This window comes from Serinus canaria, chromosome 4 (assembly GCF_022539315.1).
Source record: "Serinus canaria isolate serCan28SL12 chromosome 4, serCan2020, whole genome shotgun sequence".
In the NCBI taxonomy this organism is placed as follows: domain Eukaryota; kingdom Metazoa; phylum Chordata; class Aves; order Passeriformes; family Fringillidae; genus Serinus; species Serinus canaria.
In genome coordinates this window covers 39,836,435-40,075,165 of record NC_066317.1, presented here as the reverse complement: position 1 = coordinate 40,075,165, position 238,731 = coordinate 39,836,435, and the positions used below count along the sequence as shown (strand labels likewise).

Genomic DNA, 238,731 nt, shown 5'->3' with positions numbered 1-238,731 from the left:
AGACTTGAGGAAAACACTGGTGTTTGGGGAACACTTTACACTTGGGACATTTCTGCCTGCCAACAACTGTCCAAAAAAACTTGCAACAAGCAAATCAGGTTCTATGTTTTGGGGTGAGGGGGTTGTCTTTGGTTTTTTTGTTGAATTTTTTTTCACTGCCTGGTCACACAGATACTGCTGGAGCCTCAGAGTAGCTCTTTAGTCCTTCTTCACCATGCCACGCTGGCCATTCCTGCCAGGCTGCTTCTTCCCAAATGCTGTGCGTGGTGTCCTTCTACCACTAAAGAATCCAGCACAACAGCAACCTGCATTTGGACAGGAATAATCCATTTCCTCAAGTCTGATGTATGCTGTTTCATCTTCACAATTGCTGAGCTGGAAAATGCAAACCCACCAACATCTCTAAATAAATAATAAAAATGTAACTGAAAGTGATACCTGTCCACAGGGAGGTTAAAGCTAAGGACTGCTGTTAAAATTCCAGCAGAAACTCCTTTGTCAGTGTAATTGTCAGTGCTGGGAGTGCTTTCAGTCAGGACAAGGCCTGATTTAGTCAGTATGACTGAGGTGACCATTCCCTTCCTCTGTTAATTCAGCTTAAACCCACCACATGCATCTCTTCTCACAGCCCAATAACCAAACGCTGACATATGCCGTGCAACATGGTGTGGTTTGCCCTTTCTGTTTGCTGGGTGACCCAGCATGGGATTTAGGAGATCACTGAAGTCCTGCTTTATGCCAGGTACCTGTAAGAACTGTCAGAAACAGGCAGTGCTGTGCTTTAACAGTCTTCTATCAAAACTAGCCTAATAGCATCAGCTGGTTAATATAGTCTCATTAATACAAAGAAATTCTGGATAGTTAAGGGTCTGGGTGGTTAAGGGGTGAAATAGAATCCTCTGCTAATTGCAAAGTGAATGAAAAAGGGGAAAATATTTGCCATTGTAATGAGAATAGCAAGCCATTGACACTTCAGGAGAAGATTGTAGTTCTTAATGCTTTTGTCAAAAAGTAAAGAAATATTAAAGTATATCCAGGTCACCCAAACATACTCAATTCTGCTAAGTCTGCTGAAATCCCAACTACAGAACTGAAGGAACAAACAAAAGGATTTTTTGAGTTTCCTTGGATAGGCCCCTATAAAACCAAGAAGGCCACCCCACACAAGTAGGTGGTGTTTCATCCAAAAAAAAAACAGAGTGAGAGAGGTCTGGGGAATTAGAGGCCAGCCAGTTTAAGATCTAGGAAAAGATGAGAACAGATCAATTAACAGCTTCAGATATTCATTGATTTTTCTGGAAAATTATGTATCAAACCAAATTCTTTTTCTCTAGTCAGCACATGTAGCATGCTTCTTGATTTCTGTTAGAATTTGCTTTTAATGCTATGAGTTGGCAGCTGGATTTGCAGACTAAGGAAAGTCAGTGCCAGTGCAATAAAATCAAGTCTGTTGCAGAGTTGCACTGCATTACAGACAAACAGGTAATATAACCACAGCATCCCAAAAAACCAGTTGATCTCAGTCCCTACTCTGCAGAGAGTATTTGCTGCTGAGGAAAAGGCTTCCTAAAACAAGACAGCCCATAACATATCAACAAGCCAGGGAGACTTATGCCTGAGCAGTTCAGGGTAGTGATCTATATCCCAAACTAAGCAAAGGGTCACCCTAGCAGGTCTCACATTCTGTCACCCGTGCCAAAGCAAAGCATGGTGTCATTCTGCGATGCCTGGTATTTACTAGTTGCCTTTTAAATGCTGATATACAGAACCCGGACAGGAACATGAGGTGCTTCCTCTGCATTTGAAACAGCAGTGCATGAGCCCATGGGAAGCTGGAAACATGAAGTCAGTAGCTCTACAAAGACCTTAGGTCATTGCTAAGTATAGTCCCTTCCAGCATTAATAGTTACAGGGTGAAACCCTGCCTTTGCTCCAGTTAACAGCAAGCTCCTTTGAAGTCAACAGATCCCACAGTATTGGTAATAATTTCTGTGTTAACATGAAACTAAAACTGCATAAGCAGCACAGAACCAAACATCCAATTTGGGTTGGTTTTATTATATTTAAAAGTGCGATTGCACACAGACACCAGAATCCACTTATTTAACTGTTCCCCCAACAGAGCAGAGCAGATAGTTCCATTTTTTTGCACTTAACTGACAAGTTAGCTTAAAAAAATTCTTTTATCCATTGTTACAACCAGTAAACACCAGACCAACACCTAAATCCATCCATTTTGCACAGCAGGGAGCTGCCAGACCAACACAATGGAAATCAGTACCTTATCCATTCACAGTAAATAGGGATGCTGAATTTAACTTCTTCTTCTTCTTGAAGACTTTTCTTCTGCAACTCTTATCAATAATCAATCAACATCATGCCATTTATCTGACTGGATGCAAAAATTGCCATTTTACTTTTATCCTCCCTGTAATGGCCAGATAGTTTAAGTTCCCAAGTCCTAGCTAAAGATTGCCCAATAGAATCTATTGTTCTCATCCATATAATGAAGTCACATTCCTTTGAAAATTAAAAATATTTTCACACACATCTATGCAGAATATGACAGAAATCCACTGAAACAAAATAATGAATGAATGCCTGCTTGCACTTCCCTAAGTCAGAAACTAACTAGGTCAAAGAAAGTGATACTGGTGACTGCTAGGCTCTCATTTATGGGTTTTATGTCACCTCGGAAGCATAAAAAAAAAAGCAAAAGCTTTTCGTTACTATGTGGTGATGAAACCAGGGAAGAACCTGAAAAATCCTGCAGGTGCAACTTCTAGTGCAAATGTGCTGTAAATACACTGGGCAGCTGCACCAGGACTCCCAGCTCCTGTTTCATTCACATCAATGAAAATCCCATATATAATGTATTAAGAAATATGCCTTTTGATATTTAGATTTTGTTTCCTCAGGGGTCAAAAAGGAGCAAAGTTTTGTGGTAACCAATTGTTTTATACCACAAAAAAGCAGAGAGCATTCTTACTAAAATAGCTTTAATGCCTATAACAACTATCCCATACCAATTTTTTGAGCAACCTTTATATCATGATGTCACATCTAATAACAAATCAGGAGCACAGAGGGTTCCACTACATCAGAATGGCATTACATCACAAGGGACACGAGGGCAGGGAGGGGGGGAAGTGTTGACTGGCAACATGAAATGCGTTGCTATCCTCAGTACAGACACTCACATCTCAACAATTCGTGTTTCTTGCTGCCAACAAGAAACACAACACAAATAACAAACTTGGAAGCCATTATTTCATCACCCCCATAAACAAATAGCAAAGTAATCTTCCTACATTTTCCGTCCATTGGATAAATCAGTAAACCACTTGAAAAACATCCCAAGAATAATGTAATTATTTATTTCCACCAGTGGAGAATTACCAGAGAGTTACAAACAGTGGCTCTTGATAGTACCCTTCAAAAGGAGGGGTTTCACTTCTCTCTCACAAGCCAATGTTTCCCTTTGCAAGAGAGGGCCCAGTATTCACCTGTGTCCACTTTGAGGTCCAAGCTCTAGCTCCAAGTGACTGGAAGAGAAATTTGCTATTTTAATATCTTAAAGGATTTGGTCCTTTAAGATTGTTTTGGCCATCTCACATTAATATACAATGGAGTAATTTTATCTCAAGACTTTCTAAAAGTGCCACTTACAGACCAAAGAAATAAAGTGCTCTATTAAAATAATCAAGCCTTCAGTCATTTGCACTGTGATTCTTTCCCTCACCCCTGAGTTAAGCATACAAGTGAAACCAGCACTTCAGAGGGGGAACACTGAGAAGCCTGAACATGTCGTTCTAAGTGGGTCATTGCACTGCTTCTGTCACTGTGATTTGCTAGATAAACCCCAAGCATGCAATGATCCAACTCATGCTTCCCTGGGTTAGTGCTCTGAACTGTAATGTGAAACATGTACAAATACCAGCTGGCTTAATACCCACCAGAGGCTTTTCTTACACTACCATAGATTCATCTGTTATAGATAGGGGGTTTTTTCACATGTAACTGGAAGTATTTGAACAGGTGAGAATGAGCCCTTCCCTCCTTGCACCATAAAAGAGGGCAAATGAATGTGCCCAGGACGTCTGGGGTAGTAGAGAGCAATATTTATATGCCATGGAAGAGTTCAAGGAACTATTTATAGATCCATTTCAACTGCTCCTGCAGCCAGCTCTGAGGTACAAGACAGAAAGCAGCGCATGAGACAATCTAAAGCAGAAAGTATGACAGTCATATGCCATCAAAACCACAGGGAAACACCCAGGACACACAAAAAACCCTCTGCTGGTCACCAATTCATACTCACATTCTGAAACAAGCATACTGCTACATAGGGGTGCAAAATTTTTGTACCTAACATTTCAGTCAAAAGGAGTTTTAAAGAAGAGTGTCAAAGAAAGAAATTGTCCCAAACCTACATCAGCATCAGAAAATAATTTCTGACCATCACAGCTTTAATTACAAAACTTCTGCAGATTAAACTGTTATAGAAATTTGACTTTTCAGTTGCACACACCAGGGATAAATTCTGTGCACAGGTGTAGCAACACATGATCTTAAAATTACTGCTAGCTATCCAAACTTTCTCCCTTCTTTGCAACACACACTTCCTTTGTTTATCTATTTCATTTCAGGGTCACAAACAGTGCAGGCTTCAAGACAAGAATCCTCAAGGCAAAAAATCTGCAACTTATTTGTACAGCATTCATGCTAAGATGTCCTTGGTCCTAAATCATTGCTTTAATGCAGGAGAGAAAACAGCACTAAATCAAAACAAATTGTTTCACTTGTAGACATACATTCACAGGTATGTGAATGTGTGCATTCACATTCCTTTACCTCAGTTACAGAAACAGAAGATGTTTCAACCTCCTCCACTCAAAAAACAAAAAAAAAAACCACAAAAAAAATCCAAACCAAACAAATACAAAAAAAAAAGCCCTAATACACAACAAACCAGAGAGGTGAGGTGGCTACTAGTGAAGAAATAGCAGTGTATTTGGGACATCAGAGGCAGATAAAACCAGGGAAAGCTTTTTCAGGCCCTAGAAACAGGAAACCTGGCCATGTTATGGAGCCAGCCTTGTCAGCTTCTTCCTTTGATGCCTTAAGTTTTAGCTCTCATATTTTCCAGATTCTGTACTGCATTAGTGTACATAATTCCGAACTTATATGAAATGTTAGCAAGTTCTCTTCAGTTTAGTTAAACTAAACAATCCTTTTCCAGCCTGAGAACCAAGGACACTGTTGCATCTTCGGGCCCAAAAACTGTAAACAACAGATAACTGAGGAGAGCAATCTGGGAGGATGGGACTTTGTAACCTGAAGCTTTAATTGGCCAATTGACCCCCATATGTAAATGGACCAAAACTTATAAAAGTGTGAAAACTCATGACTCAGTGTTCATCTTGGGTGGAGCCACGGTCAGACTCTTGTACTGCCCAAGGTGTATCCTTTGAAGGCCTTGTAATAAATATCTACTTTATTCCTTTAACACTATCTAGCCTCTGTTCTAGGTGGCCTCACAAGGCATCACCTTCAGCACACACCCCCTGTGATTCCATGAATGCTAGTTCCCCAGGAAAGCCACAGAAAGGTAACTATTACAGTCAGTCCAGACTAAAAAGAGTCAAGAGTTAAGATCAACAAAGGAAGATACAAACAGCTACAGCAAGCCCAAAGAAATCCTTCAGGCTCTATGGGCCTGCCTACACTGAAGGGCATCGTTTTAAGTCCAGCTGGAAATTTGACTGTCCTGGTTTTGAGCCCAGCTGGAAAGTAAGCACCATGCAGCTGCTCACTCAACCCCCCCATACGAGTGACCTACCCTACTTTTCCCTCCTGTTCTACCACTCCTCTTCCTGTCAGCTCCAGAAGCAAAAGTACTATTGAGGGAAAGGCATCCATGGAATATGAAACATTTTGCTACTGAAAATTACTGCAATTCTGTTTTATTCCATTCAAGCTCTCACACTTTGGTTCTTGCCTTACCCAGACGTCTACCAAAAAAACCTCACCAACTTGACATCATTGCTGAAATCCAGAACTTCCAAAGATGAGAAGATCTCCTGAATCAGGCCATAAAACTAAAGTTAGCTGACAGCTCCCACAGCACATTTACTGGAGATTGTTAGAAGATCCTGACTTTAAACATTCTGGCATTCCTTCAAGTGAGAGAACTTTAGCAAGTTACTTTTAAGCTCTGAGAAATGCTAAAAAAGAAATTGCTGAAATGCAATGGTCAGACAAGAGAGGGTAAAAAAAAGTCAGTCTTAGGGAGACTTTTTTTCTTTGCATTTCTGAACAGGCTTTTAGTTTTCAGTGGTTTTGGTGTTTGGTTTATTGGGTGGGGGTTTTTTTATCTGGAGGGAGTCAGTGGTAAGGTTTACAAGCAAAACCGTTTTCAGGTCTTTATTTCCAGAGAGATTTTTCTTAGGAGACTTTACTCACATTTCAAAGCACTACCTGTAAATACCATGATTTACTTCACATTGTAGAATGAGAACTACCCTTTGAAAAGCCTTGAGGAATTACACCCAAATTCCACCCTGGATTTCCACAGTACCAGCAAACTTCAAGAATAAAAATTCCCAGCTATGGTACGAACTACATTAACTCTCCACATGCTGGAGTATAGCAATAGTGGATAGATGAATACCAGTTTTAAGACTCTTTGTGACAATTTCACATCTACCACTTCATATAAAGTTATTACATGTTGATAAAATGAGAAGTTTATCCTGCTTAAGTTTCTGCTACTCTTACCCTAGCTGCAGTTCATCATTTTTCACAATACAGTCAGTTTTTGCAAATGTTTTCTCAATTCTGTGCACTGGCCCTTACATTCACTGAACAGAAGCAAGGAAAAAGTCCAGTCAGGGCAAAGTGTGAAATACAAAATTAATTACTTTCATTTAGCTTTTTTTTTTTTTGCTGATAAGAAACTAATTCGTGGACACGAACAAGCTGCCTGTGTCCTTTAGACAAGCAGAAAGAGATTAATCAAGATAGTAATGGGGAAAATATTTACAGTATCTAGCCACATTTAAGCATTCTGCTTGAGTAACTAGAGTGTGCGTCAGGACCCGAGGATCCAGCTTTGTGGCTAGCTATATTCTGAAGCTGCTAATCTCTGGCTCAGGGCCCACCTTATACTTAAAACAGAATACAATATTTGTCTTTCAGCTGTTGCCGTTTGTCATGACCCAATAAACATGGCTAACTCTGCCATAGCAACTGCTATTAAAATGCTGAAGCCAAGCCACAAAGTGAAAGAAAAATAGATGCTGAACACAGTACTTTATGGAACATAAGATAACAACTGTATATTAAAAGACATTCTGATGCCTGTTTCTAGGAGAAAAATACTCAGAAGTTTTGGCACTTGGACTACAAGTGACTATGACCTAACATGTGATCTCACATGTGATCTCATCATTTGTTTGTGTATGGAGTCTTATCTCTTGGGAAACCACAAAATAGGTCAAGGTATTGATCTAGAAGTTTGACACATGCTTTGAAGAAACACTTGACTGCTCTGTCCTTAGGAAAAAAAAATCCATATATTTTTTCAGGCTTTAAGCAGAATGAACTTTTGTTTTCATTTCTTCCTAAGCTTCCCAGACAGAGATCTTGGGTCAGTAGACTAACATAGAACAACTGTAAATACCTGTTACCAAGGATGTCTTTCTCTCATAGACACAAATGCTCACAGACAGGGGTTGACAGAAAAACCTGTCAAGTACAGCAATACAGAATGAGCCATCATGGACCACAGTTCAAATCCTTATAGTACCTTGTTGCCTACATCCATCAAAAAAACCTGTAGCCAGCCCCAGGGAAACACCAGTCACACTCTCAGAGGCATTCACACATTTGGAGTACAGTTGCATTTGAGCGGCTTGCTCTGTTATATTTGAAGAGCCCTATGCAAAAGCAGTATTTTACAGCCAAGGATAAAGGTGTGGTTAAAAATAACTGCATAGAATGAAAACTAGGAGAAACTTCAGAAGAAGATCCAAACAGGATGGGCAGCTTTGCCTCCTACTTTATTTCTGTCTTTCCTAAAGGTAATTTGGAGATAGTCCTAGCATTCCCAGACTTTTATTATTTCTTATTGACAATACAAGACATTCTCAATAAGTCAAAAGATAATAATTTTAAAATTATATATGGAAAAAATTTTAAAACTTAAAGCAGGAATAAAATACAAATTGCAACCATACAGGGATAAGCATTTTCTTTTTAACCAAGAAATCACTGTTCTTTTCTTGACACTTCAGATCTTTGTCAATATATAAGTTTCACTGACAAAAATATACTAGAAGAAGGGAGAAAACATACATACACACAAGTGTTTCCATGGAGAAGGACATACACTATAGACAGGATCTTCATTGACAATTTTACCACTGCAAGAAGAACAAGCTCTCTCTTGTCATCTAATAATTTTTAGACAAAATGCAACCCAAAAAGCACTGCTACTGCCTCCTGCCCGATGGGTTCCTCTAGTCACAGAAGCTGCACTAGAGATCTATTCTTAATCTTGAGTTTTGCAAAGTTCTCTGAAATTTTTGTTGCATCTAGTGCTACTGAATAGAACCAGCTCCTTCTCCAGCAGCATCTGTAATCCCAATACATGCACTTGCCTATAAGCTTTTATCTTGAATAGTTAAGGAGCATAAAATGGTTAATTATAACTAATGTAGAAGGGTCATACCACAGCATTTTGTACCTGTTTTAGTCTAAGAATAGTGTGGGTGCAGTAACTAATATCCCATGAATGAGACTTGAATAGCAATTAAAAAATGCATGTCTGAAAAGAAAGGATGCAATGTCTAAGCAAGATGAACATAGGAGAAGCTGACTGGGTCATGCCTGAAATACAGTTGGCCAACAGCTTCTAAGTATCTAAAATTACTAACTGCTAAATTACAATTTAACATATCCCTCTGGAAGGCCTCATGTTACCTCCGTCACTTCTACTGCCCATTTCCCTGGTCCTAATTGCCTTATTTCCTCCAGCCTCTTCTTTCCTGGGACCTGCCAATACTTGACTTGTATCATGCAACCCAGCACAAGAAAAGATATATGGTTGGCTACCACTGGCATACTAACAGCATCCAGACATGTATTTTGACCTACAGAGACACAAGCAATAATAATCTAGTGGTAAATGTTTACCTTTTACACCTAAGGCTTGGAAAGAACAAGAGTCAAGTGCCTTGATGCCATTTGATCTCTTCACTATCCCTTAAGTAAATACAAGCTTTTCTCTTAAAAAGACACAGTTAGTTTCCATGTAGCAATAAAAGATTACATAGCTAAACACATAAAATCACACATGAAGTCAAGAAGTAGGACTAATTCTTGAAGAAATAAAGAGTGAGACTTTGCCTTTAACAGAGGCAGTGCTGGGTGTCTGAAGAGGCATGTTATCTTTCCTGTAGGTACATGTCACTGCACACCTAATGAAGTACTTGGACTATTTCCTGAATGCTACTCTAGAATTTTCCTCATGAAAGAGGTTCTATAAATCTAACAACTGCTGTGCACTATTTTTTCAGGTAAAGTCGAATGGCAAACACATCAGAGAGTTGTGTAACAGCCAGCTTATGTTCAAAAATTATGTAAGTGCCAGCATGTTAATTTATGAAGCATACTGGACTTATCCACTGGCACAGAGCCTTGCTAACTTCATTCCAACTTCAGTTCTTTGAAATGAGCTTATCTCATTTCCAATGCCAAAATGGCTTTAACTTTAAACAAAAAAAGGCATCAGCTTGCCAAATTTGGACATGACGTTTGACTGCAGCTATTAAAGGGAGCAGAACCACAGATGAGTGAATGAGCTGAAAACAAAAACAAATCCTTCCTCAGTCAGCTTTAAGATTCTCCACCAGAACTTCTACGGGCTCTCAGAACAGAAGGGCAAACACTTTTCCATCTACAACAGGAAAACACAGCCTCTCAGGAAACATTCATAAAAGTAATTGTGACATTTGAGAAATGCAGCAATTAAGCACAAAATCCTGAGAAATGCTTTGCAACTTTTTTGTCAGGAGCCATAATGATAGAATGAGCTGACACATCCGGCTCACCATGAAACCAGTAAAGGACAACAAATTCCTTTCCTAGTCATAACCATATCTAACCCCCTGCAAAATAGGCAAAATTGAAATAATATGACAGAAGCAACACTTCAGAAAACCAGTGCAGTAATCAGTCTTAGCAACACAGACTGAAAGTCAATACATGCACAGATTGCAAACACAGAGCTGCAAACATAGGGTACAGACATGAGTTTTCAAAATTAAGGTAAACAATACTTCAATAGCTTAATGTGACCACAGCATCTCATTCGATTCAATAAATTCTTTAGATTTTTTTTACACACTTGTCATTATTTTATAAAAGTCCCCAAATCCTCCTTTACATTTTTTTAAATTAAAAAGAAAACAGGGGAAAAAATGAGTGCACAAATATCAGTTAAGAAGAAAAGCAAGCACATCTGTAATTAAACAACTTTTAAAAATAAAATATTTCAATATCAATTTTCAATTTGCTTAGAATTTTATGAAACAGCACTGAAACATACCATTTCACTAAAAAAAAAAAAAATACTTTCCACTTATTGGCCTGTCAAATTAGAACATATCCTTAATGTAGGCTTTAAAAGGCTCTAAGACATCTACTCCTCACTTGGTAAGTAGGAATCTTCTTGATAAAAATAAGGTTTAAAAGCCTTCTGTTTCTGCAGTATGCATGGAAAAAATCCACCACCTTTGAAAGTTAAATAATATGAAAAAAAAAATAATACATTCCTGGCTTCCCAAATCTGCATACAAAAATTTTAAGAAAATGCTTATCAGTGTCAGTTTGCCCCTCAGAATCTTAACAGCAGAGAAAAGTACCAGAGTTACATAAAAATGATAACCAAAGGTTTAAAATGAGAGGTCAGTTGACCTAAATCGTTGCTTCAAAGGATCTACAAAGCTGGGGCAGATAGGGAGGAGTTGTAGGAATGTCCTTCTCCATCTCACATGTATTTCCAGCCAAGGAGTTTCTAATGCCTGGGAGAGGGGTAAAGTACAAGACCTCTACTCCTCCCTTCCTCGCCAGATGCATGAGAAGAATAACAGAGGTGCTTGTCATATCACCTAGGAAAAGAAGAGAGGATTTCTCCCTTGCAGGAAAAACTAAGGGTACTGCTAATTTTTCAGACATTCACTAACCAAAAGCTGATAAGAAAAGTTCACCAGGATCCAAATTATTAATTATTCCCTAACAATGGAATTAGGAAAAACTACAATCTGCATATAACCAGTCTTACTGCTTTGGGAACTCTTTTAAAATCAGGAGTATTTATAACAAAAAGATTTCTCATAAACCCATGAGTTTTGAAACAGAAAACAGGCTGTGCAGTTTGGAACACTCTGACCTTTCACCTCTGGACAGCCAGTTTCAGTACATGCTGTTCCACATGTGCAAGTGATTTTCAGGCTCCATTTAGCATCCTAGACTGTTACTGTCTAAACTTCACATACAGTAAAGTTCAATATAGTTTATTATTTTATAGACTAAACTATGAAGTAAAACAGAAGGTTTATGACTTAAAATGTGGACTCTAAAGTGTTTGGGGGTTTTTTGTTTGTTTCTGCCTGTACCAGGGTTTATTCTGGTTCTGCAGCCTAAAACAGAGCACTCCATGAGTTCACAGAAGGATGAATTGGTTTTAAACATTTGCTCCTTAAAACTTTTTTCTTCAGCTCTCAGTCCTGCCAAGTTGTCAGGAAAACAACATTTTCTTCCCTCAACACAGGGACATACTGGGAGAAGAAACAAGAAAATTGCATCCAAAACCTCTGCTGTGAGGTAAGAAGTTTGCCTTTTGCTAGCAAAATGGAAAACAATGTCACGCCAAGGGCACAGGAGTTTGATTGCTAGAGTTTGAAAGCTAGAGAGATGTCATGGTGTGTAATGACAGATTTGTGTACCATGCTACCACTCTAATACTTAATTTGAGACCCCAGCTCCCAAATCTCCAAAAGCTGAGTGACACGAAGGAATTTGACACAGCTTACCCCCCACCTTCCATTTTTGGGGGAGGAGGAGGGTGGAAAATGGTGGTTATACTCTTTCAGGTTGCATTGGATAGAAAAAGAACATTTGGCACAAAAATCAAATGAAATATCAAATTGGGAAGCAAAAGTCTGCTTCAAACATTTGGGTAGTAAAGTAAACCAAAAAACTACATTATTATTCTGGGGAGGCTAGTTTATACATAAATTCATAGCAGTATTTGCAGGTAAAAAAAGTTATAACACCAATGACCCTACAGTACAAAACATGAAAATCTATTAAAAGTCTATTAAAAATACTTGTTTTATTATATGGAAGCTTCAATGACATAAGGAAAAAAAAGAGGAAATAGGACACTGCTTCATATTTACAAAAAATGTATTTTCAAAGTTACAACTATTATGAAAGAAAATATGATGCCCTAAAACCAGACAAAAAAATTAAATGTTATTTACTTTACTGAAAGAAATATACTTTGTCCAGTGGACAAAGTCTCTGGCTTCAATCCAGCTCATTTTGGTCTAGTATGTAAAAACAGAAGTGATCTAGGTAGATAAGCCAAAAAATGCACACGTGCTATGTAAATGGGTGAAGGAGTTTCTTAAAAGCAATCATTGAAAAGGAACTATGAAACAGCCTTATGTGACAAGCATCAAGTCAGTATTGCCTTACAAATATTTTTTATTCTTTCCCCTTTCTAATTACAAAGAGGGAGGGGAAAAAAAAAAGCTGAACCTGGGAAACATCAATAAAACCAGATCTCAAAACTGCTTCCCAGAGCAACAGCACCTTGGAGAGCAAGTCACCCTTCCAGTAAACCAGGCAGAAAAAAAATTATATTTTGAGCAAGAGCTCAGCTTCATATATGCATATGGTTTCCACTGAAACTGAGAGCAATCACTTTCTTAGCAATCACCTTGCCTTTACATATATCTAGCAAGATTAGAAGGGACATATGAGCAAATTTCAGTATAGTACAGAAACATGAACAAACTTTACAGACACTTAAGCAATCCCAAACCAGGGTTTCTTAAAAAAAAACCCAAACAACCAAATAAAAAACCCCACACCCAAAGAGTAAACCTCCACATAAATCAGTAACTTAAGAATGGGAACTTGGAAGGAATTTCTCCAGTGAACAAGTTATTATACAAGCATGATTTTTGACACAGGAAACTCAGAAGCTGATTATACTGTTTGACCTGACATTGAAATTCCTATATTTCAAAATCATTTTCTGCTGAAGTGCATTGCAGGATTTGTAATCTCAGTATTTGAGATTGCCAGTGTTCAGAGAAAAAAAAATGCAAATTGTACAGGAAAGAACTCTTTAAATAAATACATCTAATATGTTATTCATTTCCCACTACAAATCAAAGCACACTACCGGATTCACTAGCAGATGAGGAGTGAAAACAGAAGAGTACCAAATACACAAGGTATTTTCACTCAAAACAGACAATCACAGAAGAGGAGAAAAGGTAAGAAACTGCAGTACTACTTGGTGATCAGTTCTGACCTTGAACACACACAGTGTACTCTGCCAGGATGAACTATGTAGTGGCAATACTTTGAAGGCATATACTGAACCAATCTCAAAACCTTAGGACATACCAGAGTATATACACCTCTCAGAAAGAATGAGAGGATTTTTTTCTTCAACTTCAAAATACACAAAAGAATTTGAGCTACCAAGACTGATACACCACTGACCTAAACACCTGCCTTATTTCTTTAAATGAGCCTATATTCTTTCACATTCCTAATGAAAGCTGTGCCCCCACCAGCTGACTGACACCCTGCAAGCTCTTTGTGACACAGATACCCTTTCTGATGGTTTACTTTCAAAGAGTCACTACTATGTGTTTCATTCTGATCAGGATGTGAATTATACTTTAATAACAGAATATCTTTGAAATATTCTTCACAAGAACACAGTTACAAAAACCTCTGATGAACACTACTATCTACAGGCAAGTCACAAGTAAAGGACAGCTACCCTTAAAAAGCTAAGATTTGTACGAAGGAAAAAAGACATCATCACCTAGTACCGCATTTCTCTTCTACAGTATGAGAAATATGTATGACATCAGTCCAGATTTTTCAAGGCATTAGGACTGGTGCATGCCATGGTCTCAAGTGACTATCTAAAAAATGCAGCTGAAGGGCTGGAAGGACTTTTTAATGCAATACACTATTACATTACAAATAAGACAAGATGTGAAACAAGACCTTGAGAGGGAAATCTCCCTATTAGTATTTCTGTTTACATGAACCAGAGTCATGTACGAAGTCAAAGCACTGCATTGCAAAGCTGAATCAAACACCAGCAACATAAACAGCGTGATATCAAGTGAGCAACGAGGTTCCTTTAAGAAACCAGGACGCTGCATCCTGAAGCTTACTGATTGTTGGGCTGAGGGGGACGCTGAAGCAGCAGATAACGTTGATGCATTTGTTGTAAACTTTCCAGCATTCAAGCTTTATTTGTCCGAGTGTGATACTCCCCTCTGTGGGTGGAGAAGCCGAGGGACTGGCTGACGTCACCCAAAGAGTAGGGATAAAGTGCAGTGCCCACAGCTTTGGAATGAGTAAAACTTCTTAGGAGGGATAAAAGGTCGGCTGGCCTGTCTGGCAGGTGCTCTGCTGACAGCAGCCTTCCTCCCACAGCTCAACTCCTCACACGGACCCAAGGAAAAAAGAACAGTAACAAGGAAAATCCGTCCACAATGCCACAAAATGTTGTTCTCCAAGGACCGTCACCCTGGGGATTCAGGCTCTCAGGAGGAATAGATTTCAACCAACCCTTAATCATAACCAGGGTATGTACTCTTGCCATTTCCTTTCTATTTATTCTATTAAATAGTTGCTGTAGATTTTTGTCTTTTTCTGGAGTTCAGAGATGCAGAAAAAGCTGTGAGTAGATAAAAAAGTAGCTGCTAGTTCTGAGGAAAGCCAGCTGAATACTAAGAGTTTTTACAAGTTCTGTGTGACATGTTTCTGTGATTGGTCTAAGAGACTAACTGCACTTCTACTTAGATCTCAAAATTAAATTCAAGTGCCTTGGCAGCAGAAAAACTCTGGCATGATTTCCTCGGCTTTCAAAACTACATTTAAACCTACAAAAAGCAAGACCTCACTTTTATGCTTTCCACAACTAGCCTCTCTGATCACTGGGGGAGAAAACTGCTTGGCAGCAGCTCCTCATGCCTGAGAGTTTGTGCTTTGCAGATTAATCTGGCTCTTATTTAATTAAACCAAGTTCTAGTTCTAGTTTTTTATTGCTGCCAGTAAAGGCAAAAATAACTGGTTTTACATATCTAAAAGTCTTCACTTTCATGAATGTTAATAGAGTGAGTTATTAGAAAGTTATACAGTCCTGCATAGGAAAGAGGGTGGGTTATTAGGTGGGTTTTGCCATATTTAGAAACTAAAAGTTTACCCTGCCCCAGTAAATGGTAAGAATTTGAGCCTCGATTCTTTTTCATGGATTTTGAGATTCTAGCTGCAATACAAGAAACCAGTGACTCCATCAGTCTAGCCTACAACACACTGTCAGCTGCCCTGCATCTACAGATGTGGATCTGCTCAACAGACAGGGTACACATCTTGAGAATTTCTATACTTTAAAAATTGTGTTCAATGCACTGCAGGCTAGAATTCATTCTCCTTGTATTTCTGCTGCTTTTCAGGACCTCAGACACACCACATACAGGTTCACATATTCCTTGAGCCTCCAAACTGCTACGAGGGGGGGGAGTGTTTTGGTTTTGCCTTTTTTTTTTTTTTTTTTTTTTTTTTTTTTTTTTTTTTTTTTAAGCCCTACACTATGACTCACTATATACACTTTGCCTGGTATTGAGTATATGTCAAAAGCCTTGAAGGATGGATACCACTAGTGATGTCTTGCAGTAAATATGCTTCCAAACAAGAATCAATAGAAAGTTTAAGGACCATCTTTTCACATATTAACTAGTAAAAATTAACTTAGTGATTCATTCCAGATTTTTAAAAGCATTAAAAAATCATGTATTTTAAATAGAAGTAAATTAAAATGCTGTTATTTGACTGAATTAAGTTACATAACAACTACTCATAGAATATAGCAAAGTCTTTGAAGAAAGAGGAGACAGAAACATTGAATTAAAAAAAAAAATCTCTGGATATTTTGGGGCTTTCATTGCCTTTTATGGGCCTCTAAAAGAAAAATAGTTTCCATTATCTCTAATGAAAAATATTTTAGCAGTGTCTGGTTTGTATTTTCTTTGTGTTTAGATTAAGTGCAACGAAGTTTAAAACTGCAATAACAAAGGATGTTACTATAAATAAAACTTTCTAAAGAATAAATTACTTTGCAGTTGACTCATACCTACCAAATGCCTCACAAGACATAGGCCATTGCAGAAATGCTCATAATCACGTTTCAAGTAATACAATGAAATATATATATATACATAAATACATAGATATAGGAAAAAAAGGTTACATTTGCTTAGCTCAGGTTTAAGAATATCAACAGTCAATTTATTTAAAGTTAGTATTTTTGTTGCCAGTGCATACATTTAGAAGAGTCCCTAATTAAGTGTTCATGCAATACCCCTTAAAAAATAGAGAGCATTTCAAAAGATTCACCAGTCCTGCCTCTTGGGGTCTAGGTGTTCCTTTTGTAAAAGTTATCATAAGCAGCCCATTCACTCTAGGTTTAACTGTCCTGACAAGAAAAACTAAACAATAAATATAAATTATTTTAAAATATTTTCTGAATAAAATAATTGGACAGGTGTTAAGATTGGTTGGCTATGTCCTTGTTCAACAAGAGACAGCTTTTATCAGGACTCATTAAGAGAGACAGATGACATAAGAGATCATTATCCACCTGTCTAAAGAACAGATGTCACTTCAAAAGCTCATGAGAAAATTGTTCTGCTGTTTTGACTGTTTCAAGCAAATGCAAAAACTACAGACCATGATCACTGGGAAGAACAGGAGGGGAGTAAAAATCAACACATTCAAATTCTACTATGGTCAATAAAAAGAAATAAATTAACTACAAAGACTGAAAATATTAAAATACTTGGAACTTTGCATTGATGCAAAGAAATTGCATTAATGAAACTGATTACAGGAACAATTGAAACTTTGCAGTTTGGAGAGAATGGTAAAATATTATCAACTCTAGATTTAAGTTCTATTTTATTTTTATAGAGCTTTACTAATCACAATGCAAGTATTCATATTAACTCAATTTCACATTTAGCCACTCTGTCTACAGACATTCAGCTCCCTTCAAATAACACAGAGCCTGAAATATTTATGATGCTGTAAGGTGATAAGCTTTACAAGTCTATTATCAGATGCAGAGAGGTTTTCTTCAGTTTCCTTGGAGACATTTGACCCTCATGTGGTTAAATAGTCTGTGACATCTGAATGACCAACACATATTTTTGTATTTATCCAAATCCAAGATACCTAGGATACCGGAGTAACAGGCATACCATGCAGACATGGCCTGAAGAGCAAGGCAAAAATTCTTCCAAAGCAACACTAGAATCTACCTCATGAAGCCAGGGTGAGCAAGCAACAAACACTACTGTCACAACACAATTCTAAGTGTTCAAAATACACAGATAATGTGTCACTAACAAGTGGAAGAAACAGCACCACTTAAATTATTGAGGTGCCCGCAATATCAATATCATACCCATGATATCTTGCACTGCACAACGTGGTCCCTTCCTATAAAATGGGAATTTTTTCAAAATAAAAAAAATATTTTTAATAAAATGTATAAAATGTAGTCTTCAGGGCAGGTGCCTGCTCTGCAGCCTAGCAGGCCTGGGCATGTAGAGCTCAGCACCCCCATTAAGGTGTTAAGGCCCAAGGGACATCTCAGGAGCTTGGGAAGGATCAATTCAGCCAAGGAATAGAAAATACTGACTCCTGTGCCTTTCCCTCCTTGCTCCCACCAAATGATGGTAACCCCATTCAAACACCTATGAGGTACCACTGCAGCTGCTGACAATTTATAAAACCCAAGGGATTTAGGAGCAACACAGAGCAGGGCATGTTCTGCTAGCAGCACAGCTGCAGGGGAATGTACTGTGCTAGGCAGACACACTACTTTATAAGGCAGGATCACTATCTCAGGGCTTTGCTGCAGTATGTCACAGGTACAGCAGATGATTTGTTGTGACGTGTAAAACACATAAGCTGCAGAGTAACCTCCGTAAGGGTTATACAAGCTAACTCACTCTTGAGAGGGAACCAAGAATGGTTGGTTTGCCCAGTTAGGTATTAAAGCATCAACAGTCACATTGGAACACGAGGAATTCTGCTGCAGTTTGTCATTGCAGAGATATTCACAAAATGCTAAGCCAAATCAGGAGCAATTCCACGTTGAAGGAAGAAGAATGATCATACCTCCAACCCCTGTCTTATTGTAGTGGTATAAGTGGTCTCAGTGTTGATCATTTGCACTTGCAGTTGCTGAAGTTTGAGAAGTAGACAATTTTGGAAACTTCAGAATTAGAATTTATAAACAGCTTCCTCGATTCATATTCAAACAGATTACTCAGGCACCTGAACACTTTTTTAAGCACACAATACACAAGTCCATTCTTTTGAAGGTTGAGGGTGTAAAAGTCTGAAGCTGGCTACAACCACCCCTTTGGAAAGTTGGCCTGACTTGATAATAACGCATGCATTGCAGTTTGTTACAGTGGTATCAAAAATAAGTTTACACAGGGGAATGCAGAAAAAGAGCTCACAAAACAATCTTTGATCATTTAGACTCACCTAACAGATGGAAAGAGGAGAGAACTACCCCCCTTCACTGATTTTTGCCATTATTTCAATACTAATACAGTGCAACTCATAGTAAAAAGAATTTCTATTTGGCTTTTATGTTGACAGTAGTGTCCCCTTCAGAGACAAGTCCGCCAGCTTCACCAAAGCTGGGGTTGAGAACATGCTGGAAGTACACTGGGCAGCTTACTCTCTTCCTTTGCTGGAAAATTGTGAAACATCAGAGCTGAAAAATGTCTCCACAGCATGTTTTGCAGTCAAGACAACACATATTTTCACTACAGCACAATCCATACTGAGAAAAATTCTCTCCAATAGCTTTTTCATTTAATATATGCCACAGATAAAAGAACTGCATTTGGAAATAAGACTATATTGACATTTTTTTGCCTTCACACTGGAATTCATTTAGTTACAAATAGGCAGCTAATGTTACTTTGCATGACCTAACTTGTCCCTTCTGCTGCTTGAGAGCTGAATTTCAGAAGTTTATGTGCTACAGGCATCAATTTCATGTTGCTGTCTAGGTAATCAAGAGTTGCCCAAAATGGCAATACACACGTAGGGGACGGAAATCCCACTGAGTGACCTAAGACCTCTTGTGTATGTGGTATGTGTAAGTGTTTTGGTGGCAGGAGAAGTCACCTCTTGCAAACAGAGGCCTGTAATTCTAGAACAAGCTTCAGTAACATCTAAGGTCATGGCCTCTCTACAAAAGCTATTTTAAAGCAAAATTATGTTGCATTTCAATTTGTTTCACAACCATACAGAAGTTTGTCAACTAGACAAAAAAGAAAAGATCAAGCATAGAAAGATAACTTTAGGGCTATTTCTGTGAATGTCACAGATGGTGGTACATGTAGATAAAGTATGAATTGCACCACACATACCACCATGAAGGATCAGGGCCACCGTTACTTAAATGCCATGGGATTTAAAATTAAGCACTTTGAGGAGTTCAGCAACACAATTTCTTACCAGTTCTTTTCTACTGCTTGGTGTTTTTAAGGTGAAAACATAACTTTTTTTTCAAGCAAATTATATTTACAATGGCAGTGGAGAAATAACATTTAAAGATGAGTTACAGTGATTACAGAAATCAGAGTAGAGACTAATGCAGAAAGGTGAAGACAGTTTTTTCCTAATTTGGAGTTATGATGAATAAAATATTCTTATGGTTTCCTGACAATAGAACTACAGAGTCTTGGGCAAAATACCTCCCCCATCCAACAGGAAATAGGGGAATGTGATTTTCTCTATCAATTTTTGGGCATGCATGGTGATTAAGCAGTTACCTTTTGGTCTTTTCAGATTACACCTGGAAGCAAGGCTTCAGCCGCCAACCTGTGCCCTGGAGATGTTATTATAGCTATTGATGGTCTAGGCACAGAGAACATGACACATAATGATGCCCAGGAGAGAATCAAAGCAGCTACACATCAGCTTTCTTTGAAAATAGAGAGGTACGTGTACATGTCTGCCTGTTTCTGAAAGAAGATACTACTCAATCAACAGTACAATTGATGGGGTAACTATTTAAAATAGTTTGAGGAAGTTTCCAAAATCCTTAAAATTACAAGCAACCAGACCTACCTCTTAAACTCCAGATCAAGCAAGACTCCCCAGAACTCATCTTTGTAGGCACAAAAAGAATAACTTCTCTCAAATAATTCACACTGTAATTCTGCTGACTGCACAAGTCCTCTGTTTACTGTCAGTAAGCAAGCAGTTCTTCATGTTTTGGGGAAATCATAAAATCATCATCTAGTGTCAGTTGTTTAGTGACCTCTCTGCTCTAACACTCTCTCAGCCACAGGTGCTTATCATGCCTCCTTCTCCCAACCACACATAAAGCTACCACTGCATCATCCCATTTAGGGGATGTAATCAGAATCACTTGGCACACTCTTTCAGCTGTCTCCAAAACTAAGACAGGGCTGATTAACCTCAAGGTTCTCAAGGCTCGAGGCTCTCAAGGAGGCGCAGCTCTTTATGGTAGCTGACTACAATATTTATTTTGAAATATAAAAGTGTTTATTTTTCTCAAAGGAGTATTGTTGAATTACTAGAGCACACACATTAGTTAAAAATTCCTTCTGTTAATTCAATGTTCTGCTACAGATTGATATGCCAGTTAACAACTATCCTGGGAAGTCGGTTTCAAGATGAGATAAATGTATATACAACAAGCAGCACCAGATTAATATTCAGCATTACTACTATGCTACTTTAAAATTATCTGCCCCAATTCACTTTGTCAATAAAAACAGACAGAACTATGACTGATATTTTCACGTTTGTTACTTCTGTCTACATGACTGAAAGAATCATCTGTGCAACTTCAGTTTCTCCTTGCAAATATTTGGCATACTTAGACTGCACTTCAACACTGAAAAGCAGGCTTGACATGGAAGTTGTGGTCTTTAAAAAATAAATTTATGTTTAGGCTTATTACTAATATATTACTAATATATTCAATTATTCATATAAAATATTCTGAGGACCCAACAATAATTCTAGTAACCATTAAAAAAAAAGAAAAAACTAAGAAGTTTGGTTAGCTCAGGTCAGAAAGGCACTAATCTCCCTTTCCTTTTGCATTTGGTAACTATTAACAACCTATCTCCCATTGTTAATAGCATACAGAAGTTTTTTAAAGTAAATACATTTAATATGTATCAGTTACATATCACTGACATATTTTTATGTCAAAACATTAAAAAAGCATAGAAAAAGCCTGCAGATTTACAAGCTGCATTATAATTTACGGGGACATACACAACTCTATAGGAATTCAAATTATTTAAATTCTGCCTCTTTTTCTTTCTAGGGCAGGGACTAAATTATGGTCCCCACAAGTTTCAGAAGATGGCAGAGCACATCCCTTCAAGATAAATTTGGAAGCTGAACCTCAGGTATGAACTCTGAAAAGTTACCCAACCATTTTCATTTGCCTTTTTAAACTCAAAAAAAAATCTGTCTTGTGGTCATTAAAATTCTAGAACTTCTAAAACTAGAACTTCATCCATAATTGGCCAGTTTAAGCTCATAAGAACCACCATGATTATGACATCCAGGAGCACCATTTTATCTAACTCAATGTTTTTGATTTTTCAGCTGTAACCAAAACAAAACATTAAAAAGCTACAACAAATTCTCTTTCTCCCTTAAGAGTCTACAGTTCAAGTTACTTTAACTCTTTTAGGGATTCTCTGTCATATGAGGAAGTTCTTCATTGAGGAATAAATACCAAGTACCTAAGTGATGAACTCATCAGATCACAAAATTCGTTTTGATGTAGTCAGTTAAACAGAGAGATCTTTAAAAGCTGGGTCTCTTTACCTCCACACATTTTTATACTATGCCACAGAACTGAAGTTTACATATTCACACAAGACCCATGTACAGGTCAATAAGCAAATCACTCACCACTTCTGACTAGGAAAGTCTTAATCATTGTATATGACTAAAGCAAATCCAATCAATTGACAGACATCTCTCTTTTCAAACTCAAAAAAAGAAAAAGCTACTATGAGTCAAAGCCTTCATATTGCTAATAGTGAATTAGCTAGCTACTGCTTACAACTCACCCTTATTTCTTTTTTCTTTGTCATTCCTCTTTAACCTACATAAACATTTGCTGTTATCTCAGCAGCAATAATATTCTGCTGATCCTGGAAGGCCAGGTTCAAAGCAAATATGTCAAAGTATTTATTCTGTGGTATCCTAGGGAAAAGAAATGTAAGTCTAGGTTCCATTTCAATAAACCCTGTGCAATAAATACTTCCACCTATTCTGTTTTCATGGAGATGCTCCCAAACATTAATATAGCATTTCAGTGTTTTCTCTCTCTTCTTTCTGATCTAAAACTTGCATTAAGTGATACAGCAAACTCCATCAGAAATAATATAGCCTCTTCAGTAGCAGAAATACCATAGTGAAGAAACAAAACTATTTTAAATGCATATTCTTGTGGAAGAGCTAGGATACACATTGGATGACTTGCAATGGAACAAATTCACTAAAAAGCTATAGAGAAAACCATACAGGCATGCATGACACAAGAGCAATCCCTCTGCATGAAAGCTGCATTCCTAAAAAGGACAGTTCCTTAAAAATAGATCACAAGATTTCACTAAGTGCTATTTGGCAGACTACTGAAAGTCTGAGCAATCACCAAAACTGTTTCTCCTAGATTAAACAGGCAGCATTTTCATTTAGTATATCTCTTTTTCATTTTTAGGAAGTTCAGGAGTACTGAGTATATTTCATAAATAGTGGGTATCCAAAAAGTAGCAATGCTTGCAAGCAAATATATTAAACCATTCCTGGAATGTTTTACATACTAGATTAAATTCTTGCATCTGAGTATCCACCACTCCTGTGGAATAAAAAATACATATAGCCTATTTTTCTACAATTGCTGGAATTAAATATTAAATTTTACAGCATATTTAGTCACAACATGTGATGCAGAAGCATGTATACCAATGTAGAAAACAGCAAAATTCTTGAATCTCAAATGACAAATTTTTGCACAACTACAACCTGTGCTGTCCAAGTCTTAAAAGAGTTTGCTGAATTCTAACAAAAAATACAGTCACTGAAGCCAAGATGAATGGAGAAAAATGCAAAAGCAGTAATGTATTACTTCAAATATAAAACTCTTTTATCCAAAAAATGTATTGCATACATTTACTGGTGTGCAGAAATGGAAAACCACTGACTTCTATTTATATAATAACCAAAATTACTCAAAAGCTCATAGATCTTATAAATGTATCAGTTTTTTTCATTGTCATCAGAGACATTTTAAAATTCACTAAGGACATTAGGAGAAGTCAGTTATTTAAAACATGAGCCAACTAAATAACAATAACAAATTATGACTCACACAATCTTCTTAATAAGTATCTAGTTCAAGTTTGTAAGCTAATAAAAGATACTTACAAATGAACGGAAATCCTATTTTAAATTGTTTAGCCATGTGGCCAAATATTTGGCCAAAGAATGCTTACTTCAGCTTCAATGAATGAAAATTATTCTACAGATTCATGGAGATGGCTATGTGAAACCTGATAAACAATTAAATATTGTGCCCACATACAGCTATGGAACAAGGAACCCTCACACTGTAGCAAACCTCTGAATCAGCCTGAGAATCTCCCAAAAGCCACCTGGAGACTGATACAGGCAATTGTTGGAGCACAGTGAAAGCTCTCTCCATTTTTAAATCTAAGAGGAAACTGAGGCAAAAATTCTAATTCACAGTTGTAAGTGGCTGACTGAGAGTCACTCTTGAGAGCTACACATTCCCACACAAAAAACCAGCCACCCTGATTTTGATAGTCTGGAGCAATCTATAGTGTGATGGATAAATAATAGGAAATAGCAGACCACTTGAAGAATTACTAGTACAAACACATTGTATTCTGAAAAAAGGCAATTTAGAACATAAGATTCTCAACAAATATAAGTAGAAAGAGAAAACAAAACCATTACATGGCAAATTTTATCATAAAATTATTTTTAAATGTTTTCTGCTGTATTGTCAATGTAAAAGAATGACGACTCAAATGTTTTCTGTTACAATCCCTTTAACCTCATTGAAAATAATTTTGTATTCATTGCCACAATCTCTTGAATTGTTTTTATTTCAACTTTTCTTTCTTACTTCTATCTTTGTCTTTTAACTTTGAACGTTCAGTCAGACTAGACTTTTGACCATGAAGGAGGTGATGCATTCCTGGGAGATATATTATGCATGTAGATAAGTATTAAAATCTAAGAAAAACACAACCCATTGTTCTAAGAAGTTATTAGTCTATTACCATTTATAATCAACTTTTGAAACAATACAATTGTGCTGGGCTAGTTTTGAGGACCTACCTCTCTTTATCACAGCATTCAAAGACAAAGATTTAAGTCACATGGTACCTCCAAAATGTACACATTTGTGTTCTGTCACAGCAATTACCCCAAGGAAGGCCATCATATAAGCAGTGATAGATGCATTTCTACAGGCTTTGGTACTACATTATTTCTATTCCTCACACCTGTACCAATGCAAAAATGTAGCTAGCCCTGCAAAAAAATCAGTTGGTTGGGAAAAATAATTAATAAATGAAGTACTATAATTCTCCAATATTGCTACTTTGAAATTTCAACAACTTCCAGTTCTCATTTAGCTTTTGAACTAAAAGAGGACTTTTCATAGATTCCATGATATCAAATAAACACAAGAGCTGGACTATTTTTGCTGCTGTATGTTCTGTCACTGACATTTTATATTAAAAGATTATAATATTAGATTATAATAATAGATAAGGAAAGCAGAATTTTATTCTCACTAACTGCAAGTTGTTTCACAACTGTTACATTGTAAACATGCTGTTTTGATGCCACATCTTCTGTTCATCTCTCCATAAGAAATGAAATAAGAGGATGAAATTACAATGTTCGCAGTTGGTTTTGTTTGTTTTGTATCATACATGGATTTGAATCAATTTTAAATACCTTGACATTAATATCTTTCCTTAAGTAGCCATGATCCTAAACCATTCGATTATTTCCATTTACTAATACATTTTGTTAACTGCAACTCTGTTCTATCAGACAGACAGAAGGAATTGCAAGTAAAATCTTTGTGCTCATTTATCTGATTACTGCTTTCAGTAGCCTGTTGAAGTGCAACGCTGCTAAACATTTTCATTTAATAAAACTGCTTTTTACTGTTTGCATTTTCTGGTTGCATATTCTATATATCCATGACTTTTCTTTAGTCTGATCCTAAACCGTTGTATAAAAATTGAACTCAATACCAAACCCAAACTGGAGAACTGGAAAAAATTTCTATGAAAATTGAAGTATTAATGACCTCTGCTATCTTAACATTGCAAGTTCAAGTTTCTAAGGAAAAGACCAATTTGGGTTGTGGAAACCTCTTTGTTAGAAACAAAAACTTTTTATTCCATATGGATGGAAGTTCAAGTGCTCTCACAGCACTGTTTCCAAAGAGTGCCACATGCCATCAGGACAATGTGATGGACTGCAGCAGTTCTTCACTCACTGTGGGAAAAGGGAAAAAACCCTCAGCAGATGACAACATTATTTTTTTTCAAAGTCCATATTTCTGAGGCTTATGAGTAGACCTGAGCTGGAAGGGCCTCAAAGGACACTGTAATAAATACACAGAATACAAACAAGTGAATTTTCATGCAAATGTCTTTATCATTTCTGGCCAACCACTACAGAAGGACATATTAAGATATCTGATAAACCATAAGAGATTTTATTTCCAGACCTTATCCTTTCAAATTCCACAAATTGAAGAAATTATCCTGGTATATGACAAAAAAAGTATGGCAGAATATGGGCACATAGGCAGAATGATTTCAAATTTACCCATTTCTGGGTTTTACTTATTTGATTTCACATTAAATTATAGAGCAGTGCAATTTTTGATACACAGATATGCTCTAAAAATTAAATACATTCAGAAGAATGTCCTCAATCTGCTGTATGTTCAAGATTTTATTTCAGTTAAAATAAACATTAAAAATTATGTGTTTTCTAGGTAAGACACATGCAATAAAATCATACTTTTGTAAGTCCCCCTATCACTATGTGATGAAAATGAAGAAGCTAGAGATTAGCACTAAAGCAAAGAAATTAAGATAAGCATACATTAAATGTTTTAAAAGAATAATGTAAACCATGTCAAATCTGGTGACCAATATGAAAGGTCACTATAACATTCATCCCTCCCATTTCTTCTAAGCCTTCTGCTTTCCTGGTGGCGAAAAATTAATGTGTATGGCTCAAGTAATATATACGAAATTCATGGAAAAATATAATATGCTTGCACCAGTTGAAAAATAGCAGAGTTGCAAAAGTAAAAATGCAGTTATTAACAATACTGGTGTTGTCAGATTTACTCATGGCTAGCTTTGGTGTGCATTGTAGCTCTGTGTGTTTTGTCTGCCTATCATGTACAGGAATTCAAGCCTATTGGTACGGCTCACAACAGAAGGGCCCAGCCTTTTGTTGCAGCAGCAAATATTGATGACAAAAGACAGGTAGTGAGCTCCTCCTATAATTCTCCAATTGGGCTCTATTCTTCGGGCAATATTCAAGACGCACTTCATGGACAACTGAGGGGTCTCATTCCTAACTCAGCACAAAAGTGAGTATTGGCACTTACTTATGATACATCATCATTTGTGGGATATCATTATCTGTTCTGGTTTCCATTTAAAAGTCCAGCTCTTGCTGTTTTTTTCTGAAATTCCGGAGATTATTCATTACCCCAAAAAAGGGTGATCAAAGGAACTTTTTTTTCCAACGCCAAGAACTATCCATTCAGCTTTCTAGTAGCAATGCTGCAGGTAGCTAAAATACGCCCTCTACTTTGGGCTGCAACACTACCCTCCAACCTTCTCTCCTGTAACTGCACTCTACTCTGCATGTTTCTGAACACTACAGTGTATTTTGAGCACCAGGAATGAACAAACTAAACATGGTTACTTCGTGGTTAAAATTTGTAAACATTGTTAGCTTGTTTAAACTAGAAAGCATTATGACTGAAAGAGCATTTGTAGGCCAAAAAAGGCTATTATATCTCTTTTTCTTTACAGGACATCAACTACTTTGAACACAAGCATAATATTCGGCCCAAACCCTTCATAATCTCAGGCCGAAGCAGGTTATAAACTTTGAGTGCTGTGCTGGATTTGATGCATGGTGTTATTTTTTTAATGGACAGATACTCATCCTTGACATTAATTAAGCATTCTGATGCATTTGAAATTTATTTATAGTACTAGACAGCCTAAAGCTAAAATTACAAACAAACAAACAAGAAGAATTAAATAGTTGACTTTCAGAGCTCAGGCTTGAAATTCAAATTCCTCTTTCCAAAAGAAAGTGTATCTACACTCCCATCTCAGTTATACTGATCGGAGTCTGAAGTAACTGCAGCCATGATTCAGTTTACAGTGCAGCACCAGTCATTGTACACTTACAGATCTTTGGCACTGTGAACTTCTTCTGACCAAACACAGTGTAATTTGTTAAGACTCTAAATAAAAGATAGCCACATAGTACATATATATTAGTTATTACATATAAATAATAGCCGACATATAAATAAAAGCTAGCTAAAGATAGAGAGTTATAAGCTGGGCCATTCAGAGATTTCAAATTTCATTTCAGCAGACCTCTTTCCAGAGGACAATCTACTGCTGAGCTAAAAGTAGTAAAATTGATGCCATAGATTTGTAAAGTTCTAAAGCAGAAAATCTTATCTATTTAGAGCCATTATTTTATTTATACCTCTGTCTTAACTGGTGATGGTTTTCATTATTACAGAGGGCACAAAACCAATGCAAACTCTGGGGATAAAAACACAAGGAAGCTCAAAAGGGCTTGAGGGATGATGTGATCCTTTATCCTTTCTAGCCATAGCAGTATGTGGGACCACTAGGTACCACACAAAGCTGGCTCTGGGACCACTAGGTACTGTTTTACAAGTGCCTAGATTTATGAAGAATCAAATGAGTATCAAAAGCCTAATTTTACAATTCAGAAATGAAAATGATGTAGTATTTTCCATGACAATGTTGAAGTAAATGGCCTTTTACCAGAATATACAATGAAGAAAGTAAAGTGCAAAAACTACCCTAACTGCAATGAGACAAGTTTAAGAACTTCAGTTGGGCAAGGTCTGTCTGGAATTCTAGTGCTGGGAAGGTCTGCACTTGCAAAGACCAGAATCTCTGACAGAGGGAGTTACATCTACAAAACCTTGGTTGTCACAGTTTCCTACTAATTTTCATCAGTTGGACTTAATCCATTGCTAAACACAGCAAAAAAACAAACCACCACCTCAGCTCTAAATATCCCTTTAGAACAGACAGCAGAGGCTAAATAGGACTGGGACTAAAAGAAGACGTGATTGTGGACTTTGGGTTTGAGCTAATGGATTGGACATTGGACAGAATTTGGGACTTTACTCTGGTAAAACTAACTGGAAATTGTGTTTAATATATAGGTTATTTTTTTCCTGTAATTTACTCTGTTTAATATTATTTTGGCTTCATATAGCGAGAGTGAGAGTTGTGCTTTTTCTAGTCTTTTCCTGCTACATTCCATTTACTAACTCAATTAGCACTGACAGAACTTATTCTACTGTAGGATCTAATGGTAGTATTGTTTCTTCTAAAAGAAAATACTGCAAATATGTATGTTGCACTGTGTGAATTTTTTGGCTGACTCATGCTTGGTAATGATGCACAACTATATTTGCATTAAGGCTTGCCTACCATTTCAGGAATGCTTTTGTTTGATGTGTCTTTGATGAAAAAAGCCTTTAAAACTTTGAGAAAGTGGTCCTACACAAATTCTGCTTTGAATCAAAGGGAGAGTTTTGGGTTTTCTACTCCACCCAAGAGTAGCTACTGGGGCAGAGTTCTGTCCTATCAAACTGGGAAACAGAGCATTGTCCCACATTTACACAGCTTGGAAAGAACCATCCACAACCTTGATATCAGGCTGGAGGACAGAGATGAAGCATTTATTGTCCCACAGCTCAGAATATCACACAAATATTAACCAATGACTGTAGAAAGATTTGGTTGTGTGCTGTTTCACAGCAACAGCAAAGAAATACCCCTTAACAAAGAAAGCCTCTGGGGTACTATGCAGACAAGACTGAAGTGTTCAAAATAGCAATACTGAAAAAGACTTCAGGTCTAATATTCACATTTTTTGCTAATCTTTTTCCAGATATGTTGAACTGGTGTACAGTTACTTCAGTCATGTCAAGCAACACTAATATTTTTGAAAAGTGTACCTCTTATTTTTTATATATAAATTACGTGTAAAGTCTACTTCAAAAGCTGTAAGATTAATTCTCTGAATTAACCCATTGTTCTTGTGAAGGACCACTTTACATTCTACTGGAAACACTGTAAGAAAAGCAAAAGTAAGCCTGGATGTTTTAGTAACTTTTCTTCTTTGCAATGATCAACAAATACTTTTTTTAAAAAAATTGTTAATCTAGTTTTAAAAGATTCATAAATATCTTACTCTAGAATTTAAGTAAACTAGATAATGTCACATTTGTTATTTTATACTACTTCATAGTAGTTTTTTGGCAGTGTAGTGAGATAATTGTGAGGTACAGAAATGGAATGATGTGTCTAGGATTCTTCCAGTGCTGCAGGTGTTTATTCTGTCTCTGACATGAACAACTTACATAAAGTTTGGCTCCTACCCTTTTTATAGATTATAAGAATTACTCACTTAGAACAGAGAATTTTAGGGAGGCTTAATTATTCCTCAATAATACCTAGCATTTAAAATTAATATACTGAATTATTATATACTGAATTATTTCATCTATCAAAGGATTTTTACTATCTTTAAAGAAAATGCATGCCAGAATTTTAAGGACTGCTTTATAGCTGGCCTTGATAGACTCTTTTTATAGGAAAACTATCATCGGTGACTACATGTACTTTTGCTTTTCTCTACTTTCTGTACTTTTGCTTTTTGGAGCTCGTTCCATTTATGCTTTTCAGCACTGTTAACATCACCGTACCCCTGTCCTTTTGTCTTCACTCTCTATAATGCCATGCACGCTGCACCCTTTCCTGCCCTCTGGCCATGGACACAGCGGATGCAGCACTCCTTCGGGGCTGGACTGTGGCAGTGGGCGCAGCACCCCCTCTTCAATTAGCACGGTCAGCTCCATCTGCCCCACGGAGCTGAAAGCGGTGTCTAAGATGGCCCCTAATGTCCCCCTGGAAATGGAGCTTCCCGGCGTCAAGATTGTGCACGCCCAGTTTAACACACCTATGCAGTTGTACTCAGATGACAATATCATGGAAACACTGCAAGGCCAAGTTTCTACAGCTCTGGGGGAAACACCTGTCATAAGGTAATTAGAGCAGCATCTATAATATTTATGAATACACAAATTTAAAATATACCAAAAAATAGTATCACACTGTTTCTATGAAAAAGGGAGAAAAGGTTATAGAGAAACCAAGTCATTTAAAACCATTCAATATTTTCACTAAATTATTAGTCATTTCTGGGTTTTAACCCAAAGTATTAAAGGAGTCCTTCAGAATGTACAAATAAATATTTCATAGGTAATAATCTTAGAATTGAAGCTAATAAATAAAAAACTATGATACTACCTGGATTATTACCTGACTGACCACTCCAAATCAAGACTCTGATTCCCTCCTAATTTAAAACTTTTAAATAAACTATTATATTATCTACATATAACTATATAGATAGTTATAGATATATAGAGAGTTATATAGATATCTAGTAATGATTTAATATTTTCATCTTATTAATAATTCATAAAATAATAATAATAAATGAATTTATATCTACTGTTGAAATTCAGGTTGCGAAGATGAGGAAATATTACAAATGGTTATAGTGTTCTAGATACTTAACTCCCATTCTAGACATTCATTACAACTAGATCTTGTATAAAAGAGACAGAATTTACTGTAGGCCTACAAATCCATGTCTGAATAATGAATTTATTCAGTGCACAACTGAAGCCAGGTAGGATCCTTATGTATATGGATAAAAATTTTGATTATACAATGAAGAGTTTTAAAGCACTATTCATTTTTTTAGGAAAGAATTCACCATTTAGGTTGCTTTATCTTTATCTTTGCATGATAGTAACCTATTTTCCTGTTTTACAACAGCACTTAAGTAAATAATTCATAACATGTATGATGTAAACTAAAGAAAATTCTTAATATTTTATATAAGCAATAATCACTGGCACCTTTGAGCCTTCTTCAGCACCTTGCTGAATGTGGCTGCTGCTAACAAAAAAATCCATATTAATATAAAAGTATTTAGATTCACCCTATTTAATAAAAACTGTAGTTCATTAAATCTTTTTAGAGTGAAGTTACTCTATTGCTTGAATATTTATGCTCAGTCAGAACAATTAGAGAACAATAAAAGAAAAATTTGCTGTTTCATTATTGTGAAATAATGGATTAAGCCCAAAGAATCAGATTTCACACTGCCTGTGACATCACCTACTGTCTCCATGCAGGTTTGAAATGTCTCTTGCTGTGGGATGGCTTTCACTATGAATGCATTAAGAAATGCAAAATGACACATTTGTGTCTGGGTTTTTTGCCTTCTGTATGTAACTGCATTATCACTTGCTTTCTATTTATAAATATTTTAGTAAAGAGGAGAGAATTCAGGGGTTTAATTAAACATTGTCAAGACCTGTAAAAACTACACTACTTCTATTCATTAAAAGCTTCTGACAAGAGAAACTGGCAGTGTTTTCACCAGCTTAAAGACAGCTCAAAGAAATCTACTGATTGATGAAGATAAAAAAATTCACTTAACCAACAGGGGTCAATGTCCAACTGCTGCTGCTCTTACTGGGCCATTTGGCAGCTTGGATGCTACCTGGAGAAACAAACCAAACCATCAAAAGGAAAACCCAATCTAATTCTTTGTGGACAGTAGTAAGCCAATTGCAACAGGAAATTTAAACTGGACATTTGTGCATGTAGCTTTAAGACAAGAGACTTCATCAAAGTAAATTTGGATGCTTCTGATTACCCCCAGTAAGTGTATGACATTTACAAATGCTACATATTCAGTCTAATTCCTGTCAGTGCATTTAGACCTCTACTCTTCCTCTTGACTACTTAGGATGCCATTTATCATGAACACTTTGAAATATTCAGCAGCATTTAAAATACCTCTTAAAATATTCTCGGGAAAATCTTTGTCTCACTGGTCATTTGAGATTCAACCATCAACTCCCGCTGGACAATAAATTGCTTTATATTTTTATTATAACACTGCCATTGCAAAAGAAATCCTTGTCTTATTTTTATTAAATTAAGAAATAGAACATCCATTTTTCAGTATTCACCTTACAGTGTTTCCTATTTTGCAATACTTATTTCACTCCTTTTGTAATCTCTGTACGTTTAATAAATAACAATTCTCTTAGCCAAATAATCACCATATTACCTAGTGATCGAGCTAACTGAAAAGTCATGTTCTCCCAAAAGATTAGACTGGTTAGGTTTTGGCTGACCTTGTGTAAAGGCATGAGCTGTGATTTTAACAACATTCTTAAGAGCAGCTGCTGCAGAAAGGGAACTTCAGGATGCCATAGCAGAGAGAACCTGGTAATACAGCAGATGATTACTGGAATGAAACTACTTTGAGATTAAATGGTCTTTTCTCAAATGCCAGTAGAGCCAAAACAGTAATTATGGAAATATTTAAAATAGTTTCTAGATTTATTTTTGTAACAGTTGCACTGATTTTTTTTTTCATTACTTTTTAGTCAAAAAGAGGCTATATAAAGCAATGCAACCTGGAAGAAATTTTCTTAGTAGTTGTAGGAACATGTCTTTATGTTTGCTTCCTGAATCATACTCTGTGCCTGGTAGAGACATTGCTTTAGAGTTATGTTTGATAAACTGTTTTTGTCTGCTCTTCCTTCTTTAACACAGTGACCCATCTCCCAACTCAATGTCTCAGTCTGATGTGTACAAGATGCTGCATGCCAACCAGGAGGAGCCCAGTCAGCCGCGCCAGTCTGGCTCCTTTAAGGTGCTCCAGAATTTAGTCTCCGAGGAAGGTGGTTAATAACAACATATTCTGTCTGTTCAAATGATTTTTAAATGTTTGTGGGAGGGGGGAATTTATGAAGAAAATAAGAAAGATTAGAGATACAAGAATTTCTGACAGCCCAAATCATTCCCAACCTTATAGTTACCACACCAGTCTCCTGCCATTTCCCCTCCTTGCTTGTACAGCAAGCAGTCTTCTCTGTGAATACAATGCAGATGCTGATCACATTTTCCAGAATCTCCTCTCCGTTTTTAACATCTTTAATATTCAGAGTTGACTTTAACTGAACAATAAAGTTTTGTCTGTGAGAATTCTTGGGCTGCTTATACTCATAACACCAAGAAAGAAAACACCCTCTTCCTCATCCAGGAAAGGAGGAATTTAAATCAACCCCTGAAATCCACTTAAAACCTATTTCCTCTTCATTCTAAATAAAAACCGAAGACAATCTAATTTATAATCATATTTCCTTCAAATTAGGAAGTTTTGAAAAGAAAATTATTTTGGCTGCAAGTTTGTTGTATTTAAAGTAAGAATAAAGAGCAAAATACAACGAAAACTAACCTAAAAGGTAATATTTAAAATTTTTATGTTTATATATCAATATTTACTAGAGAACGAATTGAGACATTCAATTGTCTACATATATATCATTGAGGGATCTTAACATTTTCTTGTATTTTGGTATTATTTTGTATTCGTACCATGTTACTAATCTTTCCAAATTGTTGTACAGTTGGTTATATAAAAAAGAAGCTTTCTGACAATAGGTCTTGATTATGTCATGTTTCTGTGTTAAAGTCCAATCCTCCTCCCCTCTCTGCTATATCCAAGACCTAATCTCAGAGAATTAGGTGATGTCCATGAGGCAGAGAGCACTGCATATGCAATCTCTTTTGGACTTGCTTTTGGCTACAGCTTACACAATATTTCTCCTGATTCTGAAGAGGTGGAATCTGGCCTACTAAACTCTTCTAGTGGGACTAGTTTGTTCATGTAAATGAAAGCCTGTAAATACATCCAGAAGTGTATGTGCAGTACAGAAAGTACAGAAAAGTGCAGAAAAGCACTTAACTGCATCAGATGCTTTTATATTAGCCTGTACATAACAGGATTGTTTTGTTTCTCAGATGGGCGCCCTGTGGGAACAAGAAGTGTGAAAGCACCTGTAACAAAGATACCTACTGCCATGCCTGGTGTCCAGAAAGTGCCCCTGTGTGACAAATGTGGGAGTGGGATTCTGTAAGTTGTTTCTTCTTAGTTTTAGAAATCCCCAGCTCAAGCACACGTCACCCTCAAACACCACTGCAAATTACAGAAGTGCATTCCCGGAATGCTGCTAGAGAATAGAGACATAAAAATATATTGTTCTAAATGTCAAATTATAGCCTGTATCTTCAAGAATTTTAATACAGATTCTATAAGTTTTGACAAAGTACCACTGAGGTTTTAATCAAGATTTCTCAGGACCTTTTGCAAGTCAACTATTGACAATTACATAATGAAACCTGCACTACCCATCCTGTGCTGTGTCAGGCTGTGAATTCTCAAAAATTTTTTGTTAATGCAAAGCATCACAACCCAGTGGGAGTATCCAGAAAGCTCTGTAGACCTGTTTTAAAACTAACAGTTTTCTACTTGATTGACATCACTAACTTCAGCAAAGAACACAGATAATGATGAACTGAGAAAACCCACACATGAAGAAAAAGCAATGTGGTTTTGAAAGTCATTTTGTCACCCTTTTGATAGGTTAGGCTGTGCTTTCTGTCTTGTAACCAAACCAACATGTTTCTTCAAATTCTTCATTTTCCAGTGCTCATGAACTATGTGATCAACTCTACAGCATTTTATGTCAACCACTCAAATTCAGCATCCAACCTTAAATTATATAGTAGTTTCTAAAACCACAAGTTGACTAACTGTAAAGCCTTAAAATAAATACCTAGAACATACCTCGTATCATAGAATCATAGAATGGTTTGAGTTGGGAGGGAATTAAAGATCATCTAGTTCCAGCCCCCTTACGGTGGGCAGGGACACCTAATAATAGTCCAGGTTACTGCAGTTTCTTTTCTCATTTAAATTCATATGAATTAATTGGGGCTTTTTCTTGTCCTTATTTCCATACAGAGGGGCAGTGGTGAAGGCACGTGATAAATACCGGCATCCGGAATGCTTCGTGTGCTCTGACTGCGACCTCAACCTGAAACAAAAAGGCTACTTCTTTGTGGAGGGCCAGCTCTACTGTGAAGCTCACGCCCGCGCCCGCATGAGGCCACCAGAGGGATACGAAACAGTCACGGTTTACCCAAAATGCTAGTCCTAGGTTAACACACAAATGTATGCATGCACACAAAAAGCCTTTACCAGCTTAGAACTGCAGTACGAGTGTCAGGACTCCTGCCTAAATCCAAAGTCGCAGCTTTTCAACCTTTCCCTGTGGGATTCTGAGAGAGGCAGAAGTCCTTGTTAGCCGGCAATAGTATATTATACCAGCAAAATTCTGCTAAAGTATTGGGTTTGAAACTGTAAATATAACTCAAGGAAGTATAAACTAAAAAAGTTCTCCTAGAATACAAAAAGTGAAACAGCTGAGGTATTACATGAATGCTACGGCATTATGTACACACACACATATATAAAATATACATAAGTGCTGTTAGCAAGACATTACTTTAAACACAAATTAAGTATTTGTGCTAACACCAACGCCATCAAAGTCTTACAGGCTGGACCGCTACAAATGTAGAAACTTGACAGATTAGAAAAGCAGCAATTTTACATGTTTCGTATAAAACAAGCAGTTGTTCATGTCTGCTACTGTTCAACTATCATTAATGTATGCCCCAAACATGTTTTGCTACTTTGCTCTGAATTTGGGGTTATATTGCCTTAATTTTCTGATGCAGCAACTGTGATAAAAAAAAAATGTCAAGTCACACAATAAATGGTTAGTATAATAAAGATTGGTTAGTATGAAGCAAAACAAAAGTTCTACGTTGTCTTAATGATTTTGAAATGATATCAACTTTCACTTCACTTTGCAGAAAATTCTTCTAAGGCATGCACACACACAAATTATTTTTTTGGAAAAAGAACCTCACACTCTAATGGGAATTGTGAATTCATTGTGAATTGAGAATGAAAACAAATTTTAAAACTTTTCTGGATTTTTGTATCTCCATATTTCAATTTCCATACTAGAAACAATGGGGAAATATCATCACAATATCTTTATTACTGGTAAATTAAAGCTTGGACAACTTGAAAATAAATGTTAATTAAAATATGCAAAGGCAAGGTCTTTTATTAAAAAGCCTGGTGAAGTCTTAAGGAATAAAAAAACAAAAAGCTGAAGGAATATGGGTTTGTAATCAATTTCTGAAACTCGTCAAGGATTACATTGTTTTCTGGTAGGTGCCAGCCACATAAACACACGTGATGGTAAATGCATGCTTAGCACTTTTAGAAAACATCAATCCAAGTCATACATTCTTTATTGGGGTATTTTGAACCTGCTCTAAAGTAGAAAAATCTACAAAATTTTATATCAAGTCCACAAGACTAGCAAAAAATTAACAAACCAGAGACAAACAATCTTATGTAGTTTTCCCATTCTATAATGTAAGAAGCCTATAATACAAGTAGAATATGGAATCAAAATAAATTATCCATGCCTTAAATTTATTTTAAAAATTCACAGGTCCCAAAGATTTAAATACAATTTCCACACATTTAAAGACTTTTCAAAATAAACCTAAAGTATTGTTTCAGAACTCAAAAGTTTTAAAAATGTGTGTGCCACTGCATTTATTACTTACGTTTCCATATCAAAAGCAAAGATTAAAAAAAAAAAGTGTTTCACCCTTTTCAAGGTTCGTTCCTGAATTATTTTTGGGCACAAAATATAATTCTGCTCCTCAGGTATCATGGAGGAAACGTGTAGTATTAACATGTTTCCATTGATAAAGCTCATAAATCGGAAAATCCTTTTGAAAATAAGAGTGTGCATAATGTCTATTTTTACAAACTTAAAATATCATTCATGATTTCAAATGTTTGTTTAATTTTTATGTCTTTGTGGAGTAACTAAAAGTAAAAATAAATCTACTACATATGGTACATATTCTGTGTTTCTTTTCATCTGGTATGGAAAATGAGGAAGTGTGAGTGTCAAGTGACCTGACAACAACAGAGGTCTGGATTTCAGTCAGAGAGAGCAGAGGGCTTTGGATTGATCAGATCCCTGGCAAGAATGAAAGACAATTTTTATATCAGGCATTTGAGTACACATCCAGGGCTTTCTAAAACTGAATGAGATCATGGGCTTTCCAAACTAAAGACTCAAAACTCCTCTCTTTAACACACCTAACACGCCAATTGTATATGTGGGGAAGGTCTTGGAAATGCAGATACAAGAAGTCTGGGGTAAGTTCAGCGGTACTGCATCATCATGTAGTGCTGTTTTGGGAGGTTTGAAGTTGGATGTGGCTTTGATGGAATCAGAAGCTTAGCCTATCTAATTGCAAGTACTGGCCTAAATGAAAACCTGTAGAACAATATAACATCAAGTAAACAATTCTTTCAGCTAATGCAGATTCTGAGATCTCTGATCCTGACAGTGAAGAAAAATAGGAAATCTCACCCCACAATCACTTCAGTCTGGGAGAACTGAATATAGTTTTAAATGTGAGAGGAATATACACCAATTCTCTCTATTGCATCCTCAAGGTCAAGTTCTTTATCTCTGTAGGGTGTCATTGGTTCCTGGCACACAGGGTGCCTAAAGGTAGACCCACTTTATCTTCTGATTTCAGAATAGGGTAGCCAATCAATCCTGATGGTAGCTTAATGCTGCTATGCCTCTCAGCTGTGCCTAGACTCACATATATTTTGGCTTACAAGCCAAAGGCAGGCATGGCATTTATTTTTGGCTGGAGAAAAAGGTAGGAAGTGTGACCTCACATCCTTTTCATCTTAACTCTTCAGATGTTGATCAACAAGCGTGAAAACATTTCCCTAGCTATGTTACTGCTGCATAAACAGCAGGGCTGTTCTGGGAGATATTAAAAACTTATAAGAAACTGCAGTATTCCAAATGAGGAAGCCAAAAATTACTCCTAAAAATACATACGTTAATTTATGTGTTACTTTTGAATCAATTCTTCCAAGACAAATGATTTTGGTCTTTTAAGTAATGCAGTTTAGCCAAAAAATCTGAAATATTAGAAAGTACTCTAAGTAGCTAAAAGAGTCTGATTTTTTTCATTAACTAAATAGCTTCCTCCATTCTTCAACTACCTTTCATCCCCTGAAAAATTAGACTCGTACTTCTGTTCAGATCAGAAGTGGGCTATTGAATGTAAACCCCCTGCTGTTCCCACTGACTGCATTCTGGTTCACATCACACAACTTCAGGGTGCACAAAGTGGTTTCCTTCAGGATGAAATTCAACCAGAAGTTGTGATCTGGGAGCACTGCTAATGCACACCAACCAGTAATGGGAACTCAGTCCACAGAATCAAACTAGAGCTCAATAGACCATGCCTGAAACACGTGTTAAGGCAGATGCCTCAATACCAACTGATCTGCTCCTACTGCATCTCATTGCCTTTGAAAACACACCTAGCCTCAAGAATTGCTTGCAAGTTTCATAGAGAAAAGGCTTTTTAAGGAATTAAATTACTGACTGCTTATCCAGTCTCAGAAATCGGACCTGATTTCAGATGTATCAAAGCTCAGATCTGTTTGATCAAGACTTCTGGTTCAAATTTCTATAAACCATATCAGGGAGACTAACTCTGCAGCTGGGTATAGATCTGACTTGCTTGTAAAAGACATGTACTTGATTTAAACTCCATTTTAGGGTTCTTTTTCAGAAGGACAAGACCATTATTTTCCTAGTGGGTTCATAAATTTATAAATTAAATGGTGGGAAATAAAACATGTTTGCTGGCATGTATCCAGCAAATTTTTTATCTGAAGGCAAGCATACTCTGCAGATTTACCCATTTCTCTTTCTCTTTTTTTCTCCTGTCATCCAAGCAAGGTATTCAGACAGCTTCTTTGAAATTGTTAACGAGAAATCTCCACAAGCAGATTATTCTTATCTTTTTGCAAGTGCATGAAGTTTTGAAATAAAATGCAAGTCTTCAGTTTATGGTCAGTGCCATCAACTAAAATCTTTGCCTCCACAGCATATGCTGAATAAAAAATGTTATCTACACAATGAATTCACAATGGATTTTTTTTCTATATATGACAAAACACGTTTGTTTTAGCATTCTCAGAGAGTGTTTGTAGTTACACACACTCTACCCTCTCTGCACACCAGAGCAAGATCCACAGACCAGTAAAGCTTTTAGGAGAGTCTTGAAAGATTGTATATTATATTATATTACTTTGGGAAAAAAACGGTCTCTTTGGCACACAAGGGGACAGTTGTCCAAAATAAACCTTTAAGGAAATATGGTTTAATTTTGTTTAGACAAAGTTACAACTGTGTTAGAGTGACAACAAATATCCAGTTCATTTGCAATGAGAAAGGAATCTGAATTTCCCAGCACTGGCTTTGCAGGGTAATTATAAGGTGCTCACAGGCTGTGCACAGGAAGCAGAGGAATAGGTAGTTTTCTGTGAGGAAGAGTAAATCCCATAGAGAATCTATAATTGAACAAATGACAATCAGTCTTTCACTCTACTTACAGACAAAATATCCTTTTCATATACTGACTATTCCATTTGTGTAGAAGTCATTCAACGCATTATTAATAAATTAATACTATTTATTAATCATGTTTCTGAATGAAATTTCTCTGTTATACTTGGCAGTGTCACAAATAATTCTCACCACTGCTTTACTTTGTGCAACTTGGACTTCTAACATTTTTACTCCCATATCTTGCACATTTAAGAAAGTTGGGAGTGGAATAAAACTGCCAAATATGAGACACTTAACTAAGACACTTTTATTCTGGCTTTCTAGTATTTTCCAAGAATTGAATTCCTTTATGCTGTTCTACTGTTGCAAATTCCCTCAATTTAATTTTAATTTCATTGCAAGAATATCCCTATATTCCAAATCATGGTCATGGTTACAGAGAGCTTCTGTTCACTGTTCCAGATCTGCACCTCTTTCAGGAAGCCAGTTCAAAACTACACACAAGTAGGACATAGGAAAACTCTACTTGTGTCAAAGTTAAATTCTTACAAGTGTTTACCTTACCTCATCCTACAAGGATAACATCTATTCCAAGCTCACTAAGAAGCAGAAATAGTCCAACTCTATCAGCCACTGTATTGAGAATTTAGTATAATTGGTAATCCACAGTTTCAAATTCAGACTAAGCAGAAAAGGTAGTAACAGTACGGAAGCAAAAATTCCATGATGACTAATTAATATTTTTTCACACAAGGTTGGTGGACTGAAGTTGAAATAAAGAAGCTTTAAGAATTGCAAAGTGAGAAAAATGCACAGGTAATCACTCAGCACAAAGAAAGAACACACAGAGTATGAAAACTAGTCATACACCAAGACACCAGGAAGATCTTTTATCAGCTGATCCAATTACTGGCTGGCTCATAACAATTTCTCTCCTCTCTAAGTAAAAATGAATTGGGAAAAAAAGAAGCCAGGTAAGGATCGTGCATTGTATTAACAGGACCAGTTCTTTAAACTTCTGCTTGGGTACAAATTAATGTATGGGTCTGCAATCTCAGGAACTTCCTAAGATTCCTTAATCCTAATACTGGAGCATAATTCTAAAAACATGTACTTGTTACTTCTCTGACTCATCATTCATCTAACTGTTTCCATTCTGGCTTGTTATGAAATTCTTTTCTAGGAGCACATGCACCACCCAGCCCTGGTAATGGCCTTCCCTACATACTTCCTCTTCCCTGCTTATTAACAACTGGCCTTTCTGAATCCAGAGCTACTCTCACCCTTGACAAAGTATGAAAGTGTAATGTTTCAGAAATTACACACTGACACACAGTGCTCTTTTTCCTTACATGTCCACAGAAATGCCAACGAGGTAAGTTCCCTTATTAGGTATGACATTTTAGTGACCTTGGGATATTTTTCTTTGAAAAACATGCCTAAACACAGATGGGACTCTTGATGTCTGTTAGCAAAAATTGCAGCAAGTAAAATGTGCTTTACACTGGTAACATGTGGGCAAATAACAAGCTGTCAAATCAATCATGGGTCTACTGTGGCATGTAAGGAAGAAAAGGCAAAACCTTTGAGGCATTCAGAACACAGTGTTGCACTAGATCTCACTGCTGTTTGCCAAAAAGCTTTTCATGGCAATTAAATCTCCTGGAAGCAAAGCCTCCTCCTGAATGCTGAAAGGGCTCCAATTCATGTTCTCAACACTAAATACAAGACATAATACAGAAAAGTAGGACAATCTCTTTTTTCCCAAAATTCCAAGGTCAGACAAAAATGTTGTGTCTAATTTTATATTTAATTTGCCAATAACAGAGGATGCTGGATACATGGTACAAAATAATTAATAGAGCAGAACAGTATGAATATTTACACTCATACAGATTCCTATTTAAAAGTGGGCGAGTTTGCCAACAGTGGTGATACCAGAATCCTGTTTTGAATGTATCCTTTAAATGACTCGGCCCTTGATACTTCAGACATTGCTGGAGAGGTCAATTTCCATCAACAGCTCTGACTCATACACTGCCTCTCAAGCTAGAGAATCAAACTGACATTTCCAAGCATTTCACGGATTTTGTCTCTGTGATCACCCGGTCAGATCCCAATGCCTCACATACTGGTATATTCACTCCTATCATGTTTCAATAAACCTGTCAGGCTTGCACCTGTTCAAAGGTTGGTAGAACATGTCTACTGATCATCTCACAATAATCAACAAGTGGCAGCTAAGCCTGTAGCTGATTCTAACATTTCTATCATAATGAGGGACACAGGCAAATTTCATTATTAGCCTGTATTTCTTTAAGAAGATTCATGAGGCTATAAAGACCTGAGTCATGCACTCTCAAGACAGATTGCCATCTGATTCTGTACGTTATGGGAACAATTAACTGCTTCTGAATGTCTCTCTTCTTTTCTCTCTTTTTCCTTTTTTTATTAAAACCAGTCAGCAAATAACTCTTGCTGACTTTTTCTGGGAGAGCTTTCTTTAGGGAATACACAGTCAATGTCAAACACCAATTAAGGAAAATAGGAGTCATTCTTGGCACTTCTCGAACCTTCATGTTGAAAGATCATTGCCAGACATTTTCCTAAATCTTTACATTAAATGAAGTTGAAGCATTTTGCAAACTTAATCAGTACCTTAAGGGTTAAGAATGTATTCAGCAGTTTGTAAGAATAGACCAGTTCTGATTTTATTAAAACAATAGCTGGTAATCACACCTGCTTATAAAAAGGAAGGGAGGAAGGGAGGAAGGGAGGAAGGGAGGGAGGGAGGGAGGGAGGAAGGAGGAAGGAAGGAAGGAAGGAAGGAAGGAAGGAAGGAAGGAAGGAAGGAAGGAAGGAAGGAAGGAAGGAAGGAAGGAAGGAAGGAAGGAAGGAAGGAAGGAAGGAAGGAGGAAGGAAGGAAGGAAGGAAGGAAGGAAGGAAGGCAGGAAGGAAGGAAGGACGGAAGGAAGGAAGGAAGGCAGGAAGGAAGGACGGAAGGAAGGAAGGAAGGAAGGAAGAAGGAAGGAAGGAAGGCAGGAAGGAAGGAAGGAAGGAAGGAAGGAAGGAAGGAAGGAAGACAATTCTCCTCATATATTTGAGAACAAACAATTCATCTTTATCTTCAGAGAATGTCTCTTCCACCTTAAAATGACTACCTTTTAAAAAGTAAGATAAAGCCTTAACTCATAGACTTACCCTCCGAAAAAAGATATTTTGAAACTGATTTTTCTTCTTTACTGGAATTTCTTCTACAGTTTATATATTCTTCCTGAGGCCTATTCTTCTAAAAAAAGAAAAGGAAAAAAAAGGTTATTTACTTGTGATCTTTTCAATATCAGGTTTTACCTTCACATCCAATTCACTTATCCAGAAAATAGAAATTATTTTCTCTTAAGTAAACAAGCAATTACTAACTTTCTTTCCATAACTTCTTTTTTTTCACCAAAACCTTTGATGTTAGGTTTCATACTAACCTGCAGCAATAATTTCAGCCTAAAAGTGATCCAGTCAGCTGCCTACAGCTCTTAAGGCAAGCAGTGGGGATTGAGATGAGTGGGCCACTCTGGTTACCACATGAGCACAATAGCATCTACATGGTCCCATTCAGAAACTGATATCAAAAACCATCTTCTGGGGCACACAGGGCATCTCCATCACTTGTACACAAAGCCTGGGACTGTGCCACCAGGGCTCTGCAGAGAGATTTCTTCCCTGTTCCTGCCTCTGCAGCCAGAGAAATGCCGGTCCAGCAAGAGCTCTGAAGAGCCTGCATGGCCCAAGTCAGAAGAAACAGGAGGAAATGGGAGTTCTTGGAAGTTACTCTCAAAATACTCTTCATCACACAAAGTGCTGGACATCATCTCTTCACAGATTTTACTGTCCCTGTCAGCTGGCCTTGTTATGGTGTTTTATGCTCTTGTCTATACCAACTGGTCACTACAATTTTTTCTTTACTTCCCTTTAGTCCCTGCCTAGCTCTTCCTTATGGGTATACTTTATCATATCCCCCCTATAATTTTAACTTTAATTTGCCCCTGCATATTCCAGGAGATTTTCTTTTCTTCCTTTTTTCTAATAAATTACTGATAAACCTAATTTATAAAGTCTAGGAAATTCCAGAAGAGCATCTTTGAAGTGAACTTCAGGCTTATTCTTCTCAACTTTTCCTCCATTTTTTTACTCTCAGTTCACCATTAAAATCTGAGGCTGAATTATATTGCGTATGATCTCTTTCCAAGCTTGTTCAACAGCCTGAAAGTCTCTCAAAACTTCTTTACACTTTAAATCTGCTATGTAAATTTGGTGCCCTTTGGAAGTGGGCTTTTAGGGGGTTGGGTTTTTCCCCCAAGCATCATATTATTCTTCAAAATTAGTAATTCAATCTCATCACTAATTACCTTGTCTTTACTCAGATAACTGCATGCCACTAAACAAATCATGTATTTCAGAATCCTTACTATGATTTTCCTCATTTTACTTGTCAATACTTTCTGATTTTTGTAAGCTTACTGCTAAAATTTCTGGCAATTTCCTGATGCACAGTGTTGCTTTACTGTTTTTCATCTACTCCTGTTCTTGGTTTTCAGTTTCTTTTCCCTCCACATCTCTTGTAAATATTTTGGGGTGGTTTTCAATAAGAAGCATATTGTAATGGAGCTGCAAATTAGATGAGTCCTTATGCTAACAAAAAAACCTGTGATATTATGGAAAAGAGCTCATGAGAGAAGGAAGGACTGCTACATAAATCATCACTGGCTGCTAAAACAGAATAAAACTAAAATTGGCTAAACCAATTCTTCATTTTCAGACAAATACCTAACAGTTCCACTGTTGTTTTCTGTGATTTTGTGCAGTGTTTAACTTCCTGGAATGTCTTTCTGCACTGGACAATTTTCCTGTATTTCACAAGAAATTAAAAAAGAATATTCATTATTTTTCATTGATTTTCTTGTTGGAGAAATTGGACAGTCTCTCGTGGGTCAATATCTGGATGGTTTAAAGAAAATGAAGTGCACAATATAGTTTCTTTCTAGACAAAGCAATGTACTGGTCTTGTTTCAGATAAAGATGTACATCTGAATTTTGCAATGACCATATAGTTTTCAAGCCAAGACTTCCATTATGTTTTCAGGTAGAGACCTCATTGCCCATTCCCTGTTTGTCTCAAATTTGGGACTAAACACTTTTCTTTATTTAAGAAACTGTTGTACTTTCAAAGAGCTCATCTTGTTTATTTACAGCAAATAGAAGCTGACAACTCCAGAAGGCTTTTCTTGTCATCCCTCCTGGTCTTACTGACTTTTCAGGAATCCAGGAACATCAGAACACAAATAAGCAAAGAACAGTCTCCACTGCACACAAACCCCATGATGGTACAAACAGCCAGCAAAATACCATGAAGAAATTTCCAAGTGAACGTTTTATTCCATCTGCATCTATAATTTCATTATTTAGAACCCTGGTGTGGTCTGTAAACTGATAGTATATCACAGGATTAACTCTCTCCCTGGCTGAGATTCACACATCACCCAGGTAATGCTGACTTGATGTGTATATCAATTCGTGCTGCACAGAGGCAGAACTCACTGTTCCCAATGTTTGTATCCTCATTGACAAAGAAGATGCAATATTCTGAGAAATTTCCACAATTTGGAGGGCTTGTATCAGGAACTGATAAATTAATTTAACATTTAATCTATTCAAATGATGAATTATTCTTGCATCACTAGTTCATCCTCCCTGCTCTTGCATTCCTTGGAAAAAATAAATCCCTGACTCAAATATCAAGACCAGTAAATGTTAAAAGCCATTCCTTTAAGGGCAAATTTCTCCATCAGCTGCTCCCAGTAAAAGGTTCTAATTCTAGTGAACAGAAGAGCACTGAAGAAACACATCTAGAGACAACTTTGTCACTAACCTTAGAATAGGATCCATAAAATTCTCCAAAACTGTATGCAAGGGACAGATTTCAGCAACAGATTTTATGCTGTATTAATTATGGATTGCATACATAAACCAAAATTTGTTTTTCTCCTTGTGATACCACAAAGATTAAAAACAAAAATAAATTATTTCTCAGTTGGTAAGTAGCTAAATATAAGATTTACGTTTGTTGGTGTTGTGTAATACTGCTGGCCTAATTCCAGACACTAAACTCTTCAGCTGTCCCTCAACAGGTGTAAAGTGGTTTCACTAACTTTGTACCTCTGCAAAAACACGTTAGAACTCTTCGGAGACCCTGAAAACCTTGAGCATTACCATTCTTAAGGACTGAGACTCATGACCCCACCTTGACTCTCTTACCTACGTAACTACAACTACCCACCAAAATGATGCTCTGATGGACAACTATCAGTGTCTCTGTCAGACTGCAGAACTACAATCCTCTGGTGCTATAAACACGTGTCAACTTTCAGCATCAGCACTGACTGACAAGTCCCACGACTGAATATTAAAAAGCCCAAATTTCTTCAACATCTCCCACCACTGAACTAGTCAAGCAATTATATTCCAAAAGCCTGGGACTGTTCCACCAGCATTCTCTTGAGAGATTTCTTCCCTGTGCCTGCCTTGGTAGCCAGAGAAGTCTTGATCCGGCTAAGTCTAAGTCATCATATTACAGATTTTTTAATTTGAACGTTAAATTTAAAGGTTGCGTTTGAACTTGTTCTTTCATCAACAAATCCTGCCAGATCTGTAGCTTTTATGCCATAGACTCTGAGGGCCAAGCGGGCCGCAGAACAGGCTGCCGCCACCGCGAAGGGCGGCCGGGCTTCCCGCGCCCTCCCTTCCCGGCCCTGCCCCGCCACCCTGCGGGCGGCTCCCGGGCTGGCCAGCCACAGCAGCCCCGGCGGGGAGGAAAAGGGGGCGGAGGAGGGCCGGTGCCGCAATAAGGGCTGTCCTGCCTGTCCGCGGGAGGCGGGGTTGTGCCGAAGTCCCCCGAGGCTGGTGTTTTGCCAGGTTTCTTCGCCTCTTCCCCAGATTTCCCCTTGGCGGTAGCCCCGGCTGCTCCCGCAGGGACCTTTCCCAGCACTAATGCTCCTGTCGATGATCCTGTCCCGTGCCAGGAACGGCAGCAGGGCTCAGACAATCCGGAGCAGGAGAAAGGAGCAGGTCTGTCATTCCTCAGGCTGAACAGCAAGGCTGTATGGCTTAGAAGGATTGAAAAAGAAAACTGAAAACATATGTGCATATCTGCCTACATATATGCACTGTGTACAACACATCTCTTCCAGCATTGCACTGTTGTAGTTCCAAGTTCATTTTGAGTGCCATTGGCCAAAAGCTTCAGAGGCTTAAATTAACGAATGTTGTGTCTGCCAGCAGAGGGAGCCAGTTTTATTCCACAAAAATAGGGGGAAAGCATTTTTGAACAGGAACATTCCGGGTCTTTTTACATTTATCAAGTCAGAAAAGAATAAAATATAATAATTTTTCAGTGCAATTTTTATAGCATGACCTTGAAGGTCTCTGTGACACATACAGCCTTATCATTTGAATTTCAGATGAGAGTAGGAATAAATTTTGAAAGCCAAGTCTTGTGGCATCACATACATCTCTTTCCCTTTTAAAAATAATTAATTTCTTAATTTATTCAATTATTTTAGACAGTAAACAACAACTGTACTAATCACTTTTGATAGACAGGATATACAAAACAAGAACTCAGAGCAGCTTACTTTATCACATTTGAAGTTGTTATTATGCTTGTAGCAGGTCTGCTCTTTGGTCCAGAAAGATGATGGAAAATCAGCCATTCTTTATTATTTATGACATCCTTCCATTTTTTAATCGAAGGATGTCATAAATCAATTTAAAAATTATATTTTAATTACACACGGGTCAGAGCACCTTGAATAAGGATCAAATGTACCTCCTTTCATGCCACCTGACTACACGCTTCTCCAAGTGACAATTTGCAATAACTGAGTTAATGAAAATAGTTTTCATGCAGAAGCAAGTAATAATATTGAATAGCAGACTGCATCACCTTTTTATGTGTGTACATATAGATAATATATAGCGTGTGTGTGCGGGTATACATATATATATATATAAGCGTGATAGTGTGTGCAGTAGGGTATACATACATATATATATATATAATATATATACATATATATATATATATATATATATATATCACACACACACACATACATATAAAACCCTCAAATATTCCTTAAATTTCCAAAGGAAATGTTAAGGAAAATTTTAGTCATTATTTTGAGGAATTCTTAGTTTTAAATGTTCTTTCATAAGCCTGGATTTTGAGGAAAAGATCTTAAAAATGGCAGAAAAAGTAAAAAAATAACACTAAAATGAGCTGCGTTGTGGCAAAAAAATAACAAAATTCCTTTGTCACTTGCAGTTTATAGTGGTAAATTCCATGTCCAGTAGTGGTGTAGGGATTGTTACAGACAGCAGAGCTTGGGCATTATTGCCACTAAGCTTTCTAACATATAGGACTGAATACAGCATTGGCTTTTCCTCACACATTATGTCCACCAATACTGCAAGAGTGGCAAATTTTAGTTAAAACACATTGAGGGATCTGATTAGTTCTTTGTCATCTCCAAATACAGCTAAACCCCAGTCTGCTGAGGCTGATTTCCCAAGAAGTGCAGCTGTAAGCAGTTTAATCAAAAATAAAGCAATTTTTCCAGTAATAATTCATATGTCAGGGAAGGAAAATGTGCAGCAGCTTAGGAAGAACATGTAACCTATATATTCAGGTAAAGCATTTATAGTGGGAAGGCTAGGGAGCCTGGAGCTCCCCATGGGAACAATGGGATCACCAGTACTGTCAGCCTGACAAGTCTGACTTTCTAGAGGTTAACTTTTCTGAACAGATTTCCCTTCTGAAAGATCTCAGATGCTTCATCTATGAGGGCAACCACCCAGCACAGTAATGTGTGTAAGCAATTTTTGAAATAGTTCCATTTTCCTTGCTCTCATCATCCTCAGATGAACCAATGTCAGTCAAGTAAGTCAAGGGTAAAGAACATAACAAAAGGAAAATAGTGGTTAGCAGAGCACAGTACTAAATGACTGATGACAGAGCTCCAAACCGAAGAGCTGGAAAGTGACAGATTAAGGGGTGTTACTGTATTAGTTATCTAGAGTCACTGAATAGATATTTATGCATCATAAACCCATTTGAAAGTGAAATTAAAGTTTAGTCTAAAGGGAATGGCGTAAATTTAGCATCTTAAAAAAAATTATAAAGATAAAATGCTCTGTGGAATGGAATATCATCTATTTAGATTTTAAGAAACAAGGACACTAATCAACTAATTAAGTGTGTTCTTATATATTCCTCATACAAGCTCCAGGCTTTATTTCTTATGCTTTCACACATATTTATTCCCATCTGTTTCATCCTTTTCCTCTTTTTTTTTTTTATGTTTTTATTCCCAGTGGAAATTATCCCACCTTTCCTCTGTTTTCATTTTCTGCACTGAATGCTTAGTTTTGACTCTGAATTTGTCTCAGCTGCAGGCAGCCTAATTATTTCTTTAAATCTTTTTCTTACCATAGACCAAAAATGTCCTCTGGCTGCCATTTTTCACTACATATGGTAAAATATACAGGATAAATAAAACCAGTGCAAGCAAATTTGCAAGTTGTCTTAGATTTATGAACATAGACAAGAAAAGAAACAATGGGGATTTTATGTAGCACCTAGGATAATGTGGTCCCATTCTTCTGACAACATAAAAGTATTACTGTGCTTTCAACTGGAACTGTTTGGTCATGATTGTGTTCTTGCTTAGGAGCTCCAAATAAAAAATGAAGGTCAAATCCTGAGTGTTAGAACCTGTGTGGGATACTGCCAGATGTCTCAAAAAAACCACCCAAAACTAATACATGAAAAATATCTACAGAGCCAAGGTCTTTTGTGCTTTTGGTACTGGCATACTGGAGAGCAGACTGGGGAGACTGGGAGCAGACACAGCCAGGACAGGTGACCCCAACTGCTCAGTATGTAAAGGGGGATGTTTGGGGTGATGACTGTGTCCTCCCAAGTCACTGTTACATGTGATGGGGCCCTGCCCTCCCTGGGGATAGCTGAACACCTGCCTGCCCATGGGAAGCAGTGAATTCATTCCTTGTTTTGCTTTGTTTGTGTGTGTGGCTTTTGCTTTCTCTATTAAACTGTCTTTATCTCAGCCTGTGAGTTTTCTGCCTTTTACCCCTGATTCTCTCCCCAGTCCTGTTGGTGGAGGACTGAGTGGCTGCATGGGGCTTGGCTGCCTGGAGTTAAACCATCACAATTTCCAACAGAAAGCTCTAAGAGATCTAAAGATATCACACATTAACCCTGTCTGGCATGTGGATGCAGAATAGAAAAGCTGTGTCAGCACAGCAGTGTGGCAGCACAGCACTAATTAAATAGATTTTATACATTTTGTTATGAAAAGCAATATGCTGGAACACTGTGTACGATGGAAGGGTGGGCCATATTTTACTTGCACTTAGCATGTGGAACAGACAGCATGACTAAGCTTTAAAAAGCTGACAATTTTTTTGTTATTTTGGGGGAGGGTTTTTGCAACACGTGATGGTTCACGTTGAATGAAACACACCATCACTTCACCAGGCAACCTCAGTGCTGTTCTTCGACTGCTGGGAGATCTTGACATGGGGTAAGGAACCAAAGGGCAGGCGACAAGAAAGAAACAACCCGAGATGACTGAACACTGATCCTTGGAAACTGGTTTAAGGGTTGGCTGTTTGAAGATAGTTAGCATTATTTGCGAGGACAGAAATAATTTTTCGTAAATAAACAGATCTGGAGTTAAATTTTACATTTTAGCACACAGAGCATTTATCAAGGGATTAATGGGGAGAACTTTTGGACCTCAGCATGCCGATGTGCCTGAGAAGTGCGAGGGCAGATGTGGAAGCCTGGCCTGGAAGGAGCAGTAACGCGCGGTAGCAGCCGGGCCAGCGGGATTCCGGAGCGTCTCCCAATGGATTTGTAGAAATGACCAGGAAATAATACCACCGTTTGGCAGGAGGCCGCTGACCCCAGACACGCTGCGCTGAGGGCAGCCATGGCCGCCCAAGGAGAGAACGCTCACCCCAGCACTCCCCGCAGCACAACAGGGAAGGGAAGGGTGATTCCGGGACAAACGCCGCGGCAGCGCGGCCCCTCCAGCCCGGCCGAAGGGGAATGGCTCGGGCTCGGGCCCGGGCCCGCGGCCGGGGCAGGCGGGGCCCAGCGGCACCACGGGCCGGGCGGCGGCAGCGCGCGTGCGCCGCCAGGCTGCGGGCGGGCCCGGCCCCGCGGCGGCGCTGACGGACGTGGTGAGTCCGCCCCTCCCATCCCGGCCCCCTGTCCCCATCCCCGGGGAATGGACGGATGGGTGCGAGACTAGGTAGGTAGGTGAGTGGGCAGGTGGGTGGGTAGGTGTCCTTCCTCAGCGGGGAGGGGAGCGCCCCTACCCGGGCCGAGCTGGCGGCGGGGCCGCGGCGGGCTGGTGTCCTCGCTGCAGGCTGGGTGCTCGGTCGTCTCGTCTGGGCCTCCAGCCCCAGGTGTACCTCGGGAGGAGGTGCGGAGGGCCCTCGATCCCCTTTCTGCAGGACCCAGGCTGTGTCGCACGGGGGGCAGTGGCGCCTCCCGCACTGACGCCTTCCTATAGCCGCTGCCATTCTCCATCGCCCTTAAAGCTTGCCTGGCTTTAGTCACGGATTTTTTGGAAGAGGTCATCATAATGATGCGAGGCTCTTCTGGTTATGCCAATAGGACAAGAAGCCTCGGGCACAACATGATGCCCAGGAAATTTCACCTGAACACGTAAAAGAGCTTCTTTACTGTGCAGTGACAGCACTGAACAGATTGTCCAGAGAGAGTGGGGAGTCTCCCTCAGTGGAGATACTCAGGAACTGCCTGGACACAATCCTGTGCAATGTGTTCTAGGATGACCCTGCTTGAGCAAGGATGTTGGACCACATCACCCTAACAATAAGGTTGTGGGTTTGATCCCCATTATGGGCCATTCACTTAAGTGTTGCACTCATTGTCCTTCTGGTTCCCTTCCAATTCAGAGGATTCTGTGATTCTGTGACCCGCTGTGGTTCTTTCCAGCTTCCCCCCTGCTGTGATTCTGTGATATCCATGATGAGCTACTATCAAAAATGGCTGCTTTTGCAGAGCTCTTCTTTTTATTCATGAATGTTATTATTGCATAGTAATAATCCAAATATTTTTTGGATTATTACTATGCAACCCAGGCAAACATTTTTTCACATTCTGGCTGGCACTTTTGTGCATCCCACACTCCAAGACCCTAATAATGCAGATAACTGTGTTATCTAAAATACTTCAGAATTATGCTTCAAGAACCAAACTGTTTCTTGGCACTCCAGAATCACTGAAACATGAAAATCCTTTAACAGCAGATAAAATGTAGTAGATTATTATATTTTAACAGTCATGCATATTTTGCATATTTCTCTTTCGAATGCTTTTAATGGAAAGAAAATTAGTCCTATGTTGAGGGGTTTTTATTTCATGAGTAGCAATGGCATTGCATATATAAGTGTCTCATACTTTGTAAGCAAACAGTTGTGTAGTAAGTCTTTCCAAAGGGTCCTGGTATAATTATTTTTACAGGTGCTTGGTAGGTTTTTTGAGCAGTTTCAGACTGCTACAGTGAGCACTACCCACATTCATCTGTCACCTTTTGTTCCTCTCTGTACTGCCACAGCTGTTTTTGTCTGGTACATTGAACTTGATTGGGCATTGATCTGTCTGAAAAAGTCCTCTCTAAATAGAAGGGTGTCTTTCCATCTGCATGAGCTTTCTGGTGAAGTTCATGTTAAAATATCTGCAGCGAGCAGTTAGGAGGACACAGAGCAGGGACTTTGGAAAGGGGAAGAAACAGCAGGCTGGTCTCTTGTGGTGGCATAAGCTGCTCTCCTGTCAAATGTGAAACTCAGCCTTAGTTCTAGAGGTTGTGCATGACACACATTCCCCCCCCTTTTTGTTTTTTCTCATTTCCCTGAAACTGATTTCCTAACTAAGGAATGCATACTTGCAGATGTGGCTAATTACCTTCCTGCTCAGTTCTGTCCTTACTTTAATTGAGCTGGAAGAATATATATATATATATATATATATATATATATATGGGGGGGGCATTATGGGAAACATGGCATTTGGATTGAAACAATGACATTTTACCTAAAGTATTTCTATATAGTAGAAGTGTAGAATGATGGCTTTTTTTGTTGAGGTAGGAAATGTGTTCCAAGGTGTAATTGAGGTGCTGGTTGCAGTAACTGTGCATTGCTGCACCACTCATTTCCCTGTTTATTCACTGGCCTTGTGTAACCTGAGCAGCTGCAGTAATTGCTGGTGTGCTTGCACACTGTGGTATACCAGCAGTCATTTGTGGCTTGAGAAAAGGTATGGTGAAATGGCTGTTCATTTTTGTTGCTTCTATTTTCTCCTTAGGTAAATTCTAGAAGCTATGGATATACTCTTCAGAATAAGAGGAGGCTTGGATCTTGCATTTCAGCTTGCAACGACTGATGGTGTGTCTATAAGACTAATAGATTTCTTAATACTTATATTGACTTTCATTAAGAAACTATTTATTATATTTATTTTCTTGGCATTTTACCAGGTGTTAAGTGCTTCTTCACAAACCTGTAAAAATTATTCTTCATCTCTATAAATTTTCTGACACTCTTTTTCCATCCTATGTTTTTTGTTTTAATTCAAAAGAAATTTTACATTGACATTTTTAACTAATTTTATTTGCATATACTTTGTACTTGTGGAGATGTTATAGGGATCACTTTTCAGCTTGAAGCTGAAGTTGATTCTGAAATTCTAAGCAAACAGAATAAGTTTAAGGCAATGAATTTTGTTATAATTGGACTGCATTAATAATGCAATTTTGAGACTGTTGTCCAATCTTTCCAGAGAAATAGAGATGGGGAACAAGCTAACGAGTGACTCTACTGAATTTAGGCAGGATTTGCTACTGCAATTCCATGTGATAGCAAGGGACTAGTCCATAAAGCATGAAGGGGCTCCTGTAGTCCCCCACTGTTACAGTAAAGTGCCATTCTCCTCAGGCGGCCTGCTCAGGGCTCTCAGGGGCCATTGAGCTGTCACAGGACAGGGTGGGGAAGGAGGCTGTTTTTAGCTCAGCTCTCAGTCATTCTGCATTTTAAAAGGATGTGTCTCTAGCAGAAACGCTGAATTCCATCTAGTGAACCTTGATAAGGAACTTGTGCTTATTTGAGTTCATGATGTGGAGCAGAAGTGTTGAATAGATTGACCTAATCCAAAACAGCATTTTGTGAATTGCATCTTCAGAGAAGGGTTATTTATTTGACTTTGTCTGTGGTGTAGTGAATTGTAACCACAGTGAAGCAGAGTGGTAGGTGAATTATCCAAGTGCATGGTATTCACACCTGTTAGTGGGTAAATAAGGCACACTGTTCCTTTTGAAGGGCAGTGAGCTTTTTCTTTTGGAGCAATTTTCCTTTGACTTTTCTAATAATGTAGTTTTTACAGATTTCTAGTACAAAAGTTATCTAATGTGACCAAATTTAAGTTAATGCATCAGAGAGATACAGCAGTCTTTGATGGCTTGTTAGTACTATATTCAAAGTAATGATTTTTAATCCTCACAGTAAGGAAAAAAACGTGGCTAATGTGCCAAAGTTACTTTATCATATCCAACAGTGTCATGTCCATTATTGGTTCAGGTTGTAAGGTGTGGGTAAAACACCTTTCAACTCTGAAAGACAACTGTACTTACCAGTAATAAAGTTTCAGGCAAACCAGAGTGTAGCGTACAGGTTTATGTTGGCCGAAATTTGGTCCTCAGCTGCAATGTAGGGCCTACTTTTCCAAAGATTTAGTCTGGGATTGGTTAGTATTTCTGAACAATGATATGAGCTCAGAAACATGGGAGTGACTCAGATGGAATATTTTCAGGATTTTTTTTCAAAACCCTAAAGATTCATAGAAATTTGTACATGTAAGTTTGTTTGCAGCCATAGGCTTGGTTACGACTTACTAGATGTGGTAAGTGACATCAGAGTAGATTGTTCTTCTGTAAGTTTGACAGTATCTGAGAGAAACAGTACCCTTTTGTTCAGGGAGGTGAGTGTGAATGTTTGAGACAGACCTGTTAAATCTTACCTTAGTTTTGTTTTACCCAGTCATTTTTCTGATCATAGCAGCACTTACATTTTTATTCCAAGTAAAAAAAAAATTCTTAAATGTGTGCCCAGCAGATACAACAAAATGGTGAGGGAATTTTCTCAGCTAATTATATCCTTATTGTATTTCAGAGGCATCAACAAAAAAGGCATTAGGATATGTTTTCAGCGATCTTGAAAACAAACTGTCCTCAGAGGTTCTTGTATTCAGAATTTGCCACAGTTCAGTCTATGTGTGGCCTAACAATGGTATGACCACAGTGCCAGAGCTGACTGATGAGTCTGCATGTAAGGAGATAAGACGATTTATACAGTAAGTATATTTAAAAACTGGGGAGGGGTGGTTAAGAGATTAATTTCATCTTATAGAAATTTCTCTTTCTGTTGATAATTCAGATTTGATCAAGATGATGAGACCAAACGAAAGCTTGGCAAAAAAAAGGATAAAAAGTTACAGGATACGGTATGTTTCTAATATATAAGAAAAATTATCATTTAAACATTTTTAGGCTTGCCCTCCCTAGGCTTTTCTGTACACAAATAGGCATTGACATGACTTTAAAGAATGCTTTTAAAATCATTGAGACTCAACATGAATGCAGAAATCCACCTAAGGCAGATCAGCACATCAAGTTTGTCTTCAACATTGCCAGCTTTTTTCTAACCCAAGTATTTAATTGCTGAGTTTGTTACCAAATACCTGCAATCTTACTTTTGCCTTCTTGGTTCATGGACTTATTGGTTCTTACTTTTGCCTTCTTGTAGCTGGAGATGTAATATTGGTGTCTTTATTCTCTGCAGCAGCAGATAATCAATGTAGACCTCATGTTGGAAATGACATCTTCATTAGCTGCTTTGGCTCCAGTTATTGAAAGGGAAAAGAAGGAACACCACTACATAAATATGACATTACCAGTTGATGTTGTTGTATCCGTTTCTCCAGAAGAGCCATGGGGAAAGTAAGTGTTATCCTGAACTTGCAATTTTTCAGCTCCATTTCTGCTTTTTCTTGAAATAATGAAGTAAAACTATATCATTCATTAGTTTAATGAAAAGTATATAGTATTTTTGTGATGTAATTTTAACTGTATAAATAATAAAAGCTCATGTAAACAGCTGTTAACTTCAATAATCTGGAGACATGATCCTTTTGCTGTCTATAAAAAATTCAATTTATCAATGTCTGACAGATTTGATAATTCATAACCATTGCTTAGCAAAAAATTGAGAAAGTCAGGAAAATGTTCTAGAAATTTTTGTGTGTGAGGTGTATAAAAGTGAGAGCTGGGAAATATTTGATGAGTCTTTGTAATCTCAGCCTTACATTTCAGGGTGCAGCTGGGTAGGTACAGATGGAAAACATTTTAGTCTGCCTATGTATTTTTCCTTGCATTTTTTCCATAGAATTTGACTCTGAATGACACTAAATGGAATGGATAAAATGCAAAACAAAAAATTTAGTCATATATTTAATTTTTAATTTGGCAATTGCTTATCCTGGTTGTGTTTCTGATATGAGAGCAGGATAGCCACATTTGGGAGGACTGAATCACTAGAGACTCATTTCTGTGTGCAGACAAGCTTTGAGTAAGGCACAGTTGGGCTCTGCCTTTTCCTGGGGGAGCAGAAGCATTGAGTTAGTGCAGTCCAGGTCAGACATGCATTTAGGTATTGTATAACTCACAGCTGTGAGAAAAAATCATTCACAATCACTGTTCCACTTTTGAAATATTCTCCCTTGTACTTTGCAGGGTGCAAAATCTCCTAGTGAAAGCAATTCATGGGCAATTAAATGACATGGAAAGATGTATCATGAAATATGTGAAAGGAACATCAATTGTGGTACCAGAACAATTTCATTTCATGTTACCAGGACAAAATCACCTCGTAACAGTCTCATATCCTACGGGTATTTCAGATGATCAACTGGAAAGTTACAGAAAGGTAAAGCCAACAAACAGTAACAGAACTGGATCTTTTATTTTTAATTGCTGTAATTGAAGCAGTGGTAGGACTTTCCATTTATTCAGAATAAATAGTTTCCATTTAGTAGAATAAATACTAGCAGATACTGCTGTATTTTAGATTCATTTTTATTATAACCAAAACAGTATACTGAATGTGGAAACTTGATTCGTTATAAGTTGTTTTATAGAATATGCCAGATCTCATTTTTGTGAGGGAACAACTTTAAAGGTACATAAAATTTGGTTGATAAATATTTTCTCTAAATTATACTTCCGGTAGAGTATTCTTTGAATTTCTCCCTTTTTTTGTTCTTCTATGGTAGAATATCAGCTTACTTTTGGTGTGTTACTACATTCAGGTTTTTGCATATGTCCTGAAAGGCTTATTGGGGGTTTTGCTTGTTTTGGTTTCTTTCTTGGGGTTTTGTGGTGTTGTGGGTTTTTTGTCTGTTTGGAGGGGTTGCTTTTTGTAGCTCACAGGTGACCAGACTTAGATAGTTTTTGGCTTGTTTTTGCCTTTGGGTTAGCATCTAGAAAAAAGCATATGGATGAGGTGGAAGAATGTTGAAATGTGGCAGTCCTTTCAGACTGAGACTGATACCAGTCTTGGTCACACAATTGCATGTACTGAGAGCAGGGAAAGAATATTCTTTCTTGTAGCTTAGAGGTGTAGAAACAGGGGACTTTATGTGAAGCATTACTGGGTATATAAAACCCAGTCTTAGCCTTGTGTTTGCAGAGGCCTCAGGTACTGGTGGCGCTGCCTGTGTTTCCTGCTCTCTCTGCTGTTCGTTCTAACCCACTGATGGGAAGTGTTACTGCACCTCCTGTAGCTGGGTTCAGTGCTGGGTCATCTGCCTAAAATGTATTACCTGTGTTACACACATTATCCTAGATGATCTCATCATGCCTTTCACTCTTAAGCTCTGTGAAATAAGACAATATATCTCTTTAAATGTGGCTGCTGTGTGGCAAACAGAGCTTAAGGGATTTTAAAATAGACTGAATCTGCTTGAACCATAAGCCCAATATCTTTACTTTGTGTCAGTACATGTAATTTGAATGCTCCAATATCAGTTAAGATTATAATTTGGTGTGTGATCTACATTACTGTGCAGATAAAACTGTAATCCTTTTCTATGATGGTGTATTTTATCATGCTTTCATAACAAGCCTGTTACTTGTGGTGTTTTCAGTGGGGCCCCAGCAGCAGGTGTTATGTAACAGGACTGCATAAAGTAGTGGGCCCTTTAGATGGGAGGTAAGCCTGCATGAGCCTCCCTGGAGAGGAGAGGTCTAGTAGTAAACATCCCTGCTGAGTGTTTAATTAAGCCTATTTTAGTAATTTGCTAAACTATGCTGTTAAAATTATATCTTTCTTGCTGCTTATGTGGTCTTTCTTTTAATCCAAAATTTGAATTGTGTTTCTTATTTTTATTTGAACTTGCATGTAGGAATTGCATGGGTTATACAATCTGCCTTGTGACAGACCATATTTCAAGAGAGCAAATGCTTATCATTTTCCAGATGAACCATATAAAGATGGATATCTCAGAAATCCACACTTACATCTTAGTTCACCTGGCATGGAGTCTGGTATGGTAAGTTTAAATTGAAACATTTTGCAGAAAGCACCTTTTTATTTTAATTGAGATTATTTTATTGAATGAAGTAATTTAGATAGTCAGTGATGTGCAGATGAGAAAGTGAAATAAATGGCTTTTAAGCAAATAATTAACCTTTTAAGCAAAAGGGCTTCTCTGCACAAAATGGCATTGCTTTAATTTGTTGTATTTGTCCCAAAGAAATTGGATTTTCTTGGGAAAATAATGTCCATGACTTTAGCGTGTATTCTAAAAAGATTCTCAGAACCAGGACAAGAAACTAAAACAATGAACAGAGTTTAGAATACAAAATGAGGTGCAGTTAATCATGGGTGAATAATGACCCTTTGAATCTTCCAGAGATTTGCAGTCCCCAACTAAAACTTTACAGTGCAAGTGCCAGGGGATATGACTTCTCTGCAAACTGGTGCAAGTGTGATGAGATGCCTGTGTGTTCTCCCTCCTGTGCAGGTTTATTTGGTGCAAGGTGTGTACAGTTACCACCACTACATGCAGGACCGCATGGATGACAGTGGCTGGGGCTGTGCCTATCGCTCTTTGCAGACAATCTGCTCTTGGTTCAAGCACCAAGGCTACATGGATAGACCTATACCAACACACAAGGAAATTCAACAGGTACAGAACATTTAAGGAGATTATTTTATGCATATTTGTCTATAAAGGTTCGTGTAGATTATTTTTTAAATATCAAATTCGTACATTCTAGAAGATATTTTTTGTCCCTTAAATTGGACTGGTGGTTCTGAATTGTGTTGGGTGACATTATCTGTACAAATAAGATACATTAAAATAATCTTTTAAATGTTTCCTTGGATTAATGTTCTATTAGAAGCTGTGATACGACATTTTCAGTGTTTTTGTCAAATGAAAAGAACAAAGAATCTAATGTGTCATGATAAAATCAGTTTTAAAACTGGCTGTCATATTCAGTGACAGCTGGATTAATTCCCAAATGCTACACAGGAATTTACTGACAATTTTTGTAACTTTGCCTTTGACAGTAGTGTACCTTCCCTGATTTTTGAACTCTCCTTCACTTCTTTTTCTGTTTTGAATTTAAATGCATACCTGAATTGTTCATTTTTTGTTAACAGCACTGGATTAAAACTGTAGGCTTGTAGCTAATACCCATACTTGGGTATGCCTGTCAAGGAATACTGCAGTTACCTTCTGTCTTCTAAATATAATTCTTCATGTTACAGTCATTTACTGAACATTTTTAGTAAAGTTTAATTCATTCCATGAAAATACATTCATTATTTGTAGCGGGGATGTAAACACTAAAGGTAAAACCACATTTCCTGAACATTTCTCAATCCACACCTGAATGCTATTGAAATCTGTGCACTCCTGTAGCATATTTAGGCACCTAAAAGAGGGCAGTAGCCCTCAGAAGACCTTTGGGCTTTGTGTCCTGAGCAAAGGTGGTCTCTCTCAAGTGCTGAATGTAATATAAAAGGCTGATAATGAAGAAGAGGTTAAAATAAACCATAGCCCTTTGACATGGATCAGTAGCCTCTTCCTCAGAGCACTATTTTATGGATCCTTTCCTGAGTGCTCTGAATAGAAATCCAAGCCTTTCAGTCTGTAAAGTGGCTTCTGCAGTGTACAAATGATGCACTCCATTATTAAAGAGCTCAGTGGTCCCCCTCCCAGCCTGAAGCCTGCCTGTGGACCTGGGCTTGTGGTCTCTGCTCACGGACACAGTTCTGCATTACTGCTCAAAGGGACACTTTCAAAACAGAACCGCAGTGAATGAATTCAACATCCATTGGTCTGCTTTTAAACAGCTAGGTTCAAAACACATGCCCATATATATATAAAGCGACTTTGTTCACACAAAGTGGTGGAATTCCCTACTATATGTTGTTGATATTTGGGTTTCTTCCTCATTATGATGTTGCAAAGGCACTGGTTGATGCTGGAGACAAGCCTGCAGCATTTGTTGGCTCACGGCAGTGGATTGGTTCGATTGAGGTACAGCTTGTTTTGAATCAGCTTTTTGGAATAACATCCAAAATATTATTTGTCAGGTAAGAATCACTATCTCTTTAGTAGCTTGGTAATTGCTAGAAAGACTGAATGCCTTAAAATGCAAATCATGATCACAGTACATAGGAGAAGAGGTGTAATTAAAGAAGAGGTATAATTAACCCTCCATTCCTACCTTTAGTTGTGCTGAGTGCTTATAGATGAAGGTGGGGTTAAATTTCTTTGGGGGTTTGGGTTCCATTTTCCATTTGCTATAAATTGCTGAATAATATACAAATTGCCTGGGTTTATAAAAGCTATGGTCAAATACTTCCACCAGAAATGTGACTCCCATTGGGTTGGCTTAATCCATAAATTGCTTCATGATATGCAAACTGATATGGAATTCAGCCTATTCCTTTGTACCATAATTTTTGATGCCGGCACACAGTCTGATGTCCAGAGAGAACTGAATGTACACTGACAAAGAGATTATTACTGCAGCCACAGACCTAACTTGTGAGTTTAGGATTGAGGCAAATTGTTGAGAAGTCTAGAAAATGTTCCCCTTTTTGCATTTGTGTTAAAAAATAAAGCAAGGAATTTGTTTCCATTCTGACAATCTGATGCTCTCATACACAGAGAAGGACCCTACGAAGATATTTGGGACAAAAAGAATAATCTTTACCATTTATCAGAAGAAAAACTACTTCATTTTTTATCATTTAGGAAGCACTAAGCAGACTAATAAAACCCTGAACATTTAATAAATACAGTAGTGAAATCAAGAACATACACTAACAGTATGTATGAAATACAAACCAAAATACTTTTCATGTGTTATGTTTATTTAGAGTAAATTCACACTCTAGATATTTTAAAAGTGCATGGTAATGGGGATCCTTGATGGTAGGAAAATTGTTCAGCTCTTCAATATTTTAATCTTTTTTTATGCTCCAGAGCTTGTACTTGCAAATGATCCACCTAGTATTTATAGCAGCTGTGACAGGCCCTGCCAGTAGAAGATTTTTATTCTCCATATGAGAATGTAGAATACACTCCTGAACTGCGTAGAATTGCTCATAGTGCTGCTACAAGGGAGCACCAGTTTGTCTCAGGGTTATGAAAAACCATCACTACCATGCCAGGAAGAAGAAACAATCATGCAGCTTTTTCAGCTGGTCACTGGCAGTGGATAGCATTTATATCTTGGGTTTATTTCCATCTAGCATCTCTAATTCTTTGTGGAAATAAGACTTCACAGCCGCACCAGAAACACCAGTACTGGATCCATTATAATAAATGCATCATTTCCCAGTTTTGTATTCTGTCTATATTTAATCCATTCCTACTTGGGAAGTGGGCACACAGACTCTCACTGGGTTTTTGAAGGATTAGCCACTATATAAAGAAATATAAAGACAAGATATTAAAAATGTCTGTATTCATTTTCTTGCCCAGCAAATAGATCTTGTGTTTGAAAATGTTTTTCAGATTTTCTCAGGAAGTTTACAAAGGAATAATCCAAGTGACTTTCAAATCAGTTATCTATGCAGTGAATGAGTATTGTGGATAATCAGAGAAGTAAACCTAGTGAGAATGACAAATCTCTTACTGTTTTTCTTACCTAGCCAGGGTTCTGAACTAGCATTGCAGGGAAGAGAGCTTGCTAATCATTTCAAGACTGAGGGAACTCCAATTATGATTGGTAAGTACTTGAGTGTTGAAGAATGCTAATGAAAGTGCATGGTCTCCCTGTGCTGAATTTCATTTCAATTAGAACCCATTTAATTTACTGTACAAAAGTTAATCAAAACTGTAGTTGAATTAAAAATTACGGTTTTCCCAAGGTAGCCTCAAAAATGATAGAGTTTAGTCTGGTTGGTATCTTTTTATTTAGTATTTCTTTAAAGCTCAGTATTAAACATGGTAAAAAAAGTCAGTCTAAATGGTGTTTTTATAAATTTCTATTAAGTCAGAACTTGAGCTGACTTTCATTCTCTACAGTAGCAAAAGTTCATAGGGTTCCCCAAAACTTCCCCTCAGAGAAGAGTACTGTTTGTCTGGCTTGGAAGGGAAGGGTATAATCCAAATTTGTTTTAAGACCAGTTTTAATAATCTGAAATACTGGTATGATAAGAAGTGCCATTTGTAAAAATACTGCAACATTAATTGAACTATTTTTTCCATGCTGTGTTTCAGGAAATTAGTAATACTGATATTATTATTTAAAACTTTAATTACATTAATTTAAACAAATTTTCAGCCTGTATTTGTCATTCCATAACACATTGTAACTTTCTCAAAACATCAGTGCCAGAAGTCCAGACTTTGGTATGGTGATGGTTTAGACTAGGTATTAGGAAGAAATGTTTCCCTGTTAGACACCAGAACAGGCTGCCCAGAGAAGCTGTGGATGCCCCAAGACCATGGGGAGGGCCTAAGGATCAAGGCCAGGTTTGACGGAGCTTTGAGCACCTAGTCTGGTGGGAGGTGACCTGCCCATGGCAGTAGGGTTGGAACTAGGTGATACTTAAAAGTCCTTTACAACCTAAACCATGCTGTGATTCTGTTAAATATTCTTGGCTTTCAGCAGCCTTTTCATCTGAATTTCAAGAATGTAGAATCCCACATTGAAAAGTCTTTTTGTCTGTAACTTACTCTTCCCTCTATTGCTCTTTTGTAGGTTGGTTTAATTCTTGTTGTCATTGGAGGGCTGGAGTTGGGCTTTTTGAGTGTGGGGTTTGGGGATTGTTTTTGCTTGTATTCTCCCAGGGGTTTTGCAATCCCTATGTGCTGTGTGGAGTTATTACTACAATATTGTGGGGAAGTAAAGTATTGCACGTTATGTGAAAGAAACATGCAAGAGTTTACCTGTGCTCATCTCATCAGAATATCCCCTTTTTCTGTTTGCAGGCTGAGGAAAGGGAAATCAGAATTTACTATTCTGCCCCTAATATTCATTGATGTAACAAAGTAGAAAGCAACAGATAAACCTCGTCCAGGAATTCCGATTTCTCTTCTAATTTTAGTCCTTTTACAACCATGAAATTTTGCAGATTTCTTTCCTGCAGTTAGGTTTCTTTAAAAAAAAAAGTGCAGAAGGGATGTTTGAAATATTCTTGACTTCATCTGATGGAAGTGCTGAAGATTTAACCTGCCTTGCTGCCTTGGAAGAAATTTGGAAAATACATTCCCTACTTACTTTAATTACTACAGCTAACCTTTCTTAGATGTAGTGAAGATGCATTGTTTAATAATGCCAAGAATCTTATGAAAGAAACACCTTCAGAATCATCTTGATACAAGCTGATCTGTTAATATAAGGTGTTGATGTACTTTTATTTAGCCCTTGCACATTAAATCAATCCCAGTGAAAAAAAATTCTGCAATCTGTGTTTCTCCTATTTTAGGTGGAGGTGTTTTGGCTCACACGATATTAGGAGTGGCTTGGAACGAGACTACAGGGCAAATTAAATACTTGATTCTAGACCCACATTACACTGGAGGAGAAGATCTGCATGTTATTTTGGAAAAGGTGAGGCTTAATGCACATATATACTCACACATTTATGTATATTCATGTATTTTGGCATTAAACAAATAATGCCCAGCCAAATACAACTGGCCATTCTATGGCTTCTCCATCCCTTATTTCGGAAGAAGCACTGACCCCCCTTAACCTGCATACTACGATATGCTAAGTATTGTCAGTTTCTGAAACTTAGTATCTTTGGAGATGTATCAGATCAGAAAGTACACTAAGTTATACTATGAAGAAATGTTCTTTATTTTATATGAATTCACCCATCTTCCCTTTTACCCAGGAGTAAATACAATAAACGTATTTATATTTTGAATGAAAATTCTGTTCAGGCTGTAAGATGCTCTAAATGAAACACAGAAGATCATTTATTTTAAATTTTAAAAGTTCTTTTAAAAATCCAACCATAACCATTCTCAGTACAGGCCTTTAACAATGATCAGAGGGTAGATACTGAATTGTTTTTAAAATGTGGAAAAACTACAAAGTGCTCAGGGGTATGTAATTTCCTTTCCACATTTAAACCCTCCAAAAGGAATGACACAGCACGTTACAAACCAATAAATATAGTGTCAGAAAGGTAAACTCTTAAAGCAGCTGAATCATCCTGTAAGTGCTAAGTAATCAATGTCTTTCTGTTTTTCATATTAAGTTGAAAATAGTAACTTTAATTTCTAATCTTTGATACCCTTGTGTAAGCCCAACAAAAAAACCCAAACAAAGAATAAACCAAACCAACAAATAAAGCCAAACAAAAAAAAAAACACAAAAACCCCAACAAACACAAAAAAAAAAAAGAGCTGTTTAAGAAACATTTTACTGGCCTATAATGATCAAAGCTTGAAATGAACAGAGAAAGAAGCAATTTCCAAAGAATGTGTAGGACCAAAGGCTGTTACAGCTGCTAGCTGTTAAAATGGTTCAGTGGTCCAGGAGGATAAAATAAATGCAGAACCCACTTTCCTCATCAAAAGTGTCTAAGGGAAACTGTGAGAATGATGGTGTTTCAGAATAACATTAGCCTCTCAGGAGCAGCAGAAGGTGGGGAGGTGGGGACGGGGAGGAGATGATACTTTCTCAGAATTAAGCTGGGGAGGGAGGAAGGGGGAGAGAGTCTTTTTGTAATGTGTTTTCCATTAATGTGTTTCCAGGCACATAGAGAACTTTATGAAAAATTTCATTGCATTCTATAGACATTTGAAAATAATTCATAGTGCTTAGATTAGTATGATTAGTAAAATAAGAATAGACTCGAATAGTAAAAAACAGGAAAAACAGAATTTGAAGTAGATTTAAAAGCTATCTTGCTTTTCCTTGGACAGGGCTGGTGTGGCTGGAAGGGCCCGGAGTTTTGGAACAAGGACGCCTATTATAATCTGTGCCTACCTCAACGACCAAAGGCTATTTAAATTCACTCTCATGCTGAGACAGAATAGTAGCTGATCTAGATAAAACTGTCCTGTTATTTATCAAAATAATGCTTTAAGTCAATCAAAACCCAGGTGAAATACAAATGTTGGTGGAATGGCTTAAATCAAGGAACTATTTTTTTTAATGAAACCTCTAGAAATAAGAGTTACCTGCTTTGAACTGTATTCCTTGCAAATGCATTTATTAGGCAACAAATACTCTGTACTTTTCCATAGCACAACTTTAGGTTTATATAGTATTTCCTCTTCTGCTAGAATCTTTGTAGATTAAATGCCAAATCCGTTTGTTTTATGGAATTCTTTCATGATAAAAAGATAAAGTGTCCTCTGCCTTTCAAGTTCCACTTAGCCAGCTGTCTTGTCCATTATGAATCTGTTCAAAGGCCTTGTTTGTTCCTGGTGTTCTTGATGACGCACTTTAGGAGTGGGAAAAGAATGGCAGTATTTACTGAATTTTTTTAATTTTGCTGCCATATTTACACAGAAAAAGCAAGAGAATTAATTTTTCTATGCTCATTTATTTATAGCTGAATGAATATAAGTATTCCAGGGGAAAAACAAAAACTCACTAAATTCTTCTGTAAGAAGTAACAATAAACAAGCATTCCTCCTTCTCAGAAGGAGACAATGTCCCAGCACGCACATCTGACTACTCAGTGCATCATCCAGTCATGGTTCTTCAGACTTCAGATTCCCCTTATTTCATGTTGGGATTCCAAGCTGTTTCTTCTGGCAGCTAGGAGACAAGATCTGTCATGGAAACAAAATAAGTCTGTAGCTACTTCATCAGTATATCAGTAAGAGTACCTCTGATTTTTATTTTTTCTGGGTTGAAGTAGCCTCTTAAGTGGCATTCCACATATACTGTTCATTTCTAAGACCCTAACCTTAAGTACCTATGCAAGTTCATCCTTACTAGGAGGCTTCTAAATCTAACTGCTCTGTGTCTAACACACATTTGTTTTACTTAGATGCTAAAAATATTTTTTACATATTCTGAATTGTATTAAACCAACACTGTTACACACCATCTGATCTTCTTCTCTTCCTGTTTATGGATCTGCTGGTTTCACTTTCTTGTTTCTGTGCATTTGGGCCCTCTCTCTGCAAGCTATGTCTGTCACTTAGTGAGTATCCAGACTGTCCTCTCAGTTTCATTGTCTGAGTGTGCTGAATTGTCCTAAGGAACTTGGCACATTCCAGAAAGCCATAATCCAGTGCAAGGTCTGCTGCTGTCTGTCCACTGTTGTTGCACAAGCTGAAATACAGAATTAACAATAACCAATTAAACTGGAATAATGAGCAAGTGCTGATTAAGTGGTGTTTTAGGCAGGTGTATAAAAATAAGTACTGAGAATCAATACCAAGAAGGTTTGTCAAGGATAGCATACGGCTCATACAGGGGATTGGTATTAAATACCAAAAGGAATAATTATTTTTAAATAAATTTGTCATCAGACTATTACTGGCTTTAGCATATCAGAAAGACAAGAACAGGGTGAGATTATGATCAGGAATATTCTCCCAGCAGTTATTACAAAGGTATATAGCTAAACAACAGCATGTGAGCATATGGTCAGTGCTCCTTTGGTGTTTATGTCAGTTTTTAATACTCCTATGGCTATAGTCATGCTATATTTGCAGCCTTAGCATGTGTATTCTGAGCAAGTTAAATGTACTCTGTAAAATGCACATCCTTTGATGCTCTTACTGAGGTTACTAAATGTTGCTCAACTTACTCAATTTTAGCATCACCAGCAACAAGGAGAGCAAGACATTCCAAACTCCCAGCTTTTGCTGCTTTATGTATCGGGGCTTCTCCAAGGCAATCCTAAAAACACAATTTATATATAACAGTCATTTGCAAGAAGAGGAGTAGGATAAAGCTGTCATGTTCTCAAAAATGACTGTTTATGTACACCAGTCTGTTGAGATCTGAGAGATTAAAGGAATATAGCTAGTATAGTAATGCTAACTACCATTAAATGTCTAATGTATTCATCACCTGAAAGCAGAAGTGCTGTCTCCTGCAGTACTCATTGTTTAACCTTTGCCTTCTAAAAGATAACTTACACAGAATACTCTCAACAAAGATTAACAGCATCTCTTGGCACCACTCAGGGATTGCTGCGACCAATAGCTTGCTACCAGCTCAGAGGTATAAGGGATTCAAACTAAGCAACTTGAGTAAGAATCCTTACATTTACGTGAAGTAGGGACAAAGTTTTGGAGGAAAAATAAATACTCAAGTTGTGTAAAAGAATTAAGTTGTTTGGACATCTGCATGCAGCACTCTTAAGTGTGAAAATTAAATTATACATTTCAAGTGAAGTTGCTAATGCAATATAAACAGGATTTCTGGTTCATGCTAGAAGTTACTCTAAAATAAGCAACCCAGGTATCTCATGCAATACTACTTAGTGTAAAAAAACCTGTCTCTTAGATAAAAAGTGTGTCAGTAATATTAAGTGGATTTACTGACATGCCAAATTAGAAGTGGAAGAAATAAAATGTATGTGTTTTTTACCTGTTGGTTCAAATTTGCTCCTGTCTGCAGCTGCCAAAGTAGGAAAAAAGCTTCACCACCACAAGCAGCCAAGTGAGCTGGAGACTGACCAGAGGCATCTGCAGGTGCATTCACACCGGTTCCTGTCTCAAATAAGTTGCTGAAACTACCAGACTGAAACAGGGCATCAAAAGAAAAAAAGAAATGTTACTGCCAGTGTAAACCACGGCAGGTCTCAGAATACTGCATCACAGCAAAAAAACATTCCCCTTGCAAATCATTGGACCTTCATGTTCCTTGGAACTGCCTTTTAAATATTTTCTTTTTTAGAGAGCAGTGCAAGAAAGACTTTTTTGGCTTTTAATCTCTTAACCAGAAATACCGATCGACAGCGTTAGTGCCCCAACACTAACAGCAGCTCCAGGCAAACAACACCTCATTTACTTCCGCAGCCGGGCTCCCGGCAAGACAGATCTACAGACAGACCGTCCCAAGCCTCACCTCTGAACTGCAGTCCAGCATCAGCATCGCTTCCCCTTGTTGTGCGCGGGGCTGTCAGGGCTCGGGGCTGTCGGGGCCGGGGGACCGAGGCGCGGCTCCGTCCGTGCCCGCCTGCCTGGCCGGCTGCGAGCGCCGGGCCCGCAGCCCCGCCCCGCCGGCCGCACGTAGGCAGCGCCAGCCGCCGCCCAATGGCCGCCCCTCAGGCTCCGCGGGACCGCGGCCGGGCCGGTGCTGGCGGCGGGGGCGGCCATGGGGCGCGGGGCCGCCCGGCACGTCCCGCACACACTCGGCAGCCGCGGCAGCGCCCTCCGGAGCCCCGGGCAGCCCGGCACCGGCTACTGCACCGGTGGAAGCCCCGCGGCCGCCGGGAGCCAGGGAGCGCTGAGCGCGGCCTGGTGTGCGCTTGGCCGTGCTGCTGCCAGGCGCAGCCGCCAGTGCTTCTGCCAGCGGACCTGAACGCTCGTTTGGGAAGGCTAGACCAAGGCAGACTTGCATCTAGGAAAGAAAACAGTAGAGGATTAATTTAGATTTTTTTTTCCCAAAGAAAGCTTAAGTCAGTAAAAAGAAATCCGTACCATCGTCCTGCCCAAGCTCTGCCACTAGGCCAGGCAGACTGGCCAGACGTGTGAGACCCAGCTCTCGCCTTCAGCACAGTCATTGCAGCAAGTTCATCACCAGTCTGAGCGGGGCTGGAATCGGCAGTGGTGGGTCTGGGCACCGCCACCTGCTACATCTCTGCTCAAAACACATTTGCAAAAACAGAACTTTGATTGTCACTTACATGAGCTTGAAGTATCCTAGAGAGGGTGAGTGTCCAAAGTGCACAATTCTGTTCCCTTAGCATTATGGTATGTCCTTCTGTGTCAAATACCTCCATGTTTGTTATGGAAGTTCCTCGTAATCACTACCATCATTTAAAAAAAAAAATTGAAAGCCACGTATTTAAAAAAAAAAATAATGACACAGTTTCAATAAACAGGGATAGGGAAAAAGAAGCCTAAAAGTGTTCCTTTAGGGCCTACATAGTTCTGAAATGAATTCACAAACATGATGAAATTACCTTCAGCTTCTTCTTCAGGAAAGCTAATATAAATTATTTTAGTATAATATGAGCATATGCAGTACAATTTTTAAAGGTGCAGAAATCCAGGTAGATAGGCTGTGATCAGTTTAGCAGAATTGTTTTAGTAAGTGAAAGTTTTTACTTCTCTTTTATATGGAAAGAAGTACACTTGTGTAATTACAAAATGTTGTATTGGGTTTTTCCCTGAACAGCTAGCCAAGCTAATTAGTAAACAAACAAAATTCCTACACTTCTAACAATGCTTTGTTAGGGATGAAATACCATTGTGCAATTTTAAAGATTCTTTTGAAAACACACATATCCAGAATTACCTTAAGTCTAAATAGTTTCGCATTGCCCAAGAGGTTGTGTTTTGGTGCTTTTGGTTTTATTTTTGTTTTAAAGATCTTTCCTCCCTACAGAACCTCAGCAATTCAGAGGTTTCAAGCTGAACCTGAGGAATCTCATCTTTCCAGCCTAGCCACCTACACACACATCTGCATCCAGCCAGCCAAAACTCTTTCTAATTCCTGGTATTAATTAGTTCTTGAGCTTCAGGTCAAGAACACCTCATTAGTGCCTGCAAAACTCTTCTGCTTTTGAATAACTGGTACTTGTACTGGTATAAACACAGAAGCTACAATTCTCATCTATTTTATGTGGGGCAGCCCCAAGTGCCAGGTAAGGACAAGGCTTCCTGGCTGTAGCTGTTCTGGAACATAACTTAGCAAAATTCTGAGCTTTGTATCTCAGATCGCACATCTTGCATTTGTATCAACAAAATTAAATTGGAAAAATGGTTCTAATAAATGTGTAATCAGTCAGATAAAGCAAGGTGTGCTGGTGAATCTCACACCCTTCTGCATCAAAAGCAGCCATGCAACCCATTGTCTTTGCTGAAGGGTACTGCTGCTTTCACAGACGTGTTCTTCACTCTGCCTGTTCAGTCAAGTAATTAATTGATGCTTAAAAGAAAAGAAAATATTTTCCTGTGGATTTCTTTGGTTATATCATCTACACAAAATGAATCAAGATTAATTTTAGGAGTTTTTGGTACTTAAAGTCACTTGGGACTGCTGGAAAACATTACATCGAACCACACAAATCTGTAGGCATCACTCTCCCGTTTTGATTGTTGCCTCTGTCCCTGTCGCTATAGAAACAGATCACACTGCCAAAAATGGAAGAATGATAATCATGTGGAAAAGAAGAAAAAACTGGGAGCACAGCTAAAGATTATTTTGAAAGCATTCTCATGCATTTTGATATTAGTCCCTTTTTAAAAGAGAGACAGCCAGAAGCGATCAACAGAAGTGGAAAAAATGTTTTACATTTCAGGAGAAACCTCTAACAGCATCTTCCCTCAATTATCCTTTTAAGTTTTTTAATATCTATAAGGGCAAAACAAACTACATTACAACAAACAGTTTCTGATCACTGGAAGCAGCGTTAAGTCCCGCCTGCTAGTCTCAAATGTCATGGCCTGGTGCCTTTTTCTCTGAATTGCATTTAGAGTTTCTGCTCCTTTTGCCTGTAGTGTTCTACAGAGGATTTTGGGGTTCTGCTTTTAATTTCCGACAGAACGGGCGGTAGCAGGGAAGATCCGCAGCCCGTCCTGTCTCTTATTGAGAGCTCGCTCCGGACAACGGCCGGGACGGAGCTGAGCCCAAACGGAAAACGCCGTCCGTACATCCCCATCTATCCATCCTTCCATCCTCCAGCGCTGCCGGAGGCCGTGGCGCCCCAGGCCGGGCAATGGAGCGGCGCCGGGTGGCGACACAGGCCCGGCGGGGCGGCGGCAGGCCCCGGCACAGCAGCAGAGGTCGATCCAGGGCCGGCGGCGCCAGGAGCTCCCCACCAGCGAGGGCCAGGGCCGCGGCCGCGCTCCCTTCCGGCCGTTCCCGGTCGGGCCGGGCCCGCGCATCCCGGCAGGGCCGGCCCGAGCCGCCCTCGGGCGCGGGGCTGCCGGGGGAGCTGGGCCGGCGGTGCTGGCTGGCGCTGAGCTGCGAGCGGCTGCCGCAGGAGCCGGAGCCGCCAGGTACCGCTCGGCAGGCGCGGGTTTGAGCTCTGCACGGCGGCCTTCATGCACACACGGGTCAGGCTGTATTCACGGAACGTTTCCTTCGGGCTGTCTTCACTCAGCTTTTCGGTTTTATAACAGAGCCTTCTCTTTCATCTGAGTCTTTTGAAGACCATATTAGAAAGGGGACCCGGCCGGCTTCAGAGCTCTACTGTATTAACGCAGGTTTCAGCTCTTAGGGGACGAACCCAAACGTGTGTCTGTTTTTAATCAGAGACCCACTCCCGTGATGCGCTCTTGGCAAATTCGGCGGAGTCGCCGGTGAGGAGTGAGGCACGTGGATATCCTCCATCACCTTTTCTGGATGGACAACGATACTATGAACAGGTGCTTTCCCTCTTTTTAAGTAAATACTATAAAGCAGACAGTTTTCAACACCTTTTCCGTGAAAAAAGAGACACCTTAAAAAAACCTAAAAGAGGTCCCCTATACCTGTTCTCTTACCATTAAAATCACCTTGTGTTCCCCCTAAATAAGCTACACTTTGCCCAGACATCTAGTGAGGTCTTCCAGTTCCCTCACAGGTCTCCTAAGGACCAGATAAGTAAGAAGCAGCCCATCCTTATAGCTAACTTCCAAGCCAGTTGGGGTTTTGGGCAGCTTACTGCCCAAATACAACACACTTTATTTTCAGTTAGAGTGAGTGTGAGCCCTGACCAAGACACAGCTTTCGATCTTTGTTCCCCACCTGGGGACTGGAACTTGTTGGAATGTTTTATCTTCAAGATCTCTGTCCCTGCCCAGTTTGGCTAAAATTGGTCATCCAAGTCTTTGAAAGTAAATCCTCAGGGAACAGAGTAAGACTGGCTGGCAGGTGAAGGTAAACCTCAGCTTCCTGTGAAAATTAGAACTTAGTTGAGGAAGATAGAAAAGAATGTAGTACAAACACTGAGTCAGGTATTTTCCAATGTGACATGCACAGATTCAGTACTGTTTACAGTGCAGCAGTGGTACAGTGTAAATCAGTCTCATGGTTTGCAGCAGGAACAGAATTAACTCAGGCTTTCTGCTTTCTGGGCCCTGTCCTTAATGCTGTTTTTAATGAATTACCTGAGACAACTCCATGGAGCTGAATGAACAGATTCCTCTCTGTTTCTTGACAAGCTGGCTTGGATGTCCATGACAGATATTGCTGCACATCCCTAAATTTATTCTTTGAGCAGGTTTTAATTTTCTGATTTTTTAATGTATGTCTGTACTGCCTAAAAATGCACATGTTCATAGCACTGTACTTTTAGATACTGGAAAAAAAACCACTTCCTAATCACAGCCCAGTGTCTCCTTCACATAGCACAAAATTCTCAGGAAAGGTGAGATTAAATGTGCCTCCTGCACTTCTTTTTCTGATACTCATGACAGCTAGTCAGCTAGTTGGAAAAAGAAACTGTTTTTTTTTTTTTTTTCCCCAGAGTTCTTTAAAACTACAAAGCCCCACAATCGAAATGGATAAGCTCCCAAGACAATTAGTAGTTTAAGATAATAGCTTGGTCAGTATTAGTAGGGGTTGGTCATTGTGAGGATATTTGACTGACTGTTGAGCTATTGCTCAGTTCTAAGCTTTGGCTGACTTTGTTTTTAAGGATTTTTATCAAAACATACAGAAAATTTGAAGATAAAATATAGATAAGAATATTTTAATTTCTCTGTTGTTTTTACTTAGTGTTTATATGTAGAACTATTTCAGTTAGGACACCAGGCTCAGTTAACTGTTGTATTACAGTTGTTTAACTGTATTTTTAAATGGGGTTTCTTCTCAGACTTAATGCAGAAGCAAGTACTCTCTGAGATTCATTCTTAGGAGTGAAAGCACCTCTTGTTGCAGGTGACACCTCCATAAGAAATGTGTGGCAGACATCTGGTTTATTAGTCTTTGTGAAACCAGTCCTTAGCAGAGATGTAAAAGCAGGCTGTTAAACCCTGGAGGCGTAAGAACAGCTGCCCTAAGTTAAATGATGTCAGATAGTGGGGTCAGGGACTCTGAACTACACTTCATCTCCTCAAATTAAAAAGATTTGTGGCAGTTTGTGGGAGGGGAGAAAGTTTGTCAAAATGCCTTTTGGTTACCCAACTTTCTTGGTTGTTAACTTACTCTTTTTTGCCAGTTCTGTGGTTGCAATTTCTTGTTTTTTGTTCATGAGAGAAATACACCAGGTTGAAAAATTGTAAAGGTGTACTTATCCGAGAGTTATTGTTTGTTTTCTCTTTCCCAGGGGTCATACACACAAGCATTAAAGCGATTTGAAAAAATCAAGGATACAGATTTTCAAGCAATGTATCAGCTTGGTGTAATGTATTATGATGGACTTGGCACTAAAAAAGACCCTGTGAGTAATTTAGCTGCACACTTTTTATTTTTCTTCTAATATTAGCTGATAATTACTAGGAGCTTCTTTGTAAGCATGATTATTTAGTTTAAAATTAACAGCCTTTTCATTTAGAGTTAGTTTCATAAAGTGCAGATGTTTCCAGAGCATCATTAAAGAATGAAGGCTCTGGGTTGAGGAGGTTCTCAAAAATGGTTATAATAAAATAGGAATAAAAAAATACAGTAATTTCTATTTTAAAATTAACTTTCAAGGGCTTGGTTGAACTTCATGTGGAAGCTATGTTAAAAATTGCTTTAATTCTTTAACTTTTTTATAAACATGTACATGAAAATAAAAGTGAGTCAAAATGGAAATCAAACAATTCTGTTTCAAAGCATAAGATCTCTAGCACGAAGATTTTTTAAGGCACTTTCTATTCTTTTAGCTCAGATGCCAGAGATGATTGTGCTTCTGCCAATGGTTGACAGTATTATTCTTAAGTTAGACACATGAAAAATTACATTTGCAAGCATTTGAAGAATTCAAACTGAGGAATTCTGTTACAAAAAAGGAAGACAAAGGAATGCTTTGCTACAATAAGGAGACTTAATTTGTTGGTGAAGATGATCTTAAAAAGTAGCATGAGGAAAGAACACAAGCATTAGGAATAAAAGGGTCAGTTATAAGACAGAAGGCCAAAAAAATGAACCAAAGAGTATATTAACAAAAGGGCTTCCTGTCTGGTGCTTACTGCATTGTCAGCAGAACTGAAAAGATTCTGATTGGGGTTTAGAGGTGGTTTATTTTTTCTGTATGTTTGCATAATTACCACATTTGCTAACTTGCAAATAAACATTTTAACAAAGTTTCTTTTTTTCTTATGTATTACAATATGAAAGCTAAATAAAAGCAAAACCTTTTATAAAGGACTGCTTCCAGTGTATTTATACAGGGTGTCCATGCTAAATCCTAACAGTGTAAATCTTATTTCTAAAGTAATTCTGAGGCCCAGTTGCTTATATGCAATATTCTCCATCTGCTTATTTAACATTATCAGATTTTGTCCTTTATGAGTCTAAGGTATTTTAATTGCAGGGACTTCAACGTGTACTATGCATCACTTTGGCTTCTTGTTAAGATTGTTTCATGATTTCAGATACAATATGCAATATTAAAAACTTCTCAGAATTCTGAAATTGAAAATGTTACAAGTGTAGGATGTGACATTCATTTACATAAGCACAATAATATTTTTGGGGAAAATTTTGTCAGTGAAGAAGAGTAATATATTATCAAATGAAAATTTATGAGGAAGTGTTTCACACTAAAAATATTCTGGGGTAAAAAATTTAGGGGCTGTCTAGCAACCAAAGATTAATTCTGCTTTGGTATGACAGTGTTTTCCAAGCTGTCCTGCCCGTATGCCTCAGCCTTTCTTCAAAGGGGAAAAAATTACCTGTCTGGCAGAAGTTAGTGCATTCTCAGGTTATATATTTCATCCTCTTCACAGTCAGAACCTAATACCTTGTATGGCTCAATTTTAGGAAAGGGGAGTGGAATACATGAATAAAGTACTCAACTCTGATTCCCCAGAAGCAAGTCACTTGAAGTTTGCAGCTGCATACAATCTTGGCAGGGCGTATTATGAAGGATGTGGTGTTAAACATTCAGTTGAAGAGGCTGAAAGGTAAGAGCAGTCTATTATTTTCCTGAAAAATTATAAGATTGTGTGTTTCTTAAACTTTGTTGTCCCCATTTTCTTAGGTTGTGGCTCACTGCTGCAGACAATGGAAATCCAAAAGCAAGTGTAAAGGCCCAGAGTACTTTAGGAATGCTTTATTCTATGCCAGTTCTAAAAGATATGAAGAAGGTAAAGCCCTACCTTTTGAAATAAAAAGTAGTCATGACTAATTTTTATTTCAGAGAAATAATACAGTGGGGTATATTTGACTCTGAAAGTTGTATTTTGAGTAGTTAGACATTCTCATCCATTTAACCATATGTGAACAGATAGTCAGAATTCCTCATTTTGACTCACTTGACACTGCTAGCTAAGATTTATTTACTTATTTATTTTTTTAGTGAGAGTATCAGAAAGAATGATAGAATGGATTAAAGTTTTGTCAGCTTTGGTAACCTTCATAATTCAAGCAGGTAACACTGATTGACAGCTCTGACTGTAAATGAAGCAGGTTTAAAAAGCCTTACAAGGATTCTTCTTTCTTTTATGTATAAGCACTTCTTACAGGATGGTTGGCATAAAAGCTTTAATTGAAACAGTATACAAGAAAATCAGCTAAGTAAATACATACCCCAACTTTGTGCCTCTTGTTTAGGCCTTTTTCTGGCATTCAGAAGCATGTGGCAATGGAAATCTGGAATCAAAGGGAGCGCTTGGCATTATGTATCTCTATGGACAAGGTACACATCAAAACACTAAAGCTGCTTTGGAGTATTTGAGAAAAGCATCAGAACTTGGAAATACCTATGCTCAAGGCCATCTTGTGGAATATTACTACACTACAAAATTTTACTCAAAAGCTGTTGAACTAGCCGAAAGGTAATTTTTGTTCTATGTTTCATTAAGGTTCTTCATGCAAGACCACATAAAACAGATTTAAATTATTATTAGATTATGGTCCTGTCTTTCAAACTCAAGAAATGTCAGAGATAATGAATTGCAAAACATCTTTAACAACAGAATAGCCTATGACAAAATTAATACTATTAGGTTCTCAATTCCTCAGTATGATTGAACTTTTCCTTCTGATTCAATAAAGCAAAACAGCCTTGAACTAGAAACCAAAGCAGATGCCCCCATGCAATCCTGCCTTCCTTGTCCACTCTCTCTAGGTTTATCCCTTCACCGTTCCCTTTACCCCTACAGTCATAGTGTCAGAGACCCCCCAGGTTGGAAGGCATCTCTGATCATCTGGTCCAACCTGTCTTGGCAAAAGCACAGTCTAGACACAATGGCCCAACACTGTGTCCAGCTGAATCTTAAAAGTGTACAAGGTCAGTGAATCCACCAGTTCCTTTTACCTGCTTTTCTGTCTTTGGGATGTGTCTCCTTTGGTTTTGAGCAGGCTCAGAAACTTGGAATTAAGTCAAAGGGGTCTCTTGCTACCTACTTTCCTTACCTTTGAAGGGAATAAACAAACAGTTCATTGTCCTTCCAGGAGAGCATTCTTGAAAAATTCCCAGCACTCACTAGCTCCTTTATTCTCCATGGAAGCTTCCTATGGAGACCCTTCCAACCGTGCTGTGAGCTGAAGTTTACTATTCTGAAATCTGAGACCTTTGTATTAGTACTAACCCTCAAAGTGCTCAACAGGATCCCAGATCCTCAATATCCTCAGTACCCAAGGCTATCACTCGCTGAAGTCCTACAAAGTAGATTTTATTGATTTGGGAGTAGCAGGTCAAGCAGTGCCTCATTCCTGACTGGCACATCTGACATTTGGTTGAGGCAGCAGTACTCCAGTGCTCCATTCCAGGAACTTCATGAATGTCCTGGGAGTTGCTGTATGCTTATTGCATCTAATGCCTGGGTAGTTCAAGTCGCCCGTAAGATCCAGATTTTGTTACACAAAGCTTACTTAAGTGACCCAACTATTACCTTGTTGGTCTTATGTCTTGATTCAGAGGTCAGTAACAGATGCTTAGCATAAGATCCCTCCTGAGATGATCCCTCTGATCCTGACCTAGAGGCATTCAGTAAGGCTTCCAGAATTGCCATTGTTCACTTCTCCACATTCAAGGTTCTCCTTAATTCAGTGCATGACTCCTCCTCTTTTTCTGTCTTTACAAAACAACCTATGGCCATCCCTCACAATCCTCCTGTTATGTGAGTTTTTCCACCTTGCTTCAGTTATTCCTATGGTTGTGTGACTTTGAGTGGGTGCAGAGCTCCAGTTCCTCCTGTCTGGTTCCCAGGCTGTGTGCACTGTACACATACACTTGAGGTGGTTGTCTTCTGGTCCTCACCAGGAAAGCAGCTAAGAATATCTGTTGCTGCTCTGGTTGGCCTGGCTTATTCCCCAGTTGGTTGGAACATGGCACAAGTGCAACCACTTCAGGTTCACTTCTCTATCTTGAACTATTCAAGCAGGACAAGAGCAGTGTTGGTGCAATGTTCTGTGGCTGATAAACAGCACATTTCTGTGACAAACCTCCAGAGTTTACCAGTGCATTGATAAAAGTTCAATCTGTCCATCAGATTATTGACTTGCAGGAAATAAGATGCAGATAGATTGACTTCTTGCCCAAGTGGCACATGATAACATGCGTGCTTTTTGGGGTATGTCTACATAGCTGCTGCTGCACAGCAGCAAACATGTCACAACTTAGCATCTTACAGAAGCTGCACTATATGCCACTGAATAGCAGAAGCTCTGGTTAATTCAGTAATTCAGCTATGGATGATGTTTGCTCTACTCCATGCTGAGAAGGACTGTTTCTCTCTGAACTGCTGCTTTTCTTTCTTTTGCACTGTCAAACTGGAGCAATAACTCTTCAGTCTGGTCTAGCCTGTCTCACTGGGAATGAATCCCCTCCAGTCAATGCTGCATGGTAGATTGTCCAGACAAATAAAAAGTGCACCTCATCAGCTGTAATTGTAATTGCAGAAAATAGCAATGAAATCCCACAGTACTGTCAGAGGTGACCATTTCTGAAATAATACACTTGAAACGGTACTTGAAAGTTACTTAATTAGAATTGAAGATAGCCTTGAGGCAAAAATCTCAGCAGTTCAGCCAGTAATATCAAACACTGATACCTTTTCTGCTGAAATTTGTCCTTCTATGGTCATAGCAACTACATTTGTTACATTATATACAAACATAAAACATTATGTGACTATGTACAGTATAACCCTTCCTAATGGAGTCTACATTACCTACTGACATTACCTACTTATACTTCACTTCAAATAATTCAGTTATCCTACACAGTTGTACTTCCCAATTGCTGTGGTATGTTCTTGAAGTCAGCTGTGCCTAAATAGAATTTTTGCCTGATTTGACTGGATAATATTATTTGCATTAGCACTCTGTAGATTATCTTTTGGAGAGGAAGGGAAAAATGTTATGTATCAGGAATAACAAGAGGTAATATGTTACTGTTGTTTTGTTTTTATGTTCTTGCTAAATAAGAAGTATTGTGTTGTGTTACTGTATTTGTTCATGGGACCAAATTAGGTGGAAGAACATCATTCCCAATGCTTCCAGGTGATCTAGCAGGCACTGACGTGCAGAGGGTCATTTGAGAACAATCTTTCATAAACACTGATTTATAGGAAGTACCTATAAACTGAAATTTCTTGCACTTTTCCTTCTTCTGTCAAGTCTGTGACTCTGACACAGCTAAAATGATATGTAAAGAAGGATACAATTACTGTTTGGTACATGAAAAGGATATGGGGCTTGGGGGTATCTGTTCTAAGAAAACAGAAAAAAATAAATTCCTACTTAGGTATACCATTTTCTAATATTACAGTGATTATACTAGATGATTATATGTTTGTCCCTCTGATTCTTAAAATAGTTTTTAGTAAAAACATGCTGAAACTAAGATGACAGCAAGCAAGCAGAAGAAGGGAAATAATTGAGCCGAGATAGTGATAAGTGGTTTTCCTAACAGAGCTTTATAACCAGAGGGTCTCAATTTGTCCAAGATTTTCAGATTACTGTGATTTGCCAATATCCTTGTAAGAACTGGAAATTTTAGAATCATAGAATCACAGAATGGTTTGGGTTAGCTCTTTAAGGATTGTCTAGTTCCATCCCCTGTGTTGTGGGCAGGGACATTTTCCAGTACATGAGGTTGCTCATGTAGTGAAATAAGATCAAGTAAGAGCTACATTAAATACTACGTGAAATAAGAGCTTTGCCTTTCTTCCACATACAATTTCCATAAAATAATTTATTGGGAACAATTAGCATAGAATATGTTGCCTTTTACAGCTAATATAACTATAATGAAAGTGACTTCAAAAGTTGTATACTTGTTTGCTCTTTAATACCACAATATTCAAATAAGACTGACTTAAAATCAAATACAAAATAGAAGAATCCTCATAAGATGCTGAATACATGTAAATTTCAGCTTATTTTGGATAATAATGTAAACAGAAAGGAGGCATTGTTAAAGTCATATAAGATCAACTTTAATTATTGCTTGAACTAGCATTATCTAACATAATGCTCTAAATTCCACAACAGGGCTACAGCAAATGATGACATCAACATGCTAGCCAAGAAAATTGATTGTCATCCAACATATTTAGCTAAGGGGGCTGCTATGGCTGCTTTCTACTTGGCTAGATGCCTCCAGCTTGGCCGAGGCACAGAGAAAGACCGGAAGGCTGCTGAGAAGTACTATTCTAAAGTAAGTGGAGAAAGTCTTACAGACTGGTTTATATCTCACAAAGTTGAGTGATACCTTGGATCGGAGTCTAGTCTGAGCTTGCTATTTCATTAAGGACTCCAACACTATGTTAAAAAAATATTTGCAAGAACATGTAGACTGATAGAAATGTACTGAAAACTTGAAAGGATGCCATCTGCCCACTTGCATAAGCAAGCAATATAACCAACAACAATAACAAAAAATCCATGGCAATCACCACAGCAAAGAGCTTGGTAACTTGCAAAATAAATTAGCTAAACAAATTGAATAATTTTACCCCAAATTAATTTGCTTTCTGATGTTCTCTCACAACTGAAAAAAACATAACTTTTCCTTATACTTTAGAGTCTGTAATAATTACAACCTTTATTAAATTTGCCATAACTGGTTCTCATGCTTATTTTTATATTTACATTTTCCATGATAGCTGAGGATCTACTGCTTTTTCTGTTCAACATATACAGGGGGGAAAAAAAAATCAGCTACATTTTTCCCAAAGCTCTGAATTTGGAATAAGACTGTTGAAAAATAAGCTTGAGGAAAAATACTAATAATGGCCTCTAGAAGATTAATCTGTTGAGTAATTACAGTGATGTCTAAAGGCATCAAGGCAAGGTTGCTTTACCAGCTGAAGGGAATGTAGCAAGTTGGCATCTGTGCTTCAAAGACGATGGTTTCTGTGCAGGTAGTGACCATTTGTTTCTGCAAATAGAATACTGTGGTGTCCATCTTGGTGCAGTCTATATGAATGGAGAGTTATGGAAATTATAAATTATCAAGCAAATTTTGTGGCTCTTTACTCAGGGAAGTCACTGATAGAGAAGGCTTAGCAGAGCAGGTGATCTGCTATGCCTTCTCACACACATTTAAATATTTTGTTCTCTCACTGTAAAAAATGTTATAGAGGATAGGATGAGGAGGCAATCAGGAAAGGAACATAAACTGTGGTATTATGAGCATTCCTAGTTAAGGCACTGAAGAGGTCCATCAATTAAATTGTTGCATGGCTTTGCAGGAGTGTAGCCCTTCCCACTGTCTTCTAAAGTGTGGTAAAACTGCCACAGCTGGAAGAAGACCACGGCTTTCACTCGTTATTCACCTGCTGTACACCTGAGACTGGTCTAGGAATGTCACTGATGTCTCACTATAAAGAGGTGCTTCCTATGACTGGTGCCATGTGTCTCCTAAATTTATTAGCAAAAGAGAAGCAACATAAAATAAACAAGAAACTCCCAGAAACAGTAACTTCAAAAGAATTGTGGGGGTGTCCAGGTTTTTTTGTACCTGCAAAATTCTTATGTTAACTGTATAATTACACTTACCTAAAGTCGTTTGTTTTAATTGACTACTCAGCTCTGGTTATGGCCTACCATTCTTAGACAAAGTCAGTTTTGTAAGAGATGAGGAAGAGAATATGGGGATCCCTAAGGGTCCTGAAACAGATGATGGATGTGAGTGAAACTCATCCAGTCTGTAAGCAGATTTATTTTTCCAGCTGTGGTGCTGCATATGCCATGCCAACAGACAGAATTTTTAAAAAAATAAAGCCAAGACTAATACTATAGTCCAGTATGCTAATTTTAAATACTAATTTTTTTAATGTGGCATCAGAGAAAGGATTCAAATCCAAATATGTTAACTCGTCAATACTTTAGCAAGTTGACTGTCTCGTTTTTTTGACACTTAAAGACTTTGTAATATTGATAACATACAGTTTTATTGTAGCTATAAATTACAACACTGATATTCTTTGTTTTTAAAGGCATGCTATCTGGATCCTGTTGTTGCTTCTCACCTTGAATCAGCAGCTAATCTTGGGATAATTTAGTGTTTGTTTTAACTGTGACTGGTGTATAAATATATTTCCTACAATAAACCATCATTAATCTCCAGCAATGATAGACTGTTCATCACTTACTGCTTGCTTTTCAACTTTCTATAAATTGTTATTTAAAGCAGTTCACTGACTCATTTTATCCACAAGAGAAATTAAAAAGCTGATGCTCTCTTTAACTGAGATAAGCTGAGACAGATTTTCTAAAAATCATATTGAAGACTTAAAGGTTTATTAAGGACATTTCACTGGACAGATGTATTTTCTTCATGTCATGTTGCTACATAGTACATGAATCAAAACAAAACCAAAGAAAGATGCTTGTTTCCTTTCTGCATATATAGTATTTAAATGTTAATATTCTGAAAAGCTTGAACCCAAACTTGTTTCATTTTCACACTCAGCCCACTTACAGGCCATGGCCATTTTTAAAGCTTAACTTGTTAGTACGTATACTTTCTTCCACATAATTTCTAAAGTATCTAGATTTACTTTAAAGTCTTATATAAATTTCTTTTGGATTGCAGAGACTCAAAGTTGGAAACTGTCCAGTAGAACCCCAAGCTTTACAATTCAAACCATACCAGCTTCTAAAACTAATAAATACTACTTACAGAACTGTGGGAAAAAAGCCCCAAACATCATTATGGAAATACTGAATATACATCCCCAAGACAAGGCCTGTTTTCCTCAATTCTTCATATTGCATTCACACTGCCTGTGTACTAGAAATAGCTGGAAATCTTTTGGCTAGGAGTATTTATGTCTGAGCAATGTCAAGCTGGATCTTCTATGAAAAGACACTTTGATTAACCACTAGGAAAACTTACTGATTGCTGTGGTAATCTTGCACATTTCTAAATGCCTGTTTACTTATGAAGCTTTGTAAGTGTAGAATTTGCCTTGCTTCTTAGTACTGTGCCACAACTTGAGAACTCTTCTGAAACTGTTAGAACAGAAAGCTAGATGTTACTAAAAATGTTGATTTAAATAGATCATACAGACATTACGTACCTTACAATACAGCCAGTCATAACTGCATGTAGTTTTTCTAAGAGCACAACTGTACTGAATTGAGAAGACAGTAATGAGTGTCAGCTAGGGATTTTTGATGATGTTTAATTATTTAGATGTGCATTAACATAATATTTACATATTTTTACATAAATTTAAAAAAAACCCAACCACCGAAGACAGTTTTCTTTCCTTGTAAAAAATAAGAGAAAAATTTGGAGGTTATTTGAAATTGGGGCATTTGAATAAACCAGCCCTGAATAATATCAGGGAAGTTATCAGAATGGTTTAATTAACTGTCTACTTGATCATTCATAGAAGCAATTCATAAGCACTAATCTCTGAACTAACATTGAACACAGGCATTCTGTTAGGACATACCAGTTTACAATACATAATTTTGACACAGACTTCAAAGCAATGTAGATACTTCTTACAAAACTAGTGCTGTCAAACCCATTGATCTGTTGTCAGTACAGCCTTATTATCAAGTGCTGCAATCCAGTTGTGATATTTATTGCTTACAAATGCTTCAAACTACAGGAAATCTTTGGTAAAACCAAAATTGATAAAATTTTCACAATAGCTTTACATGTAGTATTGCACAACAAGGCTTTTTCAATACACAAGAAAAAAAAAGGAATGCTCAGATCCTCAGTGAGGAGATTAGAACTGTACAACATTCATTAGTTTACCACTATAAGGAAAATTTCTTTCCATAAATGTTTAAAATATCTTCTGGTTTCTTTCAGCATATATGAACATTAATTTTTCAATCTATATTTGAAACAGAGGAGTAGTCAAATAGAACACTTTAAATAAAAATTGGCAGCTACACAGCATTTTTTTGTCTACCCTACAACAGCATCAGATCTTTTCAAGTCTGTACTTCACAAAAAACTCAAGAGGAAAGAAAAACGCTAAAAATAATCATAGTCCTCAGCCCTCTATGGAAAAGAGGAAAATAAGTTTCATGTCTATTCTTGAACATAGACATTTCTCTAGTGGTCCAATTGTGCAGATTCAAACCTAAGTGGCATTAAGCTGCTCTAAATGAGCTCTCAGCTCAGGACACAGTTCAGTTAGCAGCAGTTCCAGCAAAACCTGAAAAACAGAAAAGAGTTAAAATTATGCAGGTGCCAACCAAATTGCTTCTTCCTTTCTGTCATTTTTAGATAACCACAAATAACAGAAGCACATAGGTTTGATTACATTCATCATTTGTGCAACTACTTTTCTTTCATCCTGAAGTTAGCACATGTCCTACAGATAGCATGGGAAATGCCTTAAGGCTGAAAGGAGGCCAGTGCTGAGGGCAGCTCTGTTCAGACAGGGATTTCCCACCCAGTATAAAGTGGAGCTGTTCTGTCAGAGCCTCCACAGCATCATAAGCAAGCAGCAGGGCATGCACCTTCTCTCTGGTGCTGGGGCAGCACTGTGTGACAGGCTGCTGTCTGGAATGTGCCAGAAGTCGTAGTTAGATCCAGCTGCATGTTCCAACTATTCCCAGCAGTTGAGGAGTGGAACTTCTGAAAGGCTGCCATGTCCTAACTGTGAACCAGTTCTGGAGTTCACCTTCTCTAGGATTCTCCAAGGTATGTTTATTTTTATAAGCTGTATGAGGAAATTAGTTTGTACCTTATGAAGTCAGGCACATTGGATGTGGTAGAAGATCTTTTTTAGACAAAAACAATGCTGCTGTTAAACAGTCTTTTGTTATTCAAACTTAGTAAAGTGATCAAACCTAGAGCAACTGACTTATTTTAATAACAAACACATCTCTGCAAAAACACACCCCCTAGGCTTCAATACTGAGTAGAGCTCAGTAACTTACAGGATTATGAAGTTAAAAAGGTACTTTTCTGGTTACTCACATAAAGTAGATGCTTATTAGCCTTTCTCTCTTGCAATGCATTGAACACTTTCACTACACCATGACGGGCGTTTTGTTGTCCAACAAGATTCTGCAGAGTATCTGCAACAAACATTACTTCAGTTTATGTTGTTTCACTCATGCTAGGCAAAACCTCCAGCCAGAATCATTATTTTACTACCCAAAATCACAATCATAAAGGTTGGAAGAAACCTTTAAGATCATCTAGTTCAACTATAAAGACAATACACAGAGTTCCTACTCACCAACCTTTTAGAAACATAGCTTGAAAAGACACCCTTATTCTCCAGTTACCCAATAGATAATAGTGTGTGCATCTCAGAACATTTTAAGTGTTCTAACATGATACATCAAATGCTTTTCAGTAGTTCACCTCCCTGAGTCAAGTCTCATGTCACACATCATTAAACCTTTCACTTAAATACACCTTAAGCCAAAGACACAATTTCTACAACATTTAAAACAAATTTAGCACCTGAATTGCCTCTCAGTCTTCACAGAGAATACTTCCCACCAGAAGGCAGTTAAGAGAATTCTGAGTCAATTATTTACACTTTGGATTAAATTAGAGAAGAAATAGTGATTCAGTGCTCCATCATTAATCTAAGGTGCATTCAGCTGTGTCCTGACATATGGCTCCAAGCTCAGAAACAAACAGGAAATCAAATAATACCACAAACCAACTATGGGAGGCTATTTAGGTAAGTAGATGAGTATATAACACAGGCAGTAAATGGAAGGGTTGTTTACACATCAAAAGACAAATATTTTGCATGCATACCTACTCCTTTTTTGCTGTAAAAGTTGATTAAACTACCTAATGCATGGAGGTATATGAGATATCTAAGTGAAGCCATAAAATAGCTCATTCTCTTCAGACAGAGCAGAGAAAAAGCATTCAAGCTATGTTGAAGTGCATTTCCAAGAGTTAATGGTAATTATTTTGATTCTTTTCAGTTAGGTGCCTTTGGGTTCACATGATCTCTGAGGAGTCAGAAATATGTAACTGCATTTCCTGTCCTGTGAGTGGGACAGGATGGAGCATCTCAGAATGGTGCCCCATGCTGTCTGAAAAGGGGGCTGCCCAAGCTTGGGAGAGAAGGGAAGGAAAGTACTGAAAAAACCACTCCATCTAGGAGCTTCTTCTGCCCAGGCTCCAGGTCACTCTAATGTTCAGTGCTCTGAGACCTCTTATCAGAAACAGACAACACACAACACTGGCAGCACAGGTTGATCCCTCTCTCTCCAAAATATAAGAGGAAGAAGTATTGGGGTGGTGCCACTCTCCCTGTTTGGCAAGTAATTCCAAGTAGCAGAGCCACATATTTGCTCACAGAGAACCAGCAGAGAAAAAAAATCAACTGAGATTCCTTGATGAACATTATGCACAAAAATTCAGCAATTCTGATTTTGCACCCACCAGTAATATCTGAATCCATACCTTCTACCAGACAGGCAGGAGAGGCAAAGACTAAGACCAAAATTATCCTTTTTTATAAAAATAAACTTAAAAGTCTACAGGAAAATACTTTGATTAACCAGTTTCCATATTAGTTATTAAATCTGTGATTAAGCAGAATCAAAGTGATCTCACCTGGAATGTTTTCAAGTAGTTTTTGCTGTGCTCTCTGTTTTGTCTCCTGCTTTTGTTCATCGCTCTTGGCTCTCGGTGGTGGAGCTAACTTTCCATTTGGCCAGAAAGCATCTCGAAAAACACCAATGTAGTAAACAAGCATTGGTTCACTGAACATCCAGTGTACAGTGTCACGGATTTGCCTGTAAAGTAGTGTAGAAAGGAGCCCATCAGAGCTAGTCTCATGTTTTAGCCATATTTATTCTTTTTACTCCTCAAAGTAGTGGAAGAGATGTTCTTTTTCATGTAATTTTGCCAGTATGCCTGAGTTGACTTCATTAGCATAACAGCAGGTCATATTCAGGTCTGGGTGCTCTAGGTTCTAGGTCACTCCAGATACCTCACTTAGATCTGGAGAAGGCTGCTTTTCAATGTAATCCACAAAAATCCATTTCAAATTACAAATACTACATTGAAATACACATCCAAGCTACATTTCAAGGATGGGCACTAAAAATGCTCCACCAGGAAAAGTCAGAAAAATCAGGTCACTAATAGCAGCAAACTCCAAACTAGTTGCCTGTGGAGATGTGCCTGCAAGGATAAAAATAGACAGTTTTGATAGAAGCACAGTAAGTTCCTTTACAGATAGCAAAGCACATTACTGAAGGGATTACAGACAGAGATATGAGCCTCTTCCTGTGGCTGCACCACTCACTGTGGCCTTCAGCACCAGGAGTCTAAGATACAGCAGGCTCCAGTCAGTGCTGCTGCCATACAGCCAAATCCCTTAAAATCAATAAAGTCAACCTACATGTAATGCTACACAGGAACTTTGCATGCAAGCTATGCTCACAAATTCTCTGCCTCTGTCCTCCTTCAGCCATTTTCCAGTTATCAGCAGGGTATGAACAAATGAACCAATCAATTTAAAACTCAGTGGATACTGTCTGAGACCAGTCCAATTTACTGCTACGTAATACACATAAGAGGCTTTAAAAGCCATGCTGGCAAGTGCAAATTTTATCACTGACTGGACAAAGAACAGCCTGCTGTGCAGATAGAATACTTCTAAACTTCTTTCTGACCAGGGATACAGCTTTCCATATGAAGGTGTTTATAGACAGGTATGCTCATAACCTCAGGCAGGCCACACCTGGCAGCATAAAGATAATTCACATATCTGTGTTTTCTCTAATAAACATAATATAGCTGTAAATTGAGCTGTGGAAAACAAATGCAGATTATCATATCCAACAGGATGTCCAGATTATTTTTAACAGTTCTTCTGTCATCTTTTTAATAGAATGATGATGAAAGTTCAATTAAAGCAACAGCTACTTACTTGTTGATGGTTCTTCCAAAAGTGACTTGTACTAGTGCAATTAATGTTTTTCTGACCCACTTGAACACTAAAACAACAAAAAATTATAAAAAATAATGACCAAGAAGTTAATAACATTACAGAACCCATGACTATATGCAAAACCTTCCCCCTACCTCCCACCAAACCAAACCCACCCCCTATAGTAAACACATTGTTATAACCCTTTCTAAGATTCCATTAATTGTACAGAGGTTTCATTTTTCATGATCACGTTCCTTGTACTATTTGCTGTATAGTTTTTAAGTCCTGCAGGATACATAAGTATGCATATAAAATGCATTCTAGGTTATACCATAAATTTTTATGTGTAAGAATATTTCAAGTTTATTGAGCAACACAACTACTCAAACCCTTTTTTCTACTACAAAAAAACCAATTGTCCTCAAACTTCCCACCCTTTTCATACCTATTAGTATAAAGGACACACAGCAGCACCATTAAAATTCTGAAAACATTTTCATTCAAACCAAGCAGTCAGCTTTCCATTACAAATAAAGGAAACAAAAGTGAGTGCTTCCTAGTAATTAGTGGTAAATCTTCCTTTCATAGTGTTCACATCACAATAAAGTCTATATTTGGAAGATACATCTGCCAGTTTTGGAAGGTGACACATTTTGCAATAGTTACCCTGTAAATAATTTTATAGAGCATCATGTGTGGCTGCACATTGAAATAGATACAAAAATAGTTTTATTATCATCATTCAGTTACATAAAGGGGGGGGAATCCAGTATTTAAATATAACACAATTCTAGTATAATTTTCATCATAGAAGTTGCAGAACTAAAATGCATATATAATTCACTTAAAATTATATTTCTTTGTCAGAGACATGTTCTATAATAAAGCCATCTTTCCTTACTCAAGAATTCCTACAATCTAATGAACAGCCTATTTACAAAAAGAATACTACTGTTCTTTTTTCTTATATTTTCATGAAAAATTTAAAAATATTAAGTGCAAATGCTCTCCCCTACCAGTTACATTTTTATTGCCATTTTATATTGTAATTTCACTTTTGAATGAAAGCTCCAAAGTTATGAACTACTGAAGAATAGTTTGATTCCAAACTGGCTGTATAGACTGCAGGAATGTTTCCACTTATTGAAACAGCAAAAAAATCTGCACTCTGAAGTGCCCTGCAGAGCCAAGAGATTCCATTAGCCAATGAGCAGGTTTACATCTTACTTCCTCGCAGTTCAAAAATCTCTCCAATCAGCATGAAACACGGCTCAGCAAGAGAGTCCTTCTTCCCATCCACCTCCTCTCCATAGTCCGACAGGTCACTGTCCTCTTCTGTTTCTTCCTAGGAAGAGAGGGACAACATGGGTGTGTGCTGCAGTTCCCCAGCCTTCTTACAGAATGGATTTACTTACTGCCATGCTCTGCAGAAGGAGCACAGCCAGTCCTCTCAAAAAGCAGAGCCAAAAACTGCTGCTGGCAGGATCTGGCAAACAGGAATCTCACTAGGGATCTTGAAAACTTCCCATTGGACTAAAGTGATGAGGACACTACACTGCTGGAATTATTATCACTGCTGTATCTTCTTCTTGCAGCCTTGCCCCAGTAAGCAGCTCAATGCTGCCCAGATTTTCAGAATCTACTGCCTATATTGCCCATCAACACCAGCTGGATGAAAGAAAGCAGGTGATGTGGGAGTCGTGTACTGCTAGGAAACAGATGAGAGCCATAAGCAGTAGATGGCACTCAACAGTGTTTGTGATTGCAAAGCCTCCTCTGACACAACACCCATAAAAAACATTCAGGATGGGGAGCTAGACAGCTGGAGCTGTTTGCCATGCAAACAGCTGGGAAGAAAGGGGGAAAATCTGCTTATTGCACCAGCTGGCTCCCCCAGGAGAACAAACAGTGCCTTCACAGCTGAAGCCACCCAGCAGGATTAGGCCCTAAGCAGTTATCCTTGAAGTAAGCCGGGAGCCAGACCCAGCAGTGGAAAGGGAACTAGCCACTGCACAGACAAGCACCATTAATGAAAACTAGTCACAGGCAGAAACACAAATTGTGATACTTAATGACCTGAGCCTGAGGATACCCAAGCTCAAGGCACCAAAGGGAGAGCTATTCAGATAGACTCCCCAAAAATGACTGGGTTGAACCACCTCAATTCTGGCAGTACCACCTATTTCAGATTGAAGGGCAGACAGCAGGTTGTTTCTCACAGTCATGAAGATTGCTTCAGGATCAGGACTAGAACTCCTGTCATTACTCATGGCAGCCAACACATCCCTTTGCTTTCCTGGATCTTGCCCTGCCCACCTATGCTTCCAGCAAAGCTCAAGAGAGGCAGACCTGACCTCCACTGAGGCTGGTGCAATGCCCCAGTCTCTGGATCAGGAATGGTCACATTGATGTGCAAATTTTCTTCTTCAGCCTGGTTTTCAAAGATATCAGTCATCTCTTCCTTTTGTCCTCATCATTCAATCATCTAATATTGGTTTATTTTTCTGCTATTCAGTGAATCTCCTGTCATTTAGAAAATGCAACAAGAACTGTAAGTTCTTGCACTACAGTGCATTTTCTATCCATTAAATTTATAAACCTAAAAGCCCTTCTTTCTAGATGTTATCAACTGCATTTTTGCTCTGATTTGGTTTTGGTATAGAGAGCTAAAAAATACATTCTAAAGCTAACCCTGTCCAAGGAGTTTTATATATAAAGAAATTGCTGCAGTATCTAATCCTGAACAAAGCACTCAAGAGGTCATATTGCTCTGACATATATTTGAAAAATGTGAGATGAGATTAGGGGAAAGAGAGAGCTGAATGAGAGCATTCTATACTACAAAGTTGAAAACAAACCAAACCAGGAAGTCTCAGTTACAAAAAGAACACAATTATACCAGCTTTCGGTGTGGTTTAACACAACTTCATTTATGACCTTGTACCAAATGATTTAACCCCACTTTAACTGCTTTAGGAAAGTATCCAAGATGCTCTAAGTGGGGCAAGACTGAGCTGATCCAAAGCTCTTACTGAAAGACATGGGAGTCCAGGAAACAGCAGAACTAACCCCAGACTGCCTCACAATCTGTCTCCATTTTATTTTATTACTTTCACTTTAGGGCAATTGTTTGACATACTCATTCATAGGATCTAAGAGTTCCCACCATCTGTATTCTGTTATGTGTAAGCTGAAGGAAAGAAGGGAGAAGAGAGGGAAGAGAAATGTGAAGCAGTAACAGTTGCATAATTCTGCTTTATTTGTTCTTTCTCCTCTCACACACCAGTATTAAAAATTCTCTTTCCTTCTCCTGTAGTTCCCAACTATTTCCTCCTACACATTCCCATAACACAATATCTATCTCCCATGATACAATGTCTTGAGGATGTTTTTCAATTAAATAGCAAAAGAAATAGCTTCACACTTCAATACTTTTATGCTACTTTTACCTATCAGTCATTTTAGTGAAAGCATTTTAGATTTTAGAACTCCAGTACTTCTAGCAAAGTAAAACTAGTTTCTCAAACTTTCCTTATATTTATTACTTTGAAATGAGGCATATGCTTTCAGCACCTAGATGCAAACAGGGCATACTTTTGAAAGGTACATATAAAGGATTTTCTTATTTCTGAGATGCAAGACCATCTTTCTCCCTATAAAAGCCTAGAAGTGTACATGCTCCCCAATCTCAAATTATCCTACATAAGACCCATCCACTCCAGCATGTAAGAAATTAACTGTTTCAAATTAATTTTGTATAACATATAACTGAAAGGGGGAATAGAAACATCTCCTCGAATGTTGCATTATCTGAACATGAACAACACAGAATAGAGTGCCATGGAATTATGGTCAATTTAGTCAATGAGCTATTTTAGTCACTAATCAATTATTCATTGCACTTTGATAAACTGGGTTTTTATGGCTTAATAAATTCTCCAACTGGTTTGCCTGCATAGACTCCTGCCTGCATTTGCAAATTCCCTCAGTAAGCCTGTACTATTTGCCAACAGTTTTTTGTCAAAACTAGCTCTGCTTCAGAAGTTGTCCTGAAATTAGGGATACACAGCTGTTCTTTCTTGCCAAGAGAATATTCCCAAGCGAGAATATTTTTACCTGCCAAAATCTCTGAAATATGCATGTTCAGAACTCAAAAAGTGGAAAATTCTGCTGCAAAACAATCCCACATGAACTGCAATTTCTTTATTTGGAATAGTTTACACATTTGCCTATGTGCATGTACCAAAAGGCAGGAAACCTGTTTTTTTAATAATCATCTTTTAAATTCATAGGCAGCTCTTTGGTCACTTACAGTAAATTACAAATGACCTTTGGAAATATTGCCTGCCATTCAAATACTAATGACTCTCCCTGCTTACTTAGGATAAGTAATTAAATTTGTGAAGATTACTTTTCTACCACTTACCTCCTGATGAGAAAACAAATCACCAGGAAGTCGTTCTAGAAATGAGGAGAGTGAAAACGATGACTTCTTGCCTTGCACATCAATAACTTTGAGGTGCTCTGGGGAGGGGCTCAAGAAGGCATAAAGTGCTTCACTCTGGCAGAGTCTTTCATCAGAGAGTAATTTCTATGAAACAAAAATAACGATGCTTCACAACACAGCAACACATCAATTAAATATTTCTTGTTAAGGAATAAGATGTATTGAGGCATCCAACAAAACTGATTAAATCACAGCTCAGAGGTAGTGTGAGAAAAAAATCCCCATCTCACAAAGATACTTTAAAAAACTATTTTTAAAGTACTGGAACTAGTAAGAATAAATCTTTTAGTCTTGCAACTTTCTTGTTTTATAACAATTTCTCATGTGTAAGGAATTTGTTGTGAAGAGTTTCAGCTGAAAGTGGCAATTAAAGGATTCATTATTTATGATTCCTTAATTAACTGAAGTTTAAATTAACTAACTTACCACTAATGGTTACTATCAGTCAAACTCATCTCAACTTAAGGCATTTTGGACAACTTTGACATTTAGAGTGTCAAACCTCACATTTGACCTATTTATTGTAGGCTCTTTCTTTAGGCAGTAGAGAGGCAGTAGCCTCTCAATTCTCCTGTTTAGATATCTGTTTATTTATCTTTATTTTCTTACCTGCAGAAAGTTATTAAGCTGATTCTTGGATTTCTCCATGAATTTCTGGTCTATGGATTTGAAGGGCAGCTTGCTGAGAGAAGGCAACTGAACTTTCTTTAATGATGGAAAACACTGTGTAGGAGAAAGGAGAGCTCAGTTAAGATGTATGCAGAGAAAAAGACAGGTGGTTTAGAATGGAAATGAAGAGACTCCTTTTTGCTCTCATCTCTCTCAAGAAAACACCTTCCCCTTACCACTGTGGGCTGACACATCTAAACCCTTTCCCTTTACAGCACCATTATCTATTCCTTTTCAAACAGAAAGGCTAAAGCACTGTGAAAAAAAATCCCAACCTTCTCTCTCTCCAAAAGCTGTCATTTCTAATACTTCCCTAGAAGCCAGACATAAAACCTCATTCTTATAGCAGGCTCTTGTATGACAGTGCAGAGCATATACCATTTTGAAATGGGGTTAGTCCAGTAAACATAATTAAGGGGAAAAAATTATAAACAAGTTTTATAATCATCTGTCAGAGACCAGAAATATGCAGATAGAAATCTAGCTCTAAAGGGCCTTTTAATGCCAAAAGGCTGGCATTAAATTGTTATCATTCTGACAAATTTTGGCAGTTTGCATCTTTTCCCTCCCATAACCAAAATTCGTACCTCACTGAGTTTGCGGTGTAGGTTCTGAAACTCACTGAGCTTCCTGGGAACAGTCCAGTTCTTAGTTTCAGCTCCACCAACTTCTTGTAAACTCACCATGACAGAGTAACAGGGCACTTGTTCTCCATTCTCTTCTAAAACCTTGGGGGGGAAGAAAAAGCAGATAAGTTAATCTCTGTTGAAAGTAAACAGTGGAACATTTGAGCTGCCAGGTGAGTGGCTTGCAAACTCAGTCATCAGTCCCACTCTTCTCTTAAGATTTGAAAGCTACATATGGAGCAATCCCCTTCATGAAGTAACCTTCACCCAAAATGCTGTGCCAGTCCTGAACCAGACCTCCAGCTAACCACTATTACACCTTACCTACAGTTTGCAATGCTGTCCACCAGCAGCCATGTCTCCCTGACATGGCCTCTTCTAACAGCTGAGTGTATTATTTTGGTTTTTAAGGTACCTACCATGTAGCTTTGTGATTGCTCATCAATATCCACCTCTCCTATCTGCATTTACCTGAATGTTTTCCCTTCATTTCCACCCTCCCTTCCCAGTGCCTCTGCTGAGGCTCACCCACACACCAGGCACAGCAGCCCTGCAGCTGGGTCTAGCAACAGCTGGTGCTGTTATGGAGCTATTTCTCTGCTCACTTGAGCTGTTCTCCTTGCACAGTTTGTGGTATCCATGCACTATTTCTGAGGAACTCACAACTTTACAAAAATACTTATAAATCCAACTACAATCCTCAGCCAGAGGAAGGAGAAGCAATTAACCACATTGTGCAAATGGGAAAACTACAGCAAAGTCAGACAGTTTTTCTTGAGATATAACGACAGCAGTGTGACCATACTGTTTCTTAATTTGATGTAAGAATTGGCATAAGAATTTCATCCTTCTGTCCTATTACTAGCAAATTTTCGTTTACTTATTTTGAGGAGACACCCAGACTGATTATGAAAGACAAATAGTGGAAATGCATAAAATATTTCACTCTAGAGTGCTTGTCTTTATATACATGCAAATAATAAGGTAATTATAAAATTCCATTCCTAGTCTTTTTGAGCAAAGTTATAACTTTAATGCTTTTTTTAAAAAAGAGTATTTAAGTAATCTAATTAGGATAAGAATAAACTTAAAAATTCATATAATTATGGCACCTTTTCTGAGAAGCCTGTAGAGATTGACAACACAATGGTATGGATGAATAATTTGACAAGCAATTACATCACCCTTGTAAAAGCCATGTGGCTGAAATGTACCTTCATATGTTTAAGCTATTCAGAGCTGTACATTGATAACATTCCCTGTGATGCATTCCTCATAAAGCTGCACAAGGACCACTGGGAAGCCAAGTCTGCGGCTCAGATTTCACAAATCTCTGTCAAAAGCTGCAGCAGCACTCAGACAGAATACAAAGCACCAGCCTGAATGCCTGCAAATGTGCCTGGTCCTCAGTGCAGCTATTTGGAGAAGTGCCTATCTCCTGCCAGACTACTGCAGAAATAGATGCTTGAACAGCCTCCAAGAGGCAGGTCAGAGAGACACGATGCAGAACAACTGGGATTGTCTGGGACAGTCCCTGCCCTGTCTACCCTGAGCTACATTGGATCTGTATTTGTAGGTGACCCACAAACATCTTCTGGCTGTCATTTTTCAATACTGGGAGATGAGTGCTGAAATTGCTGATTTGAGTCATGCCTGTGATTTTCCATTATAAATTTGTTCCCAGGGCAGGGGTTGGCATGTGTAGGGTCATCTGAACTGTAATTTTCAGGAGAGAATCATCCCTTTGAAAGCACATTTTCAAAATGGGAGGACTTAGTACTCCTGCTTCAAGCTATGTGCAGAATCCTCTAAATTCCAATTACTAGATGTAGACACATTACAGATTTTTTTTTCCAAATACCCTCAAATACCCTCATATAAATACTGAAAACTTTCAGGATCTTCTTAGGAATGCAAATTTTTTTATCAACTTAGGTGCTTGTGAATTTGTTTTTCCAAATTAATGAGTAAACTGGATCACAAAAAGATTTAATGTTAGGAGGTCTTCTAAACCAGGAGATCTAGTCCTCTGCTGTTAGCAGGCACCACCTCATACAATTGCTGTCATGAATGAATTCAAACTATAGAGCCATATTCCTCTGATTCTCCTTTTTGCTAAGCAAACAAAATTTGAAAGTGCTTTCAGAACCATTTCTTGTGGGGGAAGTTCCTCATTCAAATCCCCCCTTCTCAAGGGACACGGCCCAGCACCTGCAAAGTGACTGTAACACTTCCTCAACCTGAGTGGAAACTCCCTCCTAATGTGTTCAAGAGTTGCATTTACCCTTGACAGACCTGCAGCCTGCTCAAGACGAGCTGCACATCTGACAAGGCACCAGCATATCTACTGTTTCCAGCCAAGAGGTGCTCCAGGATCAGAGCTCCCTGACACAAACAGGGAACACAAACCTCAGATGCCACATCGTGAGACTGCAATTCTAATGCTCCTGCCCAAACAACCATCCAGCTTTTTCCCAACCTTCCTAACCCTTCTCTAGCCCTGTTTTCAGGTGTTTGTTCCCTGTACAGTGCCAAAGACTGGAGGAAAGTCACTCCCCTGTTCCTGCTGGCCACACTATTTCTGATACAGGCCAGGATGCATTTGTTCTCCTTGACCACCTGGGCACACTCCTGGCTCATGTTCAGACAGCTGTCAACCAGCAGCCTCAAGTTCTTGTCCACTGAGCAGCTTTTCAGCCACCTCTTGTCCAGGTGTGTAGTGTGGTAACCACAAGAAACATGCAAATTTTTTCACCTTATTCAGATCAACCAACTCAATTCCTTCTGAAAGCAATGGATTTTTTTTTAAAGATGTTATGCTCTGAAACAGTCTTTCTTTGGACAAGGAATTCAGAATGTCTGTTAAAATATTAAATGATACAAGGCCAAAACAATTAAAGCAAGCAGATCAAGTTAGATTATTTAGCTCTAAGTTACATACCTGTAATGGGGAAGAGACACTCAGAATTACACAACATGCCCTCATTCTACTCTGCATGTTCCTACTGTATTTTTCAACTTCTATCAGCCAAAACACTGAGTCTCCAAAGTGAGTTTTATCAAAAATATGAGCTACCAAAAGACACCTAGAGATCATATTATTTACACTGGGGTTTTTTTAATATATATAGTTCACACACATCGACTTAGTATATTTAAATTACTCAAAACTACAAAGACTGAAAAATTCAAACTAAGAGGTTACAACAAGAATTTGGACATGGTTTTTTCTAAGACTTAAGTAATTGTTTTCTTTTGTGCATTCTCTGTTAACTGATTTAGTAGATCAGTTTAAAAGCTCAGTGACTGGCTATTACACCTTCGGCTCAAGATCTATAGCAAAAATTACTTTACTAAACTTTTCTCCTAAACAGGGCCAAGATTTTCTCTCTCTAAAATCACAGAGCGATATTCTGGGATTGGCAACAATGTATTTTGCAGTTAGAAAGACTATGTCATCTACTCATGCCCCCTGAAATGAACAACTGCAGCTAGAATATTCCCAAACAATTAATTAACATGGATAACTACAACACCCATCTTTTCTCCAGCCTACCCTTTGAAGCATGGAGCTGCAAACAGCACAATTTATGCAAGCCTATATTTAATTACCTAATCCTAATTACTTAGCTAAGTCATAGCTAAGGCAGCAAGCAATTAAAAGCCTCTTTCAACCTCTCTCTAATTTAGCAAAACCACCTTCTCCTCTGGTAATGAGAGAGACACTGACAGCTGTATATGGTTACAGTTGTGCAGAAAGCTGCCATTCTGCACCCTGAGCTTACCAGATTTTAAGACCAGGCTTCAAAAGCTACAAATCACAACTCAGTTCTCAATAGTGTCACCTGCAAACAACACTACAACAAAAATAAATCCAGATGTTTCCATATGGAGAATTTGGTTTTAAAACTGGCACCTGACATTTTCTGGCCTGTTGGATTTATTTCTCTTACAATGACTTTAACAGTTGACAGACCTATCACTGGCTTGCAAGAGCTTAAGACACAACCAAATAAACTCCACAGCACATACTTTTTTCCTCCAACAAAGAGTTATCTCAAGAAAACTATTTGTATTCTTTTCAGGAACATTTTCTTAGTGGCACACAAAGGCAAGGCAGTAGAGACCCAATTAATCTTTAGATTTTCGTAGTGATACTGTCAAGAAGATTACTTACATATGTCAGCCTACACTTACTACATAATTCCCTGAGATCCTTTCATGATAAGTGTTACTAGAGAGCCAGAAGATGGTAATACTTTGTTTTCATCACATTTTTTTGCATGCATTCTACAATTGTCTGCCTATGCCCAAATGGAACAGCAAAACAAGACCAAAAAAAAAAATAACAACTTCTTCAACTTACAGATATAAAGCACTTTCTTTCCAGGCCTTCAAGCCCCTTGAAACTGTACAGCCATTAAATACAATAATACAAAACCCAAAAAGTGCAAGAAGCACTGCATCTTTGAGACAGCAGAGACACAACTGCACCCAAGTGCAATAGCATGGTAATATAGGAAGACACAGTTCTCATGACAAACAGTGCCCCTAAGATAGTAAATTGCTTTACCCAGTGCCAAAACTTGTTTATGTACATGCAGGTAACTTTAATAATTCCATTACATCAGTGTCTGAGGAACAGAAACCCTTTGTATGCATCATAGTAGCCACTGGGGAACCAGAAGAGCAGTTCAGAAGAGATTAGGGTTCTTTCCCCCACAAGTAAATTTTAAGTATAAACAGGTATAAGGAAAGTATCTACACATTTTTCTTCTGCTTTTCATGCAAGTTTGAATAGACCCAGAAGTTCAAAAGGCAGGAAAAAATCCCCTACCTCTCCTGAGACAATGAAGGCTTTCCACATGCCAAGGTTCTCACACCACCAGTCTGTTCTTGCAATGTGCAGCTGAAGGTCACTGTGCTCTCTCTCCATCAGAGTAATTTCATCCTTCAGCTTAGAAACAATCTGCAGAGAAAAGTTTATTCATTACAGTTGGTAGGAAAAAGCTTGTGCAGCACACAAGCTTTATGTCTTTAGGGACACTGTTCTGAAAGAAGAAAAGGTACAAAAGCAGAGGGAGAATAATTCCTGTGGATCAAAAAAAAAATAAACACAAACTGCCAGTGAGGGAATTGATGATGCCTCAAAATTCTAGGGCATACAGCAATCTTAAAGGTCAATCCTCACACTAAAATAAAAAACAAGTCAGAAGTACAACTACTATCACACTACCAGCATAAAAGATACTTGAGATATATTACACACAGTATGCTCTATAAGAATTTGAAATTGCCATTAATGAAATACACCTTACTGAAGACATCTCTATAATTTTCAGGTACATATCATATGATTGAAGAACCTGGGAATAGATTTCATTTCTAGGAATTTAGCTATGTTAGAAATCACTCAAAGTTATCACTTTTTTCATTCTAGTTTTGAGAAGGCAAGGATTTGTTACTGTGGAAAGCACAAAAAGTATCCAAACATCCTGCCAGGAGACAGTATGACAAGAGAAGGTGGAAATATACATAAGATGTGACATTAGAAACACAGCAAAAGCAGATGACACTTTTCCATTTTTAAATGTGATATACCACTTAGCCAAATTTATCAATTCTATCACTTACACCACAAGTGGTGCATTCTGCAAAGCTATAGGAATTCCATCTTGTTCAGAACTTTTATCTCATGTCAGATGTAAAATATCTATGTGACAGCTATATAACAATTTTCTAGCAAATACCTCGCCTTCAGAATAATTTTATATTTTATTTGCTATCAATGCTGAGGCTTCTCTACAATCACCTTACACTGACTCCAGCAGCATCCTGAACATTCAATAAATACAGAACAACTGGTAAGATTTTATCATAAGTAAACAGCTGTTACATTTACAAACTGAATACCAAGACTTTACAATAATATTGGATCCATTTTACTATTCTGTTTCAGAGATGTAGCTATTTTCCAAGACCAAGAATATTTTAGAAACAAAACATACAGGGAAAAACCCACTACTTCAGTAGGGGTACAATCCCTGCCTCCACAACAGCCTAAGCACAGAAAGAACATAGCTGTTATGGTTTCAAGAATGCAAAAGGAACATAGAACATTCATGTGAATGGAACAATATATATAGGTTTAGGTACAGAGAATCATAGAAGGGCTTGGGTTGGAAGTGGGACACCCCAGAACAGCTGCAAACATTTTCAGTTGTCTGCAGTAGCCTCTGGCAGAAGGAAGATGTGGAAGGGACAGAGGGAATGAAGCTAGCCACGGTGGCCTCAAACTCTTGTGTCCACATCTTTCTCCTGGAGATGGCTTTGCCCAGAGCTTGGGGAAGCAGAGAATGAGAGGGGTGTCAACTCCTATTCAGACAAGCATCTTAGCACTCACCCTGAGTGAAGGGAAAATGTATGAAGCAGCCAGCCAGATTCAGAGCAATAACTAATACCACCAGCAGCAGGATTTTAGGAAAACACCTTGGCTACTTGTTCATCTCACCCACCATCTACCATCTGCAACCAAATCCCATTACAGCTGACAAGACAGGCCCAACTGCATCTGAACGACAGGCCTGTAAAATCAACACAAGTAAGTTGGCCCAAGCCCTGTGCAAGCCCTTGCTTCTCCTGAGTATATTCTCAGACTGCTTACTAAGAAAAAAGGATATATTTTATTTGCCCTAGTCCAGAAATTAAAATTTCATATCGCTCCAAATTTTCCCTTTGATGACAGCATGCTTTCTCCTGGCTCCTAATAAAGGAATCAGTCACTCCTAAAGGTTTGGGGTTTTTCATCCCTGTCCGAGCTGGCTCTGCAGACGAGGGCGCTGTGCTGTGCCCCGAGCGGCAGCAGAGCAGCCGAGCAGCGCAGCCCCCGGGCGGGAGCGGCAGCGCCGGATGCCCGAGGCACGGCAGGGCAGGGAGACAAGGGAGAAACACCCCTTGCCACCGACAAGGCAGCACAGCAAGTGAGAGTGATCCTTATTCCACAGCCAACAAAGCAATAAACATCACATTCACAAGTTTAGTTACAATAGCTTTTAGATATGGGGGAAAAACCAATTAAAACTAAGTTCTGATTTCACCTTCTGTTTAACAAGTTGACTGAAATAAGCATCTGACCCGTCCAAAACGTGACAGCTGGATATTACACAAACATACACTTACCCAAAAATAAAAAAATAAAGAAAATAAAATCAAATCAAAGAACTGAAGACACTAAAGGTACGTACCTTTTTGTCGGGTTTTGGTGAATTGCAAATGGAATTTAGAGCCTGTTTCTTATACTCAAGCTTGTCATTTAGCTGGCGAAGTTTATTTACAGCATAACTGGCCTGTTCATTAATTCTTGTGCTGCATTCTTCAGTAGCTTCTTCACAACCTTGGCTCTAGGAATAGAGGGTGGGGGTAATTGCTACATTAATATGAGAAAAGAGACAGTTACTCATAGAATGACAGAATGGTTTTGGCTGGAAAGATCACACAGTTCTGATCTCATTGCCATTGTCATAGACACTTTCCACTAGACCAGACTGGTCAGAGCCCCATCCAGCCTGGCCTTGAACACTGCCAGGGATGGGGCAGGAGGTGGGTTATTGTTTGCTTCTTGATATAGATGAAAACATAGGTATAACAGATACAGATCCAACATGAAATGTCAGTCTGCTGTAAAAAACCAAACCAAAACCAAAAACCCCAAGAGACAAAGCCTCATTACCATTTCTACTACAGTTCCTTGTCAACTCACAGCAACAGTGTAAAAATGACCTTCAAGCTAAGGCTTTAGTGTTAATGAGAGGTAGAGCTAAAGTTTGTTTTAAAAGCAAAAACAGCTTAGTAGTCATGATGAATATTCAGAGCCAGATAGAAAAGTAAACACCTAGCACTGAGCTGAAAGATAATGAGGATGGGGCAGCAGGGAATAAAACCAAAAAAAATTCCATATTTCTAACAAACAGTCCTGCCTCCCACAAACCTTCACAAAACAGATTTGTCATCCTGCAGAACAATCTAAACCAAGTCCTTTAGCTTTCTACGCAGATTTTACTGCTGTTTTTAGAAGTGTTAATAAAAATGTGTTAAAAGCACATATGCCTTACCCTAAATTCATACATCATTTTCATATATTCATTCAGACAAACCAATAGCTTTTTTCATCTTGTGTACTACAGGCTGCAAAAAAATAGAAAACTTCACACCTTTCAGTGACATTTTCCTTAACATCATCTGACAGATAGCTCAACCTCCCTCTTCATACTGTACTTCCCCAAATAGACATTGAGACCTTGAGATCTAGCAAACAGCACTCAGCTTTTACTGCTGCCATGTTCCAAGATCTTTGAGGTCTGTTTGTGACTGGGTATATCTAAATTTATCTGTGGGAAGCTGAGTCTATTCTCATGAAGAGGGGTTCTATGTTATTTAATGATATTCCAACTAAGTAAACTGCATCCTTATATCATAAAGAAAAAGGAAACAAAAGGAACTCTCATACTCTTGTAAATTCTGTGAGTTTTAGAGGAGACAACCCTGTTGTAAATTCCATCTTATATCTTGTTTAAGAAAGTCTGAGAAGAGATAACAGTAGAAACAATAACTAATCTCCTTCGCATGATCCTCAAACCTAATGCACAAGTCAGGAGTTCTAGGTTGAGAAATCCATGGCCCTTTCTAGCTCTGCATTTGCCTGCTATGGGGCTGAGTAAAAACCCATTAGCACCATGCCCTGTCCTTTCTTCTCTCTATTCTGCATGGACTATAAACTCAGGGTCAGAAACTTGCCTCCAAGCATGAGTACAGACCTCAGCTCAGAATGTTGTCTTCTGACACTACAGTAACACAAATAATAATAATTAACAATATTGGGTGTTATTTAAAATGCTAATGTTAAGAAGCACAAAAAAACCCCAAACCTTACACTTGTTGGGAAGCACAGAGGTAAAGAAAGAATCAAGAATGCTCTTTTCAACACAGAAGAATTAGAAGACTTTTCATATGAAGTTCAATGCTAGCAATCAAAGAATTGCAATTAATTACAATCAGTGAGGCTGTGCTACCAGAGGTAGGCTACATGATTTCTCTGTCATTAACTTTTCAGACACTTAAAGCAAACAGCACTGCTGAATCACTAGATTTATCACAAAAAAAAAAATCCAGAATCACAAGATCAAATAGCCTGTATTCAAAATATCAAATTTAACAGCCAACCAGTTCACTCAAAGCTGAGATCATAATGGATTGTGCTGTCTTCCCCTCACTGGTAAGCTGATAATTGCTTCCATTTCTGTGAGTGACGTAGAACACAGATGTCAGTCTTATTTTAGTGATCTGACACATGCAGCACCAATGCAATCAGCAGATCCTCTCCTCAAAGTGCTGGATGCCAGCACTGCCTGCTTCTGTACTTCTACCTGTGACATTTGTCCAAGTAGAAATACTTGGAGGTTTGTGGAGGTTTGTCCCAGAAACAGAAAGTGGTACCAGACTGGGAAGAAGACAGAGCTTTTTCTACCTGCAGCAGAACCAGCAGTCTGGCCCTTCCCAGATTCCTATCTTGTGACTTGATTTTCTCACATTTAATCAGGGCTCATCCTTTTGTCCTCATCTCCTTGAGTGCATGAGATGGCTTTTATCTATTCAGCTATAGCAGTGAAATTTATAGAAAATGAACCCAGGCAATGCCCACAGTGCCCCAGGAAGTGAGGACATAGACCCAAAACCCAAACTAACCAAAAACCAATCTGTACTTCCTAACAATATGTATCCCTTGAGAAACATCCAGTTTCTCAGCTGTCATTTCCAATATATGGGGAGGAAAAAACCCACAAACTTATTAGCCAGTACTGCATTTTCACCAAAATCTGAAAGAACATGGCAAGTTTCAGAAAGACTCTTATAATTTGTTTTCACCTCAAAAACCCTGAAGCATGGCACAGCACCATAAGAACTGCTCTATTCAAGAGATACTCAAGCAGTATATACAACTTCATACTTAATTAGTTGTTAAATTTTATTTTAAACTGTTTTGAATGCTATAAGCAGACTTAGCAATATATTAGTCTTTAAGGCTTCACAGCATACATAGACTTCATATCTGGTCCATACATATGCAAGGACTCAAAGGAAGGACAGATGATGCTGATGTCAAAAATCTAACTTTTTGGCAGCTACAGTAGATGTTATCAGACACAGTGCAGCTAGCCCTAAAGTATTGTGTCAGTTTCCTCAGAGAAATCATTATCTGTGTTAGATTTTGAGTAAATCATATGAAGAAATTAGAAAGCATGGCATTTAACACTTCAGGAAGTTCTGGACAAAACTGTTCAGAGCCATTGTGCAAAGCCTCAGTGACTGCAAGCACAAGAACACAAAGCCTTTGAAGTACCTACCACTCTCAACAAAGAGCTGAGTTAGCAGTGAGAAAACTAGAAAACCCATCTTGAATATTTTATCAAGAAAAAGAATACAGGGGAAAACAATCACTGAAAAGATTAATCAATCTCTAAAAGCACATATTGCAAGTAATTTACTTACAGCTATTCATCTCTCCAGATTTGCTGATACACAAACTACAAAGACTAGAACACCTCACCTACAGAAATTAAAGTCATTTAAGGAATAAATACAAAAGCCTTAGGTTCTGGAAAAATTGTTTCTAAATTGCAGAATGTACATCAGCACTAGTGGATTCTGCTTATTTGTTTATTCAGATCTGGCTTTGGACAAACTGTTACAATTAATTGAGTTCTGAGCAAGTTCACCTGTAAAATGAAGACATCCATGCTGATGTGAAGCAGCAGCCTGACTGAAAGAGGCACTCAATAGTCTGAGATGTGCTCTTGTCAAAATGTTCTTAGATAAACACAACACACAAGTCCCCCTGACATGACTGATTTAGACAGCCCAAGGAAAGAGCCTGCCCCAAGAAGAGTTGTCATTGGCTTATTGCTTATGACATTTTGAATGCTCTGTTTTAGAGTTCTTGTGCCAGATTTATCTTCCAACATGATCTAATAATTTATTCAATTAATCAATAAAAACCACTAAGATTATATTTTACATGACTTTTTCTTCCCTTTTGTGCAATTTTAATACCTAGGTATTGGTATTAAATACCTAGGTATTAAATACCTAGGTATTTGGTACCTAGGAAATGCATGGGAGACAGGGACAGTTGTCTGGGCAGAAACCTACTGATGTTTCAGTGAGAATTTTTTCACTCAAAAGCAGAGCAGCTGAGCTTATACAAAGTATGTTTTGCATTCTCTGTTTCTAAGGAGCATAATGAAAGATGTGAAATACAGAAGGCTTAGGAATCTGAACTATCTACTCCAACTAAATTAAAATTTAAGTAGTCTGTCATTTTGTACCATTTTATTTGAAAGAGCATCTAAACAAAAGGCTTTACCAGAGAAACTACAAGAGTGATGATATTTATAAATAAATGAGTAAAATAGAGAAGAGTAGTCCAAAGCTGAAGGACAGAAGATGCTACTGCATTCTTTTCCCAGGGCAGTCTCTCAGATTACTTTAAATAACAGTGAAAGAAATTGTCTGTGTGACTCACCACTTCATCTTTGTCTTCAGGAGTTAGCTGAGCAGAACTTCTTTCTTCCTCCTGCTTGACTGATCGCTCATATAAATCACTGACAATGAATGAGGGGTAGTATCTGTCCTTTAGAGTTTCATAAACATCTGCTTGAATTCTGTAGAATACTTCAATGCCTTTGTTTCCCACAAGACTTTGCTGTATTTCCTTATAAAGGGATTTTTCCACAGGTATTTCTCTGCTTTCCACAAAAAAATTCTGGTAAATTTCACTCACCAGTTGAGGTATTTCAGCCTAGGAAGCAAGGAAGAGGGAGGGAGAAATGAATAATGAAAAGATATTGAAAATATCAAGATGACTCAGGACCCAGGTGCACAATTTGAAGGATAATCAAGCTAATTTCCTATCCAAATGTATGAGAAGACATCTGCAAACCTCTTACTGAGACCAAGCATGCTGCCTGCCTGTGCACCTCTGCTAAGCAATCCATTTTACAAGTTAAGTATGGATGTTTGGGAAGTGAAGAAACAGCTGTGCCCTACAATTGCCAGAGCTTCTGCACCCACTCTTTTAAATCCATGTTCCAAAAGCTGGCATTAAAAGGAAGAAAAGTGCTAGAGCAACAGTGTGGTCACCATTTTAAATTCAGATGAGAAAGCTGAGCTGGATCAGCTCTCCTGTCTTCTGCTGAATAGAATCAATTCACTTTATGCATGATTGTAATTAATTTGCAGGGAAAAAGGAAAAAAAAAAAAAGATGCTAGAAGAGACAAAAAAGCACAATTGAAGAGACATTTACCAGTACAGGAGGCTGGGTATTTTTACTGAGCACAGTAAAGTGCACAGGGTTGAACTTCGCATTAATGAACAGGAAAGAGAGAAAGTAATGCAGCAGAGCCCATGATCAGCTCCCTAAATTACTGTCTCCCTAAACTGGACAGAATTAAAAAGGGTTTATCCACTCCCTGAGAATGGCACAATGTTCTTACCTGCCTCATCTGACAATACCACAGCCACATGGCTGCAGGACACTACCTTTTGTAAGCTGCCCCTGTAGTGGCAGATATATCCATATCCATATGTACATACATAGTGTTTTGAACAGGAAGACAAAAGGCACAACTGAGAGGTCATAAAATGATTTATAGCACCTTTTCCAATCACAAGCAGATTGCAAATTAAAACTGATTTACAGAACTCTCTTCCCAGTGCCTGACAAACCATTTTTATCCACACTCTCTAGCTTAAGTTTGCTGGTAGAAATTTTTTCAGACTGTATTAATGGTTCACTACTCATACTCTACAATTTGTCTCTCTGTTTACAGGATGCTTTATGTTTTCCAATTGACTGGAAGAAGAGCAATAGAATTACAGTGAACAAATGTTAACTGATAATCAATAATCAAATCTGTATTTCATGCTAATGGGAATCTTGAAGGTTTAATTGCTTCCCCCAGAAATCCACCACATTGGTCACAAACAGCAAATCTGTCCCCTACAAAGTCTTCCTCTGCACCATTGCTTGTTGCCACTTTAAGTGATATTCCCTATCCTTGTTTCAGAGTTCTAATTCTGACTTTATTTTAGCCAAAATTACAATATAGCATTGTTTCTTCTCTCTATCAGTAGTGTGGGATTACAGATTAGGGAAAGGTCTTTTAAAGCAACACCTCTCTTCCAAAAAGGTTTTAAGAACATATATACACACAATTTCATTATTTTTGGACTGAATGGCTGTCTGTAATTCCAAGATGAGACACTTATGTACAGACTATCCAACTGGAATGTGCTTCTAGGTTTCATGTGAACTAATACAACTAAAGCCTGCATGTTTTACAGCATGTTTTTTCTCTGGTGGAGGGGGAAATAATTCTACTACTTTTGCATATCAAGTATTCCTTTTAAGAGATGTTGTTACACCAAACAACAATAAAACATCATCACAACAGCCCACAAATTTTAATTGCAATATTAACCTCAAATATTGACATGAAGCAGTTAAAAAACCCCCAAATTGCTTAGAAGCCATCCTATGCTACTGATATTTCAAAAACATAAAGACATTTCCTAACATGAAGACCACAACAAACAGTGTCATCAATGTACAAAGCCATATAGGCTTGCAACTTCTTCCACCTTGTTAGCATTCTTCAGATTCTCCACGGACTCCCAGAAGCCAATCAAAGCCATCTTGTCCATCCTCTCCATGTAGATCCGGAAGTGCTCTCGGTATGAAGGGCTGGCCAAAATTTCTTCAAACTGAAGAATCTGAAGAAGGGAAAACTAAGAATAAAAACTGGAAAAATGCCTAATTCTAACTCCTTTCCTTATAGGGAAAATCTTTTCACCATGCATCCCACAAACGTGTCCTAGATTCAACTACACAGACGTCCTACAATAATAGTTTTGCTTCATTAAAAAAAAAAATTCATCTATGCTTCAATCAGATAGTAAATACCTCCACATCTTTCTGATCAGGATACATTTCAAGGGACTAAGATGGCATTTCAAATCACTCATGAAATGCTGTTGTCAAAAATTTAACTTCCAATGTTCCTGCAAAGCAGAGGAGCCGAGCTGAAAGCTAAATGATCTCTTCTTTACTTGTTTCTAACACCAGCAGTTTCCATACCACAGCCCACAGAGCTTTGAGATGTATCTCAATTATTCCCAGACACACAAAGAAAGATGTAATACCTTGTCTGCAAGGGCATTTGATGCCCAAGTTCCCACTGTTATTGAAAAACATCTATCAGAAACACAGTCAGGAATGAGTATGTTCTGTGATATAATGCCCAGGACTTGTCCTGAGTGAGGAGGGTGCACATCAGGCAGTAAAGGAAATGAAACACAGGCTTCCTGTACTCATGCAGATGCTGCAGCCATTAAGAAGTTGCATTAAAAAGCCATTATCACTTCCTTATCCTCTACTACTTTTGTGAATCCAGGCCTTTTCTTTGAGACAAACCCCTGAAAACAAAACATTTCTCTGATAAAATGATCAAAACTTCCCATACCGAACAAAATGAATAACCTTGTCGTTCTCTGAAAAATAGAACCAAGTTTTTCCTACTTTCCAAAAATAGGACCATTTTTTTGATGTTTCCTCATCAAAACCAAGCAACCTTTTCCCTCCAACCCTTCAGTCTTGCAGCTGAACCAGTTTTCATGTCACTTATTTAGTGCCATTGCTTTTATCATCAGGAACCCAAACACACTACCCAGAGTAGTCTGAATTTCTTTGTTTCTCACAGGCACCAACCAACTCACACACACCTTTTTCTTTGAAAAAAAAGGTCCTCAAGCACTGGAGCCAATGAGTCTTCCTATGACTTTGCATTTTATAGCAAAGTTTATTTGTTTTGGAGCAAGATGTGAACTCTGAGATTGAAGCATTAAAAATTTCTCTAATACAGGTTTTCTGATACCTAACAATAATACAATTCTAGTCAGTATCAGGATACCTCCCTCTCTGGGAAGACTGCTCCTTTTCCTAAATCTAGCACCTGTGAAACTCTGCAGCCAGGATATATGTAGGAAAAACAGTTTCCTTGTCTCAAGCTACACATGAAGAAACCACCTACATACATGGGCACACACACAATCATTGACGCAAAATCAGTGCCCCAACAAACCAAGCTAAACATGGTTCTTTAACAACAGCAGTCACCTATGTTTGGTCTGAAACAGCTCCCCAAATTTTGGGCAGTCTTTAAGTAAATTATATTTGTCTTATATTAAATGCTCATTTACATGTTTAAATTTCCTCTGTGACAATCATGTGCTATTCTTCTCTTTATCCTTTACCATACCAATATCTTCTAGACATGACTTTGCTCTTAGCTTTAAAACTATTTAGATATATGAGTATCTGCCTTTAAAAGCTCACTCTCTAAACCTCACTGAAAATCAGAGAGTACCTTGTTCAAGCTAAGCTTGATACAGAAATGGTGATCAGGCTGTCAAAAAAAACAACACATACTTGGCAATTTAAAGGTCTGTGATTTAGCCTTATTACTGTGCATCATTATATTTTCTATTCAATCATTTTACCAAGGACAGTAATTTAAAATACAAGTGTCAGAGGGTCTTCCAGCGCCTCAAACAGACGTTTTCCCCATCTCAGGGACTGTCAGCTCTATAAATAATAGCAGAGTTAATAAATCACAACATGGGGCATGTGCTGTCACTTCTTGAGTGAGAGGTCACCTTGGTCTCTCTGCCTCCATGATCCAAGCTATACCCACTCAGGTATAGCTGAGGTATAACCCTCAGGTTGCCAGCAAGGAGGGTAACTAACAAACAAACCCCTCTCAGAAGTAACTGGGGCTAAGTGCTGCTGCAGGGAGCAAAGCAAGTGCAACCACCTCTCCCACCTAACAAAGGACCCATCGCACCAATGCCCCACGGTAATCAAAGCAGTGGTGCCTAGCAACAGTGTTACACAAATCTCCTAACAGATAACCTTGCAAACTAAAACAAAGAAATTAATGGACAGGAAAAGCTTATTCTCTTGCAGAAATGAGACCTCTCAAATGTTTTCTTGATTTTTCTTTAAGTCTGGAGTATCCTGTAATTATTAAATATGTTCCCAGTCCTTTACTAAAAGCAGTATGTTACAGCTGCAATGCCAACAATGGCAGACACAAGAGGGTTTCAGTTTTGAGGTGAAAAATCATAAAATGATTTTTTTGTAAGCTGCCCCTGTAGTGGCAGATATATCCATATCCATTTGTACATGCATATTGTTTTGAACAGGAGGACAAAAAGTCACAACTGAGAGATCAAAGTATGAGTGCTGGTTTTGGCTGGGAAAAGTTCACATTCTTAAGAGACTGGCAGGGACTATGTTTTAGATTTGTGCTAAACACAAGGCTGATAACATAGAGATGCTTTTGTTATTGCTGAGCAGAGCTTACACAGAGCCAAGGCCTTTTGTGCTTTTGGTACTGCCACACTGGAGAGCAGACTGGGGCTGTGTGGGAGACTGGGAGCAGACACAGCCAGGACAGGTGACCCCAGCTGACCAAAGGGATGCTCCAGGCTATGTGACATCATGCTCAGTGTGCAAAGTGGTGGGGGACATAATGGCTTTGTCCTCCCAAGTCACTGTTACATGTGATGGGGCCCTGTCCTCCTGGGGATGGCTGAGCACCTGTCTGCCCATGGGAAGCAGTGAATCCATTCCTTGTTTTGCTTTGTTTGTGTGTGTGGCTTTTGCTTTCCCCATTAAACTGTTTTTATCTCAGCCCATGAGTTTCCTAGGTTTAACCCTTCTGATTCTCTCCCCAGTCCTGCTGGTGGGGGAGTGAGCAAGTGGCTGCATGGGCTTGGCTGCTGCCGGGGGAGAAACCACAACAGCCCTTTCTGGCACCCAACTATGTGGAACTTACTTCCTTTCATGACTTAAATAAATTCTGCAGTAATTTGTAATCCTCAGCAAAAGATCATTTCATGATTCAGTATCACCATGGATTAGAGCACAAAACTCTAAGCTATGTTGGCACATACACAGGCATTAGGGCATTTGTACACCCTCAAATCTAATATCCAGTTAGCAGATATCATCTTAGAATTATCAGCCTCCACAGCAACCCTTCAAATCCTGTTAACTCAATAGCAGCTTCTGGGTTTGGAAAAACCAGAAGCTTTAGTGTTGCCACATCAATTCCCTGCTTCAACAGGAATGTAACATATATCACAGCTGCTCACAGACTCTGCCTAAGACTAGGAAAGGGTTAGATTTTTCTATTTTTTTTTTTAAGTCTGATGCTTTAACCCATATCCCTAGCATGTGCCCACAAAAAAGACTTGTCCCTGGCCCTACAGAGCAGAGACTTGGTCTTGTTAAATCCCTAAAGACAGTCACAACCTCTCTCTGGACAGGAACATAGAACAACTAGGTAATTTAGGACTGTACAGGCACTAGACACAGATTAGATGCACTGTACTGTATTTCTTTGCAACACAGCAGATTCCCTTTCACTACAGCCACACTGACCTATAACAAATAGCCCAAATAAAGCTGGTAACAGCACTGCAGATGGTTGGGATGAACAGCATTTGGGTCACTAAAGGAAATTTTCTGCTGGTATAACAGCATACAGTCAGACTGCAGAACTTCTGGTTGCTGCTTTGGATTTTTTCCCTTTTTTTATTGGTAGAAGCCAGGAATAAGTGAATGTAAAAACCGATGCTGATAAATATCTTTTTTCGAAGTTGCATTTTAAAAACCCCTTAACTAATGTTTTTTCCATATATTGACCAAAATTAAAACCTATATTTATCTTGTTATGTTTTAAAAAGAGGCAAGTAATCAGAAGACTATCTCTGTCACAGCAATGTGAACTAAATGCAATGATTATTTGTCAGAAAGCATATACTAACCACATGAGGTACCTGACTATTTTACTGTACATACAGTAATGTAAAAGCCCCTACCTTGAGATTCACATGTTCACAAACATATTTCTGTCATTAAAAAATCCATCACCAGGCAATCGGGTGACAACAATTGAAACTTGTTTTCTTAATATTCCCCAAACTCTGCACCATGATGTATCCTGACATAACATGATCTTACAATCTGAAGCTTAGAAATCACTGTGAAAATCTGGTAAGTCACCAGATAAATCAACATCTATCCACAGATGCAGTGGAAGCAAGATCTTCTGCAGGAGTTTCATCTTAGTCCTCATCAGCTGGATTATGAACATGAGCTCGTTCCACCTCAAAATACACTCAGATGGTTTCCTTGCTATTTCACAGCTAGTTAAGGGTCAGATCCTCAGTCCCCCTCCCAGAACCCATGATCCACAAAACAGCTCCACTAAGATGCTATGACTCCATATGTCAAATCCCACAGACAAGGTGGGGTGGTGGTTGTGCTCAGCACAACAGAGGAAAAAAAACCATTCACCAGATAAACACAGACAGAAAGAATTCAACCAATTACTTCAGTACTGTGCAGGCACAGTTCCTAAGAAAAAGGACTAAAACAGCATTGACTATGAAGAGATGCTTTATATATTACATTTAACTCAAACTGTGATTTCTCCATAAACAAATCTAACACTGTGAGAAGAGTTTAAATCAGGGTCAGAGGTAATGAGAGAATTCAGATTCAGAGAGAAGCTGTGGTTTGTTTGCCGATAAGCACTGGGTTATAATTCACATATTTAGGATTTCCCTAGAGAACCTGGATTTGGGAAGATTAGCTAAGTGATACATGTACAAAATCAAATGAATAAAAATCACAAGACTACACTGACAGCTCCAACCTATAGAAGTCCATAATCAGAACATGCATAGAAGACTTTCTACCAGCATTGCCATTACACTCCCCTACTACTACAGTCAGGAAAACGCTTTCTATAGGTTGCAAAAGTGAAATCAAAACACAAGTTTAATTCACTAGTCAATTCTTCATTCAACTAGTACCAAAAATTCCCCAAAGTTAATAATGTATTCAAGCTTCTACACTACACTTATATAAAACATTAATTCAAAACAGTATCAGAAAATGTCCATTTCTGACCTATTTCATGCAAGTTGAAGAAAGGAAGGCAAATGTGCAGTTTCTTCTGCAAAAGCTTGTTCTGCAATTTAGATGCTACCTTAACAGAAAAGTTGGCACAACCATATTCTAATGAGTCTAAGGGCCACGAGCTGCAATGTATCCACTAAATCCCAAACAATGCCTTTCCCTTTTGCTTAGAAAAGAGCCTGAGTGTTCAGTCAATACTGCCCAAATAGGAGGGGCCAACCTCCAAAATAACACCAGCTGCCTTGAAATAAGAACCCAGACTGCAGCAACCACAGTGCTAGAAGAAGATAAGCAAGAGTAAAGAAAGATTCCTCAGCTAAGCCTTGGGCGTTTTACTGTGCTCAAAAGGGGACAGCATGGCCTCCACCTCCCAAACAGCCTCCCACAGCTTCTTCTCAGGCAATGGAGAATCAGGGACAAGAGAAGGGAGAAACAGCTTTCCTATTTTCTATACTGACATGACAGTAGAGAAGTTCTAGAGCTTCATGACAGAAACATCAAAAGCTTAGAAGCAAAACTGCCTCAGATGCCACTGTTTACACCATCAGCACTACAAATACCGGTGCAAGATGTCATTATTGCTATTAATAGTACCATTAACTCAATATTGAACTGCTCATTGGTATATTTGCAGGATATAACCCAAGGTCAGCAACTCCCACTAAAAAACCTCATTGGTTCATGAAACATGCAACATCAACTTCAGGAATTCCTTTGATTTTAATTATAATATTATATTTTATTATATTCCTGACTAATCCCTGCCCCTACCAAGTGCATCTTTACTACTGGACTCCATTCTTGAACAATCTTATGTCCCATGTATCTAACCAGAAAAGTTGATAACATCTCAGCAGGTATCAAAAGTGGCATCATTGGCTCATGCAGTGCTGCCACATGCTCCTATCTCTCTTTTTCTTCTTGGCATCACTTGCTGCATTCAACTTCAGGAAAGAGATCAGGACTGTCTTGGCACAATCTATGACACACCATCTGAAATCATGCTTTAAGGACAAGCGGGGAGTAAGGAATCATTGTGTTTCAGACCTTACTCAAGAAAAAACAAAATACAAAAATTAGAAACTACTTCTCCATTATTCTACTTCTTCTAATATGATACTAAGTTACAATTATTCTAAGGCCATAACGAAAATTAAAGATCCCTGCATGAAGATATAAGCCATCTCCTACCTACATGAAAAACATAAAATCTTTTCACATTTGAATACATCAGCTACTGTGCTTTGCCCAAAGGGAACAGAGCAGATTACAAAAGAAGTCACTAAAATTTTCAAAGATTTGCATGGCTAAGTAGTCATTTCATTTTTGTAGATGCTGGCCAACACAACAATAGTTAATTCTAATTCCAGACTACAGTGGTATTGAAAACCAGCATTTAGTCACAGCAGCTTTGCCAGAGATTTTCTGCAACAACTGCTCAGAGTTTTGTCAATTGCTTTCCATAAGTGTTTACTTTTGAATAATTCAGTATCTTCAAAACCCACGCATATTTCCTAAAGTAAGTATAACGAGGGCCAAAGATATATTGCACATATGTTGGCAGTCTTTTATTTGAAAGCAAGTTGCTACTTTCACAAAAGCTGCTAAGCTGCATGTCCTTATTAGCTCCCTACAGGTGGTATGTCTGAAAAATCACACGTGCTTACAAGCCACTCAACCCTTTGTGAAGTTTCCCATGGCACAATATTCCAAGCTGAGCAATTAATGTGTCTTTTCAGGTGTTTCAGTAATCTTTTCCCAAGGTAAATAAACCAAGAAGCAATTATTTTGTACTTGACTCCTGGGAGAAGGGAGGGATTAACAACAGTGAGGTAACACACTTGGAAAGACCTTCAGACAATGCCATTTATACCTTCTGACTTGGAGGGCCATCGCCTTCATCAGAAATGCCATCTTCCTGCTGATCATAAGCAGGCCCTCCCAGGAGCCTGATTCTCTTCTCACATTGCTTCTTTGCCACTGTCAGCTGATTAATATACCTCTTCACATTGCGAGCCCTTAGGAGGTCAGCTTTCATTGCTGCAGTTTCTTTTCCTTTTGAATCTAAGAATAAAGCAAATCAGAGACAGTATTTTACAACAGGAAAACATCCTTGTACCATTGCTTCTGTGAAAAGCAAATCAGAGGCAGTATTTTACGACATGAAAATATTGTACCACTGCTTCTGTGACCTGTCTGATCAAAGCACCTGTCATCCAGGAATCAGCTATGCTCATCAGTACTGGCAAGTTTGCATTTGAAACAGCATGATGATGATTTTGAAACATTCTGCCGTGATCACTCAAGGGTTTACACAAAAAAGTTGAGGGAAAAAAAAATCCTTATTCAAATGCATGGCAAAACCCAAGCCCTCCAGCTCTCTTTATAGTTTGTTGGAAGACACAGTCCAAGACCTCTATACAGGATGTACATTTATCAGATGGCATTAAGGAAATTACTTACAGCCATGGCAAATGATAACACGTGGAGCTGATGGCCTATATACCTCACTGAACATAGCATTGACTGCCTGGGGTCACGAGGGACTGGGCTCTCCTCCCCCCCAGCCCAGCATGACACATTCCCACACATCTTCTTTGTGAATCCATACTTCTTGTGCCTGATGTGAACAGCATGTCATACAATATCCCCTCCAGACAACTGACCAAAATTCACTCAAAATGGTCAGATGACTAAGAAAAAAATCTTATAATGCCATGCCAACACTGCACAGTACTGTTAGAAAGTAAAGTAATGTGAAGATGACAGTCAGCTGAGTAAGACTTAGTAATAGCCAGTTTAACGGTTGTGCATTCTACATTCCATCTTTTTCAGCTAATTACCAGGGTCTTAAAAAAGGAGCAGCAGATAAAGCAGATATAAAACCCTATTGTGTGGAAATCATGTTTAATATCTGCAGGATGTGACTGATTCACATTTATACACAGGTTTTACTTTCCTCTTGGTCAATGATAACAGTCATGCTTTTTTGGGCTGCAGATATTACTCAGTAGCAAAGTACTTGGCTTTTACTTGGCTCTGGATTATCTGATTGCTCAGGGATAAATAGTAAAGATCTAGTCTACTATGTTTTCAGACTATTAAATGCTAGCAAAATAATGTAGATAAAAACAGCATTTGATTTTCACAAGAGTTGCTGTTAAGAAACAACTACATAGTTAGGTTTGTGAATGCCCACACAGCAAAAAGGAAATCCCTCAGAAATTATTTGAAATCCCTATTTAAAGTAAGTGTCTAATACATTATGGCAACTTCTCCTTTTACAACTGTTTTTACCCTTGTATTTCCCCCTCAAAGCCACATGTAAGTATTGCATGCAACTCTAAGTTGTCTTTTACATACTGAAGGACAACTCAAGGTACATGGAGCTCCCTGAAGTTCTACACATAACTGAGTCCAGATATTTGCCCATATTTTTAATCTCACCTAAGTTGCTTTATGTATTTATGTTGGTAGGGATGGTTCCTGATACTCATCCATTTGCATCTGAGCTGCCATATAATAGTGAACTAAAGAGATGATACTCACTGAAGCAAATGATAAAATTACAAAAAAAAAAAAAAAAAAAAAAAAAAAAGCCATCTGTTTTCCTGGCATGTTATCTCCACAGGGAAGTCAACAGAGCAATTAATTTAGTGTTTCAGTTCCCTAAACAGAAGTACCAGTATTAATGAGAGAAAAGCAAAGAAAAGACCTTAAGGACAGAACAATGCTCTCCCCCAAATCAAAACATCAAAACATTTACAGCTAGGTCAAATACAGGAACAGAACTTTAAAGTTTAAGATTAAGCCCCAACCTTTTCCTTGCTGCACTTGACTCTAAGATGATTTTTTAGAAGTTATCAATTCTTTCAATATTTTAAATGCTTTGGGCTCATAATGCATACTTGAAATCCCACACTTTTGAAAACCCACAAAGAGTAAAATGCAATAATCATTCAGCCTTCTTAAAACAAAAGCACCCTTCTGGATGGGAACAAGGCACTCTTGAAGGGTTTTCAAAGTATGCATGTCTACTTCACCTGAAATCTTATCATCCTGTGACTGCAGCAGGTCTCCAAGAGAGATCCATGAGCCCACCATTTCCAGGGATTATTTCCTCTCTTAAAAGAGATCCTTCAAAAACGTTTACCTCAGCTCTTCACATCCAAAAGGAGCCACTCCAGCCAAGCATCACTCAGGGCAGCTCCAAAGATGACGCTGCCAGCCGGTTTCTGCTCCATGGATAAACAGGACTAGTCACTGTGAAAGGCTGCCAGTGACGTCCTTCACACATAAACAAGAGGCTGATGAAAAGCAGAGCAGCACAGAATGTGGCTGATGTGCTACAGTGCAGGAGAGACAGCATAACACCAACACTGAGCATCACTTCCCTCTTCCAAATTACAAAAGATAAGCTAGCAGAAATCAGGAGGAGCATTTTCAGCTCAGCTGGAGTAGGTTAGATGGATCACCGGTTTTCTCCAAACCCTAATGTGCTTTTGATATTTTAGAGGTTTTCAGACCTAAACTGCTCTGCTTTTGTCATATTAAGCACTATCAAAACAATTATAAAGTCTTCTCTTTTTAATATATTCTTGTCTGATTCCATAATCACCAAAATACCGAGACAGAATTAAGAGTGATTTTCCCCATTTCTGAGCATCAGGAAAGATGATGCTCATTATATTCAGGTATCACTGCATAAACCAAATAAAACCAGAAAGGCACAAAAGGAAAGGCTTGCATGTATTCACAAACCCTCCAGCAAGCTTCAATAAATGGAAAATAAGTAGATTTCTGCTACTAAGACACTGTTTCACCACAATGCAAGGAGGAAAAAAGCATCCTTTGAGTAATATTTTTTTTAACAAGTAACAACTTTGCAGTTTGGGTATTAAAAAATTATTATTAAAAACAAACAAAAATCACTCCTTATCAGCAAGACAAGATGCTGCTTTGGGATTTCCTCCCCACAAGCTGCATACACTTTACCAACAGCAACCGAGAAGAGCCTCCATCTCCAAAGAAGCAAAGTGTCTTTTACTAACTTCCTCCAAAATAATTCTCCTTATCTGGGGAAATTTTGACAGGACATGCACTGCCATGGAGGAACTTCAAATCCCAAAAAGGTCCTGTGCACCTCTCCCAAAGGCAACCCAAAGCATTACAACCAAAAGCTGAATTTCAAACTCTGCTTATCAATCCACAGTTTTAGATAATTCAATTTGCTCCAAACAACATTAAAAAAAAAATAGTTGAAATGAGCTCAAACTTACCAAGTAATCAAAGCTATGCTACCTGTGCAAATTGTTTTATTCTATGCATTTTTTTTGTACATCTGCGGTAATTTCTGACAAAGCTTCCACAGTCTTCTAAATCACTCCTAACTATCTTGAGCTAAGCTAGAAGTATATCCCCAGAAGCATATCCTAATCCACCAAAATGGTTTCTGAAAAGTGATTTCTCATACCTAATTTTCTTTCCTCTTCTTTTTTTTTCCTCTATGGTGGCTTTGCTGCTTGGGGAGATTTATATCTATTAAATACATCAAACTGAAGTACATATTCACATCATCCATTTTAAGTCAGAATATGGGACCTTCCAAATTGCCACGCCAAAAAATGTCACACAAATTTTATTACCCTTAAGCAAACTGGAGGATACACAAAAACAATGTAAATTTGCTTAAAGCAGAAACCTAACTGTATTTTAGACATGCATGACCTTCCAGCAGAAGGCAGAGATCTCTCATTTCACCTTCAAAGTTATGTATGGCAAAAGCGTGACTAAAACTGAAAATACAAGTTCTTGCTCCTTTATAGCTTCAGTAACTACAGCTCCATGACACCTGGCAGCACACAGAACAGCACTGACCAGCCCTACCTGTCACTGAAGGAGCAACACACATGCTGCCCAACACAAGTTTTTTAGCAAGACTTTTTCCAAGAGCCAGTTTAAGCACATACAGGGCCTCCTAAATGCCATGCTTATTAGTATTTAAGTAGTGAACATCAATTTAACATTTTCTTGTAAGCAGTAACTGGAACCTTATATGTAACTTACAAGTCTTTATAGACCTCCTCCAATCTTAGAAACCTTGAATAGCAAGTTTTAAAAGCCTACATAGGCCTGGAAAAGCATTTGTTCAATTCTGTGAGAGCAGGATGACCTTTAAGAATAGCACACACTGTTCTTCTACTGCCCAAGGTCCAAGGAAAGGACCTTGGGCACCTCTCCTCTGATCTGACAAAAGAGTGAGAAAAAAAAGTGTGTTAAATCCCAACCACTCCAACAGACAGGTCTGGAAAAAGGGATTTACAGGGAAACTGTGGACAAGTTAGGCCCTGATCATTAGCAGTGTGTCACACAACACAGCCTCCCACTCACAGCCATAGCTGAGAAAAATAAAAAGTCAACTGGCAGTAAGGTAAAGCTGAGCCTGGAAATCAGTATGTACCATAGAGTAAAATAATATCCAGCACAGAGAGCCTCTGTCTGCAGGTCCTTGCATGCCCTTTGGTCACATCAATCTGACCAGCCAGCCTCTTCCTCCCTCTCCCACTGAACAGCATCTCTGAGATCAACTCAGAGATGCACTACCATCACTAGCAGACACAAAGGTTCTCAGGAACAGAAAGAAAAACTTCCTCTACAAAGCTGATTTAAAAATCCCAAATAAAAACAAATAAATGTACCACATGCTCTGTAGCCTTTAGCCTCATGCACATGGATTCCCTCCACACTTACTGCTTGAGCATGATGTGCAGGCACAATGTCAGCTCTTTAAGCCTTGCCAGAAAACTGTGCAAAAATAATTGTGTGTGAATGTTTATTCCTGTGTGGAGGATGCAGGTCAGGGGGAGGAATCATAATAGAGTTTTGACATAATTAAGTTACATGGCATCTGTAATCTGCTGGAAAACACAAGTACCCATTTTACTTCGCTTTAAATTATCATCTTGACAAAACCCACACATCACAACCCACATAACTAAGCTAGCCCACAGCCCCAGCTTTTTTTCTTTTTTTTAAGGCCCTTTTTACAGCTGAGCATGGAAGCCTCTTTCAGAGCCACAGCACCTGAGAGGCCTGCCCACAGCCAGGCCTGTTTCTGTGCCACTTGTCAGCTTTGCTTAGAAAAGCAAATATCTAGACACACAGTGGGAAGGCTCAGCAGGAGATATCTTCTACTGCAAGGCAGCAGATCTCTCCACACAGAAATGGCTGCTTATTTGATCTGTCTCACAATCCCTGCTTGAAAACGAGCAGTTTTCTCAACAGGGATGCCCTGGGGTCGATTACACTGCAGTGTCTGAAAAGCAGTCCCATCCAGTCATCCAGGGGGGGTTCCAGTCATGCTGTAAAGTCATGTGAAACGTAGAGGGCAGAGAAAATTAAAAGGCAAATCAAACAAATCCCTTTACAGAAAAATCCTTAAAAAAAAAAAATGTTGAGAGACTTTCTCTGAGTTGCCCTAAGACAAGGTACATGCATTTTCTGGGTTTGTTTTAAAAAGCAGCTAGTAAAAGAGAACTTTGCTAAAATTCTGGTAGGATCCTGTAATGCAATATCAGTATGAGAAGAAACAAAAATGTGTCTGTTAAAATTAGAACCAGTGTATTTAAGCAGCTTCCTATTTATGTTACAGCAAATATCAAGTTATTATAACAACTTACTTTTGTTGCTATTTTCCAATTGGTGTTTTTGAAACCTTTTCTTTACAAAAATTTAAGATTCTTGCTTCTAGAAACTTGCATATTATCTGTCATTTATGCTTAATCCAGGTATTTGTCCTCTTACAAACTGCTTTAATAGATCAAAAATGCAGTAAGCATTTTCAGATAAGCATTTAGAGTCCTTCAAAATCTTTAGCAGATAAGATAGATTTTGTAAAATAAATAAAAACAAACCAAAAAACAACTGAAATACTTAAAATTTAGCTTAATTTTAATTGGTTGAGTATTTAGAATTAATCTGTATCCAAAGGTAAGATGAGGAGAGTTGTTTATAGTTAAAGGTGTAGAAGGATATGATTCTTTTAACCATAGCACATGTGACTAGAGAGGGACACCATCTGAAAATACCAACAGGAAGAAAAACCAAACATAAATTTAAAAAAAACAAAACAATCAACAACAAAACTCCCACCAAAACCAAGCTGCCTCCTACAGTCATTGCTTGAGTGATATGACCATTTTGGAAGAAGATGCACAGGGAGACACTGTTGGGAAAGTGAAGTAAGGCAGATACATGTACACACCAGATTCTGTGATTTCCCAGTGTAAAAGAGGGAAGTGCAGTGCCAGAATGCAAGGAAACACCTTCTATTTACAGCGACCTGCACTGCTCCAAAATAAACTATCTACCCCTCTAGAAACAATAACACTGGGTTGTGTTTCTTATTCAACTTCAGCAACAGCCAAAAGCAATTCTCCCAGCCACAGAAATTCTGTCATCTACCCATAACTGGCATCACACTGCAAACCTCTCACATTACTTTGTGTCTCAGCCTTTTAGACCTTTGACTCTCTCAGGGAGCCAAATGCAAAACTTACTGCTTAACATGAATCAGATGCTTCTGGTTTTGTTTGTTCTTTTATGCTCACATACCAGAAGATTCAAGTGATAGAAATCTGAAAAGGAAGAAATCCTATAACATGCCACTGTTTAACTAGAGAGGATTTAATACAATCATGTGTAGAAGTACTTTAAAATACTTTCTGATTTTATTAGAGTGTCCTAACAGCTAAATATTTTGCCAATAGGTGGCACCAGCACTAATTAAAAAGTATAAAGAACCTTGTCCTTACTGAGCAGCAAGCCTTCCTCTCCCACCTTACTGGGCACCAACATTAAATGCATACTTTGACATCACCAAATAAAATAGTTAAAAGGTCAGGTAACTGTAGGCCCTATGAGAAGTCATCAGTCTGAAATCTGGTCCTCAGGCTAATCATCCTTTAATAATAGACACCTAATCTTTTCAGAAAAAAGAAATACTTTTGGTCAGTTTTAGAGACTTAATTATGTCTCCTTAACCAATAGTGAAAGCCCACAATCCTGTTCAGGAATACTTATTGCTAGTCACGTGGTTCTACAACACCTCTTTTGCTAAAAGTATAACTAGTGGCTAAGCACTCACTACTGCAGAGTTTTGGCCACCTCTGCTCCACTAACTGCTCCTCAGGTTTTTGTTTATTCCTCCTTCTATTGAAAGCACTGCCTCAGGGAGCTCCCATATTTCCAAATGACGGAGGCTGAGACCACTCTTGTGTGGAACCCCAGCTGAGTACTGCATCCAGTTCTGGGGACCACAGCACAGGAAAGACATGGACCTGCTGGAGCAGGTCCAGAGGAGGGCCATGAAGATGATCAGAGAGATAGAACACATCTCCCAAGAAGAAAGAGAGCTGGGATTGTTCAGCCCAGAGATGAGAAGGCTTTGGGGGCATCCAACTGCAGCCCTTCAGTACTTAAATGAGGCCTGTAAGAAAGATGGGGATAGACCTTTTTAGCAGGGCCTGTTGCAATAGGACGAAGGGGCAATGGTTTTACACCAAAAGAGGGACAATTTGGATTATATAAAAGGAGTGTATTTTATAATGAGGGTGACAAAACACTGGAACAGGCTGCCCAGAGAGGAAACATTCAAGGTCGGGTGGATGGGACTCTGGGCAGTCTAGTTGAAGATGTACCTGCTCATTGCACAGGGGTTAGAGTAGAGGATTTTTAAAGGTCCCTTCCAACCCATACTCTCTGATTCTATATCCATGTACATACTATCTATGCATACTCTACTCTTACACTTTGAGAGCAGATGTCAGGCTCAACAGAATGCTGGCCAGAGTTCAGCTTCTCTAGTTGAACACCCAGGCTCTAAAGAAGCAGTAACATTTTCAGGACCCAACTTTGCCACAGGAAAAAGGAATTAGCTATCAGTAAGACTATCTCTTGCCAGGTTGGGGTCAAAGCTAAGAGATGCCCTTGACACAAAGGCAAGAGCTCATTTAGCAGCAAAGAAGGAACTGTCACATACATCCAGCTGCCACGCTCACACATCCCTGCAGGTATGCACCACATGCTGGGGGAGACGGTTAAAAAGAGAAAGACAGAATGAGATCATGCAGACACACTTTGTTTTTGCATAAAGCTTACATTTAGTTATTCACCATTAAATCCAGGGGTAGTTTTACGCTGTAGCATCCAGAAAAAGAAGCATCAAAATGTGATGCTAAGTAACATGGCAGTCTGTTCTGCAAGATTTCAACAATCTTTATGCTAGCAGTGAGCTGTGCTGGGTTTTCTGTTGGGTTTCGTTTGTTTTAAGAAGGGTACCACAGTTTATCCTCTAACCTTTTGTTTTTAAAACTCAGGAACATATTAGATTCATTACCACATTAGGTAAAATGCCTCCACCTCCTTTAGGCACAAAACACTCTTCAGAACTAGATTTTACCCCTCTACAGTTTTGACAGCCCTCTTAAGAGTTTATTGTACATACATAGAGCCTGAAAAATTTTGGTAGATGAAAACCTGAGTGGAATAACTGAAATTAAAAATCTGCCCTAAATTTGTGTGAACTATAAAAAGACTGTATTGGCATGCCTCTGTTGGGCACATTGTTTCATATGTGTCAAGCAAAAACACATCATCACCTTTTTCAGACAATGTGCATAACAACTGGCTATTTAATAAACAAAAGGGTTAGCCCCAATAGTCCTAACAGCTGAAAGTGCCAGCAGTGGTAATCAACCCTTAAATTATATATAAGGTTACCATGGGAATAAACCAAAAATAAAAGTCCATATCATAATAAACAACTTCAATGCACCACCTAGTGAAATTCGTTAGTTTTTTTTTAGTACAGGTAGAAAGAGCCCATAAAAATGCAGAGTCGACTTCACCACATACCACCAGCTCTGTATTTCTGTATCTGTTCAGCAGCACCAGAAAATTGTAGCTTCAAAAAATCTTCTATTCATGATATAGAACAGTAGATATTTAAACAGATAAAGTCAAGTGAGATAGAGAAGAATTAATTAATAAATAATTCATTATAGAAACAAACTGTATAAAAATATTCCCCAAATCAATTATTGTCTCAAAAAGACCAATGGTAGCACAAATGGAAATACAGGCTTAGCAAGATTTGATTTTTCATAATGTTCCCAGAGTTAAAATTCCCTGTTCTCATTTTATGAAACAGACTTTCCATTCAATTATCTTTTATCTGAAAAATATTAATATCTATTTCTATCATGTACACTTGAATAAAAAATAATGCCTACTTTTCCTTTTATCTTGGTTTGATACAAGCAGGATAGCTTACTGGAATGCACATTTAGCTCTATTTTAGAGTGTTAAAAAAAAAAGCATTATTGGTGTTGACTACCTTATACTTTCCAAAACTTGAGCATGGACCTCAAACTCTTCAGATTGCCTAAAATTTCCCCACAGCATGTTCATTTTCTCTTTCTGCATTTTTCATTACACTTAAATATACTTTTTAAAGTTTTCCATTCTGATATAAGGAACTAGAAAACAATGTTTTTTAACCAAGAGAGAGATACAGACTACATGAGAACATAAAATCTTTTAGATTTATTTATAAAGATATTAATTTTACTACCTGTTGCCTTTTCATTATGCATTGATACAACTGAAGTATACTTCTCCAAGCAATGATTTAGTCAGTAATTTTACCATTAAGATCATCTCCTGATGATATACCTCAATTTTTACGTATTTTGAGAGCCATAAAAGTAGTATGTGTAATAAATATAAGTACAACTGTAATATGCATTGCTTTTTAAAAGGCAGCCATTGCCAAATCATTGCAGAAAATTAAGAGGACTCTACTGCAACTCAAAAACATAATACATTGAAGAGTCAAAATAACTGATTGACGAATTATGCTGTATCACTCCTTCTTCTGTGTTTCAAAAAGAGAACAGACTGAGATTCTGAAGAACAGATTGTATGAAAAAGAAAGTGGAAATATGATTCTCAGCATTAGAATTTGTAATGTCAGAATTCCCAGTTGCAGCAAGTTCTGAAAATAAATGTATCATAGATATGACCTTTCTCATGATCCATCAGCTTAGATGAAGATGGGGTTGGGGGATAATCATACCATGTGAGCTTCTGGAAGATTCAGACAAATGAAACAGAACCAAAATACTAAAGGCATAGCATTCCTAAAATCTGTCTAAAAACCCCCCACACACTGATTGCATATGTATGGCACGAGTTCAAACAGCTTTTCAAAATGAAAACAACAGATGTGACTTAAAAATGGAGTCTTACCTTTCTGTCTCTTCACTTGGGGAATATTGCTGATTGTGGTTGCCTGAACTATTTCCACTACAATTTGATACCTAATTTTAAAAACAGTAGGGAATAAGGGTGAAGAGAGGGAGGAAAAGAAAAAAACAGGGTATTAATTTTTTACAATGTGTTCTTCATACAGTACACTTAAGAATTAATAAAAATCAAAATACTTCTACTTTCTCCTCATCTAGAAACAGATTAATCTCACAGTGTACCTGCAACCTAAGGAGCAGTGTGCACATGGAGCAGGGAAAACAGATCATCTTGAAACAAAAAGGAGACATTCAACTAACAGTAACACTGCACTCTTCTCTTAACTGATGGAATTGCACAGACAGGAAATATTCAGTAAACACAATATAAAGTCACACTCTAAACATTAAATATAAGTTTTCATAGGAAACCAGGATGGTAGTTCAGTTTAAAATAAAAGAGCTGTCTGTAAGGTTCTTCCATCTAATCCAGTCAAAATGGAGCATATATAAATTTGCAGAAGAAACAAATTACACTAAAATATGTTAAACAAAGTACTACACTCCAGGAAAAATTAAAACATTTTTATCACCTAAACTACACTAAACAATAGCAGACAGTTAATGCAGCTAGCAAACTGAATTTTAAGTAAAAGTGATTTTGTAACTAACAAATACTATGCACTCAGCAAAGAAAATTACTGTCAGTTAAGTCCTTCATAAATGTCAAAGTCCTGGTCATAACACTCAATTTCCTTTCAATGCACTTTGGTAGCTATTAATACTTGTAAGAAAGCAAGTATTCCAGTGAATTTGCTAGCTACCAAGTCAACTCTTAGATGAAAGCTGAAGCCTCCTGGAAAGGCTGCTGTTTCAGTGATGACTTATTCTCCATCGAAGAAACAACATGTGATCCTTAAAACATATTTCCCTTCTTTAATGTAAACTTTTTTCACCAAAATCACTCAATTCCCCCCATTTCTCTTATAACTCTTTTAGGATTTTGACTGTCTCTGGCTCTTTGTATACACAGTTTTATACAAAGAGCATACACTCACAACTACATTTCCAGATTATTTTTTTTTTTCTGCAGCAAATTCTTCAATTATCACATTGAAACCTGACAACCTGTTTGAAAACCTGTAATTTTTGTAGCACTATTTCCTTTTGCCATTACTGTGTTTAGATTTTTTTCCACCCACCATCAGAGTTCTTGCCCAGTCTGTCAGAGGAAGAACAGCCCCATGGTAAGGGTGGTGGTGTGGTGCATAGGAAGTCTCACAGTTAATTCCTCACTCGGACAAAGACTTCCCAAATTCAGGGCAGCTCAGTTAGAGTTTTGATGCATTGATTAAGTGATCTGTAACTGCACTGCAATGACACTCATTCACCTCACTCAGGTGTTGTAGGCCAACTGTGAAATCATGAATTTATCAAACAAAGTACAGACAACCAACTGCACATGGGAGATAGTTCCCACTTATCTTGCAATTTTTTTCCTTCCAGATTTCCTCCCACTTGTCTACTTTCACAGTTTCATGTATTTTTATTACCAATACTTAACACAGCATCTCTTTTTTCCAGTTCTTTGTATTATTTTAATATGGGAGATGCTTGGAGTTACATGCTCAAAGATGTTATTTAGTCTGTTCCTTCCAAGCACTGGGCCCTTGCTGCAAGTACTCAGTGAGAGTGCTGTACAACACTGCACCACAGAAACACCTCTTGCTACACTGCCAGACCATGACCCTTTTCTCCCTGTAACTCTGGTTCCAGATATTCCAGCTGACAGATACTCTGTGGTGCTGGTGATTAAACACCTAAGGACATTTTAAATGGGATGTATTAATTTAACTTTGAGGAAGTGACTGCACTTGATAAACTGGACCCTTCATGGCTTCACATCCATCTTACTTCTTCCCTATTCTCTGTTCTATTCATGCACTTCTCTCATTTCTTAGGTAAAAGATGATACAGAGACTGTAGTAATGGTCTTTCTTACCATGAACTGTGATGTGACTTTGTGCTGCTATAACAATAAATTTCAGAATAAATACAATGCTGAACCTGAGAGCAGAGTAAAACCTATCCACCAGCTTATTTCCTTACTATTTTTTGTTCTCAACTATGTTTTTAACCCAGCAGGTCTTTTATCATTAGTCTTCTCCTGACAGAGAAGGTAGGTACATGTTTCCCATCTGATGTAAAAGAACTAATCTTTTCTTCCTTATTTGTAGCAGAATTCCAAAATTAATCCATGCTAACTTCAGTCTGAGGGGAAATGAAGGTGAAATTTCACTGTTTAACTTTTCTTGAAAGACAGGGACAACACTTTGTGTAAACTTGGTAATACAGGAATAAAAGTCTGCCTCTCTTTATGACAAACATCAAAGAAATGAAACATTAGAAAGAGTGAGTTTGAAGGACATTAGTGTATAACCATACAATGGTCCCTTTCTGTGAAAGCTTTGTTGGTTTGTTTTTCTCACCCCATTCCCCCCAGCAAATTCAACGTTTCAGATGGTAAAGGTATGATAGGAAAACAAACCCAAAATAGCTCTCCAGAAATCAGCAAATTCCTTTTTATGAAAATATCAGCTCCCCAGATTTCCCTACAAAAATTAAAGGGATATTTCCACAAAAACAATAGTTATGTTCCAAGAGATTAAGTGACTAAATGTTAGAGGTCCACTATAGATACAAACAAACTATGAATCCTAAAGTTCTCCAAAATTATTATCAAGTAGTTACTGCATCATTCAAAGGCTATCCAAAAATAAAATCCATAAATGCAATCAGAAAATCAATACAATATTTCTTCTTAAAGCAGTGCTTCTAAGCTAGGAGAGAAACAAGATTTAGAAAATCCTAGCACCACTGTTATCCTTTCAGGGAGAGCTATTTGCACAGCAGAGAGCTTTACACTTGCTTACAAGGAGACCCACATAGTCTTCCTCTCTTTTCTGACCGCCTGGGTGAGAGCAACACACCTCTTTTACCCACAGGTTTCCACTGAACCAGCCAGAGGTTTTCCCTTCCTTCCCCACCACGAATATCTGGCTATAGCCACAAGAAAGCCAAGCAAAACTCTGTCAATGAAATCAAGGATGGATGCCTTATCATCCCTCCCTCCTGTACTGTCTCATGCATACATCAAGGAGCACCCAGGAGTCCCTGCCTCCTTGGCTGCGGTCAGTCAGGAGTCTGAGGAAATGTTTATCAGTGTCCCACAGCCTCTTGAACTTAGCAACGTATTTTATCTTTGTTTTATTAAACAGATGACAATCAGTCTGCAAAGATAAGCATGACAGGAATGTTTAACACAAAATAATGAGTTCCCAGCAACTGTAGTGCCTTGGGATAAATTTCCCTCAAAGCTTAGCCTACAGTGGAAATTGCTACTGCCTGTATGTGTTCTTTACTAAGATGTTATGTGGCAACATTATAAGTAACAGGAGGAGGCTTAGAGCTCCTGAGTACCATGCACGGGCTTAGAACAGACACTGAAAAATCATTTGCAAATAAAACCAAGAACAGGAATTCTTGATGAGCATAATTACCCAGCATCTAACTGGAAAACTCTGTTTAAGTAAAACAAATGCTTCCCCTTTAAGAGAAGGGGAAGCATTTGCCCCACTCCCATCACTCCAGCAGACTCTTACTGTGCTTCTCAGGGATAAGTGCACAACAGCTTATTTGTTTCTTCTTATTTAACTCCTTCTCTATAGATTTGCCTTGTGGTTCACTGTTGTGAATTACAGCCAAGTACCACCTGGTTTTGGTTGTTTTTCAGCCCATATAGGGACCACTGTTTGGTTTGTTAAGGCAAATCTGCAAGCTTGCACTGGTTAATCATGAAAGCTTTGCCAAATAGACTACACAAATTTGAGATGACTGCAGGTTGGCCCATCTTCCTCTGGGTGCTCCCACAGTGCTGGAGGACAAAGAGAATGGGAATGCCTCCTCCCACAGGAAATGCTCTTTAACCACTATCCCAGAGGAAGGAAGAAGACTGCCTCCAAAAATCAAATACTATTTCTCTTTTAAAAGAAGATCCATTTTCTCAGACATTTTCTATTAAAATACTGAACAGGTTAGGCTGACCAACATTTCGTAGAGTGTAGAGGAACACATTTCAAGATGATGGCAGTTGGAATTCATGGACTAGAAAGGAAAAACCTAGGTGCAGCCAAAACCACATGGTTTCATAAAGCAGATCTGCTCTCTGGTATTAGAGAACGCAATTTAAAGTGACCTATCAGCTAAAAAGAGAACACACTGAGCATTAATGTGCTTGAACAACAACAACAACAACATAAGAGTTGGGTTTCTTTTGAAACAAACAGATCCATTAGTGTGATTATGCTAATAAATACATCAATTAGGTTTTAGGCAGAGTCTAATATAGACTAATTTCTGCTCTCAGGAAAGGCACACTGTCCTAGAGTAAAGAGCAAATTTTACAGCAGATGAACAATAAGTAGCCAAGCAACAGAATCATTTCACCATCACCTAAATGTATTTTCCTATCCCAGAAATGCAAGTGGTTTCAGAATCAAAGAGAAGAACAGAGAAAGGATGACGTTATTTGCACAGCTCGCACACTCCATCCCAATAACCCAGCTCTTGGCCTGATCAGGCCAAACCTAACAGAAGTTCAGGGTCACAAGGGATGGCACTGAATGCACCAAATATAATCAATATGCATGTGTATTTCAGATATCTCTGCAGCCATTTGAGAAGAGAAAAAGCTGGCCTGCAGCAGCAACAGAGGGGAGTTGGGAGGAGGAAAAACTGCCAGTTCTGACTGGTGGTAAGAGCTTAGAACAAACAATCCAGACGTGGTATCAGGGGTCCTCCAAAGCTTTGCTCTGCTCAACAAAACCAACTCAAGGACATCTAGGGAGGTTCTATAACAGCAGAACCTTCTCTCTTCCCCACTTCCCAGTCAGTTATTCCTTATCCTTTCACATAAATCAGAAATCAGAGGAGAAACAGCTGCAAAGATAAGGCAAGCATAAACAACTGGTTCTTGGGCAAGCAGGCTTGAGATGGGGGCAATATCTCATATTAAGGGGAGAGATACAAGGAGAAAGATGAGACAGGGAGTGGAATTAGTATGAAAGTGAGCAGGTGCTATTTGCATTAGAAAACAGGCAAACAAGCATCAAACAAACTCGTGATATGTAGGAGAGGAGCCCAGTGATTGTTCTGTTTTTAACGAGCTCTGTAGAGTTCATTAACACAGTTAAGAAGAATGCAATTGGGAAACATCTCCCTGCAACAGTCCAGGGAAACCTCTCATCCAGTGGTATAATGTGATGGAACTCAAACCCCTTCTTTCCACACCACAGCTGAATGCTCAGTGTCCCTAAGATCACTATAGTTCACAGTCACCAGACCACCACGGCCAGTCATAATTCAGAAAGATAATGAGGAGAGAACCATCCACACTAATGGAAATTCAACACATTTCATCTAACTCCACAGATGCAAGTTGCAAAGAAGAGTACAGTATGCCTTTCATACATTTCAAGCATTTATCCCTTTCAACAGTACAATCATTTCCAGTATACTACTAAGCAGAATTTTTATGCATTTTCTGCCACTGAGCTAAAATGCTGATTACATTAGAGATCTACCAAATGCTGTAGCTTATCATCCTTACTATCCCTGCTTCACCAAACAAAAAGAAAACTAAAATTAAATTTAAAAAGAAAAATCACAATTCATTCAAATCTTAGTAATGGGCTGGAAAAGAAGCATGTTTAGTTTTGAATGAGCTACAGTGAAATGTTAAATACCTCAGTTGTTTCAGGAACTCAACATCAGAGCTGCTGTTAATGAGCTTGATGAACTCCTCATAAGAAGGAGCATATGTGTAGTCTTTCTTCTGATGCTCATTCATCTGTTCTCTGTACTCCAGCTGGCTGAGTAGCATTCGGTTAATGTAATCTGGATCGCTCAGCAGTTCCACCACTGGTTTCAGTACTGGAGAGAAAAAATATTTTAAAACAAAATCCTTATGTTGAAGAATAACTGCTGTCTTGCAAATGAAAACTGCAGATAAAAGCAGAAATAAATATCCAAGTTTATAGACATCAAAAAATCCAAAACCAGTCTTCTGGACCACACAGTACATTTGAGATTGCATATACTTTCTTGATAAAACTGGTTATTCTATTACAGAAATTGATGTACATTGACAAAGCTGAGCTCTATTTGGAAAATTCCAAGTGTTTTCATTCTTTATGCTGTGTGTTCTGAAGGCTATGACATTATAGCCAGTATAAATGAAAGTAAACTGAATTGCATAATATACTTGGGACTTCATAATTTCTGAATTTGACAGAGACATAAAAAATACAGCCGTATTTATAAAGTGTAGCTGATAAAAGCAAAACACAAATCCCTCAATTTAAAAAACACACTGCATAAATCAAAGAGTAAAATAATGAATTAACTAAAATATAATGATTCAGTTATAGGATCCACAGATTTAAGGATGTGTTTATTCATCTGAATGTAATATAAAAGGCCAGAAATATTCATATAATCACTATAAATAGTGCCAAGGAAAGCTGCAAAAGATTTACTATATGAAAAAACATAATGAGAAAGGACAAATTGTGTTTCATCCTGAAATGTGATAAACAGCCTGGCATCAGATCATGAGAGTTAAGTAACTATATGCTTAATTTTGTGAATATAGTGTCTAACTGGCTATCACATAAATTAAACTTCAGAATGCAAAAGCAAGACTCATACATGATAAAAAATAAAGACTTATACATGATAAACTTTGTAATTGCTACTATTGTACATGTACAAATGGTTAATCATCTCTTATCTTTGAACTACCTTTTGTTGCAAGTATTTCTGCAAGGACTATGCGCAAGCTGACAGACTGGACATCCTTTGAGGGTAGGAGACAATACACCAGAACTTGAGAACATTTTTGCAGAAATCTTACTTCTTCATCAGAGCTCCTCAAGCATGAGTGCAACAAAAAAGGTCTCGGTGGATCTTCCTGCCTAGAGAGAGAAAAGCAAAGAGGAGAGAACTTACATACATTTGTATCAAAAGTCATCAGTCACTAATTGATAAAATGATCATCAGTCACTAATTGATAAAATACTGCAGCATGAACACTGGGTGGGTGCTGTGCTGAACATGCACAGCAACATGCTGCTGGGTGAGTAAGCCCATGATGCACACTGTGTTTTTTGCAGACTCCTCACAAACAAGTTTTTGGATGACAGCTCTGAAAGAAACCAGGAGCAAATCTCCCTCACCTTGATTCTGTGCCCAATACTATCTAGTTTATCTCCTTGCAGGTGCCAGTGGTTTTCTGGACTTTTCAGAACATGTTTGACTGAACTCCTTAGTGCAGGTCACAGCTGTACCTTTTCTTTATACAAAAACAGCTGTAGAAGCAGAGACAAGGTATCCTAGCAGCTCTTTTATGGCCACATGCCTGATGTGCTCCAATCCATTTTAACAACAAGATGACCAAGCCATTGGTTCCAGACAGACAGACAGTGTCACCTGAGAGGCACCACAGTAATCTACAAAGGCACCCAAGACTGGTTATCAGTAGAAGGCTCTAAGGTGCTACAAAGGCTTGTATCTGTCATGTCTCATACCAGTAGCTGCTCCTAATTTCCATAACATCTGCTTTCTTCCTAGAGCTGGAGGCTGCCAACCTGGCTAGGTTAGGTTTCTGTCCTAGTCAACTGACTGCTCCTCACAGAGCTCTCTAAGCCCATTGCCTCTGTTTGTAGAAAAAGTGACCAAGACTCCATACAGTCAAGCCAAATGTGTTCAGTCACACACCACTATACGGCCAATAGTGACAGGCAGGATTATATAATAACTAATTTTTGCTAGTCAGCTCAAGAGGATGAAAATATGTTGTAGTAACAATAACTCTGATTTTGTTCTAGTAATACAATAACTTGTCTTAAGGAGACTAAAATTAGTTTAAAAATTTATTTTCAGAAAAACAAATGTAAAGATGACATTTGGGTTTGATTTGACTAACGCCTTCAACTCAATCACAAATCAAATTCTTTGTTTGCAAAGATGGATCATGAAAGGTGTTTCAATTGTTATAGGTATATCAGATTTCAAAACAAGTCCCTTGGAACATCTTGGATATAAATACTCTTTTCTGAGGAGTAGTGGTTTATGAAGATGGCGTGTAATCTTAATTATCAACCAGTCCAGGTGGTGCAGCTGACTGATCTCAAAGCTGTTTATCTTGCTCTGGCAGGATCTATTCTCAGTGGCAGCTGAATGCATTGCTATTTTCCTCAGTGCATTTCTACTCTTCTTTCATACTCCAGACATATCCTGAAGCCTCCTCTACCCCACATCAAACATCCCCTGTCATGCTCTCCCTTAAAGGCACTCATTATTTATCCAAACCCAGACAAGTCCTAGGCAGATTAGTGACAGAAAGTCTGGGTCATTTACCTACAGCCACCTCTTACTGTAGAAGTAAAGTCTTCCAGACAGGTTGGTACACCCAAAGTCAGCCACTTAGAAACACAGCCAGAAGTGTACACAAAATGCTGGCAAACAGGATGACTCACAGGGAACACAGAATAATTAAGGGTGAAAAAGCCCTTCTAGATCATCAAGTCCATCATTAATAGTGTCACATCTACATGGATTTTTAACACTTCCCAGGACAGTAATTTTATCACTTCCCTGGACAGCCTATTTCAATGCTTCACCATCTTTTCAGTGAAGAATTTTTTCCTAATAATGTAAACCTTCCCTGGCACAGCTTGAGGCCATTTCCTCTTATCCTGTTGCTCATTACCTGGGAAAGGACAAAGACCCCCACTTGGCTACAACCTACTTTCTGGCAGCTCTCTCAGCAGAAAGCAATGAGAGCCTCCTCTTCTCCAGACTAAACACCCCCAGCTCCCTTGGCCACTCCTCATAAGGCTGATCCTCTATACCCTTCTCCAGCTTTGTTGCCCTCCCCTGGACATGCTCCAGCACTTCCATGCCTCTCTTGCAGTGAAGGACTCAAAACTAAACCCAGGACTCAAGATACAGCCTCACCAGAGCCAAGTACAAGAACTTTTACTAGAAATGATTCCTGTGTATTAACAGCCACGATACAGAGTTAGAACTAAAGGCAAATGGTGACTGCTTTTTGGCCTGTGAACAAACCCCATCTATTTTGGACACCTTATTTCTAGGACATCTTGCATAGTGATTAGATCAAGATACACTTTCATAGCATGTGAAAAGCATAAAACTGAGCCATAATGCACAGAAAAATTCATCTCATGAACTGAGATTAGCCTTCTTTGTCTTCAATATCGATTTACAAGTCCCCTGAGGAATGCCAGTCTGCTTAGGACTGCAAACACACTGGAGCATTAACTGTACCTATGGTATCACCCACGCAAGAGAACTGTCTCCCTACTGCAAAAATTTATTCCCAGTCAAGAGCCAACACATACAGCTTTGCTGAGCTGGACCTATGCCAGGATTTTTCTGCCACACAGTCAGGAGAACACAAATGGAAAATGGAACAGAATAAACAAGCACTTAGGCAAATATTTGGTTCTTACCCTTCTAATTTGTCTAATGTGTTCCTGCCTACAGGAATGCAAGGGGGGAGCAGAGTTGCCTACTCTCCAGTTTACAGGCTGCTCAAGAATATCTTAATTTTTTTTGGAGTTGTCTCCATTACCTAAGAAGATATGACTCTCTAGAACAGGTTTTCCTAGCCAAACTGTATCTACATGTGATCTAAAAAGCAAAAGGGAAGATATTTATGAAAACAGAGAAACAAAGTCTTCAGGAAATTCAACTCTAAACAAGCCTTGCCTGTCAGTGCCAACCAGTTCTGTCAACAAATCCTGCAGTATCCATCACTGTTGGGCAAGAGAAATAAAAGGAAGACAGAAAGCAGGAGAGGAAGCTTGGGGAGAAGCTGAACAGCTACTGAATAAATCAATATGACAGTGATAAATCAGACAAGACAAAACATACTGGTTTATATCCTCCTTCGCATGTATACAGGAAGCATTACAGTTCTATTTGTCTCAATATTACCATTGATGAGCTTGCAGGGAAATACTGTGTGTCAACTAAAGGTCTGGCCAGTAAACAGCCGCCCTTTTAACCCAGGCTTCCCCTTCACTGATACACATTTAAAAAGAGAGCAGTGAGCAATCAGAGAAGTATTAACACCACTGCTCAGCTACCAAGCCAAGTCTGTTTGCTACCTTGGAGCAAGAGCTAAGATGTCCTGATCAGGCATATTCTTAAGGCTTGATATAAAACCTAGATCTTCAATTCTGTGAGAATGTGGCACTCTTCATTTTGCAGAGACCAACAAGAAAAGCAGAAATTTAAGTGGAATCCATATACATGTACACAAAGCAGAGTGCTGCTCCATCTCTCCAGTGTCAATAAAGCTATTAAGCACTATTAAATAACCCAAATAGAACATAGACATTATTTCTTTTCCTGTCTAATTCTGAACATGTATTACTAGCATTGTGTGGTTGTATTTTCCAAACAAACAGTCCCTTAGTAATCACAGAAAACTGAAAAAAAACTGTGTGCAGATATTTTTAGGCTGAGCTTTAAAAGCCCAGTCAATTAGCCATAAATTCTGAGCACAACTGTGTGCAGTGAACTAAGATAAATGTGGCATTCTAGAAAACAGTTCCAAAACAGGCTTGATACAGGCTCTGTAAACCAGGCTCAATTAATGTCCTTTAGACAATATTCGAATAATGGCAAGTGGCAACTTAATTCATTTGTGTCTTCTTGAACAACTAAGACTGAAGTCATAGTGACAATAGTCATCTGTCAAGATGCAGGTGACTTTTTTAAAACAGCAGAAAGAACATATGCTCTACACAACATTCTTACAGATCATACCCATCTTCTCTCCCCCATGAGCTACAAAGCCAGCCTTAACCTTGCCCAAATTTCTTTTCTGTAATGCTATGGAGAGCCTTCTCTGAATTTTTAACACTATCCAATACTTTTATATAGTGCCAGAAAGCAAAGGGATTTCCTTCAGTTGCACCTCAAAGCATTGGAAGATTAAGCAGCAGAGTACAAATCAATAGATAGGACCTGCCAAAGTGAATTCCTTTTTACCAGGTCTGTTCCAAGCTGGCCTTTTCTTTGGGAACAAACTGACACCTACTGTTAACTATCCCTGCTCAGAGGTGGCTCTTTGCATTTACTGCCTCCATATCCCACTGAGTGTCAGCACTGTTAAGATTTCACCCCTTACTGCTGTGAGCCTACAGTTCATCCAGGACTTTATAAAGGAAAGCAGAACACCAGATTTGCTGCAGTATTCCTGAAGAGAAGCACTTAAAACATTACCAGGGTAATAGAGGTACCATCATTTCCTTCCCATACTATAAGTAAACAGCGCTGAGCCCATATCAACACCTTTTTAACAACAATATCTTATTTCTCAGAAATGCAGGACCTATGGCCATTTCATAAGACCAGACTATCACCTGGAATTCCAGGTTTTCCAGTACAGCAACCTCATGGAAATCTTTTTTCCCCAAAAATCTACTCTACATATCCATATTTTTGTCAAGGACCATCTGGTAACTGTCTGTATTATAAAGACTCAGGAGTATTAAAACCTGGTATTTGTGGTTGGATGCATGAACCTGACACAAAGCATCTTTGACAAATATAAGTCAGTTTGCTTTGAAATTAGGGCAGGAAGCAAATTTACACACACATACACCCTCCCCCCTAAAAAAAACCCCATGCACCCCAAATACAACACCAGCCAACCAACCAAAAAAAACAAAAAAACAAAAAACCACCAAACAAACAAACAAAAAAAACCACACCAAACAACAAACCATGTAAAAAATCAACAATTCCTCCACAGGAAATTACTTAAGGGATAGATGGATAACAAAGTGTTTCCTTCAGCCTTGGTATTTCTTTATTTAGTTTTTCAAGAGACAGCCTTGCAGAGCTCTGTTTAAGTCTCAGTCAGTACAGTTGTGAGCAGAAGTGCACGTGCAACTCTAAATAAGTGTCATCAGTATTTTCAACATTCACCATGCATTTTCATTAAACCGCCTCTGAGAACCACCAGAGCCCCAAGCAGGCTGCATCTCTTCACCTGTATGACCTCAGAGCTGTAAACTTCTTGACAATGCAGCAAAGTAAAAACTGCTTGATCTATACAGGTTTTCTAAGACATAAAAGAAACAAAACTTTAGACCTTTACAAGCTAGTATAACAAATATACTAGAAAAAAGTATCTACTGAAAAAAAAACCAAACAAAGCAACAAAAAGAAAATCACATAAAATCTCAGAAAGCACAACAAAAACTAGAAACAACAGACAAAGCCAAACACAAAATTTCCACAGCCACTATTTCATCAAGATAAATCAGCAAGCTTTATAAATAATTTCAACTAATGTTTATGGTGCATAAAACCTCTCATTTATGCATGCCACAGTTACCTCTCTAAGGAAAAAGCCATATTAGTAACAGAGGCAAAGAACTTATGAATGGCTTACAAATTGTGGTATGACCACATCAGCACTAGGATGTCTTAATGCTTATTATGGTATCAAGGTTATACTCAATCATTAACAGGAAACCCAACTTCCCACACTGAAGCATGAAAACAAATGGTGAGCTTTAGACCTGGTGCTAGCTATGGGCTGAATTTAATAACATGCTCAGGCCTTGGTTTTTCATGACAAATTTGCTCTCAGCACTTTCATACACAGCTCTTCCCATCGCAACAAATCTCTACAGCTTCATACTAATCCCCCTGACACACCTTTCCAGAGGCTGACTGTGGTAACCAGCTCTTGGCATTTCTGGTTTCGGGCAAATGGAATTATAAAAGAAAAACAAGACCTGTGGGAGGCATTAAGTTGCCAGATAACTTGAATCTATAATAACCAAGTCAAATCTAAAGTTTAAAAATCCCTTTGCATCAGTCTGCTCTTAATCAGTTTGTGGTGACTTCGCCCTTTTTTTTTTACTATCTTATCATAATACATACTGCAATCACAAAAAAATTGAAGTTATATACCCTATACATGCCACGGTATTCACCTGGGCAAAGAAAATTAAGAGTTATTTTCTCTCCTTACCCTGTCTGTAATAACAGAAAACAAAAGGAATATTATCAAAACACGTATGATACAAACTTCAATCCCCAAACAGTTTACCATACTGATCACTTCAGCAGTGATTTCCCCACAACACTTTCCAAGAGCATTGAGCTCTTAACCATAGGTTCTGAATCAGCACTGGTAGCAGCCTGCAGACCCCAAGCACTCATTTTGCTAAGTCATAACTTGTGCTGGAAGTCTGGGCACATAAACACATAAAAACACTCCAGCATATACCAACAGATGCTGCATAGCAGACAACTGGTCAGAAGCAGCCTGCAATATGACATATTCATGTTTGCAGAAACCAATTCTTCCTCTGTCTTTGGGGTCAAAGGTGCCCTAGTTGTAGGTTAAAGACAGAGAACACTCAAAACCAAAAGATATGGGGAAAAAAAATTAAAATACTACTACTAATAAAAATAAAACCAGTGTCATTTGACCTCTTCTTGCTGGGGTTTGGTCAAAAACCACTGCTTGTCAGGGGGTTCAAGACACAAGGACTAACTGCCTCCCAATCCCACATGCCTACTCTGCTGATTTTTTCTGGGGTTATTTTCTTCCCAATGGCTGGTATGGGGCAATATTTTTTATTTGTGCTGAACACAGGTTGATAATGTAGAGATGGTTTTGTTATTGCTGAGCAGCACTTGGACAGCATCAAGGCCCTTTTCTGCTTCTTGAATCACCCCACTGCTGGGGGTACGCAAGGAGTTGCAAAGAGACAGCCAGGACAGGTGACTCCAGCTGACCAAAGGGATATCCCAGGCCATGTGGCATCATGCTCAATATGTAAAGACAGAGGAAGGAGGAGGAAGGGATGTTTGGAGTGATGGCTTTGTCCTCCCAAGTCACTATTACATGTGAGGGGGTCCTGCTTTCCTGGAGATGGCTGAACACTTGCCTGCCCATGGAATTAATTACTTGTTTTGGTCTTTTGCTTTGCAAAAGATGTATGCAGCTTTTGCTTTACCCATTAAACTGTCTTTATCTCAACCCACAAGTTTTCTCACTTTTAACCCACAAGTTAAACTGAGCATTTCATCCAGAAGAATAGCTGCTTCTAGCGTTCAATAAACATATCATGCTACCAGAGGGAAGCTAAATTCCTGGGATCAGATAATTTCAGCCCCTGAAAAGCACACTGCCACCACAGACAACACTGCACCCACACACCAACATGACCATTTCCATCATTATAAACCACCTTCCATCATTATACACCACTCAGCTCACAGTCCATCCTTGACTACATAAAATGGTATTGTCAGTATTCAGCTTGCTTATATTCTAGTTAAAGTAACCAAGCAAATACTTTTTAACAAGGTATGAAGGAATGAAGGAATAAAAGGTGCTATGAAACATGAATGGCTGAATACTAACCTCTTCACCCTTGCAGGATGCACTCAGCTAATCCTGTTATAAATGTGCTCCTGATCCTGTGCATATGGGAAAAGAGCAGCGGCTTCTAAAAATAAATCCAGGTCTGACTTTTTCTCCATATCTCAAATTCATAAACTTGCTAATGCTAGACACAGGAAACTATCACATTCCATTTCTACACACCAAGCCAATACTAGAAATTAAATGGTTTCCTATCTAAATTATTCAAAATGCCACAAATTTTCTCACTGAAAAGTGACAATTTCCTTTGAAATCCCAACTGAACCTCAAAGTACACCTCAGTGACACATATAAGATGAAAAAGTTGGGAACTGTCTTGCCCACAGCTTGCATTGCTCTCTGTCACTCCAGACAAGTTCTGCCCAAGGCTAGAAGTGTCTCTGCCCTTATTTCACTCTGTAGATGTGTGTGGCATGCACAGGAAAAACAGCTGCTGTTATGGAGAGCCAGGGGATAGAATAAAGAAATGGGGAACAGACCTAACACTACAAGGTTCCTTTCTCCCAATGCCCTGTCTCCAACCAGCCACCTTGGAAGTGGCCTCTCCTCTTATCTAAGAATCATAAAATGGTTTGGGTTGGAAGAGGCTTAAAGATCATCTGGTTCCAACCCCATGCCATGGACAGGGACACCTTCCACTAGACCAACTCACTCAAAGTCTCCCAGCACTTTTCTTCATTTCTGGCCTCTGCTGGCTATTTACCTTGAGCTGTTTATTACTAAGTGGATTTTTGAGATGGCTAAGATAAGCCAGACAGACAGCAGGAGCAAAAGAAAAGACTGTAACACCCTTCCTCATTCTGAAGGGCCTCAGCCTATTTTCATCCCCTCAGACATCCTGGTTAATCACAGATTGAAGTTCATCAGTGAAAGAAGTAGAGAAATTTGTGTGTCCAATGTGCACCTAGTCACAAAACACATGAACTTCACTCTGAAAAAACAAGACCTCTGTCCTCCTGGGCATGGATGACTCCTTTCTGCTGTGCTAGTGGATTATCTGTTACATAGGAAAACCAAGACAAATTGGCTCAGGTGGCACCTCCTCCCTAGACAGTATTAGAGGTATTTAAAACTTTACAAGCTGCCACACAGTGGACAAAATGCCCTTTGCCATCATGCTGCAGTATAAACTTAGTGGCAAGAAATGATGGAGAACTCCAAGAGGCATCACAACAGGAAAGATACCTCTCTCTAATTACAGCCTCTGTTCCACTATATTTATCATCCAAAACTAACCGGATTAATTATGAGATACAGAAGGAAATGTGAATGCCAATTTACATTTATTACTGTCTTCAAAACATTAACAGAAAGCAAAGCAGATCAAGAAGATCTGCATTCCCTACCTTAAGAAGACAAATTTTTTGTGTTTGAACTGTGGCAATTCAACTATGACTCAATCCAGGAGACAGCTGAACATCACACAGATTTTCACTCACTCCCTCACCCTCCCACAGTGAGATGAGGGAGAGAATAGGAAAAAAAGGTAAAAATCCTGACTTTGGGGTGACCTAATTGCAGCCTTCAGGTACCTGAAGGGAGCTGAAAAGAAAGGTGAAGAGAGACCATTTACAAGAGCCTGTAGTGACAGGAAAAGGGGCAATGCCCCCAAACTGAGAGGAGGCTTAGATTAGATATTAGGAAGAAATTCTTCCCAGTGAGGGTGGTGAGGCACTGGAACAGGTTTCCCAGACAAGTCGTGGATGTCCCATCCCTGGAACCATTCAAGGCCAGGTTGGATGGGGCATGGAGCAATCTGGTCTAATGAAAGGTGTCCCTTCCCACAGCAGGGGTTTGCAACTAGATGACCTTTAAGGTCTCTTCCAATCCAAACCATTCTACAACTTGAGACAAAGAGAGTTTAATAGAACAGAAAAGACAGGGAAATTAATAATAATGATAATAATAGAATTAAAATACATCAAACAAGTGATGCACAATGCACATGCTCAACACCTGCTGGCTGATGCCCAGCCAGTTCCCGAGCAGTATCACCTAATTTACATACTGAACATGACACTATATGGCATGGAATATCCCTTTGGCCAGCTGGGGTCTGCTGTCCTGGCTATGTCACTGCCCAGCTTCATGTGTTGCCCACCCCCTCAGCTTCCTCGCTGGGAGGGCAGTATGAGAAGCTAAAGTCCTTGACATAGCATAACACTGCTTAGGAACAACTAGAACACCAGTGTTATCAACATTATTCTCAACCTAAATCTATAATACAGCACCATATCAGCTGCTAGGAAGAAAATTGACTCTATCCCAGTTGAAAACCAGGACAACAATACAGAAAATAATTAAAGGCTTCCAAGCTAGAAGTACCACAGTTTTTAGTTCTCTGTCTATAGCTTAAAATGTCAGCAGTTCTAGCACAGTAAACTCCATAGCAGTAGGCAATTTGTACAAAATTCAAATTCTTGTTAAAACTACAAATTCTCTTAAATAGAAAACACTATTAGAAAATTTGCTGTGTTTTCAGGTTTATTATATGCATGCTCACATCACTCAGCAGCACAAATTCCATCTGTAGTGTATGTGCACAATGTCACCTTTCTGCTGACTTTGCCTGTACGTAGCATTTAAGCTGTCTCTCCATCTGCTAAGAAACGGTGAGCCCTGTACAATATCCATACAGCTCCCTGGACTTTCTGAACAAATTTGGATGAGCAGCATGAGGAAATTCTAGTGCTTTACAACTTGCATCAAGCAGCATCATGTTGCTGATCTGTCAATCACATTAAAACCAGACATTTCTCCTTGTGAATTCACAGCCTTGGCCTTGCAGTTTGCAAAAAACAGTCACTAAGTCCAGTTCCAGCCTCTATTAATTGTTCAGTAAGAGCTGTTGGGTTGGTTTGTTTGGGTTTTTTCCTAACCTGCTATTACACAAAATCTTGATAGGACTTTTTTTTCATTCCCATACTAATGCAGTCTTATCCAGAGTTAAGGTGCATTTACTACTTCCAAGTGAAAAAGTTAACCAGAAAATAACCAAAAGAATTTATTTTATTTCTACATAGCAGAAATAACAATCCAATAAAGACCAGCTGAAATGGTCATAATTCTCAGCAGATAAGAAGACTCAGCAACAATCAGCATTAATAATACTTAATAATTCTGCAATTCTAGGTCCTACATCCCCAGCTTCAAACAGAAAAACATTCAGATTTTAAAAAAAGCAAAAAACAAACAACAACAAAAAAAAATCAACTTCTTTATTCTTTAACTGTTCAAATCAAATTCTTCCCAAAAGCAAGCACTTTATTCTGATCAAGGACAAGTGCAAGCATGATACTTAAAAATCAAGGAGCACGCTTAGGAATTTTATCTAAGCAATTTCTACCTCATTGCAGAGCTTAAAGAAAGCAGTACCTAGAATCTATTGCAAGATCTACTGCAAAGTACATACACCTTAATTTCTTATTTTCTTGAATGTAACCACCCTTTAGTTTCTTTTCTTTTGCTATGCTTTAGCTTACATAAAAATTAGCTAGGATCTACCACACATACATTAACCATGTCTTCTAATAGACAAGTGAAAGAAGTGCCAATGGAAATAGATTGATCAGTGACAGAACACAATTGTTCTTTTTTGTTTGATGGGGTGTCAAAAAATACACAGATCTAACTGTAGGTAAAACTTCACAGAATAAAATGTACAGTCTAAATCTGAATGACCAAAGCATATTCCAATTAGAATAATCAAAATGCAGGTAAGTGCAGATACAAGACCAAATTCCATGCACAATTAGACAAATTGTGCATTCAGATGGGGGAGCTGCATAGGCTAAGATATCCTATTTGCAATTACAATTTGGGTGGAACTCTATTGTTCAGGGCTTTTTCAAGTGGACAAAGAGATCCTTGCCAAAGAGGAAATTTATGAAATTAGCAAGATAACTTAAGTAGAGAAAGAATATACAGCCAACAATTTTTCCACTAGCAAAATCTTTTTACTGCAGGACAGGTCACCTACAGAAATCACAAGGCTTTGCCTCCCAGGGCTAGAAGAAATGGAAAACTGAATGGAATAACTCCTGGTGCTATTCTGGGAAAGGTGCAAATAACTATCTTGTCTGTTGACCACACTGACAGTGGCCCTTCTTTCCATTGCATGTTCACAGTACTTTGCAGGAACTGCTCACACAGCCCACTCCTACTGTGAACAAAGGATTCATGGATTAAACTGAAAAGAGTAGTGAATCCAACCTCTTAGAAAAAGGAGTTCAAGTGTTTCCTTACAGACATCCTGAAGCCTGCTTGATCTCTCAAACTGGTAATAAGCTTGAACTATTTTATCAGTTTTAAACACAGTCTTCATCACTTTGATTTAGCACATCTGTAAGTGAAGAGAGAAGCAGAAAATTCCAAAGAACTGCAGTTTTGTTTTTACCTGGCATTGGCTCCTTTAAGGTCACAGAAGTGTGAGAGTAAAGCTTTCACTACATCGTTGCAGACAACTTTAACTACATCAATGTGACTCAGCCTCTGTCGCAGCTGCTTGGCAATCTCCCAAAAGTCTTCAGAGAGCAGCTGGTACAGCTGCCCCTCATCTCTGCTCAGTTGCCCATACCAGGACAGGATGTAATCTCTATAGCTGTAGTCAAACACTGAAAGGAGAAACAAAACAATAAATAGCAAAAGCTGCAAAAGGACAAGGCATACCAAGATAGGAAAAATTTAACCCTCGACCCTTTTCAAAAACTGGCTGGATAACAGGCTTCACATCTACTTCTCACTGAAGAAAGGCTGGCGAGGTTACAGCAATCTGCACCTAACAGGTTACTGCAGGTCACTTTGCAAAGCAAAGCCTTAAAGTGGATTTGCTCAGACAATCAGGTTACCAGCTACACACAAACCTCAGACTAATACCTGTCTCTCAGCAGTGGCTTTGGTTATATGAAGTATCATATAATCTGGCTCTGCCTAAAATCTTGCAGACTGAAGCCAGCTCTCTTTATATAAGAACTGAATAGTCTCCACTCCAAAGTCATGGCTAAAAATGGGGGGTGGTAATATTTAGGTTTCCAAAGATATATACAACACAGAACACCACCACAGAAAGTACATTATAGGATCAGAAAAGCTAAGAGAGAACAAGTGGATTAGTGAGACCACATGAACTTAAAAATGACGAAGCATTCCAAACCATACCGACAGGCAATAACCAATACCACTGCAATTGCAAATCCCATGGCAACACTGTCTTCTACCACTCTGACTTTGCTTTTTGGCATTTGTGTGTCACCAGTTTTACTGATGTTTCACCCCAGCAAATATCCCTGGAAGTCTAAGAGAGCAGGAGGTGTTCAGGGATAACACATGAACTATTAAGCAGTTGCAACAAGATGGGGGAAAAGCTGGGGTTGTAAGAGTCAATTTGCATCAACCAGATAACAAAAAGGAGAATAAAGTCATGTGCCTGGTAATTTAAGCAATTTCTTTACTAAACAAGCTGGATTCAAACTTTCATATCAAAAGTCCATCTAATTTGTCAGTGTAAGCCCACAGTGCAAAGTAATCATAAGACTCTATAATTTCTTACCTTCCACTTTGATAGAAGCTGTTTGTTTGGTAAATTATGTAAATTAATAAAATCTCCCTGGAACTGGCAACAGTGAACTAACAGCACATTAATAGGCAACAGCTTAAATATTTTCACCTGCCTTCTCAAGCAAAACCAGCAAACCTCAACCAACATAACCTTTATGAAAACATTTCCAGAGAAACAGCTAAAACTGATTACAGTTTTGAGTCAAATGCTTCACAACCTAGCTTCCTCAAGTTTATAAGGAAACTGAATCACTTCAATGAGTATGCTGAAATATATAGTTAAAAGCCTTTTGCTAAGTCATTTCAAGACTTTTTAATTAATAATTCAGAAAAAATTCCACAGTTGTGTAAACAAATATATAACAGGTTTGATTTTTTTTTTTCCTAATCCAGGTCAGAAAGTAGTAAGCACAGCTAAACAGCAGGATAGGAACTTCCAAAATACTTTTCTAAAATAGATTAAATATTTCACTGAAAACTCTTACCCACAAATACTACAGAGTGATAAAAACAGTTATAAAAATAGTGGTCTTCTGATAAGCAAGCAGAGGAATAATTTGTCAAGACACCACAGAACAGAGGAAATAGCATTTTAAAATCTGAAGTTCTATTACTTATCTCAAGTCTTCCAACAAAATACACTTTAAGAATCTATTTTTCCACAGCTGTCCCATGTCCTTCTGCAGCCACTTTTTTTGTTATAGCTTAGTTACTCTCTTCTGTTGCAAGGTCTGAAATGCTGCGGAAAGCTGACCACAGCACAGATTCTTCCTTTTCATCTTTTCCATAAGAGACCAATAATTTCTCAAGTGTGCTTGCAGCACACTGCATTGTGGTATTTTTTAATCAGCATCACTGGCAGGTAGTGACTCTCCAGATTTTCTTTCAGACACCCTCTCTATCCTTTGCAAGGGTGCAAAGTAGCTCTTTCTTCAACATCTTTTGCCCAAGAGGACAAGCCATGGTATGGAGTGGTGGCTCCTACAGAAGTCTATTCAACAGAGCTCTACAAAGCAAGAGCACAAGAGCAGAGCTTGCATACCGATCCCTTACAGACATACTGTCTTTCAGAGAAAAATCTATTCCTAATGACCCTGAATTTCTTAAATTTTTAATAAACTATAACATAATCAATTATATATAATAAAATGGAAATTATATTATAATTCAATAAAATAAAATAATGTATTACTTTTTAAGCAACTCCACTCCAAAACAGCTCCGTTTCCAACACACTAAATAATACATTCTTTTTGTTCCTTTTAGCCACTCATGAATTCTGTCACATTCAATACAAAAGAGCCACAAAATCTACTGGCAATATCAAGCTAGAGACAAAAGATCATGAATCATCATCAAAAATTATCCATGCAATTTTTAAATATTTCATTTGTGTTTAACTCTGCCAGTTACGTACTTTCAAGACTTTAAAAGGATTACACTGCTTTAAACCCTATTTTCCTGCACCTGTGTTTTACAGCTCTCTTACTTTACATGTCTTCTGTAGTTTCCTTGTCACTTCTTAACCTTGTTGCCCTTCCTGCATCACAACAGTGCTGCTCTCTATAAAATTCAGGGTTCTTTAGAGCCTTGCATGTATGTCCAAGTGAGCAGTGAGACAGCTTTTAAACAAATAAAATTTTAAAAGGACACCACCAGCCACAGACACTAACAGCAGCCAGTTTAAGACTGGGTAAGACACTGCCTTGTGTCATCCTGGCCTTGGGGTGCAGCTGCTGCTTTAGTTTCATGCCCATTGATGCAGCTGGTGCCTTCTCAGCACCCTAAAGCAACACAGAAAACAAATGTAACAAATTTATAGAGAGCAGTTTGCTCCCTTCAGAGAAGAAATCTGCTCATGGATCTCTTCTCATTACTTTTATACTACCTGTTCTCTAAAACAGTGAAAACAACAGTCAGAAGACAAGGAAGGAACAAAAAAAGAAGCAGAACATATTCAGGACAGAACCTTACTACCACTAAGTCACCCACTACAATCATAAAACAAATTTCTCCTGATCAAATGCAGTGACCACAATGAGTCTGGTGCAAAACTGTAGAAATTTCTAAATTAGTTTCCTAAATTAGTGCAGAAGATCCAAGTTCCAAGTTATTACAATGTGATTAAATACCATTCCCATGAGAAACTGAAGTTGAGTCTGTTCAACTACTCTTTTCAAACACTGTAAACTAGAAGAGTGTTGGGAGTAGAGAGCCAGAAGCTTGTATGGAGGTTCAGTGAGGACACCCCCCTAGACCCTTCCCTCACTCCTCCACATGCCCTACAGTAACTGCTATCCCTTTTTCCACATTCATTCATTCATTGAGAGGTTCAGTGGCACCACCAGGGTCTGCAGGTCAGACTGGTTTCAAATCTGCAATTTGCAGAGCTTCATACTAGACAGTTTATATTGCTAAGATTCATTATACAACTTTATTAAAAATAACAAAAATCTGAATAACAAGGATTAAATGCCTACTCTTTATCTCAAAGCAATATTAAAAAACAGCATAAATATTCTATGCAAATGCAGACAGACTTCCAAGTTTTAACAAGAAGTAACAGTCCTTTCCTGAAAACCCTGGAGAAGTCACAACCACTGCATTAATTTATAGTTAAATCCAAAACTCTCCTGTGACTGTGTGAACATATGAAAAAATGTATAGCTACAACACTGCCTTGAGTTATTCTAGAGCAACAAGCATTACAACCCATAAAAGAGAAATACAAAGGTAATGTGAATTGTGTTAGGATCCTGCAGGAAGAAACCACCTTCAAAAAGCCAAGAATGATTACCAGAATTCTGTGCTACTACAACACTAGATCTAGCATGCGTGATGGGGTCATAATAAGCTATACTTTTAGAAAAATATTTTCAATAAAAAAGAAATAGAAAAAAATGACAGACAATATACCACAGCCAAGTACCTGTCAAAGTACTGTTCTAGAGAAGCAAATGCTAAATGCTTATTTACTTCTTACAGCCACTACCTTTTTTCCCTGCCAAAAGCCAATTCAGACAAAAAAAAAAAACCCCAAACAAAAAACAATGACAACAAAAACCTGAAAGAAAATTTAAAACCCCTACATTAAAGGTGGGTTTACAATTACTAACAAAATTACTAATAAATACTCTGAATATTCAGTTTTATAATTTCCAAGATATTAATATTTAAATTGAAAGAGATGAAAGCTATTTTTCCATTATTGTATTTTAAATTTCATTATGTTTTAGCTATACAAGAGGATGAGGTTTAATGCTTATTAGCCTTACTGAAGTTTCTCATGGACCCTAAATCTTTACTTAGACCATGGTGTAAAAGGCTGACAAAATGATGTCTAAATGCCAACATTTGAGTGACTGTGAACTAGCAATAGTGATTTAAAGATTTCAGTGCTCTTCCAAAGTTTGTGTTTGAAAAACCACTAGCATTTCTTGGTTTACTTATATATTCAAGTTCTATGAAACTGACAGGTTTAGTAGGCTAGATGCTATCATTGTGCATGGATGGACTGGCCCTGGGCAAAAGGAATCCCTGACAGTCTCCCAATTTCCCAATCTTTGGTCCATTTTTATTAACATTTTCCTGGCATTTGTGTCTTTACTGGCTTTTTATGCAGAAAAAAATCATAAAAATATACAAACAATGGAGAAAAAATGTAGGAAATGTAGTAAAATCAGACAAATTTATGTCCAAATATTTTCCACATGCACCCTTGGCCAAGAGTTCTTAGCTTCAGGTGTTTGAATCCCAATAGCAGACAGAACATAAATTCAAGTTGGTTTGCTGATATTGTGGACCAAAAAAAAAAATTGTTTGGAAAGCTGTTTTTGGAAAAAATAAAAAAAAATTTAAAATTTAAAATAAATAAATTTTAAAAACCCACCAGCTTTTCAAATAGAGAGCAGCAGGAATTCTTTTTTTAAAAAAACCCAATTTCAGCAGAGAAAAAGAAAAATTTAAAAATAAATTTTAAAACCTCACCAGCTTTTCATATAGAGAGCAGCACCAATTCTTTTTCTAAATATTAATATGCACATATTGAGTTGGGAAATGAGACATAGTTTCTCCTAATCCTTCTGTAAAGGGAAATACAACCTTACATCCCCAACAGAGTTAGATCCTAAGGGATCAACACAGAGAGGCAAGATCTAATCCATAGAAAGAATCTAATAAAGTACCCAAAATATTTCCAAAAAGGTCACCTCAAGGGAAGGCTGAAGGAAGACAACCCACTCCAAAAGAAGAGATGTCTCTCCAGAAGGAAATATTTTAAGATCTAAGAAGGAGGTGAATTTTCACAGCAGAACAATTTCACCAGTATAGCTCTGCCAGGATTTGAGCTATGGCCTGTACTGTTTTACTTACTTAAAAATGACCCAGTGAAGCAGCTAAGTGATATGAAGACCATTCTTCTTGGCACTGCTAAAACTGTAGGGACAAAGACTGACTGTGAAAAACAACAAAAAGACCTCAGGACTTGGAGCAATAAAAACAGAAAATGAAATTCAGTTCCTGGGAGGACAGCTACCCCCCAGCAGATCAATCTCCTGGCAGCTGCAGCCTCAACCCAAGCAGTACACACTGTGCACAGCAGCATGAGAGAGACTGAGCACAGCCTCTCTCAGGAGACATCTTAGCACACCACTGTGTGGATGGAATCCAGACAAGCAGCAGGTAAGCACCAAAGGGTATTTGTAGAAGTGGCTTATCTTCTCTTTTTTTAAGGTAAACAAAGGTCAAACAAAAATCCAATTTCTCAACAGAAATCATAAAAAGCACTGAAAATACCCTATATTTCAATGTAAGCTATTCAAGTACTACCAGCTAAAAAGGAGACTTGGGGCTGATAACTAAAGGCCTTTTCTTTCTGCCATACTCAACAAGGAAAATCTCTTTGTAACCTTACACTTGTTCTGATTTTGAACATTTAGATTTCATAAACCACAACACTCTGTGGCAGGGCCAATTCACAGCTTTCCCACCTTGTATCTACACCTAAGGCAAGTATCCGATTTTTCATAATGAAGCAGCACTCTAAAGCACCAACCTGTTACACTGCTCTGCTCTTAATGGAAAATAACAAAGGCATTTAGGATGGAGCTGTAAACCAACACATACAGAGTTCCTTCTTGGTGGTGTTTAGTGTGAGGCACACTGTAAAAGGATGATTCCCAACAATTTTATTACAGCAAGACAAGAAGCTGTATAAGACACAAGCAACTATTATCAGCCAGTGACCATCACAGGAAAACTATCTAAACATCTACTACTAGTTATTGAAATAAGACTGATGGTTGGAACAGAAACATGGGTGGCTCCTTCAGTTAAACCAAGGATATGACCAAGGATCTTTCCAACTACATTACCAGACTATGATGGGAACATCAGGAAAAATGCAGTAAAGGAAGTGGCAGCTTGAAGTGACACAGACCCTTAGGTGAACCACACTAAACTCAGAGAGAAAAGACCACACAGCCTGGCTATAACACCAGCAAAAGCATGGCATGACCAACAGACAACAGGCAGTTCTGGAGCAGGGCAAGGTAGTTAGCAACTAAGAGTAAAGCCCAGGCCAACTTAATTACAACAATGAAACACAGCTGAAGAAATAAGAATTAACCTAAGGGCTTTCAGAAATGCAACAGCATTTCTGAAATCAGATGACATCATCCATGCATCTCAAAGGTAATGTAAAAAGAAGTAAAATCTGTTAAGGGGCTCCTAGCTAAATGAGTAAGGCTTTCTAAAGCATCTTGTTGAGTGGCACATTATACCTAGACAGTAAAAAGTTGTCCAGAATTCCTGGGATTTATAAATGCTTTAATCCTAATCACTGCAAGATTGGAAACACAAATACAGATGGTATTTTTTATATTACTTGCAATAAAGTTTTATTTAACCACAAACTTGCGGGGAAAAAAAAACAACAAAAAACCCCACCATTCACATCAAGACAACTACAAATTTCAGAACTGTCACAGGCAAGAAGTCCTGTCTATTTTCATAGAGACTGATCATTTTGTGCTGATAAAAATAAACTATTGCTTTTGGGATTGTATTCAGTATTTCAAAATGATTGCATTCAGTATCTGAGACTGAAGATGACTCAGTCACCTTTCAAACCAAAAACACTTTGTATGGTAGAGCAAAAAGTACAGTCTCATCTTTGTCAAACTGCAAAACAGAGAAGTTGGCTTTATCACTTAGGCCTGGAAGAAATAAAACAAAATCTGAGAAGTTTGCTTTCCAAAATTCAGAGTGAGAATGGAGGGTAAAAACTACTCTGAAAAAAAAACCAGCAGAAAGGCATGAGCTGTCACAGCATAAGATACTTAAAAATTTTGAAAAATGAATCATTTACGAAGTATTAGTAACTTTCTTTCAGCCTTACTGAGTAGGGATGGCCTCATGCATCCATCTCAATGACATAGGTAGGTAGTGGTCTAATTTTATCATTTTGCTACATACCTTGCTAATAGCTATTTATAAAAATAACTTTAAAAACATAACAAGTTGTCATAAGACAACGAACCCATTTAAAGCAATGATAATTTTCAAAGATACTCTCAATTGTGAAAAATACAGGAAAAAATACTGCAAAGAAATCTTAAAGGAAAAAGTATTCAAAATTAGATAAAATATTTACAAAAGGCTGATATTCTCTATCACCCAGAAATAAAAATGTTGATTTTAGATTGAGTTTTAATGGCAAGAATTGCACTACATGGAAAGACTGTATGCAAGAGTCTACAGGATTTCTCAGTTCAGGAAAACCCAGTCAAGCATATTTTAACTGTTACCCCGTTGCTTTGTGCATAAGTATTTAGGACTGTATTTCAGCCAAAAAAAAAAAAACAGCCACTACAATGACAGGATATCAGTTGAATGGCAAAGGCAACATCACATTACTTAGTACAGTGGATTTCTTAAGACTAAGACCTTGCCATTACATTTTATATCATGGAAGAAACCAGGGTCATATTCTAAAGTCCTGAAATATTGTGCAGTTATGGTTTGCTGAAAGGACTAGAGATATTCAGACTGTAATGCACCTAAGACTCACCTTCTTTCAGTGCTTTATCCATATTGTGAGAAATAACCACTCTCCTTGATTGGATTGAATCATGAGAGCTTCCAGACCAATTACTCTGAAATTAAAACAGAACATACATCGTAAGAGGAAGAAATAAACTAAAAGTTACAGAAGCAATGAAACTGGAATTCAAGGCAATAGTACTCTATCATTTGGTCTTTATACAAATATTGTCACCTCATCTAGTAAAACAGAGGAGTGTCCATTGTTTATGAGGTTATTATACATTGTTCATTAAGCACATATTAATACTTGTGTATCACACATTGTACTTGCAAAATTATCTTAAATGAAGTTTTTTTGGTAGAAAGGAGCTGCATTCATTTGCAAGACAGTGCACTAAGGACAGGACATGCATGTAACAAAACAACTGGAACTCTTTTATTCAGTATTTTCACAGCAAATAGAACATTTTTATAGCCTAATGTGACAATGGTCTTCATTTAGCCTTGTAAGCTACTTTTAAAACAAAAGAGAAGCCTTTAGATCTCCTACTGTAATTTTGGTTCACATTCTTTTGGGCTTCTTTCTTCAAAGATATTTCTGGCCCCTGGATCTTAAGCTGCTGTCTTATATAAATATTTGTCTTTATTGGAGTATTCACTCCTACAGTGTCCAAACAGGTGGGTGGATGGAGAATCATTTTTCAGGATTTAGACAAAGAGCAGTGACTCATGATGCATTTATATAGAAAGGAGTATAATTCAAAACAGAAATAGAAACTGTTCCCACTGTCAATCAGCTTGGAGGTCACTCTCCTTCCTAAGGGGAACGCACTTCAGAAACATCCCCCACCCCTTCAACATTCACCACACAGAGAGTAAGAAAGCAGCATGAACGTGAAGCAAAAACACTGTTTAATGTTCTTATAGGTAATGTACAGTTATTTCAGCCAATTTGCATGCTCATACTCTGTATTTTGATTTAATGTTTTTTGTCTACTGCAGATACATGCATGTAGAGTCTAACAAAGTTCATCTAACAGAACCTAGATAAAGGAGTCTGTGCACTGCTTTTAACAGCAAAATAAAACTTTTCAGGCTTGCTCACACCTACCACACAGCAAAGTGACTTTGAAAGGTACTTTGAATGCCTTGAGTGCCCCCCTGCCCACAGCTGCTTTGTTCCACCTTTTGGATGAATGCAGCAACACTCCCTAGAGTTCTTCCAGTCACTATTCTGAAACCATGATTGTGGTCTTTCAGCTGATTTCTTTCCTCCTTCACAACACTACCAATGGCAGGAGCAGCAAGACTTCAGCACCTTTTGCCTCCATCTGCAGTCCCCCCTCACTATTCAGACTATAGTTAATGAGGTGTAAGAACAGAGTATTTATTGAACCACTATAGATTTCCAAGCCCTTTTTTGACCTAACACTGGTAAAAGCTACAGCCATACCCAGCTAAACAGTAGGAAAAAGTATTTTTTCTCTTTGTGAGGTCACCTAACACTATTTGTAAGGCTCCAACACATCATCTCTGGCTGCTAATGTTATCACACTTCCTCAACACAAAGCTGTGTTAATGCCAGTCACAAAATTATTTCATGATTTTTCTGCTTTATTTGCAGCAGGAAGCTGCTTTATTTAAAAAATTAAAAAGACAAGAATCACAGAGACATGAAATACCCTAAGTACCTTAGGGGAACGGAAAACCCAATTAAACAAACTCACTCAGGTCTTTCTGTGAAGAAAGAACTCCTAAACATGAGCCAACAATCCTGACTCATGATCCATGCTCAACAGACTCCACTTCCCTAACACCCAGCTTGGGTATCCTACAAGGCTCATCCTTCTGCTGAACTGAGTCCTACTTGCATGGAGGTCAGTGACCTCAAGCTAACTTAGGAAAACAGTTCCATCACAAACACTGCAAGAAGCATTTTTATGGTCTAAAGCATCAGTAAGTGCTCAAATGTACTGCTCACCAAATTATTCCTTTCAAATCTAGCTTAAACACAAGTTAAAAAAAAAAAGAAAGAAAGAAAGAAAGCAACCTTCAGAGGGGATCTATAGTTGCTAGAGTTGCAAGAAAGTAAGTAGCTTGTTCCACTATTAACCTGTGGTTCTGGTTGGGTTGGATTACTTCAGATTTAAGAAACAAACTTCAGGGAGACCTTACTGCTGTCTCCAACTACTGAATGACAGGATACAGAGAAAAGGGAGCCAGAGTCTTCTTGCAGATGCACGGGACATTAGGGAACATTGCAACACAGGAAATTTCCATCACAAGACAAAACTATTTTAATCATGAGGCTGCTCAAGTATCAGAATAGGGGCACTGACAGGCTGTGGAGTCTCCATCTCTCAACCTTCCTCACTCTGAGCAAGAGAGTGAATTAGATGTCCCCCAGATATTCCTTCCCACCTGAACTATTCATGATCCTTGATGACCCTTCAGAGAGCTGTTAATTTAATTTCATTATTAATAATTTTTCAGATCTAAAGGTGCCTTGTCTAAAACAACTGCTCAAACTCATTTTTTCTTCCCATTTTATGAACTTGCATTTAGTAGAATCAAGACTTTAGCCTTGTTAGTTTAGGTTTGCTTTCAAAAAGTACTGTTTCTCTGACAATAAAAGTGATGAATTAATTACATAAGCAGGCACTCCCAAGTTAGATGACATATGGCAGCAAACACCTTAAAAACAATAGTAACAACCGGGTAATGCTGATAACCAACATCTGTCATAACAGAAGGATTTCAGAAAATTCACAGTCCAAGCTCAGTTCTAACAGCTGAGAGAATGAAAAATACAGCCTATTTCACTGAAGGACTTTCTTCCCACCCCTGACTCAAGTCAGATGGAGGGCATATGTAGAAAACAGTTTAGCTAGAAAGCTTAGATTTGAATGTTTTCACATTTTTTTTCATGTCATTCATTTAAAGAAAAATCGTGCTAGGCTTCATGAAATAGTTGGCATAACCGTGGCTGAGCCAAAAACATTTGTAGATGGATTTAACACAGTCAAAGCTCTGGTTTAGATGCTCTTTTATGCAGATTAAAATTGGCATGTTCCTCTAAGTCCTGACTTGCACTATCATAGCCCTCAATAATTTATCTTTTTTAAACCAGTGTCAAGACAATTGGGTTCCTGTAGATTTCATTGGTAAGTAATGACAGAAACCAGACTGAAACATAAATAAAACTTAACAAAAGGACTTGAAGGGGTAGGGGTGGAGAACATTTTGAACGTACATGCTAAAAATGAGGTTGTTAACAAACAGAGAGGCCTGTTTCCTGGAACACTTCAAGTTTTCCTCAGTTTTGACTTTGCTTACAGGCTGAAAAAAAGGATGTGTGCATTTCCTGTAAACTTCTGAACAACACTCATTGTTTGATACTTTTGAAATCTATTTAAGATGAAGAAAACAACAGTCTGAATGGGTCAAGAAACAAAAAAGCCTGACATTGAACCTAGGACAAAATTTCAGGTTCAATCTCCTACAGATATAAAAATTAAGTAAAAGTCATTTATTGGTTTAAATTATATAAGTAATTTTAAATTAGCTCTGAAGACAAGAATAAATGTTAAACAATCAAGAATTAAGAAATTATTTCAGCAACAACACTCAATAAGTGGCAAAGCACAGAGAACACGGGAGTACCTTCCACTATCAAGAAATTCATTTGCAACACTTGCTATCAAATCCATTTTTAAAACACAGCAGCAGAAAGCCAGGCACCTGCTACAGGCACACCACGTGCAGCCTTACTCTGCCATGGAATTAAGGCCAGAAGCAGAGAAAAAAATTACAATTATTCCTATTACATTAACTCAATTACAACAAAACTAGAACAGAGATCATGACAGATGCCACAATATAAATGGGCATTGTGCATGAGACAGTTTAATTACTGATCTAAAAGGGAAAGACTGCATCTAATTCATACACAAACCAACCAGTTACTCATAGTTACTTGTTCCTCCCACTGTTGCCCTACTAACTTTCCTCTTATCTTTTTAAAACATACATTAACATCAGACTGGACCTTTATAACAAAGAGTCACAGCCTCAAACAATACTTCACTGAACTCTTCATAAATTCATATCTAAAAGATGTGGATATATGTGTTCTTATCCACATATTGCTTCACATAGATGCTCTTATCCAAACAGTATTTCAACTAATGATGCAAAAACAAATTTATGTTCACAAGAGTTGATATTTTTAGTTTATACTAATAGTCTGTTTAAGATTACAAGGCAAGTATGTATGTGTCACAGTCAGCATTAACAGATAACATAACTACCAATTTAAAAGTCAACAAAATTAAAGCATGGTAATCCTATTATCTTAAGCATAATTATTTCAGCAATAATTTCATGATATCATCTCATTATTTCTACTAATATAGTAGCTCCTGGAATATGTAAACTCTCTTTATCAGATGGGGATCTTCAATCTTAGCTGTACCACGTTTAAAACTGGTAAAACTGCAGCAGTGTAAAAACTTTATAATCAGGACAGAACTTTCTTCACTTGAGATTTCACAGAATACCAGACAGGTAAGAATATGAAAATGAAACATTTCTCAGATACTACTTCAATTCCATCAGTTCAGCCAAGAAATAATTAGTAAGTTAGCATTCAAATCACTGTATTTCTGCTCAGCAAGAAATACAGCATTATCCTGTGCTGGAATTTTTAATATTGCCATCAAAATAAAGCCTTAAATGAATTCTCAAGGTACAGGCATAGCCCCAGTTTACTGAACATTTCCACACTCTCCTCCTCTGTAAAAAGAGATGACAAGAACCTATGGTCTATACTTCAAGGCCAAAAGAGCCATATGGCATGAAAACTAAATAACTGGCAAGCCAGAAAAGCCAGCACAAAATCATGCTTGAGCTGCAGAGTCTCAGTTTAGAAACTCCTGCGAGGTCTATTGCTATACCCTCCCTGCACATGACTTTTCACCATACACACATTTTATAGGGTGTTCTGTGTTTTCAAGAGCACCACAAAACATGCCACATGAACCATCATCATTCATTTTATTACCATTAACTTGTTCTGTTTCACTGTCCATATTCAATAGGTGGAAAAATGGTATAGAATGACTGGTTACAAAAGCTTCCCATAGACACAACACAAATCTGTTCCCCTCATGACTACATGATTTACCTTTTTAGCCACTTGAAGTAACAGCTTGGGAAAGGATACAGTGTTCTATGTAACTGGCTCTTTCCTTGGGTAAATTCTGCTGCTCTCCTTTGCAGAGAGCAAGAAACCAAGACTTGGCAATACAAGAGAGCTTTATATGCGATTTTATTTTCAAAATGCTTCTGATACATGCCTATACTATTTTCAATGTCAAAGCATACCTTGAATGCAGGATGTCTTCACTCTTGATCTTATTACAGAGGTTTTATAGCCACCCTTAGGATTTCCCTGCAAGAGACTTGGACAGTAAGATCTCTAGGAGCCCACCACCCATCCTTACTGACTCAGCAGAGCTTGGTTATCAGGAGAAATGAGCTAACACTCTTGTTATGTTTTCAATCATAAAACACTGTTCCTGTGAGAAGCAGTCCCTACAAAGGTAAAAACGGCCCATTCACAGCAAAATAAGAGATGTCAATCTAACACAAAGTTGAGAAAATTAAATGTCAAGCACAATAAAATGCAGACCTGACAACAAAGGATCTAATGAAAGGAATCAGAAAGGACTGCATGACAAGATGAGAAATCTCTAAATATACATGATGAATAAAAGAAATCTCTAAACATACATGATGATGAAAAATATGTGGAAAACTAAGTCTGTTCACTGCTAAGGAGTTAAGGAACAAAGAAGTGAGTGACAGAGTCTGAAAAACATTCAATTTCCTGAGGTCAGTCTCCTGTAATAAAGTTATCACTCCAAAGTCACACCTGCAGATAATCAACATATGCAGTCCTAACAAAGTTCCAATTCTGAAAAGGCTTACAAATCCCAAATTATAACAGATGTTCCACAGATCCCTAAAAATAAAATGCACCAGAAATGTCCAAACCACAGGCCCCTGCTGAACTATAGCAGAACTCTTGCAATTCATGCAACGTTTCCCTAACATTTTTAAATATTCATGGAATTGGTAGAAATTGCTATAATATATTTTCATTATTTTGATTTCAAGACTTTCCTAGTAGTAAATACAACCATATTATCAAAGGATCATTGTTGACCTGTCTATAAATGAGACAGAACTAAGAATAAATACACAACACTCTGAGTTCTGTTATAAATGCATTAAACATATCTTCTCCTTTCAATCCAGAAAAAAACCATCAATTAAAAGACTGGCAGTAGATCAGAATATCTGCTTGCAAGCCCAAAGCAGTCTAAAGTGTGACAAAAGTGCCGCAACCAGTGACTGCTGTTGTTTTTACAAAAATCCTGCAATATGAGAGCTCTAAAAATCCCCTGTGCAGTCAGAGAATGAGACAGACCATAGAACATGCTTGGCTTTAGATTTAGAAAAAACCCATAAATGCTTTTTAAGTCGTACGAAAGGCATATAGATCAAAATTTGAAGGAGTTAGGAAGCTTCTCCTCTCCCTCACAGTTCCTCCAAACTACTTACTACCTCAAGAACTCTTTTGCATCCCCACTTGAAATTTATGCCCACAGATGGCAAACCTTCCACTTTCCACAGCTGCTGGGGCTCCTTAAAGCTTACCTTCACAAGCTTCATCTCATGGCAAAAGTCCAACAGTGAAGGAAAATAAAACTCTGTGTCCTTTCTCTCTGCTTCCCTTATGTTCTTCACAAAGGGCAGAGCTGGCTACTATGACAAATAACTCAACCTCAGTTAAGCTGCCATCACATTTGAAAGATTGGGACCATTTCCATTTCACTACACATCCTCCTACGGCTTGGATAAAAAGCAGTACTATGTTCCAGGATCCAGATATTTCAAAGACAACCTGATCCAATAAAAAAAAAGCTTTACCCATGCCCCCTCCACTAATGGCAAATTTAAAATACACATTCAAGGATGGAATGAGCCTTTAGGAAGATAAAACATGATCACATGTAGTGTGATTTGGCTTTAGGGCCAGAAAGGGAGAGCGTTAGTTTACTCACTCAAAATTGAGAGCTATTAAACTGAAGTAAACAATAGTGACCAAATATGTCAGGAGATGAGTTTTAAAGAAATACTAAAAGTAATTGACAACTGTTAATTGTAGGAAACTAAAGATAGGACATTAAAATCCATGTACCCTTTTCACTGGGAAAAAAAAACATTTACTATCCTTCTGTTAGTGCTGCAGACAGACTAGGTAGATCCTTCTCTTTACAGAGTATCATTCACTTAATCTGAATTAATAATGCAGTATTTAAATCTAATAAACTAATCACTGTTTTTCGCATTATTTAAATGAAGTTGATAACCCAACTCTCTGTTACTTGGAGCTTTTGCTTTGAATCAGAGTCAAAACATTATGCTGAAAAGAAAACCCCATCTCTGCCAGGTTTTTTGGCAGAGAAACAACTCACACAAATGTGGGAAAAGTTTTCCTTCCCCTTCCCACTAACTTGGTTAACATGGTTCTTCACATGAGTCAAAGCCATCTCCCTCTACAACCACACAAGGTAAAAGGAGTTTTGGAAGCAAACTCGAATTTTAAAGGGTTACATATGTTCTAACCCAGGCTATCTTTGCAATGAACAAGTCCACTGGTACTTGAGAAGTGAAAATCCCCTTTAAAACAGATATTCTCACTGAAGTACAATTGGGTCATCATGCCTTTTTGCTGTTCTCCTCCACCACAAATCATCTTGTCCAAAAACAGCTCCTGCAAAGTGCTGAAAAATACCTGACAATAATATAATGTACAAGTTCAAGGACTCATTCAATTCCTATTATTTCAATATCAATAGAAACTATTTAGCAATACTATCAGTACCTGCAAGTACTTAAAGTATTAAGTAGGACATTATTATGAGTTGCCTGTACACCTCTCTTCCAACAAAACAGAGATCTTTATGTGGAAGCCAGGAGACTTCCCAGATATTTTTTATTAAAAGAGCTACAGAAAAAATACACTGAAAGAACAATTTATCATAGGGATATAAATCACACAGCTTTTTTTGCAATTCTCCACAGATTTCAAGTGTTCTTTCTGAGATACCTGACCTCAGAAGGAAGTCCTCACCTTTCAACTCACAGAGGAGTTACACAAAAAACGGACAAAGCACAGCTTTATGTTTGAGAAGATAGCTTCTCTAGTTGCAAGTTCAAGCAAAATGAGAAAAAAAAAAAAAAAGTACCTTGCTCTTCTGAAATCCAAACCTGCAACACTGCACTTCCTCACTTGATGAACAGGTCCGTGAAAATCAACAGCACTGAACTCTCACATGCTAAGTGGTTGCTGAATTGAGAAGGTACAAAAAATTCCCTTTATTCAGTACAGCACGAGGGACTCCATTCAACTCCCCTTTGAAGTTGGTCAAGAGTACTCCCACTAGCTTTCCAAGAGCTGAGTCTGACTACAACTAGAGTAAACATTTATTCCTGAATACTTACTATTTCCTCATTTGTTAACCCCAATGTGAAAAATCACACAAAGAATGAAAAGTGAATTGTCTAAATTTTGTACATAAAACACATGAAGAGTGAGATGCCAGTCATAATAAGATTTTTGCCTTACATTTTTCAATTACTAGGCCAACAAGTAGTTCTTCCTTATTCTTGAGGAAAAGAAAAAAAAAAAAAGGCTGAAAAAATTATAGTTTACTTTCATCCTACTACTGGCTCCCAGAAAAGACAAAAGGATCAAAAGGCTCTACGAAAAACATGAGAGTAACAACTGGATGATAAAAAAGCAGTGTAAATGCAAAAGGACGTAAAATGAAAAGACTAACTAAATTAGGAAATTTTAGTGAATGACCTACATTTCTATAGGCTGCCTATCTAGACAATTTTATTTTCTTCACCTACATTTTGCGGAAGCTCCAACTAGAAAGTCTGCTGCACATACACAGAATCATGTTCAGAAAAACTCTTCAAGAAGCTTTCCAGTCCAGAAGCCACTTTGTACCAGAAAGAAATCAATAAAACTATAAATTGAAGGTATGAGAAATCCAATTAAGATGCCTGGCATTACATCTTCTAAATAGAAAAGGTAAAATGACTCACTCCTTTTTTCAACATCCCTTTCATGTAAGTAAACTTTTGGGAACAGTGCAAAGAGGGAGGAAAGAAAAAATTTAATGGAGTCAGGGAGAGGGTAACAAAACAATCCTGGGAAAAGAGTTCTAACAGGTACGGCTGTCTTACCAGTGAATTTTAAATACCAAATTTCAACTCCCTTCTGAAACAACAAACACATCCCATAAAGCTACAATAAATGCAAACGCTACAAATTAGACCGCACAATGCAACAGCAGGTGTGCACTATTTATATATACAAATCCAACGGATGAACAAAACATCTTCAAGAGAAATGCACAGTAATATATCACAAAAAGAAAGTGCAGATGGTACAGTAACAGAAGTAGCTATTTGTCTCTGGACAGTTCTAGTTTCACTGCTGTTCTGCAGGCTTATGTTTTTCAGTAGGCTTACATTTTTCACAAAGGAGGAGACAAAGAAATTAATCTCTTTTTTTTCCTTCAAATTTTGGCTTCCCAAATTAAACTGGCTGTTCACAAGCCTGAAAGTTGCTCCTCATTATGGCAGCAGGGAGATTTTGATCACTAAGTTTATGCATAGATATGTTTGGTACTATGTAAAAGTAAGTTAACTCACCCAGATGTTCAGATAAGTATACAAGTGCATAAATGCCACTGGAGCTATGGCATTAAAATTGAAACATTATTCTTGTAAATCTCAAAGCAACAGGAATTGTTGTTTTGATAATCAATTGATCCATTTACATACTTTTTCTGTTTGGTGTAACATAGCTATATGGCTAAAAATAAAAGCATACAGTCCTTTACTAGAAGGTGCTTATGCACCTAATGCACATCTGTTACCTAGCACTCCTCTGACAAAAAACAGCTGAATCCCTAGCTGTACCCACCTTTTGCTTATCACTTTGTGCCTTACACCTCTTACTTCCCACCTTAACGCTCATGCACGTTATTTATTCTCCACTTCCTTCAGAAAGCTGAACATGATGCTGAGTGTTCAAAGCAAAGAGGATGTTTAAAAAAATTCTACCAATAAGACAAAATGAATATCCCACAGAGCCACACATATATCCTAAATGCATCTTTGCAAGTTTTATTATTCACTGAATTCAACAACCCCCGGCCAAATGATCCCTACTGGCAACAATACTCGGCCAGCTTCCATTAAATGCAGACAGGAAAAGCACATTGCTCCCAAACACAGGCTCCTTCTCTCCCTAGTTCAAAGAACGAAGGACTAAACCATTACTACAGGTTGTTAGCAATTTGATTGAAAAGACAGGAAGACAACTGTTTCAGCAAGTGATCTGTATTAGGTTCTCTGCCCTGCCAGCACCCGCTGTGCTCTGCAAGCTCAGCTGCATGGGCTGCAGCCCCAGAAACACGTGACAGCGTTACTTACTTACTGCTGCCGAAAAGTGTACGTGTACCAATGTAACAAACTGGGTTACCAGAACAGCTAGGCTGCACACCCAGGCGACACAAATTCCCTCCCTTTTCCTTTTCAGAGGGCTGTCAGGTATCCTGACACTACTGAAGGGAAATAGCACTTACACAGTACAGTCTGTTTATTGCTGCAGCAGCTCATGTGCTAACACACCTACAAGTCACCGTGAGGGGCCAAGGGCTCTGGGCTGGAGTCGCCAGCTGAGACACTAAACACCACATCCCTGTGACCCACTGCAAAGCAGGAGTGTGGGCAGATTCTAAATTTTCAGCAGTATTTTTCCAGGCTCATCTAGGATCAGCTCCCTAGCACTGGATGATGGGGAACAGGGCTGTGGATGGGAGGAAAGTTTCCAAATGCCTCGTGCTATCAGTCTCACTCAGAAGAATCCGAAAAATACTAAGCTGTGAGCTACAAAGAGCTTGTGAACTAGTACATTTCGGAATATGTACAGAAAATGAAATTGTTTCCCTTTTGCACAGAGCTCTGCAAAAGGGCTTGAGTATAAAATGGCACTATGGTAACAATATCTGAAGCTGTCCGACTTCAGAGAAGGCGTTAAAGGAACAGTAAGCTGCCTCTTCCACCAAGTCTTTCTTTTACCAGTGACATTTCAATGGGAGGAGCAGAAAATTATTTGAGACAGAGCCACAGTGCAGCGAACACAGTGAACCACCTTGAGAGCACTCCCGCAATCCGGAGGTCTCTCCCGGGGCAACGTGCTGATTTTTCCGGTGCGCCTGCTACCGTCCAACACAACTTTTACCATTTAAAGCCCCGTCGAGCGGCAGAGTGCGGGCAGGCTCCTGCGGCCGCGGTAGGACAGCAGGATACGGGGTTCGGGTGGCGCGGCGTTCCACAGCGGAGCGAGGGCCGCACCATCCCAGCCCGCCGCCGGGCAGGGAGGGCGCGCCGCGGCCACCGCCCGCTCCGCTCCCCTCCCGCTACTCACCCCCGCGACCGGCCGGACCGGAGCGACGGCGGCGAAGTCCGGCGGCGGCAGGCGGCGGCGGCCGCGGCACATCAGGACGATCAGGGTGCCCAGCGCGGCGGCAGCGGCGGCGCAGCCCACGTAGAGGGCGAGGCGGAGCAGCAGCAGCGCCAGGCACGGCGGCCCGCTGCCCCCCGCCTCGGCCCGTTCCTGTCCCAGGTGGACGACGGACACAGCCAGAAGCCCCAGTCCCGCCGCCAGCACGAAGCGGGATGATCCGGGATCCTCGTCCTCCTCGTCTTCCGCTGCCTCTTCTTCGCCGCTGCCGACCACAGCGGCGGCCGCCGGGGCGCTGCGGCGGCGCGCCTCGCCACCGGGGCCGTGCGAGCCCAGCGGGCCGGGGGCGGCGGCCCCCGCCGCCTCGGGCTGCCCGGCCGTGCTGCTAGCGCTGTCGGCACCGGGGAACATGTTGCTCCTGGCGCCGCTGGGAGCAAGCGCATCTCCCGCCACGGCAGCCCCCTGCGAAGGTCGCCGCTCCCGGGGCCCCCCCTCTCCTCCTCCGCCGCCGCCGCCTCCTCCGCCGCCCGCCGCCGCCGCCACTGGCACCGCTACGGCCGCCGGGGGAGCCGGAGCTCATGCCCAGCGGCAGGAGGGTGCGCGGCGGCCGGGCCGCTTTCTGGCGGCAGCGCTGCCCCGCGCGGGGCGGCGGGAGCCGAGCGCCGTGGCAGCAGCCGGGGAGGCCCCGCCGCGCCGCTCTGTGTCCGGCCGGGGAGGGGGCGGAGGCGGGGGCGGTGCCTGCCAGGCGGGCGGGCCCGGGACATGTGCGCCTGCAGCACCGCCCCAGCGCAGGGCCCGGTTGGACTGTCTTGTACCGTGTTGTGACTCAGGGAGCTCCGCCGTGGCGGGGTTGGAGGTGTATGCAGACACTGGCCAGGGAATGGGTACGCTCGGACGAAGCGAGGGGAATCCCCGCCGGCTGCAGTGCGGAGCTTGGCTCCGCGAAAAGCTACGGAGCGCCTCCCCCCCACGGGCCTGTAGCACGGAGGCTAGGCCCAGAGGGACCCGGCATGATCAGACCGGGTCATCGGGGTCCGAACCAGAGCTTAGGACAAAAGCCTTGGAGTGCGGCATCTCAGCGATCCGGACGCCCTCCTGAGTGTGGGCAGTAAGCACCCTCTGCCTGCTCCCCTCTGATCAGCCAAAGGAAGTCATAAATAACTAGACTTTAGAAATAAAAAGTTGATTGAACAGTGATTCTAAAGAAAAACAGCCTCACCACCCCAACAGAAGCATGCCAGCCCTCCTCTCAGTACCCTCCCTCTGTTGTATATTTTATATCTGTTTGTGGTAGATCTGAGAACAAATTCCCAGAAGTGCTCAAGGCCATATTTCAGCTCTGCTTGGGACACATGTTCATCTTGCCATAGGTGCGACACAGCTACAGCTCCACCAAATTTGTCAGCTCATAGCAGCTACTGAGCACAGCTGAACTGGGAGGCCTTCATCTCTTCAAAATGTTGTCTGCAAAAATCAGTTTCATTATCCAGTGTGCAGCAAGCCAATAATTACACACTCAAGAGAGACATTGACTACTTATTTCAGAGTTGTGCAAGCCTGGGTGCACAGTGGTATTCAACAAATCAAGCACACCAAATATCAAAACTTTTTAGCATTTATACATCTTAGCAAACAAAGGAATTAGTGTTCATTGTCTACAAGTTCCATAGTTCTCTCATTAATTAGTATTTTATCCTCTATTGGCTAATGATTCTCTTGTTTCCCATGCTAATCAGTCTGTATGCTCAGCCTTCTTTTGGTTTAGTGGATTTCCTGGGATGGTGGTCCTTGAGTCTGTGGTTGTGATCTCCCTCTGCAGGAATTACCTTTTATCAAGTTGGAACTAATTTCAGCACAATTGCTGAGTTGGGTTTATTGGTTTCTTCCTTACCTTGGGAGTTCTGCCAAATGTCCATGTGTCCCATAAATTCTTCATTTTTGTGTCCACTATCAGTGGTACATCTTTTTCCCCAGGCTTTGTTAACCTCCTCCTAGGTCTGAGATCACTGAAGCATATCAAGCCCTAAACATTAACAATGCAATTCCACCAACAAGTATTTTGTTTTCCTAACACATGGACATCACTTAGAGCTTGCTTTTTAGCTGCTATCTGTTTCAAGGATTACATCTCCCTTCTTCTTGATTAGTCTTGAAAGTATACAAAGATCAAACGTAAAAGAGCATCCTTTCGTAAGAGAATTTTTACATATTCCACATTTTACAAGAGTAAGAGTAAACGGCAATGCTTTCCTTGCAGAAGCCGCCTGAAAAAGTGGATTTACAAGCATTTACTAATGGGCTTCATTTTAAGAAATGATAGCTGTAAACTCTACAGAAGTGTTTAGAGATAGAAGTATACTGGTAGGCAGCTGGTACATTTGCCACTGTTCTGTCAGCTGAAGTGTAAAAAAAAAAAAGCCCTGAATTTTGCTTTTTAAACACAGTTATTGTTGCAGATGTTGGAGTAGTGATTAATTTATTTGTGCTCTCTAAAAATATTACTTCTGTCAAATGAACTCTACTAGCTAGTTGAAGAAAAGAAACAAATACCAATGCTCTGATCTTGTGAGTTTTTACATTTCCTTATAACTTCTACGGTGCAATAAAGCAGCATTTATAAAACCAGACACCAAATTTCCCTGAGCTTCTGCAATACTAAGCAAGGCAGGACACTGAGCATGAATAGTGCAGGTGTCCAAAAGTCTCTTACAGCACTGGAGCAGCACTTGTAATAGGGAATTGTATGTCAGCTCATGGTGCAGAACTGTAACGGAAACAGGCACAGAACAGCATGGAGCTAGTCAGGATTCTGAGTTACAACAAATATTTTACTCCATCACAATATTTTCTAAGCTGTTTCTAACCTAACTCACAGTGTCAGATGGTCTGGGGTCCATATATACCTGCCTGTGTGTATTAGACGTTTGCATAACAATGTATTTCACAATAAGTGGTTATGAAGTGATTTTAGGGCCCCTGTTGGAGGAGACACTGATCCCTATTCTGATCCAAAGTCCTTACTGTAACTTCGTCCTTAGTAGGATAAGATATATAATTCTATTACAGTTTGTTCTATTTAGTGGATATACAGTTGCACAAAATCCTTTTAAATGCTAGTTCAGACAATTCACAGAGTATCCAGAACTGATTATTTAAGTAACATGTCTAATGTGATTAAAAATAAAAATCATTATATCATAATAGTGAAAATACTATTGCAATGGTAGTCCTTTCCCATGTGAATTACTATGTGGTAAAACATCCTGATGATGCACTGAAGGGCTTTGGGACCAGGGCTTTTTCAATACATAAGACCATTAAAACCAGCAGAGATTTTTGCAGAGACTGAAAGCTTTTGGATAAGGCCCAACATGCCAGAAGGTTTCTTATAAAGTTATTTTATTCTCATCAGGTAGAAAATAGAAAACAAATATCCATCTCATCAGCGCACACTTTACTCATCAAAGATTTCAGAATATCCAGGACTTTGGACTGAGTTCAAGATCTACTCTGGGATCTTAATAACACAAGAAACCAGACAGAGACCTACTGCAAATGCATTCAGGAAACTGCCCAGGCCACTGTCAAAGCTACTTAAGGCAACTAAATTTTTTAAATTAACCTGAAGCAAAGCATGCAATGTTGATAGTCTTGTGTAAACAGAGAGTATTTTCTTACAATATTAATTCTCAGAAGTGGAGAGGAAGATAAAAACAACCAAGCCTGCCTGCAATAACAACTTAGTTCTGCAGTGGTTATGCACAAAGCCACTTTTTGTCTGAATGAGTAATCCCACCTATTTTAGCTAGGATTTACACATCATATCCTGAATTAGATACATCTAAATCAACTCAAGTGTGTATCCATAGAGCTAGAAGAAGATTTGATTATTTTTCTTTTAGCTTTTAGTAAGTTTCTATGACTTTTCCACCTGAGGTACAATTCCTAATATTTTAGATTATATCCTAGCTCTACTGAAGTTAATAGCAACTTTCAAGTTTACCTCAGTGTTATTTGAAATTCCCCTTTTGTACTTTAAAAATTACTTTTCTGTACAAAAGGACTTCACTGTGGTCAATTTTCTGAACTGGGTATTACTATAGGCTCTTTCTGTAACTATTTACTCAGTCATAGAACTAGTTGATGAGAAAAGAGATTCAAATTCTTCAAATTCTTATCCAAGCATTACAGCAAATATCTTTCCTAATTACTTCTTTTAAAAGATAAATGATGTCTGATTTGGGGGAGGATTCAGCATCTTCACTATTTTTCTTTGAGCTGGAAGTATCATTGATCTTTGTAACATACCCTAGAAGAAACCTCACTGATTTGAACAGTTTTGCAGCTGCCTTTAGTGACAATTGTTCAACTTGCACCTTCACAGTACTGCAAACTTCAAACTTCAATGAATTTGCACTTTCAAACATTTAGGCAAGATTAAAATGAATACTTTTCCTGTAGGCTTTTTCACATTTGATTTCTGTTTTGTCAGCCTTTCTAGCTCTCCCATTGCTATAAAAGGACTAAAACAAGTTACGACTCCTCAATTAAAACAAAATAAAGTTACATTATAGGCAAAAAAAAAAGAGATCTGTAGAGTGCTTTTGAAGTTTATATTTTTAGCATAATTACAACTTTGAATTAATTGCATGCTTTTTTATAACTGCTGTGGTGCTGCATTGCAGTTAGAGTCATACTAGAAGTTTATAGAAATTTCTAAGGTTCAGAGCTCAAAACCCAGAACTGCTTGTGAACTTGTAAACCTGGTGATAAACCAGCAAAACCTGCATAACTAACACTGTTAGAAGCAATCATAGTAATCCTAGAGCAAGAGAAATGGAAATTGGATGTTATACTTCTCAGTATGTTAAATGTACAAAATATGTAAGTTGCACTAATATTAGGTAACTTTAATTTTTGCTACACCATTTAAGACAGTGGTAATGTATTTTGCATATTTGCAGTCAAGAACTTGACACACAGGAAAAAATGACAAAAGCACCCATTCAGTGTCCAGTGTAAGGAACCTCAGACCTTACATGTCAAGGTCAGCAAAGGCTCAGCATTTTGTAGCATGTTTTCCAAGTATGGTTTCCATTGATTTTAGTTGCAGTTGTCGGTATTCAACATTTCAACAGCGAACTGAGAGAGGTGCCAGAAAAATAAGAGGGAAACACATGGCAAGGATAAAAATTTAGTTGATGTAATTTGCAGAACCTCCATTAGACACTGTGTGGCACAAGTAGAACTTGACTCTGGTTAACTTAGACATGTTCAGTTGTATTATTCAAGAGATTTCTTTTTTTTTCTTGTAGTGTTTTGACACATTTGCTGTATGTGTTTTTAAAAATATATGTGTGTGTGTGTGTGTGTGTGCGTATGCATCCATCCATCCATCCATCCATCCATCCATCCATCCATCCATCCATCCATCCATCCATCCATCCATCCATATGTGCCTATGTGTGTGTGCCAAGTGAAAAGAAAATAAAATATAAAAGAAATAGGACAATATACACAATAGTTGATTTGGCTGCACAGCCCTGATTTAATTCAAAAATCAGTATGCTCAGCAAAAAATATGATCATGTCATTAAATCTCTTTCCTGCTGAACAATGGGGCCAAAGTAAAACTGAATTTTGTATTTTGAATATGTGGATCAGTAATCTGGAAATCTTTCTTTTCACATAATTCTTTCTTTCATTGTTAAAAAGTAACTTTGCTATTATTAAGATATTATATTGCAGCTGATCTCTTTGAAAGAGCTGTAAGCTTTCCCATCCTTACACAGGAAACTACCACGTCTCAGGGGCAGACCACCAGTAGGCAATCATCACTTACCTACTCAGTGCCAGAAGTAAGGAAACTGCCTGAAGTTTCACTTTATACTGAAATTCAAGGTAGCTTGGGGAAGGGTCCAGATCTAACCTCAAATATTTGGATGAGGATTCCCTAGAAGTCCTCCAGATAATTTTCCCCTTTCTGTTTCCTCAGGATACATCACCCAGTGCTGCAACCCTGGCACTATAATGTAGGAGCCCATCACATCAACCTCTGGTCCTCTTGCCTTCATATGGGACACCATCACCTTAAGCTGGCTCACAATTACCTCAGCCTGAGGCACTGTTCACTCAGCCTGGGTCCCCCTCCAGTCCTTATGGGCTGCCAGCACATCAACCAGGAATGCCATCATCCCAACCTGAGGCACCACCACCACAATTTGGGGCACCATCAACTCAATATGGGGCACTGTTACCCCAACATGGAAAACTATCACCTCAGCATGGAGCCTCATTGTCTTAATCTGGGGCACCATAACCTCAGCATGTGATTCTGTCACCCTGGCACCTCAAGATCAAAATCTAGGGCAAATCACCTCAACTAAGGGCATTATTTCTTCAGCTTGGGGCCTCACTGCATGTCAGTCTGGAGACCATGACTTAAATTAAGAGCACTATCACCTTGGAGGCCTATTGCTTCCCCCCAGCATACCATTGTCTCAGCCCAGAGCCCCACTGCCTCAGCTTGAGGCACAATCACCTGAGCACACAGATCCATCACCTCAGCCTGGAGCAACTTCGCTGCAGCCTGGGGACCATCACCCCAACTTGGGGCACAGTCACCTCAGCTTGGGGCCTCATGGCCTTAGTAAGAGTCCCAGCTCTCTGCCCCATTCCCACAGAACAATTAAGGGCAGGAGGGGACTGATGTCTGTATCAGAAATAGCTGGCCAGCAGGACTAGGAAAGTGATTCTTCCCCTGTGCTTGGCACTGGTAAGGCTGCTACCTGAGAACTATGTTCAGTTCTGGACCTCTCGATTCAGGTAGGACATTGAACCACTGGAGCAAGTTCAGAGAAGGGAAATGAACCTGGTGAAAGGTCTGGAGCACTGGTCTTAGGAGGAAAAGCTGAGGTTGTTTAGCCTGGAAAACAGGAGGTTCTGCGGAGACTGTATGGCTCTCTAGAACTACCTGAAAGGAGGTTGTACCCAGGTGGGGATCGGCCTCTTCTCCCAGGCAACCAGTCACAGGATTAAAGGATACGGTCTTAAACTGCAGCAGGGGACGCTTATATTGGACATTAGGAGGAATTTCTTCACATAAAGGGTGATCAGATATTGGAGCAGGCTGGTCAGGGAGGTGGTGGACCCACGGTCCCTGAAGCTGTTTCAGGAAAGACTGGACGTGGCACTTAGTGCCGTGATCTGGTTGACATGGTGGTGTTCGGTCAGTGCCGTGATCTGGTTGACACGGTGGTGTTCGGTCAGTGCCGTGGTCTGGTTGACACGGCCGTGTTTGATCATAGGTCTCCTCCAACCTCCTGGCTTCTGTGGGTCTGTGGAGAGCCCGCGCCTGAGGGCCCCTCCCACGGGAGGTCCCGGCGCCCGACTCCCTTCCCGCCCCGCTGAGGCGCCGCCTCTCCCCGCCCGGCGGCGCGCGGGGCCGGCCGGCGCTACGCTGCGCAGGAGCGGGGCGGCAGCGAGGGAGCGGCCTCGGCGCTGCGGAGCTCCCGCCTCCCCGGCTCTCCTCTCGCTCTCTCTCCTCCCGTGCCTGTGAGTATCTGCCCGGCTGCCTGCGCGGTTACCACAACAAAGCCGGGAGGAAGGGGCCAAGGGGGACACGGCAGCGGCCGCTGCTGCTGCTTCTTCTTGCCGGGGGTGCCGGCAGGCTAGTGGGGCCTGCGGTGCCTCCTCGCCACGGAAGGTGCCGGGAGGGCGGTTGGGGGCGGTTAGGGACGACGGGCATGTTCCTTCCCCGTCTACGGTAATTTCTTTCCCCGAACAAGATGGGAGACATGTTTTGTTCGTATGTACACATGCATTATTTTTAACCATTATATAATTTTAAAAATAATTTTGTTTTAATTAGCTGCCTTCCTACTCGCTCCCCTGCCCGAGCGAGGCGCACGTAGGTGTCCCCCGAGCGCGTCGTGCGCGCTGCCTTTGCGGGGCTGGGGCTGGCGTTGAGCTGCCGGAGTTTGGCCGTGCCGCCCTGAGACTTGTGCTCCGCCCCACCAGTGCCGTGTCTGCCCGCTGTGCTCCTCGGGGAGACTGGAAAAGAGGTGGGAGACTCCCCTTCTGAGACACCGGCCCTCGTTGTCGCCTTAGTTGTCGGCTTTGGGAGAGAGTTACGGTGTCTGTGCGCTACCCTTAAAGTTACCGGACTTTGAGAGACGCGTGGCAGTGATGCCAGATAGAGTTCAGAGGGGTGTTTTGGGTGGGCTTAATTGGGAATTAAGACAGTTGGAATGATTATTGCAAACAGCTTGCCTCGAGCCTGTTAATCATCGCAAGAGTCACGTTTCCACATTTTCCTCAGAACTCACGTGTAACTCCCCCTGCCCAGCACAGGGCTGTGTTCTGCAGTATTGGCTCCCAAAGTGGGGCTGTAGTTTGGAAAAATAACTAGCCACCAAATCTCTTGGCCCCTCTGGATTAGGCTGGAAATCATAAATAAGGTAGTTCTGAAACCTGGGCTCCTGTAGGAGAGCAGAGTACTGAATTAATTTGAAGGAGACTCAGTGAGATGCAACAGCAAAATGCAATATATGTTGTCTTTGTTAATCATTGGTGTTTTTTTCTGGAGTTTTCACAGCATTTTAAAATTTAGTTCAGCATGGCATATGGCACAACTTAATTTAAAGTCATATAATCTCTATGCCTGATGGAAGTTTTTCCTTTCCAGTTTCCTGAAAACTGGTTTAATTATAGTATGCTAATACTTGCACCTTTATATTCTTACTCTATAAGAGAAATAAATAAAAAAAATCTAGTGTTTGTATTTGGACGTGTACAAATTTTTAAGTTGCGTGGTTAAAATTTCTGTGCAGCATTCATAAAAACAGCAGGACAAAAATGTGGGATGGAATGAATGTAATAGAAATAGCAGTGCTAAATTTCTTTTGTATCCCTGCTTTTGTCTGTAGTGAGATGCTCAGTATAGTGAATAGAATGCATTGTACACCTTTTTGCTTCCTTGAAAAAATAGTTAATCTTTTTTTTTTTTTTTTTGATAGAAAGCGATTGCTGGAATTGCCAGTTGAGAGAGAACAAAGTTCAACAAAGTTAAATTCTTCAGTGGAGTTATTTGAAGATTAAAATGAAGTTGTTGCTGCTAAAAAATAAGTAAGCTTAAGAATGGGTTTATGAAATAGTTAGCATTTAAAAATATAGATGTCAGAGCTTTGGATTCTGCTTCCGGAATGCTTCAAGCTCTTCCAACACTTCTGCTTTGTTTGTTTGGTTTTTTTTCTGTAGTGTAGTTCCTTTGGTTTTCTAAACCTAGATAATACTTTAATGGTTTGGGATAGAAACCAGAGAAAAGGACAAGTAATTTGGGGACATTCTTTTCCCTTTCTTGGAACTTAAAGCTGTTATGACCTCTTGGGATTTTTGTTCTGGTGTTGTGCTTGCCTGTTTTTAGAAGGGCATTCAGAAGGCCCTGTGTTTCTTCATAAGACTTACATGGGCTCTGAGGGCCATCAGGACTGCTAAGCCCATTGAGACTTTGAATGCAATTGGCTAATTGGAAGGCTCAACCCAGGAACACCTAAAAGTGCAAATTTTGTAGGATGGGTAGCATGTGGTCATCTGTGGCATAGGTGTCAGGATCATCTACAAGCTTTTTAAAGTCTGCCCTTTCAGATGACATAATATTACACCTGAAGCTTAGATATAAGAATCTGAAAGTGAAATGGATCCTAGGGGAGCCTAGGTATTCCCCAGATTCATGGGAGATAGTCAGACTGTTACCTTACTGTTTCCACCAGAGCTGTTTCTTAAAGCTGTTTCATTCTTTGCTTCCTGATGTTATGTTTGACCAAGACATGGTCTAAAACATGACTTGTGTTCTTTGGCTGAGTTATTTTCCATCCAAGAATTTCAACTGATGTTTAAGTCACAATTCAGTAATGAGTATTTGTGATTCTTGAAGTGTTTCATTGTAATAATAACCACTGGAATTCCAGGGAACCCATATTATGTTGAATTTAATAGAGACCTCTGTTTCAACATCTTACCTGCTTTTCCATACTTGATATTATCTTATCTGAAGAAAGGAACAAATCACAAAAATATAATGCAAGAAACTATCTCAAGAGGCTTTTACCTCATTTGCCTCTTACACACATTCCGAGGAAACAGAAATATATTTAGACTCTTCCTGAGTGGTATTTTTTGAAGCTGTTCTTTCTATACTTATTTAGTGACTGAATTTGTCTGCTTTCTCCTGCTCATCTGTACCAGGCAGTGCTTGTTCCTCTTATATAGAAATATATTCACTGAAAATTAAAAATTGCATCTTATTTTCAGTGGTAGTGGAGCATGTAATTGTTAGATCTGTAAAACTGTATGTGTGTGTTTTAAACTGAGATAATAAGAGCATCTTGTGATGGACGGCCTTATGAAGGAAATTCTTCCAGAAACTGAGGTCTATCTGATGTGTGTTGAAGCACATCTATGCAAACAGTTAAAGGAAATGCTAATGACACACCTATTTGTCTAGTCAGGTCACTAAGCACACTAAATTTATAATGTTAGAAGCATGAAAAACACTTGTAGTTCAATGGGCATCTCTGTTGTGGGAGGCAGTTCACGTGTTGTGCCACTTGGTAGAGATGGCCTGATATTCAGAAATATGCTGTGATTTATCTGCTGTGATTTATCTCCATCAGTAGTTTGTGGTGTACTTGATTCCTTTATGGTCCTGCCATCTGTTTCAGGACTGGCAAATGTAACTCCAGCCTTTACGTGGCAGATATGCTGAAGCTTTGCTTTAATAAGAGCAGTTGTTTTCCTTTTTCTTGCATGCAGTTTTGAACTGCTGTGCCAGACTCTCCCCCTTCAGTCATGGATAGCCTGGTTGAATACATGTTGTCCCCAAATTTAAATATTTATATCAGACAGAAATACTCTTCATAAATATATACCAGTATAGAAGGAGTGGGAAAACAAAGCTGGACCTTTACTTTGCTCTTCACCATTGATACCTGGCAGTAGAGTCTGAACTTTTCTTGGCTTTTTGTACCTGTTCTATATTATCAGAAGACTGTTGCTATGGGTCACTTTTGGGAAAGATCAATATCAGTGAACAGTTTTCCCCTATCAGCTTGCTACCTTCTAGTCTTGAGGTAGCTGGAGTTGGGACTCTTCCAGGTAGTGAGAAATTGTATGGCAGCAGCCCCATGAGACTTCAGTGTGGGTGGTATCACATATGCTTGTAGAAGTGGAAAACTTTCCAGAAGCTACTGCTACTTTTATCAACCAACATATGATTTGTTGTCTTTATTTTTTATTGTAATTGTAAGCTACTTCTTTTCTTCCTGGGTTTAGGAGGTTTGTGAGTAATTTTATTGGGATTCTCCATAATGAGTGAGCAGCCATGGTCTGTTTAGACAGACCTGATGGCCATCATCACTCCCATCACTTAACTTCAGTGTTCTCTGACCCAGCTTTTCTGCTCAAGAGGTCGTAGGGTGACCTTTGCTGAAGAGCCTGAAGAACAAATGTTTAATGTGTTTCTATAAGTGAAGTCCTGAAGCTACAGATAAACACCTCTCTGTATTATTGCAGCTTCTCACAGTAGAAGAATGGCTTAATTTTGGCTCAAGAGGAAATAGTTTTTCTTCCCCCCTCCATTTCTGCCAGTTCTCTCTCTTCCCTGCCTTGTACATTAACTTGGAAGCCTTTGCCCAGCAGCTATCTGGGGCTCTTTGGTGGTCATGTGCTTTCATTTGCTCTAACCATGATGGCAATTGACTGTGTTACAGGATTTTCTAGTGCCCATTGGCTGAACTGAATTCTTACTTAACTGTGAGACTCAGGACTTCCTGTTGCAACTCTTTTTAGAAGACTCAGGAGTAGTTTGAAGCATCTCCAGTGAGCCTACCTGTTTGAGACAGAATTGCTCTTCTGAGGGCTAATCTATCATAGTTTTAGGAGTTAATAAACTGTATCTTAGAGTATAGAGGGGAAAATTCTTCCATTGTGTCTAGCAGAGAGAACGAAGGATGCAGGACAGCTGTAGCAGGCATTGTGCTCTGAGCTTGGAAAATTGGAATATCTGCTGAAGAAACTGATTGTTTAATTCGTTGGAGGCTTCACTTAAGGAAGTAGTTTACTAATAGCTGTGTTTCTTCCTTTGCATGCTTTGTTGTTCCTTGTAACAAATATGAAAACTTTAAGACAGGGTAAATAGGGCTGAATATGTGTTTTGTCACACAGGTTTTGACTTGTGTTTTCTCATGTTTCCCCTCTTTTGATCTAACAAACCCCCAAAAGTATAACTTTTCTCTTCCTAACATTTTGATTGCTCTCTTCAAGATGTTTTCTAATTTTTCTTTTTTTGTTTGTTTGCTGGAGTTTTTTTATAAACTTCAGTGAAAAATGAGGAAGGGAGGAAGAGGGAGCTAGGTGTGGTTCCTTTAGCATTTTTAACTTCTCCCAAGCTCACCATACAAGAGGCAGTTTGGCAGTCAGCAGGTTTAGGGGGGCAGGAACCCCACAGGGGAAATAACAAAAATGTACACTCAGAAGATTTTTGGAGTGCCATAAAGAACAAGTACCATTGGTCATATGAATCTTTTATTTAAAACACTTTCAACCCTAAAACAGACTCCACGTTGGAGCTAAGTACAATATTATACTGCTTCTGATACTTTACATGTTTTTTAATACGTCATAAGCTGATGTCTGTTCTTTTTTGTTGCTGTAAACATCAGATTAACTCATCTTGAGTGTACTATAGCTGTGCTATAGTATGGCCTTTGTGGTGATGTACAGGATACACACAGTAACATCAGACATTTCTGATTCAGCTCCTAGGATATGTAAAGGTCTTGTTTTCCCCTTCTATTAAATACCAGAATCTTATGATGTTAGGAAAGCATTTAGGCCCTTCCGAGCATGCATAGCATGCAAGCTCAGAGTATGGTGTCCTACATGCTAGGAATCTGTATGTTACCAGACAGGGAAAAAACAGCTTTCCTTGGAGCATGCTAGGAATTTTTATGTTACAAGATCAGGAAAAAACCCCAGTTGTCCTCTCTATATAAATCGTCCTCTTCCTTGATTCTGAAAGTAGAATGCTTAAAAGAAAAGAAAGTGGATTGCTGCTTGTACCTGAATGTTGAGTTTTGGTTTTTTTCTTCTATGATATTTGGATGAACTCTTGGATGCACCAGTTTCAGATGGTGTGCATTTTAAAAAGTGAAAGATTTAGCGGGATACTTCAAGCTTTAACTAAGTTTAAATTATCTCAAATCTTTTACTGGGTAGTTAATGTACTTTGTAAGTGTTAGTTTCTGACATTCAAAAATGTTTTCAAAAGACAGGATATGTTGAAACACAAACCCACATCTAAGTCTATATACTCATTACATGACTTTTTATGTACCATCCCACCTTTGTAGAAGATACTTCAAATTGCAGTCATGCCTAATGGCCTGCTCTTAGGCATTGCCTACAAAAATATTTCAGGTGGTGCTGTAGTTGGCAGGTTTGCAGCTGGCAGGGGAAAAACACTCAATATGCTTAGTGTGATTAGGGTCTTGATCTGTTTTTTGAGATGGAGGAGGATGTTAAAATGCTGCTTGTTCTTTGGGTAGTGCAGCAGCAGGACGTGGTTGACCAGTGGAGGAGTTGTTCTTGCTGGGAGAATGTGGATGTGGTCCCAGTAGGTAGTCAGACTCTCAGTGTGTCAGCCTTCTGGTGAGAAAGTGTGGGTCTCTTAAGTCAGACTGCATATTCAGCTTGCCTGCTTGGCCACTGCTTTCTGATCTTAAATGGGTCAAGCTTGAAGGGATTAAAAAGTGGTGTAAGCTAGTTCTTCCTAAACTAGGAAGAGCTGCAGTCAGGAAGAGACAAAGACAAAAGGGTGTGCTTGGCTGTGGTGACAAGTGATTGTTGCTCTTGCAAGAAAAATGGGGTGAGAGGTAGAAAATTACATGGGGAGAAGAAATATTACAGTGAAAAAAGATCTGGCAAATAATTAATGGCCAGCCTGCTCTTTGGAATTGATCATGCTTGTGTTAGAGGGTTTCATGGCAGAAAGCCACAGAAAGCATGTGGGTTTTTTGTAAATAAATACAGTGGTCACTAAAATTAGCAGTTAATGGTGAGTATTTGACTGTAATGGCAGCTTTTTTGGGATTCCAGAGTTTCACTTGACTCTGTGTTTTGAAAATGGGCAACCTAGCAGAACTCTGTATTTCTCACAGAAGTAAAATTACACTCTGTGTAGTATATAAATGGGTGTGAAATTGTAAGCAGAACCAATTTATTGATTTAGGCATGTTTATCAGCAAAGTTACCTCTTCTGTATTGCATTGTCTTGGAAAATTCCAGCTCTTGCAGATGCTCTTGATGCAGGAGTCAAATAGGATCCAAGAATACCATCTCTTTGTTTATTTCCTTTTGTTTGTTTTTATTGTAAATTAAACAATTAAATAAATTACTTAAAGAATTAATTTATCTTAAGTATGAATGATTGACAGAGAGAGACATGGCGTGTGGGTTTCCCATTAAGATTAAGGCTAAAGTTTTTAGGGACTTGTACCAAAGGAGTGGAATATGCATTTGTCAGTGGAATGACTGCTGCTCCTTGGGCAGGGCCAGACTGCTAAATGGTCTCTCCTGTGCTGGTGGTCGCTGTCTGCAAAGCAGTTATGTCTCAGTCTTCCTAGGAAAAAGCCCACAGGCAGGTGAGCTGTTCCTGAATCATGTAGAGTGGGAAGATGTGTGCTCCCTGGCTGGCATTGATGGAAAGGAATGTACAAGGTGGTTGCCATCTTTTATCACCTTTTGCCAGCTCTACACTGCCCTTTTGTCTTGAGTTAAATCCCATCCTCACGTCAGAGACTGTGTTCGGAAGAGTCATCTGAGAAGCCGTGGTGTGACTACACATTATAGCCCATGAGACACTGCTAGTTCAGTCTCCTTTGCAGGCATAGCATTACATGAGCTAAAAATACATGGATGTGATTGCACCTCAACAAAACATTATATTTTAAGCTATACTAAAGTTTTCAGCTATATTAAGCTATCCTAGTTTGTCTGCACCCACCTGCAAACCTTTTTGCCTTAGCCCCTTATGCTTTTAGGTATACAACAGTGCTAACATTATTTCAGATCTGTGTTTGAGACAGAAATACACCACATGCCTGCTTTTACCAATCAGTCATAATATTTCTAGTTATGAGCTGGAGAAATGCTAGTTCCTTAAGTAATAAAAGCCTTTCATCATGCAGAATAAAGGGGTTTATATCATGCAGAATAAAGGGGTTTATCCTATATTAATTTTCTTCATTAATTGGCTTTGTTCAACTTGTACTTGCTAAATAAATAATTCATGGTTATGCTTAACAGGTTTTGTTCCCTTCTGGTTTAGATTACACAAGGTAGAAAATTAAATGTAAATAATATGTTACTCTTCTGATTGGTTTTTTTTTCTATTGTGCATTATTTTATATATTAAAATGTATTATCCTTTTAGGAAGCTGCTTGAGAAAAGCTTTCAGAAATTCACAAGATAGTTTTACATTGCAGGCTGTACAAGCTGCCTGAAGCCAGGTATCACAAGAAGTGACCCTAAGGGTGGAACCAATAGCCCTTCTGTAGTCATCTGCACCAATGCACACAAGATGGGTAAAAACCAGGAGGAGCCAGAAGCCGTGGTGCTGTGGGAAAACCATGATGTAGTCGCCATCACAGAAATGTGGTGGGATGAGTGTCATGGCTGGCATGGTGCAATGGATGGTTGTAAGCTCCTCAGAAGGGACATGCCAGGAGGGAGAGGTGGTGGGGTGACCTCTGTTAGGGAGTATTTCAGCTGTGTAGAGCTCAAGAATAATGGTGATAAGGCTGAGTGCCTGTGAGTGAGAACCAGGGACATGGCCAATAAGGCAGTCAGTCCTGAGGGGTGTCTTTAATGGAGCGCCCTGCCAGGATGAAGAGGCAGATGAAGTATTCTGTAAGCAGCAGGGTGGTGTTTTATAGTGGCTAATGCCTGCTCTTGTGCTAGACTTTAACTTGCTGGATATCTGCATTCCCAGAAGTGTTTTACTCCTTTGTTTTGTTGCTCTTTGAAGAGCTAGGTGCTTTAGAGAGTTATGTTTGTGGTCCTGAAAATTGATCTCTGCTTCTGTTCCCTAATGGTGTTTTCAGCTTTATACAACGTCTATCTATAATAAGTCTCTTTTCAGTTCTTTGGCTTTGTGATTCTTAAAACCATAGGAGATTCCAGACTTTTTGGTTTTATGTTGCAATTTGAGGAGCATATTTTCAATTGCTCTAAACCAGTATTATTTGAGAAGTGGCACAATATCTGAGTGACCTTTAGACATCCTGTATTTCGAAGTAATTTTCAGCTAGAACCTTTCCTGGAAATTCCTTTTTTCCGCCTTTGTTTGCCATGGCAACAAACCATATGTGGTTTAAGGGAGACCATCCCTCTTGTAAAATATTCTGGTTCTCCAGCCTTGTATGGTTACTTCCACTGCCTTCATGTTTGGGTCTAAAGAATGTTACATATTTATTGATTGTAGCTTACTAAATTATTTTAACAGTGAGTTAAAGAGTAAAGAGTATGAGAAAAGTACCTCTGGCTAGATGGGACTGGTAGTCTTTGATACTGGCTGATTTTGTTTGGTTGTGGGGTGTTTGGATTCTTTTATTTGAACTCTATATGAGTGGAAACTTTTGTATCCTCCTGCCACATGCATAAGATCAAGCACCATAAAATTCTGTAAGTAGGACATAATAGGAGCAGAACATAATATTGTAGAACATAAGGGTTAACACTAAGGTCCTGATGTCTGATATTACGTATTTGGACTAACCGTGATCTGGTCCCAGGGACTGAATGGTAACTTCTGATTTAAATGCACTGGTTTCATGCCTGGATCACACTTTTTGAAGTCTAGGTTCATCTGAAAGAATTAAGTTTCCCTACTCTGCTGTGGAGTGTGAGTTACAGAAGACTGTCATGAAAAGCAAGCTCCTTGTCCAAACTAAAACATGAACACTGACACACCCACAATCTCTCAATTTAACCTTGGAGCCATGGATCTTTTAATGTAAATTGAAATTTCTCCTAATTTTAAGTACTGAAAGTCTGCAGTGTGTATGGCTGTGTCAGCCAAGATGGTGACCACTGTATACGAACAAGGTTTACAATATAAAATTCCAGCTCCAAATGATAGCTCATAAGTGACTCTAGCTTCAAATGGCTCTACCTTAAAGGAAAAAAAAAGACACATTAATTGCTTGTTTGTAGTAGTTAAGATTTTCTAGCCACTAAGGGTGTTGAACAAATTTGCTTAGAAGTAATAATTTGGAAATAGTGATGGGTTGGCTTAAAGTAAAGCTGTCTGGTCTAACATATGAGCTGTGTGCAATAAGGTGGCAGTAAATTTTTTTACTGAGCTCACTATGGAATTGTCTCTAGAAATTTCATGTAATTAATTGCAGAATTATAAATGACTAGAGCTAAAAGAGGGAAGAGCAAAACTATTATAATAAAAGTGTATTTGTATCTATTTTTGCACAAATATTTGGAAATGTTTTCTGATGCTTGCAGGTGGCACTTCATATTTCATTATGGACCGTTTTGAAGACATATCAGATGGTGAAGTGGATCATGCCTTCTTTGACAGTGACTTTGAGGAAGAGAAAAAGAAAGCTGAAGAAAATGGTGAACATATAGAGAAAGGAAGTACAAAGGCAGCTCTTGCAGACACTGATTTGGTTTCTAATTCAAAGGATGAAAAGTGTTGTGAGGAAGAAAGTGAAGAAAAGCAGATAGATTTGCAAAGGGATCAGTTCCTAGAAAATAGCAAAGGTCCTAGTGAAGATGCTTCCTCTTTGACAGTTTCTTCAGTTGCAGAGAATGCAGGTACATCTGGAGCAACACCTGCAGCAAATAGAGGAACAGAGGAGATTGTTCCTGCTGGAATTCCTAAAATAGTTAAAGAAGGTGAAGAAGATTATTATACAGATGAAGAAGATAGTAGTGATGATGGCAAAAAACAGGTTAGACCAAAGTCAGCTAAGCAACCAAATATAAAAAAGGCTAGCAAAAAATATACTGTCAGCTCCTCCTCTTCTTCCTCCTCGTCCTCATCCTCTTCATCATCATCCTCAAGCTCAGATACAGATGGTTCTGACACAGATTCTGATAGCTGTTTATCAGATGTATCTCATTCTTCCCCAAAAACGAATGCTTGTAGAAATGCTCTTCTGTCTCCAAAACAAAAATTCAAGTCAGCAATGAAATTAGCGGAAGGAAAACCAAAGCTTGGTGATGACCTGGAGGAGTCTGAAGACACAGTGACTGACGTAACACCTCTGTCAACTCCAGACATCAGTCCTATCCAGTCCTTTGAATTTGTAGCATCAAATGATAAGAAACTAAAAGTAAAGAGACAGGAAAATGTGAACCAAGAATTATATGGTAATTTAGAGAATTTAAGTACAACACTAAGTGTGCAAAACCTATGGGGCTCGGAAATTCAATCTTATATTTGTATTTTTTCCGTTAGATTCCGAGTTTGATCGCAGATACAGTCGAAAAGTATTGCATGATGCCATGGACCTGAATCAGCTTCTAAAAGGTGATTTTAAATTTTTCTTTATACAAAATACTGCATCTGCCACTTGTTGAGAATAGCTGTGTGGTAATACACAGAGAGAGTAGGATTTTCATATACCACGTGTATTTTTTTTAAAACTGGCTGCTGTTTAAGTGGTTGATCTAATTCTTTGAATTCTTCTCTGTCTTACTATCAGTAATAGTACTGACTCTGCAGTAGAGAAAGGAAGCATGCATTGGTTTGCATATACCTGGAAGTAAGATACACAGGGTGAATCTAAAAAAGGTTTGATGTATTAATAAATTGGGCCATAAAACTGCACATGGATTTTAAGGTGTACTGGACTATGGCACAATTTAATATCTAAAATAAAACATCAACCTTTCTGTTGAAAGGCTGAGTTATCAATCTCCAAGACTAAAAGGCAATCCAAAATTTCATTGCATTATAAATTGTATTCACATACTTAAACTTTTGGTACCTTTTTGATAATTAAACAGAAGTATTTGAAATTCTTTTCTGAGCTAGATGTCGGATTTATAAAATACCACAGGTTGAGTAAAGGTATTTTGAAAAGAAAAATAGCAGATAATCTTTACTAAAACTCAAGTGGTTGCTTCTGGCTAATAGATTTTAAAAATCCTAGTAGTGAAGCCTAAGAAAATTTGCAATCTCTTTCCCTGCATTCATTGCATATCTTCATTATATGGTGTAAGAATGCCCTGGATGGTCTCATGGGCATATTTTAAGGTCTGTATGGTGCTTTTGCAGTTGTTTTCATGGTCCAGAGTTTTCAGTACAAAAATCTGTGGATTAAAAAAGTCTTGAATCAAGAAATCTGCTGATGGCAAGTGAGGAAGGCCTCTTACAGTTTAGGTCTGGTACATTCCAAGCCAGTTTGCTCTGTTGAAGTAAGCTTGGCATGACTGAAACTGCATATGTTGTGTTTCTCCGCTTTGCACCTTGCCAGACTGAGCTTCTAGTGAATAAGGATTTAGAATGTATTGTACACATAGTTTAACTTGCCTATGAGTAAAAACTGAGGATTTTACTTGTATGGAAGTTCTTCTGATGTTAAGAAAAGCAACACTAGCAATCGAGAGAGGTAGAGCGTTTTCTCATCCCTGGCAGTCTTGTGCTTCAGTCATGCATACTAGAAACAACCAGCTGTCAAAATATGATGTCAGAAGAATTGTTGCTAGGCACTTGAAATTATGATGTCCTGTATCCTTGTTTGTTCCCCATTAGCAAGAAGCTGTTTAATAACCAGTGATTACCAATATATTCATCTCATCCCTAAAACAAATGGGTATTATTGCTCTGAGTAGGTATTCTCAGAGATGAATCTCTGTTGGGGAGAGGAACTTTTTTCTCAAAACTGAAAACCAGTTCTAAATAACAATAATAAAGATAGAGTAATGAGGAGTAGAGTTCATATGGTCTAGCAGCTAATGTTCCTGATTAATGTGTATATTACTCCCAAGTGCCTCTCTACATTTGGCAAGCACAACATAGCTTAATTAGTTTGGGCATTTTGAAGTTTAAATGGGGCAGAATTGTTAATGGTGGAAAGTAACTAGTCTGGGAAATAGGAGCTAATCTTATTCTGAGTTATTGCTTGCAGATTTTTTTATACACATTAGGGAAAAAAAAAAGTGCAATAATTTTCTCCCACCCACCAGTCTCCATTAAATGTTCATCAGAACTGCACAGGCATAAATGTTGCTTCAAGTGAGAATACTGCAAGCCCAGACCTGAGTGCATGAAAAAAAATTTAAATAATCATGACTTGTTTTTAAGGCATAATACTTTTCCAGTACTTTATACTGATGAAGCATTTTATTTTTTTTTTTTTTCCAAATATCCTTGTAATATAGCTGGACCCAAGCATTTACAGCAGTTATACAAGTTTAATTTCCCAAGGTCCCCAGACACTTGCAAAAATGTCCATGTGAGCTGTTACTATGTTGTGTCTATGGGGCACACAGTAATTAATTTTGTATGATTATTCACATTACCAGTGCATACATTTGGGAAGACTGGAATCTCTTGTATTAAAAAAAGAATTGCAAGAACAAAAAAGGAAAGAAGTTTGTTCAAATAATAAGTTTTGTACTAGCACAAGAGTCTTGTTATTAGAGGCAGCAAGGTGGATTGTGTGTCCTAGAGCAGAATTAATTTGTAGCGTTTAGAATCTGTTACAGTTAAATTTAAAAGTAATTGAAAAAAATTTTGCTTTACATGGCCTTTACCTACTTGTGTTCATATTGAAAAGAACTCATTTGTAAGCATTTTGAAAATTGTATTAGACAAAAATTTATCATGCCTTTACAACTCCTAAAGCTATGCTTGTTCTTGATAAAAGCCAGATTTTTCATTATGCATTTCTTAATAAGGTAAAATCTCAGAAATAACACAGTTCTAGTTGGAAATCCCATAGTTTCCCTGCTCTGTATTGCACTTTGATTGGCTTTAGATGGGTAGTGCTGATAGCAAGTGTGATTATAAATTTTCATGTAGCAATACATTTTTTCTGTTGTTTCATGGTGTTATAGATCTTTGTATGTAATTGTTTTGTGATTCCATTATGTTTCCACTTTGCTATAAACCTTAAAGATATTTCAGAAAATTAATAACTGAAAGCAATATTCTAAACCCGTACTAATAAAAAATGTTGGTTATTTCCTCTGCTGTACTCTTGAGTAATCTGAACACAAAAAGAGAATTGAGTATGGCATTGCAAAGAAATAGATTGTAAAAGATTGTTTTTGAAGATAATGTCATAAATCACCATGCTAGAAAACTGGGAATAAAATAAATTGGAAAATTTTCTGATGCTATTTTGCTTGATCCTATATCTTGATTATTATGCAGATAAAGAGATGGGTGAAGTTTATATGAGTGTGAACTAAGCACTCATCTGTCTCAACCCATTATGCTACAGATTTACTCTGTCTTTAGATAGATCTCATGATTTCTGTAGTCCAGAGCAAAGGTGTCTGCTAAAATTGCTCTGTATCTTTGTATCTAAATTTGTTTGGTATCAATACAATGGGATGGCATGAGGTATATACAGTGCTAAAGAATTTAATACTTTGTGTTTTCTTCTCTGTAAAATGGGGTTGATACCTGCTTATTTTACAGAAGTGTCTGTGAGAATTAGTCTGTAAATCCATGGTATTAGCTATTATTAACTTGAGGAGGCGGTGTGGTGGGGTAAGTAGGGCAATTGGCCACAGACTGAAGTTCCATCCTTGAAGCTCTCACTGACCTCTGTGCTGATAAATCTTTTTGGCTCTTCTATGCCTTAGATTTTTAAAAGAGAGGTTCCTCTGTGAAAAGTTCTGTAATATAAATATAATGATTATGAAAGTAAAAAGCTCTGTGTTTCTGAATAAAATCTATTGTGGAAAATTAAATAGTGGCTTCAACTGAACATGAAGCAATCATTTAAACTTTTTTTTTTTTCATATAACTTGTCACTCAGAAAATAGAACAAGTTTTGATAACTGGAACTTTGTTCTCTTTAGGGATATGTTATCTGTGCGCTCATTCATGCCGAACTACTGTATTTGTCGAAAAGATGCTAAGCAGTATCTAAATTTAAAGTAGACTCTACAATACACACGAACCCAAAATGTAGAGTTGAACTAAGCATATATAGCTTTTCTACAGAATTTCATTTAGTGTGTATGTTCAGAGTCTGAACTAATTTTCTGTATGTGTATGTATTCATATGCTTGGTTTTCACAGGCCTAGAAACTCATTTTGATGTATAAGAGCAACTGCTACTTTATTCATATATTTGGAGTTTGAAAAGAGATTGAAAATCTGTGAGATTATGGAGAGATACAGGCTTCCCCAACATTCATGAGAAACTTTTTTATTACAGGGGAAAAAAATTCCAGCTCCTCTAAGATATCTTTCTCATGATACCAAGAGATAACTAGCAGCCATATTTAAGCATGTTTAAATAGGGAAATTTTTACCTGAAAAAGGCATTCTTCTTTTCTTGAAAAAAAACCCACCAAATCTCGAATTCTCCAAAATCACTTTTAAAGAGCTCTGTGGCCTGCAATAATGGATGTTGAGGGAAGCATTTGTTTAGAGATACCACAGGGAAATAGTTTCACTCTTAAACTGCTATATATTGATGAAGAACTGTGTTTTATTTAATCCTTTTGTACTCTTCAAGTGAGATACACATGTGGTAGTGTAGCAATATAAAATAAAATATCAGTCAAGTGTAAGCATCGAAGCAATTTATATTGGGATTGCAAAAGATACACTGAAACATGCATGATTTTGATTTTAACCTCAATACCATTGGGATGGCTGAATCATCCTGTCCTAATGCATTTGACTTACTAATTATAAATTGTATTTTATATAAGTTTTGGCCTTTTTCATCCTGCAAGGTTATTTCAATGCTTAGAAGTTGAAAGCAATAAACAGCTTGTTTATGGCTTAAAAAAAAAGTCAGGTATCTCTCCATGGAAACCAGCTTTCATAGAAATCCTCTGAATACCAGAGAGTTTTCTTTTCCTGCTTACCAGCAAATGAGAAGTAGGCTGCACACTCACTGTGCAATTCATTATGCAAATGTTGCTGCTCATTTATCATCTTATATTTAAGGTCTGACTGACAATGAAAGTAACTAGTGTTTTAGTTAAATTACTAAGTACCCACTGACAGACTACATATATGATAGGTAAATCATATTTCATTGTTCCAAAACTTACGAACTCTTTAGAAACTTAAATCATAACCTTAAAACTGTAGTGTTATCTCATGTTGTCAGTGGCCACTGCAAAAATAGTCAGGTATACCATTCAAACACTTAAGCTTTGTGATTAAAGAGTAATGTGGGTGCATTGATGAATAAATCATTGAAATAACTATGAAACTCAAACACCTGAGTTATATAACATAAGCTGTGCTCCCAGTATTTAATAGCATTTGGAATCTTACATTTTTTGCTTATTGATGGCGGATTGGCTCTGGTTTTGTGGGCATTTCCTGACCTCACTTAGACATCTGCTGGTTTTGCCATGAAAGCAGTGTTGCCAGTGAGTGGTAGTATGCATTCACTGCATTTTGGACATACATTCCTGTTTGGATTACCTAATTTTCTGTCATAGCAAATGTATGGAGAATAGCAGTATGATGATGTATAAATGGTGCTTTGCAGAAGCAGGTTGGACATATTTTCAATCAGGTGCCTGGAAGCAGCAGTAGCTATTACTGCTGATTTGAAATTCAGGGGTCAGAAGTGTCTTTCTGAACCATGGAAAGAATGTCACCCCTGCTTCAGGGAGACCTACAGAAGTTTTTACCTACTGCTTTCTATATTGCTTCTGTGACTTGTTTTAATATAATTTAAGGAGTGGTGATTTCTTCTGCCTGTTTTGTTACGAATATGCATGCTGCAGTATTAGTGGTGCTCTTTCACAAAAATGACACAATAAACATTGTGTTGTCTCATTTTTTTACTAAACTTTGGACTCCTGTGACACAGTTCCTATGCAGATCAGTGTTGCATTTGTGTGGTTTAAAAAAGACCATCTATGGGCAGGGTCCAGTAAGTTATGGTTTGCTTTGCTGTGGTGTTTGCAGATTAAATTCTTCCTGAGCATAGATCTTAACCAAGGAAAACATAACTCCAATTAATTAACAGTTTGAAGAACAACAAACCAGGTACTTTTACTGTGTCACCTGATCCAATGCTTTGCTGCAGTGTTGCAGCAAAAAGCTAATTGTGAAGTTTCAAATGGGTTCTTGGGTCATACAGAAGGCTAATAATAAAAAGATCATTTAAGGAACTGGAGAGTTTTAGATTGGTATTTTCATTCCATCCCCTTGAGAAAACAATTGCTTCTGCATGTGTTGTATTGTGTCTGAACTTCTGATGCAAAATTAATGAGTCTTCTGTAATTTAGCCATCTGTCAATAGATTATTTACTGGGTTTTGGCGGTTGTCCAATAAGGCTTCACTGAATAACTTCACAACAGAACCTTTGTGGTGTTCTTAATTCTTTCCCTGTATTAATATATTTTTCTTGAGTTGTGACAAATTCAATATTATGACTGTTAGCAATCTCTCAACCTCAAAAGTTGCCAGAAAGCTGTTGGCAGTAGTAAAGTCAGTTTCTACATTAAGAATAAATAAATAATAATGAGGTGAAGAATGAACAACATACGAAAGAAAGTGGGATGGAGTCTCTGCCTGACACAGGTGGGAAAAGCTATCTTTGTGGTGAGGTGATAAAAGGTGTGATGAAGCACTGTAGAAATTATATATATTCAAAGGAAAAAGGCTAAGAAAAAGAAGAAGAGATGAATGAAAAAAGGAAAAGTCTGTATCTTGAGGGGGGATGTGACTGAAGAAGTTGGAAGATGAGAATAAAGTTAGTAACTTTAAAGTTAGTTTTGTCCTTGTGTATATAAGTAGTATCCAGTAGAGTAACGCATGGATATGTACATAGATAGGTATTCACTCTAGTTGCCTGAGAGCTTCTGATACAATAGGGGATGTCAGTGCTAAGGAAGTTACATGCCACTAGCCCCAGGGGATCTGAATGACCAAGTAAAGCAGTGCTTCTTGAGCCCTGTGTGTAGCAATTGCTTCAGGGTTCCTTGAATCACTGTTTCTAGTAACATTTACTGACCAGCTTTGGGGTAAAAGGGAAAGGCCTTTGTTCCATATCATTGCTCTAGTTTTATTTTTTCATCACAACTAACAGCAGTTTACTAGAAAAGTGAACAAGTCAGAAAATAGGTGGTAAGTAATTACCTTGAAGCATTTTCAATCTCTTTACTGACTATAGTTCATAGTTACATCAAAAGGATATAAAGTCTCTGCCAAAGTATAACCTGCTATCTAATAGTGAATTAAAAGTCATTGAGCAGTGAAGGCGTGAAAGATGTGTTTGTACCTGAAAAAGTCTTTATCCCAAATGCCATTGCTTTGAATTGATTTTGACTAGTTTGCACCTTCCACAGAGGCAAAATAATTGTTGGAAATTTGTGCTGACAGTCATTCAGAAATTTAAATGTCTCCTGTAATAGTCTTCATCATCAATAGCATTAATGCCACAAGACTAGGTCAAGACTTGAGTTTAACAACTGTTGTTTGTCTCAACTGATTTCCACTTTTTCATGTGACATGCAGTCCTCTTTAACCCATGAGGTGCTACGGATGTAAGGCAAACGCTCCATAACAATACAATTATCGATCATGTGACATGATATCTTCTTCAGATAGCTGTTCAGTTTATTTTCATCTGGCTGTGTTCTACAGTGCTGATTTTGCCCGTTCCAATAAAGACATTCTGTAATATTTTCTACTGAGATTTATGCTGCAGCTTGATGTGAATTGTGCGTGTCTAGTTATTTTCTTTGCATTTTTCTTTGTCCCTTGTAGGCTTATCCAGATGAGTCTCATTCCAGGTTTGTCTTCTCCAAGGATGTTGATGGCTGCACTAGTTTTACCTTGAGAATAACTTACTAAACTTTAGAGATGTTTCTCAAGACATTTATATTGTATTAACCTGTTGGCTGGCACACTTGATCTGCGCTAGTTTACATATTGTCTTGGTTTTGATGTGATTTGCATCTTCTCTTGACAAACAAAAGCAGAATTTGCTACTGTGGGCAACCTCACAGTTACAGCTTCCTAGGGACAGTTCTTGCCTATTTTGGCTAGCATGCTGATACTGCAAGTTTACTATTTTCCAGGTAAATAGTTGAAATTTATTAAGTGTTCGGGTTTTACATTTTGAATACTGTTCTTAAATTTCTCAAAGAGAGTAGCAATATTTACTTGCATCAATTCTGAAATAAAAGCAGTTGAGATACTGCAAGAAAGATATCATTTCATTTTGAAGTAAGAAAGTAAGAAAGTGCTCCTCATTCTTTGAGTTTTCTTCAGTTATGCTGCCTCTGACATCTCTTGCAAACAGATTGCTAATGCAGAAGTGTTTGCTAAGGAAATGTCGCTTCCTAACTGGGTTGTTTTTTGGTTTTTTTTGTGCTTTGGATGCTTGTTTTGCCTGTGTGAGACTTCTAGGGATAAGAGTGAGGGATGTCTTCTGAAGGCACTGTGATATTGGAGGAATGTGGGGAACGGCACAAGTAAAGCTTTTTTTGTCTGTGTCTCAGCTCTAAGAATCTGTCTAATCTAACCAGGTACTGCCATTCCTGTACCACAGATAAAGCAGTGGTTTGATGGGGTAACACCATGACAGCAAAACTCTCACAGCAGTTGCCAGACGACCTGCTGCAGAGATTTAGAATGCAAAGGCTTAGAAATAGGTCAACAGCAAAGCTCCAGTGGAACTGTAATAAATACAGCTGGCTCTGGCTGAGAGTGAACTTTTCCAGTTATCTTGAAATTGTGCATATCAAGTTGCTGTGTATTTTTAAGTGTGCATTCTTTGTCTTGAAACCTTATTATCGTGATTTGATCGTTCTTTGCTTACTGTTTTAAATTTCCATGCCCCAGTAATTTTTCTTTTGTTATATGTGCTTTCTCATTTCTCTCCATCCATGAAATTGACTTTTCATCATTCCCTTTGCATTTCCTCCACCAACACGATGTAGACTTGCTTTAGGAGTTAAGGATCACCAAAATCACTAACAGAACACTTTGTGCCTCTGTGCAGGCTTCCCCAGTGTAAGATTTCTGCCTGAAACATTGCATCTATTCTGCCTCTTAGCTGAGATGGATACCTTAGATAAACTTGGGAGTAAGGTTTAAAACTTTTTTTATGGCCAACATCTAAATACTAATTTATGTTTTAATTCTTGGTTCTAGTTTATGTTTACTCCTGGGTTCCTGAAGCCATGTTTTCTAATCTGCTTATTTATTTCACCTTTTGCTGTTTTAAAGCTTTCTTACAGTTGGATAAAAAGGAACAAAAACTCACCATCGATCAGCCATCAAAAGGAATAAGGAAAAATTATTCTTTTACAAATGAAGAAGTAAGACAGATTGATCGGGAAAACCAGAGGTTGCTAAAAGAGCTGTCCAGGCAGTCTGCAAGGCCAAGGAGAAGCAGCACGTTTAAGAAGGTGTCTGTAACACCGTCTAGATTGTACCACAGTGCCCTCAACAGGCAAAAAGAGCAGCAGAGGATTGAAAGAGAAAACCTGGTAAGTTTTCAGTGTGGATGTGGATCAGTAAATTGAGAAGGACTATCTCTTGTCAGATGAGCTGTTCCTAAACACTTAGAAGACTGATGAGGCAGCACATGGGCATTTGCTGCACTAAGTCTTCAATAAATTTCCGTTACTGTGGTGTTGGCATAATTGTTCTTATGGGTGAGTTTCTTGGATTTTTGGGAGAGAGGTGGGAGTAATGATGGGATTTTTTTCAGATGGAAGTAGATTTTATTTTATATGCATTTGCTCTACTTTGTTTTGTTTCATTTAAGAGGAATTTCTGGTTTTGTTAACACACTCGAAACACTGGACAGCAGTCTGACTGTTCATTCTCCTTCATACTGACTTCTAGTTTCTCAAAAACAGGCTTGCATAAAATAAAAAAAATCAATATGACAGCATCAAACTCATTATATTAGAAATACAGAGGACACAAAGTCAGTGTCAGTTCTGGTTTTTGACTCGTAGCTATCTCTGTCTTTGAATATTTGTTGCACTCTGATTGCCACAATGTAATGGCAATTACAGTAGCTTCTTTACTGGAAAACAAAAATTCAGACACATTTGGTTGGGGATATTGCCAGAGTTCTCAAATAATAGAAGTAAAACTGGTTTGAATAAGATACTTTTAGTAATTGAATTGTAATACATACACGTAATGACATTTTTATATCTCCTGTGTATTTATCAGTGTGTTTGAAAAAGGCATACAATTATAATTAAAATAAGTGAAAAATGTATACTGGAAGTATTCTATTACTTTTTACCTTCTGTATAGTTACAGGTTGCAATTTCCTTTTCTATACACATAGAGATACAGATTCAACATGGAGAAAATCTGATTGCCCTATTTGGAAAAGCTGTTAGGTTTTCATTCTTCCAGCTTTCAGACGTCTGGATTGTTAAAACTTTGAAAATTAGGAAACTTTCTTCCCAGCTCCACTAGACTGCAGTTCACATTATACTTTAAAGTCTGAAAGAATTTATCACAAGATATTGTTATAGATGTGTGATACTTGTCATTGGCTGGGGAATAAATGTGTTTAGGTTCGTAGGAGGGTGTTGATTGTGTTTATTTCAAATGTTGAAAACAGGTCTTGCTCTACCACATTGACCTTGTTAATATTTTCTTAGGTGTTGGGGAGGAAGTGCTTTGCCACACTGCCTCAGGATATAACAGTTATATGCTGTACTGCATAATAATTGATGATTACAGTAAATGAATATGTAGGATATTTTGAAATGCACTTCTTTTTACTCAAAGCCACAACCCCTTTCTCTTATGCTATATTGCAGTGTTGGTTCAAGACTGTCTTGCCTTGGCAACTTTTGGATCAAAAATGCAGTAGACCTAAACACATAGTCATTTCACATGTTGCTGCTTTAGTACACTTAAGAGATGAACGGTGGTTTCATGAAGTCCAAGAAAAAGTATTGTTCATTTACTTACTCATTTATAGTTTAGTTGTTGTTGTCCGCTATGTGAGTGGGCATGTTTGATATGAGAATTAATGTTAGGACATTGTGTTAGTTTAGACTATAAAAGCATTTGGTTTATTCTTTTCCCCAAACTCAGGATGATATATTCTATTCTTATTTTTGGATCAGTGATTCATCAGTGCAGCTCTTCTGTTTTGTTTAACTTTGCTATCATTTTTTAGAAATTTTGTTTATGTTGTTATTCTTTTTGAAGTGTATGTACCCCTAGAGCATCACAGTTTTAACATACTGATTTTTGTAGCACTACCTTTTGAGATTAGAGGTGTGACATACTTTTCTCTGAGACTGTAAATAAAAGAGCAGCCCTACCCTGCTCATTGATGGTTTTTTCCTTTATATTGATAAAAATATGCTTTATGAACCTGTTTTCTTCTGGTCAGCAGCTTTCCTCACCTTCATAGATTTAAAGAGGTGGTATTGGTGGAATTTTTTGGAAGTTTGATATCAGTCTTCACTTGCTTCTTCACTTGCTTCCTGGAGTACTTTTTTTTTAACAAGGCCTGAGGGTACTGCATAAAGGGTATGGTGTTTGATAGACCTTTGTGAAATGTTTGTTGGAGAAGGATGTAGAGTTATGTAAATACTTCAAGAATAGAAATCTACAACAGTAGTCTCTGTAGGGGGTTAAATAGTTTTGATGCAGAGATTTTTTTTTTGCTGGTGTTGGCACAGGTTTTATAATTTCTTGGTGTAAGGTTAACAACTTGTCTGTGGAAAATGTCCATTTATTCCACCAGAACATTCTTGGAGAAATGCCTGTACTTACTGCTTACTGTTATCAGAAAGATTGATTTCTCTTGCAGGCATTTAATATCAGAGATGATGCAGAAAAATAAGTAAATTTTTAGGAAATTTTTAGGAAATTAGAGAGGAATCTGAGTGATTTCATGCCCCCTAGCTTTGTGAAAGGGTGACAAGAGGTACAGGAAATATCTGTTGTTCCCACAGACTGTGTTAGAAGGAGCAATGATGGAGTAAAAAGATGCATTGCTCTGATGAACAGTAGTTCTAAAGTACTGATTAGCAATTTATGGTAAAAGCAAAATTAGCAAAACAGATGACTGCTAAAATTAATGCCAGAATTTTGTAATTGCTGCTTTTGACCATGCTTTTATAAATGGAACCTACTTTTGGTTGCTTTTCAGAGCTAGCAAGATCAGAGTGTGTCTCTTGCCAATAGAGGATGCTGTTGATTCACAAAACATTCTACTCTTGTGTTTGAAAATAATCCTCTTCTTCAGTGGAAAGAAACTTAAGTGTTACTGATGCATTACTTTGTTCCCATGTGTGTCTAATTGTATTGATACAGTAATCATTTTCACCAGTGTAATTAAGATGCTGAACTTAATAGACTTGTATGCCATTGAAACTTTTAATGGTTTATTTTTGGTGGTTTTTTTATTTGGTTTATTATTAATGTAATGCCTGGCATTACATTAATATATAGGTAAGTGTTTGGGGTCCTTGAAATACTGATTTGCAGTAATCACTTCATTCTTCAGTGACTTCATCAGAACTTGGAAAACTTTCACTCATATCTCTGTTTTCTGATGGGTTTTTCATAATTTTTATTAATTCTGACTAGAATTTAGTTATTAAATGACCTGTGTCCTAGTCAAGTTCCTAGGGAACAGTGACCTTTTGAGTTCACATTCGAATTTCTCTGGAAGATCTCAGAAGTTTAGGGAAGGGCAGTTCTCAAACCTTAGCTCAGGAGGGATAAGTGTGTTTCTTTTTTGTGGATATTTGGTCTTTCCACGCATTCCTGCACATTCTTCCTATACTTCATGCTGTTATAGCTCTCTGTACATAAGACTCCATTCCCTCTTCATTCCCTCACATCTTATTCCCACAAAATGTACCCTAAGCCCTAATAGATCCAGCTCCAGATCTCTAGTTCCAGTATAGTGACTCTTCCACACAAATTTTAAAAAAATCACTTAATGTGTTTCTCTGCAAGGGCTTTCTCTTTTCACTTACTTGGTTTCCTGAGTCCTCTGTGCTGCAGACATTATTGCTTCTGGCCACCATTAGCTGCAGTCAGTGGCCTCTACCAGCACAAGGATTCTTCAGGGAGACTTTCCCTTCTCATGCAGTCAGAGCTGACTTTGTCCTGCTGGAAATTCTGAGTCTCCTTTAGAAATGTGTTTATGGTGCTGCCACAAATGAATGTGTATTTATTTGTTTCCATTTGATTTAATGGTGCAGATCTGCTGTCTTAGTTGGGTGGGGAGTAAAGGGCAAGGGAGGGACAGTGCTTTTGGCCATCCCCCTACCTGGCTGACACCAAATACAAAGAATATTCCTTTGATCCTGTGCTGCACCATGCCTGCCCTGCCAACTGTGTGGTGCTGCAACAAGGGAAATAACTTCTCAGCATGGAAAGAAGTAGGAGGAGAGCCACTGGTTCATCAGGTTGCACCTGAACACATTGTACTTTCCTCTCTAGAAGTATTCCATACTGCTTTTTCTCTGCCTTCCCTTTTTCCTGTCCCCAAGGACTATCTCCAGAGTTAGAGGGCATCACCAGGCCTTGGGCACTGCACACTTACGTGGCTGTGGAAAGAATACCAAGTTTGTTCAGTCTCACTGATTTCAGTCTGGAGGAGAAAGCTGTACAGAATGCAGTTGTGAAAGACAGTGTAGTTTCATGTGTGGTCTTAGGAACTCAGAAATAATCATGTTGCATTGATGACTCCTCAGAAACTCAAGCACACAGAATTTTATATGATATTTTCACTTACAGAGTTCAAAGGTAGTATATGCCAAGCCAAAAAACAAAATGTTGGTAGTTCCTGAAACTAAAAAAGGCAATGCCAAAAGGCTTCCACAGCCTTGTCATAATGGGAAGCTGTCAGGACGTGGAATTGGCACACAGATGTGCATGGCTAAAACATTCTAGAGTACAGTAAAAATATAGTATAATTCTGTGATGATAGTATTTAGGCTATAGGCTCTTTGTGGTCAGATTTTTATGGTCTTCAGATTCCTGACCCAGACTTAAGATTACCATAGCCTGGCTATGGTAATTATAATAAAGACTGACTAATTGGCATGTTCAAGGAAAGTTTTGAATGCTTTGCGAAGTGCTTAATTTTGTGGGATTTTCTTTTCTGTACTCTTAACCTACTTTCCTTGTGGTGTTGCCAGCCACACATAAACTTGATAGCTGTTCAGTTAAAAAGACGAAATTGAGCACCTTTGAAGTTTTCTGTTTGTCAGGTTAGAGCTAGTTAATGCAAATGGCAATAAAGAACATTACAAATACTTTTATTGATAAGAACAGAAAGCTGTCCTTGAATGAAGTTATCTTTTTCCCCTAGACCCTGCAAAGGGACAGTGTGATCACTAACATCAGTGACATTAGAGGAGGAGTAATATAAATAAATTTGAACAGCTGTCAAGGCACACTGGTCAGCTGATTAGGATTCACAGGAGGTGAAACTGAAGCCTTCGTACTTTTAAAAAGCAAAGTAAACCAAGGAAAAGTAAAATTTTTAACCTTCTCTCTGAACTCAGTTTGAGTGCTACATTTTCAGTGGTTTTTTTCCTTCCTTTTTCAACATAGCTGCAGAAGAGTCTACTAATTATGCTTGGTGTTTTTTTCTTATTCTGACAGAACTTTAGAATTGCCTTCAGTGCTGCTCTTCTGATGTGTCCAAATTTGAATTAGCAGATTTTCTTTTGGCTCACTGTATAGCAGCAGTTTTTTGATTGTGTTGGATTTCTTTGTTCTCAAATTGTTGGCATTTTTGACATTTCCATCATTGACAATGTGTATTTTAGTATCTTTATAGATACTAATCTATGTCCAGATGCCTAGATTTATAAAGGATTATCCTGTTCCTAGAAGGTAGTCATGCCAGGAACACCTGTGACTTTTCTTTTCTTAATATTCTACTTTTACTGTAAACTCAGTGTTAGTTTACAGTAAAAGAAGATGGGGGAAATACAAGCCAGGGAAGTCTTTCTCCAAGATGAGAGGTCACCAGTGATACTATACTATCTATGTTTTGAGCTTGAATGGAGAGTTCTGAGGACCTACAATGCAATTTAGAGCAACTGATAACATTCCTGCAGTTAGTGTCTGTTCCTCTTTTTCTGTTGTTCCTTAAAATTTGACTGGGAACATATATTTGGTTCTAAACACCTGAGTTACATTCTGTAATCTGATTCTTTGATTGTTGAGATCAGTGATGAAATTTCTATTTACTTCAGTGATGCAGGATTAAGGCTCCAAAGATTTGGTACTTGAGGAGAACAAAGAAAGTGTCAGCTTTCTTCAGTTTGTTTCTCAAAAGGAGAACATAAAGAATTAGTAGATTTATATATATATGGCTGAAAAACAACATTTGCTCAAATTACTCCTCAATAAGGAGCTCAAGATTGTAGGGTTGGCAATAAAACCATAAGAATCAGACTAGTTCTGGGTTACAGATTCAGTAGGTCAGGGCTGCCGTTTCACTGTGCCGATGTGTTCATTTCTGCCGGCTGCAGGCTGTTTTCCAAACGGCAAAATTCACAACTGAAAATAGCATGGAAGTTAATGTGCCCTTGGTACAATCCACAGCAGAGGGCAAGGGAGCCACAGGAGTTCCTTATTCTCTAGAAAAGCTTTTCCTTCAGACACTACTGCACCACAGAATCTGTATCTGTTTTTTCTGTAGCTCATTTTTTTCCCCTTCATTAATGGCAACTTGATACTTTTCAAAATACAGACATAAAAGCAGACAATTTTATTTAAAATAGAATTAAGTAGGCATATATACATACCTATATGTATGTATAAAAGCCAGTGTGTTCAGAATCAAGTGTTAAGGTATGCAAATTTGATGAGGCTGTTACAATTGAGTGCAGACTTGAAACATGCTCGTCTCTCACAGGAAAGTCACTTCTACAATTTACCTGATCTATTTGTGAGGGAACTGAATGTATTGAGAGCTTCCATTTTTAATACTGAAGGTAAAATAAGTGATCACTGCAAGTCTAAACATATATAGTTTATGAGGAGTATGAGGAGATGTGGATGAAGTTGTGAGAAAAATGTTGGCTATAACATTTAGAGACAAGTCTACCATTTCATGTTCTGTAACTGGCTTTAGTGAAGAGCTATTTCTAGCTGAAGTCCTTCCTTTGACTTTTGCTTACTTAGGTATTCCTGCTTACCATGAACTGGCTGGCACTTGATGCAGGCACTTGTGACATGTTACATCTGAGCCAAAGTCACTTGTCCTTTCTCTCTTGTGCACTCTGTGCAGGTTTCCTGTGCCCATGCATAAACTTCCAAGAGATTGTAGATTCCTATTATAGTTAGACAATGACAACTGGCATCCTGTGAATACTATACTATTTCCTAAGTCACTTCTTGTAAATTTTTGTGCAATTTAATGGTGATACAGTTTATTGATCATACAAGTATATATGTAGACAATGCATCTTATAAAGAGAGTTATCTTTAGTAGTTTGGAGACTTAGTGTAAGCACAGTTTGCATTCTCATGTTAATAGGATGCATGTCACAGCCCGGATCAGCAAAGGTTGTGTCATTGCCTAATGTTTCCAAGCCATCAAATGAATTGAAATTAGTTAAAAGAGGAAATAAATAGATCTATGTGAGGCAACCACTAAAGGTGCAATATATTAAAAATGTGAAGTTGTTAATTGGAAGTTGCATGTAGCTGGGTATTTCCCAGTTTGTCCTCTTATCAGGTCCTTTTTTTAGATTATTGAAGTGTCTTAAACAGTAAGTTCTCTTTCAAGTAGAAATAATTGGAGTAGGAAATTGTGTCTTTAAAATACTGGGTAAGTAGTTACTCCAATACCTCACTTGCCACATGATTTCCAGGGCTAATTTCAAGAAGAGGAAATGATGTCTGTATCAATAATTTCAAATAGAATCTCTTAAAATTGGATTGTGGATAAAATGAAGTCTCGTAGATGTTTGTGCTTTCCTTTAGAAATTAGTTTCACAGAACTGGGGTCAGTAATCCTGTCTGGGCTTCATACAGAGCAATATAAACCAGTCTGTTTGCAAAGCAAAGATTTAAAAAAAAAACCCCAAACTTCTCATTCTTCTAGAAATTTAGACAGGAGGAGTAACCAACGGTAGGATTAGAATAGTGGAGCCCATCTCTTTATGACTTTTGGTGCTAGTCACCAAATAGACATATTGTTTCATACCACCATAAAGCACAGTAAACTGTGAGATACTAAAGATGTACTCAGTAGGACTGATGATGTGCAAGGGATAGTTACAATTTGTGTCATAACACTGAGAAAAGAACTGAATAGCAGAGTAGCCAATGCTGGGGTCACCAGTGAAGGAGCTCCTGTTGTGTACTGCTAAATATTTTGGGGCTTTTTGCAGTTCAAATAGAAGTCAATTTGTGACTGTTTGTTCTACAGCATCTTGTTCATTCTTTCTCTTTCTTAATGACAATTTTCTTCAATATTAAGGCATTCCTGAAAAGACTGGAAGCAGTGAAACCAACAGCTGGTATGAAGCGTTCTGAACAACTGAGGGACTATCACCGCCAGATGAGCTACCTGAATTCTTCACCTTCTCTAAGAAGAGCTAGATCTCCTTTCAGCCAGCTTAGTCCTCCAAGTAAGTACTTTGAAGTTGCAGATTATTGCATTTTTTTGCAATATCTTTTTGTAATCCAGAATTGTGAAGCACTTACTTGTTAAGAATAGCAAATATGTTCTTTGTCATCTTTAGATTGATTGTTTATCAAATGGAAGTCATCAAAATTATTTTTCTAGTCACCAGAAGTGATTATTATATGCATTGCTTTGTTGCCATCCTAAATTTCTAATAAATGATCTTGTCAGTACTCTTTTCCAAGAAGAAAAAAGTCCCTGTAGTAAAGTGTTTCTTATTTTGCCAGTACCCTTTATCAAAAGAAGGAGGAGGGAAAAACAATCCCCACCAAAAACCCCAAAATAACATCAATGCATGTTCAAATTCTCATTCAGAAAATTTAGATCTACTGATAGTAGCCTTGTTTTTCTCAGAAATTCAGTGTGTAAGATGGGAAGTAGACAGTTTGTCTCAGTAGAACCATATGTTTCGGGTTTAAGAACCAAAGGCTTGAATTTTTTTCTGATCATTTGTAAACAACTCATCATCAACTCTTTTGCAGTTGTATTCAATTTACTGTATTCAAATTGGTTTGGTTTATTTGGTTTATTCTGAGAGCTAGGGTAATAAGTATTGCAGTACTAACATAGCATGAAGTTTTTTGTTGTGTTAAGCATAAGCATTCTCCCTTTGTGTGTTTGTGTGTTAACAGGAGGAACTTCAAGATCATCCACTGTACAAAGTGCACTGAGCCAGAGGAACGAAAAGCCCATGTCTGATTCAGCCAGTGGGGCATTACAGAGACCTAACTCTACTAATGTTTGTGCTGCTTGGTTATAAGTGTGTTCTTTGCCTTGTGTACTGAGACGATACACAAACTTCTATTTTTAGTGCTTTTGTAAATTCTATGTGCAAAAATATTTTCTGCATTGTTCAGTGATTAAAATGCATTGCATTAACAGTAATTGCTTATAAAATGGTCCTAAAGTGGTATAAAACACTTCTGTCAGTGTTTTCCATGACAGGAAGAACTTATGAAAGAGAAGGAGGTATTTAAATGGACATGTTAAATAGAAATGTAACTGTTAGTCTCAGATCAGAAGTGGAATTTGTATCCATAACATGGAAGGACAGAATTGCTGCACTAGAAGTGCAAAATGTAAATAAAAATTTTAAAATATTAATAATACTTTAAAATAATGCATTTCACTTATAAGCATATGCTTAATTCCTGGATTGTCCTGGATTGCTTTACATCCTGGCTTTATGTAACAGACTTCTGAATTTTGTGGGTCATGTTCTTGTGACTGAAAGAATCTTTACCAGCAGCGTGAAGAGGTGAAAAGCAGATTGTGTATTTCTCCATAGTGAGCTAGAATACTGAGGTGGAGAAGATGATGTTTTGCCACTGTTAAATGGTCAGCACCTGGAGTGTGTTTTGTATGCAGCGCTGCATCTCTTCCAAATCAAAAGGATTTTGGAAGATGTACTGGACTTTGGAAGATGTACTGGGATCTTTATGTAGGAAAGAAACATCTGATATTATCTGAACAACAAAAAAGACTGAAGTAAAAAGCAGATTTAGTGTAAACAAGTAAGTTCTGGTTACTTCTCAAACTACAGAATACTGTTAAGTAAGAGAAATAGTTCATGGCCCTGCGTTGCAGATGTGTGCTCTTCTCAGTGCGGAGATGTAAACTTGAGCTGCAGGAAACATCTTGAACATTGATTTTGAGCAACTACTAACCAGGATTTAGTGGGGAATAAAAGACAGTAGAAAACAAAGTGTTGTTACTTTTTTTGACCTGTTTTAAATGTCATGTTCTTATCTAATATTTGTAGTAATGTCAGAGCTCCAATAGCAACATCCATTTACAAGAGGAGTAAAATTTAATGGTATTGGTAATCACAATAGTAGGTGGTGTGGTTTATTTCTATACATAAAGGCAGACTTTCAGTGAGCTTGTTTTGTACGACTGTAGCCTTAAAAAGAGCACAAATTGTAATGCCACTATCTGTGGATATTGCTGAAACTTTGCTTGCTTCCCCAGCTTCTTCCCAGGAAGGAAATCGCTGTATTATGGATAAAGAAAAAAAGCTGTATTTGGTAATGCTGGGTCTTTGACATGAAAAGTGTATTATTCTTTGCTAGTGCTTGCATGAGGGCTTAGGCTTTCAGGTATTCTGCATTGTAACACACTTTTTACTCGGTCCATGTGGTAGTTTGGCAGAGCTTCTTCACTTGGTGACCCGCAGATCAAATTTAGCTGTTTGACTATACTTGGAACTTTTAACTTTAAGCAGCATTGTGGCAAACAGATTGCAGTTATTATTCATGGTTAAGAACTGTTAACAATTTCTTTGTATAGTGCTGCTGTATTTATTTCTATTATTGTGCTAATGAAAATTATTCTCTATTTAAAGATTTTTGTCCTTGAATGTGAATATCGGAGTAACAGTTTAAATACTTCTGAATGTTCATATTATTTTTCTCTGTGAAGAAACTTACACAATGGATTACTTTTAATTGCTTCACCTTATTTAACTTTGGGATGAAAGAGTGTCAATTTTGTATGTCATTTGTAAATCATAAGAAATAAAATATTTAACATGAATTGTCATTGCAGTGGCTTCTTGTTGATTTTTATAATTGGTATTAAAGTGTAAAGAAGGTTGAATAGCTCGGTAGGTAGAAAAAAACATAGTAAAAGGCAGGTTTTCCATTGTTCGAGTATTAGAGGTAAGGGAATAATGCTTTTGTCATTTGCTTTAGTTTGCCTGTGAGCAGCTCTTGCAAAGGTACAAAAGAAGTAGTAGCAATTGACTGTGACAATGGGAGTTAAGTTGCAATTGCAGACCATCTGCAAAGTCTTCTAATTTCCTACCTCTCAGAGCTGATGGCTGCATTCTGGGTTACAATTTCAGCTGCTGTTATGCTGAGTGCCACTGACTAGGGGCAGAGCTGCTTTCAGAAGAATGATTAATTCCTTGACAGTTTTGAGTTCTGACCACAGGTATCTTTACGGAGAATACTGCCTTCAATCTCCCCCACTGGGCATTGGCTTTTAAGCAGAACTGAGCGATTTACCTGTGTTTTCCATATGCTTTATTTAATGTACCTTCTCTTAGCCCTGTGCCATTTTCCTGCATTGATACTCCTTACTCTCTTTTTTATTAGTCCTTAGTCTGTCTATTTTGCCTTCTTCTCTGGAATGTAACTTCTTTCATTTACACTTATTTGAAGTTTCTTTGCTTCCCCTTAATTATCTTATTCAGATATACATTTCCCCCAAGTTTTTGTACATCTGCCTAGTACAGTGTCTCTTTGTAGCCAACTTAGATCTTCTCTAGCACATCCAAATGCCATTTGCAGCCTTATCAGTGAGCTACATGAGATCTGGATAGCTGGACTGTGTTAGCAAGCTTCTTATAAGGAGCCATGAGGAAAGTACAGAGGAAAGGAAAAAAGAAGAGAAGGAGCAGAAACTGGCAGCGTTTTAAAGGAAAACTAATGCTCTTTGAAAACCAGCAGAAATATCTTCTTTCTAAACTTATGGTTTGACAGATTGCAACACTGGTTATTTACTATGGGAAAGAAAAGAGATTGAGTATCTAGAAAAAGCAAGTATTTAAGAGAGCCACCATGAAAAAGGGAGATGAAACTATCAGGCCAGGTTTTGTCCTGGGACAAAAATAAATAAATAAATAAAAAAAAAAAAAAAAAAATCTGTATTTGGTAATTTAAAAACAGTCTGTCATTTTTTGGACCGGTATTTCCCAAATGCTTCTTTTCTTTTTTTCAAGTGGATAGATGTTGCTTCCAGACACTGGTTAGCAGCTGGTACTTGCCTTCAGGGAGAACAGAGCTGCTGCTCTGAATCTGTGGCAGACAACCAGAGCCTCTCATGCCCAGTGACAGTGAGTTAGGACTTACCTGCAGCTGACAAATGTTTCACATATATGTAAGCCATACATACAAAGGAGAAAAATATGAAGGTGAGGTAAAAGTTTATTTGATTATTACTTGCTTAGTCTTACCCCATTGCCCAGAGAAGCTGTGGACACCCCAACAATGGAAGTGTCCAAGGCGAGGAACTGAGCCTAGTAGACAGTGTCCTGCCCATGGCAAGGGTGTTAGATCTAGATGGACTCTAAGGTCTCTTCCAACACAAACTATGCTCTGATTCTATGGATACATAGCAAATGCTTGTCTATATGTAGTCTGAAGAACTGCAATGGCCACACCTTACCTTCCCTCCTTTGCCTAATCAGACAGCCTGTTCTTCCATGCATTCACAACCCTGCAGCATCTAAAGTTTAAAAAGTGTATTAAGCATGTTCTGATCTCACTGGTAATTAATAGTGCAATGTGTTCATAATGGTTCAACATGTAGTTATTAAAATAACTCTTGCATATTCAATTCTAAAATAATTTTTCAAGTAAATTAAGCAATAATGACTTCACTATTCAATGAGATGCTTCAAAGTTAAGGGCAATATAAACAAATTATACAAGCAGCTAAAATTAGGTGGAAGCTTATCTCTAAGATCTCTGGCTGCAGTACCCTTAAACTGGTTGCAGTTGTAGAATTATCAATAACCTCAATAACTTCACCCTCCTAAAGTTCTGTTGAAAAAATTTTTAAGAGACAGCCACTAACAGTGTCCTGATTAGCACATCACCTTGGAGGACATGCTTGTAATGTGTTCAGTGTACTGAAAACAACAGGAAAAAATTCATTAATATATTAATTTATTTCATTTCAGTTTTAGTTCAATTGAACATCAGAGCAGACAACTTTTTCCTTTGTGACAATACAGGGAATTTTTGAAACATTGTATTTCCATATTTTACAAAGTATGTCTGAAAAATCAGATTACAGTTTCAACCATATTACTGTATAGTTTGTCAGGGAAGAGGCTACAGTTAAGAACTCAGCCTAGTGGTGAGTTCTTCAGCCTAGTGATTATTATAACTTTAATATAGTTTATGATTTCAGACATACTTTTCACTTAATAATATATTAAAAATAGAGCTTTAGAAGAAAACATGATTTTAAGTCATGTCATCACAGTGTTGGGTAGCTAGAGACATTAATTAGTATAATAAATATTTATGATAATCTATTAAGAATTCACAATATTAGATTTTAGACTAGGTATAGATCATTTATATTTTGTCTTTAGACAAAATCTATTACCTGCAATTTGAAGTATAATATATACACAGGTTCCAATACAAATGGTGGAGGAATTCTCATAGAAAATGTAACTGTGATGTTGTGAACAATTTTTAAATTAATGCGTCCTTATCTCTGCCACATACATTACTCAAATTTTATTGTTTCCCTAGGAAATATTTTGTTGTCCATTACATCACAAGTTCGTATTTTTAAAAAAGTTGATTGAGAACAATTGAACTACTGCATTATGATGTTATGTCTTAGACATACTTCTTGATTTCATCATAAAGTACTAATACAAAAGCTCCGCCCATGCCTCTCAACACATTCGACCAGGCACCCTTGAAGAACGCTTTGGATCCTTCGTCTTTTGCTATCTTCCTCCAGCAATCAATTGTGCCCTTATACATAATATCAGCTGTGGAAACAAACAAAGATTAGAAGGCTTGAAGTTATACAGCAAGTATGTTTCAACTCTTGTATCCTTAAACCAACAAGGAATAAGCAAAGTACAGTGAGGATTTAAAATTCAGTAATCAATTAAGGAAAATAAATTCTCCATAGGAAATCAAGTAACTTCTCAGTCCTTTAAATCAACATGACAGAAATAACCATCAATATGTTCCCTGTAGATTTTTTTAAAGACTCCAATGAGAAGGTTATTAATTTTCCATAAGACAAAAAAATTCGCAGTATATCTCTTATCTTATCCTGATGAAGAGAAACTTTCTGCAGCCAGAACCAGAGGAGCACTTATTCTTACCTCCCTTTCGGCCAGACTGCATCATCATCCTACGTCGCACAGTATCAAAAGGATAAGAAACCAGCCCTGCCACTGCAGTGACACTCTGGGCAATCATCCAGCTCACTATGATGTGCACATTCTTTGGATCAGGCAACATACCTGTCATCAAGAACAAATGAACAGAATCAGTACAGAGGGAAAGGGCTGTGGGAAACATGGCTGTGGAAGGAATAATCACCCACCAACCCCAGAGTCAATCCAAACCCTAGGCATTTCAGAGTGGCAAGCAGAGGGAGGCAGGAATGCACGTCAGAAACACCTGTGCACATTTCTAGCACTTTACTCAACTGGTGCTGAGCCAAGCCCTGCTTGTCCTTGTATTGCCAAGTCCCCTAGAGTGCTTTTACTGAATGGATCTTCCCTTGCAGTCACTCCTCCATGCACTTCTTACCCTTGGCCGTATCGTATACCCCAAAGTAGGCTGCTCTGTAGATGATGATGCCCTGGACAGACACACTAAATCCTTGGTACAAGCCCTTCAAGCCATCAGACTTAAAGATCTTGACAATGCAGTCGCCCAGGCCAGAGAACTCCCTCTCGGTGGCTCCTTTGCCCACATCAGCCGCCAGCCGGGTCCTGGCAAAATCCAGAGGGTAGACGAAGCAGAGGGAGGTGGCTCCCGCGGCACCCCCGGACGCAAGGTTTCCTGCGAAGTAGCGCCAGAACTGCTTGTGCTTGTCCACTCCGCCCAGGAAGATCTGCTTGTACTTGTCCTTGAAGGCGAAGTTAAGGGCCTGGGTGGGGAAGTACCGGATGACATTGGCCAAGTTGCCTCTCCAGAAGGAGGCGATGCCCTGCTCCTTGGGGATGCGGACTATGCAGTCCACGATGCCCTTGTACTGCTTATCGGCCGTGATCTGTTTGCTGGCATGCTGGACCTGCAGGGAGGAAGGAGAAGGACGGCACGGTGAGAGACGGGCACCGCAGGGTGACCCCGCACGCTGAAGGGCACGGACGGGGCCGGCCCTGCCCCCGGCACTGCGCGGCGGTGCTGAATGTCCCGGGCAGCTCCCGCGTAACCGGAGCCGGCCGAGCTCCTTCCCATATTTAGTCACGCCAGGCAGCGCCCGCCGAGCCGGCACCACCTGTGGCGCGGCACCGCCGCCCCCCGTCGCCCCCTTACCTGCAGCAGCAACTTCACTCTCTCGATGGGGGCGACAGCCGTCTTGGAGACGGCGGCGGCGATCCCGCCGGCCAGAAAGTCCTTGACGAAGCTGAGCGCTTGGTCACCCATGCCGCGAGCCGGTCCGACAGCCCCGCCCGGAGAGAGGCAACAAGCGGACACTTCCCCACCCCGCCGGACAAATGTCACCCCGGCCCCCGCCGCCCGGCTTATAGCCCGCGGCCTCTCGCGATAGGAGGAGGTGCCCCCCCGGGCCGCGGGCATTGGCTGCGGCCCGCCGGGCCCGCCCCGCCATGTTCCCCCGGAGCGGCGGCCGCGAGGGACGCGCGGCCCGGGACGTTTAAAGGGCAAATTAAAGTTATCTGGTGCCTGCTGGGGTACGCGGTGTCAGAGCATGTGCCCGCTGTATTTATAGCTCCCGGGAGGCACCGGAGGAGAGATAGGGAGCTGGCAGGAGCGCTTCAGGCCGCGTTAACTGTTCCGTGCAGGCGAGAGGCGGCGGCTGAGGGCTAAAAGCCTGCCCGGAGCGGTCTGGGAGTGCTTTAAGCCTCGCCCTCGTGCGCCTGGATTCACGCAGAGAGGGGCGCCATGGGTGTCGTGCCCAACAGCAAAGCTCTCCCGGGATGCAGTGCCAGCCTGGAAGGTGGTGCTGTGTTCATAGGCATTAGTGACCAGAACTGGACTGCACCTCTCTTGAGTCGAGGCCAGAGAGCTGCTTCATGCTGTACGCACTGTGTGGAACTTGCAGGCATCGAGGTCTTTAAATACCCCAGCATGCTCTGGGACTCGGCTTTCCCGAGGAGGCGACAGCATGCCTTTCTGCATTACACCCTCATTTCACCCTTGCAAGGTCAGACCCTCGCAAGACCCACGGGCAGTTCCCTCTTCTGAGAGAGAGAGAGGGAGGGAAGGGAAGAGACTGGGAAGCACATGCCCAGGCAGGCTGAAGTTGCTTTACTGGCACCAAGTGAGAAAGAATAAAGGCTGTAGTGAAGCTCTGCTTTTATGGAGCATCTGGTTCTTAGAAATGTTTGGGTCTCAGCTGAAGATGAAATTACTCCCCCATTAGTTTCCCATCCTTATCTGTTTCTCATCTGTTCTTTCTGGCTGACCCCCATAAGAAAACAGGAGCTTATGATTCATTATTGGGTGACTTAGTTGTGTGGAATAGTTATGTAAAAGGCTGTGCAGGAAGGTATAGATGCCTAGCAAGGAGTTTGCCCTACAGAGCTAATAAGACAGACAAATGTTCTACCAAAGGGTCTCTTTTGATTTGGTAATATGGTATCAGTAATGAAAAAAGAATTCATCTTAATGAAGATGCTAAAATCTTGGCTGTTCCACAAAAAGACATTCTTTACAGGGCAGTGCATCTCACCAATGTGTTTGTTAGCATGAGTCAATGAGATGGTACATTTGATCCCCTGTCTCTCTTGTCCTCTGCTGCTCTTAGGTCTGTTGAGGTCTCTTCTCATGAGCCTCAACTGTGAGAAGTGGATGCCAGCTGTGATTTCCAGAAGCAGCCTTTGTACCTTGGCCTCCTGAGAAGATGGAGCCTTTCCCCAGCTTCTAAGAAAGGGGAAGAGAGCACCACCCCCCCACCCCCACCCCCCCCGGAGATATTTCCTCAAGCAAGGACCAAAAGCAGGTGCATAGGGGAAGCATAGGGGATCCCTAGAATTAGGCTGAGCTGAAGGGAGTTATTCTATGTGGCTGCCTGCTACCTTTGACCTTTCCTCTTTTTTCCTCATACTTCACTCACCAGGTCTGGAGTCTCCTCTTTTCACAGGAAAGCAAACAGCCCTTTAACATTTCTTGTTTCTTGCTGCTTGTTTCACACAGACCCCTGAGACAGTAATGCTCACAGCTGCTGCCTGACTACCCAGACTGATAAGGTCTCCTCAGGGTGTGCTCTCAGGTGTCAACCCTGCTGACTGGGGTATGGTGAGAGGGAGATGGGCGAGTGGTGGTGGGATGCTGCTGGGGAGGAAAGGTGGTGGGGGGTCTGAAGTAAGCCTGGAGTGGGGGTCTAGCCTGAAAGGATTGTTTGCCAGCCCCTTCCCCACCATCTTTGGTTTAGATTGGTGGGGGGGTTCAGTTGTTTTTTAGGCTATTTAAATTGTTGGGGCTTTTAAAATGACATTTTAATGAAGTCTTTATCACAAGAATTCTACTTAGTTTTTGAAGTTATTGTTGGGTATCATCATCACATCCACAGAGATTGATCTGAAATTTCTGTAGCACTAGTATTGTTTACCCATAGCTGCCAGTGTTTAAAGAAAGGACTGCATAGCAAGTGAGTTGCTACTTTTTCTGCTTTTGCTCTCCCTTCTCCAAGCCCACATATCTATTTCCAGGAAGGACTTTGCTTCCAAACAGTTTTAACAAAAGCAGGGCTGGACCAGAACATGCGTTGGCTACTTTGAGAGTTATTCTTAATTTGTTTGATTTTTGCTCCAAATGCCTGATTTGGATCTTTCCTATGTATGGTGATGAGGGGCAGTTTGCTACTTAGTATAGAAGTTCAAACATATCCTGTAAGGAATTTACTGCTAACTCTACCTTCAGCATAAGCATTTCCAGAACTAGCTGGAAATGCCATTAAAAAAAGCTAAAGAACCTTTGGTTTTCATACAGTTAGTTGGTGTTTGTTATTCAATATTCTGATACTTTCCTAGAGAAATGGTTAAAACAGTTCTGAAAATGCAATCTCTGAAGTATTGAAAACAATCTTTCAAGCTTTATCTTCCTTAGATCTTTTTCAGCTTTGGATGGATTGTTTTTTTTTTTTTTTCTAGGCTGAGTTTGTGGGTGCTCTGTGCTGCTGACATAGCATAAAGACACTGCATTTTGTTCTTAACATTTCTGAGCTAAAAATAACCTAGAACTACATTTCTGAGAGAGATTAGTGACTGACTGCATTGTGCTTTGGTGTGTGACTAGCCAGCTTGAAACACTGCAGGAGATCAACTTTTCCAAAGTAGTGCATACCCTTGTTTACTTACACATCCAAGACACTGGAAACCTTAGCACTGAGGCTAGGCCAGACACAAAATAAAAAAACTTTTCATCAAAAGTCAGCAGTCCGAGCCTGATGGCAGACACAAGGGGGAGCACAAGAAATAACTCAGAACATGCTGACTCCCAGCCTAGACAGTGGTGAGTAGACAGTATATTGGGAAGATGCCCAGAAGAAACATGTTGGTTTTTTTCAGGAATGATTTGTGGAGTTGTGGTAAGTTCTCATTTTTAAGATTGATGCATATTTGAAGTCAGAAAGAGGAGAATAAGAGAGCCAGAACAGAGCTAATTGAGGATAAGAGTTGAAGAGAAATAATGAGGTTGGTGATGACAAAGATGATCAAGAAGGACAAAGTAGTGTGAGCTTTGAGTTTGTTTTGGGCAGGTATTAGTGAGGGTTATTTTAGGTGGGTGTTAGAATTACCTATCTGAGGAGCTTATATTGAGCTGGAGAGAGGGAAAATTGGACAGTAAGTGTAAGCAGCACATTGAGAAGTGTTAGTGCTGGAAATAGCAGTAAGAGTCAATATAAGGTGTGTTTGTTTTTTAGAGCATGTCTTTAATGTGAGGATGAGGAGTTGGAGGAGGGTCAACATTTTGGAAGAAAACTGAGGAAGTGGATAAAAATAAATATGAAATGGACCAGGAGTTCTATTGTAACAGGACAAGCATGGGACCTAGAAGTAGGAGGGAAAAAATACCCCACCTGTGACACAAGGAATAAACTTGTAGGAAGTGAGCATATTAATATTTCCTTTGGCAAGGATTTGTGCAGAAGATGTTCAGGAAGAGAGCACTTGAAAAGTGCTGAATTTAACTTGGAAAAGTAGGAAGAAAATATATAAGGATGGCACAACTGGAAGGGGAGATAATTAAATGGTTTTGGATGAAGTAAAGCTGATCACAGATCAGCCAGGAATTGAAGCTGGATGGACTGAATTATGTGTTTGGCAATCATACTTCATAATACACGAGATAGGAGTGAAGAGTAAGAAACAGAGCAAATCTACAATCAATTTATGCTAGAAAAGAAAGATAAAGAAGGAGGAAGTGGGCTGAGATTGGATGGGGTATTCTCAGTCTGATGAGATGAAAATAATGGAAAGAGCAAGTGAGAGGATATGAGGAAGGACATGGCAGGCAAGGGAAAAGATCAGACAGGAAGGATGGGATAACAGAGGTCAGGGGAAAAGCAATTCTTGCTGCAAACCATGTCAAAATGGCTCTTTCAGGGAACAGAATACAGAGAGGTGCAGGGGAAATGAGTGGGCCAAGGCAAGGAGACATACAGGTGACTGCTACAGAGTGCCACCAAGGACATCAGTATGAACCTTGGAAGCTTCCTGAGAATGAGTGTGAGAAATTGTGAAGAAGGGAAGAAAGTCAGTTGAAATCACAGAAGGCTGATCAGGAGGAGCTGGCTGACTGGCTGGCTGTTCTTCAGAGGGGAAAAGAGCTGAGATATTGCTCAAAAGCAGACAAAATGTGATGGGGATGGTGAGGGTAGCCTCAGTGTGAGAGTAAGGGGTGGGATAGGATGGGATGGAGAGAATGGAGGTCTCTGTAAGAGACTGAATCTGCAGAGTCATGGAAAGGGCATCCAGAATGTGTGGACACTGGGATTTAATAGGTGTGTGGGAAGTATTAAACGTGTATCTCCCAGCTGCAGCAAGAGAAGAAAGGGGAGTGGACCAGGCAGGAGAGAACAGAAATACAAGAAGGGCCAATTGAGCAAGGGTAAAGTCTTGAGAGTGGGAATAGAGAGGTGTAGGTGTGGAAAATAGCACCAAGGAGGCAGATTAAGGGGTAGGGCTCATTGCCTCAGGTAGATTAAGAAACAAGAAGCAGCAGCTGAAGGAGAAAAAAAGGGAGAGAGGAAACCAGGCTAGGTGGGGAGGGAAAACTAGAGGAGTACAGAAGTAAGTTGCAGCAAGAGAGCACATGAGAGCTATGGAGAAATAGCCCACAAGCAAGGTTAACCAAGATAGATAGAGTCTCCCTAGTCTGCAGTGACTGGTTTCCTCTTGTGCATGTGTGTGGCCAGGTATGTTACACTTTTGACATTCCCTGCTGACTGAACTAGTAATGAAAGTGTGTGTGTTAACTGAATGTCTTTTACCACATCAAAAATTGCCCTGGTGGAGGCAGCTTACCTAAGGTTAATATGTTTTTTTCAATTTTTAGTGCTTCATTGGTTTCATTAGTGGCCACTCTGAGGTACTGGAAAAGGCAAAGATCCCTGGAAAGAGTGGGTTGTGAGGAACAAGGGAGAAGGGAAACAAATCAAGCACCAATACTCCAGGATTTGGTTCCTCATCAGAGATTTGTTTTATTTCACACAGGTTTCAGATCCTTAGAGCCGCAGAACTAAACCAGCAGCTATCTGGTACTCAAACCAGACAAGCACTAATTTCTGCTACTCTAGTTGTTTGAAGAATTGCAATCACAGTCTTTACTCTGAAATTAATTTCACTTCTCTACAGGACTGTACCGTAAATACTTGGTATGCTGTAGACACAATAAGAGTTTTGCTAAGATTCAGTACTCCAGTGGATTTTCCTCATAGGTCTGAACATACCTTGAGAACAAAAATCATCTTTTATGTCACAGGTGTGCATTACAGTGGATGATTAATGGATTCTACAGTCTGTCATAAACATTTACAGTACTCTAGAATATCTATTAATTGTTTGATTAATAATGCAGTCAAGACATAAACATAACATTACACATTACAGATTTTGGTAAACTCACAAAGCAGAGGTACTGTGGACAGTTTGCAAGCCATGTGTATAAGGAAATTGATTACTTGTTAAACTCCATAATAGTTAATTTTCTATTTACTAGCTCTTCTTTGGTTAATATATTTTGATATAAAGCATAACTCATTATCCTCAGACTGCATTTTGGAAGAAAAGACAAAGAAAAGTGAAGTGACTTTGTCAAGGTAATTTTGTCAGTGTGTGCTAGAGCAAGGCATGAATAGAGCTTTCCAAGTTCTGCCAGATCTCTTTTGCACATGCCATTATATTAAAAGTCACGATTATATTTGTTCCAATAATACAAGTTATTCAGAACAAGCATAAAGCAAAATTTGAAAGCCTGCTTTGCAGCTGAAAGGAATGTTGTGCTTTTTCTTTTGGTGTAGATCTCTGCAGAAAATAATTTCTTTAGTAATTTCCAAACATTTTTCTTTACATGGTGTAATGTATATCCCTTCTTGGATTCAGCGATTTTCAGGTTTTGTGCTTCCAGGAAAGAAATACATGCTGAGAGGACCTCTGATGTTTATATATTTGTTATTTTTTTTATTCTAGTTTTAACTAATTTTACATGGAAGAAATGAAATCTGGAGAGTTTTGTGTTCTGTGCAAAAACTGTGACCTTCAGGGCAAGGTTTGTATCTCAAGAAAAGTCTATACTTCCAGGGTCTTAATTGTTATGTTTGATAGATACTTGAAGCTTCATTTTTCTACTTGCTACCTTGAAATGTTCTATTTGCTCTCTTTTTTTTTTTTTTTTGAGATAGAAGTTGTGCTAAGAGATAATAACCATTGTGCTTTGCTTTTCTACATGTTCCAGTTCATTGCCAGGAATAAGCTTGTCATGGTGTTCACCAGATCTCTTGGAAGGTGTGACAGCTGCCAACAGTATCAGCAATGCCTGGGCAGGTGTGTGATCAGAGCAAAGCCAAGCTATGGCTGAAGTCCTCTGTATTTTCCATAAGACACAATTTTCTTTTGCTGCTAGTGAGTAACACATCTTAGCAGTAACATTTCAAATGTGTTTTATGTCCTGCTCAGGAAATAAAGTTCTTCAGCAAGGACTCCTGCTTACCTAGTGGGGTTTTTTAAAATGTTTGTTTCCACACTGGAGAAAGGCTGGGTTGTGTGAATGCAGAATTCAGATGCACCTGCTTAAGTTCCATGACCTAGAAAACAGGTCTGATTTGTTTTCAAAGCTTGGCAAAACAAAGCTATTGAAAAGTGAAAGTAATAACACAGACTTTTCTGACCTGAAGTTTACAACATGCTCTTCTTCAGAAAATCTTCTGGGTTGGAAGAATGTCTAGTATGACACCCAGCTCTCTTTGTGTAGTGCAACATTCTTTACGTCATTCGTGCAATCGCCTGTGTGATGACTCCCATGTTCAGCTTTCCATAGCTCTAGTGACTCTTGCATAGTTTTCAATTGCCTGCCTCTTCTTAGAGTTGTAGGGACTTGTTCTTTCTTCTTAGATCCACATAAACCAGTAATTACCATTTTAAATCATTCATACAACATTGGTGCAAGTCAGAGTATATGAGGACATCTCATGTAGTGTTTTAAGTAGAGTTTTATTTTCTATTTTGTTCAAGCTTATTCTTCTAAATATTGTCTTAGTATAAATCTTAATGGGATAATGCAAGTCTTTGCTCTATTCTATTCAAGTTGGTCTTTGCTCTTTTCAATACATCTTTTTATCATCCTTCATGTTGCAGTTTTTTTGGGGTATCTAAAATTATTTATCTTTTGTTTGTTTTGTTTTGTTAATCTTCTGTTTTCTATTTTCGAAGTTGTTTCTGTGTGTGATTTTACTGTTCTAGATATTTTTAAAAGCATTGTTTCAGGCAGACGGTCTTTAATTGTTAAATTATTTAAGTGATTTATTTGTTCTCCATCTGCTAGTTCTGACAATACATCTGGTTATAATACAATAATTTTCTTTCTAATAAAAGTGTCAATATTGTTAGCCCTTGCTCAATTGTTACCTCTTCGTTTCAGATATTTTGTAGTTTCTCATGCTGTGATTTTACTCTAGACTAGTCTTGCTTTAAAATAGTTCATAATAGTTCATAATTTTCTTGCTGGCATTAACTTTACTTTCATATGTTATAGGAAAAACTGAAATTATTTCTGACAGTAGTATGTATTTAATGGAATCACAGCTTTTCACATGATCTGATAACTGCACTGCAGCAAAAAAACAAGGTAATGATATTTTTATAATATAGAAACAACTTTGTGCATTAAATGTGGATGTAATTTTTACACATACTTGCAATAGCTATTAGCACAACACTTTTAATAGAATTTCAAGCTTATTTTCAAATAAGTGAGAAATAAATAAATTGTATTACTTAGTGAATGAATCATCAAGTTTTTGTCACCCTACCCTGGTTGACTAGACCACAATTACTTTGCTGTTATAATTCAAATTGTATTGATTACAATGCCAGAAATGTTTTTTTTAATAAATTGAAATATTAATCTTTTATATTTTGCAAGAAAATGGCAAATTAAGGTCAGTTCTATGCCACACATTATTAAAATACATGAAGAAAAAAAGGTGTGCTGAAAAGCCAGAATCCCAGCAAGTGGGATGATGATATTGAAGACAGCAACTGCCCTGCTAAAGAGTGAGAAAACGGAGTGAGAAAGTCTTTAGATGCCAGAGTTTATGGTGTTTTGTGACATAAAAACTCATGTCCCTTCATGGGATATTTCAATGCTTCAGAACTCACTGTGGAAAAAATCTAGTTTGAGTCCCAGGTCCAAAAATTCCTTTGAATTTGAATTTTTCCAGCTGAGCTGATACACAGGATATGAAAGGGAACAAATTATGGGGACAAAACCAGAAGTCAGGAAACAATCAGATTATATGGTATATTACCTCAGCTTGATGAAAAAAAACAATCTATATTTCATTCATTCCTGGAGAATGACTGCCAGTTTCTGATTCACTGGGAATTCAGTTTAATACTTTCTTATAAATCTAAAGAAATAAATGAAGACACTGTATTAACATAGAATCTTAAATGTTGCTGTATTATTTCAAATTGGTATATATGTATGTACAGTTATAGGTAGGTATGAATGAATATATTCTGTGTAACTGGCTTGCAGTTCAACACTGTAAAAGGAATTGTCCTATTGCTCAATTTAATTTCTTTTCCTTTGTAGTAACATACAGTAATGGAAGAAGCTTAGATTGAGCTATTTTCTATTTTCCAGACAGCTATAAAGGGGATAGAAGACAGGGGATGTTCTGAGTATATATAGTGAGGAAAACTGGGATCTTTGGAGCAGTGGTGCAGACATGAAATAGTCTTGAAATAGTCAGCCAGGGATAAGTTATATGGACCTCATCAGTTACTTCCAGGATCATAGGGATGGGGGGGAGGGTCACCCAGAAGCTGTGTGAGTCTGCTGCTTGTTTTTGATTTGCCTTTCAGATGTTACAGTGTTGTAGGTTGGCACCATTTTTTCTGCATAGACCAGCAGCTCAGGTCAGAAGAAGCACTTGAAATAAAACAGATCTTTCTGCAATTTAAAAATATCTCTCTGTCTTCCATACATTTTCATCAGTGCCATGCTTCATTTTTTGCAGCGTTCTTGAAGTTGCCGGCTTTCTTGTTTGCTGCTAATGATCCACTGACAGAAAGAGCTAACACTAAATGAGTGAAAAATTGTGAGACTGCCATGCTGCAGGAACCCAGCAGCTTATTCTATACTTTTGTACCTCCTGTTCTGCCCCTCACCTCTGCAAAATAAGATTTAAAAACCCAAACCACCATAAGCAGGGCACTTCTCCTTATTCCTCCTCTTCTGAAACATCCTCAGTTTGAGAGAAGAAGAGAGCCCATTGATGTAGTTTTGGGAAGGCTGTCCTAGAGCCGTGCACTTTCTCCTACTGGGCACAGCTCTGCAGGGGAGGTTGTTCTCAGTTTTGAGCAGCAGTGATGTGGATGGGAGGAGGTTGATTACAGCAAGGGATGAGAAGCATGCATTTACATAGTCTCCTTTTCCCTGCCACCTCTCCACTCTCCAGCAAGCATGGGTTTATTTTAGCATTGGCATTCTGAAGCAGGATTAATTTTCCCCTGGATAGGTCAGGCTGGAGCAGAGCCAGGAAACATGGCCTTTCATAGCTGGGGTGACTCAGGAAGGCAGAGATACCTACTAAGTAGACAGGGCCTATAAGTGCTGGGCCAATGCCCAGTGCAAGAGAAGTATCCTGGAATAACCTTTCTGATAAACAGCAGAAAAGTCCGTATGGAGTCTTATTCCAGAAGCTGATGCCAGGCTGAACCAGGCTGTAGCGCTGCCCTCTGCTGTTTGCAGTCAGTGATGAAACCCCGCAAATCCGAAACAAAGTATAGCTAGGAAAGCAGTAGCAGGTGAACCCGTGCGTTCAGCCCCGCATGGCAGGCAGTGCTTCAGCTGCTGAAATGTGCCCTTGTATCTTCACTAGCAGTTCTGTTCGTAGTAACAGAACACGGCTAATAGTTTTCTTACCAGTTTTGTTTCTGGTAGGGCCCTTGTGGCTCTGCAAAGCAACTTGTGACAGAAATCAGTCTTTTTGGCAGGTTGTTTGTGTTTCAGTGTGCAGGGAGGATGCAGAGTAAAAAATTTCCATAAGTAATTCAGATTTTAAAAACTTTGCTGTACTTATTATTATGTAGAATTATTAAATTCCCTACTTACCCATATTTGATACAAAGTTGTGTAGAAAGCTACAGCCATCTTGTCTAAATATCTGATACCTGGAGGTGTCTAGGACCTTTTTACCATAGCTAATCCATCCAGCAGCATGTGAGCAAAATGGAAGTAATCTGATATGTCATCAGAACTAGAGGAAATTGTCATTAAGGGGTGTTTCCTGACCCAGAGGCAGTACACTCCTGATAGACTTGGAGCCTGTGTAGCCCTGAACACTTGCACATCTGCAGATGTCTCAGCAGCTGTAAGAGCTGTGTTTAGGGTTCTGCTCTGGAACATAACAGCTGGGCTGATTTCATGGTCCAAATGAAGTAAATGAGCTTGTGGAGTATGATTCTGAAAACTCACTACTTTGCTTCACAGAGGAGGTGTTAGTGTTAAGCTTTGATCCCAACTTAATGCTTGTATCTTTAAATGTGATATGCACATTTCACTTCTTGATACTGATTTTAAAACACTTGCCTTCAATTTCTTTGTCACAAATAGCCCATCCCTACTGTCTGGGATTTTGACTTAGCTATCAATGTGCCTGTGGCTCCCTTTCAAAGGAAAGAAACTTCTCATTTTACAACTAATAAAAAAATCTATAAAATCAAAATAAATGCAGAACTGATCAGAACCTTGTGATTCAGCTAGTGTTGTACAGTGATAAATAAAAGCAACTGTAGTAATTTATCCTGTCAGCAACTCAACAAATTGTTGTACAATGTGCAGAGGCTTGTGGTGACTGGTTTATGCAGGCAGTTAGAGAATAATAAAATAAATAAAAGCTTCTTTCAAAATAGGTGAGTTAATTAATGATTTTTAGAGGTGTGATTTCACTTTGGGAAGTGGCTGTAACAGTGGAGCTGTGAGGCTGTTTATTGGCTTTCCCTGCCTTCAGCAGTGAATACTTTTAATTCTGTTAGAGCAACCATTTTCTAACATTTAAGCCTGCAACCTCAAACTGAACTTTAAAGGTGAGGACTTTTCTGCTTGTGTTGTAAACCATAATCAGGCCATAACTCTGGGCCTGTCTGAGGGAAGACAGAGAACCAGTATAACCAGGATGTTTAACCTTCCACTTGATTTACTCTTCATTTTTGCAATCATTTGGCTTCATTTCCCAGGCTCCCAGTAGCAGAAGAGCAAGACTATACCATTGTGTGCCTGGGATGCTGATTTGTGCAAGCAATATTCACAGCTCAGCCAAGTTGGCAGGAGCACCTTGTTGAGTAGAAGTGATCATATTGCTTTCTACAGAGCCCAGGTGTTTGGCTGCTTAGTATTTGATTCCATCACATTAGCATTTACAGCAGAAAACAATTCTAATGGAAGATAAAAACCAGATCAGTTTTACTTGTAGTCTCAGAACTTGAGGATATGACTTGAAAAAAGTGGGAACAGGTAAAATCTGATTGTGTCTTTTTTTTCATAGATTTCACAAGGAAATGGGAGATGGGACAATCAGTCCACCATCTGGTGTGACTGCAGTTGAAGCAAAGTTGGCAGATTTGGTTCAGTCTGGTTTTATTTCACTCTTGGCCACTTTTATTTAATTTAAATTTTGACCCCTTTGTGCATGTAAACTGCTGAAGTTGCAGAAGTCAAAGAAGTCTGTGAAATTTGAAACAGAAAAATCACCTGTGATAGAAGAGAGGGATCCACAATTTGATGCTACCATATGAGCACCTTCTGAGATGTATCAAGAAATCAAGCATTAAACAAGTGTGTGTCCTTCATTTTATAGTTAGTGAGTTAACATGTAGATAAAGGCTCTGTGAACAGCTGCATTGGGACAGGTGAATTCCAGCCTGCACCAGTCCTGCAGTGAAAGATTTTCTGAGAATTTGTGGGCTCCATTGCTTGGAAAGTGGCAGCATCACTAAGTTCATTTCAGGAAGGGACAATTGCAGAGACTTGCAAAGACCATCATCCTTCTTTTATTAGGTGGCTTTTATAGTTCTCAGGTGTTTGGATACCAGGGTGGATTGATCTCCTTTGTTTGTTTGTTTCTTGCTACTTTCAGTAGCTGCGCGGAGCCTCTTCCAGCAGAGTGCTCTCAGTCCCTTACAGCGTCAGACCAACCACAAGCAGTGACCAACGGAGAAATCCTCAGTCCTTAGCACCTTTGCACTCCTCTTGAAGCTGCTGGATAAATGGTTTAAGGAACCAGTTTAGGTAACCAGGTGCAAAAATCCCTGCACTTGGGGTTTGACAGCATGCGCAAAAACTGCATGTGGCTCTCAGGTTTTTGGTTTTGGGTTTTTTTAGTTTTTGGTTTTTTTAATGCTTCTCAACTGGACTTGTGTGTTTCTCAGTGCTTTGTTCTGGAGGAGTACTGCTCACAGAGGACCAGTTCAGAAACAATTGTTTCCCTTCATATATGCCAGCAAAGTGTCCTAAATAATTCACTACTGTGCTCAGTTGGTTGTTTGAGATCTCTGATGTGTTGTTTATATAAGGCAGTATTTTTGTAAACTCCATTAAGTCCTGTGCTGTTCCTGAACAGTGTAGGCTGAACTTGTATGCCAGGAGGAGGGAGGGAGAAAATTTTCACTTACCATGTAGGGTGAGTAACTTTCTTGAAATGGAATTGGACCCTTTCTCCAAGTGGAAAATACACTCTGGTTAAAGTAGTTAAATCTTTTCACAAACCTAGGCCTCATTTGTTTTCAAAGTGTATGAACGTAGGCTTTCTTAGTATGATTTTGTCCTTTTTACATTTTTCTCAGGAATAACTGACAAATTAAAGAGAAAGGTGAATAATGAGCAGGAATTTCAGAAAGCACTTGAATACTGGTGAGAATGATTTTCTTTATCTGAAACCATCTCTCTGTGGGGACATAGAATTTTAACTTCCTAGGAGTCTTTTCTTCAGCACCCTTTTTCATAGTACCTACAATGCATTCAGGACATTTGTGTTTCTGTATAAGGAAAGCTATGTTAAGTAACTGGATTATTTAAGGGGCAGGGAAATAATGGGGTTTTTTAGTTGATTTTTCATTTTCAATCCACAAATGGACAATCCTCTGCTACCTCGCCATCCTCAGTGTGCCCAACATACTGATGACCTGAAGACTAAAATCTGAAAATCTTTTCATTATTCTTAGTTCAGTCTTGTTGGAGGTTCTTGTCCTTTGCTCAGGATGGTGCCATAGCTGTAGCTTCAAATATCCTATATATTGCATTACTACATTTTATTTGTGCTTCATTCTGAGTTCAGAGAGCAGTTTCTGCCATCTGTCTCTAAGAAGGAGATCTCAACACTGCAGGAATGAGTTTGACAGCTCCTGATTATGCCTTGACTGCAGTCTGTCTGAACGTGTGGAGGCATCAGCTTCATGGTGGTTATTAGTCACCAGCTGATATTGCTTCAGCACAAATTTTCTTCTTTTTCAGCACTTTCCTGTCAGTTGCATTTATTTCAGATATGGAGGGGTTTGTTGCTGTCAGTGTTTTCACAGCAACAGATAGCTTTACATTGGGATCCTCTTAATCCTTTCAGCTGGAAGTCCAGCTGCACCCATCTTCCGGTTTTTCGAGCCAAGGTATGCCTGCAGATGGCTCACACCAAGTGTCTGAGATTCTTTAGTCATTTCACCCATTCACTAGTGGATACTTCTGGGTGTTGTCCTGAACAGAGGGGAGTCACTTTGAGTTGAAAGTAATAGATGATGATTGGAAGAGATGCACTTCCTGCTACCACAGATATAACTGAAGTCTCTTCAAGACTGAGGGATGTGAAGCTGTCCTGTCAAACAGCTTAAAAACTGTTTGGTGTTCACAGAGAGCTTTCTTTTGTGTTCACAGAGAGCTTTCTTTTGTGTTCACCTCTGGAGATTGATTCCTTTTTTTGCATTGCTTATTCCAGGCTGGGAACAGAAGGCTCTGCTGCACATCCTACAGTCCACTTTCAACAAGAAAATAACGGCTGTCTTGGTTGTCATCAGTAGCTATAATTCTTCATTGCTTCTTTCTACCTCACTTTTCCTTTGGGTATATTTAAAGACCTCCTTGACTTGGAGGTGCCTTTTCAGTACGTTGGTGCATTATCAGTGGAGCAGAAGAGTGGCATTGGACTGTCTTTCTGAAATGTCTGTCTGGTATCTGCTGTGATAAGCTGCTTGTAATGGGTTAGCCCTGACCAGTATCTAAATATCCACACAGCCACTTAGCCATTCCCAGGCAGGATAGTGGAGACAACAGGAAGAGCAAAAGTTATAAAACACTTGGGTTCAAGCAAAGATTTTAATAAGTGAAAGAAAAAAATGCAAAGGGATGCAAAACTGGTCATTCACCACCTTCCACAACCTGTCTCTGAGCAACAGCTACAATGGGTACCTTGGGAGAAAGCCCCACACCCAATTTTTAACACTGAGCATGATATTATATTGTGTGGAATAATCCTTTGGCCAATTGGAGTCAGCTGTTTTGGCACTGTTCCCTCCCATCTTCTTGAGAGAACAAGATACAGTAGCTTTAAATTGAAAGAGGGCAGATTTACATTAGATAATGGGTAGAAATTCATTACTGTGAGAGTGGTGAGGCACTGGCAGAGGTTGCCCAGAGAAGTTGTGGATTCCCCATCCCTGGGACTGTTCAAGGCCAAGTTGGAGGGGGCCTTAAGCAATCTAATATTGAGGCAGGTGTCCCTGCCCATGCCAGGGAGGTTGGAACTGGGTGACCTTTAAGCCTCTTCCAACCCAAACTATTCTATGATTCTTGTGCCTGCCCTCCCCAGCCTATGCACTGGAGGGAGTCAGTGTGAGAAGAAGAGAAAGCCTTGATGCTGTGCTGTGCAAGCACTGTTTAGCAATAGCCAAAAGACTGGTGTGTTATCAACAACATTGTTTTAGTCACAAATCCAAAACACATATGGGCTTTCAAGAAGTTAAGTCAATTCCAGCCAGACATGGTAGAACGCAGCTTCTTTACACTAATTCATTGTAGATCAGGAGAGTTTTGTGGATGGCATAAGGATCCTGATGACTCAGTGACAGCTCAACTCTTTCTCCTTTCCCATTATATGTTCCCCATCTCCTCTCATGTCAGCACTAGCAGTCATGCAGTCTTACAAAAACTGAGTTTTCAGCACGTCCTCAATAGTGAGTCAAAGCTGTTACATAGGCAGGGAGCTGGGAAAAGCGACAGAAGTGACCTTTCTGGAAAGGATGTGTCAGTTTGTGACATAGCTGCATGGTTGTGATACAGTGGTTGTACTTCTTCATTCTTATATACCCCTAACTAATCTCTCCCACCTCTACTTTGCTCCTTCTAAATGTCTGCTCTCACTATGAGGTCTGTAGCTCCTACTTCAGCTTCAGAGCATTTAGCTAGAAGAAACTCTATGCAAAAAAGGATCCAACGACTTGGTTCTCTGAAGCTAAGATGCATAGATCTGAAATATTATGTTTCTTTTTCTAGTTAACTAGAAAAAGAAACATAATATTTAATGTATGGTATAGAACTAGAGATAAAATTCACTCATATCTATTATGTATGCCAGTGCGAGACAGAGGACATTAATGTTTAACTTCGTGTAGTTTTTCTTAGGGGGTCTCTACACAGGTCATTAGAATAGATATGGAGTATTACCACATTTTTTAACTTTTTTTTTTTTTCTTTAAATCTGGAACATGTGCAACGTATGTGGGAGGGTTTCCGTATAAATTTCCTCAGCTGAAAAAGCACAGTGGTATTTTTGGAATGTCCTGGCCACTAGATGGCAGGGTGCCCTTTGGATAAAGGAAGCACTAGGCTTGGACACTAATTTGCTCTCTGTGTCCAAACCTCTTATTGAGATTATCAAGTTTTGCTGGAGTGAGGAGTGCCTACAGCTCTGGAGAGATCTCCAGTTATGTTATGGCCCTTTGACAGTGCTAACATGCATTTTTAAACTTTCCCCAGTAAAACAGAGACCTAATTGAATTCCACCAAGCTTGACACAATAAAATAATAAAGAAAAGCTGTGATTTAACCACAATTAAACCCTATGTTAGTGAATATGTTGGAGAAATCTCTGCCTCTTGTGCACGTGCTGTTTTTACTGTGCCAAGTTCTGAAGTACTCAGCTCTTGAAGTGAGTTCAAAAGAGGAGACTAGCCCAAGTTGTGACCTTGGAATCTGGCTTTAAATAGTTCAGACTGACAGTTTGCTGCAGGTGGAGGATCCAGTTATCATTTAGAAAAGTTAAGGGCTTTGATTTTCACTCTTTCACACCAATTTCATCTTGGATTAGATCTTCAGCTAATAAATTCAACTGAATGAAACTTGTGTAATGGTACTAAGAAACCATAGGGATATTTATGTTTAGAGTGGAATTTTTACAGTATTCAGAACATTTAGGTGAGGAATTTGTGCACATTTACTATCCCAAATACAAATCTGTATCTGGGGAAGTTGTGAAATGGAGCCCTAAACATTGCTAAATTGAAATGACCCCACTAAGATCAGGTCCAGATCATCAAGTCTGTGAGCTAATGAGAGGTGAAGGTAAAAGATTCACCAGACTGGTTGCTTTGTCATGGATTTTGTGGCATTACACTTCTTTACTAACACATCTAGAAAAATTGTAAGGAAATTCTCAAAATTGTGAATTGTTATCTTTTAAGTAGATAAATAGCTAATTTTAAAATTAGTTGACTCATTAATAAGTGTAATGACAAGTTAATATTGACTTTATCAGGATATATAATCCTTTTAACAAAGTTCCTCAAAACTAAGTGGACTATTTAACAAAAATGGCAGTATTTTCAAGTTTATATTTTGTGGTGCTTGAAATGGGTTGATCTTTCTTTTTCTGGAATAGTTTTTTATACTTTATATTTTTTAAAGTAAAAAATATTTTAAATTAGTTAAATTATAAAAATAATGTAGCTGACAAAATTAAAAGTATAAGTTCAGGGAAACAAATATTTTGTGAAAATCTTTTTCAGACAGGACACTTCAACTTGTGCAAAAGATATTTTCAAGTGGTATATGGTGTGACATATTGTGCAGTTTTTTAATCACAGCTTCAGAAGTTACTTACTTGTAGTACTTGCCACTGGCTAAGCTTTGTTACAAATGACACTTCTTAAGCCTGTTGAATCATTACTTGGATCCTCTGGCTATAATGAAATACAGGAATTTTTTTTTTTTTTTTTTTTTTTTGCCGAGTTTTGCCCACATTCAGTTTGGGAACAATCTACATCTGTTTTCACAGGAAAAAAGGTATTCTTAGTCTGTTACACAAGAGTATGTCTCTTTTGAGGCTGCCTGCATTGCACATAGACTATTTCTACACTACTAGGCTTTCACTTAGCCTTTTTATCTGTCTTATCTGCATGCCAGGGCAGATTTAGAGCAGGGTGACGTAACTGGTAGGGTCCCAATCACATCTGAACTGGAGTTGAACATGTGTTTTTCCAGGGTATCAGACATGAGGTATCTCTTGTGCTCCAGTGGGAGATGCTATATTTTTAGCATCCTTGTGGGCATGCAGGAGCAGCTGCAGTGTGCAGATTCCAGCTGTGAGGAGAACAGGCTGTGCTGGCAAAGCTGCAGCTGGTACACTGCTTCTTGCTGAGAGGTGCCTGGTGGAATTGCCCAGGCAGCCTCAGTTAAAATGAATGGAGTAGCAACTACTTTATTCCATATAATGTAAGATTTCTGGCTTGCTGTAGCAAAAATGCCTCCAAGTTATTTTTAAAGTCTTTTTGAGAGAAAACATCCTGTGTGGGTGAAAAGCTCTTCTTCTTTTAAATATAAGGACTTTTTTGTTTGTTCTCTTTTGGTTTTTAAAAAATAAAAACTCTCTTTTGCCACCTGCACTGTCTGAATGGCTTCCTCTTGCTGTGTCTGCATTTCACTTCAGAAATCTGCTGTAACATCTCCATCTGTTTGAACTTCAGAGCTGGCAACTTTTGTACCCCCCAGGTACCAAACACTGCAGTTCTTGGATCAGGAATCTGCTTCTGAAAGAAGCCTGTTTCAGTGAGAAATAATCCTTTATTTTGTCTGGTAGCCTGTTACTCAGCCTGGATTTTTCACCCATGCTTTATAGTCCTGCATGGTGTCCCTGCTTTATAACACCATCTCTGAGCTTAGCATCCAAAGAAAGATAAGATAACTCTGATAATGCTTGATCAGATGTTAGAATCTCCATGAGGCCTCTCAAGATATTTTTCCATTTTTTACCTGCTATTGAAGCAATGGTAAGGAGATGCAAAGGTCTTGTACTTCCCATAACTGATAAGAAGTGCTTGCAGCGGCAGCAGATCCTTACAAGGCTGTTATGGATGTCTGTTTTACTATGGAAAGGTATTTAATAGTCTAGCACAATTCCTTTTTTTCCATTTCAATTTTCTCCCACTTCCTGTTGTTTCTACTACTAACTCAGCAAGGGAGATGCTGCTGTGGCACATTTAGTATCGATAGGTGGTGACAGCTTGCAGCCTTTTAACCACACCTTAGCTTAAGCCTCCTCTAAGTGTGAGTTTTACAGGAACACAAAAAACATATGGTATCATTGAAATAGCTTTGCCTGAGGGAAAGACACATGGAGCTAGGATCTGGGGGATTCCTTTGGTAAGGGTAGAAAGGTGTTGTATTAAGGGGTAGTTTAAGAGGCATAGCATGAGAGTTCATGACACCTGGTTTTATTTCCTACCATTGTGTGACACTGGACAATGCATCCCTTGCCCCTTCTATGGCAGGCAGATGTCAGTAACTATAAAATCCCTCAGTTTGTGAAGGGCACAGGTGTTGGGGATGACAGAACTCATCCAGGCATGCTGAGCAACCTGGTTAATGCATCTAAGGAGTAGAAGAATCCAAGATACAGGAGGGAAAGACACACAGCACACTGGACAATACAACAAAATACTCATGCCACATGCTGCACTGCTAGCTCTTAATAATAGCCAATTTGGCATAGTGTGGACTTGCTTACAGTTTCTCACAATGGATATGGGGATTATAACAAGGGAACTGTTTTCTCTCTGCTTCTTGGTTTTTGCATTAGCAACATAAGAGCCTTTTCCTTGAGGTGTTATTGACAAGGTGGATAAGAGAGTTGCAGTGATAGTGAGACTCTAGGGATCTTGGCTTACCAGTGATCCAGAACCTGAAACCTCATGGTCTGTGTTAACCCCCTTGCCAAACTCTGTCCCCTCCCATCAGCATCCTGGTGCCGTTGTGTGCTCACTGAAATGTTTGACTCTTTGGTTTTTATAGGGCAGCAAAAGACAGATAGGCACTCCTAGTGCTACCTGTTGTTTTCACACTGCTCTCATGGAACAAATTTTTGTTGCTTTGATTGTATTTAAACAACAAGAGACTTTCGGGCCAAATTTTGGAGGACATTTAACTAACTCTCTCCAGTTAGGCGAGCAGGCTCTGAATGGCCTGTGGCATGATCCAACAACCCTGGCAGATTGTTACCTACCAGCTGGGTCTGAATGGCAGGATAAAATGTGGCTGTAGGAGCATCATGTTGTCTGGAGCACCAGGTTAAGCCCTGCTTTGTTGCTGAAGTGTGCATCATCCTGGCTGATGCTTTGATGGAGAAATTGTGATTAAATGGGAAAACATTTGTGTTGTACTGCTGCTTGCCTAAGTGGCTGAAGGATCTGGCTTTTGAATTAAGCATGCTCTGAAACAGCATTCCAGTACATAAATATAAGTAACATTAAGCAGGCCCAAGAATGGAGGGGCCTGCTTAATGTTAAAAGTTGGAGATTAATTGGAAAAATGTCCTACAAGAAAGATATTGTTGCAATATCAGGAACTAATGATGACTTGGAGTTGAATTGCAGTAGCTGGGTTATTAGAAGCATTACAAATCAGAGGGGCAACAGCATATAAGCAAAGAATTAATAACAAACTGGTTAATTTTCCTTTCCCTGCCTCTAAATCTTGCATGTCAGTTTTCCCAGCCAGTGTTTTACACTGGGATTGCAGTGGTTCACCTTCCCAAGCCTGTTTTTTATATATTAGGTGTCTTCCCTTCAAGAAGGTTGCCTGATGGGTGAAGATGAGTGACAACTTGGTGTTGTCCTTGAGATCTATGAGAGGATTGAAGTGCCAAATAGACATCCAACACCACAGATAAGGACACAGTGTTTATGTCATGAGAGGTGGGAAAAGGAAGCTTTTCTGGAGGGAAGGGGAACTGGGTATTTATGCCAATACAATATAATTCCAGTTATTTTTAAGTCCATTCTTAAAAATCACTTTTCATAAATGTTTAAGTACTTGCCCAAATCATTGTTGCTGATTCCTTAAAAATTGCCAGATGAGAGAGATTGCTTCTGGTTCCTTTGTGACACTGATTTGTTTATGTTGCTTTCACAGGCAAAATTCCAGGTGATCCCTTAGAAAATGCACAAGAGGTGCTGACAGAGGCCATGCTTTTTGTAAGCAAATGCAGCATGTAGTTAATTCATGCTCTGCCTGCCTGCAGCAGCCATGGTTTCTGTGCATGTGCTTGCACATGGGAGCTGTGGGGTTGTGCACCCCACAATTGCCTGTGGTTTCTCAACAACTGCAATTATCTGTGCCATGCCCTTTTTCCTGGGACAGATCTCACACTGCTGGAATAATCCCCTTAGCTTATCTTTCTGGGTATATCATGCCCTGTTTGAAAATTCCTCCCACTTACTTCTTACAGTCAGATCAGTATAAATGCCTCATTCTTGCTTTGCATGCCCATCAGAATTTTAGACTGCTTATCCCTCTGACATGGTCTGCAGTCTTATTTGCCTTGCCATCTCTGTTCTAGCTACTAGCCTTGACACCTATTAAGTTCTTCATCTGCTTTCTGTGCTTCGTCCCAATTACTTTCTTGTAGAGGACATGTTCTTGCATCATCTCTTTTCCAATAATGACCTTTTAAAAACCTGCTGTTGCATAGGAGCCCAGTAGTAGTGTCTTTATAGATAATAAAAAGACACTTCAGTAACTGACTGAAACAGTTGCTGAATTTCCCAATGTACCTTAACTTACTCTGCCTCCTGGATGTAAGATATGAGAGGTAAGAACTTCTCCTTGGGGATATTGCTGATATTAAACATAGGATAAAATGGAAATAACAATTTCTTAGTTTGCATGTGCAAATGTAGGTATTGGTACAATAAACCACATGTGACTTTTTGCAGGTGTTTCCTTTGCCAGGGTTCTGGGCTTCTTGCCAAAGCATTTTCTCTCAACCTCGCTGTTAACCAGTCCCTTGTGTTTTGCATCAGCTTCTGTCTAAATAGGCTTAACCCTCCAGTTAATAGATATCTTTTTCTCAAGCCCTGCCTATTGCACCTGCTTTTGAAAATGTGCCCCGGAGAACCCAGTGATTCATCTGTTGTGTGCTGTTGTTGTTTGATTAAATCATTGCTTAGTTTCAGGTGGCTGCATTTGTGTGCTGGAACACTTGATTCTCCTGTTTACTGCTTTTGTACATCATGGAAGTGTTTGTAAAGCTTGAGGGAAGTTCAGAATGAGAGGCATAATATCAGTGTTTGGGATAACAAATGGTATAGGCCATACACTCTCTTCATTCAATGCTTTTTCAGTTTCCACACCAGTGAGCACGATGGATGTAATGTAGTCACAGCATGTTTCCAGAAATCCTGAGATCAGTAATGTAAAATAGGTCTTTGGAATTTTAATAATGGAGAAAATGTCAGTATGCAAACTTGGTGCAGCCTTGTTCCTCCCTTCCCCCAGCTTCACTAACTTAGGCCAGCCTATGTATTTTCTGACCTGCAGACACAATGTATGGCAGGGAGAGAAAACCCTCAAGGACCATACATTGATTCCTCTCCTATATCAGTAGGATTGACCACCCTAAAAAGTAAATATATACAGACATGCTTTCAGATCACACCTTCAGGATCAGCTCTGTCTCCTGGATGCATTTGGGAAGCTTGGGGACCTTCAACACTGAAATTACTTCTGGCATTTTGTGTAGGAAGGAGTGTGGCACCCAGAAATCACTGAGTTCTTTCCAGGCTGCTGTTTTCCCCAGCCATGTTCAGGGATGGTTTGTGTGTCAGTAGCAATGCTTCAGTTATAACTACTTGAAGGCTGAAGAACAGCAAAGTGTTGAAGAGAACATAATTCTGACCCATCCTCCTTATAGAAATGACTTTTTTTTTTTTTTTTTTTAATGATTGTGGTATTTTCTTAATAAAATGTATTGTACTGTGTCAAGTGCTTGACTGGGGTTTCAGAGATTATCTGTCCTGCTTGGGTATTACAGATCACAGTTATAGGCTAATACTGGGAATGAGAAATTATTTACAGGAAAGAGGAAGTTAACTTGTCCATGTGAGTATAAATTTATCCATATTGGCAGTTTAGAATTCATTAACTTTCTTGAGCATTAAACATAGACAAACCTTTAATTTTGTGATCTCCTAATCTGGCTGGTTATGGAGAGCAGTTTGACATTGTTCTTACGAAAGCAGTCTGATCAGAAGCCCTTGTGATTGCTTCAGTGGCCTGGCTCACTCCATGTTAGAGACCTGCCTCTCTAGTTCAGACTACCAGCTAGTAATGAATTATCATTATTATTTCCTTAAGTGAAATTAAATGAGCAGCTACTCAGAATAAGAAGTAGTCTCAGTAACATATCCTGGTCATGATATTGGGTCCAACACCAAGAAAATGCTTACTCACTTGCCTGTTGAGGCACTTTGTTGTTTGGTTTGGTTTTTTTTTTTTTTTTCAATTGGTTACCAGAAGTGAAGATTTTTGTCTCATTTTGCATCAAGAATCTCTTTTTCTCGAAAAAAAAATTACCATTTCTGTGGTTTTTTTCATAGACTTTTATTGGAACTTATATAAGAGGACATATCTTTTGCTGTGGAGAGGAAAAAAATAGTATAAGCCAGAGCCTGGAAACGACTGAATCTAATGACTGCTTGAAAGAGTGTTTCTTTGCAACTAGTGATGCTAAATCATCTGTGTGTGAGTTTCTGTCTGCTTCTATGCTTTACAAAAATTGTTGTTCTGAGGCAAATGACATTGTGAGAGTAGGGCCTCCCTTTGGTAATTATTTAGTCTTACTCAACGAGAGGACAAATTAGGTAATAAACATTAAGACAAACTTCAAATCTTATGAGCCTATGTTCCTCTCCTTATTCCCATTTTTTTAGATCACATCAATTTTTTGTCTTTAAATCCAGAACACTGTTCAAAGAGCTTCATTTTGCTTTTTGAACAGTTTGTGGCTTTGTTGTTCCCCTTCCTTTTTGAAGACACTAATGATGAATATGAAAAGGCATTTTCTTTAAATGTTGCACTAAGTGCTATTCTTTTTCTTCCGTGGATCTCATGTGTCACTTTATGTAGAACATTTTTAGCTTTGTTTCTGACTATGGTTACACACAGAGAAGTAATATAATGACTAAACAATCTATCTGTTCTAGTTTCAGAGCTAGAAGTTGGCCAATTTACCTAATTATTTGGTTTTCAACATAGATTCCCACTGCTTATGCCTTATATACAACCTAAACTCCTTTCTGGTATGACGCCCCTTGATGCAAGTGATGGAGGGAAGGATTAGGAGATAGCAACAATCCAGAGATTTTGTTTAACTATCATATAAGCAAATAGATTTTGCCCATTATCACATGTGCAAATAGCTAGTCCTCAAATGACCTGTGCAACAGTGTAACCCCAAAATAGTTAAGGATTCCTGGAAAATTGTTCTCACTGACGCTCCCAGACCAAATTAGGTTTTATGTTCTTCAACAGGTAAAAAATGCTGCAGGTGTGCATTATTTCTGTGTGGGTTTATATGTGTTGGCTGAACTAAAGCTTCTCTAAATGCAGGTGTCTAAATAATAAGTGAGTCTGTAGATCCGTGAAATTGAAAGCTAGTAAAATAAGATACTCTCAGCTGAGGGCAAATGTAAAAGCAGTTGTATCTGCCCTCCTCATCAGACTTCCTCAGAAATAAAGCAGAGTAAAGTATTCTACAGAATGAACTGTTCTCCATGTGCCAAGCCTCTGAATCAGAAATCCCCAAGAGGAGTTAAGGACAAATTACACTCTCACAGGAAGATTTCTTGAGTTACGTAAAATGGGAAAGCATGATGATGAAACTAAAACAACAAATAAATATTTTATTTTGTATACATTTCAATTGCCTTGTCAAAAAGAAAATATATCTCTCCAAAAGTCAGCTGAGTTTATCAGCTTTGCAAAATGATGAATGAGTGCCTTGTTCTTTATTATTGCTGAAGTCATTCCTGTTTATGCCAGTATTTCGAGGATTATGTTTTGATTGTTCTGAAGAGATGCAAACACTTTCTTGCCGATGAATAAACACTGCCACTTTTAAATATTTGTATGTAAAATGTCTTAAAAGCCATTATGAAATGCTTTCCAAAAGCACTAAGAAGCTGTTTCCCAAAAAGACAGTTTTTCTCTACATTTTCTTTCATGCTAAACAGTCCAAATGAAAAGCTTTTCAGAGTTAACTAGTTAAAGCAATACCAGTGTTTTAGTGTAATGAATAACTTTTTATAGAAGACAATTGCTCACAGTTCAATATGCTAGTATTTCTATTTCTGTGCTCCACCAATGCCGGGATTCTAGGGTAGAATTTCTTTCTTTGAGAAAGCTGAAGCGATCAAAACCCTGATTAACCTCTGATATTCACGTGGTGCTCTTGATCTTGAGGGCCGAAGCAGTAACAAAGAGTTAATGGCAGCCATATGCTCAGGATATTGTGGGTACTGTTGACCCAAATGTGAACTCCGCAAGCAAGTGCTGCTAACTCCTGTTTGTTTCAGGTTTGGTGTGGAGATTACTGATGAAGAGTTTGAGCTGCTACTTGACAGCATCCCCCTTGATGAAGATGGAAATGTCAAATACCCCCAGTTCATGCTCAGGTTTGATTTCTGGTATGCAGCGTATGCATTTTATTTCTCATTTGTGAGTAGAATTATTTTTAATCAAATAGGCTCACATAACATTTCCAGACTGAATCTCATTTCTTAACTGTGCTCCTTTATGACATATTTCTTGCACAGAGTGTGCTGTTTACATTTAAAATTAGCTGATGTCGTTGATATATGCTGTTTGTAATTTAGTTGCTCTTTACATGCTATTTACATATTTTAGAAGAAAGACTTCAAAGTTATATAACAAACCTTTGTGTTTTCTGAAGGCTGGGAAATATGTCAGACTTCTAAATAAAAGCTAGTTATTTCCAGAAAATGGTAATAAGTGTTCCCAGTATATATTTGAGAACTTGAAGCATTTACACGCCCTATATATAGTCTGAAGTACTTCTGAGATGCTGATAATGGTTAGTAGAAGCTCTACACACCCTCCAAGGCCTAGCTGTGAATTAGTATAATTAAAATAAAAAGTGCTGGACCAGATAAAGATATTCTGTTATTTCCCAAAAATTAAAACTCTATCCTCAAAACTGTCACGATAGTAACAGGACAGAAGCCTGGATAATTTCTGAGGTGTATGAAAGGCTTGTGGAATCTGGGACTGGAAAAAGCCATTCTCCCCATGAAATCCAGAGAAGCAAATTCCAGCACTTTCTCACACATTTGTATGTGCACATAATGGTTTGACTGCTCAGTTATCTATCTTGAGTTATTTAGGAAATAAGGGTATATCTAGTCTGCACACACACAAGGGTAGTTAGAAGTCTGAGTTCACTGTACAGAAACCACATGGGGTACCTTCCTGAATTTCAGGGAGCAAACCAGCTAAGTATTGTAGAACTATTTTTCCCAGGTTAAATGGGAGAAAGTCCATAGGCCTCATAGCACAGCTTAGGTAGTAGTCCTTTTTTTGTCCTATCATGAGAACCGGAGGCCAGATTCTTCTCTTGGATTATTTGCATATTAATATGGAGTAATTTTGTTTACTCTAGTGCAAAACTAGAGTGTAACTGGGAATGCAGTATAGGACTGAGATATAATTTTCACTTTCATCAGCCATTCCCCTGTCTTTCCTCCCAAAAACCAAATCTTGCTTGCAGGCATTGTCCCAGATTCCCAGCTGCATGTAATGGGTTGGCCCCAGCCAGCAGCCAAACTCTCATCCAACCAGTCACTCAGTGGAATGCCAGGAGAAAGTAGGAGGAATAGGAAAGAGAAAGCTCGTGGGTTAAACTAAACACAGGAGATCAATTGCCAGTTTCAATTGTGGGTGAAAGAAGCTTAGCTTGGGAAAATTTAATGTAATTTATTGCGGATATATATATATATATATATATATATATACACATTAATTTAGGAAGAAGAAGACAAACATTAAGATACATAGGGGAAATAACTCTCTCCCGTACCTTCACAGGATCAACTTCATTCCTCCACTGCAGACTCCAGACTCCTCTCTTTGTAATCACCACCAGTTACACTCAGTTTCTTTAGCAAGGAAGCCACTGGAGCAGTGTGTAGTGGGGAGCAGGCTATGCTCAGAAGGTAGTGTTTTCTCTCTGCTGTTCCTTCCATCTTGCTGTTTTCTTCTGTTCTATCCTATGCTTTCCATTGGCTGCTGTCTCCTTCAGGGTGGACAAGGGCCTATTCTGGAAGGCAGCAGGGTAGGAATGTGTTTGCAGTAGCTGAGTTGATTTATGTCATCGAAGCTCTGTTGTATTATAGCTGAGAGGACTTGACCACAAACAGCCACCACGCACTCCTGCAGAGTTATTCTTGTGAGTGTGCCTGCCTACACATGGAGAGAGGGCTCCTTCTCAGCTGAGTTTTAGCATCTAGTTTACCTGGGGAGAAATCAAGAAACCTCCATTGGGATAGGTTGAAGCCACATCTAAATCACAGAGTTTGCACGAGTTTCAGCATGCCCTGGAGTCACAGTTCTAGCTTCTCCCTATCAAGTATGAGCCTGAGTATATTGTGGTTCTTTTCTGGTCTTCCTTCACAGTGTGCAGGAAGGAGATGCATTGCTAGACTATTGATGTATCATGTAACCTCAGTACACAGCCAAGCCAGGAGTCTGGATCTTCACCTAGGTGTTCTCAGTTTAGACATAATTTCAGAGTGGTTTTAACTTCCCTGGACCTTTCTCACCCATTTTCTCTTAAGAAAGGAAAAAATCTTCCATTTTTTTTTTTTTAATACCGGTTAGTCTATAAATAATATCTACAGAAATGGAAATTAAAATAAACGTTTAGGAAAACCTATGTTGTGTCATTAAAATAGCAACAAAGAAGTTTCATTTACTGAATTAACATTTTAATTGGGACTTCATTGAGCTAAAAACTAAATGTATTCTATGTCTTCAAATATGATGTTACTTTGGTGAGAAAGGAGTATTCTTGAAGGTCTAAACCTGGCTGAAACTGGCTCTGTGTTGGCTTTTGATGGTTTTCTCTTCCACAGTCATCTGTCTCCCTCATCCATCATGCATTACCCAGGACTGAGACAGATCATAAAAGTACAGAAGACTCAGCCTCATGTGTTCATTCCCAGCCCCATAAATATTAACCAGAGGCTAACATAATGTCCTAGTTTCAGCTGAGATGGAGTTAATTTGTTTCCTAGTAGCTGGAGTGGTGCTGTGTTTTGGATTCAGTATGAGAATGATGTTGATAACACACTGATATTTGGTTGTTGCCAAGCAGTGCTTACCTCAAGTCAAGGACTTTTCAGTTTCCCTGATGCCTTTTCAGGCTTACCTAAAAACAGAGGCCAGACAAAGGGAATAAAAAGTGGGTATATTTATTGAAGGGCCTTTAGGTACATTTTGGGCAGACAAAGCCCCCATCAGGGACTTCACCCAAAATGGACGATGAGTCATGAGTTTTCACACTTTTGTAAGTTCAGTCCATTTGCATATTGGGATTAATCCTCCAATTACAGCTTTAGGCAATGAAGTAATTTTACCCCAAGTTTGCTCCCTGCCTCAACTCACTTTTATTTACACTTCTTGGGGCCTGAGACAGTAAGGTGTTCTTGATACCCAGACCTAGAGAGGAATTGTTTTGTCTGACCAAAATGTGAAGACAGTAGCAAGCACTGTATATGGAGTTTAGAGCTATACACTAAAGAATTACTGGATTACAAATATATGAAAAATATACAAGTTAAAATCCTAAGGCATCACCCAGGCTCTGCCACTGACAAGTGCACAATGAGCTGTGAGGGAGAATGTCCAGGAGAGCTGACCTGAACTGGCCAAAGGATATTCCATACTATGGAATGTCATGCTCAGGACATAAACTGGGGGAAAGTTGACCGGGAGATTCTGATGGCTGCTCAGGGGCAGACTGGGCATTGGTCAGCAAGTGGCGTTTATTCCTCTGTCTCTCTCTTTTTGTTGTCTCCCTTTTCACTGCAATTTTATTTTATTGTTATTAGATTAGTTTTATTTTATTTCAGTTATTAAACTGTTCTTATCTCAACTCTCAGGTTTTTCTTTTTTTTTTCTCCTCCCCCTCCTAATGTGGTGTGGGCTGGTGTGGTACTTACTTGCTGGCTGGGCTTAAACTGGGATACCTAAAAGAATTGCATTGGCTAGAAGCAGAAGATAGTTTGTGAGCCTGAGGGAATATAAACAATAAGAATAACACAGGAAATTTTGTCCCCCATCCAAGATAAACTATACAGGTTTAGTGTAGAGGGAATGGTAAAATCTAACTGGTTATTCTGTAATGGCATTTCATATTAGCAAGAATGGTAAGTGGATTAATAAGGCAAAAAACTTATTAAGAATCTGCCACTGGGATATTAGCCATAAGTGAGACAAGCTTTCTGGGAAAAGGCAGAATTCTCTACATTTTTTTTTGAGACAGTAGAACAGATGTATGTGCTCAATGCTATTCCGTTATCTCTGGTTTTATCAGCTGACCTAATGAGAGATGTCCACAGACCACGGTTACCTTCGTGCTCTAGTATATGTGCATCTGATATTAATCATGGATACTTCAGACTTTAATTAGCCATGTTATAGTAGCATTTATTGCTCACAGACTCCAAGAGGAGGAAACTACCCAGAAAGGGTAGTACATCAGTACATCAGTACATCAGTTCCTCAGTAGCTTGGCTCCTACTGCACAGTCTACAAATTTCTGACTATTGTGGTAGTGCACTGTTTGCATACACATAATAGAAAGGTGATGTTATGGCAGAATTAAAGCACTGGTTACAATGTTTCTGTCTACAGCCTCTTTCCTCTCACAGTATATTCATAGAAGGAAAAGTTTAGACCAGTTTTCTTAATTTGTTTTTAATGATGGTACTTTTCATCTTTTGCCTCTTACAGTGGAACTTTGTTGTCACTCTTGCCTTGTGAATAGCACAACTGGAACTGACTCTTTTAGTATTTGAAAGAATATTATGCTGTGCTCATTCCTTGTACATGTACATGTAGGAATAAATTATATATGCCAGTTGTGTAGGATGGGGTTTGAGAAGTGTTCAATAGATACCCTAATGTCAGTGAAATCTGTAGTTAAACCCTTTCCCAAACTTCATCTTTTCAGATTGAGCACTACATAAGAAATGTTTTTGAAAATCCTAAGTGACTTGCCTTGGCAAATTTATTTATTGCTGTTCTGTAAGAAGAGGAAATTAGAGTGCTAAAATACTGTGTGAGCTATTGTCCCAGCTGACAGCTTCATTAGGGATCACTGACAACAAGTCACTTGGATGAAAAGTGACAGCCATATGATTCTGCAGAAAAGTTATTTTGCCTTGCACACAACCCTTTTACAAGCTGCATGTTTTTGATGATGCTGATTGGGAAGTATAGTGTCACCTACAGAAAAGCAAGCTGGGCATGTTTCAAACCTACAAAGGTGTAATAGTCTGTACTGCAGAGCAAAGACATGTTAGCTATGCCCATTTAGTTTGCTGTATCATTTATAGAGTTACACTGATAGCAACCTGGGCTTGATTTCAGAGACAGTTTGTGACAATGGACAGGAGTGACTAGGATGAAAGATGAATGTCACCTTTCAGTGCTGCATCTGATGAGAAGCTAAGACAAGAGGTCAGCTACAAGTTAAAACATCTTTCCAAACCCCTATGTTCCCTTCAATCTCCCATCCTTTAAAAATAACTTTTCCCTGTTGTCTTCTCAAATCCAAACTGTATGTAGGAGGTGCCTCCCATCCTTTAAAAATAACCTTCTTTCCCCTGTTGTCTCCTCAAATCCAAACTGTATGAGTGTTCTGATATTCTGATTGCCAGTCATTCTCTCACACACAGATTTTTCATTCCTGCCCAACTGTCAGACATAGCCTCCTAACACAGTACCCAGTGGGTTTCTATGCCCTGCTGCACTCCTTGCTGGATCTGTAGGTTAGCCAGCCTCAATACAGCCTCATTTTGTTTCTTAATTTTTTAGCTTTAAGGCTCTTTATTCACAATAATTGGCTACCAACAGTCTTGGAAAATAAATACTAGAGTCACAAGGTTAAATTGGAAATGAAAGTTGGAGAAGGAAAAGGAATATTTTAAGAGCTAGTTTTTCATATGTTATTTGAAACTTGTGAAGCTTCAATAGAACAGAAAAGGTCTGGCAGAAAGCCAGATAGTAAGGAGGCTCTCCTACTCACAGGAGAGATTAGCTAGAAGGAATAGCAGAGAAAAATTACAGGTGATGTGAAGAACAGAGAGGTAGGTAGAAAGACTAGGTCAGAGCAATGCTGTGTTACTGTCTAAGAATAGTTTTTATTAGAACCTTAAAGCTGAGGCATTTGGGAATGAACCTGTAGGTCTTTATGGCCATCAGTTTGAACAGCACCTCACTCACCAGTTAGTAGTTCAGGCATGCCTTATCCAGGTCCACTCCTAAATGGCACAAAGCTTTCCTTAGTGTGAGAAGTGCAATCAACCAG

The 238,731-nt window shown here is 38.7% G+C and overlaps 7 protein-coding genes across 15 annotated transcripts; 4 read left to right on the top strand and 3 right to left on the bottom strand.

Annotated features, from left to right (window-relative positions):
- Positions 1-14,568: 14,568 nt before the first annotated feature.
- On the top strand, positions 14,569-37,681 carry PDLIM3 (PDZ and LIM domain 3). Of its 2 annotated transcripts, XM_009100785.4 has the most exons (8): positions 14,569-14,918; positions 20,212-20,363; positions 21,731-21,815; positions 27,537-27,604; positions 30,578-30,841; positions 33,444-33,571; positions 34,695-34,806; positions 35,698-37,681. In XM_009100785.4, the coding sequence occupies exons 1-8, from the start codon at positions 14,826-14,828 to the stop codon at positions 35,885-35,887; spliced, it is 1,092 nt and encodes a 363-aa protein (XP_009099033.1). In that variant the 5' UTR covers positions 14,569-14,825; the 3' UTR covers positions 35,888-37,681. The 2 variants fall into 2 exon arrangements, with proteins under 2 accessions (XP_009099033.1, XP_009099040.1); XM_009100792.4 differs by lacking the exons at positions 27,537-27,604; positions 30,578-30,841 and adding an exon at positions 26,898-27,085 and having other exon boundaries at positions 14,598-14,918.
- A 13,157-nt stretch (positions 37,682-50,838) lies between these two features.
- UFSP2 (UFM1 specific peptidase 2) lies at positions 50,839-66,311 on the top strand. 5 transcript variants are annotated; one of them, XM_009100811.4, is made up of 12 exons: positions 50,839-50,883; positions 53,700-53,779; positions 55,559-55,739; positions 55,823-55,889; positions 56,228-56,385; positions 57,178-57,370; positions 58,848-58,994; positions 59,469-59,633; positions 60,927-61,051; positions 62,621-62,697; positions 64,403-64,527; positions 65,856-66,311. In XM_009100811.4, the coding sequence occupies exons 2-12, from the start codon at positions 53,716-53,718 to the stop codon at positions 65,940-65,942; spliced, it is 1,389 nt and encodes a 462-aa protein (XP_009099059.2). In that variant the 5' UTR covers positions 50,839-50,883; positions 53,700-53,715; the 3' UTR covers positions 65,943-66,311. The 5 variants fall into 5 exon arrangements, with proteins under 5 accessions (XP_009099059.2, XP_050829776.1, XP_050829773.1 ...); XM_050973819.1 differs by lacking the exon at positions 50,839-50,883 and adding an exon at positions 51,482-51,618 and having other exon boundaries at positions 56,231-56,385; XM_050973816.1 differs by lacking the exon at positions 50,839-50,883 and adding an exon at positions 51,483-51,618.
- A 150-nt stretch (positions 66,312-66,461) lies between these two features.
- On the bottom strand, positions 66,462-69,112 carry ANKRD37 (ankyrin repeat domain 37). The gene is made up of 5 exons (XM_018926565.3): positions 68,971-69,112; positions 68,491-68,643; positions 67,703-67,794; positions 66,992-67,221; positions 66,462-66,713 (listed from the first exon to the last, which is right to left on the bottom strand). The coding sequence occupies exons 1-5, from the start codon at positions 68,995-68,997 to the stop codon at positions 66,700-66,702; spliced, it is 516 nt and encodes a 171-aa protein (XP_018782110.1). The 5' UTR covers positions 68,998-69,112; the 3' UTR covers positions 66,462-66,699.
- Positions 69,113-71,788: 2,676 nt separating this feature from the next.
- On the top strand, positions 71,789-83,630 carry LRP2BP (LRP2 binding protein). The gene is made up of 8 exons (XM_009101495.4): positions 71,789-72,071; positions 72,328-72,440; positions 74,324-74,437; positions 75,964-76,106; positions 76,184-76,289; positions 76,756-76,979; positions 80,644-80,809; positions 82,593-83,630. The coding sequence occupies exons 1-8, from the start codon at positions 71,789-71,791 to the stop codon at positions 82,656-82,658; spliced, it is 1,215 nt and encodes a 404-aa protein (XP_009099743.3). The 3' UTR covers positions 82,659-83,630.
- Positions 83,631-83,767: 137 nt separating this feature from the next.
- Positions 83,768-165,056, bottom strand: SNX25 (sorting nexin 25). The gene is made up of 19 exons (XM_050973807.1): positions 164,457-165,056; positions 152,901-152,985; positions 144,672-144,888; positions 132,568-132,740; positions 131,511-131,697; positions 125,711-125,781; positions 115,275-115,465; positions 107,992-108,123; positions 105,874-106,149; positions 101,540-101,695; positions 99,133-99,264; positions 94,257-94,397; positions 93,610-93,723; positions 92,920-93,084; positions 89,721-89,838; positions 88,491-88,557; positions 87,167-87,348; positions 85,553-85,653; positions 83,768-84,782 (listed from the first exon to the last, which is right to left on the bottom strand). Exons 1-19 carry the CDS (start codon positions 164,901-164,903, stop codon positions 84,708-84,710), a joined length of 3,030 nt encoding a protein of 1,009 aa, XP_050829764.1. The 5' UTR covers positions 164,904-165,056; the 3' UTR covers positions 83,768-84,707.
- A 6,882-nt stretch (positions 165,057-171,938) lies between these two features.
- CFAP97 (cilia and flagella associated protein 97) lies at positions 171,939-202,944 on the top strand. Of its 4 annotated transcripts, XM_050973877.1 has the most exons (8): positions 171,948-172,046; positions 172,363-172,555; positions 173,510-173,618; positions 182,068-182,940; positions 183,029-183,100; positions 191,970-192,232; positions 200,197-200,347; positions 201,036-202,944. In XM_050973877.1, exons 4-8 carry the CDS (start codon positions 182,088-182,090, stop codon positions 201,161-201,163), a joined length of 1,467 nt encoding a protein of 488 aa, XP_050829834.1. In that variant the 5' UTR covers positions 171,948-172,046; positions 172,363-172,555; positions 173,510-173,618; positions 182,068-182,087; the 3' UTR covers positions 201,164-202,944. The 4 variants fall into 4 exon arrangements, with proteins under 4 accessions (XP_018782111.1, XP_009099108.1, XP_050829834.1 ...); XM_018926566.3 differs by lacking the exon at positions 172,363-172,555 and having other exon boundaries at positions 171,939-172,046; XM_050973878.1 differs by lacking the exons at positions 171,948-172,046; positions 172,363-172,555 and adding an exon at positions 172,281-172,299.
- Positions 202,945-205,059: 2,115 nt separating this feature from the next.
- Positions 205,060-207,640, bottom strand: SLC25A4 (solute carrier family 25 member 4). Its single transcript, XM_009100870.4, has 4 exons — positions 207,435-207,640; positions 206,703-207,189; positions 206,270-206,410; positions 205,060-205,924 (listed from the first exon to the last, which is right to left on the bottom strand). The coding sequence occupies exons 1-4, from the start codon at positions 207,543-207,545 to the stop codon at positions 205,767-205,769; spliced, it is 897 nt and encodes a 298-aa protein (XP_009099118.1). The 5' UTR covers positions 207,546-207,640; the 3' UTR covers positions 205,060-205,766.
- Between the last annotated feature and the right edge of the window lie 31,091 nt (positions 207,641-238,731).

Coding starts and splice junctions, on each gene's coding strand:
- PDLIM3 (XM_009100785.4), top strand. CDS start 14,826: ATGCCACAAAATGTTGTTCTCCAAGGACCGTCACCCTGGGGATTCAGG. Junction 14,919..20,211: donor AACCCTTAATCATAACCAGG/GTATGTACTCTT, acceptor TGGTCTTTTCAG/ATTACACCTGGAAGCAAGGC. Junction 27,605..30,577: donor ATAATCTCAGGCCGAAGCAG/GTTATAAACTTT, acceptor CCATGGACACAG/CGGATGCAGCACTCCTTCGG.
- UFSP2 (XM_009100811.4), top strand. CDS start 53,716: ATGGATATACTCTTCAGAATAAGAGGAGGCTTGGATCTTGCATTTCAG. Junction 55,890..56,227: donor ATAAAAAGTTACAGGATACG/GTATGTTTCTAA, acceptor TATTCTCTGCAG/CAGCAGATAATCAATGTAGA. Junction 57,371..58,847: donor AACTGGAAAGTTACAGAAAG/GTAAAGCCAACA, acceptor ACTTGCATGTAG/GAATTGCATGGGTTATACAA.
- ANKRD37 (XM_018926565.3), bottom strand. CDS start 68,997: ATGCTGATGCTGGACTGCAGTTCAGAG. Junction 68,644..68,970: donor TGCTGGACTGCAGTTCAGAG/GTGAGGCTTGGG, acceptor GCCCTGTTTCAG/TCTGGTAGTTTCAGCAACTT. Junction 67,222..67,702: donor GCTGGTGATGCTAAAATTGA/GTAAGTTGAGCA, acceptor TCTGTATTTCAG/CTTGTGCAACAACAGTGGAC.
- LRP2BP (XM_009101495.4), top strand. CDS start 71,789: ATGGAGCGGCGCCGGGTGGCGACACAGGCCCGGCGGGGCGGCGGCAGG. Junction 74,438..75,963: donor TTGGCACTAAAAAAGACCCT/GTGAGTAATTTA, acceptor GCTCAATTTTAG/GAAAGGGGAGTGGAATACAT. Junction 80,810..82,592: donor CTGAGAAGTACTATTCTAAA/GTAAGTGGAGAA, acceptor TTGTTTTTAAAG/GCATGCTATCTGGATCCTGT.
- SNX25 (XM_050973807.1), bottom strand. CDS start 164,903: ATGTTCCCCGGTGCCGACAGCGCTAGCAGCACGGCCGGGCAGCCCGAG. Junction 87,349..88,490: donor TTTGGAAGAACCATCAACAA/GTAAGTAGCTGT, acceptor ACTACTTTACAG/GCAAATCCGTGACACTGTAC. Junction 84,783..85,552: donor CTAATAAGCATCTACTTTAT/GTGAGTAACCAG, acceptor TCTGTTTTTCAG/GTTTTGCTGGAACTGCTGCT.
- CFAP97 (XM_018926566.3), top strand. CDS start 182,088: ATGGACCGTTTTGAAGACATATCAGATGGTGAAGTGGATCATGCCTTC. Junction 183,101..191,969: donor CCTGAATCAGCTTCTAAAAG/GTGATTTTAAAT, acceptor GCTGTTTTAAAG/CTTTCTTACAGTTGGATAAA. Junction 200,348..201,035: donor CAGCCAGCTTAGTCCTCCAA/GTAAGTACTTTG, acceptor GTGTGTTAACAG/GAGGAACTTCAAGATCATCC.
- SLC25A4 (XM_009100870.4), bottom strand. CDS start 207,545: ATGGGTGACCAAGCGCTCAGCTTCGTCAAGGACTTTCTGGCCGGCGGG. Junction 207,190..207,434: donor GAGTGAAGTTGCTGCTGCAG/GTAAGGGGGCGA, acceptor TCCTCCCTGCAG/GTCCAGCATGCCAGCAAACA. Junction 205,925..206,269: donor GCAGTCTGGCCGAAAGGGAG/GTAAGAATAAGT, acceptor TTGTTTCCACAG/CTGATATTATGTATAAGGGC.